This window comes from Aquarana catesbeiana, linkage group LG01 (assembly GCF_042186555.1).
Source record: "Aquarana catesbeiana isolate 2022-GZ linkage group LG01, ASM4218655v1, whole genome shotgun sequence".
Lineage (NCBI taxonomy): Eukaryota > Metazoa > Chordata > Amphibia > Anura > Ranidae > Aquarana > Aquarana catesbeiana.
The window spans coordinates 366,045,678-366,334,035 of record NC_133324.1 but is presented as its reverse complement, the minus strand read 5'-3'; the positions used below and the strand labels follow the sequence as shown (position 1 = coordinate 366,334,035).

General features: G+C 42.8%; 3 protein-coding genes across 12 annotated transcripts in view; 1 reads left to right on the top strand and 2 right to left on the bottom strand.

Annotated features, from left to right (window-relative positions):
• Nucleotides 1-35,271, top strand: part of HABP4 (hyaluronan binding protein 4) — a 274,086-nt gene extending 238,815 nt beyond the window's left edge. For 5 of the 6 annotated variants that reach the window (XM_073633090.1, XM_073633073.1, XM_073633081.1 and 2 more), the window contains 5 exons: nt 13,784-13,855; nt 23,564-23,644; nt 23,723-23,882; nt 33,994-34,164; nt 34,769-35,271. In XM_073633090.1, the coding sequence (XP_073489191.1) occupies nt 13,784-13,855; nt 23,564-23,644; nt 23,723-23,882; nt 33,994-34,164; nt 34,769-34,825 (541 nt within the window). In that variant the 3' untranslated portion in view covers nt 34,826-35,271. The remainder of the gene's footprint in view (nt 1-13,783; nt 13,856-23,563; nt 23,645-23,722; nt 23,883-33,993; nt 34,165-34,768) is intronic. The other variant, XM_073633099.1, reaches the window with a different exon arrangement.
• Nucleotides 35,272-55,656: 20,385 nt separating this feature from the next.
• CDC14B (cell division cycle 14B) lies at nt 55,657-236,555 on the bottom strand. Of its 5 annotated transcripts, none has more exons than XM_073633008.1 (15): nt 236,106-236,555; nt 120,637-120,730; nt 118,040-118,115; nt 117,062-117,154; nt 113,306-113,382; nt 110,812-110,878; nt 103,406-103,468; nt 103,196-103,283; nt 99,460-99,690; nt 95,819-95,957; nt 92,601-92,763; nt 79,889-79,989; nt 65,568-65,675; nt 63,148-63,207; nt 55,657-62,812 (listed from the first exon to the last, which is right to left on the bottom strand). In XM_073633008.1, exons 1-15 carry the CDS (start codon nt 236,236-236,238, stop codon nt 62,776-62,778), a joined length of 1,530 nt encoding a protein of 509 aa, XP_073489109.1. In that variant the 5' UTR covers nt 236,239-236,555; the 3' UTR covers nt 55,657-62,775. The 5 variants fall into 5 exon arrangements, with proteins under 5 accessions (XP_073489109.1, XP_073489127.1, XP_073489137.1 ...); XM_073633026.1 differs by lacking the exon at nt 236,106-236,555 and adding an exon at nt 151,740-152,454; XM_073633036.1 differs by lacking the exons at nt 63,148-63,207; nt 65,568-65,675 and adding an exon at nt 75,289-75,432.
• Nucleotides 236,556-252,859: 16,304 nt separating this feature from the next.
• PRXL2C (peroxiredoxin like 2C) lies at nt 252,860-284,885 on the bottom strand. The gene is made up of 6 exons (XM_073632994.1): nt 284,601-284,885; nt 283,834-283,902; nt 273,981-274,034; nt 270,174-270,279; nt 265,526-265,657; nt 252,860-253,104 (listed from the first exon to the last, which is right to left on the bottom strand). Exons 1-6 carry the CDS (start codon nt 284,793-284,795, stop codon nt 252,977-252,979), a joined length of 684 nt encoding a protein of 227 aa, XP_073489095.1. The 5' UTR covers nt 284,796-284,885; the 3' UTR covers nt 252,860-252,976.
• Between the last annotated feature and the right edge of the window lie 3,473 nt (nt 284,886-288,358).

Here is a 288,358-nt window from a genome sequence, read left to right as displayed (position 1 = left end):
GGAAGCGATGCAGCAGCCATCTTGGTACACCCACAGGGGGAAAACCTGGCCTGTACAGAGGGAGAGGCAGGCATACCATTCTAATGGATGGTGCCGGATCCACAGCACTGCCCTGGGTCCTCCACATCAACATATATAAGGGCATTGCCAGAAGTTGGCGCTGGGACACTTCCTGGACAGTGATCATTTAAGAACCTGGGACTGCGGAGGCAGGTCTGGAGGTGCCATCATTTGACTCTAGCCCCAAGGTAAGAAATTTGTGAGGGGGGGCGCATGGGTGCTCCTGACTTTTCTTACCCTCCTGTGATGGGGGCACGGGGGGGGGGGGGGGGCTCTTGTGTTGCATAGATGTAGCTTCCCTCTAGTTGAATAGCATCACAGGCCACGGTGGTGGGTGCTTTATAATTCTTAGGCGTGCTAAGTCACTGCTAGTCCCTACTCAAAAGATAACATTCTTGGGATACGCAATAAATTCGACTATATGCAAAGTTTTTCTGAAGAAATTAAAAAATCACAACCCTAGTCTCAGAGGCAATCTCTCTGCGCAAGTTCGGAGACCTCAATACAAAATGAGGATTCTGGGATTGATGGCGGCCATCCCAGGGGTACATTGGGCTCAATTTCACATGAGCTCTGCTGTCCTTTTAAGCTCTCGCTCTGGGGTGGGAAGAAGGGATCTCTCCCAAGCTGGTCGAAGATCCCACAGGAAATAAAACGGTCAGTTAGGTGGTGGCTAAACACAGACTAGCTCTCGGCAGGTTGACTTTGGTCATCTCCCCGTGACAGCCACTACGGACACAAGTCGCTGAGGATGGAGGGTCCACATAGGAGACCAGATGGCCTAAGGGGTCTGCAAAAGTCAATTAGCCAGCCTCTCTTCCAATGCTGAAGAGCTAAAATCCATACAGAAGGCCTTAGTAGCTTTCGGCCCAGCCCTGATTAAAAAAAATGTACAAGTCCTTTTGGACAATGGAACTACCGTGAGCTGTATCAACAAATGGGGGTACTAGAGCAGCGGGCCTCATGAGTATAGCAGAAGAGATTCTGAGGTGGGGGGGAAGTAAATCTACTTTCCCTATCTTCTGTACACCTGAAAGGAACTAAAATTGCTGGCAGATACCCTAAGCAGGAAAACTGTTTCAGACTGGTGGTTAAATCAGTGTTCACACTAATCATGGGGGATCCCCCACATAGACCTTTTTGCTACCAGAGAAAACGGGAAGGTGGGCCAGGTCTTCCAAAGGGATCAGCTCAGTTTGGGCTTAGACGCCCTACCATAACTTTGGGGAGCAGACCTAGCGCATGCGTTTCCTCCATTTGCGCTCATGCTGAAAATATTACGGAAGATAAGTGCCTCAAGGGTGAAGGTCATCCTAATTGCCCTGATTTGGCCATGGAGGGCTTGGTTCCCAGGACTGTTTAAAACTCAGCACTGCAGATCCTTGGACACTCCCCTGCATGCCAGGTGTCATTCATCAAGGGGTAGTGAATCGTCCTCAGGTGAACTGTCTTTCTCTGACGGCCTGACTACTGAAAAAGGGAGCTTTTAGAACGGAAAGGTCTGTCGGAAAGGGTAATGGACACTATTCTTAGCAGCAGAAAACCCTTCACAAATACTATATACAACAAGATCAGGAAAAAGTTTGGTGTTTGGCGTATAACCAACAGAATCCTCAGGCCCTATGATCCCGGCGGTTCAAGATTTCCTCTAAGCACGAGTAAACTTAGCAGTCAGTACCCTCGAGGTACAGGTATCTGCCCTATCGAGCTTCCTGAATTGAAGGCTAGTAGAACCCCTAATCAAAAGGTTTCTCACAGCTATAAGTTGAAGGGCACCCAAATCTAGGAGGTTCCCTTCCTAGGACTTATCCACAGTACTACAGAGTCTTTGCAAAGAGCCATTCGAGCCACTGGAAGACTGCTCTATAAAATTATTGACCTTTTTTAAATATGGTTGTTTTAGTGGCACTGATCTCTAGGAGGGTCGGAGAAATCCAGGCCATCTTGATGGCGGAACCATTCTGCATCATATAAGACAATATTTTCCTTTCTCTGGACCCTGCCTTCCTGCCCAAAGTAGCTTCTAACTTCCGATTGGAAGAAATCATCCTGTCATTTTGTGGAGGCCCTAAAAATTGAGACTGGTTTCAATAAAATGGACATGAGCAGATGCACAATTGCGTATATTGAGCGCCCCAAACAGTGGAGATCCTCCATGAGTGTGTTTGTACTGTTTGGTCCTAATAAAGGCAAAAAGGCATCAAAAACTATAGCCAGGTGGATGAAGTCAGCAATCGTAGAAGCATACAAGACTGCATCTCTACTACCACCAGCAGGAGTCAATGCTCATTCCACAAGAGAAGTATCTACATCTTGTGCTGAAAGGGCCAGAGCTTCTGCTCTCCAGATATGCAAAGCGGCAACGTGGCCCAGCTTTCATACGTCTGTAAAGCACTACGGGCTGGAGGTGCTTGCAAATCGAGACCAGACCTTCGGCTGAAAAGGGCTGCAGGAGACGCCCTGATCAGGTAGTTCTATTTTGTCCTCTAAGCAGTCCTGAAAGATGACTGGGGAAGAAAACGGGGTTATTACCTGTTAACTCTTTTCCAGGACAGTGTCAGTCAACCCCCCCCGCCCCCCCCCCCCCCCCCCCTTGCTTTTATAGGAATATTTTATGTCAATCTAAGTTGGTAGCTCCACCAAAAGTTTTTTATCTGTGCCTTTGGTTAGTTGCTAATACTGAGGGGCCATGGTCTATGGGTGGTCTTTTATAATGTGGATCATGTGTTTCCTATGCTAGGTGGGAGGAGCCTTTCTCTGTAAGCCGTCCTAGATTCCTGGTAAAGAGTGTTAACCGGTAACAACCCTGTTTTCTTCATCTGGAGAAATATACCTTGATCCACAGGATAGGAGTGGGTTTGCAAATTTTCCTACATTTGATGGTACAGTGGAACCTCGGATGTAAGCCGTCCTAGATTCCTGGTAAAGAGTGTTAACCGGTAACAACCCTGTTTTCTTCATCTGGAGAAATATACCTTGATCCACAGGATAGGAGTGGGTTTGCAAATTTTCCTACATTTGATGGTACAGTGGAACCTCGGATTACGAGCATAATCCGTTCCCGGAGTATGCTTGTAATCCAATGTACTCGCATAGCAAAGCGAGTTTACCCATTGAAGTCAATGGAAACGAAAATGATATTTGTTCCACGTTGACTTCAATGGGATGCAATACCACATGCGGCCAGAGTCGGGGGGTGCTGGAAAGCCTCGGAAACGGCCAAAAAGGCCTGAGGGACACTTTGGCGGACCTCGGAAAGACTCCGTTCACGAGCCTTTCCGAGATTTGCCAAGGTCAGCCGACCTGTTCTCGGGCCTTTCCGTGCATTTCCGAACGGCGACTCTCGGCTCCGGTGCCCCCAACTCAGGCCAAAAGCGGTACTGCACACTGCTTTTGGCCTGAATCCTGCTTGTTTTTGCAAGACAACACTTGCAAACCGAGTTAGGAATTTTAGAAATGCAGTGCTCGTTTTGCGAAACGCTTGTTAACCGCGTTACTCGCAAACCGAGGTTCCACTGTACTGCATTTCCTTGTAGGTCTACCCCTAATATTAATATATATATATATATATATATATATATATATATATATATATATATATATATATATATATATATATATATATATATATATATATATTGTAGCATCCAGAAGGACCTCCTGAAGAAGCTAAATCTATAGCTTGTAGAGTGAACTTTAACTGCATTTCAACCTTGTTACAAATAAAATTCTGTTCACTTTTTATTAAAATGTGTCCAGCACCAAAAAAAACACCAGTATTTTATTTGTCTAAACTAATATCTAGTTAAAGCGGAGTTCTACCCTTAAGTGGAACTTCTGCTTAAAGTACTTCTCGCCCCCTGACATGCCACAATTGGCCCTTCCCTCCCTGCAATCTTCATGTCATGGGTCCCAGAGGATTGCCTGGCCACTGACAGAGCGCCACTCGTGCATGCACAGTGCCGTTGCGGGGGAGAGGAGCGAGGCATCGGGCGGCCGCATCGCTGGACCGTAGGACAGGAGTGTCAAGTCATCAGCTATACTTTTTGTAGCTGCTGGCTTTTAATAAACTTACCCAGTGGAACTCTGCTTTAAAACAGCAATGTACAATGCCTTAAGTTCCACAAGCTGGCTGTTCAAGTCTCCGTTTTGATGCCAGTTTCAGGCATAATGTGCCGCCAGTCGCTCTGAGTTTGTATTACCTTCTTAACCTGTTTATTATGCGAGTCTGTTGGTGTTTGTGTACCTATTGCTTTTTCTAACCCCTCAGAGCCTGTCTTTTACTGTATGGGTAGGAAAATATTTATGACTTGTCCTTAAAATCCATTTCCTGCACTAAAGTACAGGACCCTAGTCTTATGGTCTTCTTATTGCTTGCTACAAAACTGAGGCTAGCTGGGAAGGGTTATATAGGGGGGATGCCATTGCACCCCCCCCCCTTTTTTTTTTTTTTTTTTTTTTTTCAGGACAGCCACCATATAGACCTTGGCTCCTCCCATCTTGGGAAACACCGCCTCATACTACAAGATTTAAGCCTCGCTGTCCTGCCAGCTTTTCAGTTCTGGTGCATCCTCCAGCAGGGAGAAACTAAAGGGCCAAGGTTGAACAGCCAGGGAGGCTGAGGGGGAGACAGCTTCTCCTTTTTTTTTTTTTTTTTTTTTTTTTTTTTTTCCTACAGCCAGGAAGGCTAGGAAGTACCTGAGTAGCTGCATCTTGTAACCCCCTTAGCTTCTCTTGGGGAAGCAGGAAGTCTGGGGGGGGGGGTCCTGCTTTCTTCTGCCCAGGTGGGGCACTGCGGGAGGTGCGCCGATTCCTCCCTGCTCTTTGCAGCTAGCGATGGAGCTCTGGGATCTGGGCCGGATGACTGGCGACATCAGTTAACTTTTGCAAGCCCCGTGGCTTCCGGTTCCGGCTGTGGGATCTGAAAACAGGCCGGGCTTGTGCGGCCTTGATGTTGCTGTAGGGACAGCGTACGTACGGAGGCAAGAGTGACCACTGATCTTCAGTGAGAAATGTCAAGCAGAGGTTTCACAAGCAGCTCCTGGAGACTCCAGCACCAGCCAAGGTAAGAGGAACCCTGGGGTGGTGTTCCCTTTACTCTGTCCCAGAAGCTCCATGGGTGTTTGTCCCCCCTTGGTGGTTGGGAGTGGAGCAAATGCGTTTGGGACCCTGGTGGTGGTTGGTCCTGGGGGAGGGCACCCCTGGTGGTCCTCTGTTAGCACTGGTGGGGAAGGGTCAGTGCGGGCATTTATGGCTGCTCTTTGGTTTCTGTGTTTGAGACGGACAAAAGCAACAACTCCCACAACTCCAAGAAGAGATGTCACAATGGGGGAATCCTGGACATTGAGGGGTCAGCGAGGGAGCAGTCAGCAGAACAATGTATGGACCTAGCGGTGTCCATTGCGCTTTCTAGCACCTTCCAGACTTTTTCTAACTTCCAGATGACGCAGCCCCAGGTTAATCCTCCACCAGTGCAGCAGAGTGTTGCACCTAGCCCGGCGGATGCTCCCCCCCCATTAGTGGAGAGAGACCAGGGGGCTCCAGAGAGGAAATTGAGGAGGAGCCAGACAATGCCTCTTCAGACTCCCAAGGGGAGTTGGACGGAGAGGTGGTGGATGGTGAATCCACAAGAACCTCTCGGTACAAACTTTCCCTAGAAGTGGAGGATCTCTTAAAAGCTATTCATACCACTTTGGGAATCCAAGAAGGAAAAAGACATGGTCGCGCCATGGCCAGATGTACAAGGCCTTGGGAATCGGACAAAGAGGGTGTTCCCGGTTCACGATGTCTTGGTCGATGCCGTCAAGAGGGAGTGGCAAGACTCCGAAAGGAAACCTTTTTTTTTTTTCAAGGGCTTTGAAACGCGGGTTTTTCTTTTTGGCAGAAAAGTCACAAGTCTCCAGGCATACTGACCTGGCCTTCGAGGACATGGGGGCGCTTTTGGACTCTCTTGAAAGTCCTGGGACTTGTCGTTAGGAAACCTCAAGCCTGCCATGTCGGTCACGGTGGTGGCCTGCAACATGGAATATTGGCTGAAAGGCACACATTGAAGTGGGGACGCCAAAAGAAACTATCCTGACTTCCTTCCCCATGCTCCTTTTTAGGGGGGTACATTGCGGACGCCTCGGCTGAATCGGTGCGCATGTCCGCAAGATCCGCAGCCCTATTCAGCAAGGAGGGTCAAACTCTGCGGGCTTCCACTCACGGGACTTGTTTGGGCCATTTTTCACCTTCCTGAACAGCCCAAAAAGACCCACTGACCACAGTGGGAGGACGATTGGGGGGGCTTTCCTCCCACAGTGGGAGATGATCCCCTCCAGCTTGTAAGGGACCATGAGAGGATACCGGCTGGAGTTTTCAAAACCTCCCCTGCAGATTTCTCGTCAGAGCTGTCAAGGTGTGCAGAGAAGTAGTCAACTTTTATCTTCCCTACAGGAGCTGGAGGGACAGGAGGTGGTGGTGGTATTGGTTCCGACCGAGGCTTCTATTCCCACATCTATGTGGTTTGCAAGCCTTCAGGAAAGTTCAGGCTTATCCTGAACCTGAAGCCTCTGAATGTCTCAGTAACCTACAGGAGGTTCTGAATGGACTCGGTCTTCTCGGTGAAAGCACTTCTCCTGAACTGCTTCATGGCGTCGCTAGATTTGAAAGTATTTGAAAGAAGTCTAGCTGCACACCCCCATCAGAGGGCTACCAAATGTAGCCCCCCCCCCACCCCGGGTAGTTGCATACTTGGATGGTCCACTTCTGTTTGCTTCCTCCCTGGAACAGTTTTCCCAGGATCTACAGGTGGCAAGAAGCATCCTAGAAAGCTTGGGGTGGCTCTGTAACCTGGAAATCCAACTTGGTTCCATCCCAAAGGGTCACCTTTCTGGGCTATGTGTTGGATTCAACAAAACATGAGGTCTTCCTTCCTTCCCCTAGAGAAGATCCAGACAGGGCAATGTTACTCCAGGGCAGTCGCCAGGTCTCGGTAAGATGAGCCATGTCAGCTCTGGGCTTGCTAACATCCATGCTCCCGGCAGTGTAGTGGACAGGGCTGCACTTCCGCCCTTTGCAACTGTTCATCCTGGGGGTTTGGGACCACAGTCGAGGGGTCCCTGGACTCCCTGGTATTTGTTTCAAAAAATCCCTTTTGGTGGAGGAAGGCGGCAAATCTGTCAAGGCCTGGAGTGGGTCCTGCCTGTTTCCAGGACTGTCACGACCGATGCGAGCGGCACCGGTTGGGGGGGGGGGGGGGGGGGCGGCGCACACCTGAATTCCCAGTTGGTGCAAGATGCCTAGGAGAGGGGATGCAAAGAGGTCCTAGAACTGGAGGGAGCTGAGAACAGTTGCCTTGGCACTCAGCCTTTCTGAAAGAAATCCAGGGACAGCATGTGTGGGTCCGCTCAGACAGCTCCTTAGCAGTTGCCTATATAAATAGGCAGGGGGTACCAGGAGCAGATCCCTGTGGATCCTGGCAGAAACCATCAAGTGGGCCGAGGACCACATTCTATCACACTCTGTGCATTTGAAGGGGGCACAGAACCAGGTAGACTTTCTCAGCACTAAGATGCTGGGGGAAGGTGACTGGGTTTTGAACCAGGATATCTCCGAGATGGTCACTCGAAGGTAGGGGGTACATGTATGTGTGGACGTCTTTGCTTCGAGGTAAAACGTGGAGGCTCGCCTCTTCTCCCTGAGCAGATGAGACAGGGCGATCGGAGTGGACGCACTTGCTCAGAGCCCCCCCCCCCCAGTGTTTATAGAAAATTAGGGAATAGAAATGGGACTTTAAATGAAACATGTCATTGTGGCTATGGATAATGAATGTAAATCAAATTAAATCAAAATGAATTTAACCCATGATTGGTCCATGATTTTTAAAGCATAAACAAATGAAATTAGAATGCAGCTATAATCAAAAAGATTAGTATATTTATAATCTAAAAATTAAATCCAAACAAAACAATAGACATAAATTGATGCAGTTCTTACAAAGAAATGCATGAATCATAAATTTACCAATCAAAATGTACATAAATCACATGATATGAATACAGATTCGGGAAAAAATATTGAATTCATGATTAAAATGGGCTTGGCTTGGCACACAGTTTAAAAGATGACGTGTTTCTTGGCTTCCTGCCAGTCATCAGGGGTGGGATGCACATATTGTCTGGAAAATGAATAGAATAGGATGAATATTAATATAGGTAAGACCTTCTGAATGGAGAGAAAATATCGGACTTCAATACAAGATTTTTCATTGATTTGTTTATAAACCAAAACCCAGAATTTGTATTTTTGAACTACAACGGACAGTTTAAAATATATTATAATTTTTTTTTTTTTTTTAAATACAAAATGGGTATACAAAAAAAATCTGCTTCCTTTTTAGTCAAATCCTTTTCTTTTTTTTTTTTTTTTTTTTTTTTTTTATTTGGCCAAATCTTTATTTTACATTTTGACCAATGCATAATTTAAAAGACCAGGAGAGGCTGGTGAAGCCAGCGTAGTGGTTTTTGTTTTGGCTGGCTTTGACTAAATGGCGGGTTTATGCAGATATACTTGTGGGAGGCTTACAAGCGGGGTTACCGATCAGCAGTCAAAAGTGATTATATTGCAAAAGGAGTGTTTGAACATTTTAGGATGGCTTTTAAATCTGGAGAAATCCAACTGTCCTGTCCCAGGGGATCACTTTCCTAGGTTACATCCTGGATTCAACCCAGCGGAGGGTCTTTCTCTCCCAAGAAAAAAATTCAGAAAGTGGGCAGGGCTTTGGCAGTTCTGTAGAGCAATCGCCAAGTCTCAATAAGGCAGGCCATGTCAGCCTTAGGTCTTCTGATGGCTGCTCTCCCAGCCATACAGTGGGCAGGGTTACATTTTCACCCTTTGCAATGGTTCATCCTGGGAATTTGGGACCACACTCTGGGGTCTTTGGACTCAACAGTTCTCATACCAGCACAAATAAAGAGATCCCTGTGGTGGTGGAGAAAGACAGCCAATCTGTCCCAGGGGTTGGAATGGTTTTGCCAGTGTCCAGGATCATCACAACAGACACAAGTGGCACTGGTTGGGGGGCACACCTAGGTGCAAGTCTGGTGCAGGGTTCCTTGGGAGTCGGGCGCAGAGGTCCTTGAACTGAAGTGAGCTGAGGGCTATTTCACTGGCCCTTAAAGCCTTCCAACAGGAGCTCTGGGGACATCCTGTTCAGTTCCGCTCAGACAATTCCTCAGTGGTTGCCTATATCAACCGACGGGGGCACCAGGAGCAATCCCCTGTGGACTCTGACGGAAGCAATTCTCAAATGGGCCAAAGTCACTGTTATGTCCCTCTCGGCGGTGCATCTGAAAGGAGTTGAACCAGCTAGTGGACTTCCTCAGCAGAATGACGCTGTGGAGGAGCGACTGGGTCCTGAGTCGGAACACATACAGGATGATTACCCATAAGTGGGGGGGGTCCCATGTGTGGACTTGTTCGCTTCAAGGGGGAATGCAAAAACCCCCTACTTCTCTCTGAACCGGTGGTATGGGGCGATAGGGGTGGATGCACTTTCTCAGAGCTGGTTTTTACCAGGTGTTTCTCGCGCTCTCTCGCTCCCCCCCCCCCCCCCCGCAATATTGCTAGTCTTGAGGAAATTCCTGACGGGACTCGACCCTGGCCCGAATAGCGCCACACTGGCCCAGGAGACCGTGGGTTTTCTCTCCTTAAAAGATCTGGCAGTGGAACTTCCTTGAATTTTGCTGGTCCAGGAAGACCCTCTCTCAAGGCCCACTGAGGAGGAAATGCAGAGTAAGGGGTTCTCTGATCAATTGGTGATGACCCTCCTAAATTGTAGGAAGAGGGAGACGCACGCTATCTATTTAAAAGTCTGGAATAAGTTCAACTCTTGGTGCGAAGAGAACTCCTATAGCGTTCACAGCCCATTAGCAGTACTAGAGTTCAGAGTGGGGCAGATAAAGGGCTGGCCCTCAGTACCCTTAAAGGCCAAGTTTCTGCTCCCTGAGTTTTTATTTATTTTTTTTGGAACAGCTAGCAGTAAATCCCTGGATATCTAGGTTCTTTAAAGCCTTAAGTAGGCAGCTGACTCCCATCCCTTTCCAATGTGGGATCTCTCTGGTATTGCAGGCTCTTGCAGGGGAACCCTTTTGAGCCTATTTAGTCTTGTGCAGTGAAATTTCTAACACGCAAGACTTTTTTTTTTCCTTTTTCAGGGGCTAGGAAGCGATCCAAAGCTTCTAGGTGTATGATAGCCAGATGGCTGACTGTTAGCTATTAGTCGTTTATGGCAAAAAGGTGGAGGTCCGGGAAGGTATTAGGGCCCATTCCACCAGGGCCATGGCAATGTCGCAGGCAGAGTGGGCTGGTCCCGAACAACAGATCTGCAGATCAGCACTGTGGTCAAGTTTTAAGACCTTAAGCACTATAGGCTGGATTTATCTGCTCAGGACCAGGCCTTCGTGTGTAAACTCCCGCAAGCAGTAGTCCCACCCTAGCTCGCTTATCCTCTCAAAGGTGCTGTCCTGAGAGGGAAAATCGAAGTTACTTACCGGTAACATTTTTTCCAAGAGTCTTTGGGGGGGGGGGGGGGGGGGGGAACACGTTACTGGTAAGTAACTTTTTTTATTTTGTGCATTAAAGATTTGACAAACATAGCTTTTTGTTTAAATACAATATATTAATATCTTTGCTTTTTGTAGTCATTTGTTGTCCAAAGTAGGGCTGCAACTATTATATTCATAATCGATTAGTTGGCAGATTATTGTTTCGATTAATCGATTATTCGGTTAATAACCTTAAAAAAAGTGTGGTGTATAATTTAGTTTTAATATGTAAAGTTTAAAAAAAAAGAATTTATTCCTAAATATCTTAATGCAGTGTTAAATATAAATTACCAACTTTATGAATGGGGAGCAAAAGCTCTAATCCACTCTGAGAATAAGACAGAGGAGATATACTATATATACAATTAGAAGATGTACTGTATATACTATTAGAGGATATATATATACTATTAAAGGGTGAATCTGGTAAATATCAGACTCTGATCAATTTTTTTTATTTAAAAACAATGTTTTCTGTCAAAAAAAAAATTAATTTTAAGAACGTTTGTTCGATTTTCTAATCGTTAGTGGGGTCAAATCGACGTTCATTTTCAAGCATGATGACTGGAAAATTTAGAAATAGAAAACTTGTTGGTGAAAGGAATTTTCACACAGTGTATTTGGTTTTTGTTTAGAAATTACATTCACTTTAAAAACAATGTTAAAAGCAAGTTAAAATTTCAAACATTCTTTCAGCGAATGTACAAAGATTTTTCGTCTGAATATTCTCGTCTGAAAATTGACCGTGTGGCCAGCATAAGGCTCAGTACACACCTATGCAGTTTGCTTTTGATCTGTTTCTGCAGTGCTTTTTGCTGTGCGTTTTGATTTTTGCACACGTGATTTTGCTGCGACTTGCGTTTTTGCATTTTTTTTTAAATTTTTTTTTTCAATTTGTTGGGCAAATTAAACACAAATTGCTGCAAAAACGTTTTACATGCTTTTTAGCAGCTTCTCCATTGAAGTATATTGAACCAAAAAAGCACTGTTTTGCGTAAAAAAAAAAAAAAAAAAAAAAAAAAAAAGTCCCTGACCCTTTCCAAATACGCAGCAGCTGAAAAAAGCATAGATGTGAACGTGTCCCATAGGAAACCATGTAAATGAACTGTAGTGCGTTTCTGCAAAAAGCACCAAAATCATAGGTGTGAACCAGGTCTAAGACGTCGGCCAGTAACATAATGGGGTTAAAAAAAATAAATTTAGCCCTTTAGATAATCACTACTGTGAGGGGTTCATTTTTTTTACTGTAGAACTGTGAAAGTAATATTTACCGTAATGATTATTTGCTCTTTTTGTGCTATAAAGGGCTCATTTTAGTTTTTTTTTTTTTTTTTTTTTTTTTAACCCCATTGTGTTACTGGCCGATCAATTATGAAAATGGTAATAGATTAATTTTATAATCGATTAGTTGTCGATTAATTCGTTTCAGCCCTAGTCCAAACAAACCTTTAGGTGGACTCTGCACTGTCAAAAATGCACCATAACATTAATTTAAGATGTAGGCTCCATGGCTGTTGCCCTTAGCCAAGATTACTACCTGAGTCTGAACTCCTACCTTGCATACCTGTTAAGTCAGTTACTCGGTGGTGAAGCCATATTCAAGATGACAGGTCTTTTGATCAGACTTTGGGCTGAACAGAAGAAATCTAACCATTCCTTAGATTGAATAGATCCCCTGTTGTGCCTGTTGTATTTTGACAGCCAACCAACATCTGATTGCATGCTGCTGGTTTTGCCTCGTCTGCCACCTGGCGCTTCTCCCCCCCCCCCCCCCCCCCCCCCCCCCAGGAATGTCAGGTGGGAGGCAGCTGAAAGGGCCACACACTGAGTGAATTCCAGGAGGTTAATTGGGACCTTCTCTTAAGCACCTATAGTGTTCTCTCACTTTTGTGAACCTATAGGTTTCTCTATTTCAACAGAAGTCAGTAGTTTTCCATCCAAACGCTTTGGATCTGTCTATGGTTGCTTATGAAGCCTTCTAAAAGTTGACTTTAAAAGATCACAAATGGTTCTAGTGCTTTAGTGAACAAAAAACAATTTAAATGGACCTTTTTGGGATGCGGTCTCTTGCAGTAGAGGAGATGCATGTTCATGATTTTTCCCAATATCTGGAAAGAGAAGGCATCAAAGTGCCAGTTGGGCTATCAATGTTTGCATAGGATGGGTTTAAAGTCCTTTGTGTCAGGGGAACAATTTTGTGTTGCCAAAGTACTTCAGGCCTCTGTCCTTCCCATTATGGCTGTGCTGTCAGGGTTGTACATGGGGGAGAAAAGGGCTTATTTTTGGGAGTAAATCAAATATCCTGAGTGGTTGCTAAATACTGATAGTGGGATAGAAGGGAAAGTTTAACTTCTATGGATATGTTGTCAGTAAGATTTTTTTTTTTTTTTTAAATCTTTATCACCTAAGAGTAATCCTAAATTATTTTTAATCTGGTTGCATAGTTCCTTGGTTTAGTGTTGACTCAGTTTAGGGCAGACTTTCTGAAAGTCCCTTTAGCAGTGCCAGCTACGTGTGGTGTGTGGGTTTTTTTTTTTTCCTCTAAAATGCCAGGCAAAAATTCACATGCCTCCTAACCTATAAAGGAGGTAGATTTGCACAAAATGCCCATTGCAAACCCAGATGTTAACTGGTCACTGTTCTGTATGTAACCTGTAAAGAACTGTGGGTGGGACCCAACATGTCCTACACTACAGGTTGCCTGTAGAAACCTGGGGAGATGGGCCTGGCTACAAGGCTAGTCACTAGGAGAGCAGCAGTGACTGGTCTTTAGTACAGAAAGCTCCTGCTCAAAGTCCAAGAAGAGTTTCACATTGGATTACTGCATAGATCTGGAAGAAATACCCACCAGGATTTCATGTAAGAATACACACGGCTCTTGTATTTGTTTTGTATGATTTCAGCGCTAAAATGTGACATGTAAAACATTACCTTTGATGTACTGGAGAAAACGCACCAATTTCTCACAACAGTTCCATCTTCTGCTCTGCTGATCATGTGATGTCAATCTCCCTTTTGATCAAACCTCTATGTAAATGCCTAGGCTGGGTTGCATACTTGTATATTGATCTTTGTCATGTTACTTATTCCACACTGAGACTGACCATTAGCTTAAAGCCAATGTTTTCTGTCTGTAGTAGAGTAAAAGCAGAAGACAAGAGGGGTGGAAGTGGACCTCACAACTGGGGCTCAATTAAAGATGATTTCAGGTACAGCATAATAATCACACTTTGTGGTCAGCTTCAGATGTACAACCCTCTGTTTAAATAAGTTCACTAATAGAAAATGTATACCTTTTTTAGCTGTTGAGGTACAAATCCAGTGCACCTTGTAGACCAGGGGTGCCCAACCAGTGGCCCGTGACCTGCTCGGGAATGGCGGGTTGCTGCAACCCCCCCTCCCAGAGCATCAGTGTTGTGAATGAAGCCAGCAGTAAAGGTAGCGATACCAAATGTACTCTGCCTGGGAAAGCAACAGTCAGAGATACCTGCATGGAAGGCTGTTATCAAAGGTAAGTTTATTACTAAAATCAGTGTGTGTATATATGGGCATATCTGTTCTGCAGTGCTTTCAAACTGATCCGCAGATGCAGCGCAGTACACCTGTGGTTTACTTGCACTAAGCCATAGACTTCGGTTTATGGCCTGCGGTTTGGTGAGCTTTCAGAAAGTGCACCACACCTGCAGGATATAATAGAAGTCTATGGCAAAGTGCAGCTAAATGGCAGGAAAACCACAGGTGCACTACACCCATGACATGGGTAAACTGCAGCACATCAGTGTGAAAGCGGCCTTGGGCCCCTTCGGACCCTCCATTCATTTTTATGGAACAGCAGATGTAAACAGACTTGTGTCAATTTACACCCACCTACCTTCAAGCCTCTGAAGGTGAAAAAAAAGCAAACATCCATCCCCCTTCCATCTGGGCAGATCGGCTTGGAGACACAGAACCCCCCTAGAGTGGGCTGTGTCTGCTCTGCATATGCAGCGTGTACTCAAACCTGTCATTCACTTGTTGTGGCCCGTGAGCAGTTACCAAGTCGCTTAAGTGGCCCTCACTCTTCAAAAGGTTGGGCACCCCTGTTGTAGAACATAGGCCTCAGAACAGCTGGAGAGCCACAGATCGTAGGGCTATAATCTGTCTAAATGTATACCGCACTAGTGTTCCAATAAACAGCAGCTGGCACTACAACGGACAATTTGTGTATATGGATGGATAAATAGTGCAGTGCTAATCACATAAAAGAAAATTAATAAGTGCAAAATTGACGTGGGTGCTCTCAAATATAAAAACGGTGTATTGATGCAGGAAAAATTACATTCGTGGATAAAACACAGAAAATAGTTAATATCTATACGATAAAAAAGTGACTGACACACGTTTACAGGATAAGTGAGCTGATAATATAGTGGTCAAGTCCAAACGTGTGTTAGATGGTCAAAAGAAATCAAATATGAATAAATCCTGAGGTTAAAGGATCACCACAGTGAGGAGGTCTGGCACCAATAGGATATGAGGAGGCTTACCGGAACATATGGCCTCAATTAGCTTGTATCAAATGGGTCAGTACAGGCAGTGGGGGTTAAAATCGCCCCTCCACTTGTCGTCGGAAGAAATGTAACTGGGGGGATTGCCAACCTCCGCCACAACCGATGCAGCAAAGTTACACACTGCTATACAGGACCATCAAAGTCTATTTCAGAGGTGGAATCTTCTCACCATCGCTCAATTGGCACATGAATCCAAGGAGGGAAGATTCGACAGTGTAAAACCATAGGCAAGAGTTATATTAAATATATAATGCTCACATTTCAGCAGACATGAGTGCATATTGAGTAATTCCTTGTAGATAGACAAGATGTAATGGTGTAGACACATTTCATCTTAAACAGATCTAGGTGGTCAAACTGTCTCTGCCATTGTGTTTATATAGGAAATATGACCCCAAAGTGGATAACCAGCTTGTGACCTGACATGCGTGAGTTCCCAATTCACTTCTGGATCCTGGCAAAATGGCACAGGTTCATGTGGCTCTGATACCGAGGCAAGACCACATGCTATAACCGTGTGTTTGGGGGTCATGCCTCGCCCTGAAATCGAAGCATAAAAAGCTGTCAACACGTTATGTATGCAGATCAAACCTAATTATGGTATCAGGGCACACAAACTACCGCTATGCCATTGCCAATCTTAAAGATGTAACAAATAGCCAATAGAGCCAATATGTGATTCAAACCTTGTTTTTACAACTATATTTGTCACATTAACTCGGCTATATTATCTCGATAAAGGACATGTTAATTCCACAGGACTTGGATAAAATTTAATCTCAGTAGTTTATCAACAGCGGGTCAATCCACAAATGATGAATAGAAATTATTAAAAATTATACAAATGCGGACATTACAATTTTAAATGAAGAGTAAACAGACAATATATGTAAAAAAAAAAAAAAAAAAAAAAAACCCAGAACATGTATAATATAAGTGGGTGTGTGAGGATTACAAAAACTGTAAATTTGGCCATCAGATTCATGCTCTATTAATAAAAGCAGTTAATGTCCCACTCCGTTCATACCGAACGAAGTAGGACCGTGACTCGTAGATCGAAAAATGTTTCAAGTCGCGATACACCCCTAGTACTAGCTCGCCACCCCCTCCAAGGTGGTATATACCGATCGTTAAAAATGATGTACCCCTTGGATCTGTTATTTCCGATTTAATGCTTGGGTACACTGATTAGTTGCTCCTTCTGATTTTGGCTATATGCTCATTAACCCTTACAGAAAATGGGCGGATAGTTCTGCCCACATTTACCACACGGGCAAGTAATTAGGTAGACAATATTTGTAGTGGCACAGGTAAATTGTTTCCTGTCATAAACATGGTTGGTAACCGTAGATTTGAGTTGTGTTTTCACTCTGCTGCATGTTTTGTGTTGACACACATTACACTTTTTTCAGGGGTAATAGCCAACTAACTTATGAAAGAAGTGTTTTAAATATAAGTGCAGCGCTAGGGCAAAAAGTGCAATTCATATGAATCGCACAACACATGTGATGTGTATACAGCCAAAAATGGTATAATGAAGTGTAATAATTTGAAATGAAAAATCATAACATATGTGTGATGTAATACCAAGTGCTAACAAAAGTGAAATGACTTCATATGCAGCTGATTTTCATCAGGAGTCCCATGAAGAGGGGGGTGTGTTGGAAATGGTCAAATAATTGGCAGCGTGATGGCCATCACCACCACAAATTAAATTGAAGGCTTACCCCCCCCCCCCCCTATTCAGGGAGGTCACAAAGCGGTTCTTTGGATCTGTGATTCCCAGAAAAGATGTCCTGATGTCTCTCCCCAGTAGCCTCAGAAGATGCACACCAGGAACTTCACAGCTGATCAGGGCATGGTGTTTTAGAAAAGCCAGAGCTGTTGTGTCACCCCTGATGTCATGACAAAATGATCGTCGGGATGAACATTTACACACGCTACTGTGCATATGCGATCGCTGTCTGGATTGAGACATGCTCTCAGCTTGAACTTTTGCTATCCTATGTATATGCACTGCTGCTAAAAAAAAAAAAAAAAAAAAAAACTGCAGAGGAGACCATATTCTACTATATGGAGTCTTTTGTCTCTATATACTCCGCCTCTGTGGCTGTTTTAAAACACCACGCCCTGATTGGCTGTGAAGATCCTGGTGTGCATCTTTAGAGGCTACTGGGGAGAGACGTCGGGGACATCTTTTCTGTGAAACGCAGATCCAAGAAAGCGCTTTGTGACGTCCCTGAATAAGGAGGGTTGCTGACTTTCTGGTAAGCCTTCATTTTATTTGTGGTGATGGGTATCCTGCTGCCAAGCATTTGATAATTTTCAATACACCCCCTCTTCATGGGACTCCTGATGAAAATCGGCTGCATATGAACTTTTCTTTATTTGCACTTGTAATATTACTTTTCACATGGTATAATTTAATTTAAAACCACATCAATTATTGCATGTTATACCATTTGTATGTATGCAATTCATGTGTTGTGTGATTCGCATGAATTGCACTTTTTGCCCTAGCGCTGCACTTTTATTTGAACATTTTTCTTTGTGCCTGATATCTGGGTTATAGTGCTCAGCTGCTGGCTATTTTATGTACTAAGCATGGATATCTCCTTACACTAACTTAGGAAAGGGCCAAACTGGGGGGTTGATATTGGGGCGGTTTTACTCTGCAATGACGGGGCTCCCTATATGAGCTTGGCCCTATCGGGCAAAAGTGTGCCCAAAATGCAGTCTTTTTATTTAAAAAAAAAAAAAAAAAAAAAATGTTCCAATGTTTGTCTAAAATGTTTAATCTGTATGTTGCGTAGAGAAAGAAGTGAATGGAGACCGCTTGAAAGTGTCATCTCTATTTTGGTGAGGCTTATCCACCAGAAGGGAGCCTCCATCTACAGCAAGGGTCTTCTGTAGTTCTAAATCTACCTCTACCTGGATCTAAGAGTTGCGGTCCTACTCCCTGCTTGGTATGAATGTGGAGTGGAACATTAATGCTTTTATTAACCACTTCAATACCAAGGGCGTCATATGACGTCCTGGGCTTTGAGCGGGTATATCTGAATGATGCCTGTAGTTACAGACATTCAGATATTGCCGGTTTCAGCCGGCGAATCTCTACACCATAGGAACGATCATAGCGGGCGTTCCGCTGCTTGATTGTTCCTATGGGAGGCGAGAGGGCACGTCCCGCTCCCGCCGCCCTCCGGTGCTTGCTCTGACTCACCGTTACGATCGGTGAGGCGGAGAGTGGATCCGCCGGTGCCGGATGTAGAGCATAGAGATTTCCGGCGGACCAGATGGTCCCCGGAGTCTCTATGATCGTCGGAGGCCGGGCGCGATGTTATGACGTCACACCCGGCCTCTCCATTCAAAAAAACGGCGCCGCTTCGGCTGGGAAGCGGCGATCGTTTTATTTTATTTTTTTTTTTTATTTCAGGCTTCCCAGCCTAGTCGTGAGATATGGGGTCTTATTGACCCCATATCTCACTATTAAGAGCACCTGACATGTCATATTGCTATTACAAGGGATGTTTACATTCCTTGTAATAGGAATAAAAGTGATCAATTTTTTTTTTCAAGTGTCAAAATAAAAAAAATAAAATGTATAATTAACAATAAAAATTTTTTTTTTAAAGCGCCGCTGTCCCTGTGTGCTCGCACGCAGAAGCGAACGCATACGTAAGTCCCGCCCACATATGAAAACGGTGTTCAAACCATACATGTGAGGTATCGCCGCGAACGTTGGAGCGAGAGCAATCATTTTGTCCCTGGACCTCCTCTGTAACTCAAAACATGTAACCAGTAAAAAAATTTCAAGCGTCGCCTATGGGGATTTTTAAGTACCGAACATTGGCGCCATTCCACGAGCGTGTGCAATTTTGAAGCGTGACATGTTAGGTATCTATTTACTCGGCGTAACTTCATCTTTCACAAAATGCAAAAACATTGGGCTAACTTTACTGTTTTGTTTTGTTTGTTTTTTTTTTTAAACACAAAACAGTTTTTCCCCCAAAAAAACGCGTTCGAAAAATTCCTGCGCAAATACTGTGTGAGATAAAAAGTTGCAACAACCGCCATTGTATTCTCTAGGGTCTTTGCTAAAAAAAATATATGTTTGGGGGTTCTATGTAATTTTCTAGCAAAAAAAGATTATTTTTACATGTAGGAGCAAAGTGTCAGAATTTGGCCCGGTATTGAAGCGGTTAATGGAGCATGAATCTACTGATGGCCCTTTAATTTACAATCTTTGTAATCCTCATTTTCCTATATATACTTTCTCAATTTTGTATATTATTCCTTTGGTTTTTTTTTGGTTTTTTTTTTTTTGTATTTTTAAAATTTTCATGTCTTTGTACAGTTTCATTTATATTTTTCATTATTTGGGGATTATTGACCTGCTGTTAGATAAAATCGAATATCCGCAGGTTATAAAGTCCTGTGGAATTAACATCTCCTTTATAGAGATAATACAGTTGAGTTATATGACCAATCCCCTGATGAAGTCATGAGGTGTGACGTCACGCGTAGGGACGAGATAGGCTGCACACACAAACAGAGGCATACGAGCTCGTCGGATTGATACTGCTGTTTTTAAACTTTTATGTGAGTACCTACAACTTTTTAATAAAGAGTATTACCATTAACCAAACGGGATTACACTATTGGCTTCTTTTCTGCCGATTACCCCCTATATATACAACCCCCCCGCACCATACCTGAGGGAATCCCATCCTAGGATCCAGGACAGTGAGGGACGTGTTGGAGTCTATAGGTGGACGTCTTAACAGCTTTCCTGATATATGCTTTTGCCCTATTACCTTAAGGTAAGGGGCCATTACCTATCCGAGTGGTTTTGCACACGAAGAAAACACTTGATGTGGTTCACTTCAGCACTTTAATTGCAACGTGTGCATGCTAGGACGTTGCTGTCACAAATTTATAAAAGGACTTTTTTATGCATTTTATGTATGCTTTCTCCTCTTGTCAATTTTCATTCTTTAAGATTTCAGCCAATTTAATTTTGATGTCGTTTTGCACAGTATGCACTATATGAAAAAAGAGTAAGATATTACTCCTTCAGTTTTATGGTTGCACATTGCACTTTTTTGTTTGCACCATACACTTTGCTGGTCTAATTGTAAATGCACATTGTTTACATTCACTATGCACTTTATTTATGCTTAACCTAATGTCAGCTATTGGTGCTTTGGTAGTTCCACTAGCACGTTAATGCATTTAAAATTATGTAAATTTTATTTTAAGTGATTTAAGCGATTATTCTATTTAGAATCCACTTATGCCACCTTCTCACCAATTATCTAAGAAATTGAACATTTAGATTTTTATTATGTCATAAGGAAAAAAATTTTTTTTCTTTCACGTAATTTCACTTTATTTGCGATACACGCATTTATTTATTATCCAATTTCATTTGTTTTCATACTAAGGATCAGCGCAGCACCACCTACTTATATATATATGACCAATATTATTGTAAAAACGAGGTTTTTTTTTTTTCCTCGCATGTTCCGCACACACAAAGTGGTTTTAGCGTGTTGTCTTGCCTCGGTATCGGATTTAGTCTTGACCCACACACACCTGTCTTTTTGCCGGGGTCCAGGAAGTGAATAGGGAACTCACGCATGTCGTCACGGACTGGTTATCCACTTTGGGGTCATATTTCCTACATAAACGCAATGGCAGAGACAGTTTGACACCCCAGATGTCTAAGACAAAAATGCGTCTGTCTACTGTCCTGCCATTACATCTCGTCTATCTACAAGGAATTGCACAATATGCGCTTTCATGTCTGCTGAAATGTGAGATATATTATAATTTTTTACACTGTTGAGATTTTATATTTTCCCTGCTTGGATTCATGTGCTAATGGAGTGATGGTGAGAAGATTCTACCTCTGAAATTGTCTTTGATGGTCCTGTATAGCATCAGTTGTGGTGGAGGTTGGCAATTTTTTTTTTTTTTTTTTTTTTTTTATTTTTACTACCAAAAAATTAGCATACATATTGGCCTAAACCAGGCATGTCCAAAGTCTGGCCCGTGAGCCAATTGTGGCCTGCGTTCTGGTTTTGAACAGCCCGCCTGGTTATTTTATTTTTTTTTTTTTCTTTTGCTGGCTGCCTTGGAGGGGACAGGGAGGAGGTGGGACGAGTGCCGTACACACAGAATTTCCTGTTTACATGGCAGCCTCTATAATGGGGAAGTCCCGTCTCCTGAACTGCCATTGGACGATTGTTCTGTCCATCATAGGAGGTGTGACTTTGAATTAAAGAGGCTGCTGAGAAAACTGGAGTTTTTCCTGTATGTAATCTTTTTGCGCTGGTCCCACCCCCCTCCCTGTCCCCTCCAAGGCTGCAGATGGATTGGCATTAATCAGGCTGCACTGATGGCAATGGGGCGTGCTGCATTCTTGGCAATGGTGGGGCTGCATTCATGGCACTTGTGAGGCTGCAGATGGGCACTGACCCTTATTTTGTTTCACAGTTTTTTATTTAAAATTTTAATCGGCCCACACGCGTGTTCACTTAATCAAATCTGTCCCGCTTTGAAAGACAGCCCTGGCCTAAACTGACGAAGACATTTTTATTTATTTTTTGGATCTTCTAGCAAAATTAAATTTTTTTTTTTCTTTTCAAAAATTTTTTTTTTTTTGTTCATAGTGCAAAAAATAAACCGTAGAGGTCATCAAATACCACCAAAAAGCTCTATTTGTGGGGGGGAAAAAAGACACAAATTTTGTGTAAAACTTTGCATGAATTGTCAGTTAAACCGACGCAGTGCCGTATCACAAAAAAATGGCCTGGTCATTAAGTGGGTAAATCCTTTTGGGGCTGGAGTGGTTAAATACCACTGCCTGTATTGACCCATTTGGTATAAGCGAATTGGGTCCGTATGTTTTGGTAAGCCCTCCCATATCCTATTGGTGGCAGACCCCTTCACTGTGTTGATCCTTTAACCTTAGGATTTATTCATCATATTGGATTATTATTTTCGACCATCTAACACATGCTTGATTGGACTTGTTCACTATTTTAATTTTTTTGGACTGCAACTTTTTTCAGCTCGCCTATCCTGTGAGCATGTCCATAATTTGTTTGGTATAGATATTCACTAGTTTTGTGTGGAATTTTTTTTTATCATTTACATGAATGTCATTTATTTTTCCTGTATCATTACACGGTTTTTCTATTTGAGAGCACTCAAGTCACATTTTTTGCACTTCTTATATGAATTTTCTTCATCAATCTATAACCTGTCTAAGCACCTAGACCCCAATGAAACTGTCTAGATGCAGTGCTCTCCTCCCTTTTTGTTCTTTGCATTCATCCCTGAGTGATAGAGCCCTTAGAGTACAGCATTCAGCTCAATCTATCCACATCCTGCCTTAGACTGACAGGCACATTCAGCAGGGCTGGATGCTGCACATGTCCCCATCTGGGTGCGCTAAAACAAGGAGGGACCCACTGCAGCTAGATGGCCCTGTTTGCAAAGGGGCCCTAATGTTCTGTGTAAAGCTGCTAAACACTTTCAGGTTTACTTTGGGTTTGATTATACAATTGTCAAAGATGTGCAACAAATTTGAATTTGCATGTGAAGAGCGAGTTGATCTGTGGCTTAAAATGACAATAGTATGCAAGTTTGAAAACCTTGTAACCTCCTGCGGCAAGTGCTCATTAATAAAACAAGAATATAGTGTACCAATTGGCATTAGTCATACCTCAGGCTTGTTGGAGTTCATATATTTGACACAACTGTATCTCATACTTTTGTATTACCCACATTGTGTCCTTTTTTAGAGTCCTTGCAAAAATGTAAAATTATTTGGGCATCTGTAATATACCTGCTTTGAACGTAGTATTGTATGGTGAACTTGCATGAACATGCCATATATTTTAGGCTAGGTAACTACATTTTGATAGTGTTTTATCCATATATTGCACTGTACTATTCTGCTCTTAGACCTTTTTTGTAACTCCTTTTACATGTTTAGACTCCCTTTTGTAAGAATTTTTTTGTCAGCCTAAAACAGGGGTCATCAAACTACGGCCCTCCAGTTCAGTAACTACAATTCCCATCATGCCTGTGAATCTGAGTTTTGCAATGCATCATGGGATGTGTAGTTCTGCAACAGCTGGAGGGCCGTAGTTTGAAGATCCCTGGTCTAAAATGACTACAACCAGATTTGGTGACCTAATGAAGCTGTATTCTTCCTTTTTTCTTTCCTTTTTCTTCATAAACCATGCCTCTTGAATAACTGGCCATAAATATTCACATGCTTGTGTTCAATAGGTGGAATGTCTCTGAAGCTTGCACAAGGTTTTAACTTTATAATTCCTAATCTTCTCTTAGTGAGGAAGACCCTGTGTCTGTAGAGCATGTAGAAAATGCTGAACCCCCCCTTGAGGCATCAGAGGAGGAACAAGATTTCAAGTAAGGAAGAAATGTATGACTGCTAATGAGTTTTACCTTTTAGACTATGGAACACTGTTCCAATGTCTGTATTTGTAGGGTCTCTGAAGAGGGCTCTGAAGATCTTCAGGAGATGTCATTGGATGAATGGAAATCTATGATGGACCAAAGCAGGCCAAAGGCTGATTTCAACCTCCGCAAGCCTGAATCTTCCATGCCTTCTAAAGCTGTGGTGATCCACAAGTCTAAATTTGCTGATGTAAGTTATGTAATTATATCTGTTAACAGCAAGTATTTTCAAATGTAAATGGGGCTTATCGGGTATATGGGACTTTCACATCGCAAAATGTAAATTAATGCTTTTCCCACGGTTGGCCTTTATCGATCACCTATTGATGGGCAGCACTCTTTTGGTATACAGAAAATGGAGAAAGTAGTTGCTAATGTGCTTATTCCTAAAATATGTATATGGGGGGGAAAAACCCTCATAATGGGACTTTGAAATGATTGTAAAGGCTTGTGGGTTTTTTTTTTTTTTTTTATAACAAACATGTTATACTTACAGCCTCTGTGCAGTTGGATTTGCACAGAGCAGCCCAGATCCTCCTCTTCTCGGGTCCCACTTTGCTGGTCCTAGTCCCCCCTCTAAGTGCCCCTCAGCCAGCAGCTTGCTACAGGGGTCACCCAAGCTGAGTCAGCTCTGTGTATCCATTCAGATATGGCGTCCCAACCTGGCCTTGCCCCCTCTCTCCCCTGATTGGCTGATTTTACTTTGACAGTCAATAGTGCCGCTGATCTGTCTCAGCCAATCAGGAGGAGTGTACTGGATGGCTGAGGGGACCGTGGACATCACTGGAGAGAGCTCAAGTAGATAATTGGGGGGGCTGTTAGGTTTTTTTTTTTTTTTTTTTTTTTTTTTTTTTATCTTGATGCATAGAATGCATAAAAATTAAAAAATGTTCTGCCTTTACAACTCTAATGGCACTAGGTTGTTAAAGTATAAAAGGGTTGAGCTTTTAAAAGTTTACAAATTCCTTATTGTTAAAATACATATTAAAATTGGGTTGGATAGTTTGGATACAGTGTATTCAAGAAGGGAATTGCCAAACAAAAAATGACGATGGAAAACAACGCGTTTCAAAATTTTCTTCTTCATGGGTGTATAAACATTGACCACTTCCGGACCGCCTCACGACAATATACGTCGGCACTTTAAAGAAGAATATCGTTGTTATGGCAGCAGCTAGCTGCCATAACCCGGTATCCTCTTCAGTGAGCGTTCTGGTTTCAGATAAGTGGTCTCTGCGGTGACTTCACCGCAAGATCGCTTATCGGTGGCGGGAGAGGGGGCCCCCCTCCCATCCCTCTCTGGTGCCCTCCGCCGCTTACCTGAGCCGCCGAGGCGATCGGATCCTTCTCCCTGTGTGGTCTGGAGCTGAGAGGGTAAGATGGCCCCCACCCAGCTCCACCATACCATTGCAGGGCGGAAGCAACGTCAAAACGTCACTTCCACCCATAGCTCTTGAAGGGACTTTTTTTTTTTTTTTTTAACTCCAGATCTCACATTTTAAGAGGTCCTATCATGCTTTTTTTCTTTTTCTTCTATTACATGGGATGTTTTTACATTCCTTGTAATAGGAATAAAAGTGACCCTTTAAATTTTTTATTTTTTTTTTTAAGAAAAAAAAAAGTCCCGTTGAGCTTGCGCGCAGAAGCGAACGCTGACGTGAGTAGCACCTGCATATGAAAACTGTGTTCAAACCATGCATGTGAAGTATCGCCCTGATAATTAGAGTGAGAGAAATAAATCTAGCCCTAGACCTCCTTTGTAACTCAAAACTTGCAACCTGTAGAATTTTTTTTTTTTTTTTTTTTTTAAATCCTCACCTATGGAGATTTTTAAGGGTAAAAGTTTGTCGCCATTCAACGAGCAGGCAGAATTTACTCAATTTACTCGGTGTAACATCATTCACACTATAAAAAAAATTGGTTTAACTTTACTGTTTTATTTTTTTCAAAAAGTGTTTTTTTCCAAAAAAGTGCGCTTGTAAGAAAGCTGCGCAAATTGTGTGACAGAAAATATTGCAACAACTGCCATATTTTTTTTTTTTTTTTTTTTTCTCTAGGGTGTTAGAACCCCCAAACATTATATATATTTTTTTTCTAAGTAATTTTCTGGCAAAAAAAAGATTTTAACTTGTAAACACTATCTCTAAAAAGGCTCGGTCCTTAACCGCTTCAATACAGGGCATTTTCACCCCCTTCCTTCCCAGACCAATTTTTAGTTTTCAGCGCTGTCGCACTTTAAACGACAATTGCGCGGTCTTGCGACTTTGTACCCAAACAAAATTGATGTCCTTTTTTTTTTTTTCCCACAAATAGAGCTTCCTTTTGGTGGTATTTGATCACCTCTGCGGTTTTTATTTTTTGCGCTATAAACAAAAGAGCGACAATTTTGAAAAAAAACAATATTTACTTTTTGCTATAATATCCCAATTTTTTTTTTTTTTTTAAAAACTAATTTTTTCCTCAGTTTCGGCCGATACGTATGCTTCTACATATTTTTGGTAAAAATAAGCGTATATTGATTGACTTGCGCAAAAGTTATAGCGTCTACAAAATACGGGATAGATTTATGGCATTTTTAAAAAGATTTTTTTTTTTTTTTTACTAGTAATAGCGGCGATTGCTGCTTTTTTTTTTTTTTTTTTTTTTTTTTTTTTTTTTCGGAACTGCGACATTATGGCGGACACATCGGACACTTTTGACACATTTCTGGGACCATTCACATATTTATACAGCGATCAATGCTATAAAATTGCATTGATTACTGTATAAATGTGACAGGCAGGGAAGGGGTTAACCACTAGGGGGAGACGAGGGGTTAAATGTTTCCTAGGGGAGTGATTATAACTGTAGGGGGAGGGGACGCACAAGGGGAGGAGACCGATCGGTGTTCCTCTGTACTGGGAACACAGATCAGTCTCCTCTCAACTGACAGGACGTTGATCTGTGTGGTTACACACAGATCCATGGTCCGGCCCGGTTAACGGGCAATCGCGGGTGCTGAGCAACGCGGCGAGCGCCCCCTAGGCGGCCAGGAAGCCCAGGCCGTCATGACGTCCACCCAGAATGGGAGATCCCATCTGTGGATGTCATTTTACTATGGCCGGGTAGTGAAGTGGTTAAAGAGCAGATTGCCGCCTTTAGAGTAGTGAGTACATCTAGAAATACCCAAAATAGGCTGCATAATTTCCTCTGAGCATCACTAGGGGGTGTAAACATCAGTGCCCAGCTAGCGATCCACTGGGGTTTGGCTGATTCAACACTTGAGTATTGGTTTGGTCCAATTGATTTCAATAGGTTACCCTACACACAGCTTGTGGGATATTTTGGCGGTTTGCATGTTTTATTTTTTTACTCTGCGTTTTGCCGCATTTGTCGCACATTTTTTCACATGGCACAGTGAGTATTTGCCTCCGCATTTTGGATCCCATAAACATTTTAATGGCATACATGGTAAGGTGGCCATACATGGATCGAAATGTGGCTGGTCCCTGCTGAACTGACTGATATTTGATCCAAGTATGGGCTAGGTGATTGTATTGATTGACTTGTGTACAACCAGCCTGTCTGTATTTTTCCCCCTGAACAGTTGGTGCTGCCAGCTATAGCTGACAACACTGATCATTGTATTCTGCTCATGGGGTAGGTTCCCTGCTGGCAGAGTACAATAGCTCAGCTGGAATGATTCTCCCACCCAACTTTCTGGTTGGATGAAAAAAGTATTTTGTATGGCCTGCCTTGGCTTTACCAAAACTATATAGGATGACACGCCTATCTATCCAATCGCTCTGTATCCAATCAGGCAGGTCCTAGCACTACATAATTGATTGTGCAATCTCCTTTAGATCTACCATCAGATTTAGTGAGCGTTACAGACCTCCAGGGACACGTTTGTTTTCAGTACTACATCTCTGCGCCACATTGGCTGTTGTGATTGCTCAGTTCCTACACACACTGCCAAATTAATGATCTATGCAAAAAGGTACAAAACAATGGAGCAGCAGAGGAAAATGCTGGCTGTGTTTTCTGGGAGAATGGTGCTCACTGACGATTGCATGTAGCTACAGAGGTGGCTGAGAGCCTTCTCCTGAAGGGGCAGGTGTAGAGTGTTAATGAGGTCAGCTGCTGAACTACTTGGTCTTCTAACAGGTTTCCTGTCCCAAAGGACATGGCAGGAAACCATGGAGGAGTTTTCGATACAAAGCTGGAAAGGCAGAAGCCGGGGGTGTACATATGCCACCAGGCTTTGCTTCACAGCCGTGTCAGTTGTAGGCCTGTTGTGTTCAGGAGGCAGTAGTGCAGCATTGACAAACGATGCCTCATCGTTTGTCAAATGCCTTTGAAAATCAGAGCGTGGATCCCTTTTTAAGAGCAGCAGCAGTTATTGCCCCAAGTGTAAATGAGCCCTTAGTGTTTTATTCCTAGGCGTATTTTAATCTGCCTAAATTCCTACATTTTAGTGGGACATACTGAAGTGACAATGTGACTTAAATGCCCATTTTGTTTGTAGGACCAGTGATGCGCAGTTAAAGAAAACTCATCCAAGCTCTACCGCTATATAGTACAAGTTAATGTGCAGAGTGGTCAGTGCTCTGGCTAATTAAATTTGCAGTGGATCCATAACAAGTACAAGCCGGAAACACGACAGCTTCTTCTTAGGAAACCTTATAGCATCATAGCGTAACCTCTTCCAAAATGCTGACTTGTTTCGGCCTAAGCCTTTATCATAGCATACTAGCATTTCTATGAAGTTGTTGGCTTGTAATTGTTTATGGATCCACTGATTCATAGGTTAAAAAAGACACCATTCAATCCAGTTCAACCAATTAAAGAAGAAATGCACAAAAAAACCTCCATATACAGATACTATACCCATATTTGATCAAGAGGCAAAAAAACTCCAGTAAAGCATGATCCAGTTTGCTTCAGTAGGGGGAAGAAATGCCTTCCTGATCCTTCCCCAAGAGGCAAGAGGCTATTTCTTGCATCTATCCCTGCAGTTATCTATTCAGTTATTTTTATAAAGACCCTTGCATAGCTGCTGGTCACCAGGAGAATGCAGCCATAGATGTTGGTGTGCCCAACAGACTCCACTCAACAGGTTTTTGGAATTTAACCTGCTTTTTGTGGTCTATGGAGGTTTTATTTTGTGGACATGAAGACTTTTTGACCCTCGTGGATAATAGACAGGATAACTGGACTCAGCCAGTATTTTATAATGGGGTTGTCCAGATACCACTTTGAGACAGTACAATTAGTCGCTGATGCCTTTTTTTTTTTTTTTTTTTTTTTTTGTCATGTAACAGTGGCACTAATATGCAACACAGTCAGTAGCTTTATTTATTTTTTACAATTTTTATATAAGGACAGAGGAGCTGGAGAAGCATACAGGGGACACTCGAATGATCGGTGTGTAGGCGGGGGGGAGTTTTTTATATTCGCTGATCTCCCTGTGTGCTTCTCCTCCTCTCCTTGGTTTTCAGATGCTTTATTGAAAGCCACACAGGGAGATTGGTGATTATAGCTTCCCTGCCGCCGCACAGATTGTTCCTGAGTGTCCAGGTATTGGATTAGGCATCGGGAATATTTGCAGGAGTAAAAGTACTCCTGCAAATACTCTGTATTGGGACAACCCTATTTTATAATCCAAGATCAGAAGTGTGATAGGTCTGTAAAGATTAACTCCAGGGGATCTTAAGCATCATTTTTTTTCGTAACAAAATTATTGCAGCATACATACAATAGTCAGGCAAGGGGCCTGTTTTAAGGGCTTTTTTATAGATGTTGGCCAGGGTGAGGAACATCTGTTAATCTATAGACGTCCACAGGAAAACCTTCAGAATCGGAGGCTTTATGAAGGATGAAAGACCTTGGCCTTGAACCTGGTTAATGTCCCTGTCTAGTAGGGTAATTTCGGCCTCCTTAAAATTAGTAAAGTAAATCTGCAAATCTGGCCAATTCTGACTTGCCGCTTGATGCTGAATTGGAGGAATACAGCTTGTTATAAAGTACCGGAATCGCTCAAGGTTCTCTGGGGTTTCAGATACTACAATGCCTTCTCCGGTTCAAACCTTTTTTGATCAATGTGCTGGTATTCTGTTCAGCTAAGGGGGCTAGTAATTTGCAAGGTTGAGAATGCAAAAGGGCAAATCTATTTTTTTCAGTAAACTGTACTCTGATGCGTTGGTAATATATAGGTAGACTTCCTATGGCACAAGCCATGGAGAATTAATCTGCAATCCTGGATGACTTTTTCACATATGACCTGGTAGAGTTCAGTATCTCTCTAAAATGCTTTCAGGGCATCCCAAAATAACCTATCGATATTGTCCACATGGGCCTCCCAAATATGTTCAATTGATTTTTGTATTTTATTTCAAATGGTCACACCATTTCTTGGATCCAAGACCCAGGCTCTGAATGTCCAGGGTTTGCCAATAGCTGTGAGTGATATGATTATCATTACTCAGGTTCAGACTAATATAGAAGTGGCTACGCCAACTGGGGGCCAACCAGGCGTAGGACCCAATATATGGAAAAGTATATTTCCATAGGTTAGCCCACCCTTTTTCGACAACCAACTGTGGTGGGGGGGGGGGGGGGTGTAATGAGGTGACCCCCTGTGACCTATACATAGCTAGAGAGTAAGTAATACGTTGCTGAGGACACGTGTCCAGAAGACCATGAAGGCACTGTAGATTCAATCCCTTGTAATCTGGCAGGTTGCAAATACAAGGGTAAACCGTGAATAAAGTTTTGCATTAAGATCTAACTTCCTGCTGGCTCAGTTTCAACATGTATAGAATCCCCAGGTAACAGAATTATGGACCAACAAGACACCACCATGTAGTACGAAAGGAGTGAATAGCCCATTGTATGCAGGGTTTGAAATGGTAATTTTCAATAAAGTGATCTTAGTCAGATTGAAATACGGTAATTATATTCTAATTTAAGTATACTACCACAAGGGGACACTGTGGGTATACAACTAACAATGTGCCAGCGTCCCAACAATGGACATTTACAAAATTCTAGCTAAAGAGTGGACTTTATAGGCACATGAATACAGCATCTAAAAGTAATCGCTTAGTTTAGTATTGAAAAAGGTATAAATATTACATATGTACATAAGTGGATAAAACTGAGTTACATAAAATTTATGTTTTTGAGCCCCACACAGACACCACTTATTATAGTATCGAATGGTACATTCAAAGGGACAGCAGTTGGAATTCCCAAGAATGCTATCCAGGTAGAAGAGGAATGCTGTGGGTTAAGATGTGTGTCCGAGCATAGTGGTTCACTCAGTCGCTTGACATGTTGCATGTATAAATACGCTTCTTCAGGAGCATGACAGACTTATAATTGTAAAGCACATAAAAAGTAATGTAGGGTGTTAGTAAGCAGATATATCCAGGGAGGGATGAACATCAGACAGTTCTAGAAAAAAGTACCTAGTAACAGACAGTCTTACTGTGATTGTAGAGTAAGTGCTGTAGGAAAAACTGTCTGGAGACTCATAGAGGCTAGGACCTCCAAAGGTTAGAGAGCCATGTTGTCTCGTATTGAAAAATTCTTCATAAGCAGACGCTGTGGAAACCAGGAGTATTTTTTAATACGAGACAACATGGCTCTCTAACCTTTTGGAGGTCCTAGCCTCTGAGTCTCCAGACAGTTTTTCCTACAGCACTTAAACAGACTCTACAATCACAGTAAGACTGTTTGTTACTAGTACCTACTCTTTTCTAGAACTGTCTGATGTTCATCCCTCCCTGGATATATCTGCTTACTAACACCCTACATTACTTTTTATGCGCTTTACAATTATAAGACTGTCATGCTCCTGAAGAAGCGTATTTATACGCGCAACATGTCGAGCGACTGAGTGAACTACTATGCCCGGACACGCATCTTAACCCACAGCATTCTTGGGAATTCCAACTGCTGTCCCTTTGATTTTACTATTCGATACTATAAAGTGGTGTGTGTGGTTCAAAAACATCAGTTTTATGCAACTCCGTTTTATTTATGTACATATATAATATTTATACTTTTTTTTTTTTTCCCAATACTAAATGAAGCAATTTACTTTTAGACGCTGTATTCGTGTGCCTATAAAGTCCACTCTTTTTAGCTAGAATTTTGTAAATCATCTTGGTCAGATGTCTTTTGGAGTTAAAGCTCACCCTTGGATAATCGGCATTAACACCTGGCGTCCTTTCTTAGGAGTGCCAAGGCTCCTCACATTCCAAGAGTGGAAATTGCACAGGTTGGCCATAGTCTAGGGGGGATTTAATACCAATAGTGTGCGGGTGTCTGCCAGGTCCATCGCACATTTGCAGTATAATTATACAGAAGCAAGAATTGGCATGGTGTTTCTCCAACTGCTTTCAGTCAAAGCACTCTTTAAAATTGAGACACCCCATTCTAAAGTGTAAAAGCTGATCAAATTTTACATAACCCAGCAACATCCATGCAGGGTAATTTTATCATTCCGAAGCAAATACACCTTTGAACACCAGTACTGACAAGTATTCAAGGTTTCTCTTCTCCCTCTCTTGGCATGTGACCCCCGTGATGACAGAGGGGCAGGGGAGGATGCTGTGCTGATGGCTGGAAGGTTGTAATGTTGCACAATGCAAACACCCCAAAATTCTAATCTTGTGCCTCATAGCCTCTGAAGATAGACTGGCATCAGAAGGTTGATGACCCAGAAAGCCGACACTCTGCTAGTAATTGGAAGCAAAGCATTGTCCAAGGATGAAATCCTATTTTCCTTTCCGATTATTCTCTCATGAATATTCTGCATGTCCTGCCTTAAGCCCCATACACCTGGGCCAAATGCTGGCTGACAGCCAGTTCAGTAAACAGCCAACATTCGGCTCGTGGATGCCACCCGGTCAGAAGCCGGCCAAAAAAAAGTAGCTGATCGTAGTGTTTTGTGTAGTGTACAGCCAACTCCCCCGTCAGAACACAACAGCTCAGCGGGGGAGTTGGCTGTACTAACTTCAGATCGGAGCTGACCATTTATTTTCTGTTCAACCTGCTGGGTTGAACGGACAAACTGTGTACCAGGCGTTTTTAGACTGATCTCCACTTTTTACTTTGTCTATTTTACCAGAGGGTGTTACAAGCATTTAATTGAAGGACACACCTGGGTATTGACCCATTCCAAAGTCTGCTTAGGTAGCTTATGAAAGGATCCCCTGGGGGTCTTACCTGGATCCATAAATAGCTGGTCACCGCTCTGTGTGGAGGGCTGTGGCTTTCTGAATGACGCTCGGGTCTTGTGGACTCCCACAGAAGTTCTTCAGTTGAAACTGACGAGTCTTAACTCATAAGGTATAGGGCAAGTTGAGTACCAGAAACAAGATCGAAAAATAGTTGTCTTATTTGCAGGATGATGCTGGATTTTAAAGGTTCTAGGTATATTTCTCAGCAGTTGGCCAGACTTCCAGGAAAAGGAGATCTTGGCTTCCTCTAAAATGGTTTTCGTGGAGTTCATGAAGGGAGATGTGAAAGGTTTTAAATTAATAAAAGCTGACCATTGTAAACGACCCTCTCAGAGAATTGGGACAAACCAGTCGAACTGCCAGTTTTGCTGTACAGCTTGGTCTGTTGAAGTTGAAAAATAGACTTGGGGATGTTTATAATGTAGCCACCACATACGAGAACTGGTAAACTACAATATTTTTGTTTTGGGGTTTAAGACCGCTATTCCAAGAAAATTATTTTATGGTAAGTCAATCATTTGTGGGGTTTTTTTGGCATGTATTGTACCTCTATACGGTTTGCAATAAATTTAGAGAAACCTTTTTGCTAAGATGTTTGTTACCTGGAGAATCCTGCCCATAACAGCACTTCTGCTGCAGGTTGACAGCTCTAAACCACTGCCTCATAATTAGGAGCAGAGTTGTCAGCCTGGCGTGTGTATTGGCTTAAGCAGCAAACTGAATAGGGTAGCAATCTGGTGGATAGGCAGCCCATGGCAGGCTGACAATGCTGTTTTTACTGGCAATTGCCAAGTAAAAAACTTTGAACTGATTCACAAAATTATTTGCTTAAGAAATCTGTCTACAGTGAATTTTAAAACGCGCTAAAAACATTTAGGAATACACTTAAAAGTATTTTAATAGTTTAAAAGTTTTAGGAATCTTTTATGGTTTTGATTGAAAAGTGTACAAAACCTTTTGTGTGCCTTAGTTTTCTATATATCCAGTACAGGCTCAACTGTTGACTGCTCTAGGATATTGTGTGCCTGTACACTGCCCTTTTTAATGAATGTATTTCTTGTTTGATAACAGAATATGAAGCATGATGAAGATTACCAGGTTGGCTTCCGCAAACCTGTGAATGATATCACGTGCCAGCTGGATATCAATTTTGGAAACCTTCCTCGACCAGGCCGTGGGGGAAGAGGTGGAGGACGAGGCCGTGTTAGAAGAGAAGAGGCCTTTACACTTGAAAACCTAAATGTATGTGGAGCTTGGCCTTAAATCTGCATCATTGTATTGTGCTGCTAGATGTAAGAACTTCCCTGCCCCTGTTCTAGGTTTTTGTATCTTTAGAGTAGGTAATGGGTGCATTTCTGCAATGGAAGGATCAGGCCTAGAAAGCTAGACTTGCCGGAATCTGGGGCAATCTTATTCATATCATCCTAAATCTGGTTATAGACTGAATTTTGGCCAGTTCCGCAGGGACTGTTCCACTCGCTCATTAGATGAGCTGCAAAATCGCCGAGAGGGGATGTCTGCAGCTGCTGAATAGAATACTGTATTCGGAAAGCAGCCGCGCCCCCCCCCCCCCCATCCCCTTTTATGAGTAAAGTAGTCCTTTCTATACAATATGTTGAATGACCGTTTCACTTTAAGTGCACTTGCATTTCCTGAACTAGTCTACAATTTTTAAACTAAACAAACTACTAATGGAGAGTGGTTGTAATGCCAAAAGGTCCTCTTAATGGTTCATTTTTAGATTTGACTTGACAAGTGCGCTGTGATTTTTTTTTTTTTTTTTTTTTTCTTTCTTTCTTGTTTGCAAGCTTGGTGCCATCTAAATGTGTGTTTTACATCCTCATAGGTGAATGACTTTGCTCTGAATCCAGAAGATCCTGACCACTTTCCTGCTTTGTGTTAGTCAGACTTCTCTGAAGTTGTTCTGCTGTTCCAAAGACACAAGAAGTAACCATTGATGTGGGGAAAGGTGTGACCAAGTCTACAGGATATGACTTTTTTTTTTTTTTTAGTGTGAAACTCCTGAAGCCGAATGATAGAATATCTGTCTATAGACTACATTGTGCTATATTTATATTTGGGTCTGGATTGTAAGATATTTAAGGCTTTGATGGAACACCAGGTTTCCACTTGTTTGAGGTTGAAAAATATAATTGTGTATGTAATATATAAAAATTACTGTATGGAAGAAGATGTAATGTGTAATAACCAAAGACCTTTTAGACTTTAGAATTCCTGTAGATAAGCAAGCAATGCTGCTTTCGCCTGCCTCAGTTTAAAGTACATATTTTATGCCACTATGCAGCAGTTTTGAATTGTTGGGAAAAATAAACTTGCTTATTATGCAAATTGCTTGTGTCTTTCTACTTTGCAAGGCCATAGTTGATCCCTTAGCCACTTGACCTCCAGAAGATTTAACAACCCCCCCCCCCCCCCCCCCATGACCAGGCCATTTTTTGCGATCTGGCACTGTGTTATTTTAACTGACCATTACGTGATCGTGCAACACTGTACCCAGATAAAAGTTGTGTGTAAATTTTATTTTTTCTCATTCATTCATTGACACACAGCCTTCGTAATGATAGGGTTATATCGCCTCCTATTAGGAGTAGGACTAGGCAGAACAAAAAAGCAAACAAGCCCCGGTCTACACCTATGGGCCGTCCTTAGTATACAACCCACTCCCTGCTCTAGGTATTCAGTTTTTCTGCCTAGTCAGGACCTGGCTCCCTGTTGGGACCTGTGGTTCTTTGGATTTTTGTTTTATTTCTTTTTTCTCTTTTCCTGTGATGATCTGCAATCAACTGCTGGGCTGGGTGACAGGCTGGATAATATAGATCCTGGTAGTCTCCCCAGCCTGGCCATTGAGTGCGCAAAGACCTTAGCTCAGGGCTGGGTTGGCCGTGACAGGCTCCATTCTGGGCTTGACCGGGGCGGCCAATGAGGTACAGTCTCATAGGGACACATATGACCGGGCTACTGCTGTCTGAGTCAGTGTTGCCATGGCTGACAGCCACGCCGTCCAGGCAGAAAATGGACCTGTTTGTGGAGTGCGTCCACCAATCCCTGCAGGAGGGGTAAGTATGGGCTCCACCGGTCCAGGCACGGTGGAGCAGCTGGGTTGGGGAACCATGCTCTCCTCCATTCCTTGCCGCCCCCTCTTTTCCTGGGTGAGGTCCAGGCTTCTGGCCTAGGGACTTTTTTGGATCACATGCCCCCCCCTTTTTTTTTTTTTTTTCCCCCCATCCTCTGTTTTTGTATTGGGGGGTGATCGGGTGTCTGGGGGCTAGTTTAGGCCGTGGTGGCTCCGGGTTAATCCAGGGCTCAGGGCCTGCCCGGTCCCCCTGAGGGTCGTGGGCTGGCAGTGGACAACCAAAAATTTAGCCTGCGGCTTTTGCGGCCTGCTGCGGGTGGCTGAAAATTTAGACTGCGGCCATAAATTGAGGCCGCGGCTTTTGTGGCCTACCGCGTGCTCCCGGCCAAAAATTTAGGCTGCGGCCTGCTAGGTCTCGTGGCGGCCCCCCTTTCCTGAGGGGTGGCGCTGCGGGGGTCTGTGTCCCCTAAGTGAGGGGCTCCGGTCTGTGTCTCCTGTGGGGGGGCCCCTCGGGTCGTGTCTCCTGTGGGGGGGCCCCTCGGGTCGTGTCTCCTGTGGGGGGGCCCCTCGGGTCGTGTCTCCTGTGGGGGGGGCCCCTCGGGTCGTGTCTCCTGTGGGGGGGCCCCTCGGGTCGTGTCTCCTGTGGGGGGGGCCCCTCGGGTTGCGTCTCCTGTGGGGGGGGCCCTCGGGTCGCGTCTCCTGTGGGGGGGGCCCCTCAGGTCGCGTCTCCTGTGGGGGGGGCCCTCGGGTCGCGTCTCCTGTGGGGGGGCCCCCTCGGGTCGCGTCTCCTGTGGGGGGGGCCCCCTCGGGTCGCGTCTCCTGTGGGGGGGCCCCCTCGGGTCGCGTCTTCTGTGGGGGGGGCCCCCTCGGGTCTGCCCTCCTTGTGAGGGGCCCCGGTTCTGTGGGGGGGCTTCGGTCAAGGGGTGCTGGTTTTTGCACTTATTGCATCTGTGCAGGAACCTTTTTCAAGGGGGTGCAGCAGTGGCGGGCTGGTATCCCTTTGGATAAACTGTTTTGCACGGCAAATGCATTCCCTTCTCCCTCTTATTCTGACAAATTTTGTCCATGAGGACTGGTGTTGTCCAAAGTGTCTTTGGTGTTTCCAAGAACACTTGCAGTAAGGTATTCCTTTGGGGAGTCCCTCCTTCAGTAGTGGACCCCTGCTGTCTCTAGGCTGCTCAAGGCAACCATGGTGCCAATAGAGGAATCTGCTCCCCTTCCAGGCATGTCAGCTGGACCTTTAAGAAGTCAGAGTCCCCCCTGTATTTGCTGCATTGGAGGACCTTTTGGTCCAGGTGCTGCAGTTGTCCGCTGGGTTGCAGTTCCCCTGGTTGCTGAGCTCTGTTTCCTCAGTGGGGCTGAGACATGTATTTTGGGGGGCGGCCCTGAATGGCAGCATGTCGCGCCTTGATTTTGTCCGGTTACAAGATAACTTTCCGGCTGTGTTCCTCCAAAGAGTTTTTTGCATGGTACATGCCTTATGGGGGTGCAGTAATTCAGAATGGTGTCAGTCCACACAGTGGTAGCACTCCATCAGGGGGACTTTCTGATTTCTATCGACACCACAAATGCAACTATGCATTCTGTTATGTTCCCGTCTCCAGCACTTCCTCAGAATTTAGCCCACGGCCTACTGCGGGCGTTCGGCTGCCTAAACTATCTTTTTCTCCGGCTACTCGGGGGAGCACCATAGTTCTTATACAAACCAACCTTGACTGATTTGGAGGCTATACTATCTGATGTCTGCTTGGCTCTGCCAGATTGTTGTATTATCCGAGCCTGACCCGGGCTTCAGCTCTGGCCAGTGTTTTTACTCCCGAACAATACTCAAAGTTGCATGCTGCGTTTCTTTCATTCACTGTCCGGCAGGCGGGCTCCTCTGTGGATCTGCATGTGGGGTTTGGTCCGATGTTATCTTTATTTTTTTTTATTTATTTTTTTTGACGATTCCATTTGCCTAGCTCCATACAAGCTCCCTTAGGGGAGATTCTGGCATAATGGGACAAGTACTCAGGGTCTCTTGACAATTTGATTCGGCTGAGTTAGGAATCCAGAGTTTTTCCTAGTCTGTTGGCTTCGCTCTCCAGTTCTTTGGTGGTGTATAGCCTTTCTCCCCTTGTATTGAACAGGGTGGCCACCAATGCCAGTTTGTCCGGGTGGGAGAGGTCCTAGGACTGAGCACTGCTCAGGGTTGTTGGAAGTTGGTGACATCCAGACTGAGTAATATCTTGGAACTTCATGCAAACAGACTAGTTCTGGATCATGGAAGGATCGACTTCGAGGGCTCCTGGTACGGTTCCAATTGGGCAAGGCAACGGCGGTGGCTTATGTCCTTCACCCGGCGGGCCAAGATGGGCTGTTGGCGGCCATGGCTGTTGCCAGTATCCTATGGTGGGCAGAGCGTCTCGTTCCGGCCCTTTCTGGCTTCACTTTCCAGGAGTACAATACTGTAAAACGAATACCTCAGTTGGTTAGGGTGGACCACTGGGTGGGCCTTTCACTGGGCTGCGGTTCATCGTATTGGTCTCCGCTGGGGCACGCCTGGGGTAGATCTGTTGTGTTCTGCCCCGCTGTGTTCTGCCGCTGTGGGATCTGAACTTGGTAATTTAGGTTCTCCTGGAGCCTCTCTTTCAAGATATTTGGGAGATTCCAATACTTAGGCTGGCTCCGGAGGTGGTCTCTTGGGGGTTATCACCTCTGCTCACAGGGTGTCAAAAAGGGGGGTGTTTTCTTGTCCACCTTACCCAGGTTAAGGTGGTGCTTTGCCCTTCCTTTTTTTTTTTTTTTTTTTTTTAAACAGGGTTCCGTCCTTGGATTTCCATTTGAAAAAGGAAGTTGTGTTGCTTTTCTTGTGTCCCTGTCAACACTTTCCAAGGAATTTGCCTTATCCGCCCTGAAGGGGTATTAGCAGATGGGCCAAGAAAGGGCGTTCTGTTTTCTTTCTGCGAACCTTCTCTGTAGGGAGGGCTATTCGGTCAAGGATCGGGTGCCTCCTTTCCTGTTATGGCGCTTTCTTCTCGGGCGTTTGGTGCTTCTGGGGCCTTCAGTCATCATGCATCCATTGTGCAAGTTTGCAAGGCGATCACTGGTCGTCGGTGTACTTGTTCACAAGTCTCCGAATTGAATGGGTTGGCATCTGCGGATGCCTCTTTTGGCCGCAAGTTTTTTTGCAGGCTGCTGGTTAGAGGGTCTATTCCCTCTTAAAGGGGTATCATTCAGGTTGGCTTCCAGCGTGTTCTGGGTGAAGTTCCTGTTACCTGGTTGGTTCTTGTATTAGCCTTGGGATTTTTCATTCTCCCACCCCTCATGTTTGGCACTGCTTTGGGACGTCCCTATCGTTATGAAGGCCATGTCTGTCAATGAACGCGGCTTTCTTTTGGTATTTGATCATCACTGCATTTTTTTTTTTTTTTTTTTTTTGTGCTATAAACAGGTTTTTTTTTTTTGAAAAATAAAAAAATACTTTTTTACTTTCTGCTCTAAAACCTGTCCAATTAAACAATTTCTTCCTAAGATTTAGGCCAATATAGCATCTACAATCAATATACTCCATAACTTTTGTGTAAACCAAACTATGGTATAGATTGGAATTTTTTTTAAATTTGTAGTAGTGGCGATCAGCAACTTTAAGTGGGACTGATATTGTATCGGACACTGACACATTGCAGGAGCCAGTGACACGAATAGTCATCAGTGCTAAAAATATACACTGTCATTGTACTAATGACACTGGCTGGGAAGGGGTTAAACGTGTACTGTGTGACTACCTTATCACAGCCGGGGATCAGAAATGTCTCCTGTTTCTTATAGTTGAGTATGCAGACACATACTCTGACTAATAGCATAAGCTTTGCATTCCACATTGAGATTCTTGCTTTTGATAAATCCCACTTAACAGGTGGCAGTTATTCTCCGAATAGGCTTTGCTCCCTCACTGGCCTAGAATGCTGCATAATTACACTTGAAAGTGAGGGAGCAGTGATGGAATCTTTCAAACAAGGGAGTGAGACTGTAAGGCTGGGTAACATCGTTGCAGAGCCATTCATTTTGGTACCATATCTCCAATGCATTGCTGCACATAACACATGGTGTGTTAACTAAATGTACTGCACCAGAAAAGTGAATCCAGACTAAAATTCCTGGAGTGGCCAGAGGAGAGAGCCTATGGCCTGACCTTAATGGCTTTTTCACATGAGCATTCATTCTGGATCCATCTGTCAGTGTTTTCAAATGTTTCTAGACTGAACCATAATGTGAATGTCAGGCTTGGGTCGATCAGTTTGTAAACTGATAGAAAATGGGCTAAAAGACCCAATTCCGAGTAGTGGTCTCGGGAGATGTGGAAGTGCAGAGAGATGCTAAGACAGCGTGGAGTGACAGGCTGACCGGGAGAGGTGGCAGGTAAGTATCTATGAAACGCTTACCTAAACAATTTGTTGTATCTGCAGACCGGAGGGTGGAGTGTTTAAGGCAAACCAGGGATGCTACAGGAGCAGAGAGGCAGGCTTTCCAGGAGAGGCTAAATGTGCTGACAAGTCCTGCAGGAGACCGTTTACAGGGCGGCTGAGCAGCAGGAGGTGTGCGGCATAACAGAAGAGGTGGACTGACTGTGACAGGCTGGCTGAGTACTGCTGCAAGTTTAACAGTTAATTGGACATAGTAAAATTCCTAATCCTCTAGGACTATCACCATTAAATTGGTGGGTATGATGTCCAACAGGTATGATAATGCAACTTGGTGCACATCTTGTGACATGCATTCTTTGGGTATACAATCAAGGGCAAATACTGCTGCACAAAACATGACCATGTTGCTTCTTGGCAGCTGAATCTAGGGAAGCAGCTGGCAACACCGCAAAGCCTCTCCAACCTGAAAGCAAGCTTGGAACATGCCAGACAGGTACTGGCAGGGGCCAATACAGGGGTACAGGCACCATAGCAGAGAAGTTGGGTGACATTTAGGTGGGGTGGAGGGGAAAGCATCAAGGAGGTTGGTCCTGGGCTGGAATATCCCAATAAGTACGCCCGGTTGTGTGATGTTGGAGAAACCAGTCACTGAGCGGCATTGATGGAGCAGAGTGATGCCTCTAGCTGCCAGGGGAAAAACTCTTCCTCCATTGAGGGTGGGGGTAAGGAAAGACAGATCCCGGTGGTAGGGCATTCAATTATTAGGACAGAGGGCTACTTGTCACAAAGATTGTAAGCGCCAAACTGTGTTTACCAGGTGCTCAGGTTTGGCACATTGCAGATCGGGTGGACCAATTACTGGGTGGGGCTGGGGAGGACCCAGCTGTCATGGTACATGTGGGTACCAATGACAAAGTTACAGGAAGATGGAGTGTCCAAAACAACAATTTGAGGGACTTGAGAGCTGAATTGAAGAGTAGGACCTCCATGGTAGTATTGTCAGAAATACTACTGGTACCTTGTACCACACTAGAGAGGCAGCAGGAGATTAGGGAAATGAATAAGTGGCTGAGGAGCTGGTGTAGAAAGGAAGGGTTTGGGTTCCTGGAAAACTGGGCTGACTGTTCAGTTGGTTACTGCCTCTTTAGCTGGGACGGACTGCACCTAAATGGGAATAGTGCAGCCTGGCTGGGAGAAAAATGGCCTAAAAGTTAGGGGGGGGGGGTCTTTTAAACTAAACTAGGTGTTGGATTTTGGTATTCTAGTCACCCTACCGCTAATGCTCCCAATATTACCCGCTGAACCTTGTTCCACGTTGGCTAGCTCCACGTTCGGACCCTTCACTCACACACTCCAAGGTAAGTTAGCAAATCCAAATTGCTGCCTCATAACTAGCAAGGCAATAGTATGCGACAGGACAAAATTACGAGGCTTGTCTACCAATGCTCAAAGTCTGGCTAATAAGATCTGGAGCTGCTAATATATGAGGAGAACTTTGATTTTGTGGGAATTTCAGAAACTTGGTTTGATAGCTTACGTGATTGGCTGGCAACCATTCAGCGGTAAACCATATAGCATAGATAAGGAGGGGTATGACTGTATATCAAGAATGATATGAATGTGAGGGATGATATCACTAATGGAGCCAAGAAGGAGGTAGAATCCTTGTGGGTTGAGCTCCAAAGAGAGGAAAATCAGAAAATGGTGGGCGTATGCTACAGGCCCCATAAGCTGACCACCTATCACAGCTTGCTGTGACGGCAAGGCTGGTAAATGTTAATATGGGGTATTTTAATTTGCAAGATATAGGCTGGGCAGAAGGAATCGCACATTTGTCTAATGCTTACCAATTCCTAAATGTCTTGCAGGATAACTTCATCAGTCAGTTGGTGAATGCACCAATGAGAATGCAGTACTAGACCTGATTACAAACCATACCGACCTGATTGTGGAAATATGGGGCAACTTAGGAAACTGACCATAGCTCAATTTGTTTCAGTATAAATCACAAATGAGAAGCACAAGAGTAATAAAAGTATACTGAATTTCAAAAGACCCAACTTCCCTAAACTGTGTTCTTTGCTACAAGATATTAAATGGGATAAAATCCTAGGCACAAAGAACAGGAAAAATGGGCATGCTTTAAGTGTACTAAATAAATTTACTGACCAGTGCATTCCAATGGGAAATATGTTTAACCACTTCCTGCCCAGCTTATAGCAGAATGCTGGGTGGTGGTTTTGTTATCCTGACTGGGCCCCATGACATCCAGCAGGATAACATGCTGGTGCTGTGTGTCAGTCTGACACACGGCATCTCCGATCATGGTATGGAATCTGACACTCTCTCCATCGTGTGGTAATAACAGCTGTTCATAATATGAACCAGGAAGTGCTGGTAATTGGCTTTCCTCGGTTTGCACTGACAGGGAGAGTGATTGGCGGCTCTCCCTGTCAGAGGGGGGTTTGTGCTTATAATCAGCAGGTTATTAGCACTGCCCATCAGTAATGCCTGTCAGTAGCTCCTCATCAGTGCCCATCAATTCTACATATCAGTGTAGCTTCATCATTACCTGTCAGTGAAGGAGAAAATGAAATTTTATAGCAAAAAAAAAGTTTTTTTTTTTTTTTTTTTTCCAAAAATTTTGTTATTTTTTGCTAAACTAAGAGAGCTCTATTTGTGGGAAGAAAATGATAAAAAAAAATTAGTTTGGGTACAGTACTGTATGACTCACAATTGTCATGCAAAGTGTGATAGAGCTGAAAGCTGAAAATTGTCCTGGGCAGGAAGGGGTGAGAGTGCCTGGTATTGGAGTGGTTAAAAGTGCTAAAAATGAATCATGTGTGACTAAACTCTACTGTAAAAATGCATATGAAAGCAAAAGAAAAGGCTGTTTAAAAAAAAAAAAAAAATACAAGGCTGAGGGGTCATTGTCAGCATTCCAACAATACAAAGAATGCAATAAGAAATGTAAGTGCATTCAGGGCAGCTAAAATAGACCACGAAAGGCAGAGAAGAGAGTTAAAAAAAAAAAAAAACCCTACAATTCTTTAAATATATAAACAGTAAAAGTGAGGCCAGAGAATATTGGCCCCATAAAGGATGATGAAAGAAATATGGTGACAAGACACAGGTTTTAAATGTATTCTTCTACTCAGTTTTCACAAAAGAAATGGGAAATAATAGTAACCAAGACTGTAATGTTAATAAAACTTCACAGACTTCACCCTCATGGCTAACAGAAGACAGTATCGGACATAGTCTTGAAAAACTTAACCTAATCAAATCGCTAGGACCAGATGGCTTACTCCCAAGGGGTCCTTAAAGAATGCCGCCAGGTGATATCTACACCATTGTTCCTAATTTTTATGGACAGTTTACTGACTGGAATGCTACAAGCTGATTGGAGAAAAGCCAGCATGGTACCAATATTTAATAACAGGCTAAAATATATCCCTGGAAACTACAGACCAGCCAGCCTAACATTGATGGTATGTAAGGGATGATAAGGGACTATAGCCAAGATTTTAGTAATGAAAACTATAATTTGTGGTAATCCGCATGGATTCATGAAAGAGGGCTTGTGGATGTGGTGTATTTGGATTTTTGCAATGGCATTTGATGCAGTTCCCCACAAACTGAGGTCTGTCGGCATGGACCACAGGGTGAGTATCTGGATTGAAAACTGGATACAGGGGTGGGTCAAAAGGGTGGTGATTAATCGAGATTACGTGGCATGGTCTGGAGTGGTAAGTGGGGTCCCCTAAGGATCTGTCCTGGGACCTATTCTGTTTAATCATAAATGATATAGAGGATGGGATTAACAGCTCAATCTCAGTATTTGTGCATGATAAAAAGCTAATCAGGGCAATAACTTCTGCGCAGTATGTGGAAACCTTACAAGAAGACCTAAATAAAATAATGTCATGGGCAACTACATGCCAAATGAGGTTTAATGTTGAAAAATGTAAAGTAATGCATTTGGGTTCTAAAAAAATATGAGCAAGAGTTTCTCGCAAGGGGGAGAACCTCTGGAGGAATCTAGGATGGAAAAGGACCTGGGGGTCCTAGTAGATGACAGCCTAAGCAATGGCATGCGGCTTCAAGCAAAGCCAGCAGGATATTAGCATGCATTAAAGGGGATTCGCTCCAGAGAAAACGATAATTCTCCCACTCTACAATAAGACACACTGAAAAAGATAAAAACTACTCAGTGCATGACTGTGATAGATCTGCTTGGTAATCACAAATTGATATTGTAGTCCTTAATGTAAGTATATGTTGTCCACGACAACTGCGGTGCAAGTAAAAGTGCTAGCCATCCCCAAAGCGTATCCTGTGAGAAATTGTTAAAGCAGGGAGGCGCACCTAAAGTGTAGTATTTAAAAAAAACAAGGTTTAATGGCCAATGGTAATGCACTTACAAGATAGTAGAATTCATAAGCATGTCTGTGGAAAAAGTCGTCCTCAAAGGGTGCCTTGATTTCCCTGGTGTCCAGATGGTGTTGGGAGGCTGTGCTGGAACACTGCAATCAACCATTGAAGTGCAGGGAATCCAAGGTGCCTGGCGTGGACCGCACAGAGGGAAATGTCACCCAGTGGAAGGTTCGCCCGGTGATGTAATTTCTCTCCGTGCGGTCCATGCCAGGCAGCTTGGATTCCCTGTACTTCCTGGTTGTAAGGGTCAATTCTGTTTTAGATCAGTGAGACCTTTTCGGAGCTCCGGAAACATTCAAATGAACACACAAGCGGGTTGTTTCAATGCATGCTTAGTTTAATAGCAGCATGAGCTGAGTTTTTATACAAGATACAAAGAAAGTTGCTCAACTGAAAGAAAAGGGAGGGACATAACAAAGACATAACATTTTCAGACATAATTTAACCACTTGCCTACCAGACACGAACACCCCCTTCCTGCCCAGGCCGTTTTTTTAGCTTTCAGCACTGTCGCACTTTGACAATTGCACGGTCATACTACACTGTACCCAAACAAATTTTTTATCATTTTCTTCACACAAATAGAGCTTTCTTTTGCTGGTATGTAATCACTGCTGGGTTTTTTACTGTTTTAAAAAAAAAAAAGACCAAAAATTTTGAAAGAAAATAGTTTTTTTTTTTACTGTCAGTTACAAAATTTACTAAATAATTTTTCGCCTTCACTGATGTGTGCTGATGAGACGGCACTGAGAGGCTGAACTGGTGGGCATTGATGAGGTGGCACTGATGTGGAGGCACTAATCTGCCGCACTTATGGGCACTGATATGTGGCATTGATGAGCACTGTTAGGCGGCACGGATAGGCGGTACTGATGGGCGGCACTAATTGCCAGCGCTGACTGGCATGGCTAATGGGCACTGATTGCTGCCACTGGTGGGCTCCGATCACTGGCATTGGTGGGCATGGTATTTTTACACTTTATATATTGTAATCTCCATGTTTACATGTGACCAGCTGTGATTGGACACAGCCGATCACATAGTCCTAGCAACAAGAGCTGCACCGCCCTGCCATCATTTGACGGTGGGCGGGCGGCAACTGGTTAAACTAATAATGCTGACGATTGATTCTCTTTGTAAACATAGGTTCACAACCAATTCTTACCAAACCTCATCTATTCTGTGGTCATTGCGACAAACAAGACCCTAAAAAGAAAGATATTTGTCTGTCAGCAATTTTATATAATGTGTCTGTCTTGTTGACTCTTTCTCGCCCATCACTGGTTAAAGCTTGGCCTACTAACACTATCTGGATGCTGGGGAAATCTGGATAAAAGGCACCCCTCAAGGGGGTTGTGTTTTTTTTTTTTTCCCCCCAGATATGCTAATGAATTCTACTATCTTGTATGTGCATTACCACTCCACAAGACTCTGGTCCGGCCGCATCTTGAGTATATGTCGTCCAGTTCTGGCACCAGTCCTCAGGAAGGATGTGCTGCAACTGGAGAGAGTCCAGAGAAGAGCAACAAAGCTAAGGGACTAGAAGATCTTTGCTATGGGGAAGGACTACAACCATTTAACTTTTTCTTTTGGAGAGCAGACACTTGAGAGGGGATAGGATAGCGATGTACAAATACTGTACTAAAGTGAACCTACCATAGGGAAAACATTTTTCAGGCAAAGGGAATTTAAAAAGGCACGCAGCCATTCACTGAAATTGGAAGAGAAGCGGTTTAACCTTAAACTGCGTAGAGGGTTCTTTACTGCGGTAAAGAGGTAATGATGTGGAATTCTCTTCCACAAGCAGTGGTATCAGCAGGGAGCGTTGATCGCTTAAAAAAAAACAAAAAAAACTATTAGATGTGCACCTTAACGATCGCAACATACAGGGATATACAATGTACTAATGACATAAACACAAGTACACTCACCACAGGTTAAACTGGATGGACTGGTGTCTTTTTTTTTTTTCAACCTTACCAACTATGTAACTATATGGTAAATGATTCTTCCTCTGAATGGTCTAAGGTTATCAGTGGTGTATCCCAAGGTCCAGTGTTGGACCCTTACTTTTTAATAGATTTGTAATTGATATAGGGACTGGGATTGAAAGTTAAATTTTTGCAGATTATACCAAGCTATGCAGTAAAATGATGTCCTTATAGGATGTCTCCAGTTTGCAAGCTGACCTCAATGCACTGTTTAATTGGGCAACTATGTGGCAAATGAGGTTTAATGTTAATAAATGAAAAGTTATGCACTTGGGGGGCTAAGAATATGCATGCATCATACATACTAAGGGGTGTACAACTGGGAGAATCCATAGTGGAGAAGGAGCTTTTTGAAAACTGCAGCTTGGCATTGCATGCCAAGTCCTTGTATTAAGAGAGGTATGGAATCCAGAGAGAGAGATGTCATTTTGCCCCTGTACAAATCATTAGTAGGACCTCATCTGGAATATGCAGTTCAGTTTTGGGCACCAGTTCACAAAAAGGATATCGGGGAATTGGAAAAAAATGCAGCAAAGGGCAACCAAACTGATAAGAGGCATGGAGGAACTCCGCTATGAGGATAGATTAGAGGAACTGAATGTATTCTCTCTTGAGGAGAGGAGATTAAAGGGGGATATGATCAACATGTACAAATACATAAGTGGTCAATTTAGTGAACTTTGTGTTATTCACTGTAAGGCCATCGCAGAGAACAAGGGGGCACTCCTTACGTCTGGAGGAATAGAGATTTAATCTCCAAACACAAAAAGATTTCCTCACAGTAAGAGCTGTGAAAATGTGGAACAGACTCCTTCAAGAGCTGGTTCTGTCCAGCTCCAGTACATTGCTTTAAAAAAGGCCTGCGTTATTTCCTAAATGTTCATAATATAACTGGATACTAATATTTATAGGTAAAGTTGATCTGGGGAAAATCCGATTGCCTCTCAGGTGGGGGGGTATCAGGAAGGGTTTTTGTTTGTTTGTTTTTCCCCTGCTGTAGCAAATTGGAACATGCTTTGCTGTTTTTTTTTTTTTTTTTTTTTTTTTTTTTTTTTGCCTTTCACTGGATCAACTGTGGGTATAGGATTGTTTTATATGGGAGTCTATGGTGATTCCACCCCTCCCCCTAGGTTGGACTAGATGGACTTGTGTCTTTTTTTTTTTTTTTCCCAACCTGACTATGTAATGTCTGTCTGAATGATTGGATGTGACACTTGCATTTGAGTCAGGTTATATCTGCAGAAGAAAGGGAAAGGTTTGGGTGGTCCTCCTGGGGACATAAACAAATGTGTGTTCTGTTTTTGCAAATACCTCTGATGAAATGGCCAGATAGCTAGGACTACACAGGTGAGATCTCAGTCTTGCTACTGTGAGATTTAACAACCTGATCACTCTTTGCTTTGGCAGCACACGGATTTCAGTGTGCTGCAAAATTAGTGACAGAGAAGAGTTAGATGCCTTTCCCTAGTAAGACATGAAATCAGAAGCCAGCCTCGGTCTTTTAATGTTAGATTAGTGAAGAGCGGAACTTTTTTTTTTAAAATTCCTTTTTGACTCCACGTGATGGTCTAGGGAGGCATATCCATGGAGGGAAGCCCAGACCTCTACAGGCTAGGCAATGGCACCCTGACTGCTATTGGGATAAAATCCTTGTACCCATTGTCAGACCCAACGCTGGTTCAGCGAGTCCTGGGTTCCTCCTGGTGCATGATAATGCCCAGCCTCATGGGGCGAGAGTATGCAGCCAGTTCCTGGAGGATGAAGAAATTGATACTATTGAATGGCTCCCACGCTCGCCTGTCCTAAATCCAATAGAACACCTATGGGACATTATGTTTCGGTCCATCCGATCTTGCCAGGTTGCATCTCAGTCTGTTCAGGAGCTCGGTGATGCCCTGGTCCAGATCTGAGAGGAAATACCCCAGGACACTGTTTCATTAGGAGCATGCCCTGACACTGTCAGGCATACATACAAGCACATGAGGGGCCATACAAACTACTGAGTACTATTTTGAGTTGCTGCAATGAAATTTCAGTAAAACAGACAAGCCTGCTGCATCGTTTTTTTTTACCTTTGATTTTTGCAGTGTCTGAATTCAGCCCTTTGTAGTTTGATCATTTTAATTTCCATAAAACGATGTGTCATCCTTTCATTCCTAACACACTACCCAGTCTATATCAGTATAGATATCCAGCATTATATTTTCTTTATCGTACATCATGGGACACAGAGCCTAAGTAATAACTTAATGGGTTATAGGCCACCTTCAGGTGATGGACACTGGTATACGCAATACAGGAAGTTCACTCCCCTATATAACCCCTCCTCCTTCCAGGAGTACCTCAGTTTTTCCGCCAGTGTCTAAGGTGTTAGTCACAAGTGAAGATGTGCTTTGAGGAGCTCCATGAGGGAACCATGCTGGATTTAAATAACCTCCACAGACCGGCTCCATCCAAGCCACAGGAGGGTACCCGGGCCTCGCATAGAAGAACAAGGTTTTGCCTGTAAGGCTCTCATTTGAGGGCTGGACCCAAGGACTCTTTTTGGTCGTGCTACATTACCAAAAGTTTATCCTGAGGGGTGCTATACAGGTCCAAAAGGAGTTGAACCCTCTATAATAGGGACCCAGTCTTTGAAGGTTTACTAACGCAGCCTGCCATGATGGGTGAAGTTTGGATCTGTCTGTTTTCAGCAGTATCCTGCAGCAAGGAAAAGGTAAGGGAAGAAGCCTAGGAACTGTAAAAGTCCACCTATGCCTTTTTCTTCCATATGAAAAACATTGTAATGCCTTAAAATCTCCACTAGAGGGAGTACAAATACACATACCTTGGTATGTTCCTTCTCAGCAGCTCTGTCCAGCTATAAACAGCATGTGTGTGTCCCAGCAGCAGGAGGGGGTTCTTAATTGAACAAAGATGTTCCTCTTCCCCCTGGGGGAACTAAGAGGCTGGGGGGTAAGCTTATTGTTATGTATAATGGCTCCTGTTAAAACACTAAAGTGTTACCAGAATAATAAGCCTCATACTGCGGAGAAAACTTCCTTATCTTCACGCTCCCGGAGGGGTGCAGTGGCAGCTTCTTATGGGTAAATGACTCACATTTGGCATGTCAGCTGCCTTTTAAAAAGCCTTATACATATAGAAAGTCTGGCAGACGGCGATCGCAGCCTCCGCGCGCGCAGACTAAGGTTCTTTTTTTTTTTTTGAAACGAAGGGGGCGGGTACTGGAAGGGGCGTGGCTTAAGGCAGGCGGCCCTGTGTGCAGGACGTAGCATCCACGTGGAGCACACGGCGCGCAGCTGAGGACGCCAATCAGGCTCACACCTGAAGTTTTTTAAAATTCCCAAATCTTCTTTTTGTTGTAAAACAGAAGCTCTCATTGTCAGAAAATCTCTATCAGAGCCATTGAAGAGAAGAAGTCTGACACACAGGAGTGCTGGTGCACGTTAGGGATGTATACAGGCATTTCCAGTACAGGAAATACATCTTTATGGGGGCATTGTTTTGATAGACTATTGCTCAGCAGGTAGTACATTTTAATAGAGTGCCTCTGCTTTTGTGCTTAGCACTATGGCTTCCAGAGTTACCACAAAGGGACCAAAAATTCCACCCCCAGGCGCTGGGAAGTCCAGTCATGCCACCACACTGTCATCCGCTCCAGAGATACCAGATATGACAAGCCAGGGTGAGTCATTGGAACCAATTGGTGGTGCAACTACTTCTCACACTTCAGCCCCTGTATACGTGATTGAAGATGCATTTTTTTTTTTTTTTTTTTTGTAACAAGCAGGAGTGCTTTATTGAAGGAAAAGAATGCAGAAAATGATAGAGTAGAAGATGCATTTTCCTCTGTGCTACAGGACCTATAAGGGAGATTAGTGGCTTTAATCGCATCCTCCATGCAAATGGATAGGAAGCGTGCTAGATTCTCCCCCTCTACCCGGATAAGCAATTTCACCCTCAAAGAGATTCTCAGTTCTCTATCCCATGGAGGAGAAATTCACCAAAAGATGGAATGTACCAGCAGTTGACGCTGCGATTTCCAGTGTGAATAAAAGTTTAACTTCTCCAGTAGAAAATGCGCAAATGCTTAAAGATCCAACAGATAAAAAGTTGAAATTCATATTAAAATAATCCTCTTTTTCCTTGGCAGGGGCCGTTACTCAGCCTGCAGTCGCTGCAATGGGCATCTGTCAGTCCTTAAAAGGACCAGTTCAGAGAGGCCCTCAAGGAGGTCCCTGCACAACAGGCCCGTGAGTTAGCCCAACTACCAAAGGCATTATGTTTTGCCATAGACACTATGAAAGACTCTATGCACCAGGCATCCCACCTTGTGCTAGTACACATGCGTAGGATCCTTTGGTTAAAAAAAAAAAAAATTGGTCAGCCAAAGCACCTTGCAAAAGGCTTCTGACTAGTTTCCCTTTTCATGGGGATCAATTATTTGGGGATGATTTGGATAAATACATCCAAATGATTTCTAGTGGGAAGAGTACACTTTTGCCAGTCAAACGAAGGTATAAACGCCCTTCATTTTAAGCGGACTCTTTCTCCAGGGCCAGGGGCCTCCGCTGTCAGAGTCTAGAGGAAAGCCTCAGGTTCAGGCCCAAGCCCAAAAGAAGGCCCGAGGATGGAAACCTGCAAAGCAGAATTCTAAAGCCTCATTATGAAGGGGTGCCCCTGCTCGCCAGGGTGGGGGGGGAGACTTCTGCACTTTTTAGAAGTCTGGCAGGAGGAAGTCCATGACAGATGGGTCTTTTCCACAATACAAACTAGAGTCTCGAGAGTTGCCACCGCCTCATTTTCTGAGGTCAAGCATTCCCAAAGATCCAGGGAAAAGGCAACCTCTGTTATTGGCATTGGACAGACTACTGGCTCAAGGGGTGATCATGCGAATCCCCATAAAAGAGCAAGGTTTGGGGTTCTATTCAAACCTCTTCACGGTGCCAAAACCGAATGGAGATGTCAGACCCATTCTAGATCTCAAAAATCTGAATCAGTTCCCGAAGGTCTGCTTTTTTCACATGGAGTCAATCAGGTCGGTGCTTTCTATCAGACAAGGAGGGGAACTTCTGGCGTCCATCCACATCAGAGATGCATATCTGCATGTTCCTATATTTCCCACTCACCAAAGGTTTCTGCGGTTCGAGCATAATTTTCAGCCTTGCCCTTTGGGCTGGCTACAGCACCCCAGGTATTCACAAAGGTTCTGGCTCCACCTCTAGCCAGGCTAAGGGCACAGGACATAAAAGTCTTGGCATACCTGGACGATCTTCTGCTAATAGACCGGTTGGTGGCACTTGGAGCAAAGCGTGCGCATTACAATCAAATACCTGGAAAATCTAGGTTGGATTCTCAACCTAGAGAAGTCTTCCTAGAAACCACTAAAAAGGCTGGAGTACTTAGGTCTGATCATAGACACAGCCCAGAGAAAGGTGTTTTTGCCTCAGGCAAAGATCAATGCTATAAGAGAGCTGGTGCAGATGGTCAGGTCGAAAAGAGATCCCTCCATTTGCCTTTGAATGAGGTTGTTAGGAAAGATGGTGAATTCATTCGAAGCGGTTCCCTATGCCCAGTTGCATACGAGACTGTTACAAAACAACATCCTGTCTGCTTGGAACAAAATGGTTCAAGCTCTAGATTTGCCAATGTGGCTGTTCCCAAGGGCGTCCCAGAGCCTTTGAAGGATTTCCTGTTCAGCAGATTCTGGGTTACCAACCACCAACTAACCAGTTATCTGGAAGGTGGTAACGACAGATCCCAGCCTTTCAGGTTGGAGAGCAGTACTAGAAAAAAAAAAAAAAAAAAAAAGTCAACTTTCCAGGGACAGTGATCAAGAACCTTGCCCATCAACATCCTAGAGATTCGGGCAGCGCGTCTGGCTCTGAAGGCCTGGACATTCAGGTTACAAGGTTGTCCTGTCAGGATCCAATCTGACAATGCCACAGCTGTGGCTTATATCAATCACCAAAGGGGCACCAAGAGTCTCGCAGCACAAAGGGAGGTGAACCATATTCTACCTTGGGCAGAAAGGAATATCCTGTGCCGGCAGTTTTCATTCTGGGAGTAGAGAATTGGCAGGCGGACTACCTGAGCCGCCAGTAGTTGCTCCCAGGGGAATGGTCCCTTCACCCCGACATTTTTCTGGCTGTTTGGCAAAAATGGGGGACTCCGGACGTAGATCTTCTGGCATCCAAGTTCAACATGAAGTTGGTCAACTTTTTGTCCAGGACAAGGGATCCACTCGCATGCAGAACAGATGCGTTGGTGACCCTGTGGGATCAGTTCTCCCCGATTTATGCATTTCCCCCTATTCAGTTGCTGTCACGACTTCTTTGCAGGATCAAGCTGGAAAGAAAGCCAGTAATTCTTGTAGCCCCAGCATGGCCCAGAAGGTTCTGGTATGCAGAAATTGTAAAGATGGCGGTGGGGGATCCATGGTCCCTTCCACTACGTCCAGACCTACACTCACAGGGGCCGATATTCCATCCTACCTTACAAACCCTAAATTTAACGGCTTTGCTATTGAAACCTACATTCTGAAGAAACGTGGGCTACCTGGGTCAGGTGTCACTACCTTGATTAATGCAAGAAAGCCAGCTTCCAGAATCATATATTATAGAGTCTGGAAGGCTTATGTTTCCTGGTGTGAATCCAAGGGTTGGCACCCTCGGAATTATAGCATAGGCAGAATTCTTGCCTTTCTACAATTAGGGTTAGAGCTGAAGATGGCCTTGAATATCATTAAGGGCCAAGTCTCGGTCTTATTTCAAAGACCGCTTGCTTTGCACTCTTCGGTCCAGGTCTTTATGCAAGGGGTGAGGCAGCTTAATTCTAAAGTTAGATCACCTTTGAACCCTTGGGATTTGAACTTAGTTTTGTCAGTGTTGCAAAAACAGCCCTTTGAACCGATACAGCATACTCCTAGTCCTTCTGACAAGGAAGTCGGTGTTTTTGGTTGCTATATCCTCAGCAAGGAGGGTTTTGGAATTGGCTGCTCTTTCTTGTAAAGAGCCATATTTGATTATTCACGAGGACAGGGTCGTGTTGCATCCTCGTCCAAGTTTTCAGCCTAAAGTAGTCCCAGGGTTTCACCTGAACCAAGATATTGTCCTACCATTGTTTTTTCCAAAACCATGTTTTAGGGAAGAGCAGTCACTACATTGTCTTGATGTGGTGAGAGTGGTCAAGGTCTATTTGAAGACGACTGCTCAGATCCAGAAAACTGATGGTCTTATTTGTGCTGCCAGAGGGTCCTAGGAAAGGACAGGCAGCGTTGAAATCCACTATTTCTAAGTAGATTCGGCAAGTTATAATGCAGGCTTATGGTTTAAAAAAGGTAAGATTCTGCCTTTTCAAGTCAAAGCGCACTCTACCAGAGCGGTTAGTGCATCACCAGGCCTCCATGGCTCAGATCTGTAAGGCACAGTACATACATTCACCAGGTTTTATCAAGTGGATGTAAAAAGGCATGAGGATATTGCCTTTGGGCGCAGTGTGCTGCAGGCAGCAGTATAGGTCCTTAAGTTTGTGGACGCCCTGCGGGTTGTGTCTTCCTCCCCTCAAATAGCATTGCTATGGGACGTCCCATATATTTAATACTGTGGCTCTGTGTCCCTTGATGTACGATAAGGAAAATAGGATTTTTATAACAGCTTACCTGTAAAATCCTTTTCTTGGAGTACATCACAGGACACAGAGGTCCCTCCCCTCTTTTGGGATTTGTGTATATTGCTTTGCTACAAAAACTGAGGTACTCCTGGTAAGGGGAGGGGTTATACAGGGAGTGAACTTCCCGTCTTGGGTGTGCCAGCGTCCATCACCTGAAGGTGCCTATATACCCATATATTCAATACTGTGGCTCTGTGTCCCGTGATGTAAAATCATTTTCTTGGAGTACAGGTAAGCTGTTATAAAATCGTATTTTTTTGCGATCAAACCTATTCATTCAAATGAATGGGCTGGGAAAAAAAAAAATAAAAAAATCACACTGCGCCAAATCTTTCAGAAATGCATATATCATTCCTGTGAAACTCAGGTGTGAACACTGATGAAAAAAAAAGGGGGGGGGGAGGGTGATGTTAAGGGGGGCCGAGGACATGAATTTAAAGTAGAGGCTATTATGTGGAAGGGTGGCTAGGAGTATTGACTTGACCTCTATAAGAAGATCATGCTGTAGGGGAGGAGAACAGAGCAGATTGTCCCAGTAGCCAAGTATAAACAACTAGCAAGTCAGATGTTGACACAGGGAAAACCTCTACTTTGCCTGAGGAAGATGATAATATTGACCCTACAACAAAAAGGGTGCTGTGGTTTTGGACTAAAAGTGCTGGCTCCTTCCAGGGATACCAATTGGTCACCTGTTGATTAATAGCCAAAATTTTTTTTGGGATAGCGTAGGGGATAGATTAAACATCCGCCGGGTTATTTTTTGGCCCTCTGTATACCGCTGGGGGAAATTCCGTTCACTTCCTGTCCCAAAAATACAACAGGAAATCTCCCATTGTGAAGTTTCTAGAACAGGTGTCCTCATTGCAAGATTTCCCATTACCTCTTTTTCTGGGGACACTTAAAAATTAGGATTACTCACTTTGCTTTGGTGACAAAATGGTAATTCGGTACACAACAGAGGAATGACTCTTCCCAACTGAGACAGTCAGCAAAAAAACACCACCTGTAACAGAGGGTGTAACCACACCCAAACTAAGAATACACACATCATTTATTCACTTGTTTGTTTTATTTTGTCTTATGCAATTACTTTTTCTGGTTTATGTATAAAAAGACGCATGTAACCAACCCAAGATTTCATACAATACATTTATTTAGCAAGGTAACTTTCTGCATCTCATTTTCATAAAAATACCTTCTGCAAAATATCCTCAGTAGCTTGGTTAGGTTTAAAAATATGGCTACAAATATACAATTTTCTAAAAATCAAGATGCTTGAAGAGCAGATTCTCATACATTCTTAAGACAGATGAACAAACATAAAAAGGCACACAAACATCAACAGTATTTTAGGGATGTGAATGAAGATTAAAAGGGGCTTCTATTTTTATTCGAATGCCCATGTTGAACATATTCTTAGATTACACCGCATTAAACTTTTCTTGCCATTACAAACATTTGAGTTGTTCATACACTTTACATCCCTGAGTTTCTCCTCTCGGTTTGGGCTACTGGAGTCCAAAAGAATTAACACAAAGGAAAAAAAAAACATGCAAAATTAAGTTGGTAAGCCAGAAATTCCAAGTTTTGGCTATTTATCAGGGGAAATTCTTTTGAGCTGAGAACTTTGGGGTTCGTGACTAAGATGTTTCTATCTACACTGATTGGTTCGGTTATTGAAGGCTATGGAAAATCTCTGCTAAATTTAAACCTCATCAATTCAACATAGACATATAATGAATAAATATAAAAGCAGGAGGTAATCTTCAGTGAAACCTGCAGGTCAAAAATTCAAGCCACTGCAAATCTCATTTCTTTACCCGGTAAAAAAAAATGTGCTCCTTTGCACATTGTGAATTAGGCTTTACATAATGGTTGGGCAGATCAACTGCAAGCAAGACAGAAGTTAACAAGACCAAGTTCAACAATTACGGGAAAGCAAACATCAAGTGCCTATATACTTGGTTCTATGGATTGTTTGGACGTGCATTTTTCACTGCGGGTTTTCTCTACTAAGTTTTCATTACCATCATATGCAATTTGAATTGCCTAGATAATTGGCAGATTTACAAGGATAAGTTGATACATACACACACTTGCTGGTAAAATTTTTTTTGTAGGGTCCTGGAAAGCATTACACTAGTGATCAGCAGATCGCTGATGTCATGCAGGTCTCCTGCACACTGTCAGTGTAAGCGGTCTGTCTTTACATCGTATGGACAGGCAGTCTCACAGATAGGAAAAAATCAATGAACTACCACAGTGCTTAACAGCACCCTGGTAGTGCCTTAAAGTGGTTGTGAACTCTGTACAACCACTTTTACCTACAGGTAAGCCTATATTAAGGCTTACCTGTAGGTGCTGGAAATGGACGTCGGCACAGAAGTCATCGGCGCATGCGCACTATAGAAAGGGCGCGTGCCCTTTCTAAAGGAATCGTGCTGTGACTGGCAGCTCCTGCACGTGGGGTGACATCACGTGACTCTGGACAGTCAGAGCCGGAGACCGCGGCCCCGGAAGGAAGAGGGCTGAAGATGGATGCTTCCAGCCAGCGGGGACATCGCAGGTTTCGTTTTCAGGTAAGCGATACATAATTATGCTTTACCTTTGCAGGGAAATAAAGGGGAAGTAAAAGCCATCAGGGTTTATTTCTTTAAGTACTACAAGCCGACAGCCGCAAAGACTGTCGGTAGTTGTAGTCCATTCATTCACAGAACACTGAATGAATGACGTGGCCAGGTGGGCTGAGTTTTCTTTATATTGTGGCATTGAGCAGGGGGAGAAGACGCCCTGCTCGCTGTCAAAACGGGATGGGGAGGTGTAACATGTTATACCCTGAATATAGATGTAACATGTTACAAAAGGTGAACCTATCCTTTAAATGTAGTGTCCAATAGCCTTTTCAAATCAAAAGTAAGCTACGGATTCCTTTTGTAGTTGCAAATTCTGTCAAGCCAAACACTCCCCCCCACCTTTTCAAATGCTGGTCCAGGTAATTAGCCTCTCTGGTGCCAAGCACTGCATTGTGAGAATGCAGGAGTGACATGTGTCTAACCATACCCAGAAGTACCAAGGCCCTGACTGAGGGGCTGTGGCTGTAAAGGACAGTCTAGGCACTGGAGGGGGCTTAGGTCTATAGGGAGGGTCAGTTTTTAAATTTAGTGGTAGGTTGGATTTAAGCTGCTTACTGGAAATACTGTTCAATCATGGTTTACCTAAGAATTTTGGTACTGTAAATGTGGACTGTCCTGTTTTACCCTACATACATATGTAATGATATATGTATGAATTTTCTTCAGTTACATGGGGAAGGTTCATGCACCCAAGCTGTGTGTGTATATGCTGCTCTGGACAACGGCAAATTACACGACCCAAACAATTTAAATATTTCATCCCTTACACATCATTTGTATATCCATCTATACAGTAAAACTGCTGAATATATGATAGTGACAAAGATCTTACATGTATGCAGACGTTTCACCACTATACTGGCCAATCTTTTTATTTTTATTTTTTTTCAAAAAACAAAAACAAAAAACAAAAAACAAAAAAAAAAACAAAAAAAAACTATAACCTTCCTACACTAACCTTCTATACAGATTACCAACGTGCCGATTAATCCAAATGCCACTTTAAATTAATACATAAATACATTTATTCAACAAGGCAGTAAGAAGAGCAAAGCTGATTTAAAAAAAATTACAGTAGAGCTAATCAACTGGCTTTCAGTTAGATAGTATGGGTTACTACACTTTACACCCCGATGATCTTTGAATAGCTTTTCTTAAATAAACCTATTCTTTATGGAGAATAACAGTATTTTACTTTGATGACAGAAGCACCAAAGGCAACTAATGGCTAAGGCCTTGTTCACACAGGCGTCAGCTTGTATAAAAGAGCAGTGTGTGCATTTGCAGGGCTTTGGGAAAGCTTGTTGAATCATTGAAAAACGCATGTAAACCCTTTTTCTGTTTACTCCAATCTGGTTCATTAAATAATTTAATAAAATTTTAGTTTTTTTTCAATGGATCAAAAACGTTAAAAAACGCTGGTGAGCGACGTTTTTGTGCTTTTATCACCGTTTGAACGTTTTTACAGCTGAAAGACGTCTGTCAGAACCCACTAGTTTTGGGGGTTTTTTTACTGCTCAAAAACGCCACTGCTTAAAACTGCTGATAACAGCCTGTGTGTGCATGGACACATAGAACAACATGGAGAGTTTAATGACTGTAGAGAAAATGTCTACAGCCAAAAACAGCTGCTGTAAAAACATCCAGTGTACATGAGGCCTTACAGTCACAAGCTTCTTGCAGGCTTCAGTAACCTGTAACTCTACTTGCAACTTGTTGAAAACCTGCTAGCTGCTTGTGTAAAGTGGCAGCCAGCACTCCCATTAAAATCTGTTTAACATTCCCAAATGGACCCAAATAATACTTTAAAGTGCTTGTAAAAGTAGAGTTTTTTTTAACCTTAAATGCAGAAAATGCATTTAAGTAAAGAAATGTGGAACTGTGTGCAGCTCCACATTATACATACCTAAAACCGATCCTCTCCCTTCACTGGATATGGAGGCAGCAACAGGAGCTATTGGCTCATGCTGCTGTCAATCACATCCTGTGAGAAGAGAGCAGGGCTGTCTATGGACACAGCGCAGCTCGGGATCGAGCCTGCTCGAGTGCCCCCAAAAGCAAGAAGCTTGATATCAGGCAGTTGGCAGGGGGGATGGGGGGGGAGTGAGAGCAGTCAGGAGCATCAGAGGGGGATCAGAGAAGTAGAGGACTAAAACCATTGCACAGGTAAGTATAACATATATAACATGTACAATCACTTTAAAGGCGTTAACAAAACTGCTTGAAGCTTACTGCACACACTGCCCACATACATCACAGCATGCAGCTCTGTACCCAGATCTGAAGTCAAATTACATTCATTTGTAAAACCTGTTTTTACTTACAATTACTGTAATTTTCACTTCCTGGTTGAGTGAGGCACTGGTGATGTAACCATGACCTCACAGTAGCATCCTGGGAAGGCTATATCATCAGTGCCCTCCCCTTCAGATGATGTGCACACAGTCACATGATCCAAGAGGCAACCCAGAGCTCCAGGAAGTAGAGGGAGATGGATTCACCCGCACTTGATAAAAAGTGATCACCGTGTGAAGAATGAGAAGGGAGAAAAAAAATAAGGTATGCAAAGAATAAAAAGCCTGCAATTATCTAAAGTATCTGTAAATTGCCATTAACCAAAATTTTTAAACGTCCCTTTGTCGTAATTTTCAAGGTAAGAGGTCTAGTTCCTCTCCAAGGCTCCATTCACATCTTGGCGTATGGGAGTGACAATTGCGGTAAAATTGCGCAAATAGAATCGCGGCACGCTCGTCGCCCATAAGAAATTCTTTTGGGGCGGTAGGCATCCTGCTATTTACGCAATTTTACGGCGATTTTTGCCCAACGGGAAAATCGCAACGCAATTGGGGCGCTAGTGAAATTGATGGACTACGTACCGGGGAACACACGGGCATCCCACGATTTGCCGCTGTTGCGAATCGCGGCGATTTGGAACGCAGAGATGTGAATGGAGCCTTAGTAGTTCATTTTGATACAAAATGTTAATACCTTATCACAGCAGGGTCATTGTGAACATATAGGGCTCTTCCAATATTGCAACAATACAGATGTACATGTAACAAAGTTGATTCATGACTTTGTCATTTGCCCATGGGCACCCCCTCACATGATCACCTAAATGCAAAAGCCTCACTCAGAGAAATAGCACACAGATGGGTGGACTATCAGCAGGCAACATCTGCAAATGCACACCTTTACTGTGCTGCCCTGCCTCTCCATTGTAAAACTTGGTAAATACTTAGGTCTTCCATTCATGGCAAAGCATGTAACCTTTTTCCAGAGTTCAGTCCTGAGTGGCAATCACAGGACTAGAACACATCACGAGGAAGAAAAACGATTAGGATTTTGCACTTCTACAAAGTAGCAGGGAAGAAACTTTAAGAACAGCTATTGTTACACTTCAGGTGTGCTCTGACCTGAGAGATGTGCAGCTGCTGTGTGCCCTCCACTGTCCATTCACAGAAGGCTTTGTATTTTGTGAACATAAAGCGTTCTGTGATTGGGTAAGAGAGCAGGCACTCAGAAAACTGTCAATTGTAAATAAAAGTGGCATATACACCTCTTTGGACTTAAAGCTGATCTCCAGTTTTATGTCACTTTAAATAGTTTGTTTGGACCAAAATGGTTCAAGTGAACTATTTCCTGCACTAAGTGCTGTATGAAGCTACATACAGTACTGGTCTCGGCTGTGATCTGTCACACCCAGAAAAAAAACAAAAAAACAAAAAACACACCACACACACAGGTTGGGCTAAGCTGTGCCATTCAGAGGCAGCTGTGTATTGTGTAAATGAACACAAAGCTTCAGGCGGAGAGGTAGGCTGAGGACGTTTCAATCGCCAACTCGGCCAATCAGAGGACGCTTTGTATTCACAGAATATAAAGCTGCCTATGAACGGCTGAGTGTGCTCAGCCCTACTCTGTTTTGTAGCTTTAACCCACCGTAAGCCAGTAGATTTAAAATAGTAAGGCAATTCCTGGAATTCGAGAAAAAAAAAAAAAAAATTGAAGCGATGGGCTTTAAGCCTACCTTTGCACCATCACTCAGCTTCCAGCAGTGCAGGAGTAAGGAGTCTGCAGGACACCATACATCATGTAAGCATGCCTTGAACCTGCAAGGGTATTCAAGTAGAACCAAAGTTCACAAGTACTCACCTACGCTCCAGCCGTCCGACACCCGCAAGCTTCTGTGTTGGTGTAATTCGTTTTTTTATTACAGAACATAGGATGTTTCTTCTGCAATAAAGGTCCTGCCTGCTTACAATTTATTTCCTCCCCTTCAGGGAGGCTGACAACCCAGCTCACAGATAGGAGATCCTCAACAGAAAACACAACCTCAAGCAGAGTTAGCAAGGAGCATTTTCTGATTAAGATCGAAAGGAGCCCAGCACACCTTACAGAACATGCCCTGAAATAATACTAGGACACATGCTTAAAAAAAATAATAAAATAAAAAATCCACCTGGAGAACAGCTTTAAGACTAGCAGAACTGATTATTATGTTGTTATAACTAGCATAGGCAAAATTATTTTTTGATGACTATGTTGGGTCTATTTTTCTTTATATTGAAACAGAAAGCTTGATTTTAAGCTTTAGGGAAAAAAAAAAAAAAAAAAAAAATACGGCCATGGTCACCAAGTTTCAATCACTATAGTGTCTCTTAGTTATTGTAAAGTTTGACTGTGAGCGGTTGCACTTGATTTGCATATGCACTAGTTACACCGTGCATCAAACAATCTTGAAGATACTTCATTAAAAGAAAGAAGATGCACATTAAAAATTAGTTAAAACATACATGTGATTTTTTTAAGTTATCACTCCATACAAAAAGTTAACAAAAAAAAAGTAACAAAAAAAAAAAAAAAAAAAACCCCTGGAAAAATATTTTTTTCTCAGACTGTATAAAAATCGGTGGATAAAATGTCAGTCCGAATTACATTAGTCCCGACTTCTCAAATTAACAAATGCCTAGAGCTGAAAGGCTTCCAGTTACATGCAGTTCTTACATAGGGTCCTTAGCAGTTGCCACTGCATTCTCTAGAACAGCCGTGTTCCACTTTCCACAAAATAGCAATAAAAAAAAAAAAAAAAAAAAAAAGGAAGAAGAACATCCTTTGGTATCATGAGCATTCAAATGAGTGGGGTTACGTACTGTATATATACACACACAAAATATATTGTGAAGAGTCTCCTTTTAAAACAAGGAAAAATAAATGACAGGATGATGGAATGTGTAGTATGATGTCAAATCCCTTGAGCATGTAGGTGAACACCATACACCTGGTAACATGGTGCCCGGGGTCCCACTGAAATACACCAAAATGATTGCCATCGCTATATACATGCTATATGCTGGCAGTCCTCTACTGCATGCTGGAGCCTGCCACAACAGCTGGGAGGATGGAATAAGCGCTGGACACGTAGACTGCAATAGGCTAGTGACAGGGATAGTTCTGGCTGCTGGTGAGGAAGCTGATTTATAACAGTGGATCCTTTACATGGAGGGTAAATAAAGGCAAACTGAGGTTCTGTTTTCTACAATTTGGGAAGTCCGTTTTCTTCCAAAGATATTTTTTTCCCTTCGCTTTAAAAGGCCTTCTTCAGCTCCAGCTCATCTCACTTATCGTAGCACTGTCCGAGCACGAGGAATAGTGTGGCTGTTAAAAATAAAATATCAGAACCAATTAGAATCCAAAATAATCATTAAACATACAGAAAAACTAATGTTTGGTGAAACTCCAAAATTAAAATTAAAAAAAAAAACAAACAAACACAGACCAAACTAAAACCAAGCAACACACTTATGAGGCACACTAACAACACTCTGAGTAAATGAGTGCAGAAAACAAGAGACTGATGATTTTCTTGGTTTCCAATCAAATATTGCTGTATTAGTTGAAGAGCGGCACAGACAGACAAGCAGATTTAGGAAGGCTGAAAGAGCTGATCTAGCACATATTGCAGGCAAAGAGCAGCAGAACCCAGCGAGTACCATAATTTCATTAAGCGCATTTGGTGCAAAGCAATCCTTTTCTTCCGCTCAGGAATCGCGCTGTGGGGAAAGTAGAAAGAATGGTAACAAGTAATGAAACAAGCGAAAGCCTCATTGTTATGAGAAATTTCAAGAGGAAGTAAATGATTAATAGAGGATATCAGATGTAAAAAAAGCACAGAAAAACAAAAATTAACTAAAATAAAACACAACTAATAAATTTCAGAAAGCATGTAGTTCTAGTAGAAAATTAAAAGCACCAGGTTGTGGAAGAGTACTGACAGCACAAAATAAAATTATTCTATGCTGCTGCCGCCATTTGACATGTTAGAAGTAAACAGGCCAAAGGATCTGTTCTATAGGGAAAGGACAATATGCATTGATTGTGCAATATTCTATAGTAAAACTAATCCACAAACATTAATGGTTGAAGCATTTCAAACAGGTGAAAGACCTACAGTATTAACTTTATGTCTAAAAAAAAAAAAAAAAAAAAAAAAAAAAAAAGTAGAATTTTATATATAAAAGGCTGCTCTAGAATTGTACAAACTAGAATATAGCTTTATGACCCTGTTAATACCAAAATGTGTTTTTCAACTGAAAGCACAGAAACATACTATATTGAAATGCATATAAATTAGACTGTTCTACATTGGCACTGAATATTTGAAGTTGAATGCCAGGCAAATGAAACGCATGAATTTGACTTGATAAATCTCTTGCAATCACCTATACAGCAGCACTGAGACTGAAGAGGGACAGGCAGGACCGGGAGCCCATTAAAAACTGAAAAGTGTTTGTTTTCCCTAGTCTAAATTGCTAGGATATGTGCTAACTACACCATCTCCACCCAAAAACCAAACACTGCTATCTGCTTTGCTTATGTGTCTTTAATAATTGCTCTTATGTTATGTTATTTTTGTTTAACAGTCTGTATAAGCTTCTTTTGGGGGAAGCATCTGCAGGGGGCACATTTGCAACTGGGGCTCTTTCTATAAGTGGGAGCACTTCTGACTCTGCACTTCAGCAAATGCACAAACCTAATGAACACAAGAAAATACTTTGAAAAACACCAGACAGGCATCAGGTGACCTTGTTTACCCCTTCAGCTCTTTCTCCTTGTAACATGCACTCCTCTACCACTCCTTTTGAGAGATCTCTCTCATACACACATTATATATTATATACCTGCCCCAATCTGTCCGATTATCTCCTACTCTATTAGCTTAGAAGCCTATCCTACCCACACCTAACAACTGTTTTTTTCATTTTCTCCATCAGCTCACCCCTCAGTTATTACCTTTTGTTTCCACCTGACCCTCCCTTCTAGATTGTAAGCTCTAACAAGCAGGGCCCTCTGATCCCTCCTGTATTGATTTGTATTGTAAGTGTACTGTCTGCCCTCATGTTGTAAAGCACTGCGCAAACTGTTAGCGCTATATAAATCCTTAATAATAATAATAATAATAATAATAATAATATTTACTGCAAGCAAATGGCACTGACAAGGAACATAAGAGAAGCACAGTGCATGTAGGGAGATGACCTCATCGGCCTGCTGCTCTTTTACTGTCCAAGAAGGTTGGGTGGTGGAAAGAGGAAACTACTGTCTCTCTTCTAGTCATAACATAAAACAGAAAAGTTTGCATTATCCACCTAGATTTGCTTTGGAAATTTCAAGATTGGATGGAAAAATTAAAATCCTTTGACCATTAGCAGTTTGCCTGGAGTGCAACTTAAAAGCCCTAACATAATGCATACTGCAGTTTTTATATGGTTTCCTAAAATACAGGAACCATTTTTGTTTTGTTTTTTTAGAAAAAATAAAATTTATATTATATTATAAGCTGCTCTATGGTTTAGAAGGGCTATATTATAAAGAAAACAACCATTTATTAACTTCCAGATAAAACAAAAACCCAGCTGAATGCTTTTCAAAGAGAAGTACAGGAACCTAGATATATGAAATCAACTTTCTTTGAAGCTCTCACTCATATTACAAGTTTACGTAGGAATAACATTTTTTTGTAGGTGTAAAACTATACAAAATTCGGGTTCTGTACTTTAAACTATACAAGAGAGATTAATTTAACATCACAGTAACCTGTGTATCGTCTATAAACCTTAGAGTCTTATAGAGGCAGCATGTGCTGGAAGTTGACTATATTAAAGTAGACTGTATATAAGCAAAGTGAAAACTTATCTGAGAGTTGCTTGTTCTTACTGATGAAAATAGCTGCCCATGAGGAGGCTCAAGGTAAAACTGAAGTGTGCATTATAAATCTATGGAGGTGTTCCTCTCCCTCTCTTCCCCCTCCCCCTTTTTAAATGGCTAGAAACAATGCTCAAACCAGGTCTCCACAAATAAGCCTCTTAAGACCAAGACCATTGACATGCTAGGATGGGAAGTACAAGCTTACCCTCTCAATGTGCTGCTCCCTGCAGAAGACCTGGTGGTTCTTTTTGTATAGGATGAACTGCCAGTTAAACCCGATCTGGGGTTTTGCACACTGGACTGCAGAATTACTCTGAAAAGTTCAAAATAGAATAAAATGATGTGGCCTGAATTACACACACACCTTGTGCACAAACCGATGTTTTAAATATGGACCAACAAATCCAATATCAGAAATTGAGCTTTCAAAAAGGCATCTCTATAAAAGCATCATCAAGGCTTGATTTTGACCTAATGCCACATCAACATTCGAACGTAAGGAGACTGCACTGTTAAAGAACACAACTTGGTGCATAATGCTTCATCAGCACCTGTGTGTTGGGAGCGAGCATTATTTCTAACAAGCTACTGTTACAAATTATTACATCAGGCAACCAATCCTACCATCCATAACCCTTTGCCATTTCAAAATGGAAGTTCCTAGCCTGATAAAAATCCTAATTATGTATTGTGAAACAGTCTTTGGGGAGACCTTAAATGGACAGCATTAGCTGAACAGAAGATCCTCATGTGCTTGCATTTTTTGTCTATGACAAGACAGCCGTTTTACATATCAAAGCTGGTAAAAGCAGTCATTAAGAATTCAAGTCTGCCATTGAAGCATTATAGGTAAGACGCAAGGAAGTTTACAAGAAGGCCAGCATCTAGAAAATGAGGATGATCTGGATCTGTGGACATGAGAGTTTAAAGGGTTTACAGTAAAAGGAACCAACTACCGTTTCCATAGAATGACTCCAACAGGTGTATGCAGCAGTGCACATTTTAAAATAATAAAATGGTACTAAATATTTCACTTAGGCATTTAAAAAGCCATGTGTTTGGATAAAGGAGTTTTTAGCCACACCCATCTGGATTAAAATGTAGGCAATTGTATACACTGAACCTCTATACAATATCTACACCAATAGGACAGATCAGCCTTACACAACATACAAGAAACATATGGGAGCGGTCACTGCCGACCCGTTCTTGAAGGTCAAAGTTCTGGTATGGTCATTTATATACTTGCTTAAAAAAAGGAGTACTCTCCTCTTGTTGAGAAAAAAAAACAAAAACAAAACAAAAAAAACCCATTCCCTATCTGGGTGATCTATGTATATTGCAGGGATTTTGGCAAACTTTGTTGCAGATGCCTACCTTTTGTTATTCCGAAGGAATATAGCTGGTAGTTTGTCTGTGCCCATGTGGAAAGTGACTAATGGGAGTGGTTTTATAAATTATTAGTTGCAGGGTCTGCATCCCTTTAGATGTTATTCCCTTTGAGTGCATCTCACCAAAAATGACATTTTTGTTGCAGGGGGTGCTCAAAATCTGACTTGTATCTTAGTGCAGACTTCTGGGAAAAAAAAAATCAGTGAGCCAATCACACAAGCAGGAAATGCCATATCTGGGAGTACCGAAGTACAACATGCCTCCAGGTAGCAATATTGCTTTGCATTTTACATAAAATCACAGCTTTGCAGATTGAAAAAGAAAGGTAAATTTTCAATAATATTCAATTACAATATGACTTGTGTTGCAATTGTATACGATTTTTTTTTTTTGCCAATTTTTTTCCCACAAAAGTGGAGATACCCTTAGCTACTGACCCATAAAAGATACAGGCATATCAGGTGTCCTTGCCCTGTGTATATATAAACAGGTTTGCTGCCAACCAATAAGTCATCAAAGTAGTAAAAGGTGGATGACAACCCTGAAAAACTTGCACCTTCAAAAACAAGACTTCAGTGATGGCCCTTAAAATGTTTATTTTCCTTTTAACCCCTTCCCGCCGAGCGTACGCAGATGTGCGTACTCGGCTTTCCGGGGTTATACCGGGATGATGCCCGCAGCTGCAGGCATCATCCTGGTACTGTTTTTTAGAGCGGGCGATCAACTTTCCTGGTATAACAACCGATGCGGCTAAAAGCCGCTCGGCTGTTATACCGGAGGAGTGGGAGGGGACATCCCCCCTCCCGCCGCTCTTACCGGGCCTCCCAATCCATCGGGAAGCCCGATCACCAATCGTAAACATGGAAGCGACGTCATGACGTCACTTCCTGTTTACTAGGCTGCCAATGGCACCGGTTTAAAAAAAAAAAGCACAATATTCAGAATCGCCATTTTCGGCGATCTGAATACTTTTGAAGTGCAAAGGACTTTTAGACCCCCGATCCCTCCATAAAGAGTACCTGTCACCACCTATTACTGTCACAAGGGATGTTTACATTCCTTGTGACAGCAGTAAAAGTCAATTTTTTTTTAAAACACAATTTATAAAAATAAATAAAATAAGAAAAAACATTTTTTTAAAAGCGCTCGCGCGGCAAAGAAAACGCATACGGAAGTCGCGCCCGCATATGTAAATGGTGTTCAAATCACACATGTGAGGCATTGCTGCGATTGTCAAAGTGAGAGCAATAATTCTAGCACTAGACCTCCTCTGTAACTCTAACCTGGTAACCGTAAAAAAAATTTAAAGCGTTGCCTATGGAAATTCTTAGGTACCGTAACGTTTGGGGGTTCCAAGTAGTTTTCTAGCAAAAAATACAGATTTTAACTTTTAAACACCAAATTTCAAAAATAAGCCTAGTTATGAAAGGGTTAATGTCTGCCTGTAATCATAACCTAAATCTATTTGGCCTCTCCCTCCTGCTCTTGCTAGATTTTTCTCCCTTTACTTCTAGGCTTCTCCCTAAAGTCTACTACTTGAAGTTTCCAAAGCGGTATTAAAACATGGCTCATTTCTCAAATCAGACCTACAGCCCACAAGTCTCAATTGAACTTTACAATAAAAATAAATACAGGGGAAAAAAACACGACTTGTCTCTCTAATATAGATATGCAACATAATCATCATACAGGTGTATCAAACGCTTTCCTTAGTTTTCACTGAAGGTCAAGGTGGATAAACAGATTCAACAATGCTGCTTTTCTTGTGCAAGATTACCTAAGCAGTGGGGGCTACAGAAGGTGGAGCGGTGGTGAAGGTGGAGCAGAGTAGAACACAAGCTGACCAGTCTGCATGCTGCCAGCACATGCCACATTCTGCACCCTGCCTTGATGATGCTGCTTTGCAGGCTGAAGCAGTGGCTGCTTGGGGGCTGAAGGCGTAATGATATGTAAATCAGGGTACCAGGTAACAGATAAGCTGCCAGCATGTTATGCTCCAGAGTAGACCGACAAACAGCTTTTTTACTAGTTGTGTACCTTTCATATACAGGTGCATCCATTTTAACTGTGGGCAGCTGAAGCTGCTGCCTGTTCACTTTATGGATTTACGCAGACACACACCTCCAGCTCTCATTGGCCCTCTTATGACTCACACACACCCCCCCCCCCCCCCCCAGTAAACTCTCATGAGAGTTATGCCGGCCATACACAGTTCGAATTTCGTAAGAATTTTCTTTCGAAAATCGTATGAAAGAATTTTCGTATGCATTTCGCACCATTAGTGGGCTGCAACAACGGCCGATTTTTGTGCGGCAATCGAAATCGAATCGGACATGTTCGAAATTTTTATAAAAACTAACGATTTTCTAATCAATGATGGGAGAATCGTGCGAGAAATGTAATAAGAAAAGAAAATTTACGGAGAGAAAAGAAGATTCCCGGCCACGAAAATTTTTTTCTGTAGCAACATGCGGTGAAATTGAAGGCTTTGTCGGATGAATTTCAAAAATCAATGATGGCATCATCGGATCACAAAAAAACTGAACATTCTGATTTAAAAAAGAAAATTTGTTCAAAATTCGACCGTGTATGACCTGCATTAGAGAGAGCTGTGCATGATGTCATAAGTCTAGGCAAATGATCAGACAAGAAACAGGAAGTGGGCTGTATAAGGTATTTACTGGCAGAAAAAAGATAATGTTTTACTATCGAAAGTTAAAACAACAAGGGCAGAAGATTTAATAGATGGAAAGATGAAAAAAATGACTGTAGGTCTGCATTAAGAACAAACCTACAGAACCTTGTTTGCAACCCGGGAACTGCCTGTATCTATCTATGCTAGGCTAACCTAATAAAATGTAAATATGTTCTTTATTCCCTTGTAACAAGCTGTGTATGTCATAAAGACAGTATTTATAAACCATAAAGGATAATACGCAAAAGGTCAATTTTAATTAATTTGATTTAATTACAGAATATAGAAATACAAGCAGGATGTTTGCGGCTTTGATACACAATGCAAACCTGCAACAGCAGCAAATATTCACCTGGTGTATGAATGGAGCAGCAAGGGAGTGGAGAGAAAAAAAAAAAAAAAAAGGGGGGGGGGGGGGTATGCATGAGCTGGGAGTGGGGCTGGAACCTGTTCCTTTGTTTATTGGCTTTTGAATGGACAGCAATGGCAGTCTATATACTCATCTTAGCATATGTTTCCCTGAAAGGTCACTCTGCAATAAGAGCTTTTGTAATAAACATGGCAATTTAGTGGTGGGTATTTAAAAAAAAAAAAAAAAAAAAAAAAAAAGCTGAATAGTGATTGCACCTGTAGTTTAGTTTTTTGCACTGGTACATTGGTCCAGAGTGGACCAAAAGTAAGCAGGTGGAAATCACTGTAGTAGAGCACCAGTCAGAGAACACAGTGCATTTTCTCAATGAATGCAAAGCATTCTCTGAATGGACAAGGTGGAATGGTGGCATCAAGATCTCTACCTTGTCTAGAGAACATTTTGCAAGCTGGACCAATAATAATCATGCAAAAAAGCCAAAAACCTAAAACTTCAGCTTTAATGGATGTTTGTCAACAGTTAGTAAACATGAACAATGTGCCAATAGCCGCAAATTAAGGCCGCACACACACATCTAAAATCTGTTTTACCATTTTAAAGCAGTTATCCAACAATACAAATGGAGGTCATTAGAACCAAAATGGAAGCAATTATTGTGGAAACCTTTAAGAAATAAATGCACCTGTATGGAGAGCCACTGCTTGAAAAAGCAAGAGCAAAACCATCAACCGAGACCATTAGCAGGATTTGGCTACAAAAGACCAAGAGGATTTTCAGCTACACAAAAAAGGATGTCACCGATTCTGTATGACTAAATGTTCCAGCATCTGAAATGATTAGTCAAAAGAGGCACCCTACAGCACCGTGGAATGACAGGTGGACTACGACACTGCCCCAAATTGAAGCAGGATTTTAGGAAATAGAAGTGAAAACTCTCACCCAATGCAAAAGGACATGCAGGCAGCTTATGGTGCCTACTCCGATGGGCTGGATAAGGTCTACTTTAATGCCAAACATAAGTGTAGCACCCGTAACAAATGAGACTTGAGGTAGCAAAGAAGCAAAAATTAAATAAATAAAAGTTCCTTTTAGCTGTTCTGTTAGACCACGAAGGCTATGCTGTACATCAAAATGGTAAAAATGTAATTATTTCAATGTATCCACCACCAAGTACAGTAAATACCCACTAAAACATGGTATGGGTTTCAAAATGTTATGTTTTATGCTTCAACCTAATCTGAAAATGTAACTCTTTCGCATCCACCAAAACATATGAAGAGGCGATATTTCTTTGGATAGAACAAAGGGCTAGGTCCTTGCCAAGTTTTTATTTATCTGACCGCACCCCTCCCATTTTCCCTGGTGACTATTATCACTAAGACCCCATACACACCATTAGATTTTCTGCAGATATTGGTCTTCAGATTTACCAAAACCATGTGATATGGAGGTCAAACCTTAAGAGTTTCGATTTGTATTCAGACAGGCCCTTGCACTACATGGTTTTGGTAAGACAAAAATCTGCAGAAAATCTAATGGTGTGTATAGGGTCTAAGACAAAAGTAATAGGAGAATTTTAGAGTTGTCATGCATACAGATCAGCAAACAATAAGCAAGGATAACTCCAGTCAGGACATGTTGGGTCCATTTGGACACATGTTCCTACAACAGAGCTCCAAGATGGGAACTCCCCAGCGAGACAAGGGAAGGAAGGAAGGAAGGAAGGAAGGAAGGAAGGAAGGAAGGAAGGAAGGAAGGAAGGAAGGAAGGAAGGAAGGAAGGAAGGAAGGAAGGAAGGAAGGTTTATTATACCCCTCAGATACTATTGTTGAAATCTCTGCAGGCCTCCTGTGGTCATCATCCCACTCCCCTTGTTGGTTTGTGTATATAGCTTATACAACCCCTGGCAAAAATTATGGAATCACCAGTCCCTGAGGATGTTCCTTCAGTTGTTTATTGTTGTAGCAAAAAAGCAGATCACAGACATGGCCAATAACTAAAGGCATTTCAAATGGCAACTTTCTGGCTTTAAGAAACACTAAAAGAAATCAAGAAAAATTGTGATGGCCAGTAACAGTTAGATTTATAGAACAAGCACAGGGAATAAATTATGGAATCGCTCAATTCTGAGGAAAAAATTATGGAATCATGAAAAACAAACAAAATAACACTCCGACACATCACTAGTACTTTGTTGCACCACCTCTGGTTTTATAACTGCTTGCAGTCTCTGAGGCATTGACTTAAGTGATAAACAGTACTCTTCATCAATCTGGTTTCAGCCTTCTCTGATTGCTGTTGCCAAATCATCTTTGCAGGTTGGAGCCTTGTCATGGACCATTTTCTTTAACTTACACCACAGATTTTCAATTGGATTGAGATCCGGACTGTTTGCAGGCCATGACATTGACCTTGTGTGTCTTTCTTCAAGGAATTTTTTCACAGTTTTTCTTCTATGGCAAGATGCATTATCATCTTGATAAATGATTTCATCATCCCCAAACATCCTTTCAATAGATGGGATAAGAAAAGTGTCCAAAATGTCAATGTAAACCTGTGCATTTATTGAAGATTTAATGACAGCCATCTCCCCAGTGCCTTTACCTGACATGCAGCCCCATATCATAATTGACTGTGGAAATCTGCATGTTTTCTTCAGACAGTCGTCTGCATAAATCTCATTGGAACGGCACCAAACAAAAGTTTCAGCATCATCACCTTGCCCAATGCAGATTCGAGATTCATCACTGAATATGACTTTCATCCAATCATCCACAGTCCACGATTGCCTTTCCTTAGCCCATTGTAACCTTGTTTTTTTGTGTTTAGGTGTTAGAGATGGCTTTCTTTTAGCTTTTCTGTATGTAAATCCCATTTCCTTTAGGCGGTTTCTTACAGTTCGGTCACAGATGTTGACTCCAGTTTCCTCCCATTTGTTCCTCATTTGTTTTGTTTTCTGTTTTCAAGGCATATTGCTTTAAGTTTTCTGTCTTGACGCTTTGATGTCTTCCTTGGTCTACCAGTATGCTTGCCTTTAACCACCTTCCCATGTTGTTTGTATTTGGTCCATGTTTTAGACACAGCCGACTGTGAACAACCAACATCTTGTGCAACACTGCGTGATGATTTACCCTCTCTACCTACATACTAACAAGCAGATTTAATCTGATGCAGGTGTTAGTGTTTGTAATGAAAATTTACAGGGTGATTCCATCATTTTTTCCTCAGAATTGAGTGATTCCATAATTTATTCCCTGTGCTTGTTCTATAAATCTAACTGTTACTGGCCACCACAATTATTTTTCTTGATTTCTTTTAGTGTTTCTTAAAGCCAGAAAGTTGCCATTTGAAATGCCTTTAGTTTTTGGCCATGTCTGTGATCTGCTTTTTTTCTACAACAATAAACAACTGAAGGAACATCCTCAGGGGCTGGTGATTCCATAATTTTTGCCAGGGGTTGTATTATGGATGGTAGCTATAGAAATCCAAGGCCTCATCGAATCACCCTGAATAAAATTCAGTATAATCACTTTTAGGTGGACTAACTCTTTATGCTGAACAAAGCCAACAAGAAACTATTACTCTGGATTATTACAACTGCCAGTTTTTTTGCATAACAGCACTACAGGAAAGAGAACTAAAGTGCATTCCACGTTTTAAGTTTAAAACTCTTGTAAAAAGGTTGGTTTCTACAATTTTCATCCATGGAAACTGCCATAAACTCAAAAATACACTGATAGATAAAATGTTTGATTCACTCAGAGAACTCATATGCAAACTGTCTCCTGGAAACATAGGTTAAACAGGATAACCATTATAAAATATGTATTTTAAAGAGGCATTGTTGTGCTTACCCAACTAAATGGCAATATTACAGACAACTCAACTATCGAATTTAACAGGCATAAAAAAAAAAAATTTAATCTCCTCCATTTGTCCAGTGTGGTAAATTAGAAAACATACCACTCAAGAGGATCAACCGGTGCCCCACTAGCATTTTGCCATCTCCACATCTCCTTTAAATATGGGGTGGTGCAGGCACATAAGAGCCCTACGAGTTACCCACCAGAAGCAAGAGCCGATTAGGAGCGTTACTAGTCATGAACAATTTAAGAGCTTCCTTAGTCATGAACAATTTCAAGCTGGACAGAAAGGTGAAAGCCGTGTACTTGCTTAAGGGCCAAACACAGGGGGCGAAAATCAGGCGATATCAGCCGGCTCAACAGAAATCGCCCGACATTCGGCCCGTGTGTACAGCAGCTGGTCCAGCTTTTGTCGAACAGGCATGGCCAAAAAAAAAGTCTGACTATCAATATCCGATCAGCGCTCTCAGCCAATAGTTCTGTTGGGGAGATCACTGTACCAACATCGCCTTGCCAGTACAGGATCTCCTCCCGAGTGCTTCCGTTTTTTTTTGTTCAGCCTGCTGGGTTGAATGAAAAAAAACAAATAGTGTGTACTAGGCTTTAGTCCAAGTGACCAATGTATATTTTCTGTGAACTCTAATGCCCCGTACACACGATTGGACTTTCCGACAACAAAACCGTGGATTTTTGTTCGAAGGATGCTGGCTCCAACTTGTCTTGCGTACACAAGTTCACACAAATGTTGGCCAACAATTACGAATGTAGTGACATACAAGACGCACATAATACCTCCATTACGAACGCTAGTTATATCTCCGGCTCGTACTTGATTCTGAGCTTGCGTGAACTTTTGTCCGACGGACTTGTGCACACACGATCGGAAAGTCCGACAAATATTTGTTGTCGGAAAATTAGAGAACCTGCTAGCCAACATTTGTTGGCGGAAAGTCAGACAAAATGTTTGATGGAGCATACACACGGTCGGACTTTCCGCCAACAAGCTCATATCCAACATTTGTTGTCGGAAAATCCGATCGTGTGTACAGGGCATAAAAAGTATGGGTTCCCTACAGGAAAATACTATAGAAAATATCTAGGACTGAAAAGTGAAGAATAAATATATGCAAGCCACCAAATCACAAGAGTTCTGTAAGACAATGAGCCACAAAAACTAAAAAAAAAAAAAAAAAAAAATGAATATTGTACAGTGGACAATATCATCCAAGTATAAAGCATATCCTGGTAAACGCCAGAAAGTATCACATGGTAACTGAAGCAGCTGTTAAAACTTTTCATCTTTTTATCTACTAAAAAAACTCCATGGAGATAAAAAGGTGTAATCTTTAAAGGGCAGGACACTCTAAATGCATAGAATAATGGATGCCTTGGTAAGATGAAAATGAGAATGTCTGAAGGTCTAATACTTTTCTTTAAGCTTGTCATTTTTTGCTGAAGTACTCCCCATTAACTTGGCCCCACAGCCAACTTTGTTGGCAAATGATATGTTAAAAAACATTTACAGTGAAAGAAAAAGCAGGGGAAAGCAGACAAAGCTCATGCACTTGACACACACATGACACAACACATCTAATGGGACACTTACACTAGCCATTTTACCATGGTCTTGCAGGCTATTTATGTTCTTAAACCATCAAAACAGAATAGCAGGAAGGGCAGAGGGGGGCCCCACACAATCCACCAGGTGATTATGCCACACATTGTAGAGAACAGCATAGCTAAGGCCCATCTAAAAAAGGGGAAAAGATGGAAGAACAAAAATAGAGATGGAGAAGCAGGGCTTGGTATGCTGTTGATGGTGCAATAGCAGTGAAATGTGTTTGATCTTTATCGCCAAGTCTTTGAGGGCATCATTATGGCACAGACAGTTCTGGTTAAAGGAAAACTAAACTCAAGAACTAAGGAAATAAATTGCAGCTTGTGGTGGCTGCAGAAGTTTAATTTTTAACTTTCCAGGCAAAAAAATTTTTTTTTTTCCAGCAAGTATAGCAAATACCAGTTGATCTTGAGAGAAATGCAGCATCCTTGAAACTTCCTGTGAGCATAATTGTAGGCCCAAACAATGCTAATCTTCTCTAAACATCTAATCTCCCCCATTTCCAATGAAATGGAGACAAAAAGATAGCCTTGGTGCTGCTTTCTCAGAGACAGTGGAGGAGTAAGCCTTCACCCAGAGACAGGATGGGCATTTTCTGTAGGATTACCAGGTAAAAATAAGAACAAAAGCCTGAAAACAAAAATCTATCAACCACATCTAAGGCTCTGTAAGCTAAAATATATTACTTTGTTTCATTAAACCATATATAAGAAAAACACAAAAACGAAAAAAATTGTCTCTGGTCTAAAAATTAGCCCTAGCACGTGTGCACCTGTACATATGCATGTGAGAGAGGGACCATGCATTGTAAGCTCCTTGAGAGCAGGGACTGATATGAATAAATAGTAGAAAAAGCAATGGGCTCATCAAGCCTGTTTCTTGGGTCTTGTCATTTTTCATTAGGTTGATGTTGAATGAATTTTGTAGCCTAATGACCCAACACACATAGGTCTCAAAATAAGGTTGCAGCTTTAGCGTGAGCCTTGCAACCAATATGCACTTCCATATTCAGAAAGCCAGTTTTGGTTGGGCTTAGGCAATAATCTAAATATTCAAGCTTAAGCCATCATTAAATTTGTAGGTTTACCTGAAAAGACTTAACAAGAACTGTTCTATGGCAAAGCACACAGGATGCGTTGCATAAAATAAAAATAAAATTTACATAAAGACTCTAGAATAGATCCTAGATTTATTGAGCAGTGCCTCAAGAAAATAATAAAAAAAAAAAAAAAAAAAAAAAAAAAAAAAAAAATCACAAAAACTTTTTTAAAAGGCTCAAAGCCCTCAAAGAATTGACTAGACAGCAAAGACCATCTAAGACCAAAAGCAAAAGCAAATTTATGGGCCAAACTTGGGACAATGTAATGAAAACAAGAACAAAAACACAACTATAATAAACTTTAAAAAGTAGAACTGTGACTAAAGCTATTTACCATTTAACATATTTTTGGATACAGTGCAGAGGGATTAGAAATAGTTTTTATTGCTGTCTGTGTCCCCGTTGGGAGATTTACTCTTTTTCCTGTTTACCATTATTGTTGAAAGTAAAAGGAAATTCCAAATTTTGGGTTGTCCAAAGAAAAAGAAGAAGGGAAATATTCTAATAGGGACACTAGTTCTGGGGACATCATGGGGGCCCCCAAGGAATTACCGTAAATTTGCAGGGATTTCCTTCCACTTTCTGTTTGGCTATGGGACAGGAACTGAAGGGAAATCTCCGCAATGAGACACAGGACGAAAAAAAAAAAAGTTTTGCCTATAGTTCTACTTTAAACCCACAACATTAAAATTAGTCTGTATATACAGTAAAGCATGCTTGTTATACTCAATGTGGAACCTAAGGGATTACTCCTCTGCATTGTGTAAAAAGGCTCTTTAATCATGTCTTCTCAGATCCTCCCCTCCTTTTACTGTCCCCAATCCATTTGTTGATAGCACAGAGCCCTAGAGGCACTCTGCACATGCTCAGTTTGGTGTGTATTGCTAGAGTATTTTTTTTGGGAGGGTGCATGTGATCAGCAAAGGGCCAATGAGCACTGTCCAGACAGAGCGTCAGGGGTCATGCGGCCTCATAGGACAGCCAGAGGAGAATTTAAACTCTTCCTACAAGCTTTAACCAGTGCTTGGCTGGACACTGATAGAAGAAGTCACAAGACTGCTATATACTGCTGATGAGAAAAAGGTATTTAGCAGTTTACATTATATTTACTAAAATAACTGACTTTCCATGTTCTGTGTACTGTGGAAGACCAGATATAGTGAATGCAGGATCCTGGGTTTAGTAACACTTTAACTAGTTATAGATTAGTAACAAGCCCCAAAAAAGCAATTCACTCTCAAATTTCTAAGACAAAACATATATTTGCCTTCTCTTATTCAATCATTTTGTTACAGCCCACCCCAGGAGTGGCCTGGCAGTCTGTCATCCTAATCTGAACTGCAACACAGAGCAAGGAGTGTGAGGTCAGACTAGAACGGCAGTGCTTCTGTGAACTTTGAGGACAAATTGTTTAAGTGTCTTCATCTACAGAGGTCAGTGAGGTCTTGTTTGAAAGCATACTTGCTGCCTGTTAATTTGTAAAATGGTTAAATGCCCATAGCCTTGCCACAGTTCTACTCTTAACAAAAAAGGTTAGTGCAGTTTCAGATTTTTGTTAGTTCACAATTACTCTTGCACAACTGAAAGAAAAGCTTAACCAACAGGTGCACACTCACTGAAACATAAAAAAATATTGTTAGTATTAATCCAACAAGAACAAAAAATGTCAGGATTGGAGGTGTCTGCAAGAAATGTCCACACATAAAAATTATGAATACTGTTGCACAAGTTAAATAGAAATAGCAATAGCACCCGCAAAGCACCGCTGCCGAGGCACTTTGGTGGCGCTGCCCATTTATTTCAATGGGCAGGGGCGCTTTAAGAGCGGTGTATACACCGCTCCTAAATCGCCTCAAAGAAACTGCTTGCAGGACTTTGACGTCCTGCCAGCACAGCACCCCAAGGGCTTTCACACTGGGATTACAGATGAGGCTTTTTTCAGGCACTATTTAGCGATGAAGCGCCTGAAAAATGCCTCCAGTGTGAAAGGGGTCTATAGGAAATTTCCTAAACAATAAAATTGCCTAGCTTAGCAAAAACATTTCTAAAAAAGGTAAATGCCAGGGACCTTTGTGGTGCCAAAAAACAGATGTGTTCTAGTCTTCAAATCATGTCCCATGTCTGTATGTAAGTTCTTTAGATCCAAGGTCCAGGGCTTTACATGAGCACATGACTGCTGCCCAAATGGAGATTAAGCCCCACGCCATCCTCAATTTGAGACAGAAAACAGCTTAAATTTCAATTTAGTCAGATGGTAAGGATCCATGAAAAAGCCTGGATCTAGGATCCATGGGCCTCCTCAAGGAGGCGTGGATCAAGTTTAAGACTAACACAGGTACTTTCAGGCCACACAGGGTACCCACACTTTAGCACTTATTACCTCGGAAACATTAGTCAAGATCAGGTTTACTTTAAATATTGTGACCCGAGTTAGGTCAAAGAGCGTATATTAAGATTTGTGACTTTCGCGGCTTACAAAACTTTATGAACCTTTTAAGTGTAAAAGCTTACTTTATAGAAACAAACGTTAAAAAAAAGGGAACCTGTGCCAAGTAAAATGGAAAGAAAAGAATATCCATCTTGTAGGAGGCATTTTATTGAACTGATACCTTGCCCTGGTAAAGCAAAACACAAAAATTTTATGAGAAAAGAATTTTGCCTGAGAAAAGCAGATGCAGTCAAATAGATGACCTAAATGAACCAGAATTCTGCAATCTTGAAATTTCAATTCTTCAGTATCTTGGGTTAGCCATTTTTAGTCATCAGCCATTGATATTATTGTATATAGGTTTTAATTTGAAAACACTGGATAATCCTGACCATCATTCAAATAATCCCAAAATGTTGGGTTAAGAGATCTAAACCAAATAGACTCCTCATATTGAAAGGATAAGGAAAACCGCTGCGTAAATTCAGTTACCAGATCACAAACCAACAATAGTCAGTAAATGACAATGAAAATATGCAGTAACTTTTATATCAAGTCAGTGGCCAAAAAACAAAAAAACAAAAACACACACACACACACACAGGACGAGTCAAAATGCATTATTCCAAGCTTGATCGCTTAACAGATTATCCCAACTCCATAGGATTCGAGTGTTGGAATCTACCCCCTTTCACACAGTGTTGGTGAGAGGCCCCATAAACAAGCTTCACACTCCCCAAATTACATTCCACACATAAACCTCCAGTAGCAGATACCTTCAAAGTGTTTGAGCTCATAATGATTAGCTTTAGGTCATCTAGGTACAATGTGGAGGACAACATTCTGGTTGGCTAGACACTGACTAAAGCCTTAAAAGCTGTTCAAGAAGGCAGGTAAGAAACTACATACTTCAATAAAGAACACATACAATACGACCTTATGTTTAAAATTTGAACTATAGATTTTTTTCAATCTGTAGTGCAAGTTTAAAAGTAAATTCTTCACAACTGGCACAGAACCAGCATGGCCTAATACAAGCTTGATCAATGTGACAAACTTACGACAATGGAGCTGCCGATGATGTTCTTGTCTGTCGCTTGCACTTCAAGGCACGGAGTTTATCACCCTGGGTCACACCATTGGCTTCTTCATCATCACTGTACTGTAAAAAAGCCATAAAAGATAGGAGTAAAAACAAGGGAACGTTACTGCAGTGAAGTATACTGGATTATACAAAAAGTGCACCCAAACAATTAGATGTATGCAGGAAAATGCATATTATGCTACCTAGAAAGGGTAAACTTCCCGACATAGGAGGAATACTGTAGTGATCGTGTATATGAAGTGGATTGGGTGATATGAAGTAGAGTGGGTATGATAATTAATATTTAGGTATTATTATAATGATGATGATGTAAGTACTCTTCCGCAACAACCCAATTCTTCCAGAGAGATGCACTTTATTGACTTCCAACACAGAACAAAGTCCAAAGTCCACAGATGACAAAGAAATCCGACAGAGGAAATATAATTCAGAGACCCATATTATTCAGTCTTCCCAGCCATGCACAGACAAGCCTCCCCTACACACAGACAAGCCTAACTTCCCAAAACCTATAGACTGAATGCCGTGTTATATTCATCAGGCATTGAATGGCTGAGCAATTTGATTGGCCTTTCAATTTAGGACTTTGATTAGCATATCAACATCAACAAGTCCTCTTTAGATATATGTAATTAGATTAGATTAACATACCACCTGAATACCCTTTGAAATGTTCAAATAGACTTGCATATGATTAACACATCAAAGAGTCTTCAGCTTGTTCCCTTGCTATGTTAAAATTCAGTTGGACAATGCAACTGAATTTCTGGTCAGCACTCCAATACAATATTATACATAAATTGGCCAACATATTACAACAAATACGAGACTCCAGACCTTCTTCTGCAGACCGAGTTCTCAGCACCCCCACAGCTGGTCTAGCGTTCCAGAAATTTGAAATCCCAGCACTTCTCCCTCCCTCTTTTCCATGCAGCACTTTTGGGGACTGACCAGACTGATTCAAATTGCTCAGCGTTGTCACATTGAATCGATCTAGTCCATTCGGGAAGTGCTGCACAGAGCAGAGGGTTAAGTGCAGCAGGGACTGGGGGGGGCTCCAGTGTTCATTTACCTTCACATTTTCTGTACATGTGAACACTAACTATAGCATTAGTTAAATAGCTGGGTAAAAAAAAAAATAAAAAAACATTATGGAAGCCAAACTCCTGTAATAGTTTGTAATGTGGTATGAATAGCTTTCAAGGACAGGGGTTCCTTTGTAGGAGTTGGTAACCCCTGAAATTTTTTTCAAAAGAAAAAGTTAGACATTCTGTAAGTTGGGGTAAGTGTCAGGAGACTACACTTCACCTTTGTGTTTGGGGGTGCACCATTAGCGTGAGGAAGACTTTAGCAGCTTGGGGGGGAATGTTTGCCACATCCAGAAGGACTCTCAGTGGTGAGAATTGTGCCTGGGGGAGGGGAGGTGAAAAAGAGAACAGATCTAATCAGTAGAGGATACCTATTCTAAAGAATTGTCAGTCTACTCTGGTTTTAGGCCAGGCAGGCTTCTCCTGATAGCCCCCTTCTGATTGCAGAAGTGATGATCGCCTCTGGAAAGATCAGAGATAGTAGCTGCAAATTCTGCTTTAGCCAATAGGTTGCATAGGAGGTCTGAGTCATGGGGCTGGAGTGGTGTTGGTGTAAGACCTTGCTCCGGAAAAAAAAAAAAAAAAAAAAAGCTACTTCTATCAACTTGAGAGTAATGGAATTTCCTCATGGACTCCGGTGGACTTACTGCGGTTTGTCCTGCGTGTTCCTGCTCCTAAGTGCCAGTAATCATCCATTGCGCAGTAAGGGTCCGCCCCTGTGGGGTACTCAAGGAATGGATGTGTATTAAGGGAGTTTAGAGTGTCCGGTATGAGGGAGTGGCAGCAATCCAGTTCCAGTGGCTGTCTCTCTGAAGAATCCCGCAATAGGTGGCGTGGCAAGCTACCAGCTTTTGTTGTCAGCAAGAAACAGCAGCCGAAGTGTGTAGCTAGGAGTCTGAGAAGCACTACGTCACTAACTGCAAAGGAACTGGTTGGGAAGTGGAAAAAGACCACCAAATTAGAACAGGCAAACACTATAACATACCTATCAGACCGAATAGTGAGACAATAAAAGCTATGGGGGGAAAAAGAAAAAACAAAAAAACAAAAAACAAATGCGCCCCCTACAGCTATGCCCTATAAACACACCACTACGGTATGTCCTGTAGAATAAGGATATAGTGTGTACTGCAGAGCCATCAAGACATGCAAGCCAGGAATTGGTATGTATAAGGGTACAGAGGAACCCTGTCTTACCCACAAAAGGTGTCTTTAGGGTCTGGGTACCATAAGAATGGACCAGGGCCCTGGACCTGTATAGCACCCCAACTACACCATGTGCCAAGGTGTACAGTATACTAGAAGGCTACAGATCAGGGAACAGCAAGGGAATAAAGATGGCAATGAGCAGTCAAATCTTGATAGAAGTGTCAGTTGAAGGAGATAAAAAATATGGAAACCCTCTCGATAAACCAATTGCTTTTGAGTATTTATGTACTCAGGGCCCTTAACTACATTTAACATCCTCCATGAGTCGACACCACTTACCGAGACCACACATCACTACATGAAGAGATGGTCTCATTTAATAGGTAGACCTATTACGGTCCAGGTACGGGACAGGATCTGGTCCTTTATTTTTAAGTCCTCTAAATGTGTAACCCAAAGGGAAACATCTTTCAAGATTCTCATGTTTTGGTACAAAACCCCTGATGTCATTTACAAATGATTCCTCAGTTTCGTCACGTTGCTGGCGCTGTGGGACTAACACAGGCTCTTTATTTCATATTTTCTGGCAATGTTCTATGATCCAACCGTTTTGGCTTGAAGTAAGGCTCCTAATACAAACGGTGGTGGAGGTGTCCCTTCCGCTTGATCCCTTAAAGTATCTACTGGGTCTCTCTTTTCCAGGCGTAACTAAAAGAGTCAATTGGCTAATTTCTTATATTTTGTTAGCTGCCAAAAGGCTTATTCCATTGTGCTGGTTGTCTAACGCACCCCCTCCGTGGTCCAGATTTTTTCACCTGGTGGCTGAGATTCAGAGGATGGAATATCTCACGGCCTCTGTACATGATACCATCTCCCAATTTGATAAAGTCTGGGAACCTTGGGATCGATCGGAATATGGGACCCCTGTGCCAATAGCCACATCATAAATTGTATTAACATTGTTCTATCCTTGGTCATGTCCCCTCCCTCCCTCGTTTTCTATGTATGCTATTTGGTACCTTCCTTAGTCTTCTGTTTCTTATTATGTACCCTCTACAAAAACCCTTTCGTTTTTTTTTACATTTGTGAACGCTCTTGGTTTTTGATTTCTATTACCTACCTATGAGATATGCAGATCACCCCTGTGCCCTGTATGTATGGACATTGTTTACTGATACTTCTTGTTTCTTTACTGTATTTGATATCATTGTGCTTTTTGATATCCGTGCACTATGTACCAATCTTGTACATGTTCTTTTAAAAACCCAATAAAAAACCCAATTTTGCAAATAAATAAATATGGAGCAAAATAGCAGAAATGTATTCAACAGGGGGGGGGGGGTCTATTACTTTGTGACACTGAAAGAAGCAGCCTATACCCATGGTCTATTAATTGATTCCTGTGCCCTGTACTGTAGGGGAAGAAAAAAAAAAAAAAGTCTTTACAGACTTGCATTGAAGGTGCTTTAGAAGAAGAGTAGGCAAAATAAATGCTCCTACTTCTCTTCTCCACAAGAACAAATCAAAAGTTAGCTGGTACCTGGAATTATAGGGAGGGAAAAAGTATTTGATCCCCTGCTGATTTTGTACGTTTGCCCACTGACAAAGAAATGATCCGTTTAGAATTTTAATGGTAGATTTTAACAGTGAGAGACAGAACAAAAATATCCATTTAAAAAAAGTTATAAATGGATTTGCATTTTAATGAGTCATACAAGTATTTGCTCCCCTATCAAATCAGCAAGATTTCTGGCTCCTGGGTGTCTTCTATACAGGTAACTAGCTGAGATTAGGAACACTCTTAAAAATCTCAGCTTGTTATGGGTATAAGACGACACCTGTCCACAGAAGCAATCAGATTCCAATCTCTCCACCATGGCCAACACCAAAGAGCTGTCCAAGGATGTCAGGGACAAGATTGTAGACCTACACAAGGCTGGAATGAGCTACAAGACCATCGCCAAGCAGCTTGGTGAGAGGGTGACAACAGTTGGTGCGATTATTTGCAAATGGAAGAAACACAAAATAACTGTCAATCTCCCCTCGGTCTGGTGCTCCATGCAAGATCTCACCTCGTGGAGTTTCAATGATCATGAGAACGGTGAGGAATCAGCCCAGAACCATACGGGAGAATCTTGTCGATGATCTTAGGCAGCTGGGACCATAGTCACCAAGAAAACAATTGGTAACACAGTATGCCGTGAAGGACTGAAATCCTGCAGGTCTCCCTGCTCAAGAAAGCACATCTAAAAAGATTGCTAATGAACATCTGAATGATTCAGAGGAGAATTGGGTTAAAGGGCTGTGGTTAGATGAGACCAAAATCGAGCTCTTTGGGATCAACTCAACTTGACGTGTTTGGAGAAGGAATGCTGCCTATAACCCCAAGAACACCATCTCCACTGTCAAACACGGAGGTGGAAACCTTATGCTTTGGCAGTGTCTTTCTGCCAAGGGGACAGGACAGCTTCACCACATCAAAAAGGGACAATGGATGGGGCAAGGTACCGTCAAATCTTGGGTGACAACCTCCTTCCCTCAGCCAGGGCATTGACAAGGAGTCATGGATGGGTATTCCAGCGCGCCAATGACCCATAACACATGGCAAAGGCAACAAAGGAGTGGGTCAAGAAGAAGCACATTAAGGTCCTGGAGTGGCCTAGCCAGTATCCAGACATTAATCCCATAGAAAATATGTGGAGGGAGCTGAAGGTTCGAGTTACCAAACGTCAGCCTTTAAAACCTTAATGGCTTGGAGAGGATCTCCAAGGAGGAGCGGGACAAAATCCCTCCTGAGATGAGTGCAAACCTGGTGGCCAAGTACAAGAAACATCTGACCTCTGATTGCCAAACAAGGGATTTGCCACAAAGTACCAAGTCATGTTTTGTGAAGGGGTCAAATACCTATTTCACTCATTAAAATGCAATTAAATTTATAACTTTTTTGAAATTAGTTTTTCTGGATTTTTTGTTATTCTGTCTCACTGGTAAAATAAACCTACTAGTACATTTTTAGACTGATCATTTCCTTGTCAGTGGGCAAACGTACAAAATCAGCAGGGGATCAAATACTTTTTTTTCCCCCCTCACTGTACTTTGTGAACCTTCTAGATGCAATTTGCAGAAATATATGGGATTGATCTAAAGCAAGCAGCGGTGTGTAACTGTAAAATATGGCAATACCATGACATAGAAGCAGAAAAAAAAAAAAAAAAAAGCACACAAATTAACCACTTGCCATCTGGGCCAATATTGACATTTTTTCACATTTTTTAAAATCAGCTTTTGTTTGCTAGACAATTAATTAGAACCTCCAAAACAGGTTTTCTGAAATCAGAGGCCCTGGAGCAAAAATAGTGGTTGTTACATTTTATTTTGTATGTTTGCACAGCAGTTTATCAAAATGGTTATTTTCAGGGAAATATATACTTAAATGCAAACACAATATAAACACCCATTTTTTTTTTTTGTAAAATACGATATGATGCTGTGCTGGGTAAATAGATACCAAGCAGGCCAAAATGTAAAATTTCACACACCTGTGAAATGGTAAACTATGATGCCTAAAAATCACCACAGGTGAAGCTTTAAAAGCCTTCACAGATTACCAGTTTAAGGTTACACAGGGAGGTCTGGTGCTAGAATTTTTGTTCCTGCTCCAATGCTCATGTCGATACCTCACATTTTTGGTGCAATCACCGTTTACATACGCAAGAGACCTACATATGCGTTTGCTTTGGAATCCAAGATGGGGGTGCTTGAAATATTTTTCTTATTATTTCACATTTTGATTCTCTCCCCCCCCCCCCCCCCCCCGATTTAAAAAAAGGGAAGTAGAGCCAAAACTTTTGGCCCTACTTTTCCTGAGGATCACAGGAGTGCAATTTGATCTGCACTTCTGTGACCTGTATTCAACTGATAGTCACTCAGCAGTTCCAGGCTCTGGGGAGATCCCGACTTTAAATGTTGGGATCCACCAAGATGCTTGGAGTGGCAGCCATTCCCACCCTCTCCACAGCCCAGCGCTCCAGTGACAGCCACCGGCTCTCTGCCGAAGACCAAAAACTGAGCGATCAGGGGTCTGTGATCTCTCAGTTATCGGTGTTCAGATGCAACATCCACCTAGGCGAGTATAAAGGTTCGTATTTTATATTCTCAAACTTCCCTTTTAATAGCATCCGTTTTATTCGTCATATAGGCAAAGGAAGGAACAAAAGACTTGTAAAAGTGATAAGGCAGCTGTAGAGAATTTAAAATTTATAATAAATATATATTTATATAAAATGGCTGCAATATAACAAAGAGTGAAAAATTTAAGGGGGTCTGAATACTTTGTCCCGTGTGTGTATATATATATTATATATATTATACACACAATATACACACACGGGACAGAAAGTATTCAGACCCCCTTAAATTTTTCACTCTGTTAAATGATTTTAGCAAATGGCTGCAATATAAGTTCATTTTTTTTTTCCTCATTAATGTACAAACAGCACCCCATATTGATAGAAAAACACAGAATTGTTGACATTTTCGCAGATTTATTAAGAAAAAAACTTAAACATCACATGGTCCTAAGTATTCAGACCCTTTGCTGTGACACTCATATATTTAACTCAGGTGCTGTCCATTTCTTCTGATCATTCTTGAGATGGTTCTACACCTTCATTTGAGTCCAGCTGTGTTTGATTATACCGATTGGACTTGATTAGGAAAGCCACACACCTGTCTATATAAGACCTTACAGCTCACAGTGCATGTCAGAGCAAATGAGAATCATGAGGTCAAAGCAACTGCCTGAAGAGCTCAGACAGAATTGTGGCAAGGCACAGATCTGGCCAAGGTTAAAAAAAAAATTTCTGCTGCACTTAAGGTCCCTAAGAGCACAGTGGCCGCCATAATCCTTAAATGGAAGACATTTGGGATGACCAGAACCCTTCCTAGAGCTGGCCTTCCGGCCAAACTGAGCTATCGGGGGAGAAGAGCCTTGATGAGAGAGTTAAAGAAGAACCCAAAGATCACTGTGGCTGAGCTCCAGAGATGCAGTCGGGAGATGGGAGAAAGTTGTAGAAAGTCAATCATCACTGCAGCCCTCCACCAGTCGGGGCTTTATGGCAGAGTGGCCCGACAGAAGCCTCTCCTCAGTGCAACACACATGAAAGCCTGCATGGAGTTTGCTAAAAAACACCTGAAGGACTCCAAGATGGTGAGAAATAAGATTCCCTGGTCTGATGAGACCAAGATAGAACTTTGTGGCCTTAATTTTAACCTCCCTGGCGGTATGATTCTTTCGGATTTTAGGTGCTGAAAGCGGTACAATTATTTTGCATGGAAATTTGGCGTTTTATATTGTAGGTCTGTAATTCTTAACAATAACACACTTAAATCTGTCCAAACAAGAGTCTAGTAGATATCCCGGGTATGATAAAGTTTGAAACACAAAAACATAAATTATAATATAAATAAATAAATAAAAATAAAGAATTAAAAAAAAAAAAAAAAATTAATAAAATAAAATTTCCCTACGATTCACTATCGCTCAATTCAGCAAGTGTTCTAATTTACTATCGCTGTTTTCTAGCTGGTCTAAAGCCACTTTTGATGTAAAGGGACACTTTTTGGTTGCTATGGACAATCTCCAGTTTCCAGGCAGAAAGAACAGTATATATAACATAAAACTGCATGCAGGGCATAGGACAAAGCACTGGGGACAAAAGGGATGTGAAATAATTTCACACAGTACTGTAATCTGCAAGATTACAGTACTGTATGTGTTATGATTTTACAATTTTTTGAATTTGCCGCCAGGCTCCGCCCCCGTGCGTCGCGCCGCTCGCAGGGAACGGAGCCTGGCACGGAGAGGCTTCGGAGGAGGACAGAGCCCGCAGACACAGCGGGGGACATCGCAGGATCCCGGGGACAAGGTAAGTAAAGCCACACCAGGATCCTGCGATGTAATCCCGAGTGTGGCTCGGGGTTACCGCTAATGGTCCTGAATTTTAACCCTGAGCCACACTCGGGAAAACCGCCAGGGAGGCTACGCGGTATGTGTGGAGAAAACCAGGCACTGCTCATCACCTGTCCAATATAGTCCCAACAGTGAAGCATGGTGGTGGCAGCATCATGCTGTGGGGGTGTTTTTCAGCTGCAGGGACAGGACAACTGGTTGCAATCGAGTGAAAGATGAATGCAGCCAAGTACAGGGATATCCTGGACAACAACCTTCTCCAGAGTGCTCAGGACCTCAGACTGGGCCGAAGGTTTACCTTCCAACAAGACAATGACCCTAAGCACACAGCTAAAATAACGAAGGAGTGGCTTCACAACAACTCCGTGACTGTTCTTGAATGGCCCAGCCAAAGCCCTGACTTAAACCCAATTGAGCATCTCTGGAGAGACCTAAAAATGGCTGTCCACCAACGTTTACCATCCAACCTGAGAGCACTGGAGAGGATCTGCAAGGAGGAATGGCAGAGGATCCCCAAATCCAGGCGTGAAAAACTTGTTGCATCTTTCCCAAAAAGACTCATGGCTGTATTAGATCAAAAGGGTGCTTCTACTACATACTGAGCAAAGGGTCTGAATACTTAGGACCATGTGATATTTTAGATTTTCTTTTTTAATAAATCTGCAAAAATGTCAACAATTCTGTGTTTTTCTGTCAATGTGGGGTGCTGTGTGTACATTAATGAAGAAAAAAAAATGAACTTAAAATGATTTTAGCAAATGGCTGCAATATAACAGAGTGAAAAATTTAAGGGGATCTGAATACTTTCCGTCCCCACTGTGTGTATATATACACACACATACATATATACACACACACACACACACACACACCCGAGGATGGCAGCTGATTATCAAAATAATAACAGCTAGCCAAAGATACTACAGGAGAGTTGGGTGTGCAGGTATGATCCAAATGCTCTCAGCCAGCACATTCCTACACATCTGACAACTGTGCAGTAGTGCAGGATTCAACAAACTGATCGCCATTTCCCATGGGAGGCCTAAGCTGATAGTGTTTGTGGGTACAATATATATTTTACCTCAATGGCCAGATTGGGAGGCTGTCGCCTTTAATGTATAGTATAACAACTTGCAAAGGACTCAAAGTGTATCCAAACACAAAACAAAATATGCAATATACTGAAGCTTGTTGTTATTCCTTGGTGTGGTGGTTGCTTACCTTTATTCTTTCAAGCTTCTTTTGCTTTATTTTTACCTGGTCATCTCGGAAAGAACACAATGTCTTTGGGTGGCTGCACCACGCTATGTAAAGTAAAACCTTGGATTGCGAGCATAATTAGTATAGTATACAATAGTACAGTATAGTAGTATATAAGTATTGCAGTAACACATGTTTTGCTATACACGTTTATTCCCTTTGTGGGTATTGGAACAAAACAAAAAAAAGGGGAGGAAAAAAAAGCAAATTGGACATAATGTCACACAAAACTCCAAATATGGGCTGGTCAAAATTCTTGGCACCCTTTCAAAATTGTGGATGAATAAGATTGTTTCAAGCAGTAACAGGTGTGGGCAATATAAAAATCACACCTGAAAGCAGATTAAAAAAAAGGAGAGAAGTTCACTTATGCAGCATACACACGAGCTGACTTTTTGACCGGACTGGTCCAACGGACCGAGTATGACGGACAATCCGATCGTGTGTGGGCTTTATCGGCCCTTCAGCGGACTTTTCCAGTCAAAAATCTGACAGACTTTAAATTTGAAACATGCTTCAAATCTTTCCGACGGACACGAGTCCGGTCGAAAAATCTGCTCATCTGTATGCTAGTCCGGACGGACGAAAACCCACGCTAGGGCAGCTATTGGCTACTGGCTATCAAACTTCCTCATTTTAGTCCGGTCGTACATGATCACGTACGAATCCGGACTTTGGTGTGATCGTGTCTAGGCAAGTCCGTTCGTTCAAAAAAGTCCGTCGGAAAGTCCGTTGGACCAGTCTGGTCGAAAAGTCCACCCGTGTGTACATGGCCTTAATCTTTGCATTGTGTGTGCCACACTAAGCATGGACAACAGAAAGAGGAGAAGAGAACTGTCTGAGGACTTGAGAACCAAATTGTGGAAAAATATCAACAATCTCAAGGTTACAAGTCCATCTCCAGAGATCTAGATTTGCCTTTCTCCACACTGCGCAACATTATCAAGAAGTTTGCAACCCATGGCACTGTAGCTAATCTCTCTGGGCGTGGACGGAAGAGAAACATTGATGAAAGGTTGCAACGCAGGATAGTCCGGATGGTGGATAAGCAGCCCCAAACAAGTTCCAAAGAAATTCAAGCTGTCTTGCAGGCTTAGGGAGCATCAGTGTCAGTGCGAACTATCCCTCGACATTTAAATGAACCAAAACGCTATGGCAGGAGACCCAGGAGGACCCCTCTGCTGTGACAGACATAAAAAAGCAAGACTACAGTTTGCCAAAATGTACTGGAGTAAGCCAAAATCCTGGGAAAACGTCTTGTGGACAGATGAGACCAAGATAGAGCTTTTTTGGTAAAGCACATCATTCTACTGTTTACCGAAAACGGAATGAGTCCTACAAAGAAAAGAACACAGTACCTACAGTGAAATATGGTGGAGGTTCAATGATGTTTTGGGGTAGTTTTGCTGCCTCTGGCACTGGGTACCTTGAATGTGTGCAAGGAATCATGAAATCTGAGGATTACCAAAGGATTTTGGGTCGCACTGTAGAGCCCAGTGTCAGAAAGCTGGGTTTGCGTTTGAGATCCTGGGTCTTCCAGCAGAACAATGACCCCAAACATAGGTCAAAAAGCACCCAGAAATGGATGGCAACAAAGCGCTGGAGAGTTCTAAAGTGGCCAGCAATGAGTCCAGATTTAAACCCCATTGAACACCTGTGGAGAGATCCTAAAATTGCTGTTGGGAAAAGGCGCCCTTCCAATAAGAGAGACCTGGAGCAAAGGAAGAGTGGTCCAAAATTCCAGGTGAGAGGTGTAAGAAGCTTATTGATGGTTATAGGAAGCAACTGATTTCAGTTATTTTTTCCAAAGGGTGTGCAACCAAATATTAAGTTAAGGGTGCCAAGAGTTTTGACCAGCCCATTTTTGGAGTTGTGTGAAATTATGTCCAATTTGCTTTTTTCCCCTCCCTTTTTTGTTTTGTGCTAATACACACAAAGGGAATAAACATGTGTATAGCAAAACAGGTTACTGCAATACTTTTCTGTGAGAAATACTTGATTTTCTGGAAAAATTTCTGGGGTGCCAACAATTTCGGCCATGACTGTATATGGAATATTCCCATAATAATGGAAACTCTGATTCGTTCCACAACCATTTATTCATAAGTCCGTATAAAAAGATTTCATTAATGTGATAGGTTGTGTAACCATAAAATGTCCATCCACAAATGGAAGCCTCCACAAGAGGATCGGAAGCAAAATCCAGCAGGAGCTACTGGGTATAAAAAGAGAAGAGAGGCGTCTCTAAGTGTAGCAATATGGTTACATTTAATGAAGGTGCAACATTTATCAACTCACATGGTTGATGATTAAAAGAGGCACATGTAAGTATGCAGGCATCCGGGCTAAAGCTGTCAAAAAAAAACAAAAAAAAACGCCCTCCACACCGCCGGATCTCACCGATGTCAGTCTGCATTCGTGATCGGGAAGACTACCCTGCAGTAGAGCGATCTAAAAGCGAGGCTTGAAGCGCAGCGTGGAAGGGATGAGGTTGATGGCGGTGCAGAGGATGGTCTATGTGGACAGCTTTACCCCGGGTGCCTGCATACTTACATGTTCCCGTTTTAATCATCAGCCATGTGAGTTGCTAAATGTTGTACCTTCATTAAACGTAACCATATTGCTACACTTAGAGGTGCCTCTCTTCTCTTTTATACTCAGTTGTGATGCGACGCTACTTGTATATCAAGACATCGCTCATTTATCAAGTCAAAATGTATAAATTTTTTTTTTTTTTTAAAGTTGCTTGTCTTGCAAAACTCTCTCAAATCAAGTTACTCTCACAATCCAAGGTTTTACTGTATTTATGTAGGGATACAAGGTTGTCACCCTAGATTGGTCCTATATTATAGACTACAAACATGTACATCTCTTCTCACAGGCGGGCAGAACAATTTGTAGTTTACAGATAATAGCCTGGAAGGAAGAGATTCTTTATTGCAGTTACCAGGCAGTGACAAGAGCACTGCATTTCTGGCAAGATCAACAAGTATTTTTTTTATTTGCAGAAAGTATTCCTGGCTTTGGAAAAGAGAAGCCCAATGCAGCCTTCTAATGACTAAGGTGCAATATATGAGTTGCGTATATTACAATAACATTACCCACAGCATTGAACAGCTTAATTCTTCACTTATTCTGCAGTTTGCATTCACAATGAGGATTCTAAAATGGTCTGATCTCATAGATTTACAGAAGATTACCAGTTCAATGTCTTCTTTGCCAGAAGCTTTGCTCAGATCATCCCGAAGTGAAATGTCATCTACTCCAGAGAGTATAAACGTCATTGACACTTTGTTTCCATTTTCCTGCTCTCTCTGCTTTTTGCGGTAAATGTCTCCTTCCATCCAAAGGCTCACTTGCTTGCTGTAAAATGTGAGAAATATACAGTCATGAGTGTATATACTGGAGGATTAGGAACAAAAAAGTGACCACTAACCGAATATCTACTCTCGGCATTTTATTTAAAAGGATATAATACAGGGGTTGGATTCCCACGGATTATTATTGAGATTGTGGTAGCTTCATTGACAAGAGCACATAAAATCAAGGCAAATACTATGGGCACAGCCCTATGGACCTTTACCCAACTTGTAATTAACTGGTACTTAGGTACCCCCCTCCTCACAACAAATACAAATCCAATGCCTCAGACCTTAGGCACCATTACTGCATTCTGGGGTGGGGGGGGGGGGGGGTATGGCGTTACTTGCAAATTGAGTTCAGAGTGTGTGTGTCCTGGCATTGAAAATGCATGTGAATTTTTTTTTTTTTTTGGCACAGTTCTTTTTATTTTATTTTTTTTTTTTTAAAAGGCTAAGCAGGCTCTAAAAGCTTACCTGAAAAGATAAATTTTTAAAAAAAAAAGGAAGGGGGAATAGAAAATTGGACTACAATTGTTGCCAATGACAGCTTTACAGCCCAAATCTGGCATCCAGGCCAGGCCTGATCCCCCACCTGGAGGTGGTCCACAATGATGCAGAGTCTGGCACTGAAGTGATGACATCAGCTTTGCCCTCTGTACTATTAACCAGTTAAAGACCAGGCCTTTTTCTGACACTTGTTGTTTACAAGTTTAAATTAGTATTTTTTGCTAGAAAATTACTTAGAACCCCCAAATATGATATATATTTTTTTTAGCGGAGACCCCAGATAATAAAATGGTAGCTGTTGCAATATTTTATGTCACAGTATTTGCACAGCGGTCTTTTAAACGCAATTCATTTTTGGGGAAAAAATACATTCTCCCAAAAAAAAAAAAACAAAAAAAAAACAAAACAAAAAAAAAACAAACTTCCACACAAAAACCAGTGTAAAGTTAACCCAATTTTTTGGTAGCATGTGAAAGATGTTATGCCGAGTAAATAGATACCAAACATGACATGCTCCAAAACTGCGCATGCTTGTGGAATGGTGACAAACTACAGTACTTAATCTCCATAGGTGACACTTTAAAAAATGTTTACAGGTTACCCATTTGGAGTTACAGAGGAGGTCTAGTGCTAAAATGATTGCTCTCGTCCAACAATCGAGGCGATACCGCACATGTGTGGTTTGAACAAGTTTACATATGTGGCCACGACTTACATATGCGTTCACTTCTGCGCACAAGCTCAAAGGGGCGGGGCGCTTAAAATTTTTTCATTTCCTTATTTAATTTACTTTTTATTTTTACACTGTAAAAAAATGACATCCCTTGTAATAGAAATAAGCATGACAGGTCCTTTTTAATTGTAAGATCTGGGGTCAAAAAGACTCCAAGGATGTTAGTCGGAAGTGAAGTCATACATCGCTCCGTTCCTCCAAGGGCATAGAGTTGAGTGGCGGCCATCTTGCGCATGCGCCCGCCCCCCTCCCCGATGTATTTTAAAAAGTGATCCCGTGGATGCTGAATAGACTGCTGTATTAAAAAAAAAAAAAAAAAAAAAAAAATACCTGGGTTATGGCAGCTAGCTGCTGCTGTAACAGTATATACATCAAAGTAATGACCTATATATACACACAGTGGCCGGTCCAGAAGAGGTTAAGCTGGCCATAGACCTTTCGAATCTCTGCTGGTTCAGCAGGGACTGACGAGATTTGAACCATGTATGGGCAGGCTGAAGGTACCAAAGTCGATCAACTTGGGCACAACCAGCCTTCTGGATTTTACATGCGATTATTGCTAGCGGCTGTATTCTCTGGCAGGGACAGCTTCCCCCATCCCCCTCGCCAGGAGAACACAATGGCTCAATGGGAGGGATTCCCCCCTGTCAACTCTGTGTTCATGCAGGAATCAAATGATGTTCCTTTCCTAAAAAATTGCTCCGTCTATGGCAAGCCTTACACAGCAAGGATGAAATATGTTTGCCTGTACAAAAATTGCCTGTACAAAAAAGGGAAAAAACAGCGACCGTTATCAGGATCTTATAACTACAATTAACAATGACTTTGTGTTTCAAACCACATCGATATAAAAATAAATAAAAAACCCCAGCAGATGCTGAACACAATGTTCTATGTAAAACACAAAAGTGGAAAACCATATAAAAGCCAAAAAAATGCTAATGGCAAATTTTCATGGCTGTGAGCGACAATGAAACAATACCCTAACTTGAATAGAAAGGAGCAGAGAGCCCCTTGCACACAGGGAGTCTATCACCTGTGCAAGCGATCTCTGTTCACACTGGTGCGATCCAGGAACCAGCACGATTCCTCTGCAGGTTTCTGCATCTCATCTCACTCACAGGCAGTTCACACTGCCCTCTGCGAACCACTACGGGTGTCAATGTAAAGTTAAAGGACACCCCCAAAATTGGTTCGCAGAGCAAATTGTGAAAATCGGATCGCATTGGTGTGAACATCTATGCGATCTGATTCCAGTGTGGACCAGAAAAAAATTTTTTCGCACCATTTTGGTCTGAATGTGATGCAAATTTGCATCGCACAGACATCGCATGTGATGAGCGCCACAATGCGGTGCTAATCACATGCCATGTCTGATCGTACCAGTGTGAACCCAGCCTCAAATGTAACCAGGAGGCACAGGTGCAGGGTGCTGAAAATAATATGCACTGGATCGAACAGAATGCCCCTTACACTGTACTACATCATTTACCCCCCATTGTTTTTTTGTTTGTTTTTTAAAAAGGGTTCAGAGGGCCACTGCAAGTCCTTCCGATGACTGATGTAATGTGCACCTAATCTAGGCATAAGGCGGCAATTTTCAGATCACTTGGGAAGCTTCCATAGAAAAAGGTAAGGAAACCAGTTAGCAGGGATGGCACAGTTCGGGGAAGAATCAACTGCATCAAAGTACATACTTTATAAAAAAAAATAAAAAATTAACATTACAAAAAGTAAAACCAAATGCACTCGTTTAGTGGGGCTTTGTGCCCAGAGCTTCAAATGGAGAAAGTGCTCATTCTTTGGCAATACTTACTCCACAAGGTACTGCTGTTGCGGTCCAATCACAGAGCCAGGTCGACATATCCGAATCCAAGCAATGCACTCCGCCGCTGTCATTCTATAATGCTTCATCATATAGCATGCAATCAGGGTGCCTGTCCTACCTAGTCCAGCTGAGCGATAGGGGGGGAAAAAAAAACAAACAAAAAAAAGTTAAATAGAAAAAAAACAAAAACAAAACAAAAACAAAACAAAACAAAACAAAACCAAAAAAACACCACACACACACACACAAAGATCCTCTGAAAAAGTAATGTCAAAACCACTTGCTGCTTCTAACAGTGGGTGACCAAACATAACCATCTTTTCAATAACTTTGAAGCACACACATACTGTATATCTTTATACCAAACATTCTATGACATATTAAAAGTACTAAGGACTGTATTTAATTTTCCAAAGAATAAAATAAAAATTTGGTTCATGGCTTACTTCAAGTGGTATTTAACCCAAAACCAAAAATGTAATATTGCAGCTTATCAATCAGATGTAGTGGCTGCATTTTTTTTAGGCTGCAGGCTGCAGTACAAAATCGTTGGACAAGTCGTATAAGGCCCCTTTCACACTTATACGACTTGTCCCACGATTTTGTACTGCAAAATCGTATGACAAGTCATTCTCCATGATTTTCAATGACTACCATTCATATTGGCACAACTTGAAGTCGTGCCCACTTGAAAGTAGTCCCTGCACTACTTTGGTCCAACTTCTATGCGAGTTGTACTCCATAGACCTAAATGTTAAACCCTCAAGTAGCATGCAAATCGTGCCTGAATAATATAGACACGATTTCAGTACGACTTTGTAAGCACAAGCCTGGCTCGCTGATCGGGAAAGGAAAACTTTTTTCCTTTCGCGATGAGTGACAGGCAGTGCTGACAGCTGTCTGGTATGAATCCTGAGGGGGAACGCTGCGCCAAGTTTTAAATGAAAAAAATGGCGTGGGTTCCCCCCCAGGGGCATACCAGGCCCTTAGGTCTGGTATGGATCAAAGGGGAACCCCCTACGCCGAAAAATCGGCGTGGGGTTCCCCCCAAAATCCATACCAGACCCTTATCCGAGCACGCAGCCCGGCCGGTCAGGAATGGGGGTGGGGACGAGCAAGCACCGCCCCCCCTCCTGGACCGTACCAGGCCGCATGCCCTCAACATGGGGGGGTGGGTGCTTTGGGGCATGGGGAGCACCCTGCGGGGCCCTCCCACCCCAAAGCACCTTGTCCCCATGTTGATGAGGACAAGGGCCTCTTCCCGACAAGCCTGGCCGTTGGTTGTCGGGGTCTGCGGGCGGAGGGCTTATCGGAATCCCGGAGCCCCTTTTAATAAGGGAGCCCCCAGATCCCGGCCCCCCACCCTATGTACATGGTACCCCTACCCATTCACCTAGGGAAAAAAGTGTCAATAAAAAACACAGTACACAGGTTTTTAAAGTAATTTATTAGGCAGCTCCGGGGTCTTCTTCCGACTTCGGGGGTCTTCTTCCGGTGTCCTGATCTTCTGCCGGCTCCTCCACTATCTTCTGCAGCTCAATTGCTAGCGGTGGCCCGGAATTCTGCCTTCTTCTTTTCTTCCAGAGATGTTGACACGACGCTCTCTCCAGCTGGAATGGTCTCTGAACGCTCCGCAATGGACTTATATAGGTGGTGACCCCGCCCCCTTATGAGGTCACTGTCCCGGGGCATGCTGGGACTGTGCCGTCATAAGGGGGCGTGGTCATCACCCGGTGACCAAGCCTCCTAAAACGTCACAGTCCCAGCATGCCCAGGGACCGTGACGGCATAAGGGGGCGGGGTCACTGCCTATATAAGTCCGTTGCGGAGCGTTCAGAGACCATTGCAGCTGGAGAGAGCGTCCTGTCAACATCTCTGGAAGAGAAGAGGGAAGAAGACGATCCAGAAGTCCGGGCCACCGCTGGCAAAAGAGCGGCAGAAGATAGCGGTGGAGCCGGCAGAAGATGCAGACACTGGGAGAAGACGCCGGAGAGACCCCCAAAGTCGGAAGAAGACCCCCGAAGTCGGAAGAGGACCCCGGAGCTGCCTAATAAAATTACTTTAAAACCTGTGTACTGTGTTTTTTATTGACACTTTTTTCCCTAGGTGAATGGGTAGGGGTACCATGCACCCCATACTCGTTCACATAGGGTGGGGGGCCGGGATCTGGGGGCCCCCTTATTAAAGGGGGCTCCCGGATTCCGATAAGCCCTCCGCCCACAGACCCCGACAACCAAGGTTGTCGGGAAGACCCTTATCCGAGCACACAGCCCGGCCGGTCAGGAATGGGGGTGGGGACAAGCGAGCGCACCCCCCCCCTCCTGGACCGTACCAGGCCGCATGCCCTCAACATGGGGACAAGGTGCTTTGGGGTGGGGGGGCCCGCAGGGCGCCCCCCCATGCCCCAAAGCACCCCCCCCCCCCCATGTTGAGGGCATGCGGCCTGGTACGGTCCAGGAGGGGGGGGGGGGGGGAGCGCTCGCTCGGATAAGGGTCTGGTATGGATTTTGGGGGGAACCCCACGCCGATTTTTCAGCGTAGGGGGTTCCCCTTACAATCCATACCAGACCTAAGGGCCTGGTATGCCCCTGGGGGGGAACCCACGACAGTTTTTTTATTTAAAACTTGGCGTGGAGTTCCCCCTTATGATTCATACCAACTACTGTATGTTTTCATTTGTTAATGCCAAAAATGAGGCAAACTCGTATAAAGTAGTACTGCTCCCAAATCGCTGTAAAATCGCGGCAAAATTGTGGCCGCGAAATCGCTGTAAAATCGCGCGACTTTGAAGTCGTATAAGTGTGAAAGGGGCCTAAATGTGTGTGTAACATGCTCCAGAAGGTGAACTTATCCCTTGATACAAATCAGTTAATAAAGATTTCGTACAAAAAGCTCCATACAAATATGAAGATAGCATCACAATTTTTGCACACTGCACAGCTACATGCTGCAGGTGTTAATGAGGCCTAAGGCTCCAGTCACATTAGCGCATCTAAAAAGTTGCGCTATTTTTACACTCTCTGGCCCAAAGTCGCATCCAAAGTTGAGCCAAAGTAGTTAGTGCAGGCACCTTTTTTAAGTCTCACTGATTTGAATGGGTGCCATTGAAAAGAATAAACTTGTGACTTGTCATGCTACTTTACAAGTTGCACAAGTGTGAATGGAGCCTCAGGGTCCACTCTTCCTAAAACTAAAATACTGTAGGTGCCTGGGATTTGCGGGCAAACAGAAGCACCTGGAGCACACACCATAAAATTATTGGTGACACTCAGCACCAGCCTAAAGGAACTAAAAGGAGTTAGAGGGCAGATGGTGAATAAAATGACAGGGGGTAGAAGCTGAATAAATGGAACACATGAAAAAAAATTACCAAAATCCTAAACTGTGTGGCCAGCTTATATGGCAGCCTACAAAAAATGGCAAAACACAGGAGAAGGACACTTCTACTTTGAAAAAGGTACCAGAAACTAAGTCTAGATATTCTCAATCCAGAATGACTCTGCAAGGAGCTGGCCATGTAGAGTAGAAGAAAATAGATGCAGGAACTTATATTTTCAACCCAAGTGGGTGGGTATGTAAAACAAACATTACAAGAGAAAATGTACAATTTAAAAGAAATATGTACAAACCTTTGCAGTGTACAGCTATAGCCCCTTCTGTATTTTCACAGATGTTTAAAAACTTCTTCAATATAGAATCACAAGGAGTACTTCCATCCACAAAGAAAAGGTCATGGTGCTCAAAGCTGGCATCTGTAAACCGCTTTGCTTCGTACATTTTTTTGTTTAGGCGTATAACAGTAGAAATGTCATGTGCTCTGAAATATGGGAAGTATGCTTCTGGAGCATGATGGGGGTAACCTGAAAAGGGAAAACGATGGATGATTTGTGATGTAACTATGTTGGAAAAGAAAGCGAATGTCACTTGAAAAAGCATTACAAAAAAAAAAAAATGATTGCCCACAAAAAGAAACTCTTTAATGCTGAACTTTAGGAGTTACACCAAACACCTTTGCATGGCGCACACCCACACTGCAAAGGTTAAATGCTTGCCAAGTCTAGGAGTAGAGGAAAAAGCTGTAATACTTCATTCCTCGCTCCAGCACTCATCCCTTTTCTCCAACATTCCAGACTCTAGGCAGGCCCTCATTGTCCTCACAGACATTGGTCGAGCATTGCACAGCCTCAAAGTCAATCATATTAAGTGTTAAGCCTTAAAATTTATCACTAGATGACCATACAATAAGACCAGGGTTTCACAAACAACTAGGGCGCCTTCAGTGTTTGCTAGGGGTTCCTTGAGCAATTTTTGCCTCTCAGATAAGTTCCCACTGGCGCCCATGATCTTTGTATCGGTAAGAGGGTAATGCTTCCCAATAACCACAAGTGCAAGGAGCATTCTTCCACCTGATCACCACACTAGTCTATCATGAGTTGTAGATTTTTAGCATGGGTTTCCTGAGACCATAAAGTTATTTCAAGGATTCCTCCATGTTGAAAAGGTAGAGAAAGGATGGCTTAAATTAAAATTTAAGGAGGTCCAGGCACAAAAAAAAAAAAAAAAAAAAAAAAAAATTTACGGCTGGAGGTCCGAATCACAGGTCTTTGCCATTAAGGATTGTACGCAAGCCACGCTCTCTGGTGCTTTTCTTACCGTTTCCTCCACACGCTCTGGTAATACTCTGTGAATGTAAATGTCCCCAATAGTGTTTCCCCTTACATCAGGTACCCCTACCAGAGTAATTCATTACATTGGGTGTCCCCATCAGACTACCCCCATAAATCAGTTGCCACTGTCAGGTTACCCCCTTATATCAGGTATTCCCATCAGGTTTCTTTATCAGACAGCTCCCTTACATCTGGTGTCTCCCATCAGTGTGCCCCTTTACATCATGTGTCCCCATCACAGTGCTCCCTTACATCAGGGGTCCCCATCAGAGTATCCCTTTACCTCAGGGGTCCCCTTTACATTAGGTATTCCCATCAGAGTGCTTCCTTACAACAGGTGTCCCCATCAGAGTGCCCCCTTAACATAATATGTGCCCATCAGTGTGTCCCCTTAAAATAAAAATGTGCCCATCAGTGTGTCCCCTTGTTCTTAAAATAAAATATGCCCAGCAGAGTGCCTCTTAACATAACATAAGTAGCATGCTGATGGACACATTTCATGTTAAGGTGCTCTCTGATGGGCACAACAAAATATGCCCATCAGTGTGCACCTACATTCTGCCCCACATACCTTGAGGGCAGGAGAGAGTGAGCTGTAAGGGGGGGGGGGGGGGGGGGGGCGGGCGTAAGCTGCAAGATATACCTTGCATGAGAGCCAGGAGCAGAGAGCCGTGAGCAGCAGGGGGGCGGGGCAAACGCCCGGCCGGGAGAGAGACACGCAGTAAGGAGCAGGAGGCGGGGCACACACACGCGACATCATTGGTTGCTGGGAAACTACTACACTGGCGGCCCGGGCAGAAGCGTCCCACAGGCCGTTCCTGGACCGCCATTTAATGATGGCTGGCTTAGTCAATCCTTTACATTTAAATGGCAAACTAAGGCTCTCCCCTATTTGGGAATTGTCCTCACTCCATAATACCAAAAAAAAAAAAAAAAAAAGGCTCAGAGGATCTTGATAGATGAAATGTTAACCTCCCTCATGGTTTTGCAGGTTGCACAGATGTCGGAACAGCCTTTCAAAAGAAGTTGCTTGATTTTATATGGGGAGAGAAGAGAAGAGGCCCTGGGTGAATAAAGGTAGGCTTTACTCCCCTAAATGTAGGGGAGGAGACCTTTCGGTTTAATGTTAGGAGTCATTATACGTATGAACATTTTGATGGAAAGACATTCCGATGCTTATGCTCAATTTAGCTTCTGTTTGCATTATTGTTTATTGATAGTACTTTATAAGACATTATCTTGTTGCTTTCATAATAAAAAATATTGAAAGTTAAAATGTAGAAGAGGTTCGGAAATCCCAGACCTGGCTAAATATTACAGCGCACAGCTGTCCCAGCTTAGAAGATATCCCACCAAGCAGGCATCTCCTTTATGGATGAATATAGAATCATCTTTTTTTTCTTAGGTCAAAATCAATTGATCATTTGATGTAGCTACCATCCAAGGACAGGCCCGCAATTCTATGCCTGTCCCCATCGCTCAACATATGGGACAGGTTGTTGGCGACTTATAAGTTTCAATCCCCACATAGACCCCTGGCACCATTACTTTAAAACCCTGCTTTCACCTCGAAACTCACTCCACACGCCTTTAGTTGGTGGACCAATAAAGGTGTCTTACAAATAGTCGACATTTGTGATGAGAGGTATACTGACTAAGCAATTCTTGCAGGATAAAAATCATTTACCACAGACGACATTCTTTTGCTATGCTCAGATAGTACATTTTTTTTAATTCTTTGAAACATAGATCTGATTTCACGACTATGTCATCTATGGAATATTTTTGTACTACAGTGAGGGAAAAAAAAAAAAAAAAAAAAAAAAAAGCATTTGATCCCCTGCAAAAAAGTTATAAATTGATTTGCATTTTGATGAGCGAAATAAGTAATTGACCCCTTCGCAAAACATGACTTCGTACTTGGTGGCAAAACCCTTGTTGACAATCACAGAGATCAGACATTTCTTGTGTGCAAACCTGATGGCCAGCTACATCTCAGGAGGGATTTTGTCCCACTCCTCTTTGCAGATCCTCACCACGTCAATAAGGTTTTGAGGCCGATGTTTGGCAACTCGAACCTTCAGCTCCCTCCACAAATTTTCTATGGGATTAAGGTCTAGAGACTCTGTGCAAACTTGGTGGCCAACTCAAAGTCTGACTGATTGGCAACAAGGGTTTTGCCACCAAGTCATGTTTTGCGAAGGGGTCAAATACTTATTTCACTCAATAAAATGCAAATCAATTGATAACTTATTTGAAATGCGTTTTTCTGGATATTTTTGTTATTCTGTCTCTCACTGGAAAAATAAACCTACCATTAAAATTATGGGCTGATCATTTCTTTGTCAGTGGACAAACGTACAAAATCAGCAGGAGGATCAAATACTTTTTTCCCCTCACTAAGTAGAACAGGCTCATTAGGTCATATTTACGAAATGTAGTCGATGACATCAAAATCCGAAAAATTACCATATACAGGCAGGCCCCATTTAAAGCAAACCAGTCCAGCAATGCTGTAAACAGCAATGTCAGTTCCCCAGTTATCACATGTCAGCTTTAAACGATAAATAGAAAAATTGCTGACTCTGGCAGGCCAGGAGATGCACGTTACTTTGGGGCCGATCGGCAACCTGAAACAAATCCTTTCCATGATGCACCAATGCCTTGTACATAATGTGTTTTTTCCTTTATTACATACCATTTTCCATTTTACTCTTTTGATGAGGTCCACTAAAAGCTAGAAATTTCTCTGGGATTATCCAGTTGAAATCTCCATTTTCAGCTCTCTAATGAGAAAAATATAAAATGATTATGTTAATACAAGAGACTTTACTGACTTTATAGTTTCATGTAATTAAAAGGAAGGTCCAGCCAGGGCACTTTCTATATAAATCGTGGAGAATATTACCTCATAATGCTGGTATTCGTCCAAATCAAAGTTTCTAAAATCAAAGAATTGATACTGCAAAGCCTGCACACAAGAAAAAAAAAAAATTAAAATTAAACGACAAACCACCAACTGTCATCCACAGCAGCCATTCTCAGCCAGGGTTCTGTTGCTAGAGGTTCCTTGAGACTTGGCTGACCGACCTCCTTTTTGATGGCGTCTTTATAGTTCCAGGGACAGCGCAATTTGAAAGAGCCTGCACCAGGACACTAATGATCATTAGGAAGAATGCTCCATACAGTGGTGTTAATGCCACCATTAAAAGATGCTAAAAGATCATCAGTGTAAGGTGAAATTTTCTCAATGACTTCAAATATATTCTTGTTTTTAGAAGTGTTTTCCATAGACCGGTAAAATAATTTCAAGGGTCCCTCTATGGTAAAAAAGTGGAGAAAGGCTAATCTAGACTGGAAATATCTCTGCATTGATAGAATATCAGTAAAAGTATATTTCATAGTTAGCAGTGTATGGCTCGGCTAACATCTTTATGTGCGCGTTTGCGTTCGCATATCGTTGATAGAGCAGCTGATTCATTTCAATGGATTGGCCTACCCGCAAGAGACATAGGGAAAGAAATTCCTGATCCCTTTTTGAAAAATCATGCCACACTGACTCACATGCTGCTTTTGCACCATGCAGTTTAGCTTTCATGAAACTGGGCCACAGTTGATGAGGCGTGAGTGCCATTTCGAATTTATGGCACCCCTGCACATCTGCTAACATGCAGCGCATTTCTCTGCGGGTCAAGAACGTATGTTCTCCACATGCAAAGATGGGAAACTAGGCCAAAAAAAAAAAAAAAAAGAGCGCAACAATGGGGTTGATTTAATATAACTGGAGAGTGCAAAAACCAGGTGCAGCTCTGCATAGAAACCAATCGGCTTCCAGGTTTTTTGTCAAAGCTTAATTGAACAAACAGCCGATTGGCTGCGATTCAGAGCTGCACAAGATTTTGCACTCTCCAGTTTTAGTAAATAAAGCCCACAGTTTCAAGAGAAAGTGCTAGTTTAGTTACAATCTAATACAATAATGTTACAATGCAATACAATATTCATTAAACTGGTTATGTAAGGTATAATTAGCGACAAGTGGGCTGTGGAGAGGTGCTGAATTGGAGCCATCCAATCAGATGCCAGAAATGTCTGTACAAATGATATCAGAACGTTCTCTTTTCTACAGATTTCTAGTTCTTTGCTTGATTAGAAAATGGGGCCTTCCAATCAGACGTCAAAAAATATCTGCACAAATATCAGAATAATTTTTCCCCACAGATATTTGCTTGATTTAAGATAGAGCCTTCAAAATCAAGCATCAGGAAATAACTGCAAACAATAAATCGGAGTCTTTTTTTACTTCTGATATTCTGTTCTTATACTTCTAATCTAGATATTCTATACAGTCAGGTCCATAAATATTGGGACAGCGACACAATTCTAATCTTTTTGGCTCTATACACCACCACAATGGATTTGAAAGGAAACAAAACAAGATGTGCTTTAACTGCAGACTTTCAGCTTTAATTTGAGGGCATTTACATCCAAATCAGGTGAACGGTGTAGGAATTACAACAGTTTGTATATGTGCCTCCCACTTTAAGGGACCAAAAGTAATGGGACAATTGGCTGCTCAGCTGTTCCATGGCCGCGTGTGTTATTCCCTCATTATCCCATTTACAAGGAGCAGATAAAAGGTCCAGAGTTCATTTCAAGTGTGCTATGTGCATTTGGAATCTGTTGCTGTCAACTCTCAATACGAGATCCAAAGAGCTGTCACTATCAGTGAAGCAAGCCATCATGAGGCTAAAAAAAAACAAAACAAACCTATCGGAGAGACAGAAACATTAGGTGTGGCCAAATCAACTATTTGGAACATCCATAAAAAGAAAGAACACAGCGGTGAGCTCAGCAACATCAAAAGACCCGGAAGACCACGGAAAACAACTGTGGTGGATGACCGAATAAGTCTTTCCCTGGTGAAGAAAACACCCTTCACAATAGTTGGCCAGATCAAGAACACTCTTCAGGAGGTAGGTGTATGTGTGTCAAAGTCAACACTCAAGAGAAGACTTCACCAGAGTGAATACAGAGGGTTCACCACAAGATGTAAACCATTGGTGAGCCTCAAAAACAGGAAGGCCAGATTAGAGTTTACCAAACATCTAAAAAAGCCTTCGCAGTTCTGGAACAACATCCTATGGACAGATGAGACCAAGATCAACTTGTACCAGAGTGGTGAGAAGAGTATGGAGAAGGAAAGGAACTACCCATTATCCAAAGCATACCACCTCATCAGTGAAGTATGGTGGTGGTAGTGTCATGGTGTGGGCATGTATGGCTGCCAGTGGAACTGGTTCTCTTGTATTGATGATGTGACTGCTGACGAAAGCAGCAGGATGAATTCTGAAGTGTTTCGGGCAATATTATCTGCTCAGATTCAGCAAAATGCTTCAGAACTCATTAGACGGTGCTTCACAGTGCAGATGGACAATGACTCGAAGCTTACTGCGAAAGCAACCAAAGAGTTTAAGGGAAAGAAGTGGAATGTTATGCAATGGCCAAGTCAATCACCTGACCTGAATCCGATTGTCTTCAGCAAGTGAAATGCATGCTCAAACTGAAGGGAAAATGCAAGCAGGAACTGAAGACAGTTGCAGTAGAGGCCTGGCAGAGCATCATCAGGGATGAAACCCAGCGTCTGGTGAGGTCTATGTGTTCCAGACTTCAGGCTGTAATTGACTGCAAAGGATTTGCAACCAAGTATTAAAAAGTGAAACTTTGATGGATGATTGTTAATCTGTCCCATAAAAAGTGGGGGACACATATACAAACTGTTGTAATTCCTACACCGTTCGCCTGATTTGGATGTAAATACCCTCACATTAAAGCTGAAAGTCTGAAGTTAAAGCACATCTTGTTCGTTTCATTTCAAATCCATTGTGGTGGTGTATAGAGCCAAAAAGATTAGAATAGTGTTGATGTCCCAATATTTATGGACCTGACTGTATATCTGCTTAATTCAAAATGGGGCCTTCTGGTCAGACAACAGAAATTCATCTGTACAAATCATCAGAATGTTTTTCTATAGGATTTCTAGATATTTGCTTAATTAATGGATGGGATGTTACACGGTCTATAAACACCCTGTGAGATTAGCTAGGTCACACTCTTCTAAACAACAGATGCCTAGGAGTACAGAAGCGATTGTAATTGCAGTACATGTTTTTATACAGACCAGGGTAATAATAAATATATATATATATATATATATATATATATATATATATATATATATATATATATATATATATATATATATATATATATATATATATATATATATATATATCCCAAGGCTCGGTTCACATTATGAACCGCATGCGAATCACACAGGAACCGCACCTCACTCCTGTTCAATTGACATTTGATTTAGTACAGTGTAATTTGAGCCTATTAGTTTTGAATGGGTTCAAATGGCACCAAAAGACTTGCATGCAGCAATTTTGGAACTGCACTGCAACCGGATTGCATTGTCATTTTGTACCATGTGATCTGGTGCCAGCAAATGCACTGCATTGCGATCTGCATTTGGGGTGTCGTTAAAAGTGAAGTATGGACTTTTAAAAAAAACACTTCTACTTACCCATGTGAATGCTGCATCTGTCCCCCGCCAGCTCTGCAGTGAAAACTGAGCGATCAAACACCACTGATCACCCAATTCTTCCCTCCGCTCTGAGCAGAGAGCTGTGACTGTCAATCACCGACTCTCTGATCTGCCCCTAAAGGGATCACTGGAGCGCTGGGCTATAAGCAAATCCCTAAGAGGCTAAGCCAGGTGCTGGTCTGCGTAGATTGGGGCCATATAGTGGGGATGTTTTCAGAGCCTGGACTGGCTGAGTGACATCAACCGACTGCAGACTTTAGCCTGCTGTTGGCTAAAAACAAGTCACAGGAGTGCAGAATGAACTTCACTCGTGTGACCTACAGGAGAAGTACTGTCAAAATAGCTTTGGCTTTACTTCTCCTTTAAGAGTGCAATGACACCCACTGCGGATTTCAATGGTAGTGCAGGAAACGCGCACGGATTGTGGCATTTCCCACACCGCATTAGTGTGAACCTAGCCTTAGTCTACTCAGACATTAGACTAGTAATTTTGAGTTAACCACTTCCACAGTTAACCCCTTGATCGCCCCCTAGTGTTAACCCCTTCCCTGTCAGTGTCATTTATACTTTGATTAGTGCATTTTTTTTTTGCAAAAAACATCACTTGGGGGTCAGATTTGTCCGCCGCAATGTCGCAGATCGTCGCCATTACTAGTAAAAACAATAAAAAAAAAAAAAATGTAACAAATAAAAGTCCATAAATCTATCCCATAGTTTGTAGACACTAACTTTTGCGCAAACCAATCAATATACGCTTATTACGATTTTTTAAAAAATTTTTACCAAAAACATGTACATGAATACATATTGGCCTAAGCTGGTGAATCAATTTTTTTTTTGGATATGCATTATAGCGGAAAGTAAAAAAAAAAAAAAAAAAAAAAAAAATTTTGTTTTCAAAAATTGTCAGTCTTTGTTCATAGTACAAAAAATAAAAACTGCAGAGGTGATCAAATACCACCAAAAGAAAGCTCTATTTGTTAGGGGGGGGGGGATCAATTTTGTTTGGGCACAACATCGCACGACCGCGCAATTGTCAGTTAAAGTGATCCTTCACAAGTCTGGCAAGAACACTTCTAGGTCTAGCCTTAAGGGCTAATTCCACATTTTGCAACATGTTACACACCCCCTCCCAATGACAGTATGCAAGGGTTCCTCTTCCCCAGTGGCCAGTTTCACTTTTGAAATTTGTGTGGCTGTGCAGGCTTTGCACACAGACATGCCAGAAATTCAGAGATATCTGTAAATAAATCAACTATGGTACATGTCCAGTCTGCCACCATGGCAAATGGAACTGTAGTGATCCATGAAACACAAGGGTGTTGTTCACCGCAATCGTATTCCATTGACACTTCCTTCAGCTCTCTCTGAAAGTCTGTACCTTGGTATGGTCATAGAGTTGGAGGAAGTGTCTGCAGGAGGCCAGCATTGCACCCACAATCCACTGATCACAGATGCAATGCTTCACAGGCTTATTTGCAAAAATGAATAAAAACTGTTGAATGCATTTATTTTGTTTTGTAAAAGTCGGTTTGCCTTAAAGCTGGACTTTAGGCAAGTGACTAAATGCATAGCTGAAATACAAGATAGATCACTTTTCAGAGGGCATCCCTATTAGGCTTTTGTACTGAAATACCGCAACTCAACTGCGAGTGGCACCTGTCAAACTTTGTAAACTGAGCTCAATTTGGCACTACCAAGCAGCAAAGCATCATGGCTGCACCATGTCCACTACATGTCTGGGTGTAGTGTCAGGATTTAGGCGAGTGGTCAGGCTGATTTCAAACCTGCCTTCAGTGTGGACGAGGGCTTAGCCCAGGTTCACACTGAGCTGCAGGAATGAAGCCGTGCGAGTTCAGCTGAACTCGCACAATTTCACTTCCGCATGTCAGTCCCGATTCACAGACATCTGTGCAGGTTTCTGCACAGATGTCAATGTAAAAAAAAAATAAATAAAACCGCACCCCGAAATCGCAAAAAGCAGTACAGAAACGACTTTTTGAAAATTTTACATTTGTGGCACTGCACCGGTCGCACCGAATAGGACGGTGTCATTGCTGGCAATTGCCTCCAATTTGACATGTCAAAACGCACCAACGTGAACCAGGGCTTAATGAGTGAAAAGTATTTGAATCCCTATGAATCAGCAAGATTTCTGGCTTCCAGGTGTCTTCTATACAGGTAACGAGCTGAGATTAGAAGCACTCTCCTAAAGGGAGTGCTCCTAATCTTAGCTTGTTACCTGTATAAAAAGACACCTGTTCACAGAAGCAGATTCCAATCTCCATGGCCAAGACCAAAAAGGTGTCTAAGGATGTCAGGGACAAGATTAAAGACCAAGGCTGGAATGGGTTACAAGACCACTGCCAAGCCGCTTGGTGAGAGGGTGACAACAGTTGGTGCCATTATTCACAAATGCAAGAAACAATAACTGTCAATCTCCCTCGGTCTGGGGCGCCATGCAAGATCTCACCTCGTGGAGTTTCAATGACCATGAGAACCGTGATGAATCAGCCCAGAACTACACGGGAGAATCTTGTAAATGATCTTAAGGCAGCTGGGACCATCGTTACGAAGAAAACAATTAGTAACACAGTACACCGTGAAGGACTGAAATCCTGCATGCGCCCGCAAAGTCCCAATGCTCAAGAAAGCACATGTAAATGCATGTCTGCAGTTTGCTAATGAATATCTGAATGTTTCAGAGGAGAACTGGGTGAAAGGGTTGTGGTCAGACAAGACCAAAATCAAGCTCTTTGGCATCAACTCAATGTGTTTGGAGGAGGAGGAATGCTGCCTATGACCCCAAGAACACCATCCCCACTGTCAAATATGGTGGTGGAAACATTATGCTTTGGGGGTGTTTTTCTGCTAAGGGGACAGGACATCTTAATCACAGCAAAAGGGACAATGGACGGGGCCATGTACTGTCAAATCTTGGGTGAGAACCTCCTTCCCTTAGCCAGGGCATTGAAAGTGGATCGTGGATGGGTATTCCAGCTGGACAATGACCCAAAAACACATGGCCAAGGCAACAAAGGAGTGGCTCAAGAAGAAGCACGTTAAAAAGGTATTGGAGTGGCTTAGCCAGTCTCCAGACCTTAAATCGCATAGAAAATATGTGGAGGGAGCTGAAGATTCAAGCTACTAAACCTCAGCCTCGAAATCTTAATGACATAGAGAGGGATCTGCAAAGAGTGGGACAAAATCCCTCCTGAGATTGGTGCACACTTGGTGGCCAACTACAAGAAACGTCTGACCTCTCATTGCCAATAAGGGTTTTGCGAAGGGGTCAAATACATTTCACTCATTAAAATGCAAAATCAATTCATAACTTTTGAAATGTGTTTTTCGGTTTTGTTTTTTTGTTTTTTTTTGCTATTCTGTCTCTCACTGTTAAAATAAACCTACCATTAAAATTATAGGCTGATCATTTGTCAGTGGGCAAATGTACAAAATCGGCAGCGGATTAAAAAAGTTATTCCCTCACCGTAAAAAGGACTTTACAATCACACAATTCGATAAAGCAGAGCAGGAGATAATAAACTGCATGCCATCTAAATGTTAAATAAACCAAGCCTGTACCCCACAGACCAGCAAGCCCATCCATAACTGTCTACAGAGTCATTAGACTTGACTTGTGGATTTTTTACTGTTCCTCTCCCCCACCCTAATTTTTCCCTGTAGCTTTTTCTTTGACACCTCACCTTGTGCACAGCATGGAAACAGTCAAGAAGAGTTAGATGAAAACTACAGGTACCAAACGACGCATCCCTGAAAGACACAGCAATCAATCACATTAGGTCTTCGTTAACAGACCACTGCTGCAAAGCAAATGGTTTTACAAAGCAAAAACAAATTTTAAAGATTGAATGTTGCAAAGCATAATAAAAAGATAGTATTGAATTATAAAACAATAGTGCCATGAAACAATGTGTGTACAGAAAAAAGCATTCTTCTAACAGGAATACACAGTATGCATCCAATTTCAATTCAAGCATAAATAGAAAACTAAGTGGTTGTAAAGGTTAATTTTTTTTCCCTCAAAATAAACATGTTATGCTTATCTGCTCTGTGTAATGGTATTGCACAGAGCAGCCTTGAACCTCTTCTCTTGGGGTCTACGCTGGCACGGTCTGCTCCTTCTCTTCGGTGTCTGCCCCTCCACTTACTATGGGGTCAGACCGTGGGGGCTCGCTCCGAAATCAGTCGGTGTGCGTCCACAGACACACAACACAAACCGTTTCCCGATCTCTCCTTACAGATTTGATAGTAGCAGAAGCCAACGGCTCCACCTGCTGCCTGCGCGAGAGAGCTGTGCAGGATAAAGATGCACACTGTGGTGAATTAAGATAGGACTCAGGTAAGTATTTATGGCAGGGGTTGGTTGCATGAATAGGTTCTTATTTTGTGCAACCACCTTATAGTTACATTAAAAAGGAATAAATCATATGGGGGACTCAATGGTATACACAATGCGACAGCAATGAGAGGCTAGTGGCTGGATTTGGGAAACCATGGACGGTTATTCATAGGCACTGGACTGGTCTCGTACACATGGCTGTTAAACTATCCATTTCTTCATTACAGCACTGAGCTGTCCCAGAGCTTCCTGTCGGCCACTGTCATCTCCAGCTTGGTTGGCTTCTGGGTACCAATCTCCAGGCCACTATAATTGGCAGGGCAGAGGCGACATCACTCCTGCAAATCCAAGGGAGTTTAACCAACATGGTGCACTGATCTGCGCACGCACAGCTCAGTGTACAGACAGGCAAGACAATAGGTTTCTTCTGCATTTAAAATCCTGCTGGTTTACTTTTTTTTTTTTTTTTTTACAAAAAGCTTAACTTTAAGCATGTAGAATGTAAAAATCCTGCCATTTTTGGAAGCTAGGGAGGCACAGATGCAGTATACCAGCTACTGTACTGTCACAATCTACGACAGCCTGAAATGCACAATGGCTGGCTGTACATTGCTCTGAGCGGTACCCTTTGTTTAGGGTTGTGAGTGTTCAGGGACACATGCCCCAAATGCAGGAATTCCATATAATAAAAAAAAAAAAAAAAATTGTTTACAAATAAACATTTGACATTTCTAAAATAAATAATCAGTGACCAATCTAGCCACACTTCTTTTCAAGAACAGTTATAACCTTCCATACATGGAGTCTTATCAGTTTCTTGATTAACTTTTTGTGCAGCAGCAACCACAGCCTTCCAGACACTGTTCAGAGAGGTGTACTGTTTTCCTTCACCATAAATCTTCCGTTTAAGAAGAGGCCACAAGTTCTCAATAGGGTTTAGATCAGATGAGCAAGGGGGCCGTGTCATTCTTTCATCTTTAATTCCGCGTAGACACGGTCGGACTTTTCAGCTACAAAAATCTGACAGCCCGTCCGACAGACTTTAACGAACGGACTTGCCTACACACAATCACACTAAAGTCCGATGGATTCGTACGTGATGACGTACACCGGACTAAAATAAGGAAGTTGATAGCCAGTACCCAATAGCTGCCCTAGCGTGGGTTTTTGCCCGTCAGACTAGCATACAGACGAGCGGATTTCTGGGTCCGGCGGAGTTACGACGTAAAGATTTGAAGCATGATCCAAATCTAAAGTCCATCAGATTTGTGACTGGAAAAGTCCGCTGAAGCCCACACACGATCGGATTGTCCGCTGGATTTGGTCCTTCGGACAAGTCCGGTCGAAAAGTTTGACCGTGTGTACGCGGCATAGGGCCTTTACTAGCTAGCCATGCAGTGGAGTACTTGATGCATGCGATGGAGCATTGTCCTGCATAAATATCATGGTCCCCCACCTCTTGACGCCCCCCTTTTTCGCCTCCCTCCAGCTCCCCTTCTATTTCATTTGTTCATTGCACACCAGTCGACCTTGTGTTAGAGTCCTGAGGCCATAAACTGGTCATACCCATCTGTATTATATAGTCAATGCCTGTCAACACTTGACCATTACTGTGTCATTGGCCTGCCTTGTAAATGATTTACGTATTTTGCACTGGATCGCTATGTGCCATTCTGTGAAATCATAACTTTTGAACATAAAAATTGTTAAATTTCACTGAAAGTACCTTTAAAAATAGGAGGGGGGGCAGAGTCCATGAAGGTTTTCAATCCTCAAGGTCACAGGAAAATTTGTGATCACAAATTAAGGCTTAGTCATTTAAAAAGATATATTCTTACCTAAATGGAAGGTAAACAACATTTCCCAACTGTAAAATTCTGAATATTTCCTCAGGGAGTTTCTTCAAGTATATTATCTAAATAAGAATTAGTAAAAATATTAAATATTTACAAAAGCTGCAAAAAGCATACCACCATTTTAATGCCCAACTCCAGGAAACTATAAAATGATCCCTTATAGTGGGGCTGCCTCTGCACTGCATAGGTTAAAGCGGAAATAAACCCATCAATTTAAGTTTCAATAAACAAACAGTCACATTCCCGACACATGGGGCAGCGCACCTTTATGATGAGTTTTATATTTTATTCACATAGGTGAAAGGGTGCTGCAGTTTAATATTTTGCCAAATTTAGATTTATTTTATTAAAATGTATTGGTGCACATAGTGCAGGGGTAGTCAACCTTAAAGAGGTGGAGATCTACCTGAACACCACGGGAGAAGTCAAAGATCACTGGGCACAGTGTTCCCTCCTCACACCCGATTTAAACCTCTAATTGCCGTACTACTGCGTCCCTTATCCCTTAGTTACGTTCAGCAGCGGCACCCTTAGGGCTCGTTCACATGTGGGGGGTGTTGTAAAACCCTGCATTTAAGTTGCAGTTTTACTGCCCCCAGTCTCTACCCCCTTTAACTGCTGAGGTAGCAGCCAAAAGGTGTTGGTGGACGCTACCACCTACCAATGGCATCCCATTCAAGTAAAATGGGCCACTCTGCAAACACCCAGCAACTGCATGCTTTTGTGGGGTCCAAGGGGTTAAAGCAAAAGGCAAAACACTGTCTGCTTTAACCCCTTGTTTGCTGTACAGCACTAGGTTGCAGGGCACTTGCAGAGTGGCCTCATTCATTTGAATGGGTCATGCTTGGCAGGGGTTACACCCACCAACCATGACTGGGCGTACAACTCCTACTAAGGCTGCTACGGGTGTACACCTCTGGCCACTGCAGCTAAACGGGGTGCAGTTTGGGTGGGGATGATAAAAACCATGTCCTAACTATGGGGTTTTACCCTACCCCCCCCCCATGTAAAATTAACCAAGAAGCGACTTTCCTGGGCTAGCTGCGCTTTGCCATAGACTTATTATATCCTGCAGGTATGGTGCACTTTTTTGAAAGTGCATCAAAACTCCTGCATTCAGAAAGTGCACCAAACCCACAGCATATAATAGAAGTCTATGGCTAAACGCAGCAAACCCATAGAAAAGCTGCAGGTACACTGCATTGTACCCGCGGTGTGGTCAAACCGCAGTGCATCAATTTGAAAGCAGCCCTATACTAATATGATTAGTGTATTGCTTCACACTAAACTGAAAAGCTCTTCTTTCCTGCTGCTGGCACCACTCTGCTAGCCAGGATTAGAGGTGAGGTGTAGTTGGTATCTTTTCACATGGGACAGGAGCCAGCACTACAGAGGAGACATCTGCTTATGCGGCTCTTGCTCCCTACTACAGATCCAACTTTACACATAGTTCCTCTGCATCTGATGTTCACAGTCACGCACAGTCACCTGTCCGCGATATACTGGTATATCATGATCTACAAGTTGCTGACCCCCTACAGCGCATGGTTAAACGTTTTTGGGTTTTATATAAACATACAGAATGAGCAATATTTCATGATTTTCAGAAATCCATTGAAAATAGATATTCTGAAAAGCTTGACTATAAATGGCATTCAAGAACTTTTAAGCCTATCAATTTTTTAAACAATATTTAGCTTAAAAGTAGTGCAAACCCTGAGCACTGAATACTAAATCGATTGTGCAAGGTGAGTTGCTGCAGTTAGCACTCAAGTAGTCAATTCATTTTAGCTACTTTGATCAAACTATTGAATCTTGAACTTCCTGGGCAATCAGACCTGCTCTGCACAGCCTTACCAATTTTTCCCAAACCATCTGGCATGGACTAAAAAGGTTAAAGAACCTTTACCAAGTGTAAATCTGAGATTTCTAAATCGTCATTCAATGACATGCATTACATAGGAAATATTACATGAAGAGGGTGGGCGTACTATATTTTGGTACCTTATTGCCATCACAATAAATGAAAAAAGAGCAGATAACCTAGTAAATAGTTCTTACATACTAATGGCACTAAAAAAAAAATAGTTCCATAGCCCCAGCAGCAAAAAAGTCAATTGTACCAATGTCTGCTCTGTCCAGGGATGGCACAAGGTCAACTATGAGATACTCATGCGCAGAGACAAGGATGGCCCGGTCAAAAAGAAAAATGGTAATACCCATTTTTTTACATCACTGCATGTACCAGGCAGATTACATAATGGTCTATGACAGGACCTGACTACAGTTCAGCAGGATGCAGATTGAATTATAAAGCTTCAGATCTGATGAATGGTGTGCTGGTCTTCGGCAGGCCAGGTAGTAAGAGTCTGGGGTTAGGGGGGGGCCCCCTTTCTTTAAAATCTTATAGCATATCTAAACTCAAAAATGTAATACATTGTAGTTTACCAACCCTTAGTTGTCGTGGCTACATTAGTTTTATGTTTTTTAGCTTTTTTGTTTCTTTATTTTCATTGGTCGATCTTAGGGTGGCTCTTTTATCTATGGAGGAGCAATGGAGACACCCTTGGACAGCAGCACTACTGCTAGGGTTAGATGATGGTGCGACTAACAAATTAAAGCATCACTGCAGGTAGCACTGTAGGTACAGCAACAGTTTTTTTTTTCCCTTTTGGGATAAAGGTTTTTTGTTTTGTTTAAGGACTCCTGTTAGCATTAAATGGTTTCTCTCAATCAGCTAAAGCTGGCCATAGACGATTCAAACTATGTATGGGTAAGCTGACTGTACCCAAGTTGATCGATCAACTTGGGTACAACCAGCCTGTCGGATTTTACATGCAATTATCGCTAGCAGCTGTTCTAGCCGCTACCAATCACTGTGCTCTCCTGGCGGGGATGGCTTCCCTCGTCAAGAGAACACAATGGCTCCGCAGGAAGGATCTCCTCCCCCCCCCCCCCCCCTCCCAACAACACTGACTGTGTTGATGGGGGAATCGAAATGAAGGAAAGAAAATTTCTCACTCTATGGCCGGCCTTAACTTCCACTTTTACTGCATACCTTGGTGTGTTAAAAGGAAGTTCAGAAATTAACTTGGCACTTTAACTTGTCCTTTTTAAAATTAATAACCACTCCATGTCAACTGTACAATTTATTTAGAATGCATTTTTTTTTTTTTTTTTTTTAGACAAAGATCTTCAACCCTCTGTTAATTTCATAAGGTTGACAGAATTATCCACAAGGCAACCTAAGCAGGTGTCTCGGGCCTGATGGATGTCCAGGGGGCCCAGCTACATCCTTCATGTTCCTGCAATAAACTAACAGGATTGAACAATTGGTAAAAGCTGTGGACTTGCCCATCACTTTAAAGGGGAGAAAGTCTTTTCAAGCAGCTGGCATCTCATAGGGAGCGCCGTGTTAGTAGAAAATGCAAAATAAGAGGCTTCTCTGCATCTTTTGCAATGCTTATGGTCAATCAAAAGACGTGGGGCCCAAACCTGCTAACTTGTCTAGGGCCCCATTTTGACAAACACTTGAATGTTTAAACTGTTTTTTTACCATCACCCATTTTACCGTACTGTTAAAAGTTAATGTCATGCAAGCATGCCCTAGCAACCAAAAAAAAAACAAAAACAAACTGCCTGGTTGCTACAACCTGAAACATTTACTTTCAGCAAAGTTAGTAGCTCCGAATACTGTACTGTAATCACCATGGTGCCGTGTTAAATCAAAGGACTTACAGCATAACTTCCTATTAAAAAGGCAGCGTTGGCTTGTTTTTTCTGGTCGTTGTTGGTGTAATGCACAATCTTCTTCTTTGTCAAAGAAAAGGACTAAAATAAACAAAAAACATGTAAATCAAAAATGTGAAAAACAGCTTTGCCTGCAAATAGCGAAGTGCGAAGGAAGGGGCAAAGATACCAGTAATGGTATGCTATCAGAATACACAGATCACACAGATCAGGCTATAACCTGCAGCGCTAATCGAGGGGAAATTTTCAAAAAAGGCAGTTGTACACAAATCAAAATTGTTAGAGCAACTTCTGTAAAACCCTAGTGCCCACACTAGGTCTCTGATGAACTGGCCGAATTTTGATCCATCTATGGGCGGCTTAAAAAACACAGAACCATGTAAAAAATTGTAATGATAGTTGTTCTTGAATACTGTGGGCCAATGGGCCCATAGCATACAGTACAACATTGATGTTATCAGGTCCTTAACAATTACAGATTGTATGTAGCAAACTGTATCTTTGTGTGCATGAGCCTCAACACTTCTTAGGATTCTCACTCACATGGAATTGTGGCTAAAACCTAATGGCAAGCATTAAAAGCAATAATCAATATTCCATCAACAATCTATATCAAAGATATTACAAGTAGTAGTAGTAATGCACCTGTAAACAAAATCTTTACAGCAAAATAGGAAAGGGAGTTTTTTTTTTTTTTTTTTTGTTAATTACTATTCTTGTGTTAAAAGAACAGGCTGTAATAATGTTTCTTTGACATGTCAGACGGAAATGTAAAGTATCCAATATGTAGGCATGGGGACATATTTTAAATTCCTGCACTGCTTACCATCCCACATGGCTCATTAACAGAAGAAAAAAAAAAAAGAAAAAAAAGTCATAAATGGTTAACACAAAACAGATCACCAAATCAGTGGTGACACGTTCTATTACTATTTTTTGTCCTTTCAATCTTGCAGCAAAACCCACCTTCATTTTCTTATTTAGCTTGCAGCAGTATTTATACAGCATGGCCAAGTTAAGCGGTCCAAAGTCCGCATAGAAACTAGAAGAAAACAAATACAAATATAGTTACAACATGAACAGTGGTTATAACATAATTAGTTTATCACACTGGATCAAAAAAGCAGATTTTAGTACGCCTGCATTTTCCTCAATCAACATTTTAATATGACTCGATGCAAGTCCATTCGAATATTAAAGTGATTGTAAAGTTCGTTTTTTTTTTTTGTTTTTTTTCCAAAAACAAACCCATGTCATACCTACCTCCACTGTGCAGTTCGTTTTGCACAGAGTATCCCAGATCCTCGACTTCTGGGGTCCCTCGGCGGCACTGCATTGTATAACCCCTAGGAGAAGCGCTCTGAGTCCAGCATAGACACAGAATGCCAGACTCGGCCCCGACGCCCGCGTCATTGAGTTTGATTGACAGCAGCGGGAGCCAATGGCTGCGCTGCTATCAATCTATCCAATCAAGAGCCGAGACAATGGGCAGAGGGGAAGATCACGTCTCCGGCAAGGGAAATACCGGTCTCAGGTGAGTAAAATGAGGGCTGGTCAGTGACAGAAGTTTTTTCACCTTAATGCACAGGCTCCTGGGACATGGGAGGAGGCTGCAGCTGGAAAGGGGGCAGGTTGAGTGATAATTCTCGCCTAGGCAAACAATCAATGAGTCAGTCAAAATGTGGCTGCTCCCTGTATAAAAAAAAAAAATAATTTTAATTTTTTTTTTTTTTTTTTTTAAACAAAAAAGGTGTTAGGGGAGGAGGTGAAAAGGAGGATAAGTGATTTCACTTTTGAGTGAAGGTCCGTTTGAATGAAAGATAAAGAAAATACTTCTTGCTGCATCACTGGCGCAGACTCCAGAAAATCACATATGTACAACAGGAGTTAAATGCACACAGCATGAATAGAGCCTTTAACACCCAACACCAAAGCACACATCTCTCTTCCTTGGACATAACTATGTGTCAAGTAGAAGTCACCTCAGATTAAAGCATTCGTAAAACTAACATGACAGCGTAATCAGTAATCCAGGTGTAATGCATTGTTAATCAGAGCTGTCAATGGTAAATAAGGAACAGGGAAAATTAAGAACGCAAGCCTGTAGCCAACACAATGAACTAAAAGCAAACACATAAAGCAAACACTAGTGGTCAAAGCTACAGCAAACTTGTTGGGCAGTTTATACAGCATAATATTACAAACATACGTTCTACTTTAGAATGATGCTTTGGGTGGATTTACTAAAGGCAAACAGGCCGGTTGCCAGGGAAGTTGCGGTTGAGCCGCATTTTTTGCTGCTTGCCAACCGCAAACCCCCCCCCCAAGCTGCAATCGGCAGTGAACGGGGGTGTTACATGCCGTGGCTGTGATGCTTTGCGCATGAGACACATTTCAAGCAAATAGAGACTCGCCACAAACGCCTCGCAATGCGTGTGCAGCATGTTTGTTGGCATAAATGGGGTTAGTCAGTAGCCTCTGGAAAGTTATCCGAATGCAGATCGGGCTTTAGAGGCAAGGGAGATTTAGATGCATGTCTAAATCCACCCTAAAGCTTGCGAAGTGTCAGTCCCCTCAACTTTTTTTTTTGCTAATCAGAGTGCTTTAAGCCCTATGCATTTAGGGTAGCATATTTATTTCAATGGGTTGCCCTTTGTGTAAAAAAATTAAATGAAAACCCCACACACAAGTACATAACTTTTTTTTTTTCCTTTAAACTGTGCCACGCCAAAATGAATGATACTCGGTTCCTATGCAATTCATGGCACTGCCAAAGGCCTGCAAAAGGGATTCACGTTTTGTCACACAAATGTGAACCTAGCCAAAAGGCCCATTCAGACGGGGGGACTCAGTCAGCAGATCCACCTGCTCAGTGGGATATCTGTCCATTGATCCACGCTGAGAAGGTGACAGGTCCGTGTCCGCTCCACTGAGGCAGAGTGGCACAGACACAGCAAACTCTTCTGAGTGGTCAGGTGGAAATGGACCGCTTGTCCATTTCCATCTGACGGTCATCCGATCTGATCTAGCAGATGGATGAGGAATGGATCCCCCATCCGGATTGAGTGTCAACGGACACATGTCCATTAACATCTGCTGCTCCATAGGAGGACAATGGATGGTCCGATAGGGTCCACTTAAACTGAAAGGCAGACCATGATTGGTCCTTCTGTGTGAAAGGGGCTAAAAAGATGTGTGCACGCAGCAGGTCTTCAATACCACTGAAGTTTTAGCTAGGTGTAGTAAGGTTTGAGCTAAAGACCTTTGAACAGAACTAATATCTAGCTCCTTACAATTACCCTCTGGCTCCTATAAAAATCAGGCTAGTTCCTAAATTCTACAAGCGCTGGGTTCTCCTTTACCTTTGGGGCACTGCTAAAGAAAAAAAAAAAAAGAAGAAAGAGGCAGATAAGCCGGGATGCAAAGTTTCCATCGATTCCCTGGTGTATGACTTACAACCACACAGATAAATGGCATTTTAAATGATTTGGGAAACTGTACTTTACACTCTACAATTCAGTCAGCAAACCAATGAAACTTTACATCGCGCCCCCAATACTTACTTTTCATAAACAAGTTCATCATCGGTGGAGAAGTAATGCGTGCTTGGATTGGTCTTTGGTTTACAACAGCACAGGATGGAAAAGTATAGCCGATCTGCGGGGAAACAAAATGATAGTCTTAGAAAAAAAAAAAGTCTTCAACAAGCATCTGTCCTTAAAACTGACCATACTTTACGCATTTTTTTTTTTTTTTTTTATTCAGCAAGCTGGCTAAAAACGAAGAAAAAAAAAAAAAAGGGTGTGGGGGGGGGGGGGGGGGGGAGAGAGAAGAAGAAGAATACATGCATCATTGCTGCAGTCTATTGGCTGCATTTGTGATCGAGCAGAGATTTACCAACAAGCCTGATAGACCAACTTCTCATGAAAGGGAATGGCCATACATGGGATCGATAAAGTGTAGGGGGGGGTCAGATTACCCCATTCACACATTCGATGTGAATGGGGGAATCCTTCCTGCTGTGTCATTATATTCTGCCTCCAGGGAGCTTTCCCCATCGTGAAAATACAAGATCAATACAATGATCCATGCTGTCTGCTATAGCAAGTGGAAAAACAGACAGGCTGGTTGTTACAACCAATTAACCAATACATGGACTGAAATTCGCCCAAGTACCTGCTGAACCGGTTGAATTTTGTGTGGCTGGCTTAACCGATTCCTCCATCCACATTATACTGTGCGAATGGATTATTATCCCCTGCTGTGCCTTTGTCTGCTGGCTGTCAAAATACCAGAACAGCAGATCCATGTTACTGGCTACAGCCACTGTTCAGCCAACAATTTTCTGAACAAAAGGATGTCAGGCAGGAGGTGGCCATCAGGATAAACCCAGTAAGCAAATTTTGACAGTTTCATTAGCAATCTGCCAAAATGTACATAATGTATGGTCAGCATATGTCTGGTGAATTTATCAAGTGAAAAACCTCTAACATCAGTTTAGTGTAGGTTTTAATGCAATTAAGGGCTTTCCTGCAGCCAACTGTTCATGGGGGGGGGAGAGACTCCTCCAAAAAAAAAAAAAAAAAAAAAAAAAAAAAAAAAAAAACACACACCACACACACACACACACGTGTGAGCAAGACTAATGGCTCCTGTGCCCAAAGGACAAAATAGAGTAATACTAGTGGTGCATCGAATGGAAATTTTGGGGCCAAAAATGCAGGGTGCACTTAACCAAAATTGAGTTTAAAATAGCACAAAATTGTATTATATAACACTTAATTAGTATCAAATTTAAATGAATATGAATTTATTGTTAGCCATTATTGGCACCTTTATTGCAAGAAAAATGCAGTCTGCAGTCTCTCTCCATCTCTTGTATCATGTCCTCAGTCTCAGCCCTGTCAGATGCAGCCTCACCAGTCACGGAGCTGGATTTGAATTTGAATTTCCCAGGCCGGGGCAGCCGCAATAACAATGTCCCGCCTCCTGTGATATGTCGCACTGATGCAATGTCCCGCCATTGGATCAGTGTGCCGTCTATCACAGGAGGCGGGATATTGTTACTGCACCCGCCTGTACAATTCAGCTTTTTGACACAGGGAAATTGCCGCTCTGCACGAGTAGGAGGGAGGGGAGGACGGATGACACCCCCGCAATGTGGGGCACCCAGAGCAGACCCAGTCCCCTTTTCGGTGCCATTATCCGCACCTTTTCTTCTTTCGGCCGCATGCCAAAAAACAGTCTTCGGTCGATATGTTTCGGCGGCCAAAATTTCGGTGCGCCACCAAGTAATACTCTTTGGGACTGGTGCCAAACTAAATGCTGGGATATGAAATCTGTGTGTTCAGCTTTTAAAATAAAAGGCATTTTATGAAAATAAGTGGATGTAAACCCCCTCATACACCCAGTGAAGTGAACAGACTCAGATACAAATCTCCCTACATAAGTTTTACATGTATATCTGCTGTCTTTAGCTTGCTATATTCTTTAGAATGTGAACATCGTGATAGATTTTTTTTCTTCCTGTTCAGCACTGGGAGTGTAGTCTTGGCATACAGCCAAGACAGCCGATTGGAGGAAAGGCACACACCCCCTCCCTCCATATATGCAAAGGAAGGAATGTGCAGAGCTGTGCCAAGACAAGCTCTCTGCCAATTTATAGCACCCACCCTGACAAATTTCAGGCTGGTTTTATCTCAGTTGTAGGAGAACTTGTCAGAAGTGATCACGCTGATAACAGGAGAACAGAGTAGAAAGACATGGGACTTAGGGCTTTGGAGAGAGATAAAAAAAAAAAAAAAACACACAAGAAACACACCACACTACAGATATATGTGCCCAGCTCAGATTTCATAATTCAGGTTTAAATCCACGTTAAAGTTAGTTTTGGATAGGGTGGAGAGGGATTAGAACACCTGTCAGGTTTTTTTTCAAAAAGTAGTTTTGCCTTCAGTTCTACTTTAATAAAAAAAAAAAAAAAAAAGTTACACACAGTAGATACCGGGTGATATTTAATTTTTGGTAAGGACACCCCAAGTTCCTCATTAGTCCTTTATAATATGGTATAGTTTGTAAATACATAAAAATCGACACATTGTAGACAATACATATATTGCTCTACTAAATAAAAAATAAAAAAACTGGGAAGAAGAATGAGAAGACAAAAAGTAGAAGATTAACCTCAAGCATTGCATAACAAAGACAATGTTATTTCACAATCACAGCATACCAACTATTATACTTCAGCAAAGCAGAACATAGCACTGGAGTACACGGGAAGACTTTGAATATAGTGTGAAGCAACCACACCTATACACACCCAAATTCCAGAAACAATACAGAACGAACAAGGAGCGAATGTACCCAAGTAATAAACCATGCTAAATGCACTTCAAGAGTAATAAAATATTAATTTTATAATCCAGTATACTGCCAGACATGGTTGTGACCGAGTAGAAGTTTGTATAGGTCATAGGTTCCTCAGCCTCACCACCACATGTATTGCACATTTCCTCAATGGAACAGGTGGGTTATACCCACAGTCATGAGTTTTATCACAGGCCACAAACTGCTGGAGAGGCCTGAGGATGGGCAAATCTCATTCTATGAATCAGGTCTCAGTTATATATAAAAAGAAAAGGAAAATTCACCACACACAGTTTATTATTGAAATTGTGCTGTAATTTCCAATTCAAGAAAACAAAAACAAAAAAACAAAAAAAAAACAAAACAAAAAACAAAAAAATCATGTTATTCAGCTCCAGTGAAATGAATTATTTAAAAAGCTAATGCATCCAATTTGGTGTGAAAGAAAGTCAAATGGAATCCAGTCTTGGGAGAAACATGACGACGACCGGGACTTCGGAATACTGGTTTTGGGTCAGACTCAGATAGGACTTAGCTAGCCCCCTAACATCTTCAAAAGGAGGTCAGAAACAGCATTTTCCCAAGTGACAGGTTCACAATACACCATGGAACTCCAGGAAAACGGAAAAAAAAAAAAAAAAAAAAAAAAAGTCAAAATAAATACATACAGCTTTCTGCACCCTAGTATCACTGAATTTTTCCCTCCCCTGTGCGGAGTTTGTTTTATTTCGAAGTTACAGCCTGTGTTTTAACCACTTTGGCGGTTCCCCACCCTTCATGAACAGAGCATTTTTGCCATTTGCTATTCAGCACTGTGCTACTTTAACTGGCAATTCTTCAGTCATGCAGCACTGCACCCAAATTAAATTTATATCACTTTTTCACGAGAGCTGCACGATTCTGGCTAAAATGAGAATCACGATTTTTTTGCTTAGAAGATAGATCACGATTCTCTCATGATTCTCTCGGCGTAACATCATCTTTCACATTAAAGTTTATAAAAAAAAAAAATTGGGCTAACTTTACTGTTTGGTTGTTTTGTTTTTTTTTCCCCAAAAAATTGCATTTGAAAGACCGCTGGGCAAATACAGCATGACATAAAATATTGCAGCAATTGCCATTTTATTCCCTAGGGTCTCTGCTAAAATATATGTAATGTTTGGGGGTTCCAAGTAATTTTCGAGCAAAAAAATATTGATTTTAACTTAAAGCGGGGGTCCCCCTAAACCGCAAAAAAAAAAAAAAAAAAAAAAAAAAAAAATTTAAAAGCCAGCAGCTACAAATACTGCAGCTGCTGACTTTTAATAAATGGCCACTTACCTGTCCCAGGGTCCAGCGATGTCGGCAGGGGACGCCGAGAACCCGCTCGGTTCTCGGCAGCTGCCGCCGCCATCCTAGGTGAGGGAATCAGGAAGTGAAGCGTTGCGGCTTCACTTCCCGGTTCCCTACTGCGCATGCGCGAGTCGCGCTGCGCATCGTAACTGGTCCCCGCTATCTCCTGGGAGCTGTGTGTTTCCCAGGAGACAGCGCGGAGGGACAGGAAGAGGCATAGACTCCCATGGGAGTCTATGCTGGAAGTGGGTGCAAATACCGGTCTTAGCCTGGATTATTTATTTACACAGAAGTTATTTCCCTTTGATCTAAGAAGGAAGCTTAGTTAAAATGTATCAAGTTAAAGACCTGGGAGAAGATTTTGGGGACACTAGTATATTTCAGAGCATGATCAAGATACTGATCCATACAGACACTATACTAGTAATTGGCAGAGATTAGCAACTTTTAGTGTGACTGAGATAGCGCCAGATTGCCCGCCACACTAACGGACCTTGGCTGGGAGGGACACCAACTGACACCGACGTCACTAGTGAAACCTAGTAATGACTGGACACTGACACTGTCTGGGTGACAGGATCGGGAGGGCAATCATGGGGTTAACTGTGTCTAACAAGTGTATGAGCTCACGGATCTGGCTGGGTTTCTCTCCTTGCCTTCAGTTCTGAACGGCAGGGAGAAATCCTGGCTTTACAAACACACAGATCTGTGATTGGGCAGAGCTGATCAGCAGATATACAGTCAAAATGATTGGCTGTAACCTGCTGACAAACTCATACTGTTTCTAATCACAGCACAGGTAAGCAGGGGGTGCGCACATACATGCCTTTTAACCAGGAAGTATACTGGGACGTACAGGTACGTCACGGTGCCTGGCTGTGCTGCTCCCTAGCGGTAAATGTGCAGGGGGGAGAAAGAAGAATCAGGAAGAATGGAAGAAGGAAGAATCAGTCTTCTCCTTTCACAATACAATTACTTGAGTGGTACGTGCTCACCCCTATTGTCATTGCCTGCACTATTCTCTGTACCTTGAAAATCATTTGAATAAAAAAAGTTATTGGACCAAAAATATATGATCATTTTACCTACCAGAGGATTTATAATTTTAACCAAATTCTATGACACATATACCACCACTAGTCAATACTTCAGCTTTACCAGTCCTTTGACCAATGTAACCGTTTCTTGAAATAGTCCCTGCTCACTGAACAGAGGTGATGTCAACTTACTTTGCAACCGGAAGCCAAGAGGGGACATGTAATGGAGAAGAACAAATGGTAGACAGGTTTGAAGTCCAGCTTGTGTAACAAGCATGACTCCCTCTATAGATACAATGGAGAAATCAGCGTAGACATGGGGGGACAGGAAGTGTTGTATTTGCAAAAAATAAATAAAATCACTAAAAATTGGAAAATAAGTGAAAAAGCCTACAAAAAAAAAAAAAATTTTAAACAAAAACCTCATGAAGCCAGAACATCTGGAAGACTGGTAAGCGCAGCAATAACGTGTTTTTAGATTTAGATAATAGATTTTAATAAAGGAACTATGGGTGCCACGTGTCCTGATATGAAGTGTGGAAAATGTGCGTAAATCACGCTTGGTTGTGTAAGTTACCAATGTTTCAACAAGTAAAACAGTAAACATACAGTATGTATTTCCATTGTGTATATAACCATTTGCCTAGACTTTTGCTTTACTGTCTCTAAAAACAAATTTACATAACCTCTTTGCAATGGATTAAAGATGCTGCCTTTCAAGGCAGACATGCGAGTAGCAAAGTGCAGCCTATAGACTGCAAGCAGCAAAAACACTTAAACTACAGTTTGTCAGCTAGAACAGTCAGAGGGTTGATTTCCATTAAAGATCAGAAGAACTCCATGACCCCACTGAGAATTATATTGATTGCTTTGTTTCTATTAAAGATCAGAACTCCACGTCCTCCGAGTGTGTTATACTGACTAACACTGAACACACACACACACACACACACACACACACACGGATAAAAAAAAAAAAAGTTTATATATTTTCAGATTCTTTTATTTTTATCAAAATTTTAATAAAATGATTTGGGAGTAAAAGATAAAAAATATATATATATATATATATATATATATATTTTTCTATAAGATACATTAATAACTTCGCTTGTTCAGCATGAAGTTTAGCTTAGTTTTGTAGTATGAGGCTGCATATTCTGAAATAGTTACATTTTTGGTAAGCTCATTCGATGAATCCAAGCTCTGCAAGCTGACATAACATGCACTGCATTGATGCATTCACACAATTTCACAGTAATCACGAGATGAAGTTCAGGAATATTCATTTATCCCATAGTTTTTTTTCAATCTATGTATAGTACAAACTGTATGATGTATGGCTGTTAAACCTGAAAGCTTATTATTCTAAATAGGAAACCTTCATCTTGTTTGCGAACATTAAAGATTCTAACTACCAGCAAGAATAAGGCCTTACATTTAACCACTTCAATACCAGGCACTTTCGCACCTTCCTGCCCAGGCCAATTTTCAGCGCTGTCACTTTTTAAATGACAATCGCGTGGTCATGCTACACTGTACCCAAACCAAATTTTTATCATTATGTTCCCACAAATAGAGCTTTCTTTTGGTGGTATTTGATCACCTCTGCGGTTTTTCTTTTTTGCTAGAAGAATAAAAAAAAAAAAAAAAAAAATGTTGTAAATAAGTAAGTTTTCTCTTTCACTGATGGGGACTGATAGGCATTTTTCATGGGCATCGATTGGCAGCTGCCTGGGCACAGATTGGCATATGCCTAGTGGTCTAGGGTGGCATACCTGGTGGTCCTGGGCGGGCATCAGAGGGGGGGGGGGTTAAACAATCAGAGCCCCGCCCCCCCCATCAGGAGAGCAGCCGATCGGCTCTCCTCTACTCACATCTGTCAGATGCGAGTGAGGAAAAGCCAATAAACAACTCTGTTTACATCGTGATCAGCCATGATTGGACATGGCTGATCACGTGGTAAAGAGTCTGTCAGACTCTTTATCTAGATCAGAGTTGCAGTGTGTCAGACTGACACGCCGCAACAACGATCGCTGTGATGCACGCCGGCAGTTATCCTGCTGGACATCATGACGCCCAGTCAGGATAACTGAACCACTTCCTGGCCATTATTCTGCCTAGGCCGGGCGGGAAGTGGTTAAAGAGCACCTGGCATTTCAGATCCATCATGGCAGCGCCTGTTAGCAGGCATCCACTCACCCGCTGCCGCTACGCCCCTCACCTTGTTGTGTCACTGCCGCATCACCACTTGTGCCATTAACGTGAATGGAACTGTCGGTGAGTCAACAGCGGATCAGAGGAGGAGCTGCTGCACGACAGGGATGACAGTTGCTCTTTAAATATGATGATTTACACCAGCCTTTTTACTAGCGATTTAAATCAAATACACCCTGACACACACACACACACACACACCTTCAGTTCTTCAATCTGCACATGAATGCCTGCAGCCAAAAAGACATTTGGCAGACAGCATGTGAAATATTTTTTGGACACACGACACCCACACATTACAATTTTTTTCACTGCATATATATGAACAAGCAGCAATTATAAAATTGGTCAGGATAGGTCAAGAGCTGTATTTTTCTGCATCCAGTTCAGTTTACAATACGCCAGGTAAGCCAACTCCCTATTATGCAGTTGGCGCCGCTCATGCAACCATTCATATAAGCATCTATGCCCAGGAAAGTAGTCTATCACTACCCTAAAAAAAAAAAATCTACCCATGCACAGGCATTAACGGTCACATTATTAGAACATTTCTCACAATTAAGTAACAATCTGACCATGTAAGGGCACAAAATGATGGCAGCAGATGAGCTCAGACCCTTGGAATGTTGATCAGTTTGGCTCCAAAATCATCATGCAATTCTGATTGTACTCTCCTAATCATGTATCAGTGCACAATAAACATATTACAGGCCAATAAAAAAAAAAAAAAAAAAAAGATTTTCGTCCTGCAAGAGAAAACAAATAGAGAAAATCCATGCAAGTGCAAGGGAACTTTGTAATGCTCATTACTGCCACTCAACCAGGCAGTGTGTGCTTCTTCGATGCCTGCTGTTTTTTCGTTCCATAGCCACACATTCATAGAAAAAAAAAAAAAAAAAAGTGCTGTAAAACAACTATTTGTTCACCTCTATAGTTATTTAGCGTTCCTCATGAATAATAGCATTGTAATCTACTCAGGATCACATTTTTCTTTTATAGCCAGGACAGACTGGAGAGAAAGCAACATACAGATTCCAACTCGTTAATATTTGCACTCAATGTTGTACCCAAACTTGTCTGAACCCTAATGAACACGGATAGGCTGACTTTCCATTCACTGAAACAGAACGAGTGGAGTTTTTATTACCATGTATTATCTGGTAATTTCTACAATGGTAAATTAGGTTGTTTAATGAAAAGTTTATACATCTGCAAAAATTAATTGCATACTATACTGTATATAGGGGAAAAGTAACCCACAATTTCACCCAAGAACCTAATAATTTCCCTAAAACAACTTAAAAATTTACAAAAGAAAGGGACATCCCTTAAGATTTATTCCATAGGCAATAAACATCAGACGTTGCTGTAGAATCTTAAATGCAACAGAATAAAAAAAACAAAAAAAAAAAAAAAAACACTCCAGCAGTCTCAGGATCAAAGGGTGCTCTTGCTCCTTTCCATAGATGTACAACAAGATTAAGACCAGGGCTCAGAATTGCCATCTAAAGCAGTTGGCTATACTTCCATTGACCTTAAAGTGGAAGCAAACCCTCCCATCATTTTCAGCCAAGGAAACTGCCATCTTAGCATCCCTTTAAATCTTCAACTGCCATGATGCTGCACATGCGATCGGTTATGACACCAGAGATTGGAGGGCTTGACAGTTTGGTTGAGAGCACAACCAATCTGACAATTAAGAAAAATGAGGGGGAATAACTGCGCTACGGTGAAATACATAAACAATAACAATTATAGCTGCGATTCATCTATGTAACACAAACACAGTGAAATTAAATAAGAAAAAAAAAGGGGGGTTGAATCGCGCTAAAACAGATTGGTGATCACACACATCATCACCAGACCAAATATTTAGAACTAAGTGAAGAGTTCCCCTTTAGTGTATACATACTATACAAAACACATGTCAAATGAATAATCAATCCAAAAATAAAAATGTTCAAAGTGATAATAAAAAGTCCATGTATATAAAAAAAAAAACACCCAAGTGATATGAAAGTATCTTAAAAAAGTTCCAAAAAACAAATTCTTGCTGTGAGAAGAAAAAAGCGTGCTTGCTCCACCACCGTGAAATCAGACTTACCAGAAACTCATGATCCCCCGTTATAGAGGATCAGAGAAAGCGGTTTGTTAATACTGCTTCGAACCACGACTAATGGATCAGAGACCTTATACCGAGATGGGACATCAAAGACTGCAGGGTCAGGCTAAAGGTGTTCACACTGACAGGTACTCAGACATCAGCCCACAGCATTGCAGATATGGTCATAGAAGGAACAAAAGGCTCCATATAGTGTAAAATCATTGACTTTATTGCATAAGTAAAAAGTTAAACTCACATGTTAGTAGACAATAGTAGGTATGTAGTGTAGTCTGGAGCGCCGGCCGGAAGCTCACAGACAGCCCGTCCTACTGGAAACAACAGCAGCAATGGGAGGTCACGAGAACACGTCGCTCTGCCCATTTATGTTTTTTGGAACTTTTTTTAATATACTTTCATATCACTTGGGTGATTTATTTTTTTATACATGGACTTTTTATTATCACTTTGAACATTTTATTTCTGGATTGATTATCATTTGACATGTGTTTTGTATATTATGTATACACTAAAGGGGAACTCTTCACTTAGTTCTAAATATTTGGTTTGGTGATGATGTGTATGATCACCAATTTGTTTTAGCGCAATCTGACAGTTAGCATCCCGGCACTGTTAAATAGATGGGATTACTTCCGTTTGCAACTTTAGTCACTGCACCATTGAGCAGCTTGGACATGGTCTTAAATCCTTTCCTTTCCCAGTCTATTTTCATTTTGACAACGTCTCGAATAACTCTCTCCTTTGCTCAAAGGATGAAACCAAACATATTGACTTCTCTCCATTTAAATAGACTGATTTGGGGGGGGGGTACGTGTCCTAGCAATGGAGGAGTGAGGATGTGTGTCTCCACAGCTCTGTACCACCGCTGCAGTTAATCACCGATACAAGGGGGACTGTCACTCCAGACAACTCCTGCCATGTCTCAAAGGAACCGGCTGTCCTCGCAACCAGCGAGGACCAATCGCACGAGACGACAGCAGCAGCTGGAATAGTTCTTCTCTGGACCCGGGGACAGAGCCATGAGGCTTCCAATATGGCGCTGGCCACGAAGGCCCAGAAGGCAACCAAAGCTCCCCAGCACACTGCCACCCAGCTCCAGCAGCCTGCAGCTTCCCCGATTCCCTCCCTAGGGTCGATGGAATGAGTCTGTAACAGTTATTGGGAAAAAAACAAAACAAACAAACGACAACCACCCTTCCTCACCTATAGCACATCGTTAGATGTGGTGGAGGGAGATGGAGATTCCTTACCACCCCCACCATGTTGGCACACGTTTCCCCATGTAGTCCACCCTTTATTGGGTATTGATCCCCTTTGGGATCCTGGGTCAGGGCTTGGGGGCTTGGGACCTTTCCACCTAGGGGGCAGGGCCCGAGCATGACTCAGATGTTTAGACCATTTTTGCCATACACGTTTGCTCTTTTTCTTCCTTCTCCTCCCCACCTTCTCCCTCCTCCTTCCAGGAGCGGCTTTCTACACCATCGCCCATACCAACGTATTTGGCAAACCGACCGTCTTCTAGATCCTGCATAACTACTCTAAAAGATAAGCTCCTATAATGTCCAGGACCTTTGCTCCCCAGGCAAAACGTAGCAAGTTCTGGTGGGAGCTAAAAAAGGGTTGGAGCACAGGCGATTTTCTTGCAGGAAACCCATATTACCCCCAACTCCATTGCCAAGCTACCCACTTACCTCTCAGTCAGTGGCTCCTTAGCACCTCCCAGGTATCTAAATCTAGGGGGACAACTATTGCAATCCACAAATCCTGCCTCTTATAGCCCACTGGGAATAAAATAGATCCTCTGGGAAGATACATCTTCCTAAAGGGCAGCATTGCTGGACAAAGTTATACGTTCGCCACGATCTATGCCCCTAACACTAACCAACTCACCTTCATTGATACAACATTGGAGCAATTGGCTGAATTTAAAGGAAGGTCTCCTGGTCCGGGGGGGGGGGGGGGGGGGGGGGGGGGTTTAACGTTAGCCCTGACCCCCTGCTCGACACGTCTCATACCAAACCACACTCCTATGCTTTCCTCAAACACTTTCGTAGGACCCTCCAGTTCCACATTTTGATCGACAGCTGGAGAGTACTCAACCCCTCAGGTCGAGATTTTAGCTACTATTCCAAAGTGCATGAGGTATACACCAGCATAGACCCTATTTACGAGACCGCACTACCCTTGAGCTCCTGCAGTCGGCGTCCATTGGCAATAATTACCATTTCGGATCATGCTCCGGTCATGATTACTTTCACCCTGCCATCAGGCACCCATAGGGCCTGGACAGTGGACACAGAGGCTGAACAAAAATCTGCTGGACGACACTACAGTAGTGGCAGGGGTAATACATTTTGACTCACTACTTCAAGGAAAATACCACGGCTGGCCTTGGGGAGGGCATTGTGTGGGAAAGCCATAAGGCAGTGGCCGGGGGGGGGGCTCAAAACTCAAGAAGGCACGTCGGGCAGGCTTTCAAAGAGTACTTGATGCCCTTCAAAAGACAGAACTCCAACATAAACATAGCGGAGACCCTGGAGGCACTGAAGAAACTGACCGAGTTAGGGAGCTATTCTTGCGTTTGCTAGACCGTCAAGCCCGTAAACAGTTTAGATATCCGTCTCATAAATATTATGACCATGGTAAATAATATGGTTGTATGCTCGCAAGGGCCCCCTGGAAGAAACATGCTCAGGCGTAATACAAAAGCTCCATTCCTCCTCTGGAGAAATGACGGTACAGTCTTCTAAAATTGCCTCAGGGTTCCAGGATTATTACGCCAAATTGTACAACTTAGACTCCGGTTTACCCCCTGATGCGCAGGCGACTAGACAGTGGGCAGTTCAGGAGTACTTGGCCTTGGCCGGTGTCCCTCCTCTAACCAAGGATCAGTGCTCCACTTTGGAGCGGTCGATCACACTAGCTGAGCTTGGGGAAACAGTGAAGTCCTTGCCCAATGGGAAAAGCCCTGGTCCTGATCTCCCTCTTAAATGTATATATTAAAAATCTTAGCCAATAGGCTCAAACACCTTATGCCTTTAATCATTCACTCTGACCAAAACTGGTTTTATTACAGGCAGGGAGGCTAGGGACAATTCTTTTAGAGGAATCCAACTTATTCACTGGGCCCGTACCTGCCAAGATCCTCAACCCTATATAATATTAAATCGACAGACGCTGAAAAAGCTTTTGACTGTGAACTGGTCCTATCTGAAAGCAGTGCTAGAGGCCCTGGGGCTGGGACTACGTATGTTGACCTCGATCATGGCCTTATACCTCAAGGTGAATGGAATTTTCTCCTCTTGATTCCCGCTCAGGAACGACACGAGACAGGGGTGCCCCCTTTCACCCTGGTGCTTGAGCCACTGCTACGCACTGCAGGAGCAAGCAAGGACATTAAGGGCCTGCAGGTTAGCAACATGGAACATAAGCTGTCGGCTTATGCTGACGATGTGTCATTCCACCTCTCTGACCCCCTGATTTCATTGCTTAACCTGAAGGAACGCAAACATTTTGGATCACTTTCCAACTTTAAAGATTAACTACGCAAAGTCAGAAATCCTACCTATCTATTTGACTCCCTCTTTAACAAATTGCCTCCAGACTGTCTTCCCTTTCACCTGGGCTAAGTCTTCCCTTAGATATCTGGGCATACAGCTCATGGACCGCTTTGACACTCTTTACACTGTCAATTACCCCCGTTAAGCAATGCGGTCAAAAAAGACCCCTCACAATGGACTGCTTTCACGTGGCTAGGATGGGTAAATATCATAAAAAAAAAAAAAATATTTTGCCATGTATACTCTTCTTTCTACAGATATCCCTACCCAGAAACTTCTTTGACCATTTGTCCAGCATGCTGTCCTGGTTTGTGTGGAATGCACGGAAACCCAGAATAGCCTTGAGGGTACTGAGACGGCCAAAACGTGCAGGTGGTTTGGGAATCCCAGACATATAGCGCTACTACCAGGCCATTGTCCTTCAGAGGATACTAAACTGGCCTTTTCATACACCCGCCAAGCTGTGTGTCTCCCTAGAGAAATGCTTGGTGTGCAGGAATTTATCCCTTGCACCGTGGTTGCCTCGGGAACACTGGGGGCTGTCTGATACAACCTCCTCGTTGACGGCCCATGCTCTTTCAGTCTGGGATCGGATCAACCCACTTCTGAAGGTGGCCCCTCCTGTGGCCCCTCCTCCATCCCCTGTTACGTGGATAGAGGTTTATATATTGCACACCATGCCATTAATGGACATAAAGCCCAATACCTCATCGCTGGAGGGGAGGCCCCCACTTGAGCGTTTAGCATTAGCCTCGGGTAACCCTGGCTCGTGTGGAGGGCAGGGGGAGGTTAGTTGGAGGCTATTTCGCCCCCCCTCCCCCGGTACCTGGCTAGGTGACCCCGTTTTCACTGAGAACTTATTGATAGCACCCACTGGCTTAGTGCCAGTGGCCGTGCCATCACGCAGAGGCTCTTTTGTACCCAGTTCTATATGCATACAAAATATGTTCGCCGTGATTATTTCCAATGAGGCTTCCCTAAAACCCTAACGCAGTGGTTCTCAACTCCAGTCCTCAGGACCCACCAACAGGCCAGATTTTAAGTGTTACCTTGGGGAGATGCAGATTGGAATACTGCAATCATCGAGCAGCAAATGATATCACCTGTGATGTATTTCAGTTATCTTGCAAACCTGGCCTGTTAGTGGGTCCTGAGGACAGGAGTTGAGAACCACTGCCCTAACGGGTACAGCCCTTCAGCTATATTGCACAATAGTCAACATTTTATTTCCTTTCTTTTCTTGTTTAGTTTAAATTGCATGTGATGTATATGTGATACATGCCCGTTTGGGATCGAGACTTTATTCAGATACAAATGTCGGACATGACATGTTAATGGTCTTCTATAAATAAAGATTATACAAAAAATAATAGACTGAAAAGACATGCGTGATCCGAATGAAAAAAGTTTGAACTATCACTAGGATCCATGTACAATCTTTACTAGGGGTACCGCAAAATATTTTCAGGCCATTTTAGAATAACTGTAGAACAAAAAAAAGGTAGCCCATACATGGATCGAAGTTCAGCAGGGAATGGCTTAATTTTGATCCATGTATGGACAGGGTGGTTGTACACACTGCGATCTACTGGTGTACAACCAGCCTCTCGATCAGGGCCATTGGCGGTGTTGATCAGTGTATTCTGCTGTCAGAGTACCATAGCATGGCGGGAGGAGTTTCCCCCCCCCCATCCAGATCGAATGCTGGATGGAGGAATCTAGTAATTTTTTTCGTTGAACAAAAATGTATGGCCAGCCTAAGGAGTAATTTATATCTTTTTCCAATTTCTTTGCTTTACTCTATATGACATACATGAGACAACGGATTTTTAAATTAATCACATTTCAGGAGTAATGAAGCATTGTTTCAATGAATTTAATGGTTTTGAGATCAATACCGCACGGATACGCAACAGGAAAGATGAACAATGTTTTGTACAACTGCATCTGTTCTCATGTATTTAGACGTATCAAATCATTCAGTCCTCTCCCACACCCTTACCTATATGGTTGTGAGGCCAAATTTAAAAAAGATTGCCATCAACAAACCCAAGACAGAGAATTCACACTTTTCTATGTAGCATTAGATCTCCTGTGAGCTGATCCAAACTGGCATTATGCATCGATTACAGGCACACATTAAAGTGATCACATTTGACAGATGAAATATGTAAGACCACATCATTATTTCTGATCATTTTGACCCAAGGATAGCTAGACTAAGGCCCCTTTCACACTGGGGCGGTGGGGGCGTCGGCGGTAAAACAGCGCTATTTTTAGCGCTGTTTTACCGTCGTTTTTGCGGCTGTATTCAGCCGCTAGCGGTGCGGTTTTAACCCCCGCTGACGGCCAAAAAAGGGTTAAATCCGCTCGTACAGCGCGGCTATAGCCGCGGTGTCCAATTGATTTCAATGGGCAGGAGCGGTGAATACACCGCTCCAAAGAAGCGGTTGGCAGGACTTTTTTTACCATCCTGCCAGCGCACCGCTTCAGTGTGAAAGCCCTCGGGCTTTCACACTGAACAAACAGCGGAGGCTGTTTAAGGGGCGGTTTGCAGGCGGTATTTTTAGCGCAATACCGCCTGCAAACCGCCCCAGTGTGAAAGGGGCCTTATAACACCACTTTTTAGTTGCACTATTTTCCTCAAGGTGATTGCATTGCAATCAACAAAATGTAAGGTGCTTTCCACATTGTAAATTCTAAATTGATGTTCCCTGTCCATCCAATTATTTATGCTAAATGTCTTCCAATACCAACTAACACATTTTAAAACTGAACTGCAGGCAAATAGCTAAACAAAAAGTTGAAATACGTAAGGTTATAACATCACTCAAATCCTCTGATGTGTTAAACAGTATGCAACCTGCTGTGGATCCGTGGTTACATTTTAAAAGTGATTCTAAAAAGTCAAAAGGATTTTTTTTTTTACCTTAACCTCTTGGCACCAAGCACACGCAAATATGCGGCCTCTCAGCGGCCGGGCCTTGGCCCTGAGCGGGCGCATATTTGTGTGCATCAACGCCAACGGTGCTGTGCCGACAGCGTGCTCTCCCTGCATAGTGACCGGCGGCTCACAGAAAGTTCCCAATCGCCGTTTGCGAGTGGGACATTTCTGATCATGTGACCGCCAATCTCAGGGATCACATGGCCATAAGCCCCGCCCCTGGGCATAACAAACCCCTTAAAAAGGGTTATCAGGTGTGTTACTGGCCAGACCCACCCTAGAACCATCAACCAGCATCATCCCATTTACGGAGTGTGGGGTACTCTATGGGCAGAATACAAGCCCATATCAGATATCTGTCAGTGTAGAACTCAGGCTCCGCTAACCCTGTACTAGTAATGTGGTGTAATGAGCAGTAGGCCAGAGGCTTATGCAAATGGTAAATAAGCACAATGTTTCATGCACTTATGGGTTTGTGCTACCCATTTTTATTTAGCAGCTGAACACGGATTATCTCCCCAGATTATTAATATATAGGTCTTGTAGCCAGGTGCTGAGCTACAGCAATATATATCCTTCTCCCCCAGCCAGCAGGGGGAAGCTAAAGCCAAGCAAGTCTATTGACTTCTATGCAGAGTGCTGAGAATCCTTGGGAGTTGTAGTTTGAGCCTACAGCCATATAAAACAAAAAAATGGGATGGATAGATTCCTCACACAACAGATTCCTACAGGCACTGCAGTAGGAGCAAGAGAGATTTGGTTTTTATTAAACTGCCTGGCGAAGTCCTTCCTCTTGACAGAGTTAGAGAGAGCACACCTCTGTCTGGAGATTCACCTGCCAGCAGGAGACTATACCAGTGGAGATCCAAGCCCAAGATTGAGGATACTCGGGGGCAGCACAGCACCGCCCACATTACAGCACCTGAACTGCTCCTACTGGGAGACTGGAGTGTCCACTCACCCTCTGCTTCCCATAGCTGATCATTGGGGGCTTCCAGGGAGAGACAGAGGGCCGCCGCCGCCCCCCCCCCCCCCCCTCCCAGCACATTATATGAAAAATTTTACTGCATCTGAACCACATCTACCTTGCACCTGTGTAGAGACTATACTGTACCTATACTGCATGCAGGTTAAAAGGGGTTGTAAAAGGTTAATTTTTTTAAAATAACAAACATGTCATACTTACCTCCACTGTGCAGCTCGTTTTGCACAGAGTGGGCCCGATCCTCCTGTTCTGGGGTCCCACGGCGGCTCTCTCGGCTCCTCCCCGCAATAGATAACCCCCTCGGGAAGCTCTCTCCCAAGGGGGTTACCTTGCGGGCACGCTCCAGTCTCAAACACTCTGCGTCCATAGACACAGAGTGTATGTCTTGGTCCCGCCCCCCCGGCGGCGGCATTTGGATTTAAATTGACAGCAGCATGAGCCAATGGCTGCGCTGGTATCAATCTATCCATTGAGAGCCGTGAAGACCAGGCCGAGAAGAGCTGAGAAGTCAGCGTGTTCTCGACGCAGGACTTTCGAGGGCTTAAGTAAACCGGGGGGGCCTGTAAATATCAGATGTTTTTTCACCTTAATGCATAGGATGCATTAAGGTGAAAAAAAAAAAAAAAAAAACTGCCTCTCCCGTAATAAACATTCAGCAAGCCCCCTTTGTTCCCCTGCCTCCTCTGCAACCACCCTCCTTTATTTTTGGATAATGCATACCCAGTCAGTCCAGGGCTAGCATCAGCGCCACAAATGTGCTGTGGCAGTAAAGTCCCAGCACTTGGTAAATAAAAAAAAAAAAAAACACACAACACTTTACTACTGCACATGGCTGCATTTGAGATGACCTTGCTACGGTTTATGCTGATGTGGACAATAAATGTCATCTTATGCTTAGTCTTTACAGTTAATAACTGTTTGCTAAATTGTGTTATTACCACTGTTCATCCATTTTATGCTTGCCAACCATATAGGGCAGCAATATATTAAAATTTTCCTTTACCACCTGGTTTAGCACTACTATTGAGTATGAAGTATTATGAACTTTGAAACAGTGGTTTTATTGACTAAACTGAAGACTTGATGGGTTTATATTATTAAATTTTATTGTGTTTATTGATAGTATTAATCTGGTTATCAGATTTATATACTTAAGGTAGGAAAATAATAGTACTGCACTATTAATCTATTTTATAGGAGTTTTGTTGCTTTTATAATTGTATAAAAGAATATACCTGTGGCTAAGCATATATATTTCTGTATAAATGGGGCACGTGTACGATATGCTAGCTGTAACTCGATAAAATGATATATGTCATGTTGAGATAAAATAATATTTATAATATAACAGTATAAAATTTGCTGTCCCCTCAAAATAACTCAACCCACAGCCGTTAATGTCTAAACCGCTGGCAACAAAAGTGAGCACACCCCTAAGTAAAAATGTCCAAATTGGGCCCAAAGTGTCAATATTTTGTGTGGCCACCATCATTTTCCAGTATTGCCCTAAACCTCTTAGGCATGGAGTTCACCAGAGCTTTACAGGTTGCCACTGGAGTCCTCTTCCACTCCTCCATGATGACATCACAGAGCTGGCGGATGTTAGAGACCTTCCGTTTGAGGATGCCCCACAGATACTCAATAGGGTTTAGGTCTGGAGCTTTGCTTTGCCAGACCATCACCTTTACCCTCAGTTTCTTTAGCAAGGCAGTGGTCATCTTGGAGGTGTGTTTGGGGTCGTTATGTTGGAATACTGCCCTGCGGCCAAGTCTCCGAAGGGAGGGGGATCATGCTCGGCTTCAATATGTCACAGTACATGTTTGTCTTCATGGTTCCCTCAATGAACTGTAGTTCCCCAGTGATGGCAGCACTCATGCACCCCCAGACCATGACACTCCCACCACCATGCTTGACTAGGCAAGACACACTTGTCTTTGTGCTCCTCTTCTGGTTGCTGCCACACATGCTCGACACCATCTGAACCAAATAAGTTTATCTTGGTCTCATCAGACCACAGGACATGGTTCCAGTAATCCATGTCCTTAGTCTGCTTGTCTTCAGCAAACTGTTTGCGGGCTTTCTTGTGCATCATCTTTAGAAGAGGCTTCCTTCTGGGACGACAGCCACGCAGACCAATTGATGCAGTGTATGGTCTGAGCACTGACAGGCTGGCCCCCCGTCCCTAACCCCTGCAGCAATGCTGGCAGCACTCATACGTATATTTCCCAAAGACAACTCTGGATATGACGCCGAGCATGTGCACTCAACTTTTTTGGTCGACAATGGCGAGGCCTGTTCTGAGTGGAACCTGTCCTGTTAAACTGCTGTATGGTCTTGGCCACCGTGTTGCAGCGCTGTTTCAGGGTCTTCGCAATCTTCTTATAGCATAGGCCATCTTTATGTAGGAGCAACAATTCTTTTTTTCAGATCCTCAGAGAGTTCTTTGCCATGAGGTGCCATGTTGAACTTCCAGTGACCAGTATGAGAGAGATAACACCAAATTTAACACACCTGCTCCCCATTCACACCTAAGACCTTGCAACACTAATGAGTCACATGACACCAGGGAGGGGAAATGGCTAATTGGGCCCAATTTGGACATTTTCCCTTAGGGGTGTACTCACTTTTGTTCCTCACGGTTTAGACATTAATGACTGTGTTGAGTTATTTTGAGGGGACAGCCAATTTACACTGTTATACAAGCTGTACACTCACTACTTTACATTGTAGCAAAGTGTAATTTCTTCAGTGTTATCACATGAAAAGAATAAAAAATAGTTACAAAAATGTGAGGCGTGTACTCACTTGTGAGATATATACATTACACACACACACCTGTATATGAATAGAATTGTGCATATAAGGCTGCACACTGCCTCATAGTCAGACTCTAGAAGCTCACAGATTTGCACTTTTAAATAGGAAAAGGCAACGCAAACTTGGCTAGCTCCCCCTATTTGCGTCCATCAATGACTCACTCTTTCTGGAATAGAAATTTACAGAAAGGGAATAGTGATGCATCCTCTACCCGATTACTTCCCCTACGCCAGCACTTCTATTACTCTGCAGCAAATTTAGAAATAAAATATTCACTGCTAGAAGGTAATAGTCAACAGGACAGCGGCTTTTTCCTAGGTACACTTCAATCAGCGATGCAGGGGGCTTTTTTTTTTTTTTTTTTTTTCTTTCAACCAACTACAAACCAGCTTTAAAGAAGGTACTAAAAAGGCTTCAAATGATACAGTCTGACGCTAGCATTCAAGAAGTCTTCAGTTTCCCGGGTCCCCCGTATAACTTAGCCAGGCCATATGCGGTTAGAATCTCAGCTGCTTCAACAGGGACCGGCCGAGATTTGAACAATTAATTGGCAGGCTGAATATACCAAGTTGAGCGATCAACTTGGGTACAACTAGCCCGCCGAATTCCCTTGCGATTATAGCTAGTGGCTACTCTAGCCACTAGCGATAATCATGGTCTTCCCCTGGTGGGGGTGACTTCCCCTGTCTGCCCCCGCCCGGAGAAGGCAATTGCTGATTCCCCTGTCAGCACTGTCTATGTTGATATAAAGAAATTTGCACAATTTCCCCAGGTTGCAGGAATGAAATTTGCACAGTGTATGGCCGGCCTTCGTTTTTTTTTCTTTAAACTGTTGATCTGGCTGAGAAGTTATACGTCCTTAAAAAGGGGTTGTAAACTCTCATGGCGTTTCACCCTAATGCATTAAGGTGAAAAGCCTTCTCTAGTGCAGCTGCCCTCCCCCAGCCCCCTTTTACCAATTGTTCCATCGACGGGGACGAGCACAGCAGCTCCAGCCCCTGCCTCAGGTCCTCATTGGATAGACTGATAGCAGTGCAGCCATTGGCTCGCGCTGCTATCAAATCCAGGGACACGGAAGCCGGGGGCAGGGCAGAGTCCTACTGTCTGTGTTAATGGACGCAGCAGCAGGACTCAGGAGCGCGTCCGCATGGGTGTCCCCTTGGAATGCAGGTCTCCGAGGGGGTACTCGATGCAGGGGAGGAGCCAGGAGCGCCATTGGGGGATCCCAGAAGAGGAGGATCAGGGTCACTCTGTGCAAAACCTTTGTACAGGAAGAATAACATGTTATATAAAAATAAATAAAATTAAAAAAAAAAAAAAAAAAAAAAAAAAAAAGCCACAAACCTTTACAACCCCTTCAAAACAGATCAAGCTGTGCAGCAAAAGTGGAAGTTAGCCTCGGTTCACACCAGAGGCGGCACGACTTGCAGGTCGCCTCACCGAGGCAACCTGCACACGACTGCCGGGGCGACTTGCAAAACGACTTCTGTATAGAAGTCTATGCAAGTCGCCCCAAGTCGCCCCCAAAGTCGTACAGGAACCTTTTTCTAAGTCGGAGCGACTTGCGTCGCTCCAATTAGAACGAACGGTTCCATTGTACTGAACAGGACGCTACTTGTCAGGCGACCTAGGTCGCCTGACAAGTCGTCCCAGTGTGAACCGAGGCTTAGAGGGTTAGGAAACGATTTAACATCAACATGGGTGCTTACAATGGCCGGCTTTTATTCAGTTAAAACCTTTATTCCAAATAGGAAGAAACCATTTCTGCAAATGCTTATGCTGTTAGCTGGCATTAGGCTTCAATACATAAGGCAGGCCACAGACAAGTCAAAAAACAAAATTTCTGTTAATGGAAAAAACGAAAACGGCATTCATTTTAGCATATGATTGTGCCATCATTTGTTTTAATTTTTTTTTGTTTTTTTTATAAAACACCAGCAGATTGGATCAGGCACTTTAGGTTGCTGCACAAAAATCTTGTGTCGCAGCGGGCACACCAATGATGGGAAAGACTAACGATCTGGAGCGATTTTTCATCTGGTAATTCAGCCAGTAGGTCTGTTTTTCAAAAGCACAAGCGCTCCAGCAGAATGTATCAGTTTACATGAATGAGACAAACCACTTATCACTGGCAGGGGTGATTAAAACGATCAGCTTTAATTTATTCATGCAAAACCTTTATGCAAAAAAATAAATAAAAAAGTTGTAACTCATTATAAATTGTGAGCTGGAGATTGGCTTCAATTTGTTAGTGTATCTAAATCTGCTAATATAATTTACCACTACCCCCCCCCAATCCCCCCAAGACTGACAATGCTGCTGTGTCTCCTCTGCTCATTGCTTCAGTGGTGTCTCACTAATACAGGAGGTGCATTAACGGCCAGACACACACACACCACCACATCCAACGATTGGTAAGTTGCAACAGAATACATTTTTGGTTTTCAGTTTAATACTGCTTCAAAGTAGGGATCGACCGATTATCAGGATGGCCGATTATTGCGGGCAGATATCAGCATCAGAAAAAAAAAAAGTGGTATCGGTCGCAAACTAAACCAATATTGGTCTCAGCAGCCATCTTTTTGGGGCCCAGAAGCCTGCAGACCCAGTGCGCAGGGGCATGCGGCAAACATCATTACTCCTCTACGCACTGGGCCTAACGCTCTGAGTCTGGCAGGCCTCCCTCGCCTCGACACTCAGGCAGGCACGCCAGCCAGCCACCCACCCACAGCAAGGTGCCAGCCAGGCCAGCCACCCACCACTTGTTCAGGTTATACTAGATTTGTGCATAAAATGGTTGTTATTTTTGAAAAGTTTAAATGTACAAAATATCGGCACATAATATCAGCCATCGGCTGCAGAAGTGGCCGAAATATTGGTATCATATCGTCACCGAAAAAATAATAATCAGTCTATCCCCACTTTAAGGGTCCTTTCACACTGGGGCGGTTTGCAGGCGCTATTAATCGCGCCTGCAAACCGACCCGAAACAGCCGCTGCTTTAATTCCAGTGTGAAAGCCCCGAGGGCTTTCACACTGGAGCGATGCTCTGGCAGGACGGTAAAAAAAGTCCTGCCAGCAGCATCTTCGGAGCGGTGAAGGAGCGGAGTATACACCACTCCTTCACCGCTCCTGCCCATTGAAATCAATGGGACGGCGCGGCTATACCGCCGGCTTTGCGAGGGTTTTAACCCTTTCTCGCCCGCTAGCGGGGGGGGGGGGGTAAAACCCCCCCGCTAGCAGCCGCATACCGACGGTAAAGCGCCGTTTACAATAGCGGCGCTTTACCGCCAACGCCCCCGCCCCAGTGTGAAAGGGCCCTTAAGCATTTTTATGCAAGAGCTTTTACCATTAACCTGCACATCACACTGTGTCCACCAATCTCCGCATCTTCTGGACTACAGGTCCCATGATCTCCTGGATCCCAGGTCCCACCATCAAGCCATAGGCTATATGGCAGGGGTACTGAATTAAAATTCATGGAGGTCCGGCCAATAAAATTTTCTTCCAGTGGAGGTCTGAGTGTCATATTGGTGATGACTCAGATCCTTCACATCACAATGGTTTTCTATTGCCCTTGTAGATACCTGTGTTTTTTTCTAGGGAAGAAAAACAGATCTCTGCACAAGCCCTTACATCAGTGCCCTCATCAGTCCCCCCTTCACAGCACATCCCTCTTTTTTACATCACAGTCCCCCAGAGACCTTCGTATCACGGTGTGTCCCTTTAAAGACCCCTCCATGACAGACCCCCCCCATTACAGACTCCCTCAATATTACAGAGTCAGACTGTCCCTTTCATCATTGCAGCATTCACCCTTCCTCCTCCTCCCCACACTGCCCTACCTTATTCGCACCAGCCAGGAAGCACGCATGGCAGGTCCAGATAAAGGGCGGGAATTTTCAAGTTAAAGGTGGGTGATTGGATGCTGGGACCGCTCCACTGCCTAACAACCAGTCACCCGCTTTGTAACTTGAAGTCCCGCAGTGCTTCCAGGCGTCTGTACAGCAATTTTCAAGTTTTGCCACACATTCTCAATTGGATTTAGGTCTGGACTTTGACTGGGCCATTCTAACATGGATATGCTTTGATCTAAACCATTCCATTGTAGCTCTGGCTGTATGTTAATGGCTGTTGTCTTGGTGAACCTCTGCCCCTGATTGTCCTGTATTTGGCTCCATTCATCTTCCCATCAACTCTGATCAGCTTCCCTGTCCCTGCTGAAGAAAAGCATCCCCACAACATAATGCTGCCACCACCCTGTTTCACGGTGGGGATGGTGTGTTCAGGGTGATGTGCAGTTAGTTTTCTACCACACATAGCGTTTTGTTTTAAGACCAAAAAGTTCAATTTTGGTCTCACCTGACCAAAGCACCTTCTTCCACATGTTTGCTGTGTCTGTGTGTTCCACAAACTGCAAACGGGGTTTATGGCTTTCTTCCTGCCATACTTCCATAATGGCCATATTTGTGGAGTGCAAAACTAATGGTTGTCCTGTGGACAGATTCTCCCACCTGAGCTGTGGATCTCTGCAGCTCCTCCAGATTTACCATTAGCCTCTTGGCTGCTTGTCAGTTTAGGTGGATGGCCATGTCTTGGTAGGTTTGCAGTTGTGCCATACTCTTTCCAGTTTTGGATGATGGATTGAACAGTGCTCTGTGAGATGTTCAAAGCTTGAGATAATTTTTTAGAACCCAACATACCCCTACTTTAAACTTCTCCACAACTTTATCCCTGACCCGTCTGGAGTGTCCCTTGGCCTTCATGATGCTGTTTGTTCACTAAGGTTCTCCAACAAACCTCTCAGGGCTTCACAGAACAGTTGTATTTATACTGAGAATAAATTACACACAGATAGACTCCATTTACAAATTAGGTGACTTCTGAAGCCATTTGGTTCCACTAGATTTTAGGTAGGGGTTCGAGAGTAAAGGGGATGAATGCAAATGCACCCCACACTTTTCAGATATTTGGAAAAAAAAAAAAAAAGGAAGTTGAAAACCATTTATCATTTTTGTGCCACTTCACAATTATGTTCCACTTTGTGTTGGTCTATCACAAAAAAAATCCCAATAAAATACATTTACGTTTTTGGTTCTAACATGACAAAATCTGGAACATTTCAAGGGGTATGAATACTTTTTCAAGGCACTGTAGTTGACCCTGGTACGTGTATCCATGTATGGGCAGGGAAGTTGTAGAGAAGTCAATCTACCAATTGACTTCAGTTCAACCACCCCGGTGGGTTTTCCTCACTCGATCAGTGCCGCAGGCTATGGCCTAGTCAGAATACAAAGGCCTGCCGGCTGAAAAAAAAAAAAAAAAAAATAAGTTACCTGACTCATCTATGGGCAGCTTTAGCAATCTTTAGATTGAAAGCTCCTTGAGGGCAGGGACTGAATGTACGGTTTGTAAAGCAGTGCATTAATTGTCGGCGCTATACAAATACCTGCAATAAATAAATGCTTGGGTACATACATTGACTACATAATGTACTAGGGAATGTTTGACAGGTAGAAGAAAATATATTTTATAAAACTTAGAAGTTTAATGCTACCAAAAAATCCAGGTCTGAATATTTTATACATAGTTACATTGGTGCAATGCAACTATGCATATACTATATTTGTGGGATCGCCCCGGAAGCTGGAAATCCCTGGTCCTGTGCCAAGCGGCTGACCTGGTACACGGTGAACACAGAATGTTGGGCATAGGTTTAATTTAGAGACAAGCTGTAACATACATACATATACACACCTGAAATTCTTCTTTTAAATTTCAGCAAATCGATTTATTTATTTTTCACCAGGACCGGCGCTGACACTGTGCCGGTCCTGAGGAGCTGCAGGCAGCAGTTTTTAGGCGAGACCGCGGCTTCGGCCTAGTCCGCGAGGCCGGACACCGTGGACTAGGCCGAATCCGCGGCCTCGCCTAAAAACTCCTCAGGACCGGCGCGGTGTTAAAAATAAATAAATAAATAAAATCACCCAGCTCTACCATGCTGATGGTTTTTAGACATACAGACAGTTATAATACCCCTTTCACACTGAGCCGCGGGCGCTATTTACCCGCTAGCGGGGGGTGCATTTAGCTCCCCGCTAGCAGCTGAAGAAAGGGTTAAATGCACCTGTGTAGCACCACTGCCGAATCGCTCTGGCAGCGGTGCCCAGTCATTTCAATGGGCAGCAGTGTATACACTGCTCCTCCACCGCCCCAAAGATGCTGCTTGCAAGACTTAACGTCCTGTCAGCGCAACGCCCCAGTGTGAAAGCACTCGGACTTTCACATTGCGGTGGTAGGGGAGGCGTTTTTTCAGGCACTATTTTTTTGGCCCCTTAGCGCCTGAAAAACTCCTCAGTGTGAAAGGGCTATTAGAGATACATCTCTAGCTCTTTACCATTAAAGCCACTCATACATGTGTGTTTTTGTCTGTTATGAATACTATCAAACTTGATTTTGCACTGGTCCAGGACTGGTACTAATGGGCTCCAGTGCTTAGTTTACACTACAGGATACCTCTCCTGAAGTCTTCCCCCCTCCCCCGTTTTCTGATTAGTGACAAGTTTTGTAAAGAGCTACCAAACGGTTGGCGCTACATAAATCCTGAATAATAATCAATAATAAGTGATCTACTTCTCATCCAGTACCCAACCTAGCAGAGATTGATTCCTAGTCTCTCAAATGCGTATGAGTGGGTGAGGACTTCACACATACATTTGGTAAACTGAAGGAATCGAATGCCGCGTTCACGGTCTGACTTTTCAGCTACAAAAGTCCAACAGACTTTCGATGGACTTTCTAACGACCGGACTTGCCTACACACACGATCACACCAAAGTCCGACGGATTTGTACGTGATGACGTACACCGGACTAAAATTAAGAAGTTGATAGCCAATAGCTGCCCTAGCGTCGTTTTTTGTCCGTCGGACTAGCATACAGACGAGCGGATTTCTGGGTCCGGCGGAGTTACGACGTAAAGATTTGAAGCAAGTTCCAAATCTAAAGTCCGTCAGATTTGCGTCTGGAAAAGTCCGCTAAAGGTCCAGTAGTGGAGCCCACACACGATCGGATTGTCCGCCGGACCAGTCCGGTCGAAAAGTCCGACCGTGTGTACGCGGCATTACTGTACAGAGATTGTACAATTAGATAGCAAATGTGAGTGGCCAGCTTTAGAACCATAGATATGTACGGAATCAGTAACGGTTTAGTCACAGGATTTTTCACATGGTCAGTTAACGTGATGCACCAAAATACGTCTGAGATTATGGTGCATTTTCCATAGGTCATGAGACTCAAAAAAAAATAAATAAATAAATATATATATATATATATATATATATATATATATATATATATATATATATATATATATATATATATATATATATATATATATATATATATATATATATATATATATATATATATATATATATATATATATATATATATATATATATATATATATATATATATATATGCGCAACACGAGTGCATTTTTGATGAGTTTTCAATGCATTTCAATGGGGAGGTGCATTTTGGGTGAATTCTTTTTTTTTTTTTTTTTAACTGACCAAATATGCAGCAAGCAGGATTTTTAACACTTCAAAAAAGGTGCTGATAATGGCTGACAAATTCATATTAAAGTCATAATATTAAATTAAAAAGTAAAAATTAATACATTTATAAAAAAGATATATTTTAAAAAAAACATCCATTTCAGTTTCGGTCAAGTGCATCCTGAATTTTCATTTCAGTGCACCCCTAATACTACAGAAAAGGTAGAATAAAAAGTAAAACATATGATTGATATCACATACAAAACCATGTATTCAAACTTGCCAAGCAAATACATTCAGTATTTATAAACTCAAAAGAGATCTGATCCAGCAAGTTGAAAAGACTTCTATCAGCTGTATATTTCTTACATACTGGATTAGAATGATACATTGTCATTTACCTCAATGAATTAGCTCTTGTTCACACTGGTGCGACTTCAGTAGCACAGAACGGAATGACAAGGGAAATCTCATGGCTGTCAATGGTGTACATTCTAAACAATGCGAACGGTGCGATTTTGGAAAAAGTTTCTGCAGGACTTTGATGCGATTTACAAAGCTACTTGGCCCAATAGACTACACAAATTCGTAACACACAATTGCGCTGTAAATCACACATCGCAGTAGCATGAACTGAGGCTTTTGAGCTGCAATCATCCCCCAGCTCACAGAAATGACATTTCTATTGACACAAGACTTGTCACTCAATAACAATTTACAATGGCGAAAGGAGCATGTAAACGCGCTGACTGAGCTACTAAATATGAGTACGCACGTCACGCACTTTGTAGTATTGGAACAAGCCTTGATAAATCAGCCAAGTATTTTTAGTATGTTTGATGCTGGCAGCTAGAGATGAGTCAAGGTTTGGAAACTTCTACCACTGTGAAGAAGGAACAATGGAGGCTTCCAGCTCTAACAAGGGATTTGGAGGAGACTGCAGAGAAAAAGGGGGAGTAGAAAAACAAGAAGTCCATCTCATGTAACCTTAGATTTTGGTTACCATTCCAAGGACAAGCTGACATTACTTTTTACAATCACTTACACAACTAGGCTGGTACAAGTGACCTTTGTGACACACGGCATGGAGACATGTAGGTGTGGATTTTGGTACTTGGACAAATATTTAACCAATTTCAAACCATACCGGAGATAACCAGACAAATCTACCTTTGAAAGCATTAGGGTCCATTCACACCGTAATGTGCACGTTGACGTGCATTTGCATGCTGCTGTGCGTTTTAAAATGCACTGCAACACTTTTTTTTCCCCCCTTTTAAAATTGCATTAAGCCGTTTTAAAGTAAAAAAATAAAATAAAAACTCAACTCTTTTGACTCATGCGTTTAGGCAAGTTGCATTGCACTGAAAAAAGTAGGCCACGTTCTATTTTTTAAAAATTGTATTTATTTATTAAAATGCTTAACCTACGCAGTCTTACCCAAAGGCCTTGATGCGCTAAACAGAAAGACATTGACATTAAAAGACCTTAAGAAAACCAACGTACCAGCATGGCAATATACAAATGAAAGGCCAGGGAGTCTGTCCATCACACCCCCAATTAAAGTTAGGCGACTCCAAAAGCTTGTATAAAAAGTACAGTTTTCAATTGATTTCGGAATTTCAAAAAGTCATTCTCAAGTCTCAGTTTCAGAGGCAAGGAGTTCCAAAATTCAGCTCCTTGTACTTCACTCGTTCTCCCTCCGCATGTTTTCTTTTTAAATTTTGGAATCTTCAGAATGGCCAAGTTCACCGATCTCAAGGATCGGGTAGGCACATACTTGACAAATTTCTCCTTCAGATACTCTGGGCCATGTCCATGCAATGCCTGTTAAACAAGACATCCAGTTTTGAACAGAACCCGTTCTTTTACGGGCAGCCAATGCAGGGCTTTAATGCTCTGTACACATGAGCGGAACTTGGATGGTTTTTCCGATGGAATTCCGCTTAGCTTGCCTTGCATACACACGGTCACACAAGTTCTCTGAACTTTCGACCGTCAAGAACACGGTGACGTACAACACTACGATGAGCCGAGAAAATGAAGTTCAATGCTTCCGAGCATGCGTAAGAATTTTGCGCATCGGAATTGGTACAGACGATCGGAATTTCCGATTGGAACTTTTCCCGACCAAAAAAAAAAAAAAAAAAATAGAGACCATGCTCTCAATCTTTTGTTGGCTGGAATTCCGCCAGCAAAAGTCCGAAGGAGCATACACACGGGCGAAACTTCCCACCAAAAGCGCTCATCAGACTTTTGCTGGCGGAATTTCCACTCGTGTGTACGGGGTATAAGAGATGGAGTGATGTGGTCACGACGACCAACACCTGTCATTAACCTTGCTGCAGCGTTCTGAATCGTTTTACTTACCTGAGCCCTGGAATTTCCAACAGCAAGGACACGCTGTGCATCTCTCCAGGGTTCTCGGCATTTAATTGGATAGATTGATAGCAGCACAGCCATTGGCTCCCGCTGCTGTCAAGAAAATCCAATGATGCGGGCACCAGGGCAGAGTCCGGCATTCGTATCTATGGACGCCGAATGCTGGACTCGGAAGCGCGCACTCAAGGTAACCCCCTCGGGAGAGCGCTTCTCCTAGGGGGTTATCTGATGTGGGGAGGAGCCGCGAGAGCAGCCGAGGATTGGGGCCACTCTGTGCAATGTGAGCTACACAGTGGAGGTTTTTTTTTTTTAAATAACAAAGCTTTTACAATCACTTTAAAGCGTGAGTCCAATTTTTGGGTGGAACTCTGCTTTAGGCCCGGTTCACACTTGTGTGATTGTGAGAATAATGCGAATCCACTGCGGGTTCCCGCATCGCACCAACGTCCATGTCAGTTCACACTGCCATATGCGAATCGCTGGGGAGTGTCAATATATTGTTAACCCCCAGGTCAGCTTGCATATCGCACGGACAGTTCGGACATGAATCGGATCACATGTGTGTGAACACACATGCGATCCGATTCTGGTCCGAACAGAAAAAAAAAAAAAAAAAAAGGGTCCTGTGCGTGTTTGGACCGAATGCGGTGCGATATCAGCCATACTATCTGTATAGCTGATATCGCATCGTACAGACATCGCATGCAAAGTGAACGGCAGTGCGCTGCGAATCACATGCAATGTCTGGCATCGCACAAGTGTGAACCGGGCCTTAAGGTGAAAGGCCTTAAAGCTTTATAACCACTTTAAAAAGGTGGCCAGATTTTTTTTTTTTTTTTAAATACGTGATTGTATTTGATAGAGGATAAAAAAAAAAAAAAAAAAAAATGATAATTCAAGGTACTCATAAAAATAACCTATTCCTCCGATTCGCCATTCTGTTCAGAGCGATCAGAATAATTTTGATCAATTAGTTCTGCTTTAAATCTATTGATATAACCCAAAAAGTGTCTTTTTGATAAGGCATAGATCTGAGTGCACTATATCCAACTCATTTGCTCAGATGTACGGCTACCAATGTGATGGTCATACACTAAACATCAATCTTATTGTACAATCTCCCCCAGATCCATCAACAGCTATGTAGTGCAAGGCCTGTGATTGGATACAATGTGATTGGACTACTTTGGATTGGTTTGTCCACCTATCACGTAATTTTGGAGATTCTAAAGGCGATTGTAGCGTCAGCTTTAACACAATCCGATCTACAGGCCGATGAGTGTCTATCCCTGGAAATCACACACTAACAGGACAACACTTTTCATCCATAGTGATCTTACCCTCCAGAACCGTCACCGCACCGATCGGTAGGTCGCTGTCCTCGGTCATGCTGGAAAATGAAGGGAGGAGGACGAGGTGTGTGTGTGTGTGTGGGCTGATCGCACTCAGGAGGAAGACGTGTGACAAGCTGGCACCCACCCCGACCACAAAGTCCCAGCACCCATCAACTTTCCTCTGCAGATCACAGGCGATCTCTTCCTCTTCTGATCGGCTCAGTGTCTTCCGCTCCCCGTGCCGAGTCCTTGTCGGTGAATGACAATGATTTGCGACCAGGAAATCCCCTCTTCCTCACCCGGACATCGGGCACGTCACCTAGAAGAGTGGGGGGCCTCCGATCCCCATCAGTCTTATCACAAGAGCCTCTGATCACCGCCGCCCTGCACACACACGTCCAGTTTGTTATGGATCCGAGTGTTGCAAACAAGGAGTCAGGTGGGCGTGGCACAGCGACACACCTCCCTCTTGCTGCCATTAAACCTCTCTATTGGCCCCCGCCCCAGCCGTTGTTGAAAGGAATGCGCGCAGCCGCCAATAGGGAGCGCCGCTAAAGTTTAAATGGCCAGGGTGGGGGCGGAGCTAGTCTCCACCCCCGTTTTAGCAGGCTCAGGACTTGTTCACACGTCTATTATGTGCGGGACATCACTCACATACATACACACAATATAGTCCGCTCATAGGCGTGCGCAGCTTTTTGCATTAGGGTGTGCACCCCAAACCTTAAACACACATACGTGTATGTATGTATGTATGTATATATAAATACATTTTTTTTTTTTTTTTTTTTTTTTTTACACTATATTACCAAAAGTATTGGGACGCCTCCCATTACACGCACATGAACTTTAATGGCATCCCGGTCTTAGTCCGTAGGGTTCAATATTGAGTTGGCCCACACTTTTCAGCTATAACAGCTTCAACTCTTCTGGGAAGGCTGTTCACAAGGTTTAGGAGTGTGTCTATGGTAATGTTTGATCATTCTTCCAGAAACACATTTGTGAGGTCAGGCACTGATGTTGGACGAGAAGGTCTGGCTTACAGTCTCTGCTCTAATGTGAAGACCAGTCAAGTTCCTCCACCCCAAACTCACTCGTTCATGTCTTTATGGACCTTGCTTTGTGCACTGGTTCAAATCATTTAGTGGAGGGGGGATTATGGTGTGGGGTTGTTTTACAGGGGTTGGGCTTGGCCCCTTAGTTCAAGTGAAGAGAACTCTTAAGGCGTCAGCATACCAAGACATTTTGGACAATTTCATGCTCCCAACTTTGTAAGAACAGTTTGGGAATGGTCCCTTCCTGTTCCAACATAACTGCACACCAGTGCACAAAGCAAAGTCCATAGAGACATGGATGAGCAAGGGTGGTGGAAAATAAACTTCAAGTGCAAAAATTCACATTGTAATAACTAAAACATATAGAATTAAATGTAGCAATCTAAAAAAAATAAAAAATTCCAAAGTGCTATAATGATGCAAACCTCCCAACTAAAAAGTTGTTGCAAATATCTGTAGACGGGGTTCCACCATCCCTGCCAAGTCTAATTTTGATGTGTATTATATATGACGTTATAGATCGCCGGTATTGTGGTAATATTGAAGTTTATTGAGATTTCCATACATTAGAGATCCCACCATTATTGTTAAGTTGTTGATTAGTAAGTTAGCGCTACACTTTTTTTTGTGGTGTGGGAACACATAACAGTGCTTAGCGGCAGACCTTTTACTGACACTTTTTTATTATACCTCCAGTAGTTTATTGTAAATAGTAGTGTGGTAATTACCTATTATACTAAAGATTGGCATGTGGCATTAATAAATTTCAACATGTTTCAGTTATGCCCCACCAGGCCATGGACACTGTGCCTGTTTGCTGAGTTCACCTCCCCATCCCTGCACTCAGTGCACTGATGGGAACTCACTGGCAGCACTGATAGGTGACACTGATTGGCAGCACTGATGGCCACTGATAGGTGGCACCGATTTGCACCAATTGGAAGCACTGATAGGCGGCACTGATGGGCATCGTTTGGTGGCACTGATTGACAACACTGATGAGCACTGATAGGTGGCATTGGTTGGCACTGATAGAGAAGAGGGGGAGTTTCACATTGAGCAGATCGCCAGGCTTGTAAGAGCCGCTCAGTGCCTTAAACTGTCATGTAACGTCCCTGCTTGCAGAGACCATCTGTCAATGCCACCTGTAAAAAATTACATTGTTTGTAATTATATAATTAATTTCACCTAGAATACTCAAGGCCAGTATGTACACAGGTCACAATGCTTAAATCTTGAAAAAGGCCATTTGCAAAAAAGCATAAAAAGAACTATATTAAAAGGTGGTTCTAAACTCAGAAGTTTTTTTACCTTAATGCATTTTGTGCAATTCAGATTATTATTATTTAGAATGTAAAGCTCAAAATAATCAATCAGTGTCAGTCCAATGGAGGAAAATATCATCTATGTACCTGTGCCATGATAATACTCCAACCACCTCCAGGTACAGGTTTGCATAAGTACCTTGTACCTAGAAGAAGTTGGAGCCATTGAACATTACCACACTTGGGGAAATTGATCACAACTGGAGCAGACAGAATCTGGAGCAGCTGTGCATGGCAATCAGCTTCTATCTTCAGCTTGTTCAGTTAAGCTTGAAAAATGGAAGCTGGCTGGTTGCCATACACAGCTGCTCCAGTTTTGATAAATTCCTCTCATTGTGCCTTAAAATGAAATCTAGCAAAGATTAAAAAAATAAAAAATTGTGCTCATGTTCAAAATATCTAGTTCATCCAACAAATGGTTATTGTCCTGGCTCCTTGTTCATGAGAAATGGAGAAGTATAGGGCTTCAACATCCAAACCAACTAATATGGCCTCTATCTAGACCAGGGGTCAAGCAACCTTTTTCCACTTAAGGGCCCGATTCAATGAATGTGAATGCATGGAGGGCCGCATTTACCTGCTAATAAGTTACGATAATAATAATCCTAACCTAGTAATAACAGTACAGGTTTACCTCATTTTAAGGTGCTTCACTAATACAAAGCTAGAACTCCCTGAGGGAGCATGTGGCGTCAGCCACCCAAAGGTGGCCGATGCCAGCTTCGCCAGCCAGCATGGTCTGGAGATGGGGTTCCTGTCCCTAGGGATAATGAGATCCCCGTCCCTAGGGGAGATGGGGTCCCACCTCCAGGGTGATGGGGTCTCTGTCCCCAAGGGAGAAGGGGTCCCTGTCCCCAGGGGAGAAGGGGTCCCTAATAGTGTCCCCCCTATTTCAGTGTCCTCTGCCCCCTTCACATAACTCCATAGTGTCCTCTTCCCCCCATAGAAAGTTTCCTGTGCCCCCCAAAGCAGTGTTCTCTGTCCCTTGCACTCCCCCACTGTAGTGTCCTCTGCCTCTTGCACCCCACCCCACTGTAGTGTCCTCTGTCCCCTGCGCCCCACCCTACCCCACTGTAGTATCCTCTGCCCCCAAAGTGTCCTCTGTTCTGTAGTATCTTCTGCCCCCATAGTGTCCTCTGCCCTCTGCCCCCATAGTGCCCTCTGCTCTCATCGTGACCTCTGCCCCACAGTGTCCTTTGCCCCCATAGTGCCATCACCAATCACCTGCTGTTCAATGTAAAAAAGTTAACTTCAGCGGTTCCCACCCCCATCTAGCCCTGTGATATTAGCCACTTGCCGCTGTCCTAGGCAAACACGTCTGCGGGCTGTGACGGGCCGGACAATTAGCGGTGGCGTGCCATGGGTTGCTGACCCCTAAACTAGACCATCAAGTATAATGATTAGATAAGTGATATCCTTTCCAATGGAAGGAAGTTTTTCTAAGTTGAGTTTTAAAGTCCACATACAGACTTGCTGTCTCTGTTGGAGCTCTTCTACCGGTGATGACAGGTCATACTAGTACATCTAAAGAATTTGTATGCACTTTGGGAAGGCTGTAAAAGCTGGGTTTTAGGATAAGCTAGTATTTTTCAAGATTCTCATCCCCATTTGTTCATACTGAATAGGAGGTCCTTACAACATTCACCCCTCCCCCCTTTTTTTATGAGGGTTGTGCTTCAGTAAGATTATCAGATTTATTCTGCTGACAAGAAAGTTTCCCCTAGTCCAAGACAGAGTATACAATATCCTATGGGAGGTGACTAGGATCGCCTCCTACTACTACTATAAAGGGAATGTGGGTGGATTTTTGAGGTAAAGCCACTTCCACTCTGGGTCTAAATGAGACCATAGATTATGCTTGTTTTTAGAAGTGATTATATTAAGGAATTAAGTATTACATATTCTGTATATAAAATACTACAAAGTACTAAATATGAAGATTTTGAAAGAAAAACCCAACTTTTGTATAGCTTGTTATAAGATTTTGTGCAGTATTAAGATCAGTGTTTTAATGGCAAGGTACTTAAAATCACTCACAAGAGGAAACTAAAACATAAGCTCATCTGTTTCCAGTAGTCAAGGGGGCTTCCGGTGTCTGGAATAGGCTCAATGCGTGGCTGTGTTGGTGATAAATCCGCAGCACGTCCTAACCAGGTAACCAGAACCAGCATGGAATGCACAGAAGTGACGTCACGGACAGCAGCGATACATCCGGAGGAACTGTTCAGTGAAAAAAGATGAGCAGACAACCTGTCTGCCCATCTTCGATTGGCTATCGGGGAACTGGAGAAAGTGCAGAGAAGGGCAACCAAACTGATAAGAGGCATAGAGGAGCTCAGCTATGAGGAACGATTAGAGAAACTGAATTTATTCACTCTTGAGAAGAGGAGATTAAGGGGGGATATGATCACCATGTATAAATATATAAGGGGTCCATATAGTGAACTTGGTGCTGAGATCATTCACTTTATGGTCAACACTGAGGACAAGGGAGCACTCTTTACATATAGAGGAAAAGAGATTTCATCTTCAAATATGGAAAGGTTTCTTCACAGCAAGAGCTGTGAAAATCTGGAATAGACTCCCTCCAAAGGTGGTTCTGGCCAGCTCAGTAGATTGCTTTAAGAAAGGCCTGGATTCTTTCCTAAATGTACATAGTATAACTGTGTACTAACATTTATAGTTAAAGTTGATCCAGGGAAAATCTGATTGCCTCTCTGGGATCAGGAAGGAATTGTTTCCCCTGCTGTAGCAAATTGGATCCTGCTTTTCTGGGGGTTTTTTCCTCTGGATCAACTTTGGGTATAGTACTGGGTATATGGGATTGTATGATATTTTTTATTTTTATGGTTGAACTAGATGGACTTGTGTCTTTTTTCAACCTATGTAACTGATAAGGAGGCACTGATGGGCACTTATTTTCAGCACTGGTGGGCACTGTTTGGACTGCCCTCATAAGGACACCAATAATCAGTGCCCTGATTATCAGTGTACATGTCCCTTTTAGAGAAGCCGGTTATCGGCTCTCTTCTCCCTTCCTCATGCTATCAGCATGAGGAAAGGAGTGCCAATAACCAGTTTCTGTCTACATTCAAGATCAGCTGTGATTGGATACAGCTGATCACATGGTAAAGAGCCGCTGATTGGCTCTTTACCTTAATCTGTGATCAGCAGTGTCCTCCAGAAACTGATCACAGAGCACACCGCCCACGCGATCTTGGGGGGCAGTCATATGACTTCCTGTTCCAGGTCATGTGATGTGACAGAGGACTGTCTTTTTCCCTTACAAATGATTGTGCATGCCCCCCTTTGCTTAGGGATACATATATTAGCCAAGAAGGGATGATTGTCAGCAAAGAAGGAGGGTAAGGGAGCCAGGGGAGGAGGAAGCTAAAGCTGGGGAGGGATAGATGTCAGGGTGGATGCCAGAGGAGGTTGCTAGGGAGGCATATGTGTCAGTGATATCAACACAGCAATAATACAGCGCCAATAGTAGACTACCTGGAGAGCTCCAACAAGGCATGCGGTGTGCAACATGTGTATTTACCACACCATATATTATAACATCTTATATACCTGTAGCATGACTTATAAATAAGAGAGGAGGGAGGTAAAAAACACATACCCGTGCAGCTGGACCAACCGTAGCTGGTAGATACAGATCATACTAAAAAAAGAGCAAATAAAGCCCAGCGCTCAGGGTGTTATAAAAATAAACTGCAACAGTCATAAATGAATAAAACTGAGTAGTTTAATACAACCAATAATAGTTATAAAATATCAATAGTAGTTGGTGAATTATAACCTAAGTTATTAAAAATAAGAACCAATATCACAATTGAACCCACAGTAACACAATGTTGTAATGTTATATTGCACTAAATATCAGCATCTGAATATGCACTTGAAATAAAAGACAGTCAGTCTTTAAACAACCGGGAACCAGCACGGGAGATCCATCCAAAACATGCCCCAACAAAGGCAATGGGTAAGCTTTTGAGAGCCGAACAAGGTGCTGAAAAAAAGGTTAAGAAAACTCACACCTTCCTTGCTGGATGTGGGGTCTGGCGCCATGCAGAGCGGCTCCCCAGCTCCAACAAACAGTGTACTGGCCGTGGCGTGGACAGAGCCAATGCTCCGCCGTGAGGAGCGGAGCCTCACCGAGGCTCCGTGACGATGGATGATGACGTCAGCACAGGGGAGCCACCGGAGTGTCAGCTGATAGAAGCAGACCGCTGGCTCTCCAGACTGTGTCTCCACAAGGGTGAAATTCCTCAATAGTGGAAGGTGTCACTACACAGATTCCAATGATGGATCTGAGAGGCTGATCAGGGGAGAAAAGTTGCTGCAGACAGGCTGATGGAACTCACATCTGTCTATACTCCCTACGGCCCCTCAGGATGGAATAAAGCCAATGGTAGATGAATGAAACAAACAGGGGGACTGAACAGGAATAGCCAAACCAGATGGAAGTGGTGGGAAAGAAAAATGCTGCTGGTTGTTGGGACCTTTCACAAAAATGGAGGGATAAATGGATGGATGGATGGATAGACGATCACCGTGACTGGGCTCTGGATAAGACCACTGTCATTGAGTTGCCTTGACGACACGTTTCGCGCATGAGCGCTTTGTCATGACAAAAAAGGGGAAGGGCTGCCCCCTCCTCCCTCTCCTACCCCCTTTTGCCACTCCTGGGCCCCCCTCCTTTTTTCTCTTCTTTCTCTTCCTCCTCTTATCTTCTCCCCCCTGTCCCCATCCATTATCCCAGGCAGCAGACTGGACCTATCTACCCTTGTTCCTACATGCTTTAGTAGTTCCCCCATCCTATACATTTTACAAAAAAAAATGTACAGGGAAAAGGCAACTGCAATCTCCTGATTCTTGTTTATTGACACTGCAGTACCTTTACAGGTCGAGGCTGTCCCACAATCGCGTACATGAAAGCAAAAGTCAGGAAGCTGGGTCAGTACAAAAACAACACAAGAGATATTGCTAACTGGGCATAAGAGTAGGGTGATGACACCTTTTAAAGGTGGCAGTAACAGATGAGCCAATCAGAGTTGCTACTGCAAGTTAGTAAGAGGTGTTGCCTAGCAGGAAGCTCGTCTAACATTGGCTTGTCAGTGCAGGTGTTATGAACAGGTAGGACATCTGTTCTGTTTGACAATCCCAAACACCAACTACAACTGTACGCTTAAACATACAGTATTGTGGAGCTGCTGGTGTTTGGGACTGCCTAAATGTACATATATTATATAGTCCCCTACTATAACCAACAGTTTGTGGTGCTCCAAGTTACATGGCAACTGAGAATGTGCTACATGGTATCCACAATCTAAGACCATTTTTCTTAAATATCCTTGTGAGCAGTTGATTATACCACCAAAATCATCATTAATGACCTAGCTGCATGAACTTCTGTTAAAGCGGGGTTCCACCCAAATTTTGAACAATATCTGTATGTATTCTCTTCCTTGCCTAGATGCTGACATGCCATTTAAAAAAATTTAAATCGCCGTAATTACCTTTTATTTTTCTATTCTTCTTTGCACTTCCTGGTTCTCCTCCCGTGGGAGTAGGCGTGTTTCTAGCCTCTCCCAGACTCCTGGGAGCTAGTCTCAGGCTTCCCAGGATGCCACTGAGCATGTGCAGGAACGAGCGGTGAATGCTGGGAGCACAGCATTCACCACATCCAGGAAATAAATGCTTGTGGGCTTCAAATGCCCACAATGAAGATGGAAACCGCCTGCAGTGAATAATATAAGTTATTCTTTCCGATGAAATCTGACACAGGCAGACATATTACACACAATATGTGAGTATGTAATGCTGAGAAGAAAAGTTTGTGAATGAACCCAAAAAAAAAAAAAAGATAGATAGGTGGACCCCCGCTTTAAGAAATATGAACTGAGTTAACTGAATGGATCCTTCACCAAACAGTGGCCCCTTCATTATATATCTTGATCCTACCATTGGCAAATCATTATTCATGTTGTGCACATTTTGAAACTCTAGACCTCATCATATAGTCCACATGAAAAAACGAGGATGTATTTGTAAAGCAGCTACCTAAAGTCTTGGTGCAACGTTCTAAATGGTGACTACATCATCAGATAATTATGTACAGTATGTATCCTAAAACATGTGAGCATACACTAGCATAGTTGTACTATGATTACGCATATTCAATAACAGATTAACTGCTTATATAACCGAACATTCCGTTCAGCCTGTACAACATGGAAAATTGGTCATAGTATAATATGTATTGCCTTGGATATTCCAACAGTGAGGTCCATGTGACATAATTCACAAATCTTCCCCTCCACTTGAGAATTTTACACGTTGACAAAAAAATGTGTGTTCCCCCATTCCCTGCTATATTTTCCATACTATAAAAAATATATACAGGGAGAGTACTAACTCATGATCAAGGGACTCGAACCTATAGAGTCTCAACTAGATAAAATACCCTGTCAGGTGATAAAACTCGATTATACTCTCCAGTATCTACCAAAAAATCAAAATAAAATAATTGTGTGGATTGACCCATTAAATGATCAATAACTTTTTTATTTTGGCAGTTAATGCTGTAGGTTAGAATGGCTTTCTGCCCTTGATGACCACCTTTGCTGTAGGTCTCCCCACACAGGAAATAGATACTAGAACTGGAAGCAGACCTAAATACCACATCAGGCAATAATATGTTGCATTTTACTACATAAAAGGATCCTTGAATATTTTTTGAGTGTTGTGAAAAGTGGGTTCACATTCTGCTATTATGTGCAGTGCACATGGATTGTGGATTTTCTTCGGGAATATAAAAGCATAATAAAGCAATGTTAAATGATACAAATTCATGATGCAGAGACAAGTCTAGACTTCAGTCTGTTGTCACAAGATGAAATACACCCATACATCTTCAGCATGGAGAGCAAACATACCAAGGGCTCATTTTGGCACTTGGATTCCAGCCTTATATAAAATCATTGTTTACATTAGAGTTTCGCAAGAAAGCGATCCTTGGTTGGAAACACAGGTGCAAGATTAGTAATGCACACTAATTAAAAAGGAAATATGGGCACACTTTCATGCAGTCAAGACTCATTCTGATGGTTGTTTAGGAGGTGTATTTATAAAGCAGTAAATGTGACATTCACCAAAGATTCACGGCAGGTGAATCATTTACCAAAATGTTAAACACAAGCACCAGGAAGATACATCCGCAGTAAATGTTTGGTGAATGTCATATTCATTGCTTTATAAGTATACCCCTAAGGTCCTGTTCACACTTGCGGATTAATGCATCTTAATGTTTATGTGACGGTCTCAATCAAGTTACTATGTGATGCCTTGACCAAGCGAGATCCTCCTTCCCACAATAACTGCAGCTTAATCGCTTGCCAACCCACCGCCGTACATTTACTGCAGCATGTCGGCTCATACAGGCACAATCGTGTACCTGTACAGTGCAGCTTTCATCCAGATCCGCTCGCACGTGTGCATGTGGACCCGGAAGGCTGTGCTGCCATTCTCTGCAGCACAAGCTGATCAACAGGTCCCAGCTGATGATCTATGGCTGGGACCTGCTTATCGGCTGAGCAAATGACAGAAGAGAGCCCTGTGTTGGTAAACAACACAACGTACAGCAGCAATGTGCTGCTTTTTTCTCCCTGCAAAGCAGGGAATAAAAACTAGCATGTTGCTTAGTAAAACACGGTACAGTAAACATTGTTAGGCACACATTATACCCCTTGCTTTCCCTAGATGTTAACCCCTTTCCAGCCCATGTCATTATTACAGTAAGAGTGAATATTATTAGCACTGATCACTGTATTAGTGTCACTGGAGTTGTCAGTGGCAGATAGTCAGTTCCCCCCCCAGCATCAATTAGTGTCAGTTTGCCCACCTCAGTATCACAGTCCTATTATAAGTCGCTGATCACTGCCATTAGTAGTATAAAAAATACATAAATAGAAATTCCAGTATCTATACCATAACCTGTAGACGCTATAACTTTCATGAAAACTAATCAATACACACTTAATGGGATTTTTTTTTTTTTTTTACTAAAGACATGTACCAGAATACATTTTGGCCAAAATGTATGGAAAAAAAAAATATTTTTTTATTGGACATGTTTTATAGCATAAAGTAGAAAAAAAAATTATATATATATATATATATATATATATATATATATCTTCTAGATTGTAAGCTCTAACGAGCAGGGCCCTCTGATCCCTTCTGTATTGAATTGTATTGTAACTGTACTGTCTGCCCTCATGTTGTAAAGTGCTGCGCAAACTGTTGGCGCTATATAAATCCTGTATAATAATATTAATATTATATATATATATATATATATATATATATATATATATATATATATATATTTTTTTTTTTTTGTTTAAATTGTGGGTCTTTTTTTGTTTATTTTTATCGCAAAAAATAAAAACCCAGTGGTGATCAAATACCACCAAAAGAAAGCTCTATTTGTGTAAAAAAAATTATATCAGTTTTGTTTGTGTACAGCATTGCATGACTGCGCAATCGTCAGTTAAAATAGCACAGTGCCTAACTGCAAAAAAACAGTTTGTTCATGAAGGGGGTAAAATCTTCTGGAGCTCAAGTGGTAAAAGTGGAAAGGTTTCAGTAGCAGAGGCAATGGGCAAGGAGAGATGTGGCCAACTCCTGGTGGCAAGCTACAGGTTTGTGATGCAGCAACGACAATGCTGATAGCCACACCCTCTTCAACAATTTTTCATTATACGCTAGTGGAAGCAGGTACAGTCTACATGTGGGTGACAATATTGATCTGAATTCAGGAGCAGTGCAACAGCGTTGTCACCCCATCACTAGAAGCAGCATGAGGTTGACTTTATCGGCAGGTTCAAATATACTTCAAATTACTTTTTTTGTTAATGGAAGACCATTACCATTTTAACTTTTGGTAGCTAATTTGTAATTTTTTGTTAGCTTAAAAAAATCTCTTGTTATTTATTCTCCTCAAACCAGAATCTGTGAGTGTTATGTGTCTTTGGTCAATGGCTACCATAACAGATGTAATCTATACTAGATTGAAACTAGGTCAAACTGTCTACTCACCACTATGAAGTAAAAAACAAAAAGAAAAGGTTTTTTTTTTTTTTTTTTTACAACAAGCAATAGAATGAAAATCTGAGTTTTGCTACAAGTGTTAGGATTTCTTAAAGTGGACTATACTCAAAACATCTTTATTTATTTTGTTTGTTTGTTTTTTTAGTTTTAAGTGCAATGAGGCGTGGTTGGATCTGATGTCAGATCCTTATTGTAAAGTGCCATTCTAGTAAAGAGATTTTATATACGGTACTCATCATGGCCATGACAGACAGGACTCAATCAAAGTAAAAGGTCCTCATCATTGTTTGAGACCAAAATTGAACACGCTCTACATGTGTTCCTCATTACCTAAAGATGCAGTTTTTAGAAAATTTACTTTGGGCTTGTTGACCCTAGCATTGCTTTCTGAAAAGTGATACACATTCAGATTGCTCTACAGAGAGCATTTGACAGGCAGTGAGGAGGTGTTGTATCGCTTCCACAATGCTTGTTTTAACCCCTTGAAGCCTGTACTAGAGCAGGGCACTGCAAGAGCATCACTATTCACTTGAAAGTGATAGGGAGTGTAAATCCTCCCTCTGTATGTGTACACCCCCTGCAGCTAAAGAGGGAGCAATTGGTGGCAGTAAAAAAGCAGCTCAATCATGGGGTTTTACTGCCCCCCAATTGCTAGTGTGAACAAACCTTTTGAGTGCAGCTCTCAGATTTTCTGTGCACCTGGTCCCTTGCTATGTTTAAATTTCAGTGTTCCTTATCAGTGTTTTCTGACACAATCCATCATGCTTCGTTGCTCACCTGGCTCAATTCCCAACCTCCCTACCTGACTGACCTAAGTCTATCAATTGACTGCAATCTTGTCTGTTGTTCAGGTATAGCACTGTGATATCCATGCTGCTGTCCTTTTACATGGACACACCTTTTGGCAGGTGCCATGAGCACACCTGAGGCTCAGAGTCTATGCACAAGCCAGGTTTTCACCAGAGCTCCTGATGGTGGAGATGATTTTCGCTGTGTGATGGTTCCCAGGATCACCCCACCAAAGGGTGAGTGGGAATAAGGAAGGCTATGGTGTGAAGAATGTACACTAAGGGATCCAGCAGAGATTAGTCAGATTCAGGCAGGGGTCAAAGTAGTCACCTTCTTGACCCATTACAGTCTGGCTTTCGCTCGCAGCACTCCACAGAAACTGCCTTACTAAAACTCGCTAACGATTTACAAACTGCTAAAGCAACAGCCAATACTCCATACTCCTACTACTTGACCTCTCTGCGGCCTTCTATACTGTTGATCACCCGCTCCTTCTCAATAAACTACATTCCCTTGGCCTCCGAGATTCTGCTCTATCCTGGTTCTCTGCCTATCTATCACAGCGCTCCTATAGTGTCACCTACAACTCTGTCTCCTCCTCTCCATTGCCCCTTTCTGTGGGGGTCCCCCAAGGCTCTGTTCTTGGACCCCTTCTCTTCTCTATCTACACCTCCTCCCTTGGTTACTTGATAACCGCCCACGGCTTCCAATACCACTTATACGCAGATGACACCCAAATCTATCTGTCTACTCCACACCTCACTCCTTCAGTCTCCTCTCGCATTACTAACTTACTAACTGACATATCAGCATGGATGTCGCACCACTTCCTTAAACTAAACCTCTCTAAAACTGAGCTATTAATATTAAATCAACAATGCAACTATCAGTCCCTCCCCTTACGCCAGGGTACTAGGTGTAATCCTAGACTCTGACTTGTCATTTCAGCCCCAAGTCCAATCATTGTCAAATGTTTGTAGAATTCACCTCCGTAACATCTCTAAAATTCGACCCTTTTTAACAAATGAAACCACCAAGCTCCTCATTCACTACCTTGTTATCTCTCGCCTTGACTATTGCAACTCCCTTTTCACTGGCCTGCCTCTTCATAGGCTATCCCCTCTTCAGTCTATCATGAATGCTGCTGCCAGACTTAGCCACATTACCAACCGCTCAGCGTCTGCCAACCCTCTCCTCCAATCCCTACACTGGCTCCCAATCACCCAGCGAATTAAATTCAAAATACTAACCACAACATACAATGCCATTCACAACTCTGCCCCAAGCTACATCACCAATCTTGCCTACAAATATCACCCAAATCGTCCTCTCCGCTCTTCTCAAGACCTCCTACTCTCAAGCTCTCTCATCTCCTCCTCCCATGCTTGTCTACAGGACTTCTCCAGAGCTTCTCCCATCCTCTGGAACTCGCTACCTCCGCTGGTCCGGCTATCCCCTACTCTTGCTACCTTCAGGCGATCCCTGAAAACTCATCTCTTCAGGAAAGCCTATCACGTCTCCAACTAATCTTCTACCACTTCCATCAGCTCATTCCCCACAGTTACAATCTTTTGTACCACCTGCCCCACCCTATTAGATTGTAAGCTCTTCTGAGCAGGGGCCATCTTAATCCTCTTGTATTTTATTGTATTGTAATTGTATTCACTCCTTTTTATATTGTAAAGCGCTGCGTATACTGTTAGTGCTATATAAATCCTGTATAATAATAATAATAATAATAAGTCAGAAATTAAGCAAGAAGTCAGGTGTCAATCAAGAGAGTAGTCCAATGAATCCAGGTCAGTAACAAAACAGGCAATAGGAAGTATAATATAACTCTTTTACACAAGCACGGTAGCTGACAAGAAGACACAGCACTAGCCACTTTCAGGGCTGATGTGTAAATAAATACCTCTCTGGGCTGGAGGACACACACAGCATTGTTTAAGGGAGAACTGGTTATTCTAGCAAGGATTCTGCAAGCACCACTGAAAGTACTGGCAGGGATTCCGATGGTCCTGGCAGGGATTCTGCTTGTGCTGGTAGAAGTCCTGATAGACTTGCTGGTCCCAGGAATCCTGGAAATACAGAGATGGGAGTTACAGGAGCATGTCCTGGAAATACAGGAGATGGGAGTTACAGGAGCATGTCCTGGAAATAGATGGGCAGTAAAACACGCTCCTAACATGCCCTTAGCCTGCTTACTGACCACATCTTTTCACAAACCAATATTGTTTCCCAAAACTACAATCTGACTTCTTTGATTACAGAAATCATGCATAACATTATCCCTATATGTAGCCTTCTTTTAGAGCACTCCCTATGGCTCGGACTGCCATCTGCAGTCCCATAAGGCCTTCTTATGACATCTTTATTTAGATACATACATTCTTTAGCAGGCCAGTTCATAACAGTAGCATCAGATTTATCTTGTTCATGGGACATGTCCAACAGGAAAGAAGCTGAAATTTCAAGGCAAGCTAATACCTCGTGTGCTCATTTGTACTAGATAAATACAGTGCCTTGGAAAAGTATTCATACCCCTTGAAACTTTCCACATTTTGTCATGTTACAACCAAAAACGTAAATTTATTTTATTGGGATTTTATATGATGGACCAACACAAAGTGGCACATAATTGTGAAGTGGAAAGAAAATGATAAATAATTTTCAAAATTCAAAATGAAAAGTGTGGCGTGCATTTGTATCAATCCCCCCTGAGTCAATACGTTGTAGAACCACCTTTCGCTGCAATTACAGCTACAAGTCTTTTTGGGGATGTCTCTACCAGCTTTTCACATATAGAGTGACAATTTTGCCCATTCTTCTTTGCAAAATAGCTCAAGCTCTGTAAGATTGGATGGAAAGCGTCTGTACAGCAATTTTCAAGTCTTGCCACAGATTCTCTATTGGAATTAGGTCTGGACTTTGACTGGGCCAAACACATTAATATACTTTGATCTAAACCATTCTATTGTAGCTCTGGCTGTATGTTTAGGTCGTTGTCCTGCTGGAAAGTGAACCTCTAGAGTCTTTTGCAGACTCTAACAGGTTTTCTTCTAAGATTGCCCTGTATTTGGCTCCATGCTTCTTCCCATCAACTCTGACCAGCTTCCCTATCCCTGATGAAGAAAAGCATCCCCACAACATGATGCTGCCACCACCATGTTTCACGGTGGGGATGGTATGTTCAGGGTGATGTGCAGTGTTGGTTTTCTGCCACACATAGCGATTTGCCTTTAGGCCTAAAAGTTAAATTTTGGTATAATCTGGCCAGAGCACCTTCTTCCACATGTTAGCTGTGTCCCCCCGCATGGCTTCTTGCAAACTGCAAAACGGGACTTCTTATGGCTTTCTTTCAAGAATGGCTTTCTTCTTGAGACTCTTCCATAAAGGCCAGATTTGTGGAGTGCACAACTAATAGTTGTCCTGTGGGTAGATTCTCCCACCTAAGCTGATGGATCTCTGCAGCTCCTCCAGAGTTACCATGGGCCTCATGGCTGCTTCTCTGATTAATGCTCTCCTTGCCCGGCCTGTCAGTTTAGGTGGACGGCCATGTCTTGGTAGGTTTGCAGTTGTGCCATACTCTTTCCATTTTCGGATGATGGATTGAACATTGCTCCGTGAGAGGTTCAAAGCTTGGGATATTTTTTTTATAACCTAACCCTGCTTTAAACTTTTCCTCAATTTTATCCCTGACCTGTTTGGTGTGTTCCTTGGCCTTCATAAAGCTGTTCACTAAGGTTCTCTAACAAACCTCTAAGGGCTTGACAGAACAGCTGTATTTATACCGAGATTAAATTACAAACAGGTGGACTCCATTTACTAATTAGGTGACTTCTGAAGGCAATTCGCTCCACTAGATTTTAGTTAGGGAATCAGAGTAGAGGGGGCTGAATACAAATGCACGCCACACTTTTCAGATATTTATTTGTAAAAAAATTGGAAAATCATTTATCATTTTCCTTCCACTTCACAATTATGAGCCACTTTGTGTTGGCCTATCACATAAAATCCCAATAAAATTAATTTACGTTTTTGGTTGTAACATGACAAAATGTGGAAAATTTCAAGGAGGTATAAATACTTTTTCAAAGCACTGTACCATCAGAGAGATCAATATTGTAGAACAGACATATCAAATGTCTATAAAACAGTGAAACGTTGTGTCTCTGATTAGACAGATGCCTATGTGTGCATGGACTCATAGGCTAACATGCAGGGGTGTTTAAAGGCAGGGAAAAAAATGCCAGACACCCCTAGGAGCAGCATTAAAAACATCCTGTGTGCATGAAGCCTTAAAAAAGGCTCACTGTGATCATAAGAAGCTAATTATCCAGGAAACTTCAGAGACTGCTGATTGGCTATAAATTGCTATATGCAGTTTAGTGAAAAACATCATCACCACATTCATAGGTTATAAAGGCACTCTGTATATCCTGATTTTAAGCATGTGCACGAGTATGTTAGCACAATCTTTGAATAACTAGGTCAGGGGTGTCCAACCTTTTGACCTCCCTGTGCCACATTGGAAGAGGAGGAATTGTCCTGGGCCACACATAAAATACACTAACGATAAGGATAGCTGAAGACCAGAAAAAGTCGTACAGATCACAAGTTGACGATCAATGATATAGATCAGGGGTCTCCAAACTGCGGCACCTTGCTTGTCTTTATTTGGCCCTTGGGGCACTTTTCCTTCCACTAATACAAGACACTATTCCTCTCACTAACACCAACAATGGGGCAATATTCCTGCTACTGATATCAAAAATGGGGCACTATTTCTCCCATCTATGCCAACAGTGGGGCACTATTCAAACTGACACCAACAATGGGGCACTATTATTCCCACTGACACCAACAATGGGGCACTATTCCTACCACTGTCACTAACAATGAGGCACTATTCCTACCACTGACATCAGTGATATGGCACTATTAATCCCACTGACACCAATGATGGGGCACTAATCCTCCTACTGAAACCAGCGATAGGGCAATATTCCTCTCCCTAATACCAAAGATGTATTGTTTATTCCCTTTAACACCAGGACAATTTCTACTCCCAATGGCCACAGTCCGGCCCTCGTAAAGTGGAGGACAGTAAACTGGCCCTTTGTTTGGAAAGTTTGGAGACCCCTGATATAGATAATTTACCTGAGTAATAAAACTTCATTTTTTTGTAATATTTTTTATTACAAAAGTAAAAGAGGGCAACATAAAATGAGTGCGATCTTTGACACTATTTATGATACACTAAGGCATCAATATCTGGTTCCATGGATGGAGTAGCAATTCTCAATGAATTCTCAAGGTGCTCATTAGATATTTTGGTTCTAATTTTGCCCTTCATGTGCTTCATGCTTGAAAATAGTTGCTCACAAATATAGGTGCTGCCGAAAACTGATGAAGTGAATAAGGCGTGATTGTGAAGAGTGGGATATTTTTCTTTGGGAAGATAACACATAAAAATCCAGTAATGAGACACTGACAACCTTTTCTTTGGCCACAACACATTTTTACAAAAAATTCCCCCCCCCAAAAAAAAAATCAACATTTTTAAGTAAGTTTACGGTTTTGTGTTGGGCCGCATTCATAGCAGTCATGGACTGCAGGTTTGACACCCCTGAACTGAAATTTCAAGAAAATAAACAAACACAATGGGGTTGATTTACAAAAGCATAAGAGGCTGTTAACTTAAATTACTTTTTACTTTGAAAAGTGTATGTGCACTTTGAAAATCCAACTACCGTATATACTTGAGTATAAGTCGAGTTTTTCAGCACATTTTTTTGTGCTGAAAGTGCCCCCCTCAACCTATACTCGAGCCAAGCACTTTTCTGCAGCAAAAAAATTCATTTTCTAAACCGACTTAGGGGCCCCGTATCTCAGGGCCACTTTGTGCTAGGAACCCCAAATTTGGTGTGCAAACCCAGTGAAACTGGTGCCACAACATATCCAAGCTGGGGTTCCTAGCACTAAGTGGCCCCGAGATACGGGGCCCCAAAATCGGTTCGGAAAATGTCATTCTCTGCTGCAGAAAAGTGCTTGACATTTTCTGAACCGATTTTTGGGGCCCCGTATCTCGGGGACACTTGGTGCTAGAAACCCCAGCTTTGGATATTTTATGGTGCTAGTTCCACTGAGTTTGCACACCAAATTTGGGCTGCAGCTAGGAGTCATCTAGGAACCCTTAACTACCGAGTTTGAAGTTCGGAGGACCTATGGCTGCAAATGGGCACAGTGAGGCATGCAAATGGGCATTGTTGACCCTCTTTTCCACTTACAGTAGCTGTGCATTTCTCACCCTCGTCTTATACTTGGGTCACTAAGTTTTTCCCATTTTTTTGTGGTACATTAGGGTCTCGACTTATACTTGAGTATATACGGTATGTGCTTGACAACATCCTGTTTTTTCAGTTTTTTTTATTTTTAATTTTTTTCATTTTCTTGGCATGTTAAATATTCAACATGAAACTAGGTTACCTTACCAACATTTACTTTATAAAATGAACATACACTTTTCTAAGTGAAAAACCTTTTAGTCACCAAGCCGGTTAGATACTTGTATGACACGGTTAGATATGTATAATGAATCTGAATAGATAACCAATGTAGCAGAACAAGTCAACATTGCACAGAGGGAAGTGAAAAAATGGAACCTCCATTAAGGCCAACAATTTTTGATTTATTCTTTAGAGCAGCACAGTAACATCTTTTAGGAATACAATACAGTATTTAATGTGTGGTGTACGGACATCCCCTCTGAGTCCCCGATGTCAGTGAGACCCCATTCACACAGGGACGACTTGTCAGGCAACCTAGTCGCCTGACAAGTCGCCTCCCGTTCTGTACTATGGAGCCGTTCTAAGGGGAGCGACGCAAGTCGCTCCGACTTAGAAAAAGGTTCCTGTACGACTTTGGGGGCGACTTGGGGCGACTTGCATAGACTTCTATGCAGAAGTCGTTTTGCAAGTCGCCCGGGCATTCGTTTGCAGGTCGCCTCGCTGAGGCGACCTGCAAGTCGTGTTGCCCCTGTGTGAATGGGGTCTGACGGGAGGCTTGATCAAGAACAATGTAGGTAACACAAGTCTCTCTCTGTCTCTATCACAAGCAAGGGATAGAGAGTTCAGTTTGCTTATATCAGGTAACTGACTAGATCAATCACCTTGCAGGTGAACACAGACAGGGGGAATGCAACAGCCAATACTCAGATGCTGGAATGAGGAGCAGGGGCACTAAGTGATCCTGACATTACCCCCCTCTGAGGAGGGGCCCCGGACCCTTAAAGACAAGTTGGACATCCAGCACAGGACCATCAGACTGGGCAAAGGTCCTTGGATCCACAGGGTCAGGCTAGTTAGCAGGGGACGTGTCACAGGGGTCAAGCCAGACAGCTGAAACACGAGTGGAATACAGAGAGCCCTGAAAAAAAGAATGAAAGCCATCTGGCGGAATGAGGCAGTTTATCCAAAGGGTGGATTGAACCTCTTAGACCGGTTAGAATGGGTGTAGTAGAAGTAGGGTGAGGCCAGGTTACAGAAAGCCATGAATAAGAAAAAGCAGGAGGCACAATGGGCATGGGCCAGCACAATTGATGCAGTGGCCGACCGAGCCGCATCGCCAAGGGCGACTGTCTGAATCGCATCACCAGAAAGTCCTGAGTAAGAAAAAACAGGAAGTTCAATGGGCATGGGCTGGACTGGCATAACTGATGCAGTGGCCGTCTGGGCCGCATTGCCAGGTGTGACTGTCTGAATCGCATCGCCTGGCGTAGCAGCCTTCTGAATCACATCACCAGGTGTAGTGACCACCGAAATTGCATCGCCAGGCGTAGCCACTGTCTGAATCGCATCACTAGGTGTAGCGACAGTGGAACTTGCGGACAAGTTAGCCTGGCTGTGTGTCCAAGGGAGTTTAGCTACAGGCAAAGGTAGGGGTAATCCAGGGGGCTTGACTTCTGGGGACTTAGATGAAGTTTCCAAACAGGGCTCAAGGCTACGAGACGACGGATAAGCTTGGTTTCGAGGAGGAGAGAGTTCAGGCTGTGGCAATTGGCTGCAGAGGTGACCTGTAGAGAATTCAATAGACTTGTCAGCGTCTTTTGTTATAACAGAGTCATATAAAGGCACATGTAAACTGTAGTCACATTTGGAAACATTGTCATGATCAGGATCTAAATAGGGCTGTAATAAAGGCACATGACTGGTACTGGCCATGCAAGAGTTATACATGGGAAACTGGTCAGCGGTTTTAACGCAGTTCTGGATGCAGGACCCAACCTCCTCTGCAGCCCAGTCTATGTGCGGGTTGTGAAGTTTAAGCCAGGGATACCCCAAGATAAGGGGATAAGCAGGAGAAGAGATCAGGTAGAAGCTGATTGTCTCCCTGTGAAATTCCCCAATGGTCAGGGTAATAGGTACCATACACAAGGTCACCAGACCCATGGACAAGGGAGAATTATCAACGGCTAAGACTGGGAAGGGTCTGAGCACCTTAGTCACTGGAATCTGTAGACTGAGTGCTAGGTCCCTATCAATGAAGTTGTTAGCAGCACCCGAGTTAATGAAAGCGGAGAGGTGGTGAGAAAACTTGGCAGACCCAAGTTGTGCAGGAACAAACAGACACAGGAAACAGACACAGTATGGTCTATAGAAGCAGACCCCACCCGCACTAGATTCATGGCGTTTCTCAGCTTCTTAGGACAGTCAGCAACAAAATGGCCATGGTTGCCACAATACAAGCAGAGTTCCCTGAGATCTACTTCTAGCCTTTTCCCCAGGGGATAAATGGGTAGCACCAATTTGCATGGGCTCATCCTCCTGGAGAGGTTGAGAGGGCTCAGGAAAAGAAGAAGTGGGCAGCGTGCTGGGGGGCAAAGAAACAAACCTCTCTGTACACCTTTCCCGTAAACGCCTGTCAATATGGATGGCTACTTGCATGGCTTCAGTCAATGACTTTGGTTCAGGATTGTGTACTAAGGAGTCTTTGATGGAGTCTGATAAGCCTAACCTGAACTGGCTTCTTAGAGCTGCATCATTCCACCCTGTGTCAGGTGCCCAGCAGCGGAAATCAGAACATTATTGTTCAGCGGTGCGTTTATCCTGATGTAATGACCTAAAGTTAGCTTCAGCTGAATGGGCACGGTCAGGGTCATCATACAGTAAACCTAAGGCCTTGAAAAAGGCTTCATCTGACCCTCTGACTGGGTCATCTGCAGGGAGACTAAACGCCCAAGAATGGTGATCCCCCTGCAACCATGTAATAATCAGGCTGACCCGCTGTTCTTCAGAAACAGAGGAGTGTGGCTTAAGCTTAAAGTATAGCATACAACTATTTTTAAAGTTAGAAAACACATGTCAGGCTGGTTAACTTTGGGCTCTGGTTCCTGCGTTACTGCTGGAGGTGCATTTTAAACGCATAGACAGTTCCTGGACTTGGCGTGTCAGTTTGCAAATTTCCTCAGCAAATAAACGGGCCTGTGTAGTGTCCATCTGGACAGAAAATTTTTGTTAAAGGCTTGTGATAGTGTCACGAATGTCACGTCTACCTCAATGCAGGTAGTCAGACACTATATCTAGCTACTGTGTGCTTTACCTATAGCAGCCCCCTTTCCCTTAAGGCAAGCAGGCCTACCGGTACGTGGTTGCCCCCAGGACTTCTACACAATGCTATAGTGCCTGGCCACCACACCAGGGCAGACGCTAACAGAGCAAACAACAGACTACTTGCAGTTTTGCAGACAGATAGCGTGGTTCTAAGACAGTCCGAGTACAAGGCAGGCTGAGTTCAGGGAATAATCCAATATCTGATCCAATGACAGTCTAGGTAAAAGGCAGGCTGAGTTCGGGGAATAGTCCAATATCCAATCCGAGTCATACACAGGAAAATCCAACAGCAAAGCAGGGCAGATAAACGGGAGGCTGGATCAGGAACAATGCAGGTAACTCTGTCTCTATCACAAGCAAGGGATAGAATGTTCGGTTTTCTTATATCAGGTGACTGACCAGATCAATCACCTTGCAGGTGAACACAGACAGCGGGAATGCAACAGCCAACACCCAGATGCTGGAATGAGGAGCAGGGGCACTAAGTGATCCTGACAGGCAGCCTTAGTTGTCCGCACATATGTTTCAGTATCTCTCTGAGCCCCCTGATAGCTGTAACAAATCCAAACATTGATTTTTCTGCTATTGATCACTTTGGCCACCAATTATATTTAAAGACCAATGGTGAGGCCAAAGAGGTAGTGGACAATATTTGTACATTAGATCGCCCTGCTTCTTCGTGTGCTCAGGAAGATACTAAAAAGTACAGTGCCTCGTCCTCATCCATATTGCCATTTTAAACATGAAATAGGAATAACTTAATTTAAGGTGCTAGGCTCAGAATGATTTAATATCAATATATAAATATGCTGTATATTTGAATTAACTGCATGACTGTCACCATAATCACACTGCTGGTTCACTGTCCAATTAGAGCAGGCAGGTGATGTAGCTATAAAGCCAAAATAAAAAAAAAAGTGGTGTCAACTGGCTAGCTATGCCAGATTATATTATTTACTGTAGTAAGATCACTGAAAGACCACTGGTTTATTTGCAGTTACAAATGCACTTTGTGCAGCACTGCTTTTGTTACGCTTAATACATAAATTCAACTATGTGACTGCCCATTTTAGAAGAAGCTGTAGTTTGCGTTTTTTGTGTTTTATCATAAGCAGCATAATCTGCCAGCATCTATTCTATAACCGATCTTTTCAAATCTGTTAAAATTTTCTCCTCTGCTTTTTAAAATGTATTGCCATAGCATTGTGAAAAGACAAGGCATAAAGGTTCCATTTTATTTGATGTGCAATAAGCACTCCTGAATACTAATCTGTCCCAGATCAAGCTGTGATTAAATTATATCAAGGTAATTGTGAAGATGTATTGTGTTAATTAGAAGATAATTTGATAATGCTGTAAAGAGCCATCCCAACATTATTAAAAGTTGCCTATTAACTTTCTGAATAGCAATATTTTCTGTTGAAACGGCTGACAGCTTTGGTGAGGCTCATAAGTCTTTGCAATAATCTAGAGTGTATGAGGGATGATCTTTTTAATGAAGTCACCTTTATGATTATTTAAAGGATATAAAACAGCATTGTGACAAGCAGTGTATATTCACAGCAAGCCTCACAAAAAGCCAATGTAATTAACTTTGGAAATGCATTCCTAAAATGCAAACTTAACCACTTAAGCCCCAGACCATTTGGCTGACCAAAGACCAGGGCACTTTTTTACGATTCAGGACTGCGTCGCTTTAACTAACAATTGCGTGGTTGTGCGACTAGGCTCCCAAACAAAATTGATGTCCTTTTTTCCCCACAAATAAAGCTTTGTTTTGGTGGTATTTGATCACCTCTGCGGTTTTTATTTTTTGCGCTATAAACAAAAAAATAGCATCAATTTTGAAAAAAACGCATTATTTTTTGCTATAATAAATATCCCCAAAAAATATATTAAAAAAAATTTTTTTTCCCTCAGTTTAGGCTGAAATGTATTCTTCTAATATTTTTGGTAAAAAAATCGCAATAAGCGTTTATTGATTGGTTTGCGCAAAAGTTATAGGATCTACAAAATAGGGGATAGTTTTATGGCATTTTTATGAATTTTTTTTTTTACTAGTAATGGCAGCGATCAGCGATTTTTATCATGACTGCGACATTATGGCGGACAGATCGGACACTTTTGGCGCTATTTTGGGACCATTCACATTTATACAGCGATCAGTGCGATTAAAAATGCATTGATTACTGTGTAAATGTGACTGGCAGTAAAGGGGTTAACCATGAGGGGGCAGTGAAGGGGTTAAGTGTGTCCTAGGAAGTGATTCTAACTGTAGGGGGGATGGGCTATGTGTGACACGACACTGATCACCGCTCCCGATCACAGGGAGCTATGATCAGTGTCAGTGTCACTAGGCAGAACGGGGAAATGCTTGTTTACATTAGCATTTCCCCATTCTTCCTCTCCGTGAGACGATCGCGGGTATCCCCGTGGACATAGAGTCCGCGGGACCCGCTATCACACTCACGGAGCTTGCGCGCGCAAACCCTTTTCTTAAAGGGCAACGTACAGGTATGTTAATATGCCTGGAAGTGCCCTTCTGCTGACGTATATATGCGCAAGCCGGTCGGCAGAAGTCCCTTAAGCAAAGTATTAACAAACCATGAAATCAATCATAGCAGTGCTTGGACAGTTTAGGGGTTAGGTCTGCTTGTTTTCCTCCTTCAAGAGAGCCCATGCGTCAAACACAAGGCCTGCAAGCCGAATCTGGCCCACCCGGCCATTTCATATGGCCCTCGCACATCTCCTGCAGCTGCAGCATTCCCCTCGTCTCCTCTCCCACCTTATTTTAGCAGTCAGCAGCAAAGAGGAGGACAGAACTCCTCTGCCAGATCCTGCACTTCAAAGAGGCTCATCTCTGTCCACACCCCCGTCTCAGTTTTTGGTAGCCCAGAGGAGAACAGAACTCCTCCTTCAGATCCTTTCTGTGCAGCTGAAGCACCCCCCTCGTCTCTGTCTCCCCTGGTCTCAGCTTTCAGCAACCCCCGGTAGCTGACTCCCACCCTCCTCTGGTCTTCCTGAAGACTCCAGCACTTTCTGCATCCCGGCTTTACCCCCAGCTTCTTCAGACAGAAGCACGTGGTAAGAGGGGTGTACAGTGATGTAAGGGAGGTTGGGGGACTCTTGACTTCTGAAGTTGGAGGGGGGGGCTTTTGATATCTAATGTAAGGGGGGTTGGGTGCTCTGGACATCTATCATTATAGATACAACCGGCTCTTTAGAGTGGTGGGAACCCTAAAAAAAAAAAAAAAGAAGAGATCCTGTTCCTTTAAAGCAGGTTAAACAGCTCTAACCTGTCCCTCTGGAAGCTGTAAAAGAACTGGTTAATCCTGCCTGGTTCTGCCCTCAGCTTTGTAAACTGGCCACGGTTTATCACGGCTGCTGCTGTTAGTAGTAGAAGTTTTAAAAAATGTGCTGCCAGCCCTCCAATTTTAAGCTGCCATCCTGAACAGTGCAATTGTATGTTAAAAACAAAGCCTCTAAATACCTTTTTGTAGTGTATCTTCCGGCCACTCTCCTACTCTGATCCAGGGCTACAGCAAGAAGGGCTGAGCAGCCAGCAGGGCGGTCACTTGACCTCCCGACTGATATCAGAGGGAGAGCTCGGCTCCTGCTGTAGCCCTGGATTGGAGTATTAGCGTGGCCGGGAGTCACGTGACAGGTCTGAAGATACATTACAAAAAGGTATTTATAGGCTTCCTTTTTAGCATACAATTACACTGTGCAGGATGGCAGCTTAAACTAGGGGGGCTGGCAGTGATAGTGTAGGGTTACAAACCCTTTAAGGACAACCATACTGCTGATGCAGCCCCCAAGAAAATGAGTTTGACACCCCTGATCCAGAGGATGGCATTCAAGCAATGTGATCAGAGGTGATAAATCCCCAAGTTTGAGCTACATTCCTGATAGTACATAGTTTTTTTTGTTTCTATTTGGTGCAGAGAATCCTGCACTGGCAGCAATGACAACAGGGTTTTGATGCCAAAGAAGTGGATAAAAACCATGACCCTATATGCCCTAAACCCTAAGCTAACCTTTTGGCTGACCCTAAAACTTTACCCCTATTTGAACTCTAGAACTCCATCTACATTAAATGAAACACTCAAACCTTACCTTTTCCTATCACTTAGTTGATATACCCAACCTAAATTTAAAACCTGAACTTGAACCTTGAACTAAAATTACAGGGTCCGCTTTGTGTGAGGGCCCTCCCCATCTCAAAATGCTGGAACAAAATATAGAAAAAACACCTGTAGGGAAAAATGTTAACTAATGTACTTACTGCATACTGCCTTTACCCACTTTGCCTAGGCAAGGGTGACGTCAGTCTCCTTCAGGTGATATTGTGAGGACTGCAGATTAGTCCAATTTTCAAAAGAAGACATTACTGCACTGTGTTGTAGTGTAATCTTACGGGATTTAGGATACCTATTGTTCCCAGAATATTTCTGAGGGACACGTCATTGCCTTCAATATGGATATTTTTGTTCTCTTGAAGTAGATGTGTAAGGGGTGACTTAGGCAGACCAGAGATGATGCGATTTTTTGTTTCCTTCCACAATGGGTTACAGGAAAGAAAATCACTAGAGTCTCCAATCAACACTCACTGTGCCTTCCGCTGAGTTATTGTGTTCTTCCGTTGGGGGGGGGGGGGGGTTTGGTGGTAGTATAGTGGTGAGCGGCTGGTAGAACACAGGTATTATTGCTAGCGGATATTTTGCTGCCCGCTAAGCAAACTTTGCATGGATTGCAAGGTTTGCCTTGACATTCAACCTTTGCTCTAAACCAGTGGTTCTCAACTCCTGTCCTCGGGACCCACTAATAGGCCAGGTTTGCAGGATAACTGAAATACATCACAGGTGATATTATTTTCTGCTCAGTGATTGCAATATTCTAGTCTGCATCTCCCCAAGGTAATACTTAAAATCTGGCCTGTTAGTGGGTCCTGAGGACCGGAGTTGAGAACCACTTCTTTAAACCTCAACTAAACCTAAATCTTATGAAACCTAACTCTAGCCAACTGTTCTGATGAACTACACTGGCTGCTTTGTGTCAGATGACCACATTTATTTTAGGTCATGCGGTGCAATCATTTTGACGTTATGTCATTCAATTTCATTTGTGCTTTGAACTCTAGCTCTGCTGTACCAGCCAGGTGCTGCCATAGAGGAAATTTACAGTAATGCTGACCTAAATAAAGTGTCTTCTTTCATAAAAATGTTCCTTTATTAACCTAGAATATTAAAAGTCAAGGTAGGAAGGCATAGCATGTTCATACATGATAAAATGTGAAATAAGGAATGAAAACAATATGACATTCAGATTTTAAATAGTTACAATCCAGTCCAGAAACCAAAAGATTTAGCAGTAAATCCAGTCTACCACTTCCAAAAGATTATACGTGCTCCACACCACCACTAGTCAGACAAACAGGCACACCTTCTATGTCAGACATTCTAATTCTTATGAAGATCAGTAAAGCTGGCCATACTCCCACAGATTCACCCACCCATACTAAACAGCAGAAATAGAGTAATCACCCGCTATGGTTATTGTATCCTGAGAGCTAGCACAACCAGCAGTAAGAATATCTCAACAGCAGCTGCATCTAATTGGATGCAGCCTCTGTTCGGCTGACAATTTTCTATGCAGCTCCTTCAATTTTACAGTCAAAGGATGTTGGGTGGGTGGATGTTGACAGGGCTATGTGCAGAGCTGATTCATAAGGAATCAGACAAAATTTCCATAGTGTATGACTTGCTTTAAAACAATCCACCCATATAACACTTCTAGTAGTTAAAAATTATTTTACTAATGGACAAAGCACCAACATTATAGCACCCCATCCCATGGTTAGAATGTGTAGTTAGAAATGAGTGGAATTTTTAAGGTGCTTTTTAGGTAAGTGAATCCAGGAAAATACCATTAAACATGTATACATTTTTTTAGTAACACTTAAAAAAAGAGTATCATATTATAAAAGCAATACAATACAAATAGACTCATATAGTACAGTCTTTATGGGTACAGCGAGATTAGCATAATTCCCAACATGTTTCACCCTAAAACTGGGCTTCTTCAGGGGATGCTGTCCACTTGAAGTCAGAGCCTTCCCGGAAAGTAATGAACCGCTATACAACTATAATCAATGGTAGTTCAGGGATTCTTACAGATGCCAAATAGCCAAAACAACACACGGCAGGTGACCACAGGAGGCAAATGAGGACCGAAAGAGTCTGTTTTACATAGAAGGAAAAGGCACAAGGACAGGAAACTCCCACTACAGGACACTCACAATAAGAGCTGGAGTCCTGCATGGTAAATGTTTCTTCTTGTTGTTCCAGGTCACTGCAGTCTGTTGTTTTGTCCATTTGGCATCTGTATGAATCCCTGAACCACCATTGATTATAGTTGTATAGCAGTTCATTACTTTCCGGGATGGCCCTGACTTCAAGTGGACAACATCCCCTCACAAAGCCCAGTTTTAGGGCAAAACATGTTGGAAATTACGCTAATCTTGCTGTACCCATATAGACTGTACTATATGAGTCTATTTGTAGTGTATTGTTTTTGAAATATGGTACTCTTTTTAAGTATTACTAAATAAAACATATACATTTTTAATGATATTTCCCTGGATTCAGTTACCTAAAAAGCACCTAAAAAATCCCACTAATTTCTAGTAGTTGTCATCTATTTCTGTCTTTCCTGAAATGGCAAATCAAACCCTACTTTCTTGGAGTTTCCACACAATCAAAAATAACAAAAAAGCAAAACACCTCAAATAGCATTGTAAAAAAAATAAAAATAATAATAATAATTAATATTATTATAATATATATATATATATACACACACACAGTATCTCACAAAAGGGAGTACACCCCTCGCATTTTTGTAAATATTTTATTATATCTTTTCATATGACACTTTGCTACAATATAAAGTAGTGAGTGTACAACTTGTATAACAGTGTAAATTTGCTGTCCCCTCAAAATAACTCAACACACAGCCATTTATGTCTAAACCGCTGGCAACAAAAGTGGGTACACCCCTAAGTAAAAATATCCAAATTGGGCCCAAAGTGTCAATATTTTGTGTGGCCACCATTATTTTCCAGCACTGCCTGCTCAATAGGATTTATGTGCTCAATAGGATTTATGTCTGGAGACATGCTTGGCCAGTCCATCACCTTTACCCTCAGCTTCTTTAGCAAGGCAGTGGTCATCTTGTAGGTGTGTTTGGGGCCGTTATGTTGGAATACTGCCCTGCGGCCCAGACTCCAAAGGGAGGGGATCATGCTCGGCTTCAGTATGTCACAGTGCATGTTGGCATTCATGGTTCCCTCAATGAACTGTTAGGCTCCCCAGTGGCGGCAGCACTCAGACCATGACAATTCCACCACCATGCTTGGCCATTTTTCAGAGAATATGAACGATAACACAAAAACTTTTCTTTCACTCATGGTTAGTATTTGTCTGAAGCCATTTATTATCAATCAACTGTGTTTACTGTTTTTAAATCATAATGGCAACAGTAACTACCCAAATGACCCTGATCAAAAGTTTACATACCCCAGTTCTTAATTGCCCCCTTTAACATCAATAAAAGCTTGAAGTCTTTTGTGGTATTTGTGGATGAGGCTCTTTATCTTCTCAGATGATAAAGCTGCCCATTCCTCTTGGCAAAAAGCCTCCAGTTCCTGTAAATTTTTGGGCTGTCTTGCATGAACTGCACGTTTGAGATCTCCCCAGAGTGGCTCAATGATATTGAGGTCAGGAGACTGAGATGGCCACTCCAGAACCTTTACTTTATTCTGCTGTAGCCAATGTCAGATCGAATTGGCCTTGTGTTTTTGATCATTGTCATATTGGAATGTCCAAGTACGTCCCATGCGCAGTTTCCTGGCTGATGAATGCAAATGTTCCTCCAGTATTTTTTGATAGCATATTGCATTCATCTTGCCATCAATTTTGACCAAGTTTCCTGTGCCTTTGTAGCTCATACATCCCCAAAACACCAGCGATCCACCTCCATGTTTCACATTAGGAATGGTGTACCTTTCATCATAGGCCTGGTTGACTCCTCTCCAAATGAAGCGTTTATGGTTGTTGCCAAAAAGCTCAATTTTGGTCTCATCACTCTAAATGACTTTGTGCCAGAAAGTTTGAGGCTTGTCTCTGTGCTGTTTGGCGTATTGTAAGCAGGATACTTTGTGGCATTTGTGTAGTAATGGCTTTCTTCTGGTGACTCAACCATGCAGCCCATCTTTCTTCAAGAGCCTCCTTATTGTGCAACTTGAAACAGCCACACCACATGTTTTCAGAGAGTTCTGTATTTCACCTGAAGTTATTTATTTGTGGGTTTTTCTTTGCATCCCGAACAATTTTCCTGGCAGTTGTGGCTGAAATTTTAGTTGGTCTACCAGATTGTAGTTTGGTTTCAACAGAACTCCTCATTTTCCACTTCTTGATTGGAGCTTGCACACACTGCTGACTGGCATTCTCAATTCCTTGGATATCTTTTTATATCCCATTCCGGTTTTATACAGTTCAACTACCTTTTCCCACAGATCTTTTGACAATTCTTTTGCTTTCCCCATGACTCAGAATCCAGAAACGTCAGTGCAGCACTGGATGAAAGATGCAAGGGGTCTGTCAGGAGTCCAGAAGCTCATTGACCTTTTATATACACACACTAATTACAAGCAAACAGATCACAGGTGAGGATGGTTACCTTTAATAGCCATTCAAACCTCTTTGTGTCAGCTCGTGTGCATGTGATCTGACCAAAATTACCAGGGTCATTTGGGTAGTTTCTGCTGCCATTAAAATTTAAAAAGAGCAAAAAGCAGTTGATTGATAATAAATGGTTTCAGCCAAACACTAACAATGAGTGAAAGAAAAGTTTTTGTGTTATCATTCATATTCTCTGAAAAATGGCCAAGAAATCATAAATTCTACTAGGGTATGTAAACTTATGAGCACAACTGTATACATACATATATATAATAAAAACAGGAAAAACATTTACATATGCCTAGTGCATATAGCTCAATCAGTCAGACGGAGAAGATGTGAATTCTGGTAAATTTTTTTTAGCATAAATAGATATTTTTTTTCTTCTTTTCTTTTTATTGTTAAATATGTTAGTTTAGTATTTTATCTAATTATTGACTGTAGATATGTATGAGTCACAGCTAAGCTGAGGGGATGTTTTCCACTATCCATACACAAAAAATGTTTACGTAGGCATTTAAATTAAATATTAACACCATGCACAGACCAGTAATTCTAAAGGTCATTTTTTTCCTAAATGTGTTTTGTGCCCATTGGCTTCTCTGTGCCCCGTTGAGTTGCATTTCTGCCCATCCTGGTTATACCTCCAGAACAAGAGATTTTTAGAGCAAAGTATGACTGCCTGCAAGTTATGTTTAAAAGTTGACCGCAAAGGCACCTCTCAATCACAAGAATAGCAGGTCTTTCGTACACAAAGTACAAAAGGTTACTCTGATATCACAGACAGTAAGCCATAACACAAGTTTATATCTGCTGTATAATAATCTCTCTGGTATTGTTGCCTGCTGCTTAACTGTGGATTCAAGGCCAGAATTCAGCAGGATAACCTTTTTATGTGCTCGTACTACGTCTATACGTGCAATCTTCTTTCCGTCTGTGCAGCAGACATAAAAAAACAGGTCAGTGGTGATAGGTCAACACCACACTGGTTTACACTGCTTCAAAAATGCTATGATGACTCTCTGGAGAACATATCTATTCTAAGGTACATGTACTTGCTTCACCAAGGATGATATAAAAAAAAAAAAAAAATTTAATGGTACAAGTACAATGCAAATAAATCTGTGTCATAATTCACAAAGAAAAATAGTTAGCTTTCTGACAAGCGTTGCATTCTAAAAACATTAGAGCAGATGTGAACTCTAACTGGATGATATGTACTTTGCTAAAGCACAGTATACCACACTATCTTCACATTTTTGTCATCTTTTTTAGACCTCAGTGCTGCTGATCTTGACCGGCTTTTTTTTGTCTCCTGTAGTGCACTTCCTGATGGTGACAACAGTAGGCCATGCCTAAGCAATGAGAATCCCCCCCAGCGAATACAGTGGGAGTCAGACGTTTAGATGTCTCCTTACCTTAGGAGGCAGATGACAAGGATCCGGGGTAGGGCTGCTGCCCCTCGCTGCTGCTCACCCCTCCGGGACTGTTGCTTCTCCTCCCGGCCAAACAAGAAGTGGGTCCTGAGACCCTATTGGCCGGGTCCTGCTTCCTGATTGGCTGGGAGGAGAATCAGAAAGACAATAGCGAATATGAATTTGCTATGGTCACACAACTGGGTGGGTTTAGGGCGCAGTGCTCTGCGCCCCGAGCCCACCCTTTTTTGAAGCCAATTAGAGCCTCAGGCTCTAAACATGTGCTTCAAGAAAACAAAACCCAATTGGAATCCATGTGTCCGGCACCCTGCATGTAGATAAGGGGCCAGACGCATGGATTAGGGGGGCGGCGCCCCTGTGCCCCATATGGACGGGCCGCCACTGCTGCCAAGCATTATTCCAATAAAAGCTTTAGTTTTGAAAAGAATGAAAATTATATTTGAAATGACATACAAGCATGTGAAAGATTATGTAAAATTTTACTGATTGGTTTTTGATCTACTCTAAGTCAACAAGGATTGAACACTGCACAGCACTTGACCGGGTCTGAATAAGAAGACAGACTTGGAGGAGAGGGGGGAAAGACCATTGCCACTTTCATGGCATAAATAGGTTTTCAATCTGCTAAGCAACTCATGCTCAGAGCTGATTTAGAACCCCTGGATACATAGATAGGCATGAACCCAGTAGAGTCTACCATAGTTTAAAACCAGCAAGCTCAGCTTTGCAGTAAAAAAGGTGGGTATCAGCAGAACACTGGCACTCCCTGAGCCCCTGTGTACACAGGCTCTCATACTTTTTAGGTTGGCTTTTTAGGTTGGCTGTTGGTAACGATGAGCATTGTTTGTTTTTGTTGGCTAGAAAACACACTGCTGTCATTGCAGAGACATTTATAATATGACATGCTAACTGATTACATAACCCTACTTATTTACACATGCTTGAGGCACACGTGACCGTGTTCTGTTGATTGCTTAAGCCACTGACATAATACTGTATGATCAAATGCCAAACTAGCAGCACTGATGAAGAATATTTAAGTAATGCAGCCACGTGTTGTTAAGCAATCTCATAATGGAAAGCTGTAACATTAGTCTTGCAAACAAATTATAAACAAAAACCTCAGCACTCCAGGCACCTGGGGAATGCGTTTCTTGAGTGATTCCTCAGGTGCCAAAGTGGACTGCCATGTTTTTTTACATGTCTGCCTAATGCTAGCTGTGTAGGTGGCACGAGATTGTACATTCAGTGCAACAGCACAGCCACACATGCATAGTATAGAGCAAGCTGCTGGGAAGTATTTGGTAGCAGAGGTGAGCTTTGGTTAAGAGGGGTGCAGAGGTAAGTAACCAAGGTATACTTTTTCTGCTTGCTCCTTTTTTTCCTATTTAGGCCATTGCATTAAAGCGTTTATGAACCGTGGCTTGGAAAAAAAAAAAAACTAGTAAGATCAGTTTGCTTTTTTTTTTAAAGAGAACCTGAATCAGTGTTACTTACACACTGGTATATGGTTCAAAAACATTTGGCAAAGTACACACCCACTTTTTCAGGTACAGGCCTACATTTCCTAACTTTCTAAGATTATTTTAAACTTAACTAGTTCCAGCTTTTAGATGTACTACACACGCCTAAAAAAACATCATCATAATACACAGGAAATGTGTGGCATGCCCAGTCCTTCTGCCTTGCTACTAGGGGTGTTGAATATAATCGTAGCATCAATGCATTGCGATTCAGCTGTCCACGATTCTGCATCGATGCTACGACCGGCATAATCGATTGGCAGATGACATCATCCCGACTTGCCCTGCCTATCCTGGGAGAGTGCTCCCAGCGTACTCTCCTTACAGGTGTTAAAACAAACTGTGTCTTATTGAATCCCGTCTTACAGTGCATTAATTGCCTCATTGTACATGCTTTTAAAAAAATATGTAGCTATATACCGCATTTCAGAGTGTCCTTTGGTGCTCATGTGACTACCCGGCCCGCTGCTCTTCTCCCGATCTGACAGCTACAGCGGGCAGGGCTGAGAATCCCCCGCTGACTTCAGCCAGGAGGAGAGAGAGGAGAGTGGTGAGCGGCGGGCCGGGCAGTCACATGAGCAACAAAGGGCACTCTGAAATTCGGTATATAGCTACATATTTTTTAAAAAGCATGTACAGTGAGGCACTTAATGTACTATAAGACAGGATTCAAGTTCGTTTAACACCTATAAATAGAGTACATATGAGTTTGTACTCTACTTACAACTTGTACTGGCTCTGTGCTGGGAGTTCAGCTCTGTCTTCCCCGTTCGCACCTCCCACTGTGTTAACTCTAGTGTGCTGGAATGTGCAAACGGGGAAGCCGAGCTGAACTCCCAGCACGGAGCCAGTACAGTGAACTTCACAGGGCTGTTTGTCAGCTGCGGATTCCATCACTCCTGTCCTCACAAGTGGTGCTGCACTATACTGAAAGTATTTTTTTCACCTGTGAGAAGTTTCGGTGTAGAGGACTGCACTCACCTGAGAGGAAGGCTGAATAAATTTCTCCTAATGAACTGTATTCCCTATCATTAGGATAGGACAATAACTGTTTATTTTCTACTTCCTCATTTTTAATGTGAATCCCTGTATATGCCTTTTCTATACTTCCTATAACTGTATAACAAGAGTAGTGTGGTGCATTATATTAACATGTAAGTAGAGTACGCTGGGAGCCCTCTCCTAGGAGAAAAGTGATGTGTGCACTTGAGTTACTTCCAAGCTCGTTCCCTGGTGTGCTGTTACAACCACGGCAATGGGTTATTCTATCTGGACTGTTCAGTTATTTTTCAGGAAAAAAAATGCTAAATAATAACTGGAGGTCAGTTGAGTGTCAGGAGGGACAGAGCTTGGCATTGTGGGAAGAAGATCTAGCTGCTGTGTTTCCAAAGAAAGCCAACAGGTAATGCCAGCACCCAAGCCCACTATCCTGTTTGGGCAGAATTACATTTTGCCTGTTGAAACAATCCTTTTCTGTTATCCTGGTATCATCTCCTGTCTGGATAAGCCTGCAGACACACAGAGGAGGAAGCTGCCCATGCACGTGCCTTGTGCTTTGTGTTCTGAATAGAATGGGAAATTAAAAAATTACAATGGAATGGAACGCATAACACATGACTATATCACTTCTCTTTTGTTCTTTTCTATATCCTTGTGTTTGATCAAACACATGGTAAAATGTCACTAATAACCTAATATTAATTAACAGTGGGTGTGTGCATGGAAAGCAGAATAGACAGTGTAAAGGTCCTCATTTTATGTTCTGCCTACTAACTTAATTTAGCCAAAAGAAGGAACAGGGATCCATGCTGTGAAAAAAAAGCATAACCCACTTAAAAAACAAAATCTGCTCATTATATATTCTTATAGCTGACCACTGGGAAATTTAAAAATGATCCCTTACAGTGGGGCTTCCAGTGATGACTGGCTTATTGAACATTTCCCCTCAATTTTTTTGGTGAAAACCATGGGCAGTAATCGTGATGCATCGCAGAATTGAATCGTTGACCAGATAATCATAACCTAATCGAATCGTGGGACCAGTGAAGATGCGCACATCTACTTGCTATCAGGAACCCCCTCCTACTTTCCAGCAATTCTCAGCTCTGATAAATCAAAGCTGTAGTTGCTGTGTACACAGAATAGCTCTCTCAACTGCTGCTGTAAAAAAAAAAAGTCTGACTACTGTTTATCAAAACAAAAAAATGTTCAGACCAGAAATAGAAAGATACGAAGTAACATAGTTACTTTTGGATCTATTCTGTTCATTCATCTGCAGATCAAAGGGATTAACTTTGATTTGCAAATGATGTCAAAGCAACCTGACAAGTAAAAAAAAGTTGTTTTTTTTAAATAAAGTTTTCCTCTGTTTAACTCCTTATTAAGCCTTAGTTTAAGCTAATCTTATTCTCCATTCAATTATTTTCTTTTTGTTCATTTCTATTTTATTAACCATTAATATGTAAACTTTTTTGTTTGTTTTGTTCTTTAATATTTTTGCACATTTAACATATATTTACACATTTCACACTTAAAAAAACAAATAAAACATTTTGGAGTTGATTTACAAAAACTGGAGAGTGCAAAATCTGGTGCAGCTCTGCATAGAAGCCAATCGGCTTCCAGGTTGTTTGTCAAAGCCTAACTGAACAAACTGAAGTTAGAAGCTGATTGGTTTCTATGCAGAGCTGCACCAGATTTTGCACTCTCCAGTTTTAGTAAATCAACCCCTTTATTTCATTTGTAAATAACTTTGCAATGCTTTGTGCCAGAATCATGATTGTAGTTACATAGTTACATAGTTGGTAAGGTTGGGTAAGTCAATCCAGTTCAAGGTGTGTAGGTGTGTGTAGAAGAATCATTTCCCATATCCCTGTATATTGTGTTCGGTAAGATGCACATCCAAGGGACTTTTAAAACTATCCATACCTCCTGCCGACACCACCGATTGTGGAAGGGAGTTCCACATCCTTATCGCCCTGACAATGAAAAAACCCTACACAGGTTAAACCTCTTCTCTTTGTGTGGCCCTGTGTCTTCTTACACTCCCTGGGACTGAAAAGTTTCATACTTACGCTGGAATCATTATTGCAGTGGCATCACTAGGATTGGTGTCACCTGGTGTGTTGGATTGGTGTCCCCCCCCTATTTTCGGGTCAGCAGCCCAGCGATGGAGCTCATTGGCGAGCGTTGTGGTGGTGGTCAATAGGGCCTGCAGGCAGTATTAGTGTTAGAGGATAGCAGCTTAGGCACTTCCTAATTGCTCAGTCCCTAGGAACAGTAATTGATAATGGCCAACAAGCCCTCCTACCAGACCCAGCAAAATTGCAGCAGTGAACCCTCTGGCTGGACGTTTGCTCTCTCTTTGTTACCCAGGCCAGCTCTGGTCAATAGTGTAGCAAGGCTGTGTATCCTGGCAGTGGCTCAGTCTTTCTCCCTCTGGTGGTGCTGGGCAGTGTGGCTCGCCCTCTGGTGGTGCTGGGCAGTGTGGCTCTCTCTAGTGGTGCTGGGCAGCAGCCTGACTCTCTCTCTGTTGGTGCGGGTACAGCGTGGTTCTCTATGGTGGTGCAGGTATAGCGTGGCTCTCTCTCTGGTGGTGCGGGTACATTGTGGCTCTCTCTCTGGTGGTGCGGGTACAGTGTGGCTCTCTTTCTGGTGGTGCGGGTACAGCGTGGCTCTCTCTCTGGTGGTTCAGGTACAGCGTGGCTCTCTCTCTGGTGGTGGAGGTACAGCGTGACTTGCTCTCTGGTGGTGCAGGTACAGCGTGGCTCGCTCTCTGGTGGTGCAGGTACAGCGTGGCTCGCTCTCTGGTGGTGCAGGTACAGCGTGGCTCGCTCTCTGGTGGTGCAGGTACAGCGTGGCTCGCTCTCTGGTGGTGCAGGTACAGCGTGGCTCGCTCTCTGGTGGTGCAGGTACAGCGTGGCTCGCTCTCTGGTGGTGCAGGTACAGCGTGGCTCGCTCTCTGGTGGTGCAGGTACAGCGTGGCTCGCTCTCTGGTGGTGCAGGTACAGCGTGGCTCGCTCTCTGGTGGTGCAGGTACAGCGTGGCTCGCTCTCTGGTGGTGCAGGTACAGCGTGGCTCGCTCTCTGGAGGTGCGGGCACAGCGTGGCTCGCTCTCTGGTGGTGCGGGCACAGCGTGGCTCGCTCTCTGGTGGTGCGGGTACAGCGTGGCTCGCTCTCTGGTGGTGCGGGTACAGCGTGGCTCTCTCTCTGGTGGTGCAGGTACAGAGTGGCTCTCTCTCTGGTGGTGCAGGTACAGCGTGGCTCTCTCTGGTGGTGCAGGTACAGCGTGGCTCTCTCGCTGGTGGTGCAGGTAAAGCGTGGCTCTCTCTCTGGCGTTGCAGGTACAGCGTGGCTCTCTCTCTGGTGGTGCAGGTACAGCGCGGCTCTCTCTCTGGTGGTGCAGGTACAGTGTGGCTCTCTCTCTGGTGGTGCAGGTACAGTGTGGCTCTCTCTCTGGTGGTGCTGGGCAGCATGGCCCTCTCTCTGGTGGTGCAGGTACAGCGTGGCTCTCTCTCTGGTGGTGCGGGTACAACAAGGCTCTCTCTCAGATGGTGTGGGTCTCTCTCTGGTGGTGCGGGTACAGCATGGCTCTCTCTCTGGTGGTGTGGGTACAGCATGGCTTTCTCTCTGGTGGTGTGGGTCTCTCTCTGGTAGTGCGGGTACAACGTGGCTCTCTCTCTGCTAGTGCAGGTACAGCATGGCTTTCTCTCTGGTGGTGTGGGTCTCTTTCTGGTGTTGCGGGAGAATACAACAAACTGGCAGCAAGCTATGCGGCGAACCAGCTAATAAATATATTATATAGCCAGCAGTGTCCAACAGCACCCCCCTCCCCATTATCAGTCCAGCACAGAGCGCTGAACAAACACTCCTCCCTCTTATCACACCAGCTTTGGGCAGCTCAGGTGTAACTGGGTGGCAAACACAATGCCATAACAAACCCACCCCCCCACCCCCGTCATCACAGTAGCTCACCTCGGGCTCAGAAGGACACCCACATTGCAACCTACCACCCCCCCCACCCATTACCGCACTGGTTCAGGGCCAGGGTGGGTGGCTCAGCCTCAGGTACACCTGGGCAGCAGCTGGAAAGGACACTGTTCAGCAGCAACCGGAGAAGGCGTGGAGAATACATAGTGACAGACAAATGCTCAGCAGTGCAGTAGTGAGAGAGGAGGAGGAAAACACAGGCCTGGCGCGGCCACGTCGTCGGGTGTGTTTCGGCTGGAAAAAAAACTGTCAACGGAAGCCAGGGCTTTCGCCTCCCTCGCCTTGGGATGGCGTCACCCCTCTGGCCAGGGGCGGCCAATCCATTAAGAGCGCACGGGCGCCGCCTCCCCTATCCTTGCTTCCGCAAGGGGGGGTGCGGGTTACCTGATGTACGCCCCCCAAAAATTTACCACCAGCTGCCACAGCCTCTGGCGGGTGTCACCCGGGTGCGTACCGCACCCCCTAGTGATGCCACTGCATCGTTGAGATATTTGTACATCGCTATCATTTTTCCTCTCCAGCGTCTCTACTCCAGGGAGAATAAATGTAGTGCTTGTAGTCGTTCCTCATAATTCAGGTCCTCCAGTCCCCATATTAATTTAACTGCCCTTCTCTGTACTCTCTCCAGCACATCCTTCCTAAGGATTGGTGACCAGAACAGAACGGAATACACCAGATGCGCCCGAACCAGAGTTTCATAAATTGGCAGGATTATCGTTTTATCTCTGGAGTAAATTTCTTTTTTTTAAGCATGCCAATATTCTGCTGCCTTTGCATTGCATGCTATTGCTCAGTCTGTAGTGACATTGTAAACAGGACACATTACAGAATAAAACGTTCACAGTGTAGTAACACTATTTCTTTTAAAAGTAACACTGGTCAAAAAAAGGAAAAATGTGTTTCGTTTAGGTTCTGTTACATATTATTGTCTAAGCATTGCAAAGACTATATCATGAAAAGAAAGCCTTGTATGTCAATACCTTGTTATCATACATAAGCAAAATTGTAAAAATTGCTCTGTTCCATAGGGGGTGAACAGGTGTGAGAGGAGAATTGGTTACATAAGGCTGGAGTTCTTCTTTAAGATGTACACTCCATGCCTATACTATTTCACTGTTATACATCCTCGAAGAAAAAAAAAAGCCTACAATTTTTTCTGACAGATAAGGATTGCTGCAGCTTCTATAAAATATGGTCGCACTAGACATGACAGTGGTGCACAGCAAAGAATTTATCACTGAGCAGCATAAGGCCATTTTAAAGATGCATGCCTTCAACCTAACTTCTAAATCTGGCTCTCCTGCAATCAACTAGGCTGTGCAGGTGGAAAGTCCTTAGAAGATGACAAATATTCTGCACGACTCTGTGACCTTCAGCCAAGCTCTATGTCTTCCTGTATCTGATGTACATGGACGCATCATTTATATATTTCACAAGTAAAAAGAAGGGCAACCAGTGTTTTTGCTTTGTTATATTTTTCACCACTTCTGAAGTACCATGAGCTGACTGGTTAGAAAACACTCAGCATTATTCAATTATATTTTACACTGTACCATTTGTCAATTAATTGCACTGCTAGCTTTTTGGTACTTACAGTTGTGCTCATAAGTTTACGTACCCTGGCAGAATTTGTGATTTCTTGCCCATTTTTCAGAGAATATGAATGATAACACAAAAACATTTCTTTCACTCATGGTTAGTGTTTGGCTGAAGCCATTTATTATCAATCAGCTTTGTTTACTCTTTTACAGACCCCTTTCACACTGCCGACGCCCGGGCGTCAGCGTTAAAGTGGCGCTATTTTTAGCACCGCTTTACCGTCGTTTTAGCGGCGCTATTCGGCCGCTAGTGGGGCAGTTTTAACCCCCCACTGGCGGCCGAAAAGGGGTTAAATCCGCCCGAAAAACGCCGGCAGCGTTTTGCCAGCAGTATCGCAGCGCTGCCCCATTGATTTCAATGAGGAGCAGCGGTGGAGAAGTGATGAGTTCACCACTCCTTCACCACTCCAAAGAAGCTGCTGGCAGGACTTTTTCTGACGCCCTGCCAGCGCACCGCTCCAGTGTGAAAGCCCTCTGGCTTTCACACTGGAGTGCATGGAGCAGCTGTTTTAGGGCGTTTTGCAGGCGCTATTTTTAATGCTATAGCGCCTGCAAAATGCTCCAGTGTGAAAGGGGTCTAAATCATAATGACAACAGAAACTACCCAAATGACCCTGATCAAAAGTTTACATACCCTGGTGATTTTGGCCTGATAACATGCACACAAGTTGACACAAAGGGGTTTGAATGGCTTTTAAAAGGTAACCATCCTCACCTGTGATCTGTTTGCTTGTCATTAGTGTGTGTGTATAAAAGGTCAATGAGTTTCTGGACTCCTGACAGACCCTTGCATCTTTCATCCAGTGCTGCACTGACATTTCTGGAGTCATGGGGAAAGCAAAAGAATTGTCAAAGGATCTGAAGGAAAAGGTAGCTGAACTGTATAAAACAGGAAAGGGATATAAAAAGATATCCAAGGAATTAAGAATGCCAATCAGCAGTATTCAAACTCTAATCAAGAAGTGGAAAATGAGGGGTTCTGTCGAAATCAAACCACTGTCAGGTAGACCAACTAAAATTTCAGCCACAAATGCCAGGAAAATTGTTTGGGATGCAAAGAAAAACCCACAAATAACTTCAGGTGAAATACAGGACTCTCTGAAAACATGTGGTGTGGCTGTTTCAAGATGCACAATAAGGAGGCACTTGAAGAAAGATGGGCTGCATGGTCGAGTCGCCAGAAGAAAGCATTACTACACAAATGCCACAAAGTATCCTGCTTACAATACAGCAAATAGTACAGAGACAAGCCTCAAACCTTCTGGCACAAAGTCATTTGGAGTGATGAGAACAAAATTTAGCTTTTTGGCCACAACCATAAATGCTTCATTTGGAGAGGAGTCAACAAGGCCTATGAAGAAGGGTACAGGAGGTGGATCGATGATTTTTTGGGGATGTGTGAGCTACAAAGGCACAGGAAATCTGGTCAAATTTTTTGGCAAGATGAATGCAGTACGTTAGCAAAAAATACCAGAGGAACATTTGCATTCATCAGCCAGGAAGCTGCGCATGGGACGTACTTGGACATTCCAACATGACAATGATCCAAAACACAAGTACAAGTCGACTGGTCATTGGCTACAGCAGAATTAAGTGAAGGTTCTGGAGTGGCCATTTCAGTCTCCAGACCTCAATATCATTGAGCCACTCTGGGGAGATCTCAAAACGTGCAATTCATGCAAGACAGCCCAAGAGTTACCAGGAACTAGAGGCTTTTTGCCAAAAGAAATTGGCAGCTTTACCATCTGAGAAGATAAGGAGCCTCATCCACAAATACCACAAAAGACTTCAAGCTGTCTTGATATTAAAGGGGGCAATACATGGTATTAAGAACTGGGGTATGTGGGTAGTTTATGTTGCCATTATTGATTTAGAAAGAGTAAACACAGTTGATTGATAATAAATGGCTTCAGCCAAACAAACCACGAGTGAAAGAAATGTTTGTATTATCATTCATATTCTCTGAAAAATGGCCAAGAAATCATAAATTCTGCCAGGGTATGTAAACTTATAAGCACAACTGTATAACACCCTATGGTTTTATAATCATAACGTCCAGAAATATTATTTTGTGCTAAATTGATCATCATTGAGCAATGTGCAGAAGAGAACAAAAAAAGCTAGTGTTTTATATTAGGCCTCAAGCATACAGGGAGTCTGCTTAATAAACGCATCTAAAGCTGTGCATTTCCATACATTTAGGCACATCTGGATGTTAATGCATTCCATTGGCCACAATATGATTTTTTGTTCTGGCCATTGGAACGCATTGATGCTCAAACGCTAGACAAGTCTAGAATTTAGGCATGTTTAGACGCGTTTAGGTGCATGTAGTGTTTTTTTCTGCTCTTTAGCTTCTCTCCTGAAAATGCTTTTGGTGTTTTTTTTTTTTTCAGCCTGTAAATGCTCCTCTTCTAATACACCTGTAAATGCATATATGTGCATGGGCACATAAGCTTACATAGAGGTATTTACATGCTGAAAAAAAAGCCAAACACCTGTAAAAGTGGCTCAGTGTGCATGAGACCATAGAGCGGTGACAGGCAGGGTGTAATTTATTAAGGCTGGGTTCACACTGCCGTACGGAGCAGCTCACAGCAGGGGTCCAGTGCGTCCTTGTTTACCGTTTCAAGTCCGATTTCCATCTGAATATTTGTCTGAATTCGGACCTAAAATGGACCAAAAGACACACAGAACACAGAATTCGCTCCACATCCGTCCTGAAGCTTTGTGAACTGGCTCCATTGAGAGCCTGTTCACTCTCCAGACGTGCAAATTGGATGCGGGTAAACCCACATCCAATTCGCAACAGTGTGAACCCAGCCTAAAACCACAAAGGGTATTTATAACATTCATTAGTACAGCCATAGGTCTGACTGTAAATTTTAAACGGTTTAGTGGGGTAGGAAGGAAGGGGAGGGGGGTAATGTTTTTTTTTTTTTTTTTTTTTTTTTTCATACATGCTGCTACATTGTTATAGTGCTCATCTTAAACTGACCAGTAGGTATAGCAGCATAGTGTGCTAAACCTACCTTCCAGCCAGAGCTCTCTCCTTTCAGTTCATGGGATGCTGGTCAAAATGAACATAGATGAACTTAAAGTGTATGGATATGTTATATTGTTAGTGACATTTTGTGACCCGATTTTGGGGCCCCATATCTCGGGGCCACTTGCTGCTAGGAAACCCAAATTTGGATATGTTATATTGTTAGTTCACCTGTGTAATCACTCCAAATTTGGGGTTCCTAGCACCAAGTGGCCCTGAGATATGGGGCCCCAAATTCGGGTCGCAAAATGTCAAGCACTTTTCTGCAGCAGAGAATGACATTTTGTGACCCGATTTTGGGGCCCCATAGCTCGGGGCCACTTGGTGCTAGGAACCCCAAATTTGGATATGTTGTAGTTCCACTGTGTTTGCATACCACATTTGGGGTTCCTAGCACCAAGTGGCCCCGAGATATGGGGCCCCAAAGTCAGGTTGTAAAAAAAACTTATAAACGCAAACGCGGCACCGGTGTTTAGCCGCGTTTGGCGTCTGAAAGGTGGAAAACTTTTGCGTCTGAACCCATTTTTTTGCTTCTGGAAAAACGAGGTTAAACGCAACTGCCTAAAAACGCCAAAAAACGAGACTGTGTACATGGACACATAGGATAACATTGAATGGGTTCAGGGGCAGTTGAAAAAAGTGTCCAACTGCCTCTGAACACGAGTTTAACAGCGTCTCGTGTGCATGAGGCCTAAGAAACACTGTCAGGTTTTTCTGCTAACTGGGGCTTTATTAGAGAGATTTCCCCTTACTTCCTGTCCCACTGACAACATAACTTTTCAGGGACACAGTAGTTCCCTTTTCAAGGTGACATATAGAGAAAGGGGACTATGTGCCCAAAATCTTTTTGAAAGTCTAAAAAGGAATGGAACTGGAACCTGGTGTGCTGGCATTTGCACGGTACCACCGTATACAGAGCACTCTTTTGGAAGCAATGACAACTGAGCAGGAAGTGTGGATTATTGAGACTAAAATTTGTATCGCCTGTTGGTGATTTTCCTTCCTTTGTTGTTTGGTGATATTGTTGTCAGCAGGTCAGAAAGTGAGGGAAAACACAGTTTCAAAGTTTGCATTGCAATTCTAAATTTTAGGGCAAAAAGGTAGAATTAGAGTTTGGATATTAATCAACAGTTTTATTGTTTTGTTTTCAAAGTGAAGTAAAATTGGTGCAGGTCCTGTGGTTGTGGCAGTTTTCAATATAGAAAACTTCTGCAGATCTCGGCCACATTGGACCATTAGGTGAAGTGTCTGCTGATAACCTTGCAGAAAACTCTCATGAATCTACTTGCAGTGAAAACACTACACAACCAGAGCCTGCATTGAGGCAGGGAAAGTTTATTTTTCCTATCTATATCCCCAACTGTTAACCCTCTCAAACACAGGATGGTGGTGGTGGGTGGAGGGAGCAGGCATAGGAAGCCAGGGCAAGCAGCTCCAGCTCTACATACCATGTACGAAACAGAGCAGATTGCTTCTAAATAACAAAGGGGCTTGTGTCCACTTAACTAGAAGCAGGTCCTACTCTGTTTTCTCAATTTAGAAGAGTGGTGCAGGCTTTATGCCCTACCCTATGTTTCAAATTAATACCCATAAGACAACCTCTTAATTAGACAGATAAGTCATTTCTAAGGCTAGCCATACATGGGTCAGTTTCATTTGGGAAATCCTGCTCGCTGCACTATTGTATTCTGACAGCGTGGATATTTCCCCACTGTCAGAATACACAGATCAGCACTGCAGCCTACTGCCTGTGCTGCTGATCAAGCACCTTTTATCCGACAGGGCAATTTAACAGAACTCGATCGGTAGGTCAACTCCTGTTCAACTGCAGTGGCCACACATGGATTGAAATCTGGCCAGTACCTGCTGAAATTACTGATATTAGATCCGTGTATGGCCAGCTTTAGGAAAGTGGATGTGTGGCTTGCTTGCTACTGTGACAAGTTGCACTGTGTGAGAGGGGAGCCTGAGGACAGGTAGTGTAAACACCCCTTATTCTTGCCTGAGCCCGATCCAGCGGTGTGTACGACAGCAGCGGCTCTCGCCGCTATCTCCCTCCTCATTGAGCAGGGAGGTGGGGCCGAGTCGCCTGGTCTGCATCAATAGACGCAGACTAGGCGGCTCGGGAGCAAGACGCCCAGGTGCCCCCTGGGAAAGTGGCGTTCCCTGGGGGCACACGCCGAAGAGGAGGGCCCTGGAGTGCCAGCGGGGGGACCCCAGAAAAGAAGGATCAGGCTGCTCTGTGCAAAACCATTGCACAGAGCAGGTAAGTATGACATGTTTGTTATTTTAGTTTTAAAAAACCCAAAGGTTTAATATCGCTTTAGAAGCATTTTAATAGCTTCTAATAGTAGAAAACAGGAGTAGAGAACCACATTGAGCAGGTTTTACTAACAAAATCCCTAAAAATGATAAAATGTTGCCAGGGAAATTAATTTCATTTGAAATATGGGTTATGGATGGACTTGATTTTTTTTTTTTAATGTTTCAGTCTCTACAATGATACTTGGCAGTAGTCTGACTTATTAACTACTAGTCTAAGTCCAAAGGGAAGATCACTTGGATACAATTAATTAGGCACAGTTGTGCTCCTAGCAGGTGTACACTATGTCCTGAAGGTGCCAGTGCTGTTTAGTTGTTTCTGTGCTAGCAGCTTCCATACAGAAAGCTCTAAGGCAGCACCCACTCATCATTATTTCACACGTTTTGCTTGTTATGACAACCTGAGCAATCGATACAGAATTCTCTAGTGATACTTCTATTCACATGTGGAGAACAAGCAGCAAATCATTAAGTGAACGTGGGTAAGAAAAAGAATACCATTAATAAGTATTTCCCCATACCTTGCTGTAGCAGCCTCTGAGCAAACTTAGCCCTTTGGGCACTATTTTACCTGAACACTAATTAGAAATCATTTTGACATTCTGTTACAATCATCATTTTGTAGCAACTGCTCATAAGCCACCTTTTCCTGTTCTTAATGGAGTTGTAAAGGCATTCCATACATTAGGATAAAAAGCCTTCCGTGTGTAGCAGCCCCCCTAATACCTACCTGAGCCCCAGCAATGTCCACGAGTGCCTCGGCCGACTCTCCCTCCTGATTGGCTGAGACACAGCAGCGGCGCCATTGGCTCCCGCGGCTGTCAAAGTCAGTTAGCCAATCAGGAAAGAGAGGGGGCGGGGCCGAACTGCAGCTCCGTGTCTGAATGGACAAAAGGAGCTGCAGCTCATCTCGGGTGCCCCCATAGCAAGCTGCTTGCTGTGGGGGCACTCGACATGAGGGAAGGGCCAGGAAAGCTGAAGAGTGACCCGAGAAGAGGAGGATCCAAGCTGCCCTGTGCAAAACCACTACACAGAGGAGGTAAGTATAATATGTTTGTTATTTAAAGAAAAAAAAACAAAAAACACGACTTTACAATCACTGTAATGCTCAGAAGTGAGGAATGATGCATTTTTACACTTTGCCTCCTGTCTTGGGTGAAGGAGAGGGGGAGGCATTTCATAGTTCTAACACACTTCCTGTCTTGGGTGACAAAGATGCTTCTCCATAAATACAGTACAGTGAGTGAGTACTGTCACCCTAGGCCTAGGACAAGATGTGTGCCAATGGCAGGATCACCAGGGGAGAGAAAAAGAAAAAAAAAGTAATGCAGCCACAAAATCTAAGGACTTGTTAGCTGCAATATACTGTATTACATTTTTGTTTGTAGGTTCAGATGCATTTTATAGTAATGCAAAATACTTTTTAACATTCAGAGGGAAGCATTCACATTCGAAACCTCAAGTTTACTGTCTTTACAAATTAGAAACCACTTTGCAGACTCTTCATTTTCTTTGTGGCCCTTCTGAGACTTCATTTGGATATATTACCGTCCATGACTGCTAATGATAGCCTCTCTTTATGAGTAGCATACCAATCAGCAACTGCACAACAAAGAGGCACAAAAACCGCTGAAGGTCCCTGATAAAGTGCTTTTAAAGCATGTCAATGCCTCGGTTATTGCATGTTTGAGCTCTCCTGTTTTAATAAAGTTAATTTTTTTTATTCTGACTAACAAATTCAACTGCAAAATCAAAATCTTGTTTGTACGTAAACAACTATATATGCTTAAAGTGCTTATAAAGTCTTGTTTTTTTTTTCTATAAAAATAACAAACAGGTTATACTTACCTACTCTGTGCAGTGGTTTTGCACAGAGAAGCCTGGATCCTCCTTTTCTTGGGTCCCTCTTCTGTGCTCATGGCCCCTCCCTCCTGTTCAGTGCGCCCACAGCAAGCAGCTTGCTATGGGGGCACCAGAGCCGAGTCACAGCTCCCTGTGTCCATTCAGACACGGGGCTGCCCCTCTCTCCTGATTGGCTTGCTGACTTTGATTGACAGCAGCGAGAGCCAATGTCTCAGCCAATCAGGAGGGCTAGTCTCGGATGGTCGAGACACTCGTGGATATCACTGGATCGAGATGGGGCTCAGGTAAGTGTTAGGGGGCTGCAGCACACAGAAGGCTTTTTATCTTAATGCATGGACAATGCAGACAACCTCTTTAATCTAAGATGGCTGCACATAGTTGGACACTGTATAGTTATGCATAAAAGTAACATAGTGTCTTGTATGCAAAGCCCAGTCCTCATGAACATTATAAAGCTGTATGATACAGAATTTCAAATGTATTGTATGCGGTATACTTCCATGATGCTTCTAGGTTGTAAGCTCTAACGAGCAGGGCCCTCTGATCCCTCCTGTATTGATTTGTATTGTAAGTGTACTGTCTGCACTCATGTTGTAAAGCACTGTGCAAACTGTTGGCGCTATATAAAACCTGTATAATAATAATAATAATAATAATGATAAACCTCCCCAGAAATTGACAAATGGTCTAAACTGATTTTCTCCCTACATACTAGGCTTTACTATCTAAATGGATGGTCAATATCAATCATAGAACAGTGAACCTTTACCAGTCCATAAACTGACAGTCATATAATGTAGGTAGGAGCAGGGCTGCTATTTGAAATCATAAGGCCTTGTACAGCCTTCCTGACTGGACCCCCCCAGCCCCCCCCCCCCACCCACCCACCCAAGGTGCAGAGGAACAGCGGCACTGACTTTATCCGCCTATGCCCCAAAATTGAAAAAGAAATGCCCGCCTCTGCTCCCCCCTCCTGGGCTCCTCTGGTGACGTGATAGGGCCCAGGGCAATGTAATTTATGTCCTGGTAAGCAAGTAGGAGCGGGGCTGTGGTCTAGTAAAATCAATTTATGCTTTTAGGCAGAAATGAACAGTAAAGCTGCCCCCAGCCCCCCTGTTTAGCTGATGAGGCCTGGGCCCAGTACAACAGGACCAGTTGTACTGCCTTATCAGCAGCCTTGGGTAGGAGATCATAATAAATGATAAACCTTTGTGAAAATATGTCCATCATTTATGTATGAAATGAATTACCCCTGAGATTTTTGTTTAACCCTTCAGGCTTGCAATCTGTATATTATTATTACCTTATGCCTAATATACTTCCTCCCATCTGAGACCTGCCAGCTGATACTTTGCATTGCTGCTGAGTTTCAATTACAGGTATCAGTGGCGTCCGGATCCCACTGATGATCAGGAGTGGATCCCGATCATGAGATTACTATGTCAGCTCAGGCGTAGTGATTACAAGCAGGCTGAGCGTTCCATTGACACAAATTAAAGCATTTAGTCTGCAGATTAACACTGCCAAATTGAGGCTGCAGTGTTCATCAGCAGTGCCATGTATTTAATAGTTCAACTGACACATACAAAAGCACTATTAAATGGAAAAAACATTATTATAAAAAATTATTATAAAAAAAAAAAAAAAGAATCAACGACCACAGTTCATGAAAGTTTTAAGCATGCTTGCTTGTAGCTGAAGCCCACAGGAGGATAGGGCATGCTGTACCCACTTGCATTTAGCTAGGTTGGTGAACACCCATGCAATTACCTGGAGAGCAGGCTATAGAATTTGACCTACTGAGAGCCTTACCCTTCTTAAAGGAGTTGTAAAGGCAGGTTTTTTTATCTTAATGCATTCTATGCATTAAGATAAAATACCCTGTGTGTGTGTAGCCGCACGATCCACGATCCCTTCAGCCATCCAGGACACTCCTGATTGGCTGAGACAGAGCAGTAGTGCCATTGGCTCCCGCAGCTGTCAAAGTCAGTCAGCCAATCAGGGGGGAGAGGGGGCGGGGCCAGGTCAGAGCTCTGTGTCTTAATGGATACACGGAGCTCTGACTCACCTTGGGTTCCCCCTGTAGCAAGCTGCTGGCTGAGGGGCACTCAAAGGAGGGAGGGGCTAGGAGCAGAAAAGAGGGACCCAAGAAGAGGAGGATCCAGGCTGCTCTGTGCAAAACCACTGCACAGAGGAGAAGAGTATAACATATTTGTTATTTAAAAAAAAAAAAAACGAGTATTTACAATCACTTTAAAACTGGGCCTGCAGTAGACAAGGCTTAAGCATAGAACAATCAACCATTTAGGCCCCATGCACCTGTGTTTAGGTGAAGGGGCACCTTCCAGCCCTGCTGCCAGCAGCTTGTTAAACTCTATAGAGGCTGATAGCTACTAACTGCAGCTGGACAGAGCTGGATGGTGCACTGAGCAATACTAAAGTTTAGGCAGTATGTGCCCAGGGACGAATTAGCCTTTAAAGAGTTGATACTCCTAGCAAAAAGCAGGGTAGCAAACAACTTATTTTTGCTAAACTGGATTATAACTTCACAATACGATCTGAAGTGACGAGCATAGGCTTAGTGTGCCACCTACTGACTAAGCCTTTGTTTAATATGTACAGTAATTTCCTCCCTACAGTCAGGTTAGTTAGCCAAGTCAAAGAAGACATATGAAAGGATCAGAAAATTGTGTGTCTACAGCAATTTAGATTCAATACATATTAACATGGAAAACACTGTCCTTGCTTAAAATGGACTGTACTAAAGCAGGCCTAGACATACTGTATATTACCAATATCTAGGTGCCAGCGCAAACAAATTAGGAGCCAGCTACAATGTATAAAGTTTACAACCTCCATAGAAGCCATATGTATAGCCCTCCTCCAACACAACAGCTATTTATACAATTCCCACTATAGCCCTAGAGCTATTTATAGTCAACAGCAGCTATTAATAACCAGTCCCCCCCTACAGCAGCTATATACAAAGTCCCCTCCCCAGCATTTATAATCCCTATCTTTACTGGGCTTTGTTAGTAAAACAGTATATTAGGCCTCATTTACATGTGTAGCTAAAGGTCAGTGAAAATAGGCAGTTGAACCACTGTTTTACTGCCCCCAACCATCGAAGCATGAAGTTAACATGGCCTACAGCCATATTAATAATTCTGCAGTCAAGGTTCAAAATTGGAACAGCAAGTTGTGTTTGGCAGGCAGTAATGGCATCAAATGCAAATCATTTGTGTTTGTGGTTGTGGCACTGTATTACAGGCTGTCACTGGTTAAAACAGGTGGCTCAGAGGAAACATATAACCTCCAAACTGCCTGTCATATGTTTCTGAAAGCAATTCAACATGATCACTTTTCAGAGGGGCAGTAAACACCGCCACACATGTAAACAAGACTTTGCATTAACGAAGCATAACTAAGACCCCTTTCACACGGAGGCACTTTTCAGGCACTTTCATGCTAAAAAAAGCGCCTGAAAAGCTTACGAAAAACTATTTCGATTAAAATTAATGAATGCTTTCACACTGGGGCAGTGCGCTGGTATGGCGGTGAAAAAACGCCCCTCTCCATTGAAATGAATGAAAAGCTCTTCAGCTCAGTGTTTTCCTGGCAGTTTAGAGGCGCCTCAGTGTGAAAGGGGTCTTACTATCAAGGCTAGGTTCACACTGCTGCAATACAACACACTGCAGCCACTCAGCCTATTTAAATAAATGACTGGCTGACAGTAGTAGCCGCACACAGAGCCGTAACCTGTGGTTAGAGACAGATGTCTGAGCCTGAACGCTGTTGACTGCGTCCACTGCTATCCGCGGTCATTTCAGGCACAAGAATCTACTGATCCTTGCCACTGGAATCTGGTGGCTGCCTGTAAATGGCCATGTGAAAGAGGTCTAAGGCTGGATTCATATTAGTGCGATGCCAGACATTGCATGTGATTTGCACTGCTGTGCTGTACACATCACATGCGATGTCTGTGTGATGAAAATTCAGCCATATGCCCCGTACACACGGTCGGACTTTGTTCGGACATTCCGACAACAAAATCCATGGATTTTTTCCGACGGATGTTGGCTCAAACTTGTCTTGCATACACACGGTCACACAAAGTTGTCGGAAAATCCGATCGTTTTAAACGCGGTGACGTAAAACATGTACGTCGGGACTATAAACGGGGCAGTGGCCAATAGCTTTCATCTCTTTATTTATTCTGAGCATGCGTGGCACTTTGTCCGTCGGATTTGTGTACACACGATCGGAATTTCCGACAACGGATTTTGTTGTCGGAAAATTTTATCTCCTGCTCTCCAACTTTGTGTGTCGGAAAATCCGATGGAAAATGTCTGATGGAGCCTACACATGGTCAGAATTTCCGACAACACGCTCCGATCGGACATTTTCCATCGGAAAATCCGACCGTGTGTACGGGGCAATACAGTTTGTATGGCTGAAATCTCATCGCTTTCGCACCAAAATGGTGCAGGACCCTTTTTTTGGTCCGCCCTGGAATCGGATCACATGGGTGTCCAGACCCATGCAACCTGATTCTATCCAATTTCACAGTTCGCACTGCGTTCCGCAAACCAATTTGGGGGTGTCATTAACTTTACATTGACAACTGCAGCGGTTCACAGAGAGCAGTGTGCACTGCAATGTGGGAACCCGCACACGAATCGCGCTGGTTCCCACATCACACCGGTATGAACCGGAACTAATGAAGTAGATTCAGCTTTTGATCAAGCTTGTTCAAGCAGTTTTATTCATACTGCTGCTGAGAAAAGAACTGTCTGATACATTGTTTATGAACACCATTTAGAAAGATATAAAGTAACATTATTTCATTCACCTACGGCCCCTTTCACAGGAACGGACCGTTCAGATCCACCTATCAGTTTTGACGGCGGACCTGAACAGGCGCTCCATGTAAGGCTATGGAGCGATGGACGTCAGCGGTGACATGTCCGCTGACATCTGACCCAGTCCAATCAGACGGATGGCCCTATGTTCACATCCGTCCCTGGCGGATTGGATCGGGTGAGATCTGACGAAAACGGACATGCTGTCCGTTTTCGTCCGATCTCTCCATAGCAACCAGCGGCGCTCGACAAGCCCCTCCCCGCTCAGTGAGCAGAGAGGGATCTGTCATCCGCCGGCTCAGCGGAGATCAACGGAGAGATCCCCCGCTGAGCTGGCGGACAGAGGCGGACTCCGTGGCAGCGGATCCGCCTCGTGGGAATGAGGCCTTTTTAGAGGCTGTCAGTTAAAACAATCTACAAGTAATAATGAAATTTTTTTTTTTTTTTTTAAATTGTTTTTTTTATTTAACTCCTTATTCATTTTTCGTTTACCCTAATAAGCTCCAAGTAAAGCCTTCTTCCACTTTTTCTTTTAACTATTATTTTCCTGCTGATTTTTTTTTTGTGTGTTTATTTCTATTTTATTAACCATTAATATTTAAACTTTTTTTCTTTGTTTTGCTTGTCAATGTTTGTTGTGTCACATTTAAAAAATGAGTAAAATTTAATTAAAAATAGAACTTTATTCCATTTGTAAATAACTTTGCAGTGCTTTATACCACAATCATAATTTTAGTGTCATTTTAAACAGATCTAGAAATCAATGTATAGTTTTTATTGACAGAAACACTCCTTTTTTTTTTAAACTAACAGTATTTTCTTTGTCCAACGATTGAATTAAAAAAATTATTTTTGCGAGACAATATAGTAAAAAGAAGGCCTTGTTCATTGTTAAAAAATGTATTATTTTGTTATCTTAAGTAATGATAAATCCAGTGAGTCACCCAGGCTTTTAGTTTCCCCACCCTGCATGATGTACAAAGCTCCCTTCTCTTCTCTCATTTACTGGAGACCTGACCCAACCCTGTTTCCTGCATAGTTTCCAGGTGACCCCTTGCTGGACATGTGCAGTATCTCACTCTCAGTATCCTTTCTAATTCTGCATGTATGGATACTGCACAGTAACATTTCTCTTTTTCTGTATGCTAAGTGTAATTCTCAGGGTCAGTTCTTATTCTGTATGCATTGACACTTCACAGACACACTTATTTTGTCCTGTATGGTGGGTGATGATCTCAAAATCTCCTATTACGTTATATGTATGGGAGCTGCACAGTAAGACTTCTCGTGCTATTTACTCTGCGTAAAATGCTCAGTATCTGCTGTTATTCTGCATGCAAAGACAATTCACAGTGACACTCCTCTAATCCTGCATGGCAGGTGTAATTCTCAGTATCAGTTGTTATTCTGTATGCATGGATACTGCACAGTATCAATCCTCTAAGGCCAGCCATACATGGTTTGAATTTCAAAATAATTTTCTTTCAAAAATCTTTTTAAAGTATTTTTGTTTGAATTTCACACCATTAGTGGACCACAGCAACGGTCAATTTTTGTGTGGCCATCGAATTTGAGTCATCGGGCATGTTGGAAATTTTTTGTAAAACAAACAATTTTCTAATCAATGATGGGAGAATCGTATGAGAAATATAATCAAAAAAGAAATGCGCATGAGCACAAGAAAAGAAAATTCCCGGGAAAGATTCCCGGACACGAAAATTATTATTTTCTGTAGCAACATGAGCTATAATTGAAGGCTTGGTTGGTTGAATTTCAAAATCAATGGTGGCATTATCGGATCACAAACGCACAAAATTTCAGATTTTTGAAAGAAAATTCGTTCAGAATTTGACCATGTATGGCCTGCATAATATTGCATTGCAAGAGCTATTCTCAGTATCGGTTCTTATTCTGTATGTATAGGCTCTACAAAGTAAAACTTCTCCTGTCCTGTAAAAATAGAGTCAGCACAGTACCACATCTCTTGTTTTCTCATGTATTTCTCAGTAGATATTATCTTGTCATCAAGGACACATGATGGTCTTGCATCCTGTAAATTATTCTTGTCATCTGCTCTTATGCACTAAGTGACCTGCAGAATTTCCTGTAGCTGCTCAACATCTTTGTTGTTTTATTTTTACTCTATTGCAAATATAACACATACAGTATCTCACAAAAGTGAGTACACCCCTCACATTTTTGTAAATATTTTATTATATCTTTTCATGTGACAACACTGAAAAAATGACACTTTGCTACAATGTAAAATAGTGAGTGTACAGCTTGTATAACAGTGTAAATTTGCCGTCCCCTCAAAATAACTCACACAGTCACTAATGTCTAAACCGCTGGCAACAAAAGTGAGTACACCCCTAAGTGAAAATGTCCACACTGGGCCCAATTAGCCATTTTCCCTCCCTGGTGTCATGTGACTCGTTAGTGTTAAAAGGTCTCAAGTTTGAATGGGGAGCAGGTGTGTTAAATTTGGTGTTAATCACTCTCACTTTCTCATGCTGGTCACTGGAAGTTCAACATGGCACCTCATGGCAAAGAACTCTGAGGATCTGAAAAAAGGAATTGTTGCTCTACATAAAGATGGTCTAGGCTATAAGAAGATTGCCAAGACCCTGAAACTGAGCTTCAGCGCGGTGGCCAAGACCATACAGCGGTTTAACAGGACAGGTTCCACTCAGAACAGGCCTCGCCATGGTCGACCAAAGAAGTTGAGTGCATGTGCTCAGCTTCATATCCAGAGGTTGTCTTTGGGAAATAAATGTATGAGTGCTGCCAGCATTGCTGCAGAGGTTGAAGGGGTGGGGGGGTCAGCCTGTCAATGCTCAGACCATACGCCGCACACTGCATCAAATTGGTCTGCATGGCTGTTGTCCCAGAAGGAAGCTTCTTCTAAACATAATGCACCAGAAAGCTCACAAACAGTTTACTGAAGACAAGCAGACTAAGACATGGATTACTGGAACCATGTCCTGTGGTCTGATGAGGCCAAGATAAACGTATTTGGTTCAGATGGTGTCAAGCGTGTGTGGCGGCAACCATGTGAGGAGTACAAAGACAAGTGTGTCTTGTCTACAGTCAAGCATGGTGGTGGGAGTGTCATGGTCTGGGGCTGCATGAGTGCTGCCCGCACTGGGGAGCTACAGTTCATTGAGAGAACCATGAATGCCAACATGTACTGTGACATACTGAAGCAGAGCATGATCCCTCTCCCTTCGGAGACTGGACCGCAGGGCATTATTCCAACATGAGAACGACCCCAAACACACCTCCAAGAAGACCACTGCCTTGCCAAAGAAGCTGAGGGTAAAGGTGATGGACTGGCCAAGCATGTCTCCAGACCTAAACCCTATTGAGCATCTGTGAGGCATCCTTAAACGGAAGGTGGAGGAGTGCAAGATCTCTAACATCCACCAGCTCCGTGATGTCGTCATGGAGGAGTGGAAGAGGACTCCAGTGGCAACATGTGAAGCTCTGGTGAACTCCTTGCCCAAGAGGGTTAAGGCAGTGCTGGAAAATAATGGTGGCCACACAAAATATTGATACTTTGGGCCCAATTTGGACATTTTCGCTCAGGGGTGTACTCACTTTTGCTGCCAGTGGTTTAGACATTAATGGCTGTGTGTTAAGTTATTTTGAGGGGACAGCAAATTTACACTGTTATACAAGCTGTACACTCACTACTTTACATTGTAGCAAAGTGTCATTTCTTCAGTATTGTCACATGAAAAGATATAATAAAATATTTACAAAAATGTGAGGGGTATACTCACTATTGAGAGATACTGTACATTGTTAACTATACAAAAGTATACAGTATAGTGCTACTTAATTTTGTTTCAGCATGGCAATAAACAGTTACAGAAGTAATAAAATAATACATACAAACAAGCCTCTGCCTCTAGTGCCCCCCTAATACAGGGTAATAATTACAATATAGAACTCATATAATACTTAGCCCACGGGGCTGGTCCCTCATGTATCTAGATGGTCGTTTATAATTATTGAGTACCATGACTATTTGAGTGAGTATTTAATAACATCTTTTTTTTGCTGTGTGCAGTCAAAAGTCCTCTTTTAAAGGAGAAGTTCACCTTTTGAAAACAAAATAATAAATACACATTTTTTACAGGTAAAAAAAAAATGTGCATTTAATTTTTTTTCTAAGGAATCTGCAGAGCCCTGCACCTGAAATCAGCTGATCGTGGGTGCAATCTCAGGCTCTTGCAGACTTTCAGGATAGCTGTCCGCCCATACATTGTATGGGCAGACAGTTACCTGAGAGCAGGAAGATCAATGAACTATCAGGGCACACCACTAGCACCCTTGCAGCTACTTAAGAACTACAAGCCATCAGTCGCAATGGCTGGCAGTACTTGTAGTCTATCCATTCACAGGAAACTGTGAATGAATGATGCAGCCCTATAGGTGGAGCCATGCTGTTTTCAAATAGTGACAGCGGGTGCAGGGAGAAGGTCCCCCGCTCGCTTTCACAGGGGGGAGGGGGGGAGTTGGGCATGTGGGGCGCAAATGCTAGAACATTTTACATGTTCCACCCCAAAAACAGGTAAAACATATAACATGTTTCAAAGGTGAACTTATCCTTTAGCCATGCTCCTTATATAAATTACTTAAACTCGAAATTACTTTAAACTTCTTGTCAGTCATAGCATGTGCTACTTCCTTATCACCCTATAAATTGTTCTTCTCTTATGATCTTTGGGTAACCACACAGCTGTGTACATGGGCCTCAACTTCTGCCCAAGTTAAAGTGGATGTAAACCCTCTCCTATACCCAGTGACATAAACAGCCTCAGATGATACACAGGGATGAAACAAATCTCCCTACATAAGTTTTAAATGTATATCTGCTGTCTTTCACTTTCTATAGTCTTTAGAATTCTTACATCATGTTAGAGGTTTTCTCTTCCTGTTCAGCACTGGGAGCGGATTATTGGCATACAGCCATGACAGCTGATTGGAGGAAAGGCACACATCCCCACGCCACATAGGCAGAAACTTGCAGAGCTGTGCTCTGAATAGACCAGCCCTCTGCTAATCTATAGCAACCTCCCATGACACAAACTTCAGGCTGCTTTTATCTCCTGTGTTGGAGAACTTGTCAAAAATTAATCAGGCTGATAACAGAGCTACGGAACAGAAGAAACACACGGGACTCAGTGCTTTGGAGCGAGATAAGAAAACACTACAGATAGATGTGCCCAGCTCAAATTTCATGAATCAGGTTTACATTCACTTTAAAGTAGAATTGCAGCTAAAGCCTTGTGGGTATCTATGGGCAGCACAGTGGCTAAGTTGTTTAGCATTCCCACCTGGGAGCACAAGGGTTCTCATCCCATCTCATCTCATGCTCCCTTTCCCCTCCTAAGACCTATACTAACTAACCTGTGTAAACGAGAAGTATATACTCCCCTATTTTCAGCCCAGTCTGGTCACATGACCTGGCTCCCTTGTGTCAGCCAGCAGCAGCTGCAGGGGAGAGGAGGGAGTGACAACAATGGCTGCACTATGGGAGTCTATAGGTGACGTCATTGCTCCTGGCTTTCCCATAAAATTTTTGGCCACTCTCTCCATTCCCCTGCAGTTGCAGCTGGCTGACACAAGGGGTCATGTGACCAAAGCAAGCTGAAAATAGGTAAGTACTGTATATACATATTTTTTACACAGGTTAGTTAGTATAGGTGTTGGGAGGTGGGTGAAAGCATTTTTAAGACTAGTTAGGCTTTAGCTGGAATTCTACTTAAAGCGGGGGTTCACCCACACCGCCAAAAAAAAAAAAATATTAAAAGCCAGCAGCTACAAATACTGCAGCTGCTGACTTTTAATACATGGCCACTTACCTGTCCCAGGGTCCAGCGATGCCGCCATCCTAGGTGAGGGAATCAGGAAGTGAAGAGTTGCGGCTTCACTTCCCGGTTCCCTACTGCGCATGCGCGAGTCGCGCTGCGCGTCCCAAGTGGTCCCCGCTCTCTCATGGGAGCTGTGTGTTCCCAGGAGACAGCGCGGTGGGGACGGGAAGAGGCGTAGACTCCCATGGGAGTCTATGCCGGAAGTGGGTGCAAATACCTGTCTTAGACAGGTATCTGCACCCCCCTCCCCCCTGAAAGGTGCCAAATGTGACACCGGAGGGGGGGGGGGTTCCGAAAAGCAGAAGTTCCATTTTTGTGTGGAACTCCGCTTTAAATCATTAGCCCCTTTAAATGAAATACCAAAAGCCAGAACTTTTGTGGCAAGCAGAGGCATTCAAGTGTTAAATGACGAGGGGCAGGCAATAGCAACCAGAAGGGCCCAGGCTTAAGGATAAGGTCACCTTTTAGAAAATGTTACATGTTACACCCTTACTTGAGGTGTAACTAATAACATGTTACAGTCCCCCCAGCTCCCCAAGCGCCTCCCCTCCCTGTGATGGACCGCACATCCATGTCATACATCAATAGTGATCTGTGACTAAATAAACTACAAGTCCCATCTGCCAGACAGGCTTTTAGTTCTCAATGGACTACGAGTGCGCTGATCAGCACATTTGTAGTCCATTCACACTTCCTCCAGCTTTTCAACAGAAAGCCCATACAGAGGTATGGGCAGAAGGCTGGAAAGAGAGTGTGCAGGAGCCTGACATCGCACCTACAACTCATTGATCACGGGTGCAATGCTTTGCAGGCTCCAGTGAGGGAAAATAATGCACATTTTTGCCTGCAAAAAAAAAAAAAATGTGCTTTTGTTATTTCCCCTTAAAGATGAGCTTGCCACCCACCGAATACTACATGTTGAGTAAACTTTGCCATAGGCACAAAGCAAAACATCACCCTGATTGCAGCTTAAGGCGGGCAGGTTAGAGGACAGCAAAAACAAGGCTCAACAGCACATTTTGGCAGCCCCCCAACCACATGTCTAAATGCATCCTAAGGAGCCCAGGGATTCAAGCATTTGGTGTTCTAAAGAAAGCATGTTATATCCCATTTAGTCTCTGCACTGTATGTATGATCCTGACAGGTCTACTTTAACATTACAACTATAAACTCACTCTGCATTCTACCATGTTGAATAATTCTCTGCAGTGAATGGGCAAAGAGCAATTCAGCTCATGGATTCCTAATACAGACTTTACACCCTGTACTGATCTTCTCCCCCCGCTAGCGGTCACTCCGCGTCACTTATTTACAGTGTCCTGTGAATAGAAAACTACGAGGTACGAGCAAGTCGATACGCTGACAGATCTGCTGGAGACCTGCATAACACCAGCAATCTGCTGATCACTGGTGCAATGTTTTACAGGCTCCTGCAACAAAAAAATAATAAATGCACATTTTTTTACCTGAAAAAAAATGTGCATTTATTATTTGCCATAAAAAAAAAAAAAACAATCGATTTTGAGGCTCGGTGACCTGGGGTCAGAGAGACCCCAAGTTTAGGGGGTAGGTATCTGAAGTCCTACCCCACCACTGGTCAAAATTTGGGGCTCCTAGGACCTATGGTTCCGGAGATACAGGGCTCCTTGCGCAGCCTGTCAGAAGTTACATACAGAGCAGCCAGTTTAAATACAAGCTGACACACTCTGTTTGCAGCAGACTGAGAGGATGAGCTCACAGTGCCTCTCACTTCTTGTCAGAGGCACTGAGCTCAATGGACAGCTTGGAGTCTTGGACCAATGGTAAAGCACCACTGGCCCAAGCTGTCCAATAAAAATGCTGCAATGGAGGCACACCTCTCACTGCAGTGTCAAAGAAGGGGGCATGTGCAAAGCACTCTTAACTAGAAGGAAAAACATGTGTTTATGTGTATAAGATTTGCCCACAATCCCATGTTTTTCTCACACAGTTAAGAGAGAGAATGAGAATCTGCTGCTGCTCAACAGGCACAAGCTAAATCATATATTATCATGCTATATGTTATAAAATAATAATTTATTATTTATATATTTACTGTGAAATTACTGGTTTGAAGTAATAACTTCAAACTTCAGTAATTTGTCCATTAAGCCACCTGCTTGAGTAAAGTTTTTGAAAATATAGTAAAATTAACTTAACAATAATATATAATAATTATTTATATATTACTTATGGTAATTAGCCCCTTGCAACCCGGCCAATTCTGACACTTCTCTTCTACATGTAAAAATCATCATTTTTTTGGCTAGAAAATTATTCAGAATCCCCAAACATTATATATATTGTTTTAGCAGACACCCAAGGGAATAAAATGGTGGTCGTTGCAACTTTTTATGTTACACGGTATTTGCGCAGATTTTTTTTTTTAAAGAAACTGTTTCATGAATAAAAAATAAAAAAAACATTAATGTTAGTCTGATTTTTTTTGTATAATGTAAAAGATGATGTTATGCCAAGTAATAAAATTGTGCACACTTGTGGAATGGCTCCAAACTTCAGTACTTGAAAATCTCCATAGGCGATGCTTTAAATTTTTTTTCCAGGTTTCCATGTTTAGAGTTACAGAGGAGGTCTAGTGCTAGAATTATTGCTCTCGCTCTAACGTTCGCAGCGTATGTAACCTGTGTGTATCTGGCTCTGATACTAGCCGGTGTCTCACCAGTCACTGACCTCACGCACATCCCTGGTCTACTGTATATTCACAGTAGCGCCTAGTACACACGGGCAGAATGTCAGGAGACATCATCCGGTTCAATAAAAAACAGGCAACATTAAAGCGGAGTTCCACCCAAAAGTAGAACTTCCGCTCATCGGATTCCTCCCCCCCTCTGGTGTCACAATTGGACCTTTCAGGGGGGGGGGGTGCAGATACCTGTCTAAGACAGGTATCTGCACCCACTTCCGGGAATAGACTCCCGCGGGAGTCACGCCCCCTCCCGCACTCCCCCGCTGTCTCCTGGGAAAGACACAGGTCCCAGGAGATAGCGGGGACCATTGAGAACGCGCAGCGCGACTCTCGCATGCGCAGTGGGGAATCGGGAAGTGAAGCCGCAACGCTTCACTTCCTGATTCCCTGAGAATGGCGGCAGCAGCACCCGAGGATCGAGGGACGGTTCGGTCTCGGGTGCCGACATCGCTGGACCCTGAGACAGGTGAGTGACCTTATTTTAAAAGTCAGCAGCTGCAGTATTTGCAGCTGCTGACATCTAAAAAAAAATTTTTTGCCGGACTCCCGCTTTAAGCCCATGTGTATGTAAGCCAGTATGACAAAAGCCGGACAAACTCCTGTTGGACGAGCATGCTGGAAAACCAGCAGCTGACCGTCTCCTGATCAGTGCTCTTAGCCAATGGCTGGGGGGCGGGCGTCCCCCCTGCCAGAACACAACAGCTCAGCGGGTGTGATCGCTGTACTAACATTGGACTATTTGAACGAACGTATAATATTGATGTGTACCAGGCTTCAAGATGGCCATACACCAGTAGAAAATGTTTGTTCTGAGAGCATTGGTTCAATTGTCTAATGGTTAATGGGGTCATTCTTTACCACACTGACAGGAGAATTGGAGGAGCAGATTTTTTTTTCTCGCATTAATGAATTTCTAACTGTGAATGTGGTTTTCAGTCAGGAAAAATGTTACATTTTGTAATGAAACCTGTTTTATACATCTGGGATTTCATTCAAACAGCAGATCTGAATTACAGTAAATTGTAAGGGCTTTTTGAACTAAATTAGTTGACTCAGTGATGGCAAGAAAGATTGTTTATCAAGTTTTTCAGAATTTCTGCAAGGACATTCAAATGAAAACCTAACCATGAATGGCCAGCTTTAGTTTGTATTGTATCTTATGTATACTTTTCTTGAGTCTTTTCTTGTACGGTTGAGTGCATTGGTTTCTTTACATAATGAAATAGTACTATATTATGTATTGCATTATTATCCAAGCACATTGCATCATTATTGATTTATTGATTTTTTTTAAAGCACTTATAAGTTATTCCTTTTTTTATGCTGTATCACAGTTTGCACTGTAGAGAATTAAGATGAATCAGCTTATACTTTATGCCATGTACTGTGTTTAAATAAGAGACCACAGACCTAGATCATCAACTAGGAGACTATAGGGAGGATTTACTAGAAATGGAGCACACAGCATCCGATGCAGCTGTGCATGGTAACCAATCAGTTTCTAGGTTTCATTGTCAAAGTTTAATTAAACAAGCTGAAGTTAGAAGCTGATTTGTTACTATGCACAGCACCATATTTTGCATGCTCAAGTTTTATTAAATCCCCCCCATGTGACAACCCAGGGGGGAACTGGCAGCAACCTTCACGCAGAATTCTAGAGAACCAGACTGCAGCCTTCACAGAGGAGTCTAAAGAACCAGATTGCAACCTTCATGCAAGATTCTACATAACCAAACTGCAAACTTCACTTGGGTGCCTAGAGAACAAAACTGCAACCTTTACTCGATTCGGGAGTCTACAGAACCAGACTACAGCCTTCAATCAGGAGTCTAGAGAACCAAATTAAAGCCTTCAATCAGGAGTCTAGAGAAGCAAATTGAAGCTTTCACTCAGGAGTCTAGAGAACCAGACATAAGTCTTCACTTGGGAAGCTAAAGAACAAGACTGTAACCTTGATGGGGTAGTCTAGAGCAGTAGTCATCAACCCTGTCCTCAGGGCCCACTAACAGGCCAGGTTTGCAAGATAACTGAAATACATCACAGGTGATATCATTTGCTGCTCAGTGATTGCAGTCAGGCTTCGGTAGGTACATAACAGGCCTACACCTATAGAAAGAGTATTATTAATCAGTTGCCGCCTTCCCACTGTCATATGACAGAGCGACGGAGCAGCGTTGCGGCTCTTGTTCTGGGTGGACGTCATATGACATTGCCCCAGAACAGCCGCTCTCGCGTGCTCATGGGGGGCGCACAACACGGTGATCGCTGCCGTGCCATGTTCCTAGGACACGGCGCGACCCGAACTCTGTAAAGAACAGATGACGCGGCTCTTTAACCATGTGATTATTATTATTATTATACAGGATTTATATAGCGCCAACAGTTTGCGCAGCGCTTTACAACATTAGGGCAGACAGTACACTTACAATACAAATCAATACAGGAGGGATTAGAGGGCCCTGCTCGTTAGAGCTTACAATCTAGAAGGGAGGGTCAAGTGGAGACAAAAGGTAATAACTGTGGGGGATGAGCTGATGGAAAAAAAAAAAAAATGAAAGTACAGTTGTTAGGTGTGGGTAGGATAGGCTTCTCTGAAGAGAAGGGTTTTCAGGGATCTTCTGAAAGCTAATAAAGTAGGAGATAAGCGGACAGATTGGGGTAAGGAGTTCCATAGGATTGGAGAGGCTTTGGAAAAGGCCTGGAGGCGAGCATGAGAGGAGGTGACAAGGGAGCTAGAGAGCAGGAGGTCTTGAGAGGAACGAAGAGAGCGAGTAGGTTGGTATTTAGAGACCAAGCTAGTGATGTAGCTGGGGGCGAAATTGTGGATGGCTTTGTATGTAGTTGTTAGAATTTTGAATTTAATTCTTTGGCCGAGCGGAAGCCAGTGGATGGATTGACAGAGAGGAGTGGCAGACACAGAGCGATTGGTAAGGTGGATGAGTCTGGCAGCGGCATTCATAATGGATTGAAGAGGTGATAGACTATGTAGAGGTAAGCCAATGAGAAGGGAGTTGCAGTAGTCAAGGCGAGAGATGACCAGCGAGTGAATTAAGAGCTTTGTTGTGTCATTGGTTAGAAAGGGGCGTATTTTGGAGATGTTGCGGAGGTTGAGGCAGCAGGATTTGGACAGTGATTGGATGTGTTGCTTGAAGGAGAGTTCAGAGTCCAGGACTACACCTAGAACCTCGGCATGTAGGGATGGGCTTATAGTTGTGCCATCGATTTTGACAGAGAGATCAGGGGAAGAGGCATAGGGGGGAGGAAAAATTAGAAGTTCGGTTTTGGCTAGATTGAGTTTAAGGAAGTGGTGAGACATCCAGACTGATATATCTGAGAGTAATTTACTGATACGTGAGGAGACAGAGGGAGTGAGCTGAGGGGTATCAGCTGTGTCCAATCATAGCCAGTCACGTGTAAATGTGGAAGTGCAGCAATAATCGTCTCTCACCGCCTCACACTGATGAGATTAGCGGCATCTCCTCGCAGGGGACACCCGGACAGGTAATCAGCGCACTGACCATCAGTGCCCTGATGATTACAGTAAAGCCCTCAGTGCCACCAAGCAGTGCTCATCAGTGACACCAATCAGTGCCCATTAGTGATGCCAGTCAATGCTGCCTTTCAGTGCCTATTACTGCCTGCTCATCATTGCTGCCCATCAGTGCCTCCATTCAGTGCCACCCATTAGTGCCACCCATCAGTGCTGCCTATCAGGGCTCATCAGTGCCCCATATCAGTGCCACCTATCAGTGCGGCATATTAGTGCCTCCTTATCAGTGCCACCTAATCAATTGCCTATAAGTGCCACCTCATCAGTGCCCATAAGGGCCAACTCATCAGTGCAGCCTTTCAGTGCCCATCAGCGCACATCAGTGAAGGAGAAAAATTACTTATTGACACAATTTTCTGATAGAAACTAAGAAAAACTTTTTTTTTTTTTTACATTTTCAAAATATTTTTAGTAAAAAATAAAAACCCAGCAGTGAATAAATACCACCAAAAGAAAAGAAAGCTCTATTTGTGCGAAGAAAATTATTTAAAATGAATTAGGGTACAAGTGTGACAGCGCTGAAAGCTGAAAAATGGCCTGGGCAGGAAGGGGGTGAAAATGCCCAGTATTGAAGTGGTTAAGCTTTAGTTAAATCTGTGCAGTGTGTTTTTATCTTCAAGCGCCCCCCCCCCCCCTCCCTTACCTGCACAGGCAGTTTTTGGTAAACACACTAGTTAAAGCTTGTAGGAGGAGTTTTCATTCTCCTCTGACTGTCCTATGAGGCTGCATGACCCCTGATCCTCTATCTGGACAGTGCTGATTGACCCTGTGCTGATCACATGCACAATTCTTCCAAAAAAAACCCTCTCCAGCAATACACACCAAACTGAGCATGTGCAGAGTGTCTCCTAGGGCTCTCAGCAGAGGAGATGGATTGGGGACAGTAAAAGAAGGGGAGGATCAGAGAAGACAGGATCAAACAGCCTTTTTACACAATGCAGAGGATTAACCCCACGTTGAGTATAACAAGGATGCTTTACTGCATATACAGACTGATTTTACTGTTGTGGGTTTAGGAACACTTTAAATTAGATGAAAAGGCAAACACAAGCAGTGGCCCCATTGAATATTTTACACTGCTTTGTTATTTCCTTGGTCTAAATATAGGTCCATAATTATCTTTACTTTAATGCTTTATGTGTGCTCAGGTGACAGCAAACACTCTGTTCTGTGTGCCTTCTTAAAGTGGTTGTAAACCCTAGGACAGTGATGGCGAACCTTGGCACCCCAGATGTTTTGGAACTACATTTCCCACAATGCTCAACTACACTGCAGAGTGCATGAGCATCATGGGAAATGTAGTTCCAAAACATCTGGGGTGCCAAGGTTCGCCATTACTGCCCTAGGACCAAAAAAAAAAAAAAAAAACCTGCATGACAAAGGCATAATGAGTTAGTATGCATAGCATACTAGCTCATTATGAATTACTTACCTGAGATCGAAGCCCCTGCAGCCACCCTCAAACACCGCTCTGGTGGCTGACACTCTCAGAGTTACTTCTGGGTATCCTGGGCTCTGGCGCTGTGATTGGCTGGAGCAGCGATGATGGTAGCCAGAGCCGCCGGTAACGGCACACCCACTGAAGCAACGGCACGCATGTGCCGATGATGTCGGCACATGCAAATACAGGGGATATCTCCTAAACCGTGCAGGTTTAGGAGATATCCAGGGTAGCTACAGGTAAGCCTAATTACAGGCTTACCTGTAGCAAAAAGTGTGTTGTAAGGGTTTAAAGGGGTTGTAAAGGTATTTTTTTTTTTTTTTTTTAAATAACAAACATGTTATACTTACCTTCACTGTGCAGCTCGTTCTGCACAGAGTGGCCCCGAACCTGGTCTTCTGGGGTCCCTCGGCGGCTGTTTCAGCTCCTCCTCGCAAGCATTTACCACCTTAATGCGAGCTCCCTCGCATGGTGGTGAGTGCTTGCGGGCGCGCTCCCGTGATACAGCCGGCGGCTATAGCCGCTCGCTGTATCACTCGGCCCCGCCCCCCGGCGCGCCGCGTCATCGGATGTGATTGACAGCAGCGCGAGCCAATGGCTGCGCTGCTTTCAATCCATCCACTGCAGCCAATCAGCGACCAGGCTGAGCTGCAATGAAGATGACGAGGACGAGCAGCGAAGATTCGAGGCGTCAGGTAAGTAAAACGGGGGGGCTGGGGGCGGCGGTACTGTCAAAAGTTTTTTCACCTTAATGCATAGAATGCATTAAGGTGAAAAAATTTTTACCTTTACAACCCCTTTAAGTAAAGTGTAAGTAAGTGGACTTTTGAAAGAGCTGATGTAAGGGCAGGGAAGAAAAGAAGGAGTAATAGGGGCTAGCCCAAAAGTATTTGTGTCAGAGGGAGCATCTGGCATGTCATGTGAGGATGGATGCAAAGAATGAAAAGGAGAAGCCGTGAGGCACTGATGGAGCTGGGGCATTCTCCATTTAAATAGTAGATAGATAGCATTGGTGGTCCAAAACCAGACCTCACTTGCTGAACTGGGAACAGGCAAGATCAAGTAATTGCAAAGTAATTCAAAGGACTTGAAACATCAGTATAATATGAATGTTTATTAATTGTTCTGAACTAAGCAAGTGGGAGTTCCACTTTAATTTGCAAATTTCATTAATCGTAAATTGTAAATTCATGCTATGGAGATTTCAAACAAGGTCAGTGTCATAGCAACAATGATCAGGCAAGGAGGGGACATTGTGGTCTTCTGGCCCTAAACTACAACAAGCCTGGTGATGCCCACACAGACGTATATTTAACCTGCCCACTTCCAGAGCTCCTCTGCCCTGCAGCTGTTAATTACTAACCACTACTTCACACATTTCCTAGCTGTGTCTGTGGTGCCATGTATACCGTTATTAGCCGTTATTACAGAATTAAGGTAAAGAGGTATTTGCATAGCAGTGACTCTATACATCTGCTCAGCCTAATGACACTCAAACAATACTTTTAACGTATAGATGAATTATATTTATAAGGAGAGTTCAGCAATATTACTGTTAAAATAACACTGATTCATCAAATGCAAACAATGTTTCGCTCTACTCAAGCTACTAGCAGATTTAGATATTTGAGCCCGGGTTCACACCTATGCGAATTAGATGCGGCTTACAACGCGTCCAATTCGCAGGACATTTTAAAGCGGGGTTCCACCCAAATTTTGAACAATATCTGTATGTATTCTCTTCCTTGCCTAGATGCTGTAAATCGCCGTAATTACCTTTTATTTTTCTATTCTTCTTTGCACTTCCTGGTTCTCCTCCCGTGGGAGTAGGCGTGTTTCTAGCCTCTCCCAGACTCCTGGGAGCTAGTTTCAGGCTTCCCAGGATGCCACTGAGCATGTGCAGGAACGAGCGGTGAATGCTGGGAGCACAGCATTCACCACATCCAGGAAATAAATGCTTGTGGGTTTCAAATGCCCACAATGAAGATGGAAACCGCCTGCAGTGAATAATATAAGTTATTCTTTCCGACGAAATCTGACACAGGCGGACATATTACACACAATATGTGAGTATGTAATGCTGAGAAGAAAAGTTTGTGAATGAACTCAAAAAAAAAAAAAAAAACGATAGATAGGTGGACCCCCGCTTTAAACTAGGTTGATTTGAATGAGGCTGGTTCACATATGTGCGTTGCATTCGCACTGCGCATTGCACAAAAAACATGTGCGTTTTTTGAGCATTGCGGTGCGAATTACAAGCCCATTATCTCCTATGGCAGTGGTTCTCAACTCCGGTCCTCAGGACCCACTAACAGGCCAGATTTTAAGTATTACCTTGGAGAGATGCAGACTAGAATACTGCAGTCACTGAGCAGCAAATTATATCACCTGTGATGTGTTTCAGTTTTCTTGCAAACCTGGCCTGTTAGTGGGTCCTGAGGACAGGAGTTGAGAACCACTGTCCTATGGGAACGCATCTGATTCGCAGATGCATTGCGTTCTGAACAAGGATTTTCTCCTTCTCCTCACTACACCTCCCCCCCCCTTCTTCCCCCTCTCCCTGCTCACTGATCCGCAGCTAGAATGCAGAGAAGCCTTTGAACAACTGATTTTTATCTTCCCAGTGAAACCTGAGCTTCAATTCGCACCGCACATGTGTGAAACCAGGCTCATTGGAAATCCTGGTCTGCACGAGGTAATAGAATTTACTATACATAATACAGATAACAAAATGTACACATATTTTCAAGCCAAGTAAAAATAATACTACATATAACCAACCCTTTCTTGTATGCCCAACAAATCAATCTCTCGAGTTTATAAACTGCAAAGCTTTGGACAATGAAGGTTCTTGTTGCATATGAAATGTCAGTTTTTCTACAGCTCTACAGCAGTGAATTATCTGGAACAAGCTGAGCGTCTTTGTATTTTTACTATCTAAAGAAAAAGAAAAAACTGCATTATTACTTAAAATCATATTGAATGTATATATCTGACTCTTTAACAGAAAGGTTTCAGAATTCAGCATAGAACATAAATTGGACCCAGGTGGCATGCAGGTAAAACTGGTTCCAGATGCTGGTGTGCTGCACATGCCCAAAAAAGGTAATCATTGTACACAGGGAGTGTGTAGCATGTCCAGTCCTTCTGCCCTGCTCCCCCCTTCCATTACACAGCTATTTGGCTCTGATTATTTATAGCCACACTGTTGTGTACACAGAGAAGGTCTGAGACCTGCTGCTGTCAAAAAAAAACAATCAACAAGCTGCTCAGACTATACAAAGATACAATGTAACATATTGTTACATTTGTATCTTTTCTGTTCATTCATCTGCAGATCAAAGGGATAAACTTCAATCTGCTGATGTCAGTTAAAGCAATTAAAGCGGAGTTCCACCCAAAAATGGAACTTACGCTTTTCGGAATCCCCCCCCCCCCGATGTCACATTTGGCACCTTTCAGGTGGGAGGGGGGAGCAGATGCCTGTCTAATCCAGGTATTTGCTCCCACTTCCGGGCATAGATAGCCGCAGAATCCGCGGATATCTACGTCATCTCCTCCGCCCCTCCCCCCCCCCGCTGTGTTCTGGGAGACACACAGGTCCCAGAAGACAGCGGGGGCCAGTGGGATCACGCAGCGCGACTCGCACATGCGCAGTAGGGAACCAGGCTGTTCACTTCCTGATTCCCTTACCGAAGATTCCACCCAAGAGCCGAGGGACAGATCGGGCACCCTGGACAGGTAAGTGTCCATATTTTAAAAGTCAGCAGCTACAGTATTTGTAATTTAAAATTGGTAGAACTTTGCTTTAAAAGGAAAAAAATATATTTTTTTTCTTCCAATAAAATGTTTCTCTGTTAACCCCTTATTAACCCTTAGTTTACTCTATTCAGCCCTAATTAACTCCTTATTTATTCTTATTATTGTTATTTTTCTGCTGGATTTTTTTGTTTGTTTCTATTTTACTAACCATTATTACTTAAACTTTTGATTTGTTTTGTTCACTAATATTTTTACACATTTAACATACATTTTCAAATTTTTTTTTTTTAAAAAAGCACTAAATTGAAAAAACAAAAACAAACACTTTTTTAAATTTGTAAATAGCTTTGTAATGCTTTGTACCAGAATCATGATTTTAGTGTTATTTTAAAAAGGACAAATTACAGAACAATATGTTCACTTTGTATCTGCAGTAACACTATTTATTTTTAAACTAATGCCACGTACAGACGATCGGACATTCCGACAACAAAATCCTGTATTTATTTCCGACGGATGTTGGCTCAAACTTGTCTTGCATACACACAGTCACACAAATGTTGTCGGAAATTCCGATCGCCAAGAATGCGGTGACGTACAACACGTACGACGAGCCGAGAAAAATAAAGTTCAATAGCCAGTGCGGCTCTTTTGCTTGATTCCGAGCATGCGTGGAATTTTGTGCGTCGGAATTGTGTACACATGATTGGAATTTACGACAACGGATTTTGTTGTCGGAAAATATAATATATATATATATATATATATATACACACATACACACACACACACACACACACACACACACACACAGTGGGGACGGAAAGTATTCAGACCCCCTTAAATTTTTTACTCTTTGTTATATTGCAGCCATTTGCTAAAATCATTTAAGTTCATTTTGTTCCTCATTAATGTACACACAGCACCCCATATTGACAGAAAAGCACAGAATTGTTGACATTTTTGCAGATTTATTAAAAAAGAAAAACTGAAATATGACATGGTCCTAAGTATTCAGACCCTTTGCTCAGTAATTAGTAGAAGCACCCTTTTGATCTAATACAGCCATGAGTCTTTTTGGGAAAGATGCAACAAGTTTTTCAAACCTGGATTTGGGGATCCTCTGCCATTTCTCCTTGCAGATCCTCTCCAGTTCTGTCAGGTTGGATGGTAAACATTGGTGGACAGCCATTTTTAGGTCTCTCCAGAGATGCTCAATTGGGTTTACGTCAGGGCTCTGGCTGGGCCATTCAAGAACAGTCACAGAGTTATTGTGAAGCCACTCCTTCCTTATTTTAGCTGTGTGCTTAGGGTCATTGTCTTGTTGGAAGGTAAACCTTCGGCCCAGTCTGAGGTCCTGAGCACTCTGTTGAAGGTTTTCATCCAGGATATCCCTGTACTTGGCCGCATTCATCTTTCTCTCAGTTGCAACCAGTCGCCCTGTCCCTGCAGCTGAAAAACACCCCCACAGCATGATGCTGCTACCACCATGCTTCACTGTTGGGACTGTATTGGACAGGTGATGAGCAGTGCCTGGTTTTCTCCACACATACCACTTAGAATTAAGGTCAAAAAGTTCTATCTTGGTCTCATCAGACCAGAGAATCTTATTTCTCACCATCTTGGAGTCCTTCAGGTGTTTTTTTTAGCAAACTCCATGCGGGCTTTCATGTGTCTTGCACTGAGGAGAGGCTTCCGTCGGGCCACTCTGCCATAAAGCCCCGACTGGTGGAGGACTGCAGTGATGGTTGACTTTCTACAACTTTCTCCCATCTCCCGACTGCATCTCTGGACCTCTCTCACCAAGACTCTTCTCCCCTGATAGCTCAGTTCGGCCGGACGGCCAGCTCTAGCAAGGGTTCTGGTCGTCCCAAATGTCTTCCATTTAAGTATTATGGAGGCCACTGTGCTCTTAGGAACCTTAAGTGCAGCAGACATTTTTTGTAACCTTGGCCAGATCTGTGCCTTGCCACAATTCTGTCTCTGAGCTCTTCAGGCAGTTCCTTTGACCTCATGATTCTCATTTGCTCTGACATGCACTGTGAGCTGTAAGGTCTTATATAGACAGATGTGTGGCTTTCCTAATCAAGTCCAATCAGTATAATAAAACACAGCTGGACTCAAATGAAGGTGTAGAACCATCTCAATGATGATCAGAAGAAATGGACAGCACCTGAGTTAAATATATAAGTGTCACAGCAAAGGGTCTGAATACTTAGGACCATGTGATATTTCAGTTTTTCTTTTTTAATAAATCTGCAAAAATGTCAACAATTCTGTGTTTTTTTGTCGATATGGGGTGCTGTGTGTACATTAACCACTTGACCACTGGGCACTTAAACCCCCTTCCTAACCAGACCAATTTTCAGCTTTCGGTGCTCTCACACTTTGAATGACAATTACTCAGTCATGCAACACTGTACCCATATGAAATGTTTGTCCTTTTTTTACACAAATAGAGCTTACTTTTGGTGGTATTTAATCACCGCTGGGTTTTAAATTTTTTGCGCTATAAATCAAAAAAGACTGAAAATTCGATTAAAAAAAAAAAAATTCTTTGTTTCTGTTAAAATTTATTGCAGAGTATTGGCAGAGTATTGGCGAGTATTGGCAGAGTATTGGCAGGGTATTGGCAGAGTATTGGCAGAGTATTGGCAGAGTATTGCAGTGTTGCAGAGTATTGGCGAGTATTGGCAGAGTATTGCAGTGTTTTGGCAGAGTATTGCACAATGTTGCAGAGTATTGCACAATGTTGCAGAGTATTGCACAGTGTTGCAGAGTATTGGTAGAGTATTGCACAGTGTTGCAGAGTATTGCACAGTGTTGCAGATTATTGGCAGTGAGCAGCACTGTGGGCACTACACATCCAACCCACAGCTCTGCTGCAATCTCTCCCTCTCTCCCCTCACACTGTACCCATCAGTACACAGTTTGTTTACAAGCGATCGCTCCGTCATTTGACGGAACGATCACGTGGTAAACGCCCGCGATCAGTGCCTATTTACCGTGATCCGTGAGGACCTGGCGGTCATGGATGTTCCCGGGTGCGCGCCCCAGGGGGCGCGCGGGAGCAACATTCTGGCATGATGTCCCACGGACGTGCTCCCAGAATAAGCCAACCGCGCTGTAGCCGTCTTTCGGCTATGGCCCCGCCGGCAAGTGGTTAATGAGAAAAAAAATTTACTTAAATGATTTTAGCAAATGGCTGCAATATAACAAAGAGTGAAAAATTTAAGGGGGTCTGAATACTTTCCGTCCCCACTGTGTGAGTGTGTGTGTTTTTCCAAAAAGCTCCTATGCAATTTCATATCTCCTGAAAAGAACAAACCATCATTCCTCCTTTTTTTCTTTAAATGCTGCACCTACTCTCATTTTACCTGCAGCTGTAAGGGGAGGGCTCTACACAAAAAATGATCGCCCTCGATTTCCCTCCGTTATGGCATTTGCAGGATAGGCTGGGTGGTAGAGCTGTGTCACCTAAGTGGTGCCCTCTGGGCTGTACAAATTGCGTGCATGCATGCTTTCTTCCTTCTCTTGCTGAGCTCAGCTGCTGCAGCTATAGAAAAGATGAGAGCACGCTATTTGAACAGCCTGCAGCAGACATTAGGAGGCACACAATTGTAGCATCCTGCAAACAGCAGGTTAGAGCGGGATCAGAGGGCCATCTTTTTTTGCAGAGAGGTGTCACCCCAACCACAGCTGCATGCGTAACAGGAGCAGGTGCAGCATTTGAAAAAGGAGAAGCGCTGGTATTTTCTGTTCAGGGGATATGGAATTGCATTGGGGGATTATTGGAAAACATTGCAAAGGTGAACTTACACTTTAAATTATGTAGCAAAAAGCTGAATTCCAGACATATTCTTTATAGCATACTTATATTGGTCCAGCTTAGAACCATGTAAGTATGCATATTTCATACCTGAGGGTCCGCTGTGAAAACTGACACTGACTGTAGTTATTGACACTATCCTTCGAGTCCTGCTCAGATTCTGTGCAAACAGCTTCCCCTCTGCACACTGACCAAAGAGAGTCACTTGCTCAGCACTCCTGCCGTTCACATAATCCCCGCTGAAGGGGATAGCCATGGTTCTAAAGAGGAACTGATTGACTCACTCTTCCTGAGCGTGACTCCTAAATTAAACCTGTCCTCAGAAAAACATGGAGGCTGTCAGTGCTAACTTCTCTTTCTACACTTTTGCCTGGATGTCATACTGAACCTTTTGTTTAGATACTTTCATTTGGACCAGAATAAGTATGCAGGGACTTTACTTCACCTTACCTGGTATGTATGCCTGTTTCAAGCCAGTGACTCAAACAAAATCTTGAAGTTAGCTAGTTAGAATAACAGCCAAGCAATTAGCATCTTCAGAAGGAGTTCAGCAACAGCAGCCACCAGGCTTCTCTTTGGAAAGGTTTACTTTAACCACTTAACCCCTGGAAGATTTGGCTGCTTAATGACCAGAGCACTTTTTGCGATACGGCAGTGCGTCGCTTTAACAGACAATTGTGCGGTCGTGCGACGTTGTACCCAAACAAAATTGACGTCTTTTTTTTCCCACAAATAGAGCTTTCTTTTGGTGGTATTTGATCATCTCTGCGATTTGTAGTTTTTGCGCTATAAACAAAAAAAAAGACCGACAATTTTGAAAAAAAAAACCCACAATATTTTGTACTTTTTGCTATAATACCCCCAATTTTTTTTCTCAGTTTAGGCCGATATGTATTACATACATATTTACATATTTTTGGTAATAAAAATTGCAATAAGCATATATTGATTGATTTGCGCAAAAGTTATAGCGTCTACAAAATAGGGGATAAATTTATGGCATTTTTATTATTATATTTTTCTTACTTGTAATGGCGGCAATCTACGATTTTTATTGTGACTGCGACATTATGGCGGCCACATGCAGACACACGTCCCTGTTCTGCCTCTCGTGCCCGTGATTGCTCATGGCTGGTGGTCATTGTGACAGCCAGTCACAAGCATCGGCTCCCCCGCAGTATAGCGGGCACACCTGCTATCCCGCTTAAAGGAGTCGACGTATAGCTATAACGACTCGCGGGATCGTGCCAACCTGCCGCAGTATAATGACGGCGGCTGGTCGACAAGTGGTTAAAGGCTAAGTTTGCCTTTTCCAGAAATTGCCAATGGAGTTATGGGCTCCCAGTAGATATTTAAAAACTGTGCAGCTATTAAAAAAGATGATAAATTTTACTGTCATACCTGTAATCAGTTTGCCCCCTGCAAACCTTCCCTTAATGTCCTACCTTGTTGCTAGGATGTGAAAAACATTGGATGCTCATCCCCAGCATTACGGGGCTGAAAAACAATGGTTTTCGCATCTTAGTAACATGGGGTTTTTCAGCCTGGCTTCCAGGGCCCACATGGCTTACAAGTATGACAATATAAGTAATGTACATTTAACAAAACTACACAGAATTTTAATATCTATTGGGACCCCTTAACTGCATAGGCTATTTTTTGGAAAAGGTTAACTTAGCCTCGGTTCACACCAGAGGCGGCACGACTTGCAGGTCGCCTCACCGAGGCGACCTGCACACGACTGCCCGGGCGACTTGCATAACGACTTCTGTATAGAAGTCTATGCAAGTCGCCCCAAGTCGCCCCCCCAGTCGTACAGGAACCTTTTTCTAAGTCGGAGCGACTTGCGTCGCTCCCCTTAGAACGGTTCCATTGTACTGAACGGGACGCTACTTGTCAGGCGACCTAGGTCGCCTGACAAGTCGTCCCAGTGTGAACCGAGGCTTAGCTTTAAAGGCCCAGTATAACTAACATTTTTGATCTGATAACAGTATGTGGATACTACTTGTAAAGTTAGTATTCAGCATATGAATGATGGAAGTGTTACAATTGTTACTTTTTATTCACATAATATAAACCTTATTTAAAAAAAAAAAAAAAAAAAAAACACTCAAGCATCCTTGGCAATATTACAGTTTGTAGCCAAGTCTGTAGCTGTCACTTTTGCTGGACAGCTCAGTCTGTCTGGATCATGGAAAAACATAAATAAATCATTTGAAATTCGTATAGTGTATAGTATAAATCACATGTATTAAACCAATACCATTATCAGAATACATTTTGTAGTCCATAAAGATAAAGCACTGTATGCCCTGCATGCTAATGAAAAATGTCATTTGTTACAGATGTGGACAAATTTGTTGGTGGCCCTACAGAAACAATGATTCATTTCTCCTGAAAAGCGATGAAATAAAAAGCAAGTGTCTCATGCATACCTGCATGCCTTTGGTATGTCATAGAGCAGGGGTCTTCAATCTTTTTAAACAAAGGAGTCAATTTAAAGTCCTTCTGACTTTAGGGGGCTGGACTGTGACTAGTGGGAGAAGAAAATACCCGGGTATCAGTTGGAGTAAACAATGCCATATCAATGCTATTAGTGGAAGCAATAGTGCCCAATCTCTGGTGCTAAAGGGAGGAATAGCGCCTCGTCATTGGTATCAGTTGAAGGAATAGCATCCTGTCATTGATGTCAGTGGAAGGAATAGTGCCTAATCATTGGTGACAGTGGGAGGTATATTACCCCGTCATTGGTGTCACTGACAAGAATAGTACCCATCATTGATGTCAGTGAAAGAAATAATGCCTCTTCATATCAGTGGGAGGAATAGTGCCCCATTGTTGGTGTCAGTGGGAGGAAGACCCTACCTTTATGGAAGAGTGGCAAGAAGAAAGCCATTGTTGAAAGAAAGCCATAAGAAGTTCCATTTGCAGTATGCGAGAAGCCATGTGGGGGACACAGCAAACACGTGGAAGAAGGTGCTCTGGTCAGAGGAGACTAAAATGTAACTTCTTAGCCTAAAAGCAAAATGCTATGTGTTGCAGAAAACTAACACTGCACATCATCCAGAACACACCATCCCCACTGTGAAACATGGTGGTGGCAGCATTATGTTGTGGGGATGATTTTCTTCAGCAGGGTCAGTGAAGCTGGTCAGAGTTGATGGGAAAATGGATGGAGCCAAATGCAGGGCAATCTTAGAAGAAAACCTGTTAGAGTCTGCAAAAGATTTGAGACTGGGGCGGAGGTTCACCTTCCAGCAGGACAACGATCCTAAACATACAGCCAGAGCTACAATGGAATGATTTAGATCAAAGAACATCAATGTGTTAGAATGGCTCAATCAAAGTCCAGACCTAAATCCAATTGAGAATCTGTGGCAAGACTTGAAAATTGCTGTTCACAGATGTTCTTCATCCAATCTGACAGAGCTTGAGCTATTTTGCAAAGAAGAATGGCCAAAAATGTCACTCTCTAGATGTACAAATCTAGTAGAGACATCCCCAAAAAGACTTGCAGCTGTAATTGCAGTGAAAGGTGGTTCTACAAAGTATTGACTCAGGGGGGCTGGATATAAACGCACGGCACACTTTTCACATATTTATTTGTAAAAAATGTTGAAAACCATTTATTTTTTTCCTTCCACTTTACAATTATGTGCTACTTTGTGTTGGTCTATCACATAAAATCCCAAAAATTTTTTAAAAGTTTTTGGTTGTAACATGACAAAATGTGGAAAATTTCAAGGGGTGTGAATACTTTTTCAAGGCACTGTATAAGACCATCTCCAAGCATTGTGACTACAGCTGAAAATATTAACAAGAAGTTTAAGGCCCTGATCACATCGTTCACAATAAGCGTTTCCGCTACGCGATTTTATTGATGCTTGAGCTCCTTTTGGGGCAACAAGCTTCATGTGATTTTCAAATGCAGTTTTTGCAGCGATTGCTGCGTGATGCTGGCGTGCGACAATTGTGGCGTTACGTTTGTGGTGCCATTAAATTTATACTAAAGCTTTGTTTTTTAAACAATAACCAACATGTTATACAGTGGTACCTTGGATTACGATCATAATTCATTCCAGAAGAATGCTTGTAATCTAAAGCACTCGTATATCAAAGCGAGTTTCCCCATAGGAGTCAATGGAAACTCAGATAATTCGTTCCACAGTGACTGCTATTGTATGCAATACCACATGTGGCCAGAGGTGGGAAGCGCCGGTGGGGAGCGCCGGAGACACTCGGAAACACTTGGAGCCGCCCGGATGCACTCGGAGACACTCGGGAACGGAGTGTTTCCGAGTGTCACCAGCGCCCCCACACCTCTGGGAAAAAATGCGGTACTGCACACCCCATTGGCTTGAATCCTTCTTGTCTTGCAAGAAACGCTCCTAAACCAAGTCAGGATTTAAAAAAAAATAATAGCTTATGTTACGAAAAGCTCATAAACCGCGTTACTCACAATCCGAGGTATTACTGTACTTACTTGCTCTCTGCAATGGTTTTGCACAGAGCGGCCCTGATCCTCTTCTTTTTGGGGTCCCCCCTGACTACACTATACATCACTTTATGAATGGCAGTGGACTCAAAGAAGAAATAGGAGGAAAAAAACTAAAATAAACAGCCTGGAATTTACTAAAATGAATATTGACAAAAAACAATACTTCCGGGAGAATGTTCTTTGGAATGATGAGACAAAACTGGAGCTTTTTCAAAGACTAACATCAACTCACAGATGAAAAATGAAGCTTTTAAAGGAAAGAACACTGAGCCCACTGTAATCCATGGAGGAGGCCGGGTATGTTTTGAGACTGCTTTGCTGTATCTGGCATGGGGTGCCTTGAATCTGTGCAGAGCACAATGAAATCTCAAGACTATTGTGAATTTCTAGAACGGAATGTACTGCAGTGTCAGAAAGCTGTCTCAATCGCAGGTCATGGGTCCTTCAATGGGATAATGATCCAAAACACGAAGCTCAAAGCATCCAAAAATAGCTAAGAACCATGAGCAAAATTTTGATAAGCCCCATGGCTAACTTTCTTTGAGCTGTTAGCAGTTTCAACTGCGACAATACATGTAACTGATCACACCATAAAGTATGTCTAAATCAAGAATGGGTAGCAAGAAAACTGTCAGCATAGTCAGTACACTACTAGGCTACAACAGTGCTTTGGCTAAAACATATCACAACAAAATGATTCATGCTTTTTGCATGCAGTTATAACCCTAATACAAGTTTCTTTAAAATCTAGCTTTTTCAACCTTTTTTTGTAGAACTACAAACCTTTGGGAACTGCATGTGAATAACACAGGAAAGTTGTGATTCACATGCAGTTCTGTGCAGGGCGATTGCAGTCCCAGCACTGCACCAAAAGCAGTGCATGCACTATTTTTGAAACGCACGGCAACTGCATTGCATGGTACTTTTACACTATGCGATCCGGTGCAAGCAAACACACTGCTCTTATGACCTTGTTAACTTTTACTGACTCCCCCCACAGCAGATCGCATGGGCGGTGCAAATGGAATGCAGTGCAAGAAGCCACACAAAAACGCAGGTCTACTGCACTGCATTCTAGTGTGAATAGACCCTAAAGAATTTAGCAGGTGAGAAACTCTGAGATTTATGACTGCATTAGACATAAAGGGTTCATTCCACTTTGTAAAATAAGTTCACACCAGTGCGATTTGACAGTTCCAAATCGCATGACAAGTCACACTGCATTGCCGGCAATGAAACCGTTCAAACTGCCGCAATGCTTCTGTACTACTTTTTTCTGATTTCATTGTGGCTTGCATTGACTTCTGTTACACTAAACTTCTAAAACAGATAAGCAAATGTTCCTTGTTACAGGGGATCTTGTGACTAGCAAGGATCCTGAGCTCTAACTTCAGCCCCTATATACCAAAAGCTTTTATGATTAAAGCGGAGCTCCATCCAAAAGGGGAAGCTCTGCTTGTTTGCACCCTCCCCCCCTCCACTGCCACATTTGGCACTTTTTCGGGGGGGATCGGGTACCTGTTTTTGACAGGTACCTGCTCCCACTTCTGGCTCAGACTGACATGCCCCCCTCCCCCATCTTTCCCCCGCAGTCAACTGAAGAAGCCTGGAGCTCCTCTAATGCCATGTACACACGAGCGGACGTTTCAACCGGACTGGTCCGACGGGACGAATCTGTCGGACAATCCGACCATGTGTGAGCTCCATCGGACCTTCAGCGGACTTTTTCAGTCAAAAATCAGACGGACTTTAGATTTGGAACATGTTTCAAATCTTTCCGATGGACTCGAGTCCGGATGAAAAATCCGTTTGTCTGTATGCTAGTCCGATGGATGAAAACTGACACTAGGGCAGCTATTGGCTACTGGCTAACAACTTCCTTATTTTAGTCCGGTCGTACGTCATCACGTACGAATCCGTCGGACTTTGGTGTGATCGTGTGTAGGCAAGTCCGTTCGTTCGAAAGTCCATCGGAAGTCCATCAAAAGTCCATTGAAAGTCCATCGGAAAAACCGTCTGACCTTTCATGCCGAAAAGTCCGCCCGTGTGTACACTGCATAAGTTTTCCTAATGTGGTCCCTGTTTTACCCCAGGCCTGATAACAGCCGTGTGGGCTACTATGACTATTGTTACACCACTGGCTAAGGACAAACCATTGGACTGTTCTGAAGTGACCTTCTATAAGCCCTGATCTGAATCCTAGCAAACAGCTATGGAAAGAGCTGCTGCTGTCAGTCACAGCCTGTGAGGAGAGAGCCCCCCCATAAAAAGCAGAAAGGGGGACCCCGGAATAAGTGGATCGGAACTGCTCTGTGCAAATCAGCAGGTAAGTAAGAAGTAAGAAATTCTGTTGAATAAGTTCAAGTCTGATTTTTGTTAAATATTGCAAAAATGGTGGATGCAAATGACTTTTGTCAGTTCCAGGTTATTTCAGAGAAAACGATGGGTTCTTATTTTTTCATGGAAGGGTACCAACAAAATAGTCCACATCTCTAGGTGCCAGTGGGTGATCAGTAATTCTCTACCTCATCTCCTTACCTGTGATACTAATGTAGATGTCACCCTCACCTGTGATACTAATGTAGATGTCACCTTACCTGTAATACTAATGTAGATGTCACCTCACCTGTAATACTAATGTAGATGTCACCTTACCTGTAATACTAATGTAGATGTCACCTCACCTGTAATACTAATGTAGATGTCACCTCACCTGTAATACTAATGTAGATGCCACCTCACCTGTGATACTAATGTAGATGTCACCTCACCTGTAATACTAATGTAGATATCACCTCACCTGTAGTACTAATGTAGATGTCACCTCACCTGTAATACTAATGTAGATGCCACCTCACCTGTGATACTAATGTAGATGTCACCCTCACCTGTAATACTAATGTAGATGTCACCTCACCTGTAATACTAATGTAGATATCACCTCACCTGTAGTACTAATGTAGATGTCACCTCACCTGTAATACTAATGTAGATATCACCTCACCTGTAATACTAATGTAGATATCACCTCACCTGTAATACTAATGTAGATGTCGCCTCACCTGTAATACTAATGTAGATGTCGCCTCACCTGTAATACTAATGTAGATGTCGCCTCACCTGTAATACTAATGTAGATGTCGCCTCACCTGTAATACTAATGTAGATGTCGCCTCACCTGTAATACTAATGTAGATGTCGCCTCACCTGTATTACTAATGTAGATGTCGCCTCACCTGTAATACTAATGTAGATGTCACCTCACCTGTAATACTAATGTAGATGTCGCCTCACCTGTAATACTAATGTAGATGTCGCCTCACCTGCAATACTAATGTAGATGTCGCCTCACCTGTAATACTAATGTAGATGTCACCTCACCTGTAATACTAATGTAGATGTCACCTCACCTGTAATACTAATGTAGATGTCACCTCACCTGTAATACTAATGTAGATGTCACCTCACCTGTAATACTAATGTAGATGTCACCCTCACCTGTAATACTAATGTAGATGTCACCCTCACCTGTAATACTAATGTAGATGTCACCTCACCTGTAATACTAATGTAGATGTCGCCTCACCTGTAATACTAATGTAAATATCGCCTCACCTGTAATACTAATGTAGAACAGAGAGAAGGTGACCAACTTGTTTAGGAGGAAAGCCGTGCCACGTCCAAAAATGTATAAACACAAAACAATGGGTTCCCCTAAGTGGACTTTCCCGGCACTTGCATAGATAAAGAAAAAGTATAAAGGTAGAAGACGTTATACATAGTAAAAAGACATATGATTTTATTCATGTTGAAAAATACAAATGTTAAAAAACAAGCAATAGATATCTAGAGTAACATAGTAGAGCTACATAGTGGACATGATGAACATCAAATAGTGAGTAATGGTGGAATGCTCTTCTCAAGCCCGACGCGTTTCGGGATATTTTTTTTTGTTTATAAAGTCCTTCTTCAGGGGCATAGTTGAGAGAGAAGGGTTCATCTGAACTGATGGGATGTAATTGTTTGCTTGTAGAAAGGAGATTTTTGTTAAAAGCAAGGAAAACCACAGAGAAAGGGCAGGATGTGGGAGTGAGCAGTAATAGTATAGCAAGTATAGAAGCTTATTCATAGGTAGTGGGGGCTGCAAATAGGTAGGTTGCAATCTCTATAGAGGAGTATGTCAGTGCTACACACGCCAGACGCTGGGTTGTGAGGCTGTCTACATGTTCACTTGTTCTCCCTAAAGAGACGCCTTCCTGTGACCTCAGCATACCGCTCTGGCCTGCGCATGCCCGGGTCGGGCGGGACGGGAGCACTGACATACTCCTCTATAGAGATTGCAACCTACCTATTTGCAGCCCCCACTACCTATGAATAAGCTTCTATACTTGCTATACTACTACTGCTCACTCCCACATCCTGCCCTTTCTCTGTGGTTTTCCTTGCTTTTAACAAAAATCTCCTTTCTACAAGCAAACAATTACATCCCATCAGTTCAGATGAACCCTTCTCTCTCAACTATGCCCCTGAAGAAGGACTTTATAAACAAAAAAAAATATCCCGAAACGCGTCGGGCTTGAGAAGAGCATTCCACCATTACTCACTATTTGATGTTCATCATGTCCACTATGTAGTTCTACTATGTTACTCTAGATATCTATTGCTTGTTTTTTAACATTTGTATTTTTCAACACGAATAAAATCATATGTCTTTTTACTATGTATAACGTCTTCTACCTTTATACTTTTTCTTTATCTATGCAAGTGCCGGGAAAGTCCACTTAGGGGAACCCATGGTAATACTAATGTAGATGTCGCCTCACCTGTAATACTAATGTAGATGTCGCCTCGCCTGTAATACTAATGTAGATGTCGCCTCACCTGTAATACTAATGTAGATGTCGCCTCACCTGTAATACTAATGTAGATGTCGCCTCACCTGTAATACTAATGTAGATGTCGCCTCACCTGTAATACTAATGTAGATGTCGCCTCACCTGTAATACTAATGTAGATGTCGCCTCACCTGTAATACTAATGTAGATGTCGCCTCACCTGTAATACTAATGTAGATGTCGCCTCACCTGTAATACTAATGTAGATGTCACCCTCACCTGTAATACTAATGTAGATGTCGCCTCACCTGTAATACTAATGTAGATATCGCCTCACCTGTAATACTAATGTAGATGTCACCTCACCTGTAATACTAATGTAGATGTCACCCTCACCTGTAATACTAATGTAGATGTCACCCTCACCTGTAATACTAATGTAGATGTCGCCTCACCTGTAATACTAATGTAGATGTCGCCTCACCTGTAATACTAATGTAGATGTCACCTCACCTGTAATACTAATGTAGATGTCACCTCACCTGTAATACTAATGTAGATGTCACCCTCACCTGTAATACTAATGTAGATGTCACCTCACCTGTAATACTAATGTAGATGTCACCTCACCTGTAATACTAATGTAGATGTCACCCTCACCTGTAATACTAATGTAGATGTCACCCTCACCTGTAATACTAATGTAGATGTCACCTCACCTGTAATACTAATGTAGATGTCACCCTCACCTGTAATACTAATGTAGATGTCACCCTCACCTGTAATACTAATGTAGATGTCACCCTCACCTGTAATACTAATGTAGATATCACCTCACCTGTAATACTAATGTAGATGTCACCTCACCTGTAATACTAATGTAGATATCACCTCACCTGTAATACTAATGTAGATGTCACCTCACCTGTAATACTAATGTAGATGTCACCCTCACCTGTAATACTAATGTAGATGTCACCTCACCTGTAATACTAATGTAGATGTCACCTCACCTGTAATACTAATGTAGATGTCACCCTCACCTGTAATACTAATGTAGATGTCACCTCACCTGTAATACTAATGTAGATGTCACCTCACCTGTAATACTAATGTAGATGTCACCCTCACCTGTAATACTAATGTAGATGTCACCCTCACCTGTAATACTAATGTAGATATCACCTCACCTGTAATACTAATGTAGATGTCACCTCACCTGTAATACTAATGTAGATATCACCTCACCTGTAATACTAATGTAGATGTCACCTCACCTGTAATACTAATGTAGATGTCACCCTCACCTGTAATACTAATGTAGATGTCACCTCACCTGTAATACTAATGTAGATGTCACCTCACCTGTAATACTAATGTAGATGTCGCCTCACCTGTAATACTAATGTAGATGTCACCTTACCTGTAATACTAATGTAGATGTCACCCTCACCTGTAATACTAATGTAGATGTCACCTCACCTGTAATACTAATGTAGATGTCACCTCACCTGTAATACTAATGTAGATGTCACCCTCACCTGTAATACTAATGTAGATGTCACCTCACCTGTAATACTAATGTAGATGTCACCCTCCAGCTCTTCCATGTCCTGGTCCTCTTGGCCCTCATACAGCACATTCCTCGCCTTCTTCCTCCAGCCCAGGTCCCTGTTCCTGCTCCCGGCTGTCCTCCTTTTCATGGTCCGGGTCAGAGGCTGCTCATGTCAGTGTGTGAGTAGAGGTGAGTGTGGAGCAGCACTGCTGTGCGGTAGGTGGCCCTTGTAGGACAGACTCCAGTAGAAGTATTATCATGCACGGTGGTGCAGTTGCTGGTGACAGAGCCGTTCCCTTCCAGCTGCTGTGTATTCTCTCCCCCTCCTCCCCCTGCTGTTGTTTTGCTGTGCTAGAAGACCTCCGGCCAGCATGCCGCTCTCTCACACGCCCCTCGCTGGCCCCGGACTGCTCTGCTCATCCATAGACCAGGGCCAGAGTGGGCGTGAGCGAGGAGAACCTAGGCTGCGGGGATTGGCGCAGGGTCGGTGACGTCACCACCAGCGTGTCACTTTGTTGTGCATGTCATGGCAATGTGATGTGTGTCTGCAGAGATGTAATGTGTATCTGCAGGATCACCATAGAACTCAGCGCAAACCATAGCCTAAAGGCTCATCTATCATGTCATCTTACAAAGCTGTATCACCAAACTACTTACATTGTCTAGGCCTTTTTCTTATTGTACAGGGATGCAAGAAATGTGAATACATGTAATGATAGCATTCAGTGTATTCATTTTATTTTTTTTATTTATATGTTTTATATATATATTTATATGCAGACCAAGCTGTTTAATAAACAATGTGACAATAGGATAGGGCAATCCATAAGGCATCATGCACAATGGAGGTATGGCCCCTGATCCTCAGATCCCCACCATGGTTTTGAGCAGCCAGCAGGCACAGGTGCACCATCCAGCCCCAGAACACAGAATCCTTGGAGTAGCAGCCCTGCAAGGGTCTCAAACTGGCGGCCCTCCAGCTGTTGCAAAACTACAAGTCCCATGAGGCATTGCAAGGCTGACAGTTACAAGCATGACTCTCCCAGGCAGAGAGGCATAATGGGACTTGTAGTTTCGCAACAGCTGGAGGGCCACCAGTTTGAGACCCGAATCCTCCTATCGTTTTCAGCCAAGGAAGCTCGCATCTTTGCCTCTGTCTAATCTACAACTGCCATGTGCTGCACATGTGATCAGTTTAGACACATGCCATTGGATGGCTTGGAAGTTTGGTTGAGAGCACAACCAATAGTAGTGTTACATTTCTGGCACGTGCCGGAAATGAAACTGTTTTATGGATGGGTTTACTTCCGCTTTAACATGGCTTTATCTGGTCCTTGTGGCACTATCCCCCCCCCCCCCCACTGACACCAGTGATAGGGCACCATTTCTCCTGTTCACACACTAATGATGGGACACTGTTACTCCCACTGACACCAACAAAGGGAAATGATTCCACCCACTGACACAACCATGGGATGCTAATCTTCTCACATACACCAACAATGGAGCACTGATCGCCCCACTGACACCAACATTAAGGTACTATTCTTCTTTCTGACTCCAATAATGGGGCACTATTCCTCCCTCTGACACAAATGATGAGGCCAGTGCTGGGACAAGGTCATCCAGCACCCAGGCCAAACTGCACCCCCCCTTTCCCTTAGGGTTAGGATCAGGGCACCCCCATCCCTGCATCAAACCATTGCGCCCCGGGCAGCTATCCCTCCTGCCCACCCCTTGTCCCAGCCCTGGATGGGGCATTACTCCTTTGACTGACACCAACAATGGGGTACTATCCCTCCTGGTTTTGACAAAGCATTTCTATCGTGTAAAACGCGTCAACCTACCTGCATTTCCCCTGCCTGTACCCATCCAGTGCTTTTAATATTTATCCTTCAATAAATTATTATTACTATACAGGATTTATATAGCGCCAACAGTTTACGTAGCGTTTTACAACTTGAGGGTAGACAATACAAATACAATACAATTTGATAGAGTAGGAATCAGAGGGCCCTGCTCCTTAGAGCTTACAATCTAAGAGGGAAGGTCAAGAGATACAAGAGGTAATAACTGTGGGTGATGTGCTGATTGAGAAGATAAATGTACAGTTGTTAGGTGGGGGCCAGATAGGCTTCTCTGAAGAGATGAGTTTTCAGGGATCGTCTGAAAGTAGATAAAGTAGATAAATAAATAAGTAAAGACTTTATACTTTACTTTCTGTGTGGGTGTGCTGCCGATCCGAAGATTCTCTATTCTGGGGTACTATTCCTGTCACTGGCACGATTTTTCCTACTAACACCAATGATGGGGCAATATTCTGCTCACTGACACCAACAATAAGGCACTATTCTTCTCACTGACACCAACAATAAGGTGCTATTCTTCTCACTGACACCAACAATGGAACACTGAAATCAACAATCAGACACTTTGTAAATGACATCTACTTAAAGTGTTACTAAACCCATAACTGTAAAATCAATCTGTATATGCAGTAAAGCATGCTTGTTCTACTCACAGTGGAACCTAAGGGGTTAATCCTCTGCATTGCATAGCTCCCAACTGTCCCTGATTTCGAGGGACTGTCCCTGATTTGGTCCGTCTGTCCCTCTTTCCTCCTCACTTGTCCCTCATTTTGGTCTGATCGATATAGTTTTATATAAAATGCACTATTTATCTTTCAAATATGATGCTAAACCTTTCATCCATATTCTAAATGTCTGCATTTGTAAAATGTAAAAGCCTGTATAGAGGAATAGTAGTGGTAATAAAAAGCACTTGTGGATTTAACTAATATTTTTTTTTTGTATAATTCTCCTTTAAGGGGGCGTGGTGGGTGCTGTGTCCTATGCCTACATACCTTTGCTAATAGGTGTCCCTCTTTCCCATCTCAAAAAGTTGGGAGGTATGGCATTGTGTAAAAAGGCTGTTTGATCCTGTATGCACAGATCCTCCCCTTCTTCCACTGTCCACTAATTATTTCCTGATAACAGAGTCTATGGAGTCAGGCTGCACATGCTCAGTTTGGTGCATATTGCTAGAGAGTTTTTTTGTTTTGTTTTCTTGGGAGGGTGCATGGGATCAGTACAGGGCCAATCAGCACTGCCCAGACAGAGGGTCAGGGGTCTTGCAGCCTGATAGGACAGTCAGAAAACTCCTCCTTTAACCAGTGCTTGGCTGGACATTGATAGAAGTCACAAGACAGGTCTAACTGCTGATAAGAAAAGTTATTTAGCAGTTTATATTTACTAAAATAAATGCATCTCCATGTTCTTTGTAGTGTGTGGATGACCAGATATAGTGAATGCAGTGTCCTGGGTTTTTTAGTAACACTTTAAAGCTACCACAACATGTTTATTACTACATATAGAAAATTTAAATTTAAATAAAATAGTGTGAACGCTCCAGTGTCCACATATGGTCTCCACAAACACTACCCTTCTAAATCCACTTAAAGGGGAAACCCACCTACCACTTCAAAGTCCCCTCTCTGAATAAAAACCCTACCCCCTTTTTTTCCGTGTATCCCCTGAGCTAATGCAGGCAAGTTATTAGGATCACTTATCCACCAATATTGTATATAAGCCACAATGGGCTGGCCTATAGGGGGCTCCCAATATAGCAACTGTTTTGCTGCACTGCAGTGCACTATGAACCCATATGGATAATGTTACTTGTTCTAAGCTGTATGGTTTCTGTCCAATAGTTTATGAGTGATGACCAATATAATAACAGACCTCTTATGATGTATAGTGAGTTTTATGCTTGCCAGTAGAATGCTTCTGAAGAAGTCTTGGAGAGGGCAGGACAAAACACGTTGACATCAGGGGGCATGCCCCCCTGCTGCTCTCCTTCCCCCCTACAATAGGCAGGAGTGAGTGCCAGCCAAGACCAGCTTAATCTATCTGCCAGCTCTATGCAATTGATGTCTGTGGAGTAATACATTCCAATGCCACTATTAGTACAAAATGTAGCTGCGCTAAAATTAAATGTAAAAAAAACAGCAACAAATGAGCCAATGCGTTAAACACCAGTAAAAAGGTATGAATAATTCCGAAGTGTGGAGGCAAATAAACCCCAATACTAATACCCTGTGAGTATAAACACATAAATGAAAATAGACAAAATTGCTTATCTATACAAATGAAGTTTATACAAGATAGGTTAAAAACCCCAAAAAAACAAAAATTATCTAAAAATTGAAAAAACAAAAAAATTAGGGTCCATGTGATGTGGATTATCCAATTAAAAAAAACTAAAAAGTGCATGCAAGTAGTGTACTCAAAAAACAAAAAGCAACAAAATAGTCCATGCAAAATGTGTAAACTTGATCACGGTGAAAAATCAATTCAAACCACCACAGAATAGTGCAGGGAATAGGAAAGATGCCTCCACCTATAGCCACACTGCCGCTTACCGGAACTTAATGGTCCCTTATAACAGGGGACCCAAGAACGCAGATGGCTAATAACTCAGCCTGGGGTCTCAATGGAAGACAAACAGCTCCTCACTTGCAGCAGCGATACACTCAATGCAGTCAGATGGTGGAATCCACATAAAAACAGAAGAATGCTCGCATAGTGTAAAACCTTATAAACCTTAATAAATAAAAGAAGAATGGACACTTACAGCATCGTGGAGCAAATAAGGCAAAAAAAAAAAAAAAAATCGAGCCAGCCGGCTCTCGAACAACCGCCCGTTCCTTCCGGGACTGGCGCAGCACGCGGTGACATCAGCTGTCAGGGGACTCCTTATTCAAATTAGCAAATTGTGACAAAATTGTTTCATAGCATAGCTTGTGATCTTCTTTTTGTGCTGTACCCCACTGTATTGTCTACGAAGTTCAATAAAATGTCAACACAGTAAAAACCACAACCCCACTTTCCAAAGACGAGGCATTTGTTATGCTGGAATAAAAATTATGATGCCATATTGCAGAGGCAGACACAGTTGCTGGAGACTATGTTAGCAGCTTGGTTGGGTTGGGCTGCAAAGTAAGAGGGAGAGACCAATATAATAACAGACCTCTTATGATGTATAGTGAGTTTTATGCATGCCAGTAGAATGCTTCTGAAGAAGTCTTGGAGAGGGAAGGACAAAACGCATTGACATCAGGGGGCATGCCCCCCTGCTGCTCTCCTTCCCCCCTACAATAGGCTGGAGTGAGTGCCAGCCCAGACCAGCTTAATCTATCTGCCAGCTCTATGCAATTGATGTATGTGGAGTAATACATTCCAATGCCACTGCCTGCATATTTGTCCATCTATGACATCATCCGGACAAAACCTGCAGGAATAAAGAGGTGGTGAGATGCCAGCACAATATACAGCCTCTTGGCAGCTTATGCACATACAGGCTGGGCTATTCAAGAACAGTCACGGAGTTGTTGTGAAGCCACTCCTTCGTTATTTTAGCTGTGTGCTTAGGGTCATTGTCTTGTTGGAAGGTAAACATTCGGCCCAGTCTGAGGTCCTGAGCACTCTGGAGAAGGTTTTCGTCCAGGATATCTCTGTACTTGGCCGCATTCATCTTTCCCTCAGTTGGACAGGTGATGAGCAGTGCCTGGTTTTCTCCACACATACCGCTTAGAATTAAGGCCAAAAAGTTCTATCTTGGTCTCATCAGACCAGAGAATCTTATTTCTCACCATCTTGGAGTCCTTCAGGTGTTTTATTAGCAAACTCCATGCAGGCTTTCATGTGTCTTGCACTGAGGAGAGGTTTCCGTCAGGCCACTCTGCCATAAAGCCCCGACTGGTGGAAGGCTGCAGTGATGGTTGACTTTCTATAACTTTCTCCCATCTCCCGACTGCATCTCTGGAGCTCAGCCACAGTAATCTTTGGGTTCTTCTTTACCTCTCTCACCAAGGCTCTTCTCCCCCGATAGCTCAGTTTGGCCGGAAGACCAGCTCTAGGAAGGGTTCTGGTCGTCCCAAAAGTCTTCCATTTAAGGATTATGGAGGCCACTGTGCTCTTAGGAACCTTAAGTGCAGCAGAAATTTTTTGTAACCTTGGCCAGATCTGTGCCTTGCCACAATTTTGTCTCTGAGCTCTTCAGGTAGTTCCTTTGACCTCATGATTCTCATTTGCTCTGACATGCACTGTGAACTGTAAGGTCTTATTTAGACAGGTGTGTGGCTTTCCTAATCAAGTCCAATCAGTATAATCAAACACAGCTGGACTCAAATGAAGGTGTAGAACCATCTCAAGGATGATCAGAAGAAATGGACAGCACCTGAGTTAAATATATGAGTGTCACAGCAAAGGGTCTGAATACTTAGGACCATGTGATATTTCAGTTTTTCTTTTTTAATAAATCTGCACAAATGTCAACAATTCTGTGTTTTTCTGTTAATATGGGGTGCTGTGTGTACATTAATGAGGAAAAATTAAATGAACTTAAATTATTTTAGCAAATGGCTGCAATATAACAAAGGGTGAAAAATTTAAGGGGGTCTGAATACTTTCCGTCCCCACTGTATGTTCATTGCCTGCAAGGGACTTCGCTATTGATTGCCTAGAGTCATATCTCCTGCACTTTCATTCATATGTGTTGGTTATACAGTGTACAGGAGGCTATCTCTAAGGACTGGTGTTTCCCTTTTAGGGGATATAGAAGGGGAGTGTTTGTGGATACCATATATATACACTAGAGTGTTCACACAATTTTATTAAATTTGTATTTTTTTATTTTTTAGAGGACCACTATTCCTTTCTCTGACATTATTGGTGAGGCATTGTTCCTCCCTCTGACACCAACAATGGGACACAATTCTTCTCACTGACACTAATATTCAGGCACTACTCCTTCCACTGACACCAACTATTGGGCACTTTTCCTCCCACTGACACCAACTGTTGGGCACTTTTCCTCCCACTGACACCAACAATGGGGCACTGTTCTTCATACTGACATCCACAATGCTGCACTATTTCTCTCACTGACACCATCAATGCAGCACTATTCTTCTCACTGACACCAACAATGGGGCAGTATCCTTCCCACTGATATCAACAATGGGACATTGTTTCTCCCACTGATACCAATGATGGGGCACTGTTCCTTCCACTGACACCCAGAATGAGGCATAGTTCCTTCTCCCACTGATAACAGGAGGTTATTTTTTACTCCCCAAGATGGACTTTGTGTATGTATAGCCAAATCATTTTCTAAGCTTACAGGGGAAGGATTAAAACCCAAATAAGGTTATTTTTATGGAAAAGTGAATCTATCCAGGGGACACACAGAACCCTGGTATACGATTTAACCATTTCAAAATGATTCTAAAACTAACAAGCAATTGTTTATTTGCATATACTTTAAAGTAAATGATGTGTGTCAAAGAGAATAACAATATTTTTTTTTTCATTTGTCATTGCTATAAAGCTATATTCATCAGGAAATGCCATAGGCTCTATAAACTGACCTGAACTCAAAAATGGATTTGTTATCTGTCCTCTGAAAATTTTACCTTTTGTCTCTAAGAGCCCATTTATATCAGCCCAGTCTGCCACAACGAAGTGTCCAGGCAGAACGAATGTACCAACGTGCATTGTTGTGGGTTAGCAAGTGCAATGGTGTGAATAGGCCCTTATTGCTTGTGAAAAATAGAAGCACACTTCCTGTGCCTATGGCCTCATACCTGTATATCTGTAATGCATCAATTAAACTGCATGTAAACTTTTCCTTTACATACACTTTAATTGATAAAATTGTTTTCATAATGCTGATCACATTCATACTTATATCTAGAACACCCAGTAATAAAAAGGTTTTTGTGTACAAAGCTGTTATCTTTCATTCCCAGCTTTCTTGGATCTGCACAACTGATATGTCCATAGGTCCATTATGATGTACAGTATAATGCAGGGGGTGCTGGAACATGCAAAGATGGGTTGGAGTATTCAAACTCAAAGGTGGACCAGAACAGGGTTGGATATAATGTCAGATTTTGCTGTTGGAGTATCCAAGTCATATGAGAATCTGGGTGTTGGATCAGTTCATTAGTCTCCTGGGGTTCATCCCACGGACTCCCTGGGCATTGTTCCTACCACTGACCCCCCCCTGAGCAGTGTTCCTCCCACTCACTGACTGTGTATTGTTCCTCACAGTGACTGTTGAGGAATTGTTCCTCCCACTTGTTGTGGAAATTTTATTAAGATGTATTTAATATGTATTGTCACAGCGTCTCCCAGTGTTCTCCTGCAGCCCGCTCTGCAGCTCTGCAGAGCGGACCAGGGCAGACTGGTGCTGGTTGAGATCTGTCTGGTAGTCAAAAGCTTCCTGAGGATGCAGAGAGGTGTTTGCAGAGTGGGGATATGTCCGCCAGCAAAGGGCCCCTGTGCAATGCACAGACGATCGTCTGGGGGGGATGTGTTCTCTCTGCAAAGACACTATACTATAGTACTATAAATAAACAAAACACAGGCTTTGGAGACAAGTCTGCCTGTTGATCTAAGGATGTGAGGACAGTGGTTATGTCTGTTTTACTCAGGAAACAGGGTTGTACTAAGATGTATTATACCAAAAAGCCGAAAGGGCGCTTATTAGCGCAGGAGACATGGATTACGCATATCGTAAAGAGAAATCTCCATGTCACACTGACTGCCAGAGCATTAGTCCATCCACTGAACACCGGGACATTGTTCCTTTCACTGCCAATACATTGTTTCTCTCACTGACAGCCAGTGCATTTTTCCTCCTGCTGACCACTGGGACATTGTTCCTCTCACTGACAGCCAGTGCATTGCTCCTCTCACTCACGTCCAGTGCATTGCTCCTCCTGCTTACCACTGGGACATTGCTCCTCTCACTCACCTCCAGTGCATTGTTCTCACAGACTGACGAGACATTGTTCCTCCCACTGACCTCCAGTGCATTGTTCTTCCCACTGACAGCCAGTGCATTTTTCCTCTTACTGACCTCTGGGGCATTGTTCCTCTCACTGACAGCCGGTGCATTGTTCCTCTTACTGACCTCTGGGATTTTGTTCCTCTCACTGACCTCCAGTGCATTGTTCCTCTCACTGACCTCTGAGGCATTGTTGCTCTTGACCTCTGAGGCATTGTTCCTCTCACTGACCTCCAGTGCATTGTTCTTCTCAATAACCTCTTGTTCCCCTTACTGACCACTGGGACATTGTTCCTCGCACTGACCTCAGAGTCATTGTTCCCTTCACTGACCTCTGAGGCATTGTTCCCTTCACTGACTGAGTCATTGTTCCTCTCACTGACCTCTGAGGCACTATTCTTCTCACTAACCTCTGAGGCGTTGTTCCTCTTACTGACCACTGGGACATTGTTCCTCGCACTGATCTCGGAGTCATTGTTCCCCTCACTGACCTCTGAGGCATTGTTCCCTTCACTGACCTCTGAGGCATTGTTCCCTTCACTGACCTCTGAGGCATTGTTCTTCTCACTGACCTCTGAGTCATTGCTCTTCTCACTGACCTCTGAGTCATTGTTCTTCTCACTGACCTCTGAGTCATTGTTCCTCTCACTGACCTCTGAGGCACTGTTCTTCTCACTGACCTCTGAGTCATTGTTCCTCTCACTGACCTCTGAGGCACTGTTCTTCTCACTGACCTCTGAGTCATTGTTCCTCTCACTGACCTCTGAGGCACTGTTCTTCTCACTGACCTCTGAGTCATTGTTCCTCTCACTAACCTCTGAGGCATTGTTCCTCTTACTGACCACTGGGACATTGCTCCTCGCACTGACCTCTGAGTCATTGTTCTCTTCACTGACCTCTGAGGCATTGTTCTTCTCACTGAACTCTGAGTCATTGTTCCTCTCACTGACCTCCAGGGCATTGTTCCTCTCACTATCAGTGCATTGTTCTTCTCACTAACCTCTGAGGCATTGTTCCTCTTACTGACCACTGGGACATTGTTCCTCGCACTGACCTCGGAGTCATTGTTCCCTTCACTGACCTCTGAGGCATTGTTCCCTTCACTGACCTCTGAGGCATTGTTCTTTTCACTGACCTCTGAGTCATTGTTCCTCTCACTGACCTCTGAGGCACTGTTCTTCTCACTGACCTCTGAGCCATTGTTCCTCTCACTGACCTCTGAGGCACTGTTCTTTTCACTGACCTCTAAGTCATTGTTCCTCTCACTGACCTCTGAGGCACTGTTCTTCTCACTGACCTCTGAGACATTGTTCCTCTCACTGACCTCTGAGTCATAGTTCCTCTCACTGACCTCTGAGGCACTGTTCTTCTCACTGACCTCTGAGCCATTGTTCCTCTCACTGACCTCTGAGGCACTGTTCTTTTCACTGACCTCTAAGTCATTGTTCCTCTCACTGACCTCTGAGGCACTGTTTTTCTCACTGACCTCTGAGACATTGTTCCTCTCACTGACCTCTGAGGCACTGTTCTTTTCACTGACCTCTAAGTCATTGTTCCTCTCACTGACCTCTGAGGCACTGTTCTTCTCACTGACCTCTGAGACATTGTTCCTCTCACTGACCTCTGAGACATAGTTCCTCTCACTGACCTCTGAGGCACTGTTCTTTTCACTGACCTCTAAGTCATTGTTCCTCTCACTGACCTCTGAGGCACTGTTCTTCTCACTGACCTCTGAGACATAGTTCCTCTCACTGACCTCTGAGGCACTGTTCTTCTCACTGACCTCTGAGACATTGTTAGTCTCAATGACAGCTGGGGTAATTACTCCAGATAGCGGTTTTCATTATCTTAACATTCACTAGTTTATAAGCAGTTTCCAACTGTTTTAATAGAGTGCTTGGGCTCAGGCAAAATGTTAGCTCTTGGTCTAAATTTTGTGTGCAGAAAAGCAGACGTGATGGAATAGTTTTATTTTTGCGAAATTATATTTTGCTCTGAAGTTGATCTATGAAAGTTTTGATTGTGGTAGAGTATTTTTTGAGTACAAGGCATATGGGCACAGTGTATTCTGTGGGTCTATTTAACCATGTCCTTTTAAGTCATGGCCAATATTCAATGCATTGTAGCTACCTATACCCACTTTTTGCTGCGGCACATTGCACCCTCCACATGCCATTCCCATGCAGGGTGTCCCTCTTTTTTATGGTCTAAAGTTGGGAGGTATATTTGGAACTTGCATAGGTTACTTGTCAGAGACTTCACTAGTTGTGGTCCAATCTCTTTTCTAATCATGTTCTAATTATTTTCTGCCACGTTCATTGTTCTTAGCCTGGATTATAGTTTCTTGTGATTTTCTGTCATGAGCAATGTCAAAGCTTACGGAGACTCTCTGGTTGTTACCAACTGATATAGTGAAACTGATTAAAAATAGGAGTTTTAAGTCTATAAAGCAGCTATATGAATTAAGTTATATATATATCCCTTCAAAGCACTCACACTTATCTTGATTGTTAGTGCAGCCATTATTTGCAAACTATGAATATTTTAGAGGGCATTTAAGAAAAAAATTTTTAAAAAATCTCTCATCGTCTTCTTACAACACTGACAGCACACGTAGACCAAAGAAACAGACAATTATAGTAGGAGATCCTAAACTCATTCTTTCTCACAAAGACAGTTTGTATGTTGTCTGTGTTGTCTTAAGCCCATCTCCCAATTGCTTTTAAATGTACTCAGTAGTGCCCCCCCCCACCCACCACACACTGCATTGGTTAATTGCTGTTTGGCTAGGGGGAAGGAAATAGGTACAAATACCTACCTCATTACTCATTGCCACATTCTTCCTCTTCTTATGCAACCGTTCAGAAGCCTGAAAAGTAAAAAAAAGGAATGCAGCCAGCACATCTAAGGACTGGTAAGCTGCAACATATACATTATGGTTTTTGGATGAAGTTACACTTTAAGCAGTAAATACATGCTAGAAAGAGAGAGGGATAGAGGAAACAAAAGCAGAATGTGATTTAAATGTAAGTTCACCTTCAGGATAATTTTCCAAAAAATCCCCTTATACATTTCTACAGTGAGGAAAAAAAGTATTTGATCCCCTGCTGACAAAGAAATGATCAGTCTATAATTTTAATAGTAGGTTTATTTTAACAGTGAGAGACAGAATAACAACAAAAATATCCAGAAAAATGAATTTCAAAAAGTTATAAATTGATTTGCATTTTAATGAATGAAATAAGTATTTTACAAAGGTTCGAACCCAAGATTTGAAGATATATGGCCCCATCCATCGTCCCTTTTATGCGGTGAAGTTGTCCTGTCCCCTTAGCAGAAGAAACTCCCCCAAAGCATAATGTTTCCACCACCATATTTGACAGTGGGGATGGTGTTCTTGGAGTTATGGGCAGCATTCCTCCTCCTCCAAACACGGCAAGCTGAGTTGATGCCAAGGAGCTTGATTTTGGGCTCATCTGACTACAACTCTTTTACCCAGTTTTTCCCTGAATCATTCAGATGTTCATTAGCAAACTTCAGATGGGCCTGTACATGTGCTTTCTTGAGCAGGGGGACCTTGCAGGCGCTGAAGGATTTCAGTCCTTCACAGCGTAGTGTGTTACCAATTGTTTTCTTGGTGACAATGGTCCCAGCTGCCTTGAGATCATTGACAAGATTCTCCCATGTAGTTCTGGGCTGATTCCTCACCTTTTCCATGATCATTGAAACTCCACGACTTTAGACCTTGCATGGAGCCCCAGACCGAGGGAGATTGACAGTTATTTTGTGTTTTTTCCATTTGCGAATAATCGCACCAACTGTTGTCACCCTCTCACCAAGCTGCTTGGCGATGGTAATCCAGCCTAGTGTAGGTCTACAATCTTGTCCCTGACATCCTTGGACAGCTTTTTGGTCTTGGCCATGGTGGAGAGATTGGAATCTGATTGATTGGTTGCTTCTGTGGACAGGTGTCTTTTTATACAGGTAACAAGCTGAGATTAGAAGCATTCCCTTTAAGGCCCCATTCACACTAGCGCGTTTTTTGATGCATTTTGCATTTTGCAGAAATGCACGGGAATTTTTTAACATGGGTTCCTATGGAACATGTTCACATCAATGCTTTTTTGTATCTCCGCGTTTTTGGAAAGGGTCGGGGACTTTTTCTCATGCAAAATGCAGCGTTTTGCATGTAATGGTTTTCAATGGACAAGCATCAAAAACGCAAGTGCACCTTTTTTGCAGCGTTTTTGATGCGTTTTTGGTGCGTTTTTGGTGCGTTTTTGCCGTTTTTTTTTTTTTTTTTTTTTTATTTTTTTTTTTTTTTTGTAATTTTTTTGTAAGACTGTAAAAAAAAATGAAAAAAAAAAAAAAAAAAAACGCAAAACGCAAAACGCAAATCGCGGCAAAAACGCGGCAAAAACGCGGCAAAAACGCGGCTCAAAAACGCGGCAAGCATGAAAAAAAAACCTCCAAAAACGCTCAAAAGCAACATGCATAGGTGTGAATCGAGCCTAAGGCTCGATTCACACCTATGCATGTTGCTTTTGAGCGTTTTTGGAGGTTTTTTTTTCATGCTTGCCACGTTTTTGCGGCGGTTTTGCCGCGTTTTTGCCGCGATTTGCGTTTTGCGTTTTTTTTTTTTTTTTTTGTCATTTTTTTTTACAGTCTTAAAAAAAAATTACAAAAAAAAAAAAAAATAAAAAAAAACGGCAAAAACGCATCAAAAACGCTGCAAAAACGCAGCACTTGCGTTTTTGATGCTTGTCCATTGAAAACCATTACATGCAAAACGCTGCTTTTTGCATGCAAAAAAGTCCCCGACCCTTTCCAAAAACGCTGAGATACAAAAAAGCATTGATGTGAACATGTTCCATAGGAACCCATGTTAAAAAATTCCCGTGCATTTCTGCAAAATGCAAAATGCATCAAAAAACGCGCTAGTGTGAATGGGGCCTAAGAGAGTGCTCCTAATCACAGCTCGTTACCTGTATAGAAGACACCTGGGAGCCAGAAATCTTGCTGATTGATAGGGATTCAAATACTTATTTCACTCATTAAAATGCAAATCAATTTATAACTTTTTTGAAATGAGTTTTGCTGGATATTTTTGTTGTTATTCTATCTCTGTTAAAATAAACCTACCATTAAAATTAGACTGACCATTTCTTTGTCAGTGGGCAAATGTACAAAATCAACACGGGATCAAATACTTTTTTTCCTTCACTGTATATCCAATAATAGTACATAGCAGCACTCTAAATAGTGCATATCATGATATAGCTGTTGAGGGGCCTCCCCAGAAAAAAAACACTGAGCTCAGCTAGAGAAGAAAACTGCGCACTTGTGCAGTTTGACCAGCCCAAAGCGGCGAGTACTAAACTCATGCGTGTATTCTGAATAGCCTGGAGTGCCCACTGGGGGAGCATTATTGTGAGCTCGTCCTGCAAATGGCATGTAAGTAGGTGCAGTCTGCTGTCTCCACTGCAGGTGGCGCTCAACCGCAGCAGCAATACAGAGGAAGAGGAAGTCATGAGGAACGTGGTTCTTCTATGGTTTCTGAGTCACTGGGGCAGCAAACTGATTGGATGCTGGCTGCCAATGTGACTCTGGTGGCCATTTTGGGTGTGTACAGAGTCTTTTTAAGACCCTGGCCCCTGGGTTTAGCGTGAATTTGCATGTAGATAGTGTAGGGACAGGTTACCCATCAGTGAGGGACAGTATTAGTGGAAAGGAAAGGTTCCAGGTGAGGAAGGACATATTCCCATTTGGGCTTGGACCAGCCAGGCCGCATTCTGCGCCTCCAGACAGACGCTGTTAGTCTGGCTGATACCTGCTCCACTAAACACTGTTGGAACTCATGCGTGCTTCTGGTTGGGCCCTCTCCCACCAGGTTTGTTGTGAACCATCTTGCCTTTACTACAATACAAGTTCTACTAATTGCACCTAGACTGTGTGTGTTATTATCACTGTACCATGCTGCACCAACCCACAGGCAAAATGGAGGTGGAAGAGGGGCAAGCATTTTTTTTTTCAGAGGCCCCACAACAGGTGTATCTGTAATGAGAGAACATGCACCATGTACAACAGGTGAAGTGCTAGTATTAACTATTCATTTGATATAGAATCGCATGAGAGGATTTTTGAAAAAATCTTCCTGAAGGTGGACTTACACTTTTTTTGAGGCTCATTATAGTCCCGTGTATCATCATACTGCTTCATTATTACCATGGCATATTTTGAAATTTTGTAACATCACATTCTCAACATGAACCTGGAAGACATTTTAAACTTTTAAAAGTAAAGTACCTGCCTGTGGACCCCACAAAAAAATGCTATAACATTTGTCAATGATTTTTTTTTTTTTTTGTGCGCCCCTCGGCTCTTGGTTTTACTTAAGTTAATAAGGATTCTCCTTCCTTGACTTTGTGGCCAAGCCTTGCCTCCAGAGCTAGATCTAACCTTCACATCTGTCCTCTATTTAATGACGGTATGTTTGTGGTCTTTAAAGGTACTCTCATTGGACACAGAAATTACAGTGGGAGGGCTTGAGAAAATCAAGCCCTAATTAAAAAAGTAAAATTAGTAATCAAAGGGATGTCCATAAGACGCCTTTCCGGCTAAATAAAAAGGTAATACCAGGCAACATGTGGCACATTATAGCAAGGCTTTTAATAGTTAAGGGAACTGGCCTAGCACCCCCACCTCTCCATCTCTCTCATGGTCTCCCACAGTACACAGAACAAGGAAATTTAATTATTTTAGTAAATATAAACTACTAATATTGTAAATTGTAAATAAATATTGTACGTTTTCTCATCAGCCGTATATAGCAGTCTTGTGACTTCTATCAGTGTCTGGTTAAGGCTTGTAGGAGGAGTTTTCATTCTCCTATGACTGTCCAATGAGCCTGCAGGAACCCTGACCCTCTGTCTGGACAGTGCTGAGTGGCCTGTGCTGATCACATGCTCTCTCCCCAAAAAAAAAAAAAAACTCTCTAGCAATACACACCAAACTGAGCATGTGCAGCTTGTCCCCTAGACTCTGTTCTATCAGGAGATGAATTGAGGACAGTGAAAGAAGGGAAGGAACTGAGAAGACAGGATCAAACAGCCTTTTTTCAGGAGGATTGACCCCTTAGGTTCCACAGTGAGTATAACAAGCATGCTTTACTGCATATACAGACTGATTTTACTGTTCTGAGTTTAGTAGCACTTTAAAGTTGTTGTACACCTTGTACAACCACTTTTACCTACAAGTAAGCCTATATTAAGGCTTACCTGTAGGTGCTTGACACATCTCCTAAACCTACGCGGTTTAGGAGATATTTACTAAAAAGACGATCGCCGATGACTACGGCGCATGCGCCCTATAGAAAGGGCACATCGTGCTGTTTCTAATAGGGGTCATGCCGTGATGTCACGCGACTCTGGCCAGTCACAGAGCCAGACTTTGCGGCCCCGAAAGGAAGAGGGACAAAGATGGAAGCTCCCTGCTCGTGGGGAAACCAATAAGCTTCCCATTTATTTTTTCTGTCAAAGCTTAATTGAACAAGCTGAAGCTAAATGCGGATTGGCTACCATGCATAGCTGCACTAGATTTTGCACTCTCCAGTTTTAGTAAATTAACCCCATAGTTACAGTTCAGTTCAGTGACTCTTTCCTCATAGCTGAGCTCCTCCATTCCTCTTATCAGTTTGGTTGCCCTTCTCTGCCCTTTCTCTTGTTCTCCAATACCATTTTTAGTGCCAAAAATGTAACTGCATATTCCAGATGAGGTTTTACTAATTAGTACAGGGGTAAAATTATGTTTCTCTCTCTGGAGTCTTCACCTTGCCATTGTGATGCTCTTGAATCATTTGTGTAGACCATAGCGTGTAATTTCATAATACCAGAAAAGAACAACAAAGAATACAATGGTACAAAACATTAATTTTATATAAAAATGTTCACAATAGCTGAGTAAACAAGTAAATTAGAAATAAAATAGTATTTTGAACAAAACATGGCTTCTGGAATTATATCCATTTGTGTACTTCAAACTTCTAACAGCGGCCGTTGATGACCAAAATGAATTGTTTGTACTCCTGCATATCTAAGAAGAGAACTAATGGGAACATGGTCATATCTGTTCATGTCACGGTGCAGGAAATGGACCCTGTTACCTGTAACGAAACACAAATACTTGTGAACTAATATCATTTTTAACATTTCATAAAGCAGACTGGAGAGGAAGTGGTCTCTGTATCCAGAGCCCCTTCAGACTAGCTGTTTGCAGTGTGTAGTGAACCAGCTCCAAGGCTGCTAGAGTACTAGGATTTCCTCTGCCTGGCACCATGCAGCTCTAGTTAACAGTGTACTGTGAAGAGTGGTCTGCTGGTTTGCATTCAAGTGCAAAATTCAACTGAACGGTATAGTGGTCCTTTATGCTCGGTACTCCCAGATAATAGTGAGCCCAGAAGTCTGCTTACTTTACAACTAAGTTGCAAATAAACAAAATGTTTCAACACTGAAACATGTTCCAGGGATTGAAGTGTTGGGGAAGTGTTGGAAAGTAAAAACACTTGTGGTGCCAGGTATCAATAGTCTGTGTGAGAAGAGTTTAAAACGAATGTTATTTTCCTCAGGAATTTACCAAGGAGTTAGCCCAGTGGTCTCAACTGGGGGAAGGTGATAAATGTTTGAAGCAACTTAACTTTTCAGCTCTACTAAGATGGAACTAGGCTAGAAAGCTCCATTCTCCTTGTTTTTTTTCCAGAAAGAGCTGTGAACAGTAATTTAGATATTTAAAGAGATCCCCTGCAACAAGAGGAAAGCATTTGTGGCTCACCCATAGTGTAAGTGGACCTGAACTAGTCACAGAAGGTAGCAGACAACAGAACCCTAAAGTGGCTGCAAAGGCAGAACGTTTTTTTTTTTTACCTTAAAGTGATACTAAAGTCTTGTTTTTTGTTTGTTAAAAATAACAAATATGTTATACTTGCCTGCTCTGTGCAGTAGTTTTGCACAAAGCAGCCCAGATCTTCCTCTTCTTGGCTCCCTCTTTGGTGCTCCTGGCCCCTCCCTCCTGTTGAGTGCCCCCACAGCAAGCAGCATGCTATGGGGGCACCAGAGCCAAGCCGCAGCTCCCTATGTCCATTCAGACACAGAGCCATGGCCCGGCCTGCCCCCTTTCTCTCCTCCAATGGCGCCGCACTGCTGTCTTAGCCAATGAGGAGGGAGAGCCCTGGGCAGCTTAGCCTCTCGTGCAACATCGCTGGACCTAGGTGGACCTCAGGTAAGTATTAGGGGGGCTGGGGGGGGCTGCTGCACACAGAAGGTTTTTTATCTTAATGCATAGAATGCATTAAGATAAAAAAACATTCTGCCTTTACAACCACTTTAATGCACTCTCTGTATTAAAGCGAAAAAAAACTTCCAAGGTCAGCTTCCCGCCCAGCCCCCTTAAATACTTACCCGAGCCCGATCTTGATCTGGAGATGTGCCTGAGAGCAGTGGCACTGCTCCCTCTCCTCACTGGATATGGAAGTGGCAGCGGGGGCTGAGCCAGGCTGTGTGTGTCTTTTGGCTCGGGATTGAGCCTGCACACGTGTCACCATATAAAGTGGCTTACTATGGTGACATTCACAGAAGAGGAGGATCCTAGAGTGCCGGTGTGGGACCCCCCCAAGATTTCAGATGTGCCCTTCAAACACCCCACCACTCCTGATACTGTGCCAGCCATCTCCCATTCCTGCACTGTACACAGTCTGAGCACAGGCACAAGATCTCTTCCTCCCAGCACAGCACACACTGTAACGCAAATCCAATTCCCTTACACATAGCTACAATTTGCACAGCATGTAGCTGGCTACTGTTTTGCAGTTCTGACTTGTGAAATTCACTGGTCAGAATGACAGCCCAGCTGCAGTAGCCAGCTATAGACTGTGCAGATTGTAGCTGTGTGTAAGAGAATTGGATTTCCGTTACAATGTGTGCCGTATGGGAGGGGGGATGGGATCTTGCTCAGGATATGTACCATGGAGGGATAAAAGAAAGAGCTCTGTCCCCTTCCATTCCAGCAGTGACCCCTGTTCTCTCCCCTACCAGCGGCAACTCCTGGACCCTCCACTGCTAGCTGTGACCCCTGTCTTCTCCCCTGCCATCTGTGACACCTGTTTTCTCCCCTGTGTTTTGGGGTATTCTGCTCCCTCACCCTCAATCCTTTGAGTGCTCAGCATAAAAGCTACAAAACCCTTAAAGTATATGCAAACCCTCACCTTTGTACAATATCCCATTCAGTTTAAAATAGAAATGGAAAGCAAAACATTTGTGTACATATGTATAGTGAGGGAAAAAAGTATTTGATCCCCTGCTGATTGTGTATGTTTGCCCACTGACAAAGAAATTATCAGTCTATAATTTTAATGGTAGATTTTAACAGTGAGAGACAGAACAACAATAAACATATCCAGAAAAATGCATTTCAAAAATATTATAAAATGTATTTGCATTTTAATGAGTTTAAAAAGTATTTGATCCCCTAACAATCAGCAAGATTTCTGGCTCCCAGGTGTCTTCTATACAGGCAACGGCCTCTTAGGCCTGATTCACACCTGTGCATTGTTAGTGCTTTTTGCATTTTGCAGATTTGCACTACAGAACATGTTCCATAGGAAACCATGTTAAATGGACTGTAGTGCAAATCTGCAAAATGCAAAAAGCACTAAAAATGCATAGGTGTGCGGAGCCAGCGAGCGGCATGTGAGGAGCCTCTGAACGGAGCTCCGTAAGCAGACAACAGATCCTGCAGTGATCCTGGGCTAAAGACACCCACTTTTTTTCTCAGGTGGTGAGGGATGAGTTCGGGGACACCCCGGGAGTCCCTGGGGATGGTGAAATACGGCCCCCCCTGGCCAAAATCGACCGGAGAACGGCTGGCGAAATATGCATGGGGCTCACAAAATGGCGCCGGCACACAGGAGGAGGAGGACGAATGGCCGCCGCTCCACAGGCCTGAGGATCCTTCACAGCAGGCGCCTCCTCAGCAAGACAGGGTGAGTCCTAAACCCCGGCGGGCTGATGTTCTGAAGAGGGGGAGATCCCTAGACAGGCTGAGAGACTCTGGGGCCAGTGCTGACAGAGCGGTGGAGAGGGGAGAGGAGCCATCCCTAACACAAATCATGGACGCCATACAGGGATGTCAGAGCAAGTTAATAAACCACTTTGAGGAGCTGAAGGTAGAATTCTCTTTCATGAAACATGACATGCAAAAATTAAGAGAAAAGGCACAGATCACAGATCGCCGCCTTAATACATTGGAGGATGTAATCAGGCCATTAGACACTGCAGCACAAGTGACTAAGAAGACACTGTCTGAACATACATTGAAGATGGCGGATATGGAAGACCGTATGCGAAGGAACAATATTAGGCTGGTGGGGTTCCCGGAAGGGGTGGAAGGGAGGCATCCTGAAGAATTCCTTGAGAAGTGGTTGCTGGAACATATGCCTTCTAATACCTTTACAAGTTTGTTTGCCATTGAAAGGGCACACCGCATCCCAGGACGAGCACCTCCAAAGGGAGCCCCCCCTAGATCAATGATTGCAAAAGTACTGCACTTCCGTGACCGGGAAAATATTCTGCGGGGAGCCCGAACAGGCCCTGAGTTAACGATCGATGGATGCCGTATATCAATATACCCTGACTTTTCTGCAACTACACAGAAGCAGAGGGCTTCCTTTCATCCTGTAAAGAAGAGATTAAGGGATCTTAGCCTGATATACAGCATGCTCTACCCTGCCAAATTGAGGGTGGTGGATAATGGGAAAGTATATTTCTTCAACAATCCTACGGAGGCCTCAGAGTGGTTGGATACACGGGGTCGCCAACGAAATAGAGTCTCTCCCAACCGACCGTGAGTGAGTCCTGAGGAGACATCACTAGTTTGGAGACCCAAAGAAGAAATGTCAGAAGAACCTTGGTGTTTTTTTCTCTTGTGAAAAAAAGAGGGGGGGGTTTTGTGTTGTTTTTTTCTTTCCTTTTCGATCATTTCCTTCAGACCAACCTAAACTGATTTTCAGGTTTCTCCTACGTTTTTTTTTGCATACATCCTGAAAACATGGGAGGGAAAGGTTTTTGTATCCCTGCATCAGTCCCTCAAGAATGACATTTTCAGCAGTGCTTGATATTACACAGATATGGAAGATGCACTTACATTGGCACGGACATACCAGATTGCTGATCCTCCCATGGGACACATAATCTGGGGAACTGAACGTTTTTTGTTTTGATTAAGTTTTTTCTCTTTTTTTTCTTTTTTTGCCATTACCTCCTAATATGGTTTTGTAAAAATAAAGAGAGAGGGTAAGGGGATGTTCAGGTTTCTCCTACCGAGGGGGAAGGGGAAGGAGGAAATATAGAAAAAGTTTTTTTGGTGCACATGCTGAGAGGAGGAGGAGGGGCATGTGCACTGAAAGATGGGAGTAAAGAGTTCTTTTGCCCCCTGCATTACTCTCTCAAGGTTGTCATTTAGAGTCGTGCTTGATATTGCACAAATATGGAAGATACATCTATATTTGCACGGACATACTAGCTTGCTGATCCTCCTATGGGACTCATAACCTAGGGAACTGCATGTTTTTTTTCATACCTCCTAGTACTGTTTTTGAGGGGGGGGGGAAGAAGAAGGAAAAGGAGGGAAAAAAGGGGGGAAGGGGGGGAGAAAAGAAGGAAAAAAAAAGAAAGAGTTTTTTACTGATATTGGGACTGTTTATGTCAATTGCCAGCAATATATGCTAAGTCTGCAAGATGCTCTAGGCAATATATTTTTCTATTAGTAGACTGTGTTTACTGTTTTTGCCCTTTTTGTTCAATAGCAGGTGAACGGTTCTTGAACAATACGGGTAGAACTGGCCGCCCTTTTGGCGACTGGTTTCATGTGACGGTTTTTTGAATCGCATCTCTGTTACCTACTTAATTTCAGGTTATGGGAAAAAAGTGCCTGGCATGTTGGGGCTGGGTGCGGGGAGGGGGGTGGGGGCAGTTGGGATGTTATTTGGGACAAAGGGTCTATGTTAATGCACAGATGGGATTGTCTTTACTTGTGGATTCTGCATTAGGTACTGCCCAAGGTATTAAGTGTAGGGGAATATGTGTGAGGGGAGAAGCCTGGAAGCCCGTTCTTACAGAGGATTATATCCAGGGGTGGAGGAAACATCTCCACTTGACTCTTTTCTCTGCTTTTTCATATCTGCCATGGAGGTAAACTTGAGGGTTATGGCCTGGAATGTCAGAGGCCTAAATGCTAAGTTCAAACGCTCCTTGGTGTTTGAGTATATAAAAAAATACAAACCTCACCTGATACTCCTACAGGAGACTCATCTGCAGGGCTCCAGGCTTCTCTCTTTAAAAAGGGCTCACATTGCTGGGGCATATCATTCCAGCTACTCCTCGTATGCGAGGGGTGTCTCTACTTTGGTCACCAAGGCCATGCCCATATCCATTCAAACAGTAAGAACAGATGTTAAAGGGCGATATGTGATACTTGTTTTGAAAGTGATGAACAAGACATTGACATTTGTGAATCTCTATGTTCCTCCTCCCTTTGCGCTAACTCATCTGGATGATATGATGAAGGATACATATGAGGTAGCGGAAGGGAGGATCTTCATATTGGGGGACTTTAACTCAGTCTCTGATTCAGTGTTGGACAGGTTGGGAGGGACGGGGGGTGCTCCTGCCCCACTGGCGGGATGGATGTCTGCTCATGGCTTTAGAGATGTCTGGCGGTTTCATCATCCTGAGACTAGGGAATACTCCTGCTACTCCGAAACGCACAAGACACTCTCCAGAATAGACACTATCCTAACGGAGGGGGAGGGCATGCCATTAGTCCAGAAGATGTCCTATCTGCCTAGGGCTCTCTCTGATCATTCCCCTATGCTGTTGGAACTTAATCTGGGACCGAAGCCTGGGTTGCGACTCTGGCGGATGGAAGCCAGTTGGCTTCAGGAAGAATATGTAACAATTAAGTGCACAGAGGCCATCAAACATTACTGGGCTGATAATGCCGGTTCCGGGTCCTTTTTGCTTCAGTGGGAGGCCTTTAAGGCCACATTGAGAGGGGTGTTCATGGCGGAAGTAAAGGGATTTAAGAAGCAGTTGGCCTCCACACTACAGCATAGGGAAACAGAGGTCTCTCAGGCGGAGGCAGAGTATGTCAGAGATCCTACTGAAGAGAGGCTGATGACATTGCGGATGGCAACACGGGAGTATAAGACAGCACTGACAGATCATACTACGAAGCTTGGCCTCGCTCAACGTCGGCGTTTGTTTGAATTTGGTGACAAGAATGGCAGATTGCTGGCATACTTGGCAAGGCCGGAATACGTTCCGGTACATATTAAATCGGTTTTCGACGACAATAAGTTGGAGGTCTGTGACTCGGCGGATATTTTGAACACTTTTGTCCTTTTTTATAAAGAATTATACAAGTCTTGTGCTCCTCTGGGGTCAGAAACAGTGGAAACGTATATAGCGGACATTGATCTCCCTAAATTGGAGGAGGACGACAGCATTGCTTTGGAGGCCGGCATTACAGTAGAGGAGGTGGAGGAGGCGATTGCCTCCTTCCCCCCTAGAAAATCCCCTGGGTTGGATGGCTTCCCATCAGAGTGGTATTGCACCTATCGTTATGGATTAGCTCCCCGCTTGCTTAGAGTGTTTAATGAGGCTAGGATGGGCGGTGGGTTGCCCCCTTCTATGAGGGAAGCCTTGGTAGTCCTGATACCTAAAGGGGGGAAAGATCCTCGGGAATGTGATTCTTACCGCCCGATCTCGCTGATGAATGTTGATACAAAGATACTGGCCAAAATAATTGCAGGAAGGCTGCAGTCAGTCATTCCTAAGCTGGTGGACGCAGACCAAACGGGATTTATTCAGGGTAGGTGCACTCAGATGAATATCAGGAGGCTTTTCTTGAATCTTCAGGCGGTCCACGACAACTCCGGGACTAGGGTGGTGGCCTCTTTGGATACAAGGAAGGCCTTTGACTCGGTTGAGTGGCCGTATTTGTTTCAATTGATGAAGTCTTATGGTTTTGGCCCAGTGTTCATCTCATGGGTCCGGCTGTTGTATACGGACCCATTGATTAGAATACGGGTCAATGGTATTATATCGGATCCCTTTCCCATTTTTCGGGGCACCAGGCAGGGGTGTCCACTTTCACCCCTACTGTTTGCCCTGGCCATTGAGCCCTTAGCGGTACAGCTGAGGTCTAGTCCACAGTTGACGGGATTGAGGATCGGGGATTTTGAGGAGCGAGTGTCACTCTATGCAGATGACATGCTGCTATATCTGCAGGATCCAGGACCCTCGCTTCTGGAAGCTTTCCGACTGATACAGAAGTTTGGAGATTACTCTGGATTCCGTATAAATTGGAAAAAATCTTCTCTTTTCCCTATAGATGAGGGAGTGACTGTTCCACTGGGATGCCCCATTCCATTATCTCCATCTTTCAGATACCTGGGAATTGAGATTCAACTCCCCATTTCCAAGTTCCTGGAGACCAATTTGTCGCCAATTGTGGGGAAGTTTCGGGAAAAAGCTCAAAGATGGCAGAATTTACTGATCACCTTGATGGGAAGGATAAATCTATTCAAGATGATCTTCCTGCCAAAGTTTCTATATATTCTCTCGAACTCCCCGGTCTTCGTGACATTGCGGATCTTTAGGAATATTGACTCCATTATTGTAAGTTTCTTGTGGGGGTCTAAAGCTCCCAGGGTCTCTTTAAAGGTTTTGAAACTACCAGTTACATTTGGGGGACTTGCCCTTCCGGATCTGCGCTCCTATTTTATGGCCTCACAGCTCTCTTTCCTGCACTGGCGGTTGTCTCCACAGACACCTAATGCCACTGCCTTGTTGGAGGCTGCAATTGCCACATCACAGGAGACCCTGCAGAATGTCTTATATAGGAGGGGAGTTCCAGGTAGGAAGATAGGCTCGGTGATGGCATTACCGGGAAAGGTTTTTCACCTGTGCTCTCAGCGACGGGGTGATGAACCCCTATGGCTATCTCCCAACAGTCCTTTGTGGTACAATCGATCATTGGGAGAGTTTATGAAACTCTCTGATGGCCCAGGGTTATGGGCAAAATACGGTATTAAATACCTACACCAAATTTGTAGTGATGGTCGTTTGTGCACGTTTACCCAGTTGCGTGAGCAATTTGGAGTGCCGAGGTCTTGGCTCTTCCGATATGCACAATTGAGGCACGCAGCATACACTCAGTTCGGAGGGTCTGAGATTCGTGTACAGAATACAGACCTGGAAAGAGTACTGATTGACCCAGAGGAGTCAAAGAGGATTTCCAGATATTACGGAGCAGTGGGTCCAGGTCAGGTAGCTCTGACCTCCAAGGCCAGGGAGAGATGGGAGGTGATCGTCCCGGAGTTGTCGGAGGAGCTATGGCAGGAGGTACTGGACACTTTTTTGGTGTCTGTTGTCTCCTCCACGGACAGAATGATTCAATATAGATATCTACACCAACAATACTACACACCGACCAGATTACACCGAATGCATAGAAGGGACTCTGCTATATGTCATAAATGTGGGAAGGAGGAGGGCACATTTGCACATATGGTGTGGGAATGTATGAAAGTGAGACCGTTATGGTCTCAGGTCACTGAATTTATATCAGATAAGTTTGCTTTACCGAATATTTGCTCTCCTATGCGGTGCTTACTTGGGATTTTTGATCAAGAGGAGTTGAATGCCCACACTAAATTGTTTCTAAGGATCCTGTATTTTGGTGTTAAAAAGCTCATAGCAAGGAGATGGATACATGGGGAACAATTGACGCTAGGGATGTGGATTAAAATAATAAACGCGGATTTAATGCTGTATAAAATGACTTACGAGGCTAGAGCGGCTACCAAGAAGTTTAGGAAAGTTTGGTTTAGGTGGATAGACTCTGAAAATACTCTGGATGTAGAGACGCCCTAGTATGTTGTACTAGAGATAAAGTTAAAAGTCTGGAGAGATGCTAATAGACTGTTTTGCTTCCCTTCCTAGGTGGGCTAGATAGGGGTTTCTTGTTTCTTGAGAATGGGCAAAAATATCGAAATTCAGACATCCCGGGGAAAGAAGGGGGGAGGGGAGGGGAGGGAGGGTGCATTGTTAAAAAAAATGCACGTGTATACTATCATAGGACAGAATTGATGATGAGAAGGACATATGTTAAACCTGCAATATGACTGTTATATTTCTGGAATTTCTATGCTAATGGAACATATGGAATATGTGTAATATGAGTGATATGTATACTTGTTGTGCATAATAAAAAACTTTTTCAAAAAAAAAAAAAAAAAAAATGCATAGGTGTGCATCAGGCCTTAAAGGGAGTGCTCCCAATATCAGTTTGTTACCTGTATAAAAGACACCTGTTCACAGAAGCAATCAATCAATCAATCAATCAATCAGATTCCAATCTCTCTACCATGGCCAAAGACCAAAGAGCTGTCCAAGAATGCCAGGGACAAGATTGTAGACCTACACAAGGCTGGAATGGGCTATAAGACCATCGCCAAGCAGCTTAGTGAGAGGGTGACAACAGTTGGTGCAATTATTCTCAAATGGAAGAAACACAAAATAACTGTCAATCTCCCTCGGTCTGGGGCTCCATGCAAGATTTCACCTTGTGGAGTTTCAGTGATCATGAGAATGTTGAGGAATCAGCCCAGAACTACAAGAAACATCTGACCTCTGTGATTGCCAACAAGGATTTTGCCACCCAGTACTAAGTCATATTTTGCGAAAGGGTCAAATACTTATTTCCATTGTTAAAATACAAATCAATGTATAACTTTTTTGAAATGCGTTTTTCTGGATTTGTTTATTGATATTCTGTCTCTCACTGTTAAAATAAACCTACCATTTAAATTATAGACTGATCACTTCTTTGTCAGTGGGCAAAAGTACAAAATCAGCAGGGGATCAAATACTTATTTTCCTCACTGTATGTGTGTGTGTGTGTGTATATATATATATATATATACACATACACATACATATATATACACACATACATCTATATATTACATACATACAGTATCTCACATAAGTGAGTACACCCCTCACATTTTTGTAAATATTTTATTATATCTTTTCATGTGACAACACTGAAGAAATGACACTTTGTTACAATGTAAAGTAGTGAGTGTACAGCTTGTATAACAGTGTAAATTTGCTGTCCCCTCAAAATAACTCAACACACAGCCATTAATGTCTAAATCACTGGCAACAAAAGTGAGTACACCCCTAAGTGAAAATATCCAAATTCGGTCCAATTAGCCATTTTCCCTCCCCGGTGTTATGTGACTCGTTAGTGTTACAAGGTCTTAGGTGTGAATGGGGAGCAGGTGTGTTAAATTGGGTGTTATCGCTCTCACTCTCTCATACTGGTCACTGGAAGTTCAACATGGCACCTCATGGCAAAGAGCTCTCTGAAGATCTGAAAAAAAGAATTGTTGCTCTACATAAAGATGGTCTAGGCTATAAGAAGATTGCCAAGACCCTGAAACTGAGCTGCAGCACGGTTGCCATGACCATACAGCGGTTTACCAGGACAGGTTCCACTGAGTACAGGCCTTGCCATGGTCGACCAAAGAAGTTGAGTGCACATGCTCAGCGTCATATCCAGAGGTTGTCTTTGGGAAATAGACGCATGAGTGCTGCCAGCATTGCTGCAGAGGTTGAAGGGTGGGGTGGGGGGGGGGGGCAGCCTGTCAGTTCTCAGACCATACGCCGCACACTGCATCAAATTGGTCTGCATGGATGTCGTCCCAGAAGGAAGCCTCTTCTAAAGATAATGCACAAGAAAGCCTGCAAACTGTTTGCTGAAGACAAGCAGACTAAGGACATGGATTACTGGAACCATGTGCTGTGGTCTGATGAGACCAAGATACACTTATTTGGCTCAGATGGTGTCAAGCGTGTGTGGCGGCAACCAGGTGAGAAGTACAAGTCAACACAGTCAAGCATGATGGTGAGAGTTTCATGGTCTGGGGCTGCATAAGTGCTGCCGGCACTGGGGAGCTACAGTTCATTGAGGGAACCATGAATGTCAACATGTACTGTGAGCATGATCCCCCCTCCCTTCGGAGACTGGGCCACAGGGCAGTATTCCAACATGACTCCAAGACAACCACTGCCTTGCTAAAGAAGCTGAGGGTAAAGGTGATGGACTGGCCAAGCATGTCTCCAGACCTAAACATTATTGAGCATATGTGGGGCATCCTCAAACAGGTGTAGGAGCGCAAGGTCTCTAACATCCAGCAGCTCTGCGATGTCATCATGGAGGAGTGGTAGAGGACTCCATTGGCAACCTGTGAAACTCCGGTGAACTCCATGCCTAAAAGGGTTAAGGCAGTGCTGGAAAATAATGGTGGCCACACAAAATATTGACACTTTGGACAAAATTTGGACATTTTCACTTAGGGGTGTACTCACTTTTGTTGCCAAATTTACACTGTTATACAAGCTGTACACTCACTACTTTACATTGTAGCAAGGTGTAATTTCTTCAGTGTTGTCACATGAAAAGATATAACAAAATATTTACAAAAATGTGAGGGGTGTACTCACTTTTGTGAGATACTATACATACACGCACACACATTATAAATACCTTTTCCCCCCTTTTTTTTTATAAGTGACCAAATAACCTCTGTTCTGAGCTGTAGAAGGAGCTCAGAAAGCTGGGGGAGGGGAAACAGCAGCACAATGGTCTTCCCAGTGAATGGCTGTGCCGGGGAAAGGGTATGTCAGCACTAGTCTGATCATTGTAGGAGAGCAAGCTGAATTCCCAGCAGAGCTAGAGAACTGACCATGCTGTGCTGTCATGCCTAGTGTGGTCAGTTTTTAATAGGAAAGCAGAGGGACTGGCAGGATCACCGAGTATTTCACACAAAGAAAATTATACAAAGAGAACAGTATACTTTTTCATACAAGTACATGGTACTGCAGGCATATATCAGGAATATGAATTGTTGGACACCAAGAATCCTGCCCTAGCTATACACTTTTTAGTTTTCTGTCATTCAGCCAGCAGGCTAAATATAAAAAAAAATAGCAGATTCCTCCATTCGAACAAACAGGGAAGATGGAGGAATCTCCCCCTGCTGGGGAATTGTATTCTAACATCAACAAACACCTTGCACCTCGATGCAGCACTCTTCAATGTGCGGTCCTGGTCAGTGTCATATAGCCTTTCCAGCAAATACAACATATGTGCATGCAGGTCTGCCACGGCCCTATTCATTCCTATGGGTAGCCTGTACTCATTGCAGTCAACAGCCAATGAGACCTGGGAAGACACCTTGAGATAACACAGGAAATGTGGACAAGACCCTAATGTATTTTATAACGGAAGCTTAGAACCAGAGTGAGCACATTGCAAAACAACAAGGGGAATACAAATAATAAACACTGAATAGATTTAACAGCAACTACATACTTTCAATCAATCAATTGATGTGGACATACTATTTATAATTTGTAAAAGAGCTTTATATAATTTTTTTTTTTTTTTGCTTTACATACCTGGACCTACTATTAATGCTCCACCCTGCTGTGCTGGGTCACCTTGAAAATCAAATGCGGGACTTGTAATCGCTCTCCATATACTTTTAATACTCCCAGTGATGACGTTTGATTTGACATGGGGACTCCCAGCTAGAGTATTATATAGCCATGTTAGAGGATTTCCAAGCAGAAAAATATTGCACACCTTATATCTTATCAAGATACATACAAATAGAACCAAAATGCCTGCTATTTTTAAGATTAAGCCATTGGTATATCAGCTTTACTAATTTTTTTCTTAATTGAGTAGGAACAGTTATTACCATTGTCAGTTTTTTTTTTTTTTTTTTTTGCTGCCCATATCTAGTTTTTCCTAGCTGTAACATTGTTATGGCAGCAGGAAGTAAAGGGAAGTCTCCAGCAGGGACACACAGAGCTACAAAAAGTCAATAGAGAGTCTAACTTACCTCTACACTAACAAAAAAATGTTTTATGGCCAGATAAAAGAGGTTTGAGAGAAGAAATCTCAAAACAAAAATAGCATAAAACAGCAAAAAACAAAAAAACAAAAAAACAAAAACTGACAGAGGTTCCTAGCATCCCCTACTCCTTCCAAAATTTAGCAGAATGTTTTGGGTAGAGATTCACATACCCGCTGCAGCATTTAATATTCTCTGCAATATACCAGTTTATAATAGTTTGCAACAAATTTATGCACTACGGGTGGGCATTAGGAGATCATGAAGACCAAATGAAGAGACAAGCAATATCCATTTTGTAACTTTTGATTTCCTAGAACTGAGTGACTTAGACCCCTTTCTCACTGAGGCTTTTTTCGGGCGCTACAGCGCTAAAAATAACGCCTGTAAAGTGCCTGAAAAAAAGCCTCAGCTGCAAACCTAGTGTGAAAGCCCGAGTGCTTTCACACTGGGGCGCTGCACTGGCAGGGCATCACAAAAAGTCCTGCCAGCAGCTTCTTTGCAGCGGTGGAGGAGCGGTGCATACACCGCTCCTCCACTGCTCCCCTCCATTGAAAAAAAATGGGGCAGCAATGCTGTACCGCCGGCAAAGCACCGCTGCAGCGGCGTTTTGCGGGCCGATTTAACCCCTTTTCAGCCACTAGCGGGGGTTAAAACTGCCCCGCTAGCAGCCGAATAGCGCCGCTAAAACGGCGCTAAAAATAGCGCCGCTTTACATCTGACGCCCGGGGTGGCTCAGTGTGAAAGGGGTCTAATTTTTTATGCAAGAATTCAGGCTGAGGCTTTAACCTTGTAAAACAAGGCAAAAGGCAGGTACTGTAGCTTCTGCTGTCTTTCCCCTTTAGGTAACCCATAGTGGTCTGGGAATTATTTGTCATTTGGTAAATGTTTATTTGTAAAATAAAATATACAGTATAGTAATAAAAAACACCAGTTTACTTTTAAATCTTTAAAATATTTTAATCATTTTGAAAGATGTGACATGATTTGAGCTTTCACCTATCTGTGGCAATATCTAGTACTGCAGAGCAGATAACAACAATACAGAATACATTGACAATAATTTACCCTAACGTATTCTGTAAACAGAATCTGGAGCAGCTTTGAACAGTAACCAATCAGCTTTTAGCATAAGCTTGTTAATTTAAGCTTTGAATAAAATCTAGAAACTGATTGGTTACCACAGTCATGCGCTCCAGTTTGTTTCAGCCTTACTAAATTCCCCTCAATATATTTTATTTGAGTCCTACATCAAAATGCTGCATAGTGCCAGACACTTAACATTGTTCTGTATTTGGATAAAGCAAAAAATTGTTCGACATGACGCATGCAGGGGAAATTTAGGCTGGCCATACATTATACAATTCTCTTGTACAATTTTCCTTTACCAAAACCATATAATATGAGGTCAAATCACAAAACTTTCAAATTTGTATGCAGTCAGGCAGACCTTTGCACTACATAGTTGAAGGTAGCTCTAAAGGAAACCGAACAAGAAAATTGTATAATGTATGGCCAGCTTACAGTAAGGCTGGCCATACATGTTCAATTCTCTTGTACAGGTTTCCTTTAGATTTACCAAAAAACATGTAATATGAGGTCAAAACTAAAAAACTTTCAATTGTATCCAATTAGTCAAGCCCTTGCACTACATAGTTTAAGGTAAATCTAAAAGAAAAATGCACAAGACAATTGAACATGTATGACCAGCCTACGTATCACATTCACACACTGGCAGATTAACCGCTTCAGCCCCGGACGATTTGGCTGCTGAATGACCAGGCCATTTTTTTCGATTCGGCTCTGCGTTGCTTTAACTGACAAGTGCACGGTCATGCGGCGCTGCACACAAACAAAATTGATGTCCTTTTTTCCCACAAATAGAGCTTTATTTTGGTGGTATTTGAGCATCGCTGTGGTTTTTATTTTTTGCGCTATAAACAAAAAAAGAGCGATAAAAAAAAAAACACAATATTTTATACTTTTTGCTATAATAAATATCCCCATTTTTTTTAAAAAAAAGCTAATTTTTTCCTCAGTTTAGGCCGAAATGTATTCTTCTACATATTTTTGGTAATAAAAATCGCAATAAGCGTATATTGATTGATTTGCGCAAAAGTTAAAGCGTCTACAAAATAGGGGATAGATTTATGGCTTTTTTATTATTATTTTATTTTTACTAGTAATGGCGGTGATCTGCGATTTTTATTGTGACTGTGACATTATGGCGGACACATCGGACACTTTTGACACATTTTTGGGACCATTGTCATTTATACAGCGATCTGTGCTATAAAAAAGCACTGATTACTGTAAAAATGTCACTGGCAGGGAAGGGGTTAACACTAGGGGGCGATCAAGGGGTTAACTGTGTTCCATCTCTGTGTTCTAATTGAAGGGGGAGGGGACTGTCCAGGGGAGATGACAGATCGCTGTTCATACTTTGTATGAACACACGATCAGTCTGTTCTCCCCTCAGAGAACCAGGATCTGTGTGTTTACACACACGATTCCGGTTCTCGGTGTGTCACGAGCGATCGCGGGAGCCCGGCGACGTAGCATAACGTCTTTTTGCCCAGCCATGCCATTCTGCCGAAGTAAAACTTCGGCGGCTGGTCGGAAAGTGGTTAAGGCTAGGTTCACATTGTTGCAGGTGTGGGACAGCATGTAAATCGCATGTGGTCCTGCACTCGCAAGCACCACCGCAGCCAAAATGTGCTGCTCTTTTGCAGACACGAGCGGGTACCATTAATTATTAAAGAAGAACTATAGCCACAGCTCTTTTTTTCATTTTGGATAGATTATAGGAGGTTATAACCTCTATCATTTTTATTGCTATCTGCGTCCCATCAGGATGATTTACCTTCACTTCATGTTCCATTGCCAAAACAGGAAGTGAGAGGAAATCCCTGCAAATTAGAGGAATCCCTTGGGGCCCCCAAGGTCACCAGAACTAATGTCCCCATTGGAAGATTTCCCGGTGATCACGATGTAAACAGGAAAAGCCCTGTATCGGCATTTCCTCACTCGCGTCTGACAGTAGAGGAGAGCCGATTGGTGGCTCTTCAGACGGGGGGGGGGGGTGTCTGCGCTGATTATCAGCACAGCCCCCACGAGGATGCCCACCCAGGACCACCAGGTATTCCCACTATGACACAGGGTTGCCAAATCAGTGCCCACTGTAGATGCCAATCAGTGCCCAGCAATAAAGCCTGCCAGTGCCTCCTCATCAGTGCTGCCTATCAGAGCCATCTATCAGTGCCCATCAGTGCCGCCCATCAGTGCTGCATATCAGTGGTGCTTAGTGCCCATCAGTGCTGCATATTAGTGCCTCATCATCATTGCCCACCAGTGCCACCTCACCAGTGCCCGTCAGTGCAGCCTCATCAGCGCCCATCAGTGAAGGAGAAAAATTACTTATTTTACATCATTTTATAAGAAAAACAAAGAAAACTTTTTTTTTTATTTGTTTAGCAAAAAATAAAACCCCCCGTGGTGATCAAATACCACCAAAAGAAAGCTCTATTTGTGGGAACAAAATGATAAAAATTTTGTTTGGGTACAGTGTTGCATGACCGCACAATTGCCATTTAAAATGCGACAGCGCTGAAAGCTAAAAATTGGTCTGAGCAGGAAGGGGGGAAAGTGCCCTGTATTGAAGTTGTTAATGGCGCCCCACGCGTGGAAAAACAGTGTGAACCACGTGGTGCAAAAGCGTCATGTGATTTTAGAAAGGTACAGTGACCCTTTCTCTGTGTTTCCCACAGGTACATTAAAATGAATGAGCTGCTGTGCCTGCACAAAGATGACACGCATATGAGTGAACCCAGCCTCAGGAAAAAACTGTCACTTTATGTGAACTGTCACTCTATGTAAACTGCTGCATACCAAGGTGAAACTACTGTTTCAATTGCCTTCATATTACATAAGCATCACTCACCTGTTAATTAGATGCTTTACTTTCAGCCTATGTAGCTAAAAAAAAAAAATACAATCCATACCATTTTTTGCTTCTTTATATCTTCCAGCTGATGCAATCTGGCAGTATGAGGGGGAAACCCAAATAACATTTTAAAGAAAACTAATGTGCATAACTAGTAAGCATCTAAAAGTGTGGAACATTAGACAAGAAAACTACTGCTAAACTGAAAAATATCACAATATTACTGACTAGAAATTAACAGTACCTGATGAAGTTGATGTTTCTCCCCTTTTCATGCCCAGCTTGCTATATACTTCTCTGTCATTATCAACATATATTTCATGACGATATCCTGTTATGGAGCAAAAATTCTGAAAAAGACAGGTGCACATTATGAGTTCAGTAACCAGGCATCCTATCTTTTGCGCATCTTTCAATAAAAAAAATAAAAACAGGCACCCTATATTACATTTTTGTTGTTGTTGTTTTGTTCATTTTTTTTATTCATTTATTATTTATTAGGAAAAAAAAAGTTGTTCCAAACCAGATTACTATAAAAAAATAAAAATAAAAATATTAATTGATGGTTCATGTCTCTATCCAAATAACATAGTTCTGCTACTTGGAATTGCATATAATCATCAGGCTCAAATCATCAAACGGTATAATAATGAGAAAGATAGGACAAAAGAAAAAAATGAGATGGAAGGGGGGCATCGATTCTCCTATAGCCAGACATTTGGGTTGATTTACTAAAAGCTAATAGACTGTGCACTTTACAAGGTGTAGTTGCACTCTGCAAGAGCAGTTGCTTCAGAGCTTAGTAAATAAGCAGAAGCTCTGCTGACGTTTATTATCTAATCATGTGCAAGCAAAAATGCTGTTTTTTTTTATTTTTTTTATTTTCCTTGCACGTGATTGGGTATTTTTTGCAAAGTGAAGCTTTACCTCATTTACGAAACTCTGGAGCAACTACACTTTGCAAAGTGAACAGTCTATTTGCCTTTAGTAAATCAACCCCATTGTCTACAAGATAAGAGTAATATCCCTGTAGTGGGCAACTATATAAAAAAAGGGAACGTCTAGTCCATGGGTCATTAAATCATTAGCTCAAAGGACTGAAAGCTTTTAAAGAGCCTATAATTGTCTTAAATTCCCTCCAGCAATCCCAAATATTAGACTTGAGAGGATGTTAACGATAACGTGATCATATAATAGCATGATCTTATTAAACTATGAACTAATGGACTGAGCAGGTAATGACTTCCAATGTAAAGATACATTGGGGTTGACTTACTAAATGCAAATTTACTGTGCACTTCAAGTGAACTACAAGTACAGTTACTCTAGATCTGAGGGGAACATGCAAGGAAAATTAAAAAAAACAGCATTTTTGCTAGCAAATGATTGGATGATAGAAGTCAGCAGAGCTTTCCCTCATTTCAGAGCTTCCCCTTAGATCTAGCACAACTGCACATTCAGTGCATAATACATTTGCCTTTAGTAAATCAACCTCCCTGTTCTTTGCAGAGTCTAATACATCAAGTATTAAGCTATTTCGATAGTCTTTATATGAAAGATTGTCACCATGGAACAAAAAGACTCAAGGGTCTAAGGGTGCAGCCCAACCTGAAAGCTTAGATATTATACCCACACTCTAGAATGTTTGATCAAGGTGGCAAAACCACCACATATATACAATGGTCCCTTCTGTATTACATCCTCTCCAAGACTTATAATAATAAACTGGATGTCAAGTGTAATGGGAATAGGTACCAGTGTGCAACCAATTTTTAATTTAACTGCTCAAATTTTGTACTTGTAGAAGAAGTATATAGCCTTAAAATCTTGATTTTTTTTTCATTAGGTAGGATAGAAGAAGATCTTTTTCCCATGTGTCCAAATAACCAGAAAAAGTAGGAGTCTCAAATTTCAGGATAGCCCAATATGTATGAGAAAGAGCCTGATTAGGGCAGTCAAGACTTAATAAAATAGCCTCTGCCAGGTTTAGGTCTGTTTTAACCCTAAAAGGTTGAAGAAGGCAGTGTTTAAATTGTATTACTTGACTGGGATTGGGATTTGGGTCCTTGGAAGTAAAGAGGACCACTGGCTAAACGGTACATGGCAGTTATCAAGGAGCACCTTCTATATGATGATTACACCTCCTGGGTCTTTCTGTAGACTAAACTCTGCTTATGAGCTTTGTTTGGACTACTACTGTCAGACAATGAGGGAAATACTGGAATAGTTAACTACCTTCAGTTACCTTATTTCTACAATGGGAGCAGGGGCGGCCCATTCATTAGGGGCGCCCAGGCACTGCCCCCTCTCTCCTCGCCACCCCCCTATATGCAATGATAGATTCAGGCATAGCCTGAATCTATCCATGGCCACAGCGGCGGCCCCCTATTCATTTGTCTGGCCCCTTTCAGGGCACCAGGTGCATGAATTACAGTGACCATGGCTTTTTTTAAAACACCTGATTAGAGCCATAGGCTCTAATAGGCTTCAAAATAGGATGGGCTCGGGACGCTGAGGATGTGTCCGGAGCTCACCCAGGTGTGTTGCAACAGTGGATGAATATTCGCTGTTGCAACACTGATCCTCCTCCCGGCCAATCGGGAAGCGTGTCTGATACCTGTCACCCAATTGGCTGAAAGCACAGGCTATCCTATTGGACGCCTGGGAGGAGGAGAGGAGACGCAAAGCGGAAGCGAGGAGAAGAAGAGCCGCCCGGCCCCCGCCAATGCCTGGATGCCCGAACCCTGCCACCGCTTCCGCTTCATTGATTCCCCTATCTCCACCGCTGCTCCATGAATGCCCGATCCCCGCCGCCGCTCCATGGATGCCTGATCCCCACCGCCTAGATGGGGTAAGTGCCGGTGGACCGACCGGCAGACAGCACGTATGGGGGGTTTGGTTGTTTACCGCCCCCTCCAAACAAAAAAACACCAGCCGCCACTGAATGTGAGAATAACCTTTAGTCAACTGAATTTTCTTCTAATTTTTTCGGTGTTCTCCATTTATACTGGTCCTAATCACTGTCTTTGGCCCCATTTTGTGTCTCCCCATAGCCCGAGCTGTCATGATGAACCCACCCGACTTAAAATATGGATAATAGGCATGATGTCAGATGAAGAGATTTGAAACCCTGAGGAAGCGGCTTTGACTGCGAAACGCATAGGAACTATATAAAAAATTTCTCTGGTCATTGCCTTAATGGTTTTATGTGTTACAGTATGATAATTTGTCTATCAATTGTACAATTTTTAATATTTTGTAATAAAGACATTAATGTTTTACTATATATTTGTCTGTTGGTATAAGTAACATACTGAGAGGCCACCCTTAAACACCTACAACCTGTTGTTTCTTTTGATATATTTTATTGGGTTGATGATCCCTCAGTATCAAGCTGAATTAGCTACTATCATTTAGGTGCAGTGCCTTCCCCACAAATTCTTTCACTTTACACAGTGTCATTGAAAACGTTCTGTGAATAGTCTCTTATCGCATATCAGAAAGAACTAAGATCAAAACGACAGCAAAGAGTCCTGTATGATAGGGACAAGGCCTAATTCATTTAAATATTCTAGCTAATATCTACCTGGTAAAGTGCACAGGTGGACACCAAGAAGAACACTTCATTTAGTTTATTTTTTAAAATTCTTAAACCTAAGACATGATATTTTGTTTTTTACATGGAGGTATGCATATTGCTGCACCTAGCCAGTAACACAAAATACTGCAAAATAATACACAAAAAGACCAACTTTCCTAATAGGCCTAGGTGGCTGCTATGGAGCCTAGGGTTGGAGAAGAGCCCAACAGGCCTGACTGTGTGTGGGCTGGTTAACAGCTTGGAAGACGAACTCATACAAGGATAGGATAGGCCATGAAGGAGCAGTTCAGGAAAAGACGATTTAATCAAGGAGCCCTAAAGATTATTGTAGGACATGGCCATCCAATTTAGGCAAGTATACATCTGATGCAGGATGTATCTCTATATTTATCTATGAATTCATATCAATACACTCAAAATCGTATAAAAATATGATATCAAATATGTTACCTGTATATGAAGATATGAGGATTGACCAATAACAATAAGTCTGACATCAGCTTTCTAAACAAACAAGAAAGATAGGTTAGAAGTACACAAATAAGAATATGCAAAGTGAAACATGTACATGTTGGCAGAACTACCACCATAATGCATTCCTTGCAGTGGCTAGGGGGCCCAGTCGAGACCCTTGAATAGAGGATTCATGTGCTGAAGGAAGCTCCACTGTGTGTCCTTGGAACCAGAACACTCTGTAGATCAGCAGCAGGTGCTTGATTTTGCTGTTCCAGCAGTGGTACCTGCTGCTCTATCAGGCATTGCAGGGTGCAATCTGCAACCCAGGATGTAGATCATCAGCAGCATAGGCACCCGCTAGTTCTACCTCTCCAGATTATTTGACCTCTCACATGAATGGAGAGAGGATGAAAGGGAAGTTTGACTTCTACCTCCTGTGGTGCGTAAGCACTGACAGCAGTTATGACCAAGCTGGGGGTGCAGAATCTCTGTTTGCACTGCCCCCTTCAAGTTCAGCTCCCTCTACTTCCTCTACTACCATCTCACAGTGCCCCCTTCCAGCCACAGCAGCCCCATCCTCACAGAGACCCTCAGCCCCCCACAGTCTTCTGCAGTACCCCTAGTTCCCCAAGCCTGCCCCTGGGCTTCTATCCATCCAAAAATCTCCACAGCCTTTTGCAGAGCCCCCAACTCCCTAGTGTCCCCAGCTGCACCAGGACCCCCTCCACCTACAAAGACCTACAGATTGCCACAGTGCACCTTATCCTCCTGAAGAGCCCCTCAAAGTACCCCATAGTCTGCTGGACCAATCAGCTGTGGCCAAATAATTCCCCTGCCCTGCAGCTGCGTGCAACAAAGGATTCTGGTAACATCATTGATCTAATATGATCACATGACCGTATTTAGTCAATGACACTGTCCAAATATTGTATGTGCATATGGTCTAATTCGATTAATGATGTCACCATCATCTTTGTGCTTTTGCTACGTGTAGCTATGGGGTGGGGAATTTCCAGGTACAGCCGATTGCTCCGGGGGGGGGGGGTCTGGGCAAAATCTTAGCTCCTCACTGCTACTGGCCACTGCCACAGAACTTACATTCCTCCAAATGACCACTAACACTGGAGCATTTTTCCATCACTACTGACCATTGCCTTTTTTTGTCTTACCTCTTAGTTTAAGAATATGAACTATGACCATGGGATTCTGCACCATTAACCCGCACTGTTGGGGAGCCCATGAAAAAGTGCAATTTCTGTTTTTGCCTCTGGAAGTACATCAACCTACTGCAACAATCAGATTCCATCTTGGGTCTCTTTAAAACTGAAAGATGATGTCTGATTCTTTGTCATAGGTTGCTGCATTTTGCCTCATTAATTAAGGCCACAAAGCATATTAAATGGCTATTACACGTTACTTTTACTGTGTGTTCACTCTCATCAGCCCGGAAGCAATGTATTTACTTCAAACACCCAGTCAGGCTGAAGGTTTTTCTTCAAATTGTATTTCTTTTTAATTAACTAGGTGAATCTTTTAAGTGAAAGCAGAGGGTGGTATATAACATGGCTACTTTAGTAAACATTCATCGCTTGGTTCCAATCTGTGCAGTGTTATTTTAGGGCTCATTCATTGACATTTAAAACGCTGCCTTAAGATGTGCACAGCATATAGTTTCGTATGCATTTAAACACACTATAGGAATCAATAAGTCCATACACAGCTGCGTCTACGAATGAAAAGCTGTGCCATGTCTACAGGTATACAAAAAGAGTAGGATGCAGTTGCATCCAGGGCCATACATATCTACAGATTTAACGTGTGTAAATGTGTATATGCATACATGTGTAAAGAATTGTAAGTGTCTATACATGAATATCTTAAGGTGCATAATTTACGCAAGATCTTCTGCCAGCAAGAACCTACATTTCATGCAGAAAATACACATATGCCTGTGTGAATGAATCCTTAGGTCAGCCATAAACGGAGCAAATTTCTTTCCTGCATATAACAGTGATTATCTGCAGCCGCTAGCGATAATCGCAAGAGATTCCAGCAGGCTGGTTGCACCCAAGCTGATTGGTCGATCAACTTAGTACAACCAGTCTGCCCATTAACGGTTCGATTTGAATCGTGTATGGCCAGCCTTAGGTGTGTTCCTATATATAATCTTTGTTTTGATGAAAGCGCATTAACCACTTGCTGAAAGATGGCTAAAGCGCGGCCGGCTAGTTCTGGGAGGCCGTCATATTCCGGACACTACTGATCACAGATTGAGGTAAAGAGCCAATCAGCGGCTCTTTACCACATGATCAGCTGTGTCCAATTACAGCTGATCACGGATGTAAACAGAAGCCGGTTATCGGCACACCTTTCCTTACGCTGACAGCATGTGTAAAAGGGACATGTACACTGATAATTAGGGCACCGGTTTTCAGTGTCCTGATTATCAATGCAGTCCCAACAGGGCCCATTAGGGCTGCCAATCAGTGTCCACAAGTGCCTCCTCATCAGTGTCACCTATAAGTGCCACCTATTAGTGCAGCTTCATCAGTGCCCATCAGAACAGCCTCATCAGAGCACTTCAGTGAAAAAAACTACCTGTTTGCAACATTTTATAACAAACTATGAAAAAGTTATTTTTTCTTTCAAAATGTATTCTTTATTCATTTATTTAGCAAAAAATAAATAAAACAGTGGTGATTAAATACCACCAAAAGAAAGCTTCAGGAGTCAAGAACCCCTGAAGACGTCAGACATAGGCTGAGAAAACAGCATTGGGTGGAGTTTGAGATACGTGATATCCAGTCAGCTGGAACGCAGGTGGAGCGCTAACTAGCATTTCCATTACAATACATGCTGATCCTTGTCTTCTTTGATGTAAGTGCAATACAACCTTCTTTTTTAAATAAATTATTTGAATTACTGCACCATGTGAGTATCCTTTCATCTTGGATTTTTCCATAGGCGCAATTTGACTCCCTGTAATAGGGGTCAATTAAGTCTGGTGAGTCCATAGTGTGTCTGCATGCGGGTGGAGAGGAACCTTTCCACATGGGGGCATCAAATCCGCATCAGGGGGCAGCTATGCAGGGAGCTACAAAAAAATAATTGATACTGGTAGTGGTTTGCAAAGAGCTCCCCGAGCTCCCCACCCGTCTGCTGACATCTTCGGGTGGCTCACTTTGAGGTCTCGATCACCGGCTACTTTCATTGGCCAGGCAGGGATGATGTCAGTCAGATTCGGCATTGCCGAATTTGTACAGTGAGCTGTACTGCAATCACAGTTTGGACATCAATTTTTGCAACTGGCTCTTATGATTTTCCATTAGAAGGATGTCAGGCAGAGTGGTGCTGACAAGGCCACAAACAGATTGTATTTCCTCCAGGTCATCAAGAATTGCCTGAAAATTGCTCAGTATATTGCCAGCTTTACATTCAATCCAAGTCTCTGCTTTCCAGTTTGATGACCCACTGTGCCATCCAATGTGCTGTAGAAAAATGCAGTATGTGTGCATTTTTATGCAATACACCGCACATCACACCAGTGTTAAGGTGTGAACAGGGCACATGGAAAACAATTGTTTTCCATGTGCTCTTGTGGTGACTGGTGCCAGTCACCACATATAGTGAATGAGCCCTAAGAGCTTGCGCATATGGGCCCTTGCCAATGCATCTGACATGTAGCATGTTGTCTCACCTCACTTTAAAAAGACCCACCGCTGATCGCCAAACAAGATACAACTGATGCCTAAAGCAAACATGCAAACATTTACATGGCTACACTTCTAACACATGGTAAAAATTCAAACAACTCAAAATGCATTGTGCCAGTGACTGTGTGAATGACATAGTAATATAATTAGAAACTTTGAATAATCCTCTGCACACTGCTATACACCCTTTCCAGCAAACTATGCAATGAAAAGCAGGGATTTTTAGTTCACACATATTGCAATACACGTTTAAGCTGGCTAACTGCATCAAAGTAATCCCTCTTATGGCCATTCCTACTCTGCTCTGCCATTGAAAATGCTACAGTGGACACAATGCAAACACGGAGCATCAAGACACAAGGTGTAGGAGAGCTGCTAGGTTCAGGTCTGGTCACTGACCTGCATTGCAACAGAAACAAAATATACCTGTACTCAAATCCCAAAAGCTTGTACATGCATACAGTGAGAGGAAAAAAGTATTTGATCCCCTGCTGATTTTGTATGTTTGCCCACTGACAAAGAAATGATCAGTCTATAATTTTAGGGCACTTTCACACTGAGGCGAGGAGTCGTCGGTAGTAAAAAGCGCTGCTAGTTTTAGTGGCGATTTACCATAGTTTTAGAGGCTCTTTTTGGCCGCTAGCGGGGAGCTCTTTTGACCCTCACTAGCGGGCAAATAAAGGGCTAGACGCGCCCGCAAAGCGCCGCTACTTCGGCGCTTTTCAGGCGCTTCAGCGGTGCTACCCATTCATTTCAATAGGCAGGGGCACTTTAGGAGCGGTGTATACACCGCTCCTAAAGCGTTTCAAAGATGCTGCTTGCAGGACTTTTTTTAACGTCCCGCAAGTGCACTGCTCTAGTGTGAAAGCCCTCGGGCTTTCACACTGGAGTGACAGGAGAGGTGGTTTACAGGTGTTATTTTTAGCGCTATAGCCCCAGTGTGAAAGTAGCCTTAATGGTAGGTTTATTTTAACAGTGAGAGACAGAATAACAACAAAAATATCCAGAAAAACGCATTTCAAAAAAGTTATAAATTGATTTGCATTTTAATGAGTGAAATAAGTATTTGACCCCTTTGCAAAAAATGACTTAGTATTTGGTGGCAAAACCCTTGCTGGCATCACAGAGGTCAGATGTTTCTTGTAGCTGGACACCAGGTTTGCACACATCTCAGAAGGGATTTTGTCCCACTCCTCTTTGCAGATCCTCACCAAGTCAATAAGGTTTTAAGGCTGACTTTTGGTAACTCAAACCTTCAGCTCCCTCAACATATTTTCTATGGGATTAAGGTCTGGAGACTGGTTAGGCCACTCCAGGACCTTTAATGTGCTTCTTCTTGAGCCACTCCTTTGTTGCCTTGGCCATGTGTTATGGGTCATTGTCATGCTGGAATACCCATCCATTTGCAATGCCCTGGCTGAGGAAAGGAGGTTCTCACCCAAGATTTGACTGTACATGGCCCTGTCCATCAACGCTTTGATGCAGTGAAGTTGTCCTGTCCCCTTAGCAGAAAAACACCCCCGAAGCATAATATTTCCCCCTCCATGTTTGACGGTGGGGATGGTGTTCTTGGGGTCATAGGTAGCATTCCTCCTCAATTTTGGTCTCATCTGACCACAGCACTTTCTTTATGTTTAACTTTAACTTTCTTACTCTCTTAAAGGGTGTGCTCCTCCTAATCTCAGCTTGTTACCTGTATAAAAGACACCTTTCCACAGAAGCATTCATGGCCAAGACCAAAGAGCTGTTTGAGGATGTCAGGGACAAGATTGTAGACCTACACAAGGCTGGAATGGGCTACAAGCCCATCGCCAAGCAGCTTAGTGAGAGGGTGACAACAGTTGGTGCGATTATTTGCAAATGGAAGAAACACAAAATAACTGTCAATCTCCCTCGGTCTGGGGCTCCATGCAAGATCTCACCTCATGGAGTTTCAATAATCATGGGAATGGTGAGGAATCAGCCCAGAACTACACAGGAGAATCTTTTCAATGTTCTCAAGGCAGCTGGGACTATAGTCACCAAGAAAACAATTGGTAACACACTACGCCGTGTAGGACTGAAATGCTGCAGCACCCGAAAGGTTTCCCTGCTCAAGAAAGCACATGTACAGGCCCGTCTGGAGTTTGCTAATGAACATCTGAAAGAACACCATCCCCACCATCAAACATGGAGGTGGAAACATTATGCTTTGGGGGTGTTTTTCTACTAAGTGGACAGGACAACTTCACCGCATCAAAGGGTTGATGGACAGGGCCATGTAATGTCAAATCTTGGGTGAGAACCTCCTTCCCTCAGCCAGGGCATTGAAAATGGATCGTGGATGGGTATTCTAGCATGACAATGACCCAAAACACACGGCCAAGGCAACACAGGAGTGGCTCAAGAAGAAGCACATTAAGCTCTTGGAGTGGCCTAGCCAGTCTCCAGACCTTAATCGCATAGAAAATATGTGGAGGGAGCTGAAGGTTCGAGTTACCAAACGTCAGCCTCAAAACCTTAATGACTTGGAGAGGATCTGCTGTGTGCAACCTGGTGACCAGCTACAAGAAACATCTGACCTCTCTGATTGCCAACAAGGGTTTTGCCACCAAATACTAAGTCATTTTTTGTGAAGGGGTCAAATACTTATGTAGCGGTACCCCCTACTGATTACCTTGACTCTGCAAATCTTCCCTTACCTCTAACACCCTGGGTTCCATCATGTCACCAGCTGTGGTAGTAAATAGAGACTCACACAATATTAAAGAAACAGTTCAAATATGTTTACTGTAGTATCAAAACACAAGATACATATATATATATATATATATCAACTTTGTCAATAATGGAAACACTCCTGCATACACCGTACTTTATCTCAAGCTTATCTAGTAAACACAATATATTGGTATAAAGTTCCCTTAATGGTGAATAAACACAAATATTAAATCGGTAGTAAACCCGCTGACTTTTTTTTCTTTTCCCTACACCTGTAAGGGAAAAGGCATAATGAGCTAGTATGCACCGCATACTAGCTCATTATGAGATACTTACCTTAGAACGAGGTGCCGGCATCTCACCCGGTCCACGCCGAGGGAGCTGACATTTCCCCTCGGTGTGCCTTCCGCTACTGTGAGTGGCTGGAGCCGCGATGTCGTCACAGACTTTTTTCCAGCAAAGTCCGGCGGCTGCCGGGCTTTCAGCCGAGAATCCCCTGTGCGCATGCGCCGTTGCAGTCAGCGCCTCATTGCAAGGGGGATATCTCCTAAACCGTACAGGTTTAGGAGATATTTTTTTTACCTACAGGTAAGCCTTATTATAGGCTTACCTGTAAGTAAAAGTTTAAAAAATAGGTATACAACTGCTTTAACTATATACAGGGACCTATGTGAACAGGTTAACAGGAGAGTCTGTCTCCTCAACTCACAGGCCAGCAAATCCTTCACAATATGGAAAACAGTATAAACAATATTATATTCAATAGGATGGTTCCCTTTAGCAGTTCAATGCAATTAGAGCAGATGAGGAGAGAAAATTATAAAAAGGTGAGAAAGGGTATTCCTTGAAATCCAGATATCTTCAGATAGCCTCTTTTATGTTGTAAATAAAGCAATACAAAATGGCAAGGTGTAGCAAAGTTAGCAAAGCTGTGATTTATCCTGATAGTAGTATAACTTGCTTCTTTTATAATCCTAAGGATGTCATCTGATATGGCTACTGAAATCAGTAATGTGTACTGAGCATAGGCATCTGCTTGCTGTGTCTGTTATAATAGAGGCTTTACTGCAAGTACCACCAGCTAAACTGTGTGGGTGTTGTTTAACAGCAGTGTCCTTAACTATAACATGGGCTATGCCCGCTCACCACTCCAAATCTCAGATGGATTCGATAACGGTGCAGATGATGAGAAGACTAGAGCCGGAACTCTCTCTCTGTGTCTTTGCTCTGGAAAATGGCAGCCACCGCTCCACGCTGCAGCTCACTGGAATCTGAACTGCAGGCGCCTCTGGATGACCTGAAACACCCGCCGGTCCACTGCACTGAAGAAGTGATGCTGTCCGCAGAGATCCCTCTGGGTATAGCTGTCCCGCTCCCTGCTGTGTAGGCCACAAATCGTCAGCAAACTCCCTGTCACACAGACCTCCTGCTGGCAGAGTCAAAACGGCGTCCAGAGAGGCTGATCTAGGCCGCGCTTCTCCCAGCAGTTTGTTCTCTGCACTCAGAATTCTGTTCCTTGTTGTTCATATCAGTCCTGCTGGCAGAGTCACTTCAGCATTCTGAACTACACGTCCCATGATGCTTTGCTCTACATCCTCATACAGGAAGAGAGGGAATCACACATAAAGTCCAGCAAACACCAGAGGGAGCCAACCCCACATTACCAACACAGAAAACGTCTCTAACTTATAAGCATATTAGCTGAACTTGGCTACACTTATTTTACTCATTAAAATGCAAATCAATTCATAACTTTTTGAAATGCGTTTTTCTGGATATTTTTGTTGTTATTCTGTATCTCGCTGTTAAAATAAACATACCATTAAAATTATAGACTGGTAATTTCTTTGTCAGTGGGCAAACATACAAAATCAGCAGGGGATCAAATACTTTTTTCCCTCACTGTATAATCTATCAGGTGCGTGACCACATGTTAACACTAGAAACTCTGGATAACTCTCTGCACATTTCTGTTGCAATGCAGGTCAGTGACCAGACCTGAACCTTGTAGCTCTCCCCCAATTTATGTCCGTTTGCCCCATGTAGGCATTCTGTTCACCGTAGCATTTGCAGTGGCAGAGCAGAGTAGGACTGGCCATAAGAGGGATTACTTTGATGCAGTTGGCCAGTTTAAACATGTATTGCAATATGTGTGAACTAAATATCCCTGTTTTTCATTGCAAAGTTTGCTAGAAAGGGTATAAAGCAGTGTGCAGAGGATTATGCAGAGTTTGGTGGTCACACCCCTTTAGCACCTGGTAGATTATATGCATGTACAAGCTATTGGGATTTGAGCACAAGTATATCTTGTTTCTGTAGTAATATAATTAGGCCCCCTTCACAACTTTGGCAATTAGGCACCCCAATGCGAATTTGCTGCGATTGACACGTGGCAAAACAAGCGAGAATCACGGCAAAACTCATGTGTAAAAACGCACCTGGCTTAGGGCCAAAATTTGGTCCCTGAGCTTCTTTGCCTCGACAAATATGCATAGTAGGGTTGCCACCTCATCCCTTTAAAACCAAACACATATGAATTACACAGGTTCTGTGGCTGATTAAGGTGATAATTAAGGCCCATACACACGATCTGACTTTTTGACAACAAACATGCAAATTACCTGTTTTAAGGCAACATCCGACCGTGTGTACGCTCCATCGGACAAACTTTTTCATCGGACAAATGTTGGCTGTGCGAACAGACAAACTTGGCGGCAACAAAAGTCCTACGTTGGCAAGTCCGATCGTGTGTACACAAAACCATCGGATTTTAGTACAAAGTACAAACACGCATGCTCAGAACCACTGCAAAAGATCAGACAACGATACAGAAGTTGACCAAAGGGTGGCGTCGGATAATTCAACGTCCTCTTTTGAAGTATCGTCAGTACGTTAAAACGTTACTACGTTCGTGTTTGTTGCCTAAAAAGTCCTGCCGTGTGTATGCATACCAAGTTTACGGCCAACACCCTTTGGACAGAAATCCACGGAAAAGTTTGTTTAAAGTCCAATCGTGTGTACGAGGCTTATAACTCACTTGGTGACTTATCTGGATTAAATTAGCCTCAGAACCTGTGTAATTTATATGTGGTCAGGTTTAAAGGAATGAGGAGGCAACCCTAGTGCATAGGGCAGCCCATTAAGGTGAATGGGCTGCCCTGTACGTGACACGTGGAATCATGTAAAAATCATGCAAACAAAATCGCAATTAAGAACGTGAGTTCCCGCTACGCGAAGTGTGAACGGGGCCGTACTGTGAATCCCCTCCTTTGTTCTGCAGATAAGTAGCAGAACCACAATGAAGCTCAGTGAGAGGCATAAAAAGAAAGCCCATGCTGTGCACTTGTAATAATATAACTGTAGCAATTGTAGTGATCTGTACATTTTGTACAATTTTATTACAATTGTTGTTAGCAGTAGACTTTCAGTTATACCTGTAGAAAACTTTTGGGAACCTTAGCCAGATCTTCCACGTACTCTTTACAAGTGTAGCACAGGAAATTCTACAAAGACAATAACAGAAAAACCCGTCAGTATCCTAGCAACTGTGTACACATCACACACTGCAAACATAATAGTACAACTAAACAGCAAAACTACATACAAACTATAACGCAAACAAAGCACACTTTAATTACATAACTACAATAACACATAATAACAATAACATCATTTTGACAAGACAAATATACTGTATGTATGTTTACACTGTTAGGATGGCCATACATGTTTTGATAAATAATCAATTTCTTTTTCGAGAGATCTTTTGCGGTAGGAATAATCAGTCTTTAACAACCCATTCAATCGATATGCCACACATGGGGAAATTAATTTTGATTAATAGTTAAAAAAATGGTCGTAACCTGCAATTGTAAGTATCTTATGTGTGTACCTACCATATAATCTCATGATCTGATCACTCATAATATGATCCTCCAATGTATCTCAGTGCATCAATCCATCAATTTACACCCTTGGCCGATCAACTCAGTCTGATTGAGTTTAAATCGATCGGAAGAGAATTATGGCTATTGTTTTCTGATTTTATTATTTTGATTGAAATGCACATTGGTTGAATAATAACGTTTACAATGTTATGTTATTTTAATAATGTGAATGAGGCCGTAGCGTTTAAGTAACTTTTTGCTCCATTCAGATTAAACAGGAGGCATTACATTTGCAGCTCAGGAATATCACTTACCCTCACAAAGATTATGATTGCCTTCTTCTCCCTGTAAAGGTCTCTGAACTCAAAGCTCTTACCATTCCTGTCCCTCAGCAGACAACTTGCAGCTAGCTCTAGATCTGGGTGGTGGAGTGAATCAGAGAGATCAGCACTGCTCCACTCCACATTCCTGCCTATTTGCTGGGTGACTGGGGTGCTGTCTGAAGCCATATTCTATTCCCTTCCCAGTCTGGGACAGAGCCAGTCCTTCCTCCTAGACACTGAGTGGAAGCAATGTGTAACTGACATGTGGGTGGAACTTCCCTGGGAGCAGGCTGTATACAGTACATATTAACCCTGAAATGCCTGTTCTCTGCCGTCCGCTGACTCCTGGCTTAAGGGCTCAATGCAGTATCCATTACTAACACAATTCATAAGCGTCAGAAGCAGAACTGATGCTGCAAATAAAGTGTATGTAAACTCTATCAGCCACATTTCTTTTATTTGCTCCCTTTTGATCTGTTAAATATACCACAAGAGTTTTATTATATCTGTTCAACAACTTTTCAAATAAGTAGCTGGTCATCCAGCCAGAAATCTTGTGATCAGATAACTTCCCGTGCTTTCTGCCTCTGAACTGTTATGCCCCGTACACACGGTCGGATTTTCCGATGGAAAATGTCCGATCGGAGCGTGTTGTCGGATATTCCGACCGTGTGTGGGCTCCATCGGACATTTTCCATCGGATTTTCTGACACACAAAGTTGGAGAGCAGGAGACAAAATTTTCCGACAACAAAATCCGTTGTCGGAAATTCCGATCGTGTGTACACAAATCCGACGGACAAAGTGCCACGCATGCTCAGAATAAACAAAGAGATGAAAGCTATTGGCCACTGCCCCGTTTATAGTCCCGACGTACATGTTTTACGTCACTGCGTTTAAAACGATCTGATTTTCTGACAACTTTGTGTGACCGTGTGTATGCAAGACAAGTTTGAGCCAACATCCATCGGAAAAAATCCATGGATTTTGTTGTCGGAATGTCCGAACAAAGTCCGACCGTGTGTACAGGGCATTAGGCTCCTTTCAGGTGGAGCAAAATCTGTCCAAGTGGATCCGCCTGCTCAACAGGGGATCTCTCCGCTGATCCCTGCTGTGCAGGCAGATGACAGGTCCGTGTCCGCTCTGCTATGCAGCTCCCTGTTCTCTATGGGGTGGTCAGATGGAAACGGACTGCCTGTCCACTTCCATCCAAATGTCATTGGTTCAAATCCGCAGGATGGATGGGGAACAGATCCCTATCTGTCTGTTTTTAGCAGACTGGACGCCGGCGGGTGCCAGCTGACATCCTCTGCCCTGTAGAGAACAATGAGTGGTCCGATCTGGTCTACCCGAAAAACTGACAGGTGAACCCAGTTGGTCTGCTGGTGTGAAAGGGGCCTTATTGGTTTGAATTATTCACTGGCCTGCTATCTCCATGGAGTAAAAAACTATTCCCCCTGTTATGGAGAAGAGAGGGAGGTGCTATGTAGTCCTAACATAGTGTTACATAAATATATCAACGAATCCGCGCTCATAGACTGACTCACACCTGCAGCCCCCCTAGGTAAGAAGGGGACACCTATGTGATCCCCCAAGAATATAGATCAAAGTATAGGGAGTGGCACTGTGTTAGGAGTAAAGATAAAAATTAGCAAGAAGTACAAAAAAATAAAAGTGTAAAGAATAAGAAATTTTTTGGTATAATCCAAAAATTACTTACAGAAAAAAAAAAAAATATATATATCCTTGTGTTAGTGAAAACACCTTGAACAGGTGAAAATTAATACTATATGTGCAAAAAATCGCAAATATTAAGCAGCATCACTAAATAAGATAATTACATCTTCACATGAATAAATATAAAGTGATAAAGTGCCAAAAACAATAATTGTCCACCAATAATGTGTAAATGTGCAATAATTATACGCAATAAAAATCATTAATATTGTGTCAAAATCGCAGCTAAAAATCAAAAAACCATATGTTGTTTGGTGCAAAAAAGTTCATAGCAATTGTGCAGAAAATTCTTCTTTGATAAAGTGCCGTGCTGTAACACCTGGTGGTCCCCCCAATGTGGTTGCACTCACCGGAGCGCTCCACCCCTGCAGGGGTACGAGCGTGTAATGTTGGTCCTGTCACTCCAGTCCTATAGGTGTCAGTTTCCTTCCACGCATCCCATTTCCAAAAAGCAGCTGTATACACAGAGAGGTGGGGACTTCCTGTCCCTTGGTATTAAAAGTCCCCACTGGATATCCGCTGATGCCGAGTAGGTGTCTTAGGTTAGCCTGGATCCGACCACTTTAAGATGCTCACTGCCCAGATGGACACAGAGTCTGGGCAGTGAGCATCTTAAAGTGGTCGGATCCAGATGTAATTATGTTATTTAGTGATGCTGCTTAATATTTGCGATTTTTTGCACATATAGTATTAATTTTCACCTGTTCAAGGTGTTTTCACTAACACAAGGATATATATATATATTTTTTTTTCTGTAAGTAATTTTTGGATTATACCAAAAAATTTCTTATTCTTTACACTTTTATTTTTTTGTACTTCTTGCTAATTTTTATCTATACTCCTAACACAGCGCCACTCCCTATACTTTGATCTATAGTGTTACATAACCTTAACACATTGCCTGCTCTAAGGTGCCAGTGCTGATAAGTTGTCACCTTAGGATAGGTCCACAGTGATGGCGAACCTTGGCACCCCAGATGTTTTGGAGCTACATTTCCCATTATACTTAACTACACTGCAGACTGCAGAGTGCATAAGCATCATGGGAAATGTAGTTCCAAAACATCTGGGGTGCCAAGGTTCACCATCACTGCGATAGGAAATGTGTCAATGGAGAGATCACCAAGTGTAAATAACGGGGAAAAAAGAGTGAAAGAATTAAAAACCAATAGGCTGATTACATATCATATACCACATACATAATACAGAGAGGGTGCAGCTCTAACTTCAAAAGTCACTAATAAAAAGAATCACATGAAAGTCCATATATAATATGATAGCTAGAAAAATCCTCACACCGATTTCTGTGAAAAGGGTGTGCACACACACTCGTCACCTCTATTTGGGGTGGGGGGTGGGGGACGACAAACCTGCTTACCAGAACCTATTGACTCTCAAATTATAGAGAGGTCAACAGCAGCATTCAAGGAATCGAGTGCCGGATGGACCAGAACCCCACTATGATCTTTGCGTCATCCATCACTACAGGTCACTAGAGTATGCGGTTCATGTAGTCAACTACAAGGAAAATCCCCACTTCCAGCAGTGTGAACAGTGCCAGCGGTATTATGAGTTTTTCTGGCAGAATCTTCAATGAAGAGAGAAGATACTGTATGTCTTCATCTACTCCAACTTAATTTTTTGCAATGCATGTATAGGCCCCAGTATCTTCAAAGCGCACACTAAAAATATGAAGTTCACTTCCATTGGCCAGCAGGGCAAAGTCAGACTATGGAGACTTCTAGACTACATCCAAGAAATGTATATATTTTTTTTAATATAAATAAAGCTTTCTATTGGTGTTTGATCACCACTGGGTTTTTATTGTTTTGACCCCCCCCCCAATATTTTATACTTTCTGCTTTTAAACATATTCAATTGAAACAAAAATCGAATTTCTTCATAAATTTTGTCCAAAATGTATTTTGCTTTATGTCTTTGCTAAAAAAAATCCCAATAAGTGTTTATTTATTGATTGGTTTGCATGAAAGTTATAGCGTCTACAAACAATGA

Coding starts and splice junctions, on each gene's coding strand:
- CDC14B (XM_073633008.1), bottom strand. CDS start 236,238: ATGAAAAGGAGGACAGCCGGGAGCAGGAACAGGGACCTGGGCTGGAGG. Junction 103,469..110,811: donor GTTTCCATGCTGTGCACAAG/GTGAGGTGTCAA, acceptor TCTTGTGTGCAG/GCTTTGCAGTATCAATTCTT. Junction 63,208..65,567: donor GGGAGCAGCACATTGAGAGG/GTAAGCTTGTAC, acceptor CTTTCCCCACAG/CGCGATTCCTGAGCGGAAGA.
- PRXL2C (XM_073632994.1), bottom strand. CDS start 284,795: ATGGCTTCAGACAGCACCCCAGTCACCCAGCAAATAGGCAGGAATGTG. Junction 283,903..284,600: donor CAATCATAATCTTTGTGAGG/GTAAGTGATATT, acceptor TTGTCTTTGTAG/AATTTCCTGTGCTACACTTG. Junction 274,035..283,833: donor TTCCCAAAAGTTTTCTACAG/GTATAACTGAAA, acceptor TTGTTTGTTTAG/AAAGCTGATGTCAGACTTAT.